The sequence below is a fragment of the Tachypleus tridentatus genome, chromosome 1, assembly GCF_004210375.1.
Source record: "Tachypleus tridentatus isolate NWPU-2018 chromosome 1, ASM421037v1, whole genome shotgun sequence".
NCBI classification, from domain to species: domain Eukaryota; kingdom Metazoa; phylum Arthropoda; class Merostomata; order Xiphosura; family Limulidae; genus Tachypleus; species Tachypleus tridentatus.
In genome coordinates this window covers 183,939,370-184,227,727 of record NC_134825.1, presented here as the reverse complement: position 1 = coordinate 184,227,727, position 288,358 = coordinate 183,939,370, and the positions used below count along the sequence as shown (strand labels likewise).

Genomic DNA, 288,358 nt, shown 5'->3' with positions numbered 1-288,358 from the left:
GAGTAAATGTAGTACTTTAAAATCTGTTAACACAGTTTCCTATAGAAAATTAATTTAGTAGGTTAAAGAACTTACATTTTTCGTTTCTATACTCGTAAGAACAATTTATCATTAGATTACTTGTAAAACTGAGCGTGGGGAATAATCTCTAAAGCAGATCTTACTGATGATTATACCTGCTGCTACTTGTGGCTATTATAGAATTAATATTCTCCATCCCCAGAGTTAACGCTTGCAGCTTTCACTTGGGTTTGTATTTATCATCGTGAGTATTTTAGCTTAACACGATTATAAATAATAGTGTATGTACACTCACTAGAAAAAGTAGCGAAGTATACACAGATACGTGTTAGGCGGCTGTATCTAGAACCAGAGGAAACCGCGTGTTTTTTAATAATTTTCAATCACTAAATGATGAGACACTTCGTCATGAAAACGATAATGTTGAATGTTTCAAATCTCATAAGTTATTATTTTTATGTAATTACCAAAATATTTTATTTCATATTAGTTATTACAGGATCATTGGAATATAAATTTAGCCCAATAATTAATAAAAAAACAATTTAATTAATTATTTATTAAATTAATGATAAATTTGAAGTCACTAACAGTAATAAAATGTGTGCGGAAGAAAATAAATAAAATTATGTAGAAAAAAAAATCAATAAAAATGTTTGGTCCCGTGCTGGGGGTGAACCCAGGTTTCCTGGGTTATGCCAGGTCTACTAGTCAACTAGACTACACGGGGACAGAATAAACAATTGCTTATATTCTATTTATACTCTTACAATATAATATTACTGTTTTTATTCTTTTATCATATCAATATTTTAACTATATATTCTTCTATTATTTGATATATTTCCTAAATTTCTTTTTTATTACTTTAAAATAACTTAAGCAAAAGTATTCTACAATAATAAAAATCAAACGTCACACGTACGTATTTCATTCTCGCTCGGCAACACTCACGCCCCCTAAAATCATTTTCAAACACATAAATTATATTTAAACGTACATATTTATTTTATTTAGAATACTAATTCATTTACCAATCTGTATTTACACATTTACCTTCCATTCGCTATCAAGTAATTTCTACCTTATATGTTGTAAATATCTTTATTACTTTGTTCTTTTTGAGTTTCGCGCAAAGCTACACCAGGACCATTTGCGTTAACCCACCCTAATTTAGCAGTGTAAGACTAAAGCTAATCATCACCACCCACCGACAACTCTTGAGCTACTCTTTTACCAACGAATTGACCGTCACTTTATAACGCCTCCACGGGTGGGAGGGCGAGCATGTTTGGCGCGAGGGGGATGCGAACCCGCGACCCTCAGATCATGAGTCGCACGCCTTAACACGCTTGGCTATGCCGGGGCATAGGCATAGCAACTAAAACAAAAATTAAACCAATATCAAGAAATACCTATACTATTGTAAGGCGTTTGTGCATTTCCAGAATTAAAATTAAATATAGATATTTTAATAAACTATTACACCCAAACACAAAAGTTTTTTACGTTTTTCATATTTCTTTACCAAATGACTATTTTTGATACACGTTTTCACACAGCTTTCAAGTTAATTTAGGCGCTTAATAGCAATCTACTGTTCGAATCCCCGTCACCTAACATATTCACCTTTTCAGCCGTGTAGGCGTCAAAATATTATAGTTTAGACAATTATTCAGCAAAAGTAGCACAAAAGTTGGCGGTTGGTGGTGTTTTTATCGTTGCTAAGTTATGGAAGGCTAATGTAGATCTCGCGGAGTTTCGTGAAAGAGAAGTACAGGTTAGGATATTTCAATAATTTTGAAACAAATGACTCAGAATCGATATTCTGTTTATTTATATTAAACATTTATTGTAGTTCACGAAGGAATAAACATTAAAATTATGATAATAATGTTTATTTTCTTTTGAAAGTCGCTAGACAAAGCTGTAACGAACGTACTATAAGAAACTTTCTGTTTATTTCAAATAATATCTTTGACAAAACCTATAACTAATTTAAAACATACTTCATCAGCTTTCTAATTTTGAGGAATTTGCCGCTATTTTGACTCAGTTTTTATCAACACTCACAACTGAATGATTCGATAATTTACTCTATAATAAAATCACCTACACAGTTGGTTACGTATGTTTGAATAGTACAAAGTAAGAAGCAAGCGGCTGATCGTGTAGTATTTATAGTTTCGTGTAAAGGTACTAGATGGCGCACCAAAGCATCGATCATAACGATTAAAGACAGTTTTTTATCGTTGTTTCTTTATTACTGTACTCAAATATGCACTCCTGTACTCTTTCAACATACTTAGATATCGCAGCAAGATTCATCATCTGTGTAATGTATACCCATTAATTAACATATACAGGTGCGTAGATCCTGGGGGGGATACATTCCCCATGTATTTTAGGTACATGCAATCACACCCCTCTTACAGTTTGGTTTGTTGAATTGTTTTATTGCATCACAGGCCTACAAACTGTGTGTTTGTTCTTGTGATTCTCGTGTTCTTACCAATCGATTTACATAATTAGGCCTAGATGAAGGCTTTTTCAGTTGCCGAAATGTACATCTATAATATAGGCGTGCTTCTAAGCTTTTCGATCTAAGCGGTTGTTCGTAAGTATCAGTCAGTAGGCCTAAGTATACATGCAAGTATCCTGGCAACAAGATTACAGCATGTTTACAGCTTTCAGGTTCACGTAATCAGAGATTACCAATTTGCAAACTGAACAGTCCACATAAGTGGTTGCAAAAATCATCCCCCCATCGGGTGTAAAAAATCTACGCCCTTGAATATATACGAAAATATCCCATCATCCAATTAACAAGATAACTCTTCAAAAGTAAAGTGTTAATTAAAATATATATTGGCCTAAGCACATTTATTTTTATAGTATTTTTTCTTCAATACATTGGTGCAAAATATCTAATTTTTAACGTAATTAAGTTGTGTGTGTGTGTGTGTGTGCTGTAACACGCACATTGTTTTCATAATTAGTAGTAATACTTGGAGGTACACACGTTAACAACCAGGGGAAATCTTATCTGTTTGTGCTTACTTACACACGCAAACACCTTCCACCCTCATAAGTGGAACAATTAATAAAAATAATTAAAGACGATCATTTTAAAAGTAAAATATAAGTCCATAACTTTAACAAAATATAAGTTAACTATACATTAAGTGCTAAATAACTTTTATTTCGCAAATTCAAAATAACAATTTGGATTAGATTTTGAGAAACATGTCCCCTTTAAACATAGACATCGTATAAACTATAAAGAATGTATCTGCTATCATGTGTCCGGACGTTCCATCATCCATCGCCCAAGTGCCACACTGTCGTGAGGTCCCTGTACCCATTTCTTTAGAGAGAAGGCAGCCATCCTCAGAATAGAGCAGCAAATCAGAAGAAGAGGTAGAGGTTGAAGATTTAGATTACAGTTTCATTCCTGATGGGGCTCCAAGGATGATTTACCAAGTTTCCCTGTTATCTTTGCCCTGTTATCTGGACAGCAGGGACTCCTCAGCGCATTACAACAGGAAGCACTGGCCACAACGGACCAGTTCTCTGTGGGGAGGCACAATGTCAAGTGTGAGCCACTAGTGGACCTCCAGAAGGTGTTGTTCCCACCATTGCACATAAAATTGGGTCTCATAAAACAATTTGTCATAAGTCTTGATGAGGAGTCTGCAGCCTTCAAGTACCTTCGAGACTTCTTCCCTAAGCTGTCTGAAGCAAAGGTCAAAGCTGGTGTCTTCATTGGACCACAAATAAAGAAGATCCTGGAGTGCACATAATTCCCCAAGAAGCTCAGCAGGAAGGCAAAAAAAGCTTGGGGCAGCTTAGTCGTAGTGGTTCGGGGCTTCTTGGACAATCACAAGGCCGAAAATTATGTGGAACTGGTTGAGGCTCTGGTGAAGAACTACGGCAAAATGGGCTGCAGGATGTCCCTGAAAGTCCATATCCTTAACGCTCATCTTGATAAATTCAAGGAGAACATGGGAGCATACTCAGAGGAGCAAGGCGAGCGCTTCCACCAAGACATACTGGACTTTGAACACCGCTACCAAGGAGCGTATAACGAAAACATGATGGAAAACTGTGTTTGGGGGCTGACACGTAAAAGTGATTTACATTACAGTCGCAAAGCTCGAAAAACTACTCACTTCTAAACATTTTTTTTTTACCTTTTTGTATGACTTTAGTATAAATAAATGTAAATCTTGATTCAGACCTTATGTGAATGAAAATGTACAAATTTGTCCGTTTTTACATAGAGAATAGGTTAATTTCTAAATTTCATTATCCAGGTCACAAAAACAAAGTTTGAAGGGAATAATGGTCACTTTCTGTACTTTTAGAACAGAAGTAATTAAGAAATAACACATACTATCCAGGAACAAAATTTGTGTTACATTGTGTAATTTAAACTTTTTGGTGTAGTGGTTAGAAATGCAATTTTTTATAATAAAATTGAAATGTTTTCTGTTCTTAAACCAAAACCACAACTAATCCCTTAACTAGGACATAAATCTAAGTTTTAAGAATAATATTCTATCGTTGACTTTGTTAGGTTAATGAAGTTAAACGGCAGTGAAAGGCGTACAGTAAACAATAGTTTTATTTTGTTACTTTAAAACTCTGCTTTCCTTGAAACATAAGATTCTGAATGTATGAAACAAACTGACAGCCTACTAATGTATTTGAAACTGTCACTTGGGTGATGGGATAATACTGTCAAGTTACGTTCTCAGTGTTAGCTTCGTTTGTTTGTTTACTGTAGAATATAACACCGCTCGCACAGAACAACCACTTGTTTAAGATGCTGACAAGTTTTGTTGAACAGTTATGGACGGCTCGTAAGAAATGGTATTTTATTTTTTAACTTGTCACACAGTTAAAATAATGGCAAAGTGACAACGAAGAAAACAAACCCGGGATATCAGAGTTCATGTGCTGATAAAAAAAACAACCAACCCTTGTCGAATTGTTTTATTTGCCTTTCATTTGGAAAATAAAACGGAACGTTAAGTTTCGAAAATGTAATTTATAGCGAAATACAAACACATGCCTGAGTATTTGTTGTTTTCAGTTACTTTCTTATTCATGGACAAAGAGAGAGAGACATGAACCAGGAACTTGAGTCGATGTCCTAACGATATTTTTTAAGTGTCCCTTCTCTTAAATTATTGTGGCCCGGCATGGCCAAGCGTGTTAAGGCGTGCGACTCGTAATCTGAGGGTCGTGGGTTCGCATCCCCGTCGCGCCAAATATGCTCGCCCTTTCACCCGTGGGGGCGTTATAATGTGACGGTCAATTCCACTATTCGTTGGTAAAAGAGTAGCCCAAGACTTGGCGGTGGGTGGTAATGACTAGCTGCCTTCCCTTTAGTCTTACACTGCTAAATTAGGGACGGCTAGCGCAGATAACCCTCGAGTAGCTTTGTGCAAAGTTCAAAAACAAACAAACAATCTTAAGTGATTCCTCCTGTTTTGTTAAGACTTGTCTCAACTGTTAAACTTGGTTAAACTGTTAAATCCATTTATTCAAATCCGAATTGTTTTCTCATAGTTAAACTCAGTAAACGATTGACAAAAATATCTCGAAACTCCACAAAATCTTTTGTTTTTCAGCTACTCTTCAGATCAGTGAGATAAAACTCGTGGCGACGCTCGACTAGAGACCAATATAAACTGAGAAAGCTCACGTATCGTTTTCCACTGAAAAGTTATTTTATTATCGAAGTCGTAAAACGTCAAAAAACCAAATACTTTAAACCTATTTACTTTACTGAAACCCGGTTTAGGAAATATGTTTGTCACCAACTGTCTCGATATTTACATATAATAAAATATGTTTGTCACCAACTGTCTCGATATTTACGTATAATAAAATATGTTTGTCACCAACTGTCTCGATATTTACATATAATAAAATATGTTTGTCACCAACTGTCTCGATATTTACGTATAATAAAATATGTTTGTCACCAACTGTCTCGATATTTACATATAATAAAATATGTTTGTCACCAACTGTCTCGATATTTACATATAATAAAATATGTTTGTCACCAACTGTCTCGATATTTACATATAATAAAATATGTTTGTCACCAACTGTCTCGATATTTACGTATAATAAAATATGTTTGTCACCAACTGTCTCGATATTTACATATAATAAAATATGTTTGTCACCAACTGTCTCGATATTTACATATAATAAAATATGTTTGTCACCAACTGTCTCGATATTTACGTATAATAAAATATGTTTTTCACCAGCTGTCTTGTGGAGGCTCGATATTTACATATAATAAAATATGTTTATCACCAGCTGTCTTGTGGAGGATCGATATTTACATATAATAAAATATGTTTTTCACCAGCTGTCTTGTGGAGGCTCGATATTTACATATAATAAAATATGTTTATCACCAGCTGTCTTGTTGAGGATCGATATTTACATATAATAAAATATGTTTATCACCAGCTGTCTTGTGGAGGATCGATATTTACATATAATAAAATATGTTTATCACCAGCTGTCTCGCCATTCACATATAATATAACAAAATATCCTTATCACGGAACAAACTACGCAAATGGATTCTATTCAGTACAAATAACTTAATTTTTTAAACGTAATTTAGTTTATACGAAAACCAATATTAATGTTTTATTTAGTTTAAGTTAGAATGGTGAAACGCCTGTTAAACATTATAAATTAAGTTAATAAAAAGTGTCACACAATCCCCATTTTATAGGCTTTCTATTATAGAAACGTCAGAAACTCCCCATTTTATAGGCTTTCTATTATAGAAACGTTAGAAACTCCCCATTTTATAGGCTTTCTATTATAGAAACGTTAGAAACTCCCCATTTTATAGGCTTTCTATTATAGAAACGTTAGAAACTCCCCATTTTATAGGCTTTCTATTATAGAAAGGTTAGAAACTCCCCATTTTATAGGCTTTCTATTATAGAAAGGTTAGAAACTCCCCATTTTATAGGCTTTCTATTATAGAAAGGTTAGAAACTCCCCATTTTATAGGCTTTCTATTATAGAAAGGTTAGAAACTCCCCATTTTATAGGCTTTCTATTATAGAAAGGTTAGAAACTCCCCATTTTATAGGCTTTCTATTATAGAAAGGTTAGAAACTCCCCATTTTATAGGCTTTCTATTATAGAAAGGTTAGAAACTCCCCATTTTATCGGCTTTCTATTATAGAAAGGTTAGAAACTCCCCATTTTATCGGCTTTCTATTATAGAAAGGTTAGAAACTCCCCATTTTATAGGCTTTCTAATATAGAAACGTTAGAAACTCCCCATTTTATAGGCTTTCTATTATAGAAACGTAAGAAACTCCCCATTTTATAGGCTTTCTATCATAGAAACGTTAGAAACTCCCCATTTTATAGGCTTTCTGTAACAAACAATGTTACACACCTATCTTTTATACAAACAGTGTCACATATAAATAAGGTTTGTGTGAAAGATTTGTGTCACAGCAACATTGACTTGGACCTCGTTTTTTGTCAAATGACACACTTTACTAGTTTAGACACCATATTAAAAATGCAAAGTTCAGTTTTAATTCAGACTTATAAAAATATGTTTTTTGTGTGTATCTTCCCCCTAAAAAAACGTTTATAAGTATTTCATTACGCCCCCAATGTTTCAGCTGTAAATTTGAGGGCTTAAAACTCTAAAAATCAGGTTTTGACACCCGCAATAGATAGAATACAGATATAGTGCTTAACCAGCTATTTTTCAATATACATCTTTAATCTGTTTTAAATACATCCATTGTGTGTATACTAACAAGTCAGAGTGCTACATAATCTATTTTAAATACATCCATTGTGTGTATACTAACAAGTCAGAGTGCTATATAATCTATTTTAAATACATCCATTGTGTGTATACTAACAAGTCAGAGTGCTATATAATTTATTTTAAATACACCCATTGTGTGTATATATACTAAGAAGTCAGAGTGCTACATAATCTATTTTAAATACATCCATTGTGTGTATATATACTAACAAGTCAGAGTGCTACATAATCTATTTTAAATACATCCATTCTGTATATACTAACAAGTCAGAGTGCTACATAATCTATTTTAAATACATCAATTTGTGTATATACTAACAAGTCAGAGTGCTACATAATCTACTTTAAATACATTCATTGTGTATATACTAACAAGTCAGAGTGCTACATAATCTATTTTAAATACATCCATTGTGTATATATACTAATAAGTCAGAGTGTTACATAATCTATTTTAAATACATCCATTGTGTATATATACTAATAAGTCAGAGTGTTACATAATCTATTTTAAATACATCCATTGTGTATATACTAACAAGTCAGAGTGCTACATAATCTATTATAAATACATCCATTGTGTGTATATACTATCAAGTCATAGTGCTACATAATCTATTTTAAATACATCCATTGTATATACTAACAAGTCAAAGTGCTACATAATCTATTTTAAACACATCCATTTGTGTATATATACTAACAAGTCAGAGTGCTACATAATCTATTTTAAATACATCCATTTGTGTATATATACTAACAAGTCAGAGTGCTACATAATTTATTATAAATACATCCATTGTGTGTATATATACTAAGAAGTCAGAGTGCTACATAATCTATTTTAAATACATCCATTGTGTGTATATATACTAACAAGTCAGAGTGCTACATAATCTATTTTAAATACATCCATTGTGTGTATACTAACAAGTCAGAGTGCTATATAATTTATTTTAAATACACCCATTGTGTGTATATATACTAAGAAGTCAGAGTGCTACATAATCTATTTTAAATACATCCATTGTGTGTATATATACTAACAAGTCAGAGTGCAGCATAATCTATTTTAAATACATCCATTGTGTATATATACTAACAAGTCAGAGTGCTACATAATCTATTTTAAATACATCCATTGTGTATATATACTAACAAGTCAGAGTGCAGCATAATCTATTTTAAATACATCCATTGTGTATATATACTAACAAGTCAGAGTGCTACATAATCTATTTTAAATACATCCATTGTGTGTATATATACTAACAAGTCAGAGTGCTACATAATCTATTTTAAATACTTCCATTGTGTATATATACTAACAAGTCAGAGTGCAGCATAATCTATTTTAAATACATCCATTGTGTATATATACTAACAAGTCAGAGTGCTACATAATCTATTTTAAATACATCCATTGTGTATATATACTAACAAGTCAGAGTGCAGCATAATCTATTTTAAATACATCCATTGTGTATATATACTAACAAGTCAGAGTGCTACATAATCTATTTTAAATACATCCATTGTGTGTATATATACTAACAAGTCAGAGTGCTACATAATCTATTTTAAATACATCCATTGTGTATATATACTAACAAGTCAGAGTGCTACATAATCTATTTTAAATACTTCCATTGTGTGTATATATACTAACAAGTCAGAGTGCTACATAATCTATTTTAAATACATCCATTGTGTGTATATATACTAACAAGTCAGAGTGCTACATAATCTATTTTAAATACATCCATTGTGTGTATATATACTAACAAGTCAGAGTGCAACATAATCTATTTTAAATACATCCATTGTGTATATATACTAACAAGTCAGAGTGCTACATAATCTATTTTAAATACATCCATTGTGTGTATACTAACAAGTCAGAGTGCTACATAATCTATTTTAAATACATCCATTGTGTGTATATATACTAACAAGTCAGAGTGCTACATAATCTATTTTAAATACATCCATTGTGTATATATACTAACAAGTCAGAGTGCAGCATAATCTATTTTAAATACATCCATTGTGTATATATACTAACAAGTCAGAGTGCTACATAATCTATTTTAAATACATCCATTGTGTGTATATATACTAACAAGTCAGAGTGCTACATAATCTATTTTAAATACATCCATTGTGTATATATACTAACAAGTCAGAGTGCTACATAATCTATTTTAAATACTTCCATTGTGTGTATATATACTAACAAGTCAGAGTGCTACATAATCTATTTTAAATACATCCATTGTGTGTATATATACTAACAAGTCAGAGTGCTACATAATCTATTTTAAATACATCCATTGTGTGTATATATACTAACAAGTCAGAGTGCAACATAATCTATTTTAAATACATCCATTGTGTATATATACTAACAAGTCAGAGTGCTACATAATCTATTTTAAATACATCCATTGTGTGTATACTAACAAGTCAGAGTGCTACATAATCTATTTTAAATACATCCATTGTGTGTATATATACTAACAAGTCAGAGTGCTACATAATCTATTTTAAATACATCCATTGTGTATATATACTAACAAGTCAGAGTGCTACATAATCTATTTTAAATACATCCATTGTGTATATATACTAAGAAGTCAGAGTGCTACATAATCTATTTTAAATACATCCATTGTGTATATATATACTAACAAGTCAGAGTGCAACATAATCTATTTTAAATACATCCATTGTGTATATATACTAACAAGTCAGAGTGCTACATAATCTATTTTAAATACATCCATTGTGTGTATAGATACTAAGAAGTCAGAGTGCTACATAATCTATTTTAAATACATCCATTGTGTGTATATATACTAACAAGTCAGAGTGCAACATAATCTATTTTAAATACATCCATTGTGTATATATACTAACAAGTCAGAGTGCTACATAATCTATTTTAAATACATCCATTGTGTGTATATATACTAACAAGTCAGAGTGCTACATAATCTATTTTAAATACATCCATTGTGTGTATATATACTAACAAGTCAGAGTGCAACATAATCTATTTTAAATACATCCATTGTGTATATATACTAACAAGTCAGAGTGCTACATAATCTATTTTAAATACATCCATTGTGTGTATATATACTAACAAGTCAGAGTGCTACATAATCTATTTTAAATACATCCATTGTGTGTATACTAACAAGTCAGAGTGCTACATAATCTATTTTAAATACATCCATTGTGTATATACTAACAAGTCAGAGTGCTACATAATCTACTTTAAATACATTCATTGTGTGTATACTAACAAGTCAGAGTGCTACATAATCTATTTTAAATATATCCATTGTGTGTATACTAACAAGTCAGAGTGCTACATAATCTACTCTAAATACATCCATTGTGTATATACTAACAAGTCAGAGTGCTACATAATCTATTTTAAATACATTCATTGTGTATATACTAACAAGTCAGAGTGCTACATAATCTATTTTAAATACATTCATTGTATATATACTATCAAGTCAGAGTGCTACATAATCTATTTTAAATATATCCATTGTGTATATATAGTAACAAGTCAGAGTGCTACATAATCTATTTTAAATATATCCATTGTGTATATATACTAACAAGTCAGAGTGCTACATAATCTATTTTAAATACATCCATTGTGTATATATAGTAACAAGTCAGAGTGCTACATAATCTATTTTAAATATATCCATTGTGTATATATACTAACAAGTCAGAGTGCTACATCATCTATTATAAATACATCCATTGTGTGTATATATACTAACAAGTCAGAATGCTACATAATCTATTTTAAATACATCCATTGTGTATATACTAACATGTCAGAGTGCTACATAATCTACTTTAAATACGTCCATTGTGTATATACTAACAAGTCAGAGTGCTACATAATCTACTTTAAATACGTCCATTGTGTATATACTAACAAGTCAGAGTGCTACATCATCTATTATAAATACATCCATTGTGTGTATATATACTAACAAGTCAGAATGCTACATAATCTATTTTAAATACATCCATTGTGTATATACTAACATGTCAGAGTGCTACATAATCTGCTTTAAATACGTCCATTGTGTATATACTAACAAGTCAGAGTGCTACATAATCTATTTTAAATACGTCCATTGTGTATATACTAACAAGTCAGAGTGCTACATAATCTATTTTAAATACATTCATTGTGTATATACTAACAAGTCAGAGTGCTACATAATCTACTTTAAATACGTCCATTGTGTGTATACTAACAAGTCAGAATGCTACATAATCTATTTTAAATACATCCATTGTGTATATACTGACATGTCAGAGTGCTACATAATCTACTTTAAATACGTCCATTGTGTATATACTAACAAGTCAGAGTGCTACATAATCTATTTTAAATACATTCATTGTGTATATACTAACAAGTCAGAGTGCTACATAATCTATTTTAAATACATCCATTGTGTGTATATATACTATCAAGTCAGAGTGCTACATAATCTATTTTAAATACATCCATTGTGTATATACTAACAAGTCAGAGTGCTACATAATCTATTTTAAATACATCCATTGTGTGTATATATACTAACATGTCAGAGTGCTACATAATCTATTTTAAATACATCCATTGTGTATATACTAACAAGTCAGAGTGCTACATAATCTATTTTAAATACATCCATTGTGTATATACTAACATGTCAGAGTGCTACATAATCTATTTTAAATACATCCATTGTGTATATACTAAGAAGTCAGAGTGCTACATAATTTGTATTCATTTAATTGTCAACAAATGTTTGATTTTCCACAATAGTTTAAAAACTTTGATGACAAATCGTTTCATTTCAGGTGTTGCCTTTAATCGTTTCCGCTCTGGCCACTAGGACTAACACTGTTAAAATAAACACAAGTTGACACAGAAAGTAGAATCACAGAATTTCTCAGGCTGGGTAAATAGATATACCTTCTTGAAGAATGACAGATAGGGTTCGATTATCTCCTTCTCTGTCTCTCATATTTCATCTCTTTCTTGTGTTTGGTTCTTTCTTTTTTTCTTTTTTTATTACAAGAAACATTTAGTGAAAATACAAAAAGTATTTATAAACCACCATTATACCAAATGTTCTTCAATCATTTAAAACCCTGATTTTTATTGCTACTCACTAATGTCGTCTGTAATGAGCCAATAATACAGTGCATAGCTTCAGCGTACTTTTGTACGTCATATTTTGGTCTTTTTAGTTTTTAAAAATTAATTATTCATTAATTTGTGAAATAAGGGAAATGTTTCCATAAGTAAAGATACCAAAATCAAGTCATGTTTCTATCACGAAATGTTATAAATTGAGTTTACAGTTTGTCCTTTGGGAGCATGTCGAAGAACTTTTGTTTCTGACTTTCGCTGTCTAGATGAAAATTTTATTAATAACTGTCTTCCATAAGCTAGACTTGATTGATAATTAAATTACATCCAGTTACTTTAGGGTTAAAGTAAATTTCTGCTGAGTCAAAGTAAGTTTATATAACTACGAAATGAAGAACATAATTTACTGTCACCTGTTAACCTCACGATACAAACAATATAGAGTAACCTCACGATACAAACAATGTAAAGTAACATCATGATATAAATACAGAATAACCTTATGATGCAAACAATATGAAATAACTTCGTAATATAAACATCGTGATATAAATAATACGAAATAACCTCATGGAACAAGTAATATGAAATAACCTCATCATAAAACCAATGTTATATTACCTCGTAATATAAACAATATTATGTAAGCTCATGTTACAGACAAAAATTACGAAAATATATCTGTCTGTATGTTTGTTATTACCAACGGACACGGAATATTTTTAGGAGAAAAATAAGGAATAAGATATTACATAAATCCATCAGGTTTCATTAAAATCCATTCATTTTTGGCTACGTTATAGAACATAAATAATGTGAAAACTTTATCCCCATGTTAACAGGTAGAAATGTTTTGTCACCTTGGTTCCCAAAAACTAATCACTTCTAAGTTGGGTCCCAATTGATATTAAAACCAGCTTCCATCCAAATCCACTCAGCTATTTTAAAAGAAATCTTTCTCACCAAAAAACACACAAGAAAGAGGTAAAAATATAACCTTCAATGATGGAGGTAAAAGATGGATATCAATCATTTTAAAATTATTGTGGTGATGTCTTGGCTAAAGGCAGTTATGATTATAGAGTTCACATATGTGATGTCTCAGCACGCAGTTCTGAGTTATAATTAACAAATCATTACTTAATGATCTGATAGGCTATAAATATGTCATCATGCGCACGCGCTGTGCGTTGTTTAGAAATTTCTCTTCCTTAAATTTTCGTCAAAACAAGGTTAACAAACAGCTAACACTAAGTTATTTACTGATCAGGTTAATCTAGTATATAAAAATAGTGAATAAAATAAAAAATATTATGGGCTTTCCATCTTTCAGTTATATAAATGTGACATTCACCAGAGAGCTCAGTCATGCGTCAATAGTTTACACTGCGATTGGCGTTAATTCCGCCAATCAAACAATGCCAAATTATCGAAATGTTTCTGAATAGTCATATTGTCCTCAGCAGTAGTAAGGTGAATGGTGCTAGGATAGAAATGTCTCGTTTAGTAAACTAAGTGATGGATGGTGAAGGCTACCAAATACCTCAGATTAAAGTGATGTTTCTTGTTTCAATAAAAGCTGTTTACAAACTCTAAAGAAGGTAAATGAAACTGATATTTTTTATAATAGAACTTGTCGAGACAGAAAACCCAAATTCTCCAAAGTTAATGCTAAGGAAATAAGTGTGTGTTATATAACATGACAACCTTCAAAGCTTTAATTGCAGCTAAAAAATTGGCAAGATCTCAATTGTAGTGCCTAATCCAATAGAAACCTTACCAATAATGTAACTAACTACAGGTGAATGTTACTTCCAGAACAGTAAGATAGAGGTTGGTGAAAAACGTCCTCACAGAAAGTGTAATTGAACAAATTTTGATGCTTACCTGAGATAACCAAACCTTAAATCTATTGTTCTCACCATACCTCAAACAATAGGTTGAACAAAGCGAGAGGATAGGACTGCTTACTAGTTAATGTTTGATGGTAGGAAGAGAAATGGGATTATAGACATCTACCATTAACCACGCTGGGATACCAGTACATCTACCATTATCCACGCTGGGATACCAGTACATCTACCATTAACCACGCTAAGATACCAGTACATCTACCATTAGCCCCGCTGGGATACTAGTACATATACCATTAACCACGCTAAGATACCAGTACATCTACCATTAGCCACGCTGGGATACCAGTACATCTACCATTAACCATGCTGAAATACCAGTACATCTACCATTAGCCATACTGGGATACCAGTACATCTACCATTAACCACGCCGGGATACCAGTACATCTACCATTAACCATGCTGAAATACCAGTACATCTACCATTAGCCATACTGGGATACCACTAGTACATCTACAGTTAAGCATGCTGGGATATTAGTACATCTACAGTTAAGCATGCTGGGATACCAGTACATCTACAGTGAAGCATGCTGGGATATTAGTACAGTTATGTTGTCGATACGAATTATTGGAACCTTGACTGCCAAAACGTATAAACACGTTCTTTTTCATTACGTCATGTTATTCACAAACGAGCTAGTTACGTGCGGAACGTACCACTTTATAATCACTCTCTAAAATCCAGGGTGAGGTTCTCTGCGATGGACACAGCCTATAATCCAATGTGTCTTTGCTCTTGAAACAAACAAATAAACCTTTCTCCAGAAGAGAGCTCTTCCTTCTACCAAGTGGCACAGTGGTAGGTTTGCGGACCTACAACGCTTCAAACCTGGTTTTGTAACCAGTGGTGAGCAGAGCACAGGTAACTCATTGTGGTAGCTTTGTGCTTAGTTATAAACAAACAGATCAAAATAGAGATGGTAATATAATTAACTACTCCTCGACTATTTAATGCGACATTATAAAACACATAAGTTTAAAACGACATATATTAAAGTACTGCTATTAGCTTTTTGAAACATATGCTCAAACAGATAGAACTGAGAAGACCCGGTATGAAGTAACCACTGAACAAAGAAGGTTGGAGTAACCATCGAACAAAGAAGATTGGAGTAACCACTGAAGAAAGAAGGTTGGAGTGACCATTGAACAAAAAGAGTGGAGTAACCATTGAACAAAGAAGGTTGGAGTGACCACTGAACAAAGAAGGTTGGAGTAACCATCGAACAAAGAAGGTTGGAGTAACCACTGAACAAAGAAAGTTGGAGTAACCACTGAAGAAAGAAGGTTGGAGTGACCATTGAACAAAAAAAGGTGGAGTAACCATTGAACAAAGAGGGTGAATCTGTCTTAGATATCACCACCATTTTTTGGAACAATCTGTTTAAAGAGGATCTAAAATATTAAAATAATTCCATTCCAGACAAATGTTCAGCACTTTGAGATCTTTGTCAGTCGTTATTTAAACGATCTAGGTTTGTTAATCCTTATTTGAACGATCTAGGTTTTTCAGTCCTTATTTGAACGATCTACGTTTGTCAGTCCTTATTTGAACCATCTAGAAAGGTGGAGTAACCATTGAACAAAGAAGGTGAATCTCTCTTAGATTCCATTCCATTCCAGACAATGTCCAGCACTCTGAGACCTTTGTCAGTCCTTATTTGAACGATCTAGATTTGTCAGTCGTTAGTTAAACGATCTGGGTTTGTCAATCCTTATTTGAACGATCTGGGTTTGTCAGTCCTTATTTGAACGATCCACGTTTGTCAGTCGTTATTTGAACGATCTAGGTTGTTGTTGTACTCTTTGTCGTTTTTTAAGGAATTTTAAAATAACACCACGAAGCTTGCTTTAGTGGATTCAAGAAAGTTTAAAACACAAAATTGAACAGGTAAAATGCCAGTGCTAGTTTTTCAACATCAACGAACTGAAGGTTATATTTGTGGTACTTTCATTTGTTATTAATAAAACTTATAAAAAGGTTAGTTAGTGTTGGTGCTACACTAACTTTGTTACCAAACAGAATGATAGTGGATTTTATGTTTAGTAATTTAAACAGATAGAAAGTCAATCCAGTCGTATCAATAGTAAAAATTATTCGAATATTTTGTAAACATGAGTTAAATGCGATGAAGATGTTGACAGACTTCTCTGCTGGATGTAATATTTCAGCTTCAACACGTAATTGGTAGTTAGTTTGTAATTGTTTTACATAATTAAATAGGGTTGTATTCATTAAATGTAATTTAGAAAAAAAAATGTAATAATTGCAAAAGTAACGTTATCAAATTCATTGTAAAGATATGATAGGAGACACAAGAGAATTTATATAGAAAACAATTTTGTTTTTGTTTAATTTTGAGCCAGGCTATTCGAAGATTACCTGCGCTATCCGTCCCTAATCTTCAAGTAATAGACTAGAAGATAGATAGCCAACACTACCAACAGCCAATTCTTTGGCTACTCTTTACTAACTACTAGTGAGTTTGACCGTAACTTTACAACGTCTCTGCGCCTGAGAGGATTCAATGACAGGATACGATCCCGGGTGATGCAGATTGCCAGTCGATTGAACAAACAAACCACTACACCATGCTTGGCCTCCAAACAAACCACTACATCATGCTAGGCCTCCAAACAAACCACTACATCATGCTAGGCCTCCAAACAAACCACTACATCATGCTTGGCCTTCAAACAAACCACTACATCATGCTTGGCCTTCAAACAAACCACTACACCATGCTTGGCCTTCAAACAAACCACTACATCATGCTTGGCCTTCAAACAAACCACTACGTCATGCTAGGCCTCCAAACAAACCACTACGCTATGCTTCGCCTTCAAACAAACCACTACATCATGCTAGGCCTCCAAACAAACCACTACACCATGCTTGGCCTTCATACAAACCACTACATCATGCTAGGCCTCCAAACAAACCACTACAGCATGCTAGGCGTCCAAACAAACCACTACATCATGCTAGGCCTCCAAACAAACCACTACATCATGCTAGGCCTCCAAACAAACCACTACATCATGCTAGGCCTCCAAACAAACCACTACATCATGCTTGGCCTTCAAACAAACCACTACATCATGCTAGGCGTCCAAACAAACCACTACATCATGCTTGGCCTTCCAACAAACCACTACATCATGCTAGGCCTCGAAACAAACCACTACACCATGCTTGGCCTTCAAACAAACCACTACATCATGCTAGGCCTCCAAACAAACCACTACATCATGCTAGGCCTCCAAACAAACCACTACACCATGCTTGGCCTTCAAACAAACCACTACATTATGCTAGGCCTCCAAACAAACCACTACATCATGCTAGGCCTCCAAACAAACCACTACATCATTCTAGACCTCCAAACAAACCACTACATCATGCTTGGCCTCCAAACAAACCACTACATCATGCTTGGCCTCCAAACAAACTACTACATCATGCTAGGCCTCCAAACAAACCACTACATCATGCTAGGCCTCCAAACAAACCACTACACCATGCTTGGCCTCCAAACAAACCACTACATCATGCTTGGCCTCCAAACAAACCACTACATCATGCTAGGCCTCCAAACAAACCACTACTTCATGCTAGGCCTCCAAACAAACCACTACATCATGCTTGGCCTCCAAACAAACCACTACATCATGCTTGGCCTCCAAACAAACCACTACATCATGCTTGGCCTTCAAACAAACCACTACATCATGCTTGGCCTCCAAACAAACCACTACGTCATGCTAGGCCTCCAAACAAACCACTACATCATGCTTGGCCTCCAAACAAACCACTACATCATGCTAGGCCTCCAAACAAACCACTACTTCATGCTAGGCCTCCAAACAAACCACTACTTCATGCAAGGCCTCCAAAGATATAAAAAAGTCATTTATTTTGGAAATCGTTATTTCCTTGCCCCCCCCCTTTATGGAATTAGATCTACAATATTTTTTTCCATTTTTAAGATGGAGTATAATTTACCCCTCAGGAAGAGGGTACAGTCCACTGGAACGAACATCTTTAATTCAATATCAGTGGAAGATAAGGAAAAATCTTTGTTACAGGAAACCTAGCGGACTGTGTTTTCATTATAATATAAATCTTACTTCTCCAGCTACGTGCTGACACCTACCGAGCTGTGTGCCCCTGGAGTGAGCTGACAATACTTGAAATATAAACATTTAATTTTGCTTAAAATACTCATGAAAATGCTTAACAGATGTCTTTCTCTTGTAATGACAAAAAACTAACAAAAAGTGGTAACATATTTGCTCATGGTAAACTAGTTACTCGTAATAGGTGTTGGTTTTTGTAGTTGTCTAAACACTGAGTAAACCAGCCGAATGGATAAGATATAGAAGGATTAAGTAATTAACGGGCCTTACTTTCGTTCTCTTGTATGGAAAGTTGATTACATTAAATTAAAATGATTTTGGAGCCTCACTGCGTCGTTACAATCTGTGTCTTCACGTCCAGTCGTGCTCTATCTAACATCTCTACTATCATTGAAAACAACACTGAAACACAGTTTCTAATTCCAAAGACTCCTTGAAAGGTTGCCATGTTCAAAGCTTTTCATAATCCATCTATTATATGAGGAATACATTTTCCTAATACCAGTTTCAGAAATCCAGCAACTTGAGAGGCATGGAATATAAAGAAACCCGTTTTATTTTCCAGTTGTTTGTTGTGTGCGATAAGTGATCATGAGGTATAACTCAAAGTCTTACCTTGGTGAAACCATACTCTGCTGGCTTTGTTTCCGTGTACAGAACATTGGTCTGAATGTTAACAGAGTTCACTTTGACCTCTGTTTCTATCCAATTTGTCCCTGTTAGAGTATCCAGCGATTAATATGAAATATTTTGACAACATTTTGCAACATGCCGTTTATTACTTTTGAAATTCGTTTCGTATCTTGACCTGTAGAAATACAAACTTGTTACAGTCACTAAGTGCAGGGTGCCACCACTATCACCGTTTTTCATGGTCCAATATTACTGTTTCATACAGTTAGTCTTCCTTTCGTGTATATGTTGTGGAAGAAACTCGTGTACACGTGACTTGTGTCACTTTTCCAGGTAGTGACTCTTATTTGATTACGTAGTGTAATATTGCCCGAGGTTTGTGGATTATCACAAACTACAAAACACTTCACGTTTCTTACTACGGCAGAGCACGACTTGTTGCAGAAATCTTTCTGGATGGTTGTGGTATCCCAAGCTGATCCACGTTCCTCAGTCATAGAGGAACTCATTAAATGAGTTCTAAAACTTTCCTGTCTTCTAATTGTTGTAAAAAGTTCGATAATGTTCAGTATTAGCTGAATTTTTCAGGTACGTTTAAAATTTTTTACCTCACTTGTAAACAACACTATTAATAATCTATAAAAATAGTTTTGGAACGAAACATAATATAGATTAATAAATATGTTTCGTTTGGAGTTCTTATAGTTAAATAGTAAATAAATTCATTTTATCATAAACAAGGTTGTTTCGACCGAAACCGTTAACTCACAAACAACGTTCTGGGAGAATCTTAACTTAAATTCAACATCAGTTGAACATTAGCTCAGGAACAGAGTTGAAGAAATAACTGAAAGAAAAGTCAACTTTGCTGGGATAAGTTGAAGAACAAAGCTCTGCCACATTTTAATTGTAATTAAACGTATAGTAGTTACTCTATCGAAAGTATTTTCCTTGCTTTTTATACTGTCGTAAATTATTACACTTATTAGATTGGTATTTAGGCTAAACCTAAGTCTTCTAAGCTGGCTAAATCTTGTGAGATATTATTGGGTTTACTGCCGAAAGGAACGTTAGCAGTAAGGGTCGATAAATGAATGCAGTCTTATCTTTATATGAGAGTTGTTTATTTATATATTAATAGTAAGGTTGATTTGAAATTAGAATTTGGGTGGATAGCTTACTCGGATTGACAGTTAATTTTGTTGTTATTGTTTTAACAGAACGAACTATAAGGCGATAAATGTTTGTTTTCAAACAATGATAACCCTAACGTAATTTAAACACGGAAATCTTATAACGAAAAAGTCCATACAAACCTCGTATGACAAATAATAAATAAAGATGGTTTCTGTACATTGTGTGTGTGTTTTCATATAGCAAAGCCACATTGGGCTATATTCTAAGAACACCAGGGAAATCGTACCCCTGATTTTAGTGTTCTAAATCCGTAGACTTACCGCTGTGCTAGCGGGAGACTGTATATTGTAAAACTGCTTCAAGTTACTTAGGTTTTTAAATAGTTCTGATATCTGCAGTGACCAGGAAGTTCAAAACGTATCGTAACGAACACTGATGCTCGAAATGCTCAGCTAAAAGAGTAATACTATAAACTGGATGTGGGCCAACCCCCTCCACTAATTTCAGCCGTGAAACACAAACAATTGATCCTAAATACCCAAAACGTCAATGTGGTTTATATTCACCTTCCTACTAACCACAAAGCTCAGTTATAGGATTATTTATGGCATTAGGGTGTTGAAATTAAATAGACTGTAAAACTGAATATGTTTGTTGCGAACAATTTCAATCTTTAGGGGGGGGGAGAGATCCATATCATCTCACCTGCTAAATAGTCCATTTAAGACAACTGGTCTGGGTGTTTGTAAAAATTTTACATTGTAATACAATGAAGGCAACCAACAGAAAGTGAATAATGTATTAAAATACAAGTTTGGCAACACGACAAGGAACGGTGTTGTTGCTCTGCTCTGAAAACTGTCAGCTGAAACTCAGACAATTCAGAAACCCGGAAATTAAAAGCGAACGTCAATTGTTATAATTTTAGGTTGAATTATTTGTCTCTTAATTGAATGGAATTAATGAGAGATTAAATCTCGTCGACTTTAAACAGCTAAGCAAACTCTACGTATTCAAAACATTTCTAAATTTACTTTTCATAAAAATATTTTTACTGTTCAATCGATCAAGCTTTCTCACGTGTTCAGGTTTCCCATAGCAACCCACGTTTATCTTGTCATATAATTTAATTTTTTAAAACATTCGAGAAGTGTCACACTGTGAACAACAAATTCACTCACTATCACACTCACACTGTGTGAGGAAAACACATAATGTTTCTTTTTAAGCACAAACCTACAAATATTCGTTATCTCTAAAGTACGAGGCAGAGACATCTAACTCCTAATTTCATAATTAAAATCTTTCACACAATAAAAATGGACGAATATTACTAATAAGTTTTACATGTTCCATTCAAAAAGTTAGAATCTACAACTATGAACAAAATTAGAAATATGTCTGGTTATACTGTTATTAATCAATAATATATCTGGTTATACTGTTATTAATCAGTAATATATCTGGTTATACTGTTATTAATCAGTAATATATCTGGTTATACTGTTATTAATCAGTAATATGTCTGGTTATAATGTTATTAATCAGTAATATGTCTGGTTATACTGTTATTAATAAGTAATATGCCTGGTTATACTGTTATTAATAAGTAATATATCTGGTTATACTGTTATTAATCAGTAATATGTCTGGTTATACTGTTATTAAACAGTAATATGTCTGGTTAGAGTGTTATTAATCAGTAATATGTCTGGTTATACTGTTATTAATCAGTGATATATCTGGTTATATTGTTATTAATCAGTAATATGTCTGGTTATACTGTTATTAATCAGTAATATGTCTGGTTATACTGTTATTAATCAGTAATATGTCTGGTTATACTGTTATTAATCAGTAATATATCTGGTTATACTGTTATTAATCAGTAATATATCTGGTTATACTGTTATTAATCAGTAATATGTCTGGTTATACTGTTATTAATCAGTAATATGTCTGGTTATACTGTTATTAATAACTAATATATCTGGTTATACTGTTATTAATCAGTAATATATCTGGCTATACTGTTATTAATCAGTAATATATCTGGTTATACTGTTATTAATAAGTAATATGTCTGGTTATACTGTTATTAATAAGTAATATATCTGGTTATACTGTTATTAATCAGTAATATGTCTGGTTATACTGTTATTAAACAGTAATATGTCTGGTTAGAGTGTTATTAATCAGTAATATGTCTGGTTATACTGTTATTAATCAGTGATATATCTGGTTATATTGTTGTTAATCAGTAATATGTCTGGTTATACTGTTATTAATCAGTAATATGTCTGGTTATACTGTTTTTAATCAGTAATATGTCTGGTTATACTGTTATTAATCAGTAATATATCTGGTTATACTGTTATTAATCAGTAATATATCTGGTTATACTGTTATTAATAAGTAATATGTCTGGTTATACTGTTATTAATAAGTAATATATCTGGTTATACTGTTATTAATCAGTAATATGTCTGGTTATACTGTTATTAAACAGTAATATGTCTGGTTATAGTGTTATTAATCAGTAATATGTCTGGTTATACTGTTATTAATCAGTGATATATCTGGTTATATTGTTGTTAATCAGTAATATGTCTGGTTATACTGTTATTAATCAGTAATATGTCTGGTTATACTGTTATTAATCAGTAATATGTCTGGTTATACTGTTATTAATCAGTAATATATCTGGTTATACTGTTATTAATCAGTAATATATCTGGTTATACTGTTATTAATCAGTAATATGTCTGGTTATACTGTTATTAATCAGTAATATGTCTGGTTATACTGTTATTAATAACTAATATATCTGGTTATACTGTTATTAATCAGTAATATATCTGGTTATACTGTTATTAATCAGTAATATATCTGGTTATACTGTTATTAATCAGTAATATATCTGGTTATACTGTAATTAATGAGTAATATATCTGGTTATACTGTTATTAATCAGTAATATGTCTGGTTATACTGTTATTAATAAGTAATATGTCTGGTTATAGTGTTATTAATAGTAATACGTCTGGTTATACTGTTATTAATCAGTAATATGTCTGGTTATACTGTTATTAATCAGTAATATGTCTGGTTATACTGTTATTAATCAGTAATATATCTGGTTATACTGTTATTAATCAGTAATATGTCTGGTTATACTGTTTTTAATCAGTAATATGTCTGGTTATACTGTTATTAATCAGTAATATATCTGGTTATACTGTTATTAATCAGTAATATATCTGGTTATACTGTTATTAATCAGTAATATGTCTGGTTATACTGTTATTAATCAGTAATATGTCTGGTTATACTGTTATTAATAACTAATATATCTGGTTATACTGTTATTAATCAGTAATATGTCTGGTTATACTGTTTTTAATCAGTAATATGTCTGGTTATACTGTTATTAATCAGTAATATATCTGGTTATACTGTTATTAATCAGTAATATGTCTGGTTATACTGTTATTAATCAGTAATATGTCTGGTTATACTGTTATTAATAACTAATATATCTGGTTATACTGTTATTAATCAGTAATATATCTGGTTATACTGTTATTAATCAGTAATATATCTGGTTATACTGTTATTAATCAGTAATATATCTGGTTATACTGTTGTTAATTAATATATCTGGTTATACTGTTATTAATCAGTAATATGTCTGGTTATACTGTTATTAATCAGTAATATGTCTGGTTATACTGTTATTAATAAGTAATATGTCTGGTTATACTGTTATTAATCAGTAATATGTCTGGTTATACTGTTATTAATCAGTAATATGTCTGGTTATACTGTTATTAATCAGTAATATGTCTGGTTATACTGTTATTAATCAGTAATATATCTGGTTATACTGTTATTAATCAGTAATATGTCTGGTTATACTGTTATTAATCAGTAATATATCTGGTTATACTGTTATTAATCAGTAATATATCTGGTTATACTGTTATTAATCAGTAATATGTCTGGTTATACTGTTATTAATCAGTAATATACTGTTATTAATCAGTAATATATCTGGTTATACTGTTATTAATCAGTAATATATCTGGTTATACTGTTATTAATCAGTAATATATCTGGTTATACTGTTATTAATCAGTAATATATCTGGTTATACTGTTATTAATCAGTAATATATCTGGTTATACTGTTATTAATCAGTAATATATCTGGTTATACTGTTATTAATCAGTAATATGTCTGGTTATACTGTTATTAATCAGTAATATGTCTGGTTATACTGTTATTAATCAGTAATATGTCTGGTTATACTGTTATTAATCAGTAATATATCTGGTTATACTGTTATTAATCAGTAATATGTCTGGTTATACTGTTATTAATCAGTAATATGTCTGGTTATACTGTTATTAATCAGTAATATGTTGGTTATACTGTTATTAATCAGTAATATATCTGGTTATACTGTTATTAATCAGTAATATATCTGGTTATACTGTTATTAATCAGTAATATATCTGGTTATACTGTTATTAATCAGTAATATGTCTGGTTATACTGTTATTAATCAGTAATATGTCTGGTTATACTGTTATTAATCAGTAATATGTCTGGTTATACTGTTATTAATATAATATGTCTGGTTATACTGTTATTAATCAGTAATATATCTGGTTATACTGTTATTAATCAGTAATATGTCTGGTTATACTGTTATTAATCAGTAATATGTCTGGTTATACTGTTATTAATCAGTAATATATCTGGTTATACTGTTATTAATCAGTAATATGTCTGGTTATACTGTTATTAATCAGTAATATGTCTGGTTATACTGTTATTAATCAGTAATATGTCTGGTTATACTGTTATTAATCAGTAATATGGTTATACTGTTATTAATCAGTAATATGTCTGGTTATACTGTTATTAATCAGTAATATGTCTGGTTATACTGTTATTAATCAGTAATATGTCTGGTTATACTGTTATTAATCAGTAATATATCTGGTTATACTGTTATTAATCAGTAATATATCTGGTTATACTGTTATTAATCAGTAATATGTCTGGTTATACTGTTATTAATCAGTAATATGTCTGGTTATACTGTTATTAATCAGTAATATGTCTGGTTATACTGTTATTAATCAGTAATATGTCTGGTTATACTGTTATTAATCAGTAATATGTCTGGTTATACTGGTTATACTATTAATCAGTAATATGTCTGGTTATACTGTTATTAATCAGTAATATGTCTGGTTATACTGTTATTAATCAGTAATATGTCTGGTTATACTGTTATTAATCAGTAATATGTCTGGTTATACTGTTATTAATCAGTAATATGTCTGGTTATACTGTTATTAATCAGTAATATATCTGGTTATACTGTTATTAATCAGTAATATGTCTGGTTATACTGTTATTAATCAGTAATATGTCTGGTTATACTGTTATTAATCAGTAATATATCTGGTTATACTGTTATTAATCAGTAATATATCTGGTTATACTGTTATTAATCAGTAATATATCTGGTTATACTGTTATTAATCAGTAATATATCTGGTTATACTGTTATTAATCAGTAATATATCTGGTTATACTGTTATTAATCAGTAATATGGTTATACTGTTATTAATCAGTTATACTGTTATTGTTATTAATCAGTAATATGTCTGGTTATACTGTTATTAATCAGTAATATGTCTGGTTATACTGTTATTAATCAGTAATATGTCTGGTTATACTGTTATTAATCAGTAATATGTCTGGTTATACTGTTATTAATCAGTAATATGTCTGGTTATACTGTTATTAATCAGTAATATATCTGGTTATACTGTTATTAATCAGTAATATTAATCAGTCTGGTTATACTGTTATTAATCAGTAATATGTCTGGTTATACTGTTATTAATCAGTAATATATCTGGTTATACTGTTATTAATCAGTAATATGTCTGGTTATACTGTTATTAATCAGTAATATGTCTGGTTATACTGTTATTAATCAGTAATATGTCTGGTTATACTGTTATTACTGTTATTAATCAGTAATATGTCTGGTTATACTGTTATTAATCAGTAATATGTCTGGTTATACTGTTATTAATCAGTAATATGTCTGGTTATACTGTTATTAATCAGTAATATGTCTGGTTATACTGTTATTAATCAGTAATATGTCTGGTTATACTGTTATTAATCAGTAATATATCTGGTTATACTGTTATTAATCAGTAATATGTCTGGTTATACTGTTATTAATCAGTAATATGTAATATATAATGGTTATACTGTTATTAATCAGTAATATATCTGGTTATACTGTTATTAATCAGTAATATGTCTGGTTATACTGTTATTAATCAGTAATATGTCTGGTTATACTGTTATTAATCAGTAATATATCTGGTTATACTGTTATTAATCAGTAATATGTCTGGTTATACTGTTATTAATCAGTAATATGTCTGGTTATACTGTTATTAATCAGTAATATGTCTGGTTATACTGTTATTAATCAGTAATATATCTGGTTATACTGTTATTAATCAGTAATATATCTGGTTATACTGTTATTAATCAGTAATATGTCTGGTTATACTGTTATTAATCAGTAATATATCTGGTTATACTGTTATTAATCAGTAATATATACTGTTATTAATCAGTAATATGTCTGGTTATACTGTTATTAATCAGTAATATATCTGGTTATACTGTTATTAATCAGTAATATATCTGGTTATACTGTTATTAATCAGTAATATGTCTGGTTATACTGTTATTAATCAGTAATATGTCTGGTTATACTGTTATTAATCAGTAATATATCTGGTTATACTGTTATTAATCAGTAATATGTCTGGTATACTGTTATTAATGTAATATGTCTGGTTATACTGTTATTAATCAGTAATATGTCTGGTTATACTGTTATTAATCAGTAATATGTCTGGTTATACTGTTATTAATCAGTAATATGTCTGGTTATACTGTTATTAATCAGTAATATGTCTGGTTATACTGTTATTAATCAGTAATATGTCTGGTTATACTGTTATTAATCATACTGTTATTAATCAGTAATATGTCTGGTTATACTGTTATTAATCAGTAATATATCTGGTTATACTGTTATTAATCAGTAATATGTCTGGTTATACTGTTATTAATCAGTAATATGTCTGGTTATACTGTTATTAATCAATATGTCTGGTTATACTATTAATCAGTAATATGTCTGGTTATACTGTTATTAATCAGTAATATGTCTGGTTATACTGTTATTAATCAGTAATATGTCTGGTTATACTGTTATTAATTAATCAGTAATATGTCTGGTTATACTGTTATTAATAAGTAATATGTCTGGTTATACTGTTAAATCAGTATATCTGGTTATACTGTTATTAATCAGTAATATGTCTGGTTATACTGTTATTAATCAGTAATATGTCTGGTTATACTGTTATTAATCAGTAATATATCTGGTTATACTATTATCAGTAATATGTCTGGTTATACTGTTATTAATCAGTAATATGTCTGGTTATACTGTTATTAATCAGTAATATGTCTGGTTATACTGTTATTAATCAGTAATATATCTGGTTATACTGTTATTAATCAGTAATATGTCTGGTTATACTGTTATTAATCAGTAATATGTCTGGTTATACTGTTATTAATCAGTAATATATCTGGTTATACTGTTATTAATCAGTAATATGTCTGGTTATACTGTTATTAATCAGTAATATGTCTGGTTATACTGTTATTAATCAGTAATATGTCTGGTTATACTGTTATTAATCAGTAATATGTCTGGTTATACTGTTATTAATCAGTAATATGTCTGGTTATACTGTTATTAATCAGTAATATGTCTGGTTATACTGTTATTAATCAGTAATATGTCTGGTTATACTGTTATTAATCAGTAATATGTCTGGTTATACTGTTATTAATCAGTAATATGTCTGGTTATACTGTTATTAATCAGTAATATGTCTGGTTATACTGTTATTAATCAGTAATATGTCTGGTTATACTGTTATTAATCAGTAATATGTCTGGTTATACTGTTATTAATCAGTAATATGTCTGGTTATACTGTTATTAATCAGTAATATATCTGGTTATACTGTTATTAATCAGTAATATGTCTGGTTATACTGTTATTAATCAGTAATATGTCTGGTTATACTGTTATTAATCAGTAATATTAATCAGTAATATATCTGGTTATACTGTTATTAATCAGTAATATGTCTGGTTATACTGTTATTAATCAGTAATATGTCTGGTTATACTGTTATTAATCAGTAATATGTCTGGTTATACTGTTATTAATCAGTAATATGTCTGGTTATACTGTTATTAATCAGTAATATGTCTGGTTATACTGTTATTAATCAGTAATATGTCTGGTTATACTGTTATTAATCAGTAATATGTCTGGTTATACTGTTATTAATCAGTAATATATCTGGTTATACTGTTATTAATCAGTAATATATCTGGTTATACTGTTATTAATCAGTAATATGTCTGGTTATACTGTTATTAATCAGTAATATGTCTGGTTATACTGTTATTAATCAGTAATATATCTGGTTATACTGTTATTAATCAGTAATATATCTGGTTATACTGTTATTAATCAGTAATATGTCTGGTTATACTGTTATTAATCAGTAATATATCTGGTTATACTGTTATTAATCAGTAATATGTCTGGTTATACTGTTATTAATCAGTAATATGTCTGGTTATACTGTTATTAATCAGTAATATGTCTGGTTATACTGTTATTAATCAGTAATATGTCTGGTTATACTGTTATTAATCAGTAATATGTCTGGTTATACTGTTATTAATCAGTAATATGTCTGGTTATACTGTTATTAATCAGTAATATGTCTGGTTATACTGTTATTAATCAGTAATATGTCTGGTTATACTGTTATTAATCAGTAATATATCTGGTTATACTGTTATTAATCAGTAATATGTCTGGTTATACTGTTATTAATCAGTAATATGTCTGGTTATACTGTTATTAATCAGTAATATATCTGGTTATACTGTTATTAATCAGTAATATGTCTGGTTATACTGTTATTAATCTGTAATATACTGGTTATGTTATTAATCAGTAATATGTCTGGTTATACTGTTATTAATCAGTAATATGTCTGGTTATACTGTTATTAATCAGTAATATGTCTGGTTATACTGTTATTAATCAGTAATATGTCTGGTTATACTGTTATTAATCAGTAATATAATATCTGGTTATACTGTTATTAATCAGTAATATGTCTGGTTATACTGTTATTAATCAGTAATATGTCTGGTTATACTGTTATTAATCAGTAATATATCTGGTTATACTGTTATTAATCAGTAATATGTCTGGTTATACTGTTATTAATCAGTAATATGTCTGGTTATACTGTTATTAATCAGTAATATGTCTGGTTATACTGTTATTAATCAGTAATATGTCTGGTTATACTGTTATTAATCAGTAATATATCTGGTTATACTGTTATTAATCAGTAATATATCTGGTTATACTGTTATTAATCAGTAATATGTCTGGTTATACTGTTATTAATCAGTAATATGTCTGGTTATACTGTTATTAATCAGTAATATGTCTGGTTATACTGTTATTAATCAGTAATATGTCTGGTTATACTGTTATTAATCAGTAATATGTCTGGTTATACTGTTATTAATCAGTAATATGTCTGGTTATACTGTTATTAATCAGTAATATGTCTGGTTATACTGTTATTAATCAGTAATATATTATACTGTTATTAATCAGTAATATACTGGTTATACTGTTATTAATCAGTAATATGTCTGGTTATACTGTTATTAATCAGTAATATGTCTGGTTATACTGTTATTAATCAGTAATATATCTGGTTATACTGTTATTAATCAGTAATATATCTGGTTATACTGTTATTAATCAGTAATATGTCTGGTTATACTGTTATTAATCAGTAATATGTCTGGTTATACTGTTAATTAATATATCTGGTTATACTGTTATTATAGTAATATATCTGGTTATACTGTTATTAATCAGTAATATGTCTGGTTATACTGTTATTAATCAGTAATATGTCTGGTTATACTGTTATTAATCAGTAATATGTCTGGTTATACTGTAATATAATCTGGTTATACTGTTATTAATCAGTAATATGTCTGGTTATACTGTTATTAATCAGTAATATGTCTGGTTATACTGTTATTAATCAGTAATATGTCTGGTTATACTGTTATTAATCAGTAATATTATTAATCAGTAATATGTCTGGTTATACTGTTATTAATCAGTAATATATCTGGTTATACTGTTATTAATCAGTAATATGTCTGGTTATACTGTTATTAATCAGTAATATGTCTGGTTATACTGTTATTAATCAGTAATATGTCTGGTTATACTGTTATTAATCAGTAATATATTATACTGTTATTAATAGTAATATGTCTGGTTATACTGTTATTAATCAGTAATATATCTGGTTATACTGTTATTAATCAGTAATATATCTGGTTATACTGTTATTAATCAGTAATATATCTGGTTATACTGTTATTAATCAGTAATATGTCTGGTTATACTGTTATTAATCAGTAATATGTCTGGTTATACTGTTATTAATCAGTAATATGTCTGGTTATACTGTTATTAATCAGTAATATGTCTGGTTATACTGTTATTAATCAGTAATATGTCTGGTTATACTGTTATTAATCAGTAATATGTCTGGTTATACTGTTATTAATCAGTAATATGTCTGGTTATACTGTTATTAATCAGTAATATATCTGGTTATACTGTTATTAATCAGTAATATGTCTGGTTATACTGTTATTAATCAGTAATATGTCTGGTTATACTGTTATTAATCAGTAATATGTCTGGTTATACTGTTATTAATCAGTAATATGTCTGGTTATACTGTTATTAATCAGTAATATGTCTGGTTATACTGTTATTAATCAGTAATATGTCTGGTTATACTGTTATTAATCAGTAATATGTCTGGTTATACTGTTATTAATCAGTAATATGTCTGGTTATACTGTTATTAATCAGTAATATATCTGGTTATACTGTTATTAATCAGTAATATGTCTGGTTATACTGTTATTAATCAGTAATATGTCTGGTTATACTGTTATTAATCAGTAATATTCTGGTTATACTGTTATTAATAAGTAATATATCTGGTTATACTGTTATTAATCAGTAATATGTCTGGTTATACTGTTATTAATCAGTAATATGTCTGGTTATACTGTTATTAATCAGTAATATGTCTGGTTATACTGTTATTAATCAGTAATATGTCTGGTTATACTGTTATTAATCAGTAATATGTCTGGTTATACTGTTATTAATCAGTAATATGTCTGGTTATACTGTTATTAATCAGTAATATATCTGGTTATACTGTTATTAATCAGTAATATGTCTGGTTATACTGTTATTAATCAGTAATATGTCTGGTTATACTGTTATTAATCAGTAATATGTCTGGTTATACTGTTATTAATCAGTAATATATCTGGTTATACTGTTATTAATCAGTAATATGTCTGGTTATACTGTTATTAATCAGTAATATAATCTGGTTATACTGTTATTAATCAGTAATATATCTGGTTATACTGTTATTAATCAGTAATATGGTCTGGTTATACTGTTATTAATCAGTAATATATCTGGTTATACTGTTATTAATCAGTAATATGTCTGGTTATACTGTTATTAATCAATATATCTGGTATACTGTTATTAATCAGTAATATGTCTGGTTATACTGTTATTAATCAGTAATATATCTGGTTATACTGTTATTAATCAGTAATATGTCTGGTTATACTGTTATTAATCAGTAATATGTCTGGTTATACTGTTATTAATCAGTAATATGTCTGGTTATACTGTTATTAATCAGTAATATGTCTGGTTATACTGTTATTAATCAGTAATATGTCTGGTTATACTGTTATTAATCAGTAATATGTCTGGTTATACTGTTATTAATCAGTAATATATCTGGTTATACTGTTATTAATCAGTAATATATCTGGTTATACTGTTATTAATCAGTAATATGTCTGGTTATACTGTTATTAATCAGTAATATGTCTGGTTATACTGTTATTAATCAGTAATATGTCTGGTTATACTGTTATTAATCAGTAATATATCTGGTTATACTGTTATTAATCAGTAATATGTCTGGTTATACTGTATTAATCAGTAATATATTAATCAGTAATATATCTGGTTATACTGTTATTAATCAGTAATATGTCTGGTTATACTGTTATTAATCAGTAATATGTCTGGTTATACTGTTATTAATCAGTAATATATCTGGTTATACTGTTATTAATCAGTAATATGTCTGGTTATACTGTTATTAATCAGTAATATCTGGTTATACTGTTATTAATCAGTAATATGTCTGGTTATTATTATCAGTAATATGTCTGGTTATACTGTTATTAATCAGTAATATGTCTGGTTATACTGTTATTAATCAGTAATATGTCTGGTTATACTGTTATTAATCAGTAATATGTCTGGTTATACTGTTATTAATCAGTAATATGTCTGGTTATACTGTTATTAATCAGTAATATGTCTGGTTATACTGTTATTAATCAGTAATATGTCTGGTTATACTGTTATTAATCAGTAATATGTCTGGTTATACTGTTATTAATCAGTAATATGTCTGGTTATACTGTTATTAATCAGTAATATGTCTGTTATACTGTTAATCAGTAATATGTCTGGTTATACTGTTATTAATCAGTAATATGTCTGGTTATACTGTTATTAATCAGTAATATGTCTGGTTATACTGTTATTAATCAGTAATATATCTGGTTATACTGTTATTAATCAGTAATATGTCTGGTTATACTGTTATTAATCAGTAATATGTCTGGTTATACTGTTATTAATCAGTAATATGTCTGGTTATACTGTTATTAATAATATGTCTGGTTAGTAATATATCTGGTTATACTGTTATTAATCAGTAATATATCTGGTTATACTGTTATTAATCAGTAATATGTCTGGTTATACTGTTATTAATCAGTAATATGTCTGGTTATACTGTTATTAATCAGTAATATGTCTGGTTATACTGTTATTAATCAGTAATATGTCTGGTTATACTGTTATTAATATATCTGTATATATTAATCTGGTTATACTGTTATTAATCAGTAATATGTCTGGTTATACTGTTATTAATCAGTAATATGTCTGGTTATACTGTTATTAATCAGTAATATGTCTGGTTATACTGTTATTAATCAGTAATATGTCTGGTTATACTGTTATTAATCAGTAATATGTCTGGTTATACTGTTATTAATCAGTAATATATCTGGTTATACTGTTATTAATCAGTAATATGTCTGGTTATACTGTTATTAATCAGTAATATGTCTGGTTATACTGTTATTAATCAGTAATATATCTGGTTATACTGTTATTAATCAGTAATATGTCTGGTTATACTGTTATTAATCAGTAATATGTCTGGTTATACTGTTATTAATCAGTAATATATCTGGTTATACTGTTATTAATCAGTAATATGTCTGGTTATACTGTTATTAATCAGTAATATGTCTGGTTATACTGTTATTAATCAGTAATATATCTGGTTATACTGTTATTAATCAGTAATATATCTGGTTATACTGTTATTAATCAGTAATATGTCTGGTTATACTGTTATTAATCAGTAATATGTCTGGTTATACTGTTATTAATCAGTAATATGTCTGGTTATACTGTTATTAATCAGTAATATGTCTGGTTATACTGTTATTAATCAGTAATATGTCTGGTTATACTGTTATTAATCAGTAATATGTCTGGTTATACTGTTATTAATCAGTAATATGTCTGGTTATACTGTTATTAATCAGTAATATGTCTGGTTATACTGTTATTAATCAGTAATATATCTGGTTATACTGTTATTAATCAGTAATATGTCTGGTTATACTGTTATTAATCAGTAATATGTCTGGTTATACTGTTATTAATCAGTAATATGTCTGGTTATACTGTTATTAATCAGTAATATATCTGGTTATACTGTTATTAATCAGTAATATGTCTGGTTATACTGTTATTAATCAGTAATATGTCTGGTTATACTGTTATTAATCAGTAATATGTCTGGTTATACTGTTATTAATCAGTAATATGTCTGGTTATACTGTTATTAATCAGTAATATGTCTGGTTATACTGTTATTAATCAGTAATATGTCTGGTTATACTGTTATTAATCAGTAATATGTCTGGTTATACTGTTATTAATATGTCTGGTTATACTGTTATTAATCAGTAATATATCTGGTTATACTGTTATTAATCAGTAATATGTCTGGTTATACTGTTATTAATCAGTAATATATCTGGTTATACTGTTATTAATCAGTAATATATCTGGTTATACTGTTATTAATCAGTAATATGTCTGGTTATACTGTTATTAATCAGTAATATGTCTGGTTATACTGTTATTAATCAGTAATATGTCTGGTTATACTGTTATTAATCAGTAATATGTCTGGTTATACTGTTATTAATCAGTAATATGTCTGGTTATACTGTTATTAATCAGTAATATGTCTGGTTATACTGTTATTAATCAGTAATATGTCTGGTTATACTGTTATTAATCAGTAATATGTCTGGTTATACTGTTATTAATCAGTAATATGTCTGGTTATACTGTTATTAATCAGTAATATGGTTATACTGGTAATATATACTGTTATTAATCAGTAATATGTCTGGTTATACTGTTATTAATCAGTAATATGTCTGGTTATACTGTTATTAATCAGTAATATGTCTGGTTATACTGTTATTAATCAGTAATATGTCTGGTTATACTGTTATTAATCAGTAATATGTCTGGTTATACTGTTATTAATCAGTAATATGTCTGGTTATACTGTTATTAATCAGTAATATATCTGGTTATACTGTTATTAATCAGTAATATGTCTGGTTATACTGTTATTAATCAGTAATATGTCTGGTTATACTGTTATTAATCAGTAATATGTCTGGTTATACTGTTATTAATCAGTAATATGTCTGGTTATACAGTAATATGTCTGGTTATACTGTTATTAATCAGTAATATGTCTGGTTATACTGTTATTAATCAGTAATATATCTGGTTATACTGTTATTAATCAGTAATATATCTGGTTATACTGTTATTAATCAGTAATATGTCTGGTTATACTGTTATTAATCAGTAATATATCTGGTTATACTGTTATTAATCAGTAATATGTCTGGTTATACTGTTATTAATCAGTAATATGTCTGGTTATACTGTTATTAATCAGTAATATGTCTGGTTATACTGTTATTAATCAGTAATATATACTGTTATTAATCAGTAATATGTCTGGTTATACTGTTATTAATCAGTAATATGTCTGGTTATACTGTTATTAATCAGTAATATGTCTGGTTATACTGTTATTAATCAGTAATATGTCTGGTTATACTGTTATTAATCAGTAATATGTCTGGTTATACTGTTATTAATCAGTAATATGTCTGGTTATACTGTTATTAATCAGTAATATATCTGGTTATACTGTTATTAATCAGTAATATATCTGGTTATACTGTTATTAATCAGTAATATATCTGGTTATACTGTTATTAATCAGTAATATGTCTGGTTATACTGTTATTAATCAGTAATATATCTGGTTATACTGTTATTAATCAGTAATATGTCTGGTTATACTGTTATTAATCAGTAATATGTCTGGTTATACTGTTATTAATCAGTAATATGTCTGGTTATACTGTTATTAATCAGTAATATGTCTGGTTATACTGTTATTAATCAGTAATATGTCTGGTTATACTGTTATTAATAAGTAATATATCTGGTTATACTGTTATTAATCAGTAACTATGTCTGGTTATACTGTTATTAATCAGTAATATATCTGGTTATACTGTTATTAATCAGTAATATGTCTGGTTATACTGTTATTAATCAGTAATATGTCTGGTTATACTGTTATTAATAATAGGTTATACTGTTATTAATTATATGTCTGTTACTGTTATTAATCAGTAATATATCTGGTTATACTGTTATTAATCAGTAATATGTCTGGTTATACTGTTATTAATCAGTAATATATCTGGTTATACTGTTATTAATCAGTAATATAATATGTCTGGTTATACTGTTATTAATCAGTAATATGTCTGGTTATACTGTTATTAATCAGTAATATATCTGGTTATACTGTTATTAATCAGTAATATGTCTGGTTATACTGTTATTAATCAGTAATATCTGGTCTCTGGTTATACTGTTATTAATCAGTAATATGTCTGGTTATACTGTTATTAATCAGTAATATGTCTGGTTATACTGTTATTAATCAGTAATATGTCTGGTTATACTGTTATTAATCAGTAATATGTCTGGTTATACTGTAATAATGTAATATGTCTGGTTATACTGTTATTAATCAGTAATATGTCTGGTTATACTGTTATTAATCAGTAATATGTCTGGTTATACTGTTATTAATCAGTAATATGTCTGGTTATACTGTTATTAATCAGTAATATATCTGGTTATACTGTTATTAATCAGTAATATATCTGGTTATACTGTTATTAATCAGTAATATGTCTGGTTATACTGTTATTAATCAGTAATATGTCTGGTTATACTGTTATTAATCAGTAATATGTCTGGTTATACTGTTATTAATCAGTAATATGTCTGGTTATACTGTTATTAATCAGTAATATGTCTGGTTATACTGTTATTAATCAGTAATATGTCTGGTTATACTGTTATTAATCAGTAATATGTCTGGTTATACTGTTATTAATCAGTAATATGTCTGGTTATACTGTTATTAATCAGTAATATGTCTGGTTATACTGTTATTAATCAGTAATATGGTCTGGTTATACTGTTATTAATCAGTAATATGTCTGGTTATACTGTTATTAATCAGTAATATATCTGGTTATACTGTTATTAATCAGTAATATGTCTGGTTATACTGTTATTAATCAGTAATATGTCTGGTTATACTGTTATTAATCAGTAATATATGTCTGGTTATACTGTTATTAATGAGTAATATATCTGGTTATACTGTTATTAATCAGTAATATGTCTGGTTATACTGTTATTAATCAGTAATATGTCTGGTTATACTGTTATTAATCAGTAATATGTCTGGTTATACTGTTATTAATCAGTAATATGTCTGGTTATACTGTTATTAATCAGTAATATATCTGGTTATACTGTTATTAATCAGTAATATATCTGGTTATACTGTTATTAATCAGTAATATATCTGGTTATACTGTTATTAATCAGTAATATGTCTGGTTATACTGTTATTAATCAGTAATATATCTGGTTATACTGTTATTAATCAGTAATATATCTGGTTATACTGTTATTAATCAGTAATATGTCTGGTTATACTGTTATTAATCAGTAATATGTCTGGTTATACTGTTATTAATCAGTAATATGTCTGGTTATACTGTTATTAATCAGTAATATGTCTGGTTATACTGTTATTAATCAGTAATATATCTGGTTATACTGTTATTAATCAGTAATATATCTGGTTATACTGTTATTAATCAGTATTATATGGTTATACTGTTATTAATCATACTGGTTATACTGTTATTAATCAGTAATATGTCTGGTTATACTGTTATTAATCAGTAATATGTCTGGTTATACTGTTATTAATCAGTAATATGTCTGGTTATACTGTTATTAATCAGTAATATATCTGGTTATACTGTTATTAATCAGTAATATGTCTGGTTATACTGTTATTAATCAGTAATATGTCTGGTTATACTGTTATTAATCAGTAATATGTCTGGTTATACTGTTATTAATCAGTAATATGTCTGGTTATACTGTTATTAATCAGTAATATAATCTGGTTATACTGTTATTAATCAGTAATATATCTGGTTATACTGTTATTAATCAGTAATATATCTGGTTATACTGTTATTAATCAGTAATATGTCTGGTTATACTGTTATTAATCAGTAATATACTGGTTATACTGTTATTAATCAGTAATATGTCTGGTTATACTGTTATTAATCAGTAATATGTCTGGTTATACTGTTATTAATCAGTAATATGTCTGGTTATACTGTTATTAATCAGTAATATGTCTGGTTATACTGTTATTAATCAGTAATATATCTGGTTATACTGTTATTAATCAGTAATATATCTGGTTATACTGTTATTAATCAGTAATATATCTGTTTATACTGTTATTAATCAGTAATATGTCTGGTTATACTGTTATTAATCAGTAATATATCTGGTTATACTGTTATTAATCAGTAATATGTCTGGTTATACTGTTATTAATCAGTAATATGTCTGGTTATACTGTTATTAATCAGTAATATTATCTGGTTATACTGTTATTAATCAGTAATATATCTGGTTATACTGTTATTAATCAGTAATATGTCTGGTTATACTGTTATTAATCAGTAATATGTCTGGTTATACTGTTATTAATCAGTAATATATCTGGTTATACTGTTATTAATCAGTAATATATCTGGTTATACTGTTATTAATCAGTAATATATCTGGTTATACTGTTATTAATCAGTAATATATCTGGTTATACTGTTATTAATCAGTAATATACTCTGGTTATACTGTTATTAATCAGTAATATGTCTGGTTATACTGTTATTAATCAGTAATATGTCTGGTTATACTGTTATTAATCAGTAATATGTCTGGTTATACTGTTATTAATCAGTAATATGTCTGGTTATACTGTTATTAATCAGTAATATATCTGGTTATACTGTTATTAATCAGTAATATGTCTGGTTATACTGTTATTAATCAGTAATATGTCTGGTTATACTGTTATTAATCAGTAATATATCTGGTTATACTGTTATTAATCAGTAATATGTCTGGTTATACTGTTATTAATCAGTAATATAATCTGTAATATGTCTGGTTATACTGTTATTAATCAGTAATATATCTGGTTATACTGTTATTAATCAGTAATATGTCTGGTTATACTGTTATTAATCAGTAATATGTCTGGTTATACTGTTATTAATCAGTAATATGTCTGGTTATACTGTTATTAATCAGTAATATGTCTGGTTATACTGTTATTAATCAGTAATATATCTGGTTATACTGTTATTAATCAGTAATATGTCTGGTTATACTGTTATTAATCAGTAATATGTCTGGTTATACTGTTATTAATCAGTAATATATCTGGTTATACTGTTATTAATCAGTAATATGTCTGGTTATACTGTTATTAATCAGTAATATGTCTGGTTATACTGTTATTAATCAGTAATATATCTGGTTATACTGTTATTAATCAGTAATATATCTGGTTATACTGTTATTAATCAGTAATATATCTGGTTATACTGTTATTAATCAGTAATATGTCTGGTTATACTGTTATTAATCAGTAATATGTCTGGTTATACTGTTATTAATCAGTAATATGTCTGGTTATACTGTTATTAATCAGTAATATATCTGGTTATACTGTTATTAATCAGTAATATATCTGGTTATACTGTTATTAATCAGTAATATGTCTGGTTATACTGTTATACTGTTATTAATCAGTAATATGTCTGGTTATACTGTTATTAATCAGTAATATATCTGGTTATACTGTTATTAATCAGTAATATGTCTGGTTATAATGTTATTAATCAGTAATATGTCTGGTTATACTGTTATTAATCAGTAATATATCTGGTTATACTGTTATTAATCAGTAATATGTCTGGTTATACTGTTATTAAACAGTAATATGTCTGGTTATACTGTTATTAATCAGTAATATGTCTGGTTATACTGTTATTAATCAGTGATATATCTGGTTATACTGTTATTAATCAGTAATATGTCTGGTTATACTGTTATTAATCAGTAATATATCTGGTTATACTGTTATTAATCAGTAATATGTCTGGTTATACTGTTATTAATCAGTAATATGTCTGGTTATACTGTTATTAATAACTAATATATCTGGTTATACTGTTATTAATCAGTAATATATCTGGCTATACTGTTATTAATCAGTAATGTATCTGGTTATACTGTTATTAATCAGTAATATATCTGGTTATACTGTAATTAATGAGTAATATATCTGGTTATACTGTTATTAATCAGTAATATATCTGGTTATACTGTTATTAATCTGTAATATGTCTGGTTATAGTGTTATTAATAGTAATACGTCTGGTTATACTGTTATTAATCAGTAATATGTCTGGTTATACTGTTATTAATCAGTAATATGTCTGGTTATACTGTTATTAATCAGTAATATATCTGGTTATACTGTTATTAATCAGTAATATATCTGGTTATACTGTTATTAATAAGTAATATGTCTGGTTATACTGTTATTAATCAGTAATATGTCTGGTTTTACTGTTATAAATAGTGATATGTCTGGTTATACTGTTATTAATCAGTAATATATCTGGTTATACTGTTATTAATCAGTAATATATCTGGTTATACTGTTATTAGTCAGTAGTATATCTGGTTATACTGTTATTAATCAGTAATATGTCTGGTTATACTGTTATTAATAAGTAATATGTCTGGTTATACTGTTATTAATAGTAATATGTCTGGTTATACTGTTATTAATCAGTAATATGTCTGGTTATACTGTTATTAACCAGTAATATGTCTCGTTATTCTGTTATTAATCAGTAATATATTTGGTTATACTGTTATTAATCAGTAATATATCTGGTTATACTGTTATTAATATGTAATATGTCTGGTTATACTGTTATTAATCAGTAATATGTCTGGTTATACTGTTATTAATAAGTAATATGTCTGGTTATACTGTTATTAATCAGTAATATGTCTGGTTATACTGTTATTAATAAGTAATATGTCTGGTTATACTGTTATTAATAAGTAATATGTCTGGTTATACTGTTATTAATAAGTAATATATCTGGTTATACTGTTATTATTAGTAATATGTAATAGTAATAGCTACCAGACTGTAGCTTATGAGTCTGGTAAGGGATTTAAAATCAGCCATTCCACTGTCCGGAAAATAGTTAACAAGTGGAGGGCTTTCAAAACAACTGCTTACATGCCCAGGTCTGGTCGTTCAAGCAAGTTCACTTTGACATTGCCAAGTTGCTAAAAAAGGTCTCCGAACACTCTAACATGTCATCACGGGACCTACAGCAGGCTTTGGCTACTGTTGATGTGAAAGTGCATGCCTCTACAATCAGAAAGAGACTGCACAAGTTTAACTTGCATGGGAGGTGTACAAGGAGGAAACCTTTGCTCTCTAAGAGAAACATCAAGGCCAGACTGAAGTTTGCTAGAGAGAATGTAGACAAAGACCAGGACTTCTGGAATAATGTTCTTTGGACAGGTGAGTCCAAATATGAATTATTTGGACACCAGAACAGAGGACATTTTTGGCGTAAACATTCCAGCATTCCAGGAAAAGAACCTCATACCAACTGTGAAGCATGGAGGTGGAAGTGTCATGGTTTGGGGCTGCTTTGCTGCAGCAGGACCTGGACAGCTCACAATCATAGAATCCACCATGAATTCTACTGTGTATCAGAGGGTGCTTGAGGATCATGTGAGACCATCTGTAAGAAAATGAAAGCTGAAGCAGAACTGGACCCTGCAACACGACAATGACCCAAAACATACCAGTAAATCTACCAAGGACTGGCTGAAGACTAAGAAATGGACAGTCCTGGAATGGCCGAGTCAAAGCCCAGATCTTAATCTCATTGAGATGATGTGTGGTGACTTGAAACGGGCTGTACATGCAAGAAACCCCTCAAACATCTCACAGCTGAAAGAATTGTGCATTGAGAAGTGGTGAAAGCTGTTGATCACAAGTGAGTTTGTGTTATTTTTAACATTCTATTATAGTGTGTGTGTGTTTGCACTATTGTATTTGGATTATAGAAATGCCATTCCTAGTGTGTTGTTTACATTGTATTTGAAGAATTGATGTTAGTCATCATAAATAACTGATGTCAGCCATCATGAAGAACTGATGTTAGCCGTCATGAAGAACTGATGTCTGCCATCATAGAGAATTGATGTCCGTCATCATGAAGAAATGATGTTAGCCGTCATGAAGAACTGATGCCAGCCATCATGAAGATCTGGTTTCAGTCATAATGAAAAACTGATGTCAGCCATCATGAAGATCTGGTTTCAGTCATAATGAAAAACTGATGTCAGCCATCATGAAGAATTGATGTCAGCCACCATGAAGAAATTATGTTAGCCATCATTTCCTCTTCGTTTTTAAAGTAATAATATATATTATTTAAAGTAATAGTATATAATATGTATATACTAATATTTTTGTTTTTTTAAATTTCTACTGAAGCTACACTAGGGCTATATGCGCTAGTCGTCCCTGGTTTAGCAATGTAAGACTAGAGAGAAGGCAGCTAGTCATCACCTAAAGCTACACGAGGGCTATCTGCGCTAGTCGTCCCTGGTTTTGTAGTGTAAGACTAGAGGGAAGGCAGCTAGTCATTACCAACCACCGCCAACTCTTGGGCTACTCTTTTACCAATGAATAATGGGACTGACCCTTACATTACAATGTCTTCGTGTTTGATGTAACAGAATTTGATCCCTCAGATTACGAGTCTAACGCTCTAACCACCTGGCCATACTGAGCCTTACACAAAACGTTGAAAGATCAGACTGTATCGTTTCTTTATTTGAGCGTCCTTTCTGTGATACACTCCATACCCACTGAGAGATCGGTATGTTTGCGGACTAACAACATTAGAAACCGGGTTTCGATAGCCGTGGTTGGCTGAGCACAGATAGTATATTCTGTTGCTTTGTGCTTAACTTCAAACAAAGAAACTGTCATACACATTTTTTGGCCGAAATCCCAATAACATCTGATAAGTTGAGGTCAGTTTCATTCGTATGTATTAATTTAATAATGCAAAAAAATCATCATGATAAAAAAGTGCAAAAAACAATGGTACATAAAATACATATTGTACACGTATGTATATTAACCTTTTAATAAATAGTGTTCATGTAGTGAACATGAAATGATGAACCGAATGTAAATTACTTCAAAAAATTATGTTCTGGCTCATTGCACTATCGCTGATCCCTTGAAAATCGTATGTTAAAAACTTTGTATAATCCCTTCTAATTATGTTTAGCAACCACTGAAAGACTATTAAACAGTGGAACTTGCGGTTAATTTATAATCTGATATAAAAGCCTGGTACACCATCAAACTATACAGTCAAATTTATCGAGAGAGAACAGCAAAGAAGACAAACGTTCTTTATGCATTTGTTCTGTTATTATGTCGACTTATCTCTCGTTACACACGTAGCCAATTTACAAAGTTGATAGTTGGACTTTTTTAATAAAGAACTAGTCAAAACTTACACGATACGAAGAAATGTTAGAATAATTATAAGGCTTAGACAGTTAAGTGACAACAATGTTAAAATACAACAATATGGTTATTACTATATGAACACCTCTTCAGAGTTCCCGAAATCCGATATGATTAGCCGTACTTGTTATGAGACAATGACTGTGGAGGACATAGTGTGGTTGAAATACTAATATACACTTCTTTTTTTTTTAAATTCTTGAAAAAAAAAACCCTAAGAGAGTATATGAAGGATATAATGTTAAAAATATGATAGGCCTAATGCTAATATTTCATGACAAGTATAATTAATCAGAAACAAATATAGTTAACCTAAGGGTATAATGCAATAGTTTAAAAAAGATTTATTGACACAATTTATAAAAACTAGCGAAAAACGATACGCCCTCTGTCGTCCACGGAATTTTGTTATGATCAAGAAATTCTTATAACTTGAGAGGGCCTAGCGCGTTAAGGCGTGCGCTTCGTAATCTGAGGGTCGCAAGTTCGCGCCCGAGTCGCCCCAAACATGCTCGCCTTCTCAGCCGTGGTGGCGTTATAATGTGACGGTCAATCCCACTTTTCGTTGGTAAAAGAGTAGCCCAACATTGGCGGTGGGTGGTGATGATTAGCTGCCTTCCCTCTAGTCTTACACTGCTAAATTAGGGACGGCTAGCACAGATAGCCCTCGAGTAGCTTTGTGCGAAATTCCAAAAAACAAACAAACAAACAATAACTTGAGGGTATTAAACATTGTAACAGAACTTACCTGTGGTATTTATATTAAAAACTGACAAGTTTGTTACTTCGAAGATGACTGTCTGTTTTGTTGAAACTTTGAACATTGGATTTTGATTAATAATACGAATCACTAAATCCAGATGATGTGAAAAAAGTACTTTTCGAGAGCGAGGTTTGGTAAATTAATATGTGAAGAAATGTTGACCAAAAGAATGTAATCACTACATCCACAAACACTGCTAATACACAAAACCTTCTGATACAAAGGGTTCGGTTTAGTTTAGTTTGAACTATTCGAGGGTTATCAGCGCTAGGTGTACCTAATATAGCAGTGGCAAACTAGAGAAAGTAGCTAGTCAATCCCACCCCCGGCCAACTCTTGAGGTACTCTTTTACCAACGAATAGTGGGATGGACTGACAATTTATAACGCCCCCACGGTTGAAAGGGCAAGGATGTTATGCCTGTTTTATTACTAGCAAACTTTTTCTCGTAGCTGGTTGAAACTAGTTATTGAAGTCTGAGGCGTGGAACACCGTGAATTTAATTTTCAAGTTTACATTACAGTGGAAATTAAATCCTAAAGAAGGTGTATCCCCACCGTTGTGAGGCTCTACTTTCGGATGAGTTTCCTACTAGGATATATGCAGTTTGTAATTTCTACCTAAAGTTATCTGTACAGGTAAGACAGTAGTTAATATCTTATCTCTATCTGTATTGTGTGTGAAACAATCTTGGAGTTCCCTGAAGTTATACGCAAGTTATAAAAAGTTGTATAACTTATGTAAATAGTGTAAGTTAAATAACCCAGGAAAATAGAAAAGAATAACCAACTAGCTAAACAACTGTGTCGGTAAGAGACACCGAAAGTAGGAAATAACATTTCTGTTTTCACCTAACCAGAAGGTAAATATCCACTTTAACCCTAATGTTTTTGTTAATAAAGAACGGTGTAGCATCACTTTTGTCGTTAGTTTTATTAGAACATCATAATCGGAATGAGTGTTATATTTCATATTTAAAGCAACTCTGCTGTAGAAAAAAGTAATTATTCTTTAGGGACACATTTTCGGTAGTTGATTTGCAAGTCCCTAACGCAGGATGCCATTAGGTGCACGGGAAGTGGTTTTTTTTAAAAAAAATTCTGTCATCCTTAATCAGTGTTTATGTGGTAGAAATGTTAGGTTCTCATTAAATGAAAATATTAACCGGAATAATTCCTCATTTATTTTTCAGGTGTCTTCTTTCTTGGCCGAAATGTTTGTACGTTCAAACGAAATAAAATGTTTCAGATAAAAGAAGTATGACAGGAACGGACGAATTTCGTTTTATAAAGTCCATAATTTCGTTTAGACTGGAAGAGGGGGCACAAACCAGCTCGTGCACGATCACAGAAGATACCAAATCACGTTCTTCTCATCAACTGAGTCTCGAGAAAACCCATGTAGGCTTAGGTTAATATTGTAATCCGTTTATCTTTATAAAACTGGCGTCTTACTAGGAATAGGCCCGACATGGCCAAGTGGGTTAGGGCGTTCGACTCGTAATCTGACGGTCACGGGCTCGAATCCTTGTCGCATCAAATACGCATGCCCCTTTCAGCCGTTGAGGCGTTATAATGCGACGGTCAATCCGTCGAAAATCCTTTGCGCGAAATTCCAAAAACAAACAAACAAATACTAGAAATAATTCTTTATGACATATTTTTACTAGTTCGTGTGTGTAGGTTTGTTTGTTTTCTTGTAGCAAAGTCACATCGGACTATCTCCTGAATCCACCAAGGGGAATCGAACCCATGTTTTTAGCATTATAAATCCATATACTTACCGCTGTATTAGCGGGGAACTTATATATGTTTGTCAGCGATTTTTTTTATGAAAACGGCTGAAGGTATTTGAATAAACTCAGAGGTGATTAGTTTATGAAAGGTGAAGTTTACTAAAATAAAATTTAAAAAATCCTTCTCTGTTTTCACACGATTTTTACTCCAGTCAAAAATTATCTTATTTTGATTAAACCGAGTGGACACTTGCTGAACATTGTCCTGCCGAAAATAATCTGTGACCGTTCATAACGACGAACACACAGACAAACTTTTGTATTTTTGTGATGGCCGATTATGATCAACGCTGCACGGCGGCCCTGTAGCTACACGAGGGCTATCTTCGCTAGCCGACCCTAATTTAGAAGTGTAAGGCCAGATGAAAGGCACCCAGTTATTACCACCCATCGCCAACTCTTCGGCTACTGTTTTACAAATGAATAGTAGTATTGATCATCACAATATAGCGCTCCCACGGCTAAAAAATACAGTATCTTTCGTGAGACGGGGATTCGAACTCGCGACTCTCAGATCACGATTCGTGTTCCCTAACCACCCAGCCAGGAGAATGAAAGTACATTAGATTACTGTGAAGTTTAAATAAAATTGAAAATCATAAATATGATTTAAACGTTTGCATCAAAATACAATAAATCAGAAAACTACGAAGACGAGCTCGTTACTCCAACAACAATTTTAGGGTTAAACCAATTACATGTGCACATATTGAAGTTTTTTAAAAATTAAGTTTATTGAACAATTTATTTAGAAAAAATATCATAAACAAGACAAGAAGTAATTTATTAATGAATATTCATATCAGAACTCGAGCATATTTGAAATATTTATTGAAGAGAGAGAAGGAAGCAAGAAAGACGTGCTGGTTAACAATAACTACCACTTCGACATGCTGGTTAACAATAACTACCACTTCGACGTGCTGGTTAACAGTAAGTACCACTTCGACGTGCTGGTTAACAGTAAGTACCACTTCGACATGCTGGTTAACAGTAAGTACCACTTCGACATGCTGGTTAACAGTAAGTACCACTTCGACGTGCTGGTTAACAATAACTACCATTTCTAAATGATGGGGTCATTATTTGAACGGTTTTTAAGTGTTAAGCTGCCCTTGAAAATTAATAAATAAAATATTATTTATTTTAATAATGAAACGTTAATAACCAGAAATGAGGTTTCAGTTTTGGTATAAAAAAATCATGGTTCTCTAACTTAAAACCAAGAATACATTAAAGATATCCAGTCTGTTCTGTTTCTTGTATTCTTCGTGTTCTGTAGATTAAAACCAACAATACTTTAAAGATATCCAGTCTGTTCTGTTTCTTGTATTCTTCGTGTTCTGTAGATTAAAACCAACAATACTTTAAAGATATCCAGTCTGTTCTGTTTCTTGTATTCTTCGTGTTCTGTAGATTAAAACCAACAATAATTTAAAGATATCCAGTCTGTTCTATTTCCTGTATTCTTCGTGTTCTGTACATTAAAACCAACAATACTTTAAAGATATCCAGTCTGTTCTGTTTCCTGTATTCTTCGTGTTCTGTAGATTAAAACCAACAATACTTTAAAGATATCCAGTCTGTTCTGTTTCCTGTATTCTTCGTGTTCTGTAGATTAAAACCAACAATACTTTAAAGATATCCAGTCTGTTCTGTTTCTTGTATTCTTCGTGTTCTGTAGATTAAAACCAACAATACTTTAAAGATATCCAGTCTGTTCTGTTTCTTGTATTCTTCGTGTTCTGTAGATTAATACCAACAATACTTTAAAGATATCCAGTCTCTCCTGTTTCTTGTATTCTTCGTGTTCTGTAGATTAATACCAACAATACTTTAAAGATATTCAGTCTGTTCTGTTTCTTGTATTCTTCGTGTTCTGTAGATTAATACCAACAATACTTTAAAGATATCCAGTCTGTTCTGTTTTCCTGTATTCTTCGTGTTCTGTAAATGTAAATATGAAAGCTTTGACTGTAAATATGAAAGGTTTGACTGTAAATACGAAAGGTTTGACTGTAAATATGAAAGGTTTGACTGTAAATATGAAACGTTTGGTTGTAAATATGAAAGGTTTGACTGTAAATATGAAAGGTGTGGCTCTAAATATGAAAGGTTTGACTGTAAATATGAAAGGTTTGATTGTAAATATGAAAGGTTTGACTGCAAATATGAAAGGTTTGACTGTAAATATGAAACGTTTGGTTGTAAATATGAAAGGTTTGACTGTAAATATGAAAGGTTTGATTGTAAATATGAAAGGTTTGACTGTAAATATGAAAGGTTTGACTGCAAATATGAAAGGTTTGTCTGTAAATATGAAAGGTTTGACTGTAAATATGAAAGGTTTGACTGTTTAAGTCAGTGAAGTGTGAAAGTAAAAGATAATAAAGCAACACATAAGTCACTGATTTTTCGTGTGATTTTAAAGCTAGATTATGTTAATCAGTACTTTGCCCAACACGGCTATCGAAACCCTGTTTTTACCATTATAGGCCTTCAGACTCACCGCTGAACCACTGAGGAGTATTAATCAAGTAGCAACCTGATGGAAAATCTGACGAATTAGCAGCTGTTTTTAATTTGATCTTACTTAATTAAAAAGAAAGTTTTCAGAGAAGTTCATTTGTGTGTTAAGTTGGGGTTAGATGACGGGCCTCCAGAAACTTGACAGTAAATTATTTAACTTAATATTAAAAACAAACAAACTTGACAGAAGCGAAAAGGTTGATACGTATAGATGCGAACGTGCAACATGGGGACGGAATTTAAATCAACAAAGTACACTCGTGTTAGGGATAGTGTTTTTCAGAAACTGAAATATTGATTCGAATATCAGGTTCCTAGAAAGTTGGATTAACTGTTTTGTAGTTGATGCAGAGTTATTCAAGGGCTGTCTTCGCCAGCTATTCCTAAGTTTGATCTAACAAGCTTGAAACAAAAAAGCACTTAGGTAATAGTATTTCGTCACGAACAACTGGAATAAAACACCAAAAGAAGATAATGTATAGAATAGCGAGATATGACAGTCACACTTATAATGCACCTATGGTCCTAAACTGCAGGTTGCGATTTTGAGATAAAAGGACAAGAACCTTCTGTTTCCCACTCTGAGACACCAACTACCAGATCATCCAACTTATTGATCTAATTACTTAAATCTATCAGAAGATCAAATACTAATATGCATGTGTTACTTACAGAGTTGTGCACATTAAAAGTACGTATTATTCTATCGTTATGCATGTTTTCTCAACTTTTAGCCCTCCTTTGCTCAGCGATAAATCTGAAAGCTTGCAAAAGACATCAGGTGTCGGTGGGTAGACTACAGCTACCCCATTATGAAGGTTTGTGCTAAATCATAAACAATCTCAAAGTTAGTTTACTAAAAGTCTGACAAATATGACAAGTAGAATACTGTGTGAGCCTTCCAATCGTGATTCTTGTTTTAACATCTAAAGCTCACACAAAAAGAGAAAAAATACATCTTATTAGTGTCTTTGTAATATTTTCAAACATTTTGGTTTAGCACAACTAACACATTTTCGACAGTATTTATACTGATGTGACCAGAAGCTAAGTGTGAAACTTGATAAACTGAGAAAATTCCTCTACCAATGACTTGTTTTATTATGTGTTTTTTTGGACTTGTATTAGCTAAAAAGACCAGAAGCTAAAGATAAAACTAAAAATAAAGAATATTTTATTATCCCCAAACTAACTTGGTACTCAATATAACCAAATGAAGTCCCAAACCAACTTGGTACTCAATATAACCAAATGAAGTCTCAAACCAACTTGGTACTCAATATAACCAAATGAAGTCCCAAACCAGCTTGGTACTCAATATAACCAAATGAAGTCCCAAACCAGCTTGGTACTCAATATAACCAAATGAAGTCCTAAACCAACTTGGTACTCAATATAACCAAATGAAGTCCCAAACCAACTTGGTACTCAATATAACCAAATGAAGTCCCAAACCAACTTGGTACTCAATATAACCAAATGAAGTCCCAAACCAACTTGGTACTCAATATAACCAAATGAAGTCCCAAACCAACTTGGTACTCAATATAACCAAATGAAGTCCCAAACCAACTTGGTACTCAATATAACCAAATGAAGTCCCAAACCAACTTGGTACTCAATATAACCAAATGAAGTCCCAAACCAACTTGGCACTCAATATAACTAAATGAAGTTCGTCAGCGATTATGAAGAATTGGGAAACCATATCTTAATATAACCTCCTTAAATACAATGCGTTTCCTCCATGATTCTCTGAGTTTTGTGGCAAACTGTAGGTGTAACGATATGCATCTAATTCTACAAGTTGTCTGGACTAATGTCCATCCAGACGGACGTTCTGCACAGAAACAAAAGATGGAAATCACATCATGACCACATTTAGGATAGAGAAGAGCGTATCATACAGTCGTAAAACGTTTCGTTCACGGCGAATGCGATACGAAACTGTTAGTATCGTAATTGTGTTGCACGCCATCTACCGTCTTATTAGCATAATCTCTTGTCAACCACAATTTACTGATGTCGAAAGTTTGGTAAGAAAACATTGTGTTCTTCCGGTCAACCTAAATGATGTATTAGTCTTAGGGCTAAAGTTGTTGTATAAGTATCCAGTTGTCTTTCGTACATCAGACCAGTTATAAAATGACTAATTTCCTTGAAGATGTTGAACAGGTATATATTATTTTAATAATAATGACTTAAATACCTCAGTTACACACACTGTTATTCCTAAAACTACGCTTTTGTTTTTATATTCAGGGGTTGAAGAAACTAAAGGATTCAGTAAAGAACAAGCATTATCTGAGAATCTGTTCGAATGATACTCTTGTTGTCTTCCGCCAGGGTTCCGACTGACCCTGAGTTCCAGGAAGAAAATAGGAACCCCTAAATAGAATTATTCTATTACCTTCCAACGTTCAAGAAGGTTGAAATTCCACAAAATTGTTTTGTTATAACTTGACTCTTCCAAAACATTCTAATGCTGCTAAAATCTAAGTAGGCACGACCTTCACTGGGACAATATTTACATCTTTTGATTTAGATGGCAAAATAATTAAATCAGAGATATTTAGTTCGAACTGATGTATTGAAACATTTTATAGTAAAATAGAAATGAATTGATTAAAAAGATTTGTGTGTATTAGTTTTATAGAAAAGTTTATTTGTTCTGGTTCTATAGAAAATTACATATGCTCTTCTTATATAGGACATTCTATGTGTTATGGTTATATAGAAAGCCCCACGTGCTCTGGTTCTATTGGAAGTGATTCCTTCCTCATCATGATGAAGAATGGACCACATCTTCTGAAGTACTACATCTTTACCTTCCTTTTATTCGTTGAAATTTTGACAGAAGCTGATGTTGGACGTTGTTTCCAGAGTTGGTACTTTTGCAAAAATTTTGTGTTATTTGTTTCTTTCTCTATCATGATAGTTTACGTTCTTTAGACTTTGGAATAAAAGTGAAATATATACAGTAAAACATCAAAAACAACAACATGTAATGCTAGTAAAAGCCGTCTGAAGGTTGGACAGTTTAGAGGAACTCTGGCGCCACTGGTAACTCCGACAAAGAGCAGACAGTGCACAGAACTTTCTTAATCGTAGCGTGAATCGATTTTCTTCCGTGCAGCTTACACTAACGTTAACTGTGAGAATAATCGATGTATTACATTCGAAACTGAAGTGAATACGTCATCTATTAATGAATTATAAAATTATAGTACATATTTCCACAAGAAAGGTTATTGACAAATAAATCTGTCTTGTTAAAATTTACATGAACGGAATTATAAAGCTATATTTCAATAGTGTTAAATGAAGATTACAATCGGTGAGATACGATTTTATTTCAAGTGGGTTTCTTGTCATCAACAGTGAGATGATTTTTACCAAATAGTAGAGAATTGTTAAAAGGTTTTTTTTATAAATATATCTTGATACGTGAACCGTACACAATAATTGTATTAATAACACTTCCTTATCACATACCTCTTTAACTAAGGCTAACTTTATCCATCCAATAGCGAAATTTTATCCTTAGTTTTATGTAAACACGTTTCGGGGTCTGATCGTAGGCTTAAAAAGTTCTTACACATATATATATTTTCCTGGGCAAATGTATAGTGAAGAAAACACTGTACTTTCAACTTCTGTTTGTAAATAATATGATATTGAAGAAACACATACAGTAATATTTGCATTTATATAAGTTTGCATAACACAGTGTCAACTGCCGGAAGGTAACTGGTGACATTTTTGTTTTGTCGTTTTCATGTTTCTGTGTTGAGAATTGTGCTACATCACTATTCGGTTATATGTTTTTGTGTTGAGAATTGTGCTACATCTCTATTCGGAATACAGCTTTAAAGACGTCTCTGTTTGGTTTATATCTCACAGGCTTTGTTATGTATCCATGCTTTGGTTAAAGTATCATAATTTTGTTGTTATTTATCGTTGTTAGAGTTCCAGTTTTGATAATTATCTGTCTGTGTTTATCTTAGGTATGTTCTTGTGTTTTGGATTTTAATCTCGTAGTTTATTACTTTGTTATCCAGTAATATAGATTCTGTTTATTCTTTTTTCTGTTTTCCAGTCTTGTAGGTTTGTTATTTCTAGTTTCAGTGTGGTAGTTCTGTTTCACAGTCTAGTTTATTTGGTATTTCTAGTTCTACACTTGTAGGTTTGGTATTTCTAGTTCTACACTTGTAGGTTTGGTATTTCTAGTTCTACACTTGTAGGTTTGATATTTCTAGTTCTACACTTGTAGGTTTGTTATTTCTAGTTGTACACTTGTAGGTTTGGTATTTATAGTTCTACACTTGTAGGTTTGGTATTTATAGTTCTACACTTGTAGGTTTGGTATTTCTAGTTCTACACTTGTAGGTTTGTTATTTCTAGTTCTACACTTGTAGGTTTGGTATATCTAGTTCTACACTTGTAGGTTTGGTATTTCTAGTTCTACACTTGTAGGTTTGGTATTTCTAGTTCTACACTTGTAGGTTTGGTATTTCTAGTTCTACACTTGTAGGTTTGGTATTTCTAGTTGTACACTTTTAGGTTTGGTATTTCTAGTTCTACACTTGTAGGTTTGTTATTTCTAGTTGTACACTTGTAGGTTTGGTATTTCTAGTTGTACACTTGTAGGTTTGTTATTTCTAGTTGTACACTTGTAGGTTTGGTATTTTTAGTTGTACACTTGTAGGTTTGGTATTTCTAGTTGTACACTTGTAGGTCTGGTATTTCTAGTTCTACACTTGTAGGTTTGATATTTCTAGTTGTACACTTGTAGGTTTGGTATTTCTAGTTGTACACTTGTAGGTTTGGTATTTCTAGTTGTACACTTGTAGGTCTGGTATTTCTAGTTCTACACTTGTAGGTTTGATATTTCTAGTTGTACACTTGTAGGTTTGGTATTTCTAGTTGCACACCTGTAGGTTTGGTATTTCTAGTTGTACACTTGTAGGTCTGGTATTTCTAGTTCTACACTTGTAGGTTTGATATTTCTAGTTGTACACTTGTAGGTTTGGTATTTCTAGTTGTACACTTGTAGGTTTGGTATTTCTAGTTGTACACTTGTAGGTTTGGTATTTCCAGTTGTACACTTGTAGGTTTGATATTTCTAGTTGTACACTTGTAGGTTTGGTATTTCTAGTTGTACACTTGTAGGTTTGGTATTTCTAGTTCTACACTTGTAGGTTTGATATTTCTAGTTGTACACTTGTAGGTTTGGTATTTCTAGTTGTACACTTGTAGGTTTGATATTTCTAGTTGTACACTTGTAGGTTTGGTATTTCTAGTTCTACACTTGTAAGTTTGGTATTTCTAGTTGTACACTTGTAGGTTTGGTATTTCTAGTTGTACACTTGTAGGTTTGGTATTTCTAGTTGTACACTTGTAGGTTTGGTATTTCTAGTTCTACACTTGTAGGTTTGTTATTTCTAGTTGTACACTTGTAGGTTTGGTATTTCTAGTTGTACACTTGTAGGTTTGTTATTTCTAGTTGTACACTTGTAGGTTTGGTATTTCTAGTTGTACACTTGTAGGTTTGGTATTTCTAGTTGCACACCTGTAGGTTTGGTATTCCAGCTTCACACCTGTAGGTTTGATATTTCTAGTTGTACACTTGTAGGTTTGGTATTTCTAGTTGTACACTTGTAGGTTTGGTATTTCTAGTTGTACACTTGTAGGTTTGGTATTTCCAGTTGTACACTTGTAGGTTTGATATTTCTAGTTGTACACTTGTAGGTTTGGTATTTCTAGTTGTACACTTGTAGGTTTGGTATTTCTAGTTGTACACTTGTAGGTTTGGTATTTCTAGTTGTACACTTGTAGGTTTGGTATTTCTAGTTGTACACTTGTAGGTTTGATATTTCTAGTTGTACACTTGTAGGTTTGTTATTTCTAGTTGTACACTTGTAGGTTTGGTATTTCTAGTTCTACACTTGTAAGTTTGGTATTTCTAGTTGTACACTTGTAGGTTTGGTATTTCTAGTTGTACACTTGTAGGTTTGGTATTTCTAGTTGTACACTTGTAGGTTTGGTATTTCTAGTTCTACACTTGTAGGTTTGATATTTCTAGTTGCACACTTGTAGGTTTGGTATTTCTAGTTGTACACTTGTAGGTTTGATATTTCTAGTTGCACACTTGTAGGTTTGGTATTTCTAGTTGTACACTTGTAGGTTTGATATTTCTAGTTGTACACTTGTAGGTTTGGTATTTCTAGTTGTACACTTGTAGGTTTGGTATTTCTAGTTGTACACTTGTAGGTTTGGTATTTTTAGTTCTACACTTGTAAGTTTGGTATTTCTAGTTGTACACTTGTAGGTTTGGTATTTCTAGTTGTACACTTGTAGGTTTGGTATTTCTAGTTGTACACTTGTAGGTTTGGTATTTCTAGTTCTACACTTGTAGGTTTGATATTTCTAGTTGTACACTTGTAGGTTTGGTATTTCTAGTTGTACACTTGTAGGTTTGGTATTTCTAGTTGTACACTTGTAGGTTTGGTATTTCCAGTTGTACACTTGTAGGTTTGGTATTTCTAGTTGTACACTTGTAGGTTTGGTATTTCTAGTTGTACACTTGTAGGTTTGGTATTTCTAGTTGTACACTTGTAGGTTTGGTATTTATAGTTGTACACTTGTAGGTTTGGTATTTCTAGTTGTACACTTGTAGGTTTGATATTTCTAGTTGTACACTTGTAGGTTTGGTATTTCCAGTTGTACACTTGTAGGTTTGATATTTCTAGTTGTACACTTGTAGGTTTGGTATTTCTAGTTCTACACTTGTATATTTGGTATTTCTAGTTGTACACTTGTAGGTTTGGTATATCGTAGATTTCCTACTTCTATTTACGCCATGATGAAACAGCGGTAAGTCTGGAGACTTACAACGCCCAGATCCGGGTTTCAATATCCGTTGTAAGCACAGTACAGATAGCCCAATGTGTAGCTTTATATTTTATTACAAACTCTTCTAGAAGTTTAGGCTCCAGTGGAACAGAGCTTTTTGCAAAATGTATATTGTTTTAATCAGTAAATGTGCAAGTTACAATTCGTGTTGTTGGTCTGAAAGTCATTACGAGAAGTACCTATACACTGTTATAATTGATAGCTATTATTAAGAACGTTAACCCTAAAGGCTACTACAAAGTCATTCATTTCTCGTGTTTTACTTATCTAGCTGATGAAAGAAAGTGTGACAGTCTAACAGCCATCTTCACAACCACCGCTATCCCAACAGTCATCTCAACCTACGACCCGGCATGGTCAGGTAGATAGGAAGCTCGATTATTAATCTGAGGATCACGGGTTCGGATACCCGTCACACCAAACATGTTCGCCCTTTTAGCTGTGTAGACTTTGTGATATTAAAGTCAATCACACTATTCGTTGGTAAAAGGAGTAGCCTCTAGCGGTGGGTGGTGATGACAACCTTCCTTTCCCATTAAGCAGTCTTACACTGCTAAATTAGGGACAGCTAGCGCAAATAGCCGTCGTGTAGCTTTAGGCAAAATTCAAAACAAGCATTTCTTCCCAGTGCAAATTATGATCTGTTACAAAACGGTTATGGTAGTTTGTTCCTTCCAACTTCGTCCTCTAACAAAAAAACAATAAAAATATTTAACAAATAATTAATAAAATTGGTATAAATATTTTTTCCTAACCCTAATCTGCAAAAAAAAGCGTTTGATTCCCAACATTGGAGATACATAAGATTACCATACATGACTTTGCTCCAAATCAAACACACAAACTCTAATTTTTAGTATTTCCACTTCTCTCCGTCACTGTAACTCTAGTCGTCAAATCTTTTCTTTTTGTTCTTTACGTCATCATTGTCCGGTTCGTCTCTGGATCTCTTTAAATATTATAATGTTACATCTCGTCTCGTCTTTGCAATAAATTTCATATAAAATACGACACAGACTGCTGTTGTATTTAAATATATTAAAAAGACAACACATGTCGTTTATGACCATATGGAAGATTAGTAGTGTGTTTGTTTTGAATTTCGCATGAACTACTCGAGTGCTATCTGCTTTAGCCGTCCCTAATTTAGTAGTGTAAGATTAGAGGGAAGGAAGTTAGTCGTCACCACCCACTGCCAACTCTTGGGCTGCTCTTTTACGAACGAATAGTGGGATTGGCCGTCACATTATAACGCCCCCACGGATGAAAGGGCAAACATGATTGGTGTGACGGGGATTCGAACCAGCGACCCTAAGATTACGAGTCGAGTGCCTTAACCACCTGGCCATGCCGAACCAAAATAAGTATTGAATTAAACAAATGTTCTTGAAATTAAACTTTTATCACGGATCTTTAAACTTGGAAACAACCACCGTCTAATTTACTTTATTTTAAGGAATTTCAGATGTTCTAAGGCATTTGTTCTAAGCTTCTAATTCTACTAAAATTGTTATTTCTATCACCAATATAAAACCTTAGAAGCACAAGTTGTTTACTTCGTTTTTAGTTCCTAAAATATGGTTAGTGTGTTAGCCAAAGAAAGTGTTGCTAATTACATACGTACACAACACTTTCCACCTTTCCTTTACTGATTGTTTTCCCCATCAGATATAGAAGTATAATTAGATTCGTAGTTAAAAAATGGATTATTGTAATAAGTTAAAGATTAAACGCTTTAATTTCTCAAGGCAGTACATTGGATATTACTTACACATAAACGTTTCTGTATACAATCATAGTTGAAAAGACTTACACAGAAACGTTTCTGTATACAATCTTAGTTGGATCTGACTTACACAGAAACGTTTCTGTATACAATCTCAGTTGAATATGACTTACACAGAAACGTTTCGCTAGAAGCAACGTCAAACTCTCCTTTCATTGAGGTCAGCATTTTGAATGACAATTAACAGACAACAGACGCTTACTATTTTGAACTGGTGTATTTAGGTTGGGGCTAGAAGAGACTCAATCCCAGATACTATGGTCTTAAAGAAGTTAAAAATACGTATTTCTTTCCATGGCAGTATTATTACTGTATCCTATATGAAATGTTCTTACCTAACAAAATTCTGTCCAATATTACAGGTTCCGACATTACTACATTTCATCCGACATTCCATGTTTCTATATTACTACATTCTATCCAATATTACATGTTCCAACATTACTACATTTTATCTAATATTACATGTTCCGACATTACTACATTTTATCTAATGTTACATGTTCCGACATTACTACATTTCATCCGACATTCCATGTTCCTATATTACCACATTCCATGCAATATTCCATGATTCTATATTAGTATATTCTATCCAACAATACATGTTCCTACATTACTATATTTTATCTAATGTTACATTTTCCTACATTACTACAATTTCTCCAATATTACATGTTCCTATATTACTACGTTTTATGTAATATTGCATGTCCCAACATTACTACTTTCCATCCAACATTTCACGTTTCTATATTCCTATATTCTATCCAATATTACACGTTCCCACATTACTACATTCCATGTTTTTATATTTTACATTCTATCTAATATTACATGATCCTACATTACTACATTTTCTCTAATATTTTATGTTCCAACATCAGTACATTCAATCCAACATTCCATTTTTTTATATTACTATATTCTATCCAATATTATATGTTTCTGCATTCTACATTCCATTTAATATTACAGGATCCTCAATTTCTACATTACATCCAACATTCCAAGTCTTTATAATGATACGTTCTATTTAATATTACATTTTCCAACATTACTACATTACATCGAACATTCCATGTTTCTATATTACAATATTCTATCCAATATTACATGCTCCTATATTAATAAATTCTATCTAATATTACATGATCCTATATTACTATATTCTATATAATATTACATGCTAATACATTACTATATTCTATCTAATATTACATGTTCCTACATTACTATATTCTATCTAATATTACATGATCCTATATTACTATATTCTATCTAATAATACATGATCCTATATTACTATATTCTATCTAATATTACATGATCCTATATTACTATATTCTATCTAATAGTACATGCTCCTACATTACTATATTCTTTCTAATATTACATGATCCTATATTACTATATTCTATCTAATATTACATGATCCTATATGACTATATTCTCTCTAATATTACATGCGCCTACATTACTATATTCTATCCAATATCACATGATCCTATATTAGTATATTCTATCTAATATTACATGCTCCTATATTACTATATTCTATCTAATATTGCATGATCCTATATTTCTATATTCTATCCAATATTATATGTTTCTGCATTCTACATTCTATTTAATATTACATGATCCTATATTACTATATTCCATCCAATATTACATGATCCTACATTACAATATTCTATCTAATATTACATGATCGTACATTACTATATTCTATCCAATATTACATGATCCTACATTACTATATTCTATCTAATATTACATGATCCTACATTACTATATTCTATCTAACATTACATGATCCAACATTACTATATTCTATCCAATTTTACATGCTCCTACATTACTATATTCTATCTAATATTACATGCTCCTACATTACTATATTCTATCTAATATTACATCCTCCTACATTACAATATTCTATCTAATATTACATGATCCTACATTACAATATTCTATCTAATATTAGATGATCCTACATTACTATATTCTATCTAACATTACATGATCCAACATTACTATATTCTATCCAATTTTACATGCTCCTACATTACTATATTGTATCTAATATTACGTGTTCCTACATTACTATATTCTACCTAATATTACATGATCCTATATTAATAAATTCTATCTAATATTACATGATCCTATATTACTATATTCTATCTAATATTACATGATCCTATATCACTATATTCTATCCAATATTACATGATCCTACATTACTATATTCTATCTAATATTACGTGATCCTACATTACTATATTCTATCTAATATTACATGATCCTGCATTACTATATTCTATCTAATATTGCATGATCCTATATTACTATATTCTACCTAATATTACATGATCCTATATTACTATATTCTATCTAATATTACATGATCCTACATTACTATATTCTATCTAATATTACATGATCCAATATTACTATATTCTATCCAATATTATATGTTTCTGCATTCTACATTCTATTTAATATTACATGATCCTATATTACTATATTCCATCTAATATTACATGATCCTACATTACAATATTCTATCTAATATTACATGATCCTACATTACAATATTCTATCTAATATTACATGCTCCTACATTACTATATTCTACCTAATATTACATGATCCTATATTACTATATTCTATCTAATATTACATGATCCTACATTACTATATTCTATCTAATATTACATGATCCAATATTACTATATTCTATCCAATATTATATGTTTCTGCATTCTACATTCTATTTAATATTACAGGATCCTACATTTCTACATTACGTCCAACATTCCAAGTCTTTATAATGATACGTTCTACTTAATATTACATGTCTTTACATTTCACCTAATATTACATATTCCAACATTACTACATTACATCGAACATTCCATGTTTCTATATTACAATATTCTATCCAATATTACATGTTCCTACATTACTATATTCTATCTAATATTACATGCTCCTACATTACTATATTCTATCTAATATTACATGCTCCTACATCACTATATTCTATATAATGTTACATGCACCTACATTACTATATTCTATCTAATATTACATGCTCCTACATTACTATATTCTATCTAATATTACATGATCCTATATTACTATATTCAATCTAATATTACATGATCCTATATTACTATATTCTATCTAATATTACATGCTCCTACATTACTATATTCTATCTAATATTACATGCTCCTACATTACTATATTCTATCTAATATTACATGATCCTACATTACTATATTCTATCTAATATTACATGATCCTATATTACTATATTCTATCCAATATTACATGCTCCTACATTACTATATTCTATCTAATATTACATGCTCTTACATTACTATATTCTATCTAATATTACATGATCCTACATTACTATATTCTATCTAATATTACATGATCTTATATTACTATATTCAATCTAATATTACATGATCCTATATTACTATATTCTATCTAATATTACATGCTCCTACATTACTATATTCTATCTAATATTACATGCTCCTACATTACTATATTCTATCTAATATTACATGATCCTACATTACTATATTCTATCTAATATTACATGATCCTACATTACTATATTCTATCTAATATTACATGATCCTATATTACTATATTCTATCCAATATTACATGCTCCTACATTACTATATTCTATCCAATATTACATGCTCCTACATTACTATATTCTATCTAATATTACATGCTCTTACATTACTATATTCTATCTAATATTACATGATCCTACATTACTATATTCTATCTAATATTACATGCTCCTACATTACTATATTCTATCTAATATTACATGCTCTTACATTACTATATTCCATCTAATATTAGATGTTCCAATATTACTACATTACATCCAACATTCCAAGTTTTTATATTGATGCGTTTAATCTAATATTACATTTTACTGCATTACTACTATCCATAATCTTATATTACCACATTCCATCCAACATTCCATGTTTCCATATTACTATATTCTATCCAATAATACATGTTCTTACATTATTACGTTTTATCTAACATTACTCGTTCCTATATTACTACATTTTATCTAATATTACATGTTCCTACATTACTACATTTTATCTAATATTACATGTTCCTACATTACTACATTCCATGTTTCTATATTCTACATTCTATATAATATTAAATTATCCTGTATTACTACATTACATCCAACATTCCAAATTTATATATTGATACGTTGTATTTAATGTTACATGTCCCTACATTATTGTATTTTATCTAATATTACATGTTTCTAAATTACTATATTCTATCCAATATAACATGTTTCAATATTACTATATTCTGTCCAACATTCCAAGTTTAATATAACTATATTCTACCGAATATTACATGTTCCAACATTTCATGTTCCTATAGTACTATATTCTATCCAATATTACATGTTCCAACATTATTACATTTTATCCGACATTCCATGTTTCTATATTACTATATCTTATTCAATATTTCTTGTTTCTAAATTATCACATTCCATCCAACATTCCATGTTTCTGTATTCTACATTTTATCTAATATTACATGATCCTACAATACTACATTACATCCAACATTCCAAGTGTTTATATTGATACGTTCTGTCTAATATAACATTTTACTACATTACTATTTTCCATGTTCCTACATTACTACATTCCATCCAACATTCCAAGTTTCTATATTACTACATTCTATTTTATATAACACGTTCCTATATTATTACATTCTATCTAATATTACCCGTTCCTACACTACTACATTCCATGTATCTAAATTAGTACATTCCATCCTATCTTACATGTTCCTACATTACTACACTCCATGTTTCTATATTAGTACATTCCATCCTATCTTACATGTTCCTACATTACAACATTTCATGTTTCTATATTGCTACATTCCATGTTGTTAGGTTGTTTTATAGTTATGATGAACAATGTTGTTATATTGTTCTTATTGTTATGATGAACAATGTTGTTATATTGTTCTTATTGTTATGATGAACAGTGTTGTTACGATGTACCTGTTGTCATGATGAACAGTGTTGTTATGTTGTAGTTACTGTTATAATGAACAGTGTTGTTATATTGTAGTTACTGTTATAATGAACAGTGTTGTTATGTTGTTCTTATTGTTATGATGAACAGTGTTGTTATATTGTAGTTACTGTTATGATGAACAGTGTTGTTATATTGTAGTTACTGTCATGATGAACAGTGTTGTTATGTTGTTCTTATTGTTATGATGAACAGTGTTGTTATGTTGTTCTTATTGTTATGATGAACAGTGTTGTTATGATGTACCTGTTGTCATGATGAACAGTGTTGTTATGATGTACCTGTTGTCATGATGAACAGTGTTGTTATGATATACCTGTTGTCATGATGAACAGTGTTGTTATATTGTAGTTACTGTTATGATGAACAATGTTGTTATGTTGTTCTTATTGTTATGATGAACAGTGTTGTTATGATGTACCTGTTGTCATGATGAACAGTGTTGTTATGTTGTAGTTACTGTTATGATGAACAGTGTTGTTATGTTGTAGTTACTGTTATGATGAACAGTGTTGTTATGTTGTAGTTACTGTTATGATGAACAGTATTGTTATATTGTAGTTACTGTTATGATGAACAGTGTTGTTATGTTGTTCTTATTGTTATGATGAACAGTGTTGTTATGTTGTAGTTATTGTTATGATGAACAGTGTTGTTATATTGTAGTTACTGTTATGATGAACAGTGTTGTTATGTTGTTCTTATTGTTATGATGAACAGTGTTGTTATGTTGTAGTTACTGTTATGATGAAGTGTTGTTATATTGTAGTTACTGTTATGATGAACAGTGTTGTTATATTGTAGTTACTGTCATGATGAACAGTGTTGTTATGTTGTTCTTATTGTTATGATGAACAGTGTTGTTATGTTGTTCTTATTGTTATGATGAACAGTGTTGTTATGATGTACCTGTTGTCATGATGAACAATGTTGTTATGTTGTAGTTACTGTTATGATGAATAGTGTTGTTATATTGTTCCTATTCTTATGATAAACAGTGTTGTTATATCATTCCCATTCTTATCATGAACAGTGTTGTTATATTATTCCTATTCTTATGATGAACAGTGTTGTTATGTTGTTCTTATTGTTATAATGAACAGTGTTGTTATATTGTAGTTACTGTTATAATGAACAGTGTTGTTATGTTGTTCTTATTGTTATGATGAACAGTGTTGTTATGTTGTAGTTACTGTTATGATGAACAGTGTTGTTATATTGTAGTTACTGTTATGATGAACAGTGTTGTTATATTGTAGTTACTGTCATGATGAACAGTGTTGTTATGTTGTTCTTATTGTTATGATGAACAGTGTTGTTATGTTGTTCTTATTGTTATGATGAACAGTGTTGTTATGATGTACCTGTTGTCATGATGAACAGTGTTGTTATGATGTGCCTGTTGTCATGATGAACAGTGTTGTTATATTGTAGTTATTGTTATGATGAACAATGTTATGTTGTTCTTATTGTTATGATGAACAGTGTTGTTATGATGTACCTGTTGTCATGATGAACAGTGTTGTTATGTTGTAGTTACTGTTATGATGAACAGTGTTGTTATGTTGTAGTTACTGTTATGATGAACAGTGTTGTTATGTTGTAGTTACTGTTATGATGAACAGTGTTGTTATATTGTAGTTACTGTTATGATGAACAGTGTTGTTATATTGTAGTTACTGTTATGATGAACAGTGTTGTTATGTTGTTCTTATTGTTATGATGAACAGTGTTGTTATGTTGTAGTTATTGTTATGATGAACAGTGTTGTTATATTGTAGTTACTGTTATGATGAACAGTGTTGTTATGTTGTTCTTATTGTTATGATGAACAGTGTTGTTATGTTGTAGTTACTGTTATGATGAAGTGTTGTTATATTGTAGTTACTGTTATGATGAACAGTGTTGTTATATTGTAGTTACTGTCATGATGAACAGTGTTGTTATGTTGTTCGTATTGTTATGATGAACAGTGTTGTTATGTTGTTCTTATTGTTATGATGAACAGTGTTGTTATGATGTACCTGTTGCCATGATGAACAATGTTGTTATGTTGTAGTTACTGTTATGATAAATAGTGTTGTTATATTGTTCCTATTCTTATGATAAACAGTGTTGTTATATCATTCCCATTCTTATCATGAACAGTGTTGTTATATTATTCCTATTCTTATGATGAACAGTGTTGTTATGTTGTTCTTATTGTTATGATGAACAGTGTTGTTATATTGTAGTTACTGTTATGATGAACAGTGTTGTTATATTGTTCCTATTCTTATGATGAACAGTGTTGTTATATTGTTCCTATTCTTATGATGAATAGTGTTGTTATATTGTAGTTATTGTTATGATGAATAGTGTTGTTATATTGTTCCTATTCTTATGATAAACAGTGTTGTTATATCATTCTCATTCTTATGCTGAACAGTGTTGTTATATTGTAGTTATTGTTATGATGAATAGTGTTGTTATATTGTTCCTATTCTTATGATAAACAGTGTTGTTATATCATTCTCATTCTTATCATGAAGAGTGTTGTTATATTGTTCCTATTCTTATGATGAGCAGTGTTGTTATATTGTAGTTATTGTTATGATGAATAGTGTTGTTATATTGTTCCTATTCTTATGATGAACAGTGTTGTTATATTATTCCTATTCTTATTATGAACAGTGTTGTTATATTGTTCCCATTCTTATTATGAACAGTGTTGTTATATTATTCCTATTCTTATGATGAACAGTGTTGTTATATTATTCCTATTCTTATGATGAACAGTGTTGTTATATTATTCCTATTCTTATGATGAACAGTGTTGTTATATTGTTCACATTCTTATGATGAACAGTGTTGTTATATTATTCCTATTCTTATGATGAACAGTGTTGTTATATTGTTCCTATTCTTATTATGAACAGTGTTGTTATATTGTTCCCATTCTTATGATGAACAATTTTGTTATATTATTCCTATTCTTATGATGAACAGTGTTGTTATATTGTTCATATTCTTATGATGAAGAGTGTTGTTATATTGTTCCCATTCTTATGATTAACAGTGTTGTTATATTATTTCTATTCTTATAATGAACAGTGTTGTTATATTGTTCCTATTCTTATGATGAACAGTGTTGTTATATTGTTCTTATTCTTATCATGAACAGTTTTATTATATTATTCCTATTCTTATCATGAATAGTGTTGTTATATTATTCCTATTCTTATGATGAACAGTGTTGTTATATTGTTCCCATTCTTATGATGAACAGTGTTGTTATATTGTTCTTATAGCTATGATGAACAATGATGTTGTTTCTATTGTCACGATGATCAGTGTTGTTATTTTGTTTTTACTGTTATGATGAACAGTGTTGTTATGTTGTTTTTATTGTTTAGATGAACAGTGTTGTTAGGTTGTTTTACTGTTATGTAAAATAGCGTTCTCATATTGTTCCTAGTGTAATGATGAATGTCGTTGTTAGATTACGTCATTATAGGTAAATTAAATTTCTAATACCTAATCTACATTGCGTGTAAACAAAACAGTAAAATGTGATTAGGTGTACGTGATTATAGGTAAATTAAATTTTTGATACCTAATCTACAATTAGTTTAAACAAAACAGTAAAGTGTGATTATTCCTACATGGTTATAAATAAATTAATTCTTTAAATTCATTGCTATCACTTGTGAGACGTACGAAGAAAAGAAATTAGAACACTAGTTTAAGTTTAATATTCTAAACAATTCTAATACATCAGTTTTTTATTTGCGGAGTTCGTTTAAAGTTACTTTAAACAAGGTAAATAAATAATAAATACGAGACATTTATTTGATCTGAGCCGCCTCTCTTCCTGTATTTTGTTTTTATCCCCTATACAACAAGCGGTAGGACAGACGTCACGTGCCTCCTGACGTAGTTTTACGTCATCTTCAAGTGAAGATCTTATTTAAAGCCAGACCTGGCGATAGAGTGACAGTGGGTATAGTGAAGGAAAGTTGGAATGAGCAGCGGTTCTTAGCATTAGTTCCATTATCTCTGAAACAGGTACGATTAGCATTAAACTTTTGTTTTTTACTGATTTCTATTTCGAAACTTATTAAGATCTCACGAGAAATGTATTCGATGTCTACCTCTAAAATCTGCCAGTTTTCAGATAACTGACTTTTAATTATATCGACCAGATTTTTTTTTGTAAAATGTCAGTCGTCAGCTCGCTTACCCCAGAAGCGACAGTTTCTCCTATTTCTGTAACTGATTCAGTTCTGACAACTGTTAGCAATGGGACTGATGTGAATTTTGGTCCAAAAAGAGACCCTCTGTCCACGGCAATTCCTATGACCTTAATTTACACGGTTATTCTGGTCAGTGGAGTGGTGGGAAACATCTGTACCTGCGTGGTCATCGCCAAAAACAAGTGTATGCATACAGCCACCAACTATTACCTCTTCAGCCTTGCAGTCTCCGATCTTTTATTACTTCTTTTGGGCCTACCTCAAGAAATGTTCCAGCTGTGGCAACGTTATCCATATATCTTCGGAGAATTCTTCTGCGTGTTTAGAGGTTTGATATCAGAGACCTCTACCAACGCTTCCATCTTGACCATCACAGCTTTCACGGTGGAACGATATATGGCCATTTGCCATCCACTCCGGGCCCACACGATGTCAAAGTTATCGAGGGCTGTTATGGTCATCGTGGCTATTTGGCTAGCCAGTGCACTATGTGCTCTTCCTTTGGCAATCCAATTTGGTATCGTTCACGTATTCTGTACCCTGAAGATGCCCCTGAATCACGCCTTCGAGACCTCCACGTTTCTCTTCTTCATCCTTCCCATGATCCTGATAACTGTCTTGTACATACTCATTGGGATAAAGCTGAGGAGATCCACTGGACCAGACCGGACCGAGGTCGCCTCCAATAGCACGAACGACGTGAAGTCCAACTTGAGACAATCTGTCAAACGTTCTGGTCAGTCATCTCGCAGAGCTGTTGTGAAGATGTTAGGTAAGTCTAATTTGACCTATAAACTAGCTGGAATCATTTCCAGTATCAAACCTCGTTTTTAAACTTGATGTTTACCTATTTATTCAAGGTCGACAGCGTCAAGGATAAAACATATAAATAAATGGTATGTTTGTTTTTAATCGTATTCAATAATTTAGTTTGTTTCAGTATCACGTACGTGTATTAAATTAGTTTTATTTTTCGATTCGGACTGAAAACGAGTTGAATCAAATTTTCATATTTAAATTTTGGAGACAATTAAAGAAACGAGCGTTTTAATTGTCTTCTAAAAGCAAAGGTTTACAATTTGTTTTATTTCCTTATTAAGGGGAAGTGGGCCTTTGAGTCGCAATTTGCAGGTCACAGGTTCGAACCCGATCATCGAAAATACTTGCTCTTTCAATTGCAGAGGCATTATAACTTTCTGTACAATCCCACTGTTCGTTTGTAAAGAGTAGTCCAAGAGTTGGCGGTTGGTGTTGTTGACTGGTTGACTTTTGTCTAGTATACCATTTCTAAATTAATAAGAGCTAAACGCAGATAGTCCTCATGTATATTATAACCACTAGTATTCAAAACCTTTAATTAGATGGTTTACGTTATAACGTTTCCTTGTACCATTTCTGGTACAAGAATTATTTCTTAAACGTGATTCAGTGATATTATTAAATAACAGTAGCACCCTGGTGGCACAGCGTATGTCTGCGGACTTACAACGTTAGAATCCGGGTTTCGATACTTGTGGTGGGCAGAGCTCAGATAGGGCTAAACTTCGAAAACAAACAAACAAGTCTTAGTATTCCATAAATATTTCACAGACCAATATTTGGAACGAACAAAGAATGTTTCTTAAAAAACAACAAGATAATCGTTTGACCATGAACAGGAGGAAGTTGAACTTTTTAGCCACAATGAACAAAGGTGAGAAAAATCATTATGTTCACAATAAACAGGGGAAGTATGTGTATCCATACATAACACTATGTAACACAAATAATACCATGTAACACAAATAACACCATGTAACACAAATTTTGTTCCTGGCTAGTATGTGTTATTTCTTAATTGCTTATGTTGTAAAAGTACAGAAAATGACCATTATTCCCTTCAAACTTTGCTTTTGTGACCTGGATAATGAAATTTAGAAATTAACCTATTTTCTATGTAAAAACAGGCAAATTTGCACATTTTTATTTACATAAGGTCTGAATAAAACAACATATGAATCAAAATTTACATGTATTTATACTAAAGTTACACAAAAATGTTTTGAAGTGAGTAGTTTTTCGCGATTTGCGACTGTAATGTAAATCACTTTCACGTATCAGCCCCAAATATAGTCTCTCATCATGTTTTCCTTATACGCTCCCAGGTTACAAAAGCAAAGTTTGAAGAGAAAAATAGGTCTTTTACATTTACTTTAGGCATAAACAATTGGAAATAACACTTTCTGCCCAGGAACAAGAAAAAGTACATAGTGTAATAGATAACTCGATAGTTCTTAGCTATGACAACATTGTTACATAGTGTAATAGATAGTTCGATAGTTCTCAGCTATGACAACATTGTTACATAGTGTAATAGATAACTCGATAGTTCTTAGTTATGACAACATTGTTACATAGTGTAATAGATAGTTCGATAGTTCTTAGCTATGACAACATTGTTACATAGTGTAATAGATAACTCGATAGTTCTTAGCTATGACAACATTGTTACATAGTGTAATAGATAGTTCGATAGTTCTTAGCTATGACAACATTGTTACATAGTGTAACAGATAGTTCGATAGTTCTTAGCTATGATAACAAGAGGAATAGTGTAATAGATAACTCGATAGTTCTTAGCTATGACAACATTGTTACATAGTGTAATAGATAACTCAATAGTTCTTAGCTATGACAACATTGTTACATAGTGTAATAGATAGTTCGATAGTTCTTAGCTATGACAACATTGTTACATAGTGTAATAGATAACTCGATAGTTCTTAGCTATGACAACATTGTTACATAGTGTAATAGATAGTTCGATAGTTCTTAGCTATGACAACATTGTTACATAGTGTAATAGATAACTCGATAGTTCTTAGCTATGACAACATTGTTACATAGTGTAATAGATAACTCGATAGTTCTTAGCTATGATAACAAGAGGAATAGTTTATGCATAACAAACAGACAAACTATTCGCTACTTTACACATATGTATACAAGTAATTAACACGTAACACACAACACAGTTACATTGCAACAAACATGAATCTCAGGTGTTTTGTGTGTATATTCGTGAGTTGTGTTCTTGGATTATGTGCACACAGTAGGAACACTTATAAAATGAACATATTTCTGTATATGGTGATAGTTAACCATATCCTATACGTCTCGTACACTTTCGTTACGATTGTTTGTTTGTTTTTAAATTTCGTGCAAAGCTGTACGAGGGCTATCTGCGCTAGCCGTCCCGAATTTAGCAGTGTAAGGCTAGAGGGAAGGCAGCTAGTTATCACCACTCACTGCTAACTCTTGGGCTACTCTTTACCAACGAATAATGGGATTGACCGTCACATTATAACGCCACCATGACTGAAAGGGCAAGCATGTTTGGTGCGACCGGGATTCCAACCCGCGACCCTCAGGTTACGAGTCGAGCGCCTTAACCCACCTAGCCGTGCCGGGTCACCTTCCGTAACGAAGAAAGAATGAATACAACGTAGCAGATCGATATTTACTTAGAAAATCTTAAATAATATACATTGAATACAAATAATGTTTTTTGCTGCGTCACTTTGTCATACTGAAGCAACTTTTAACTGTTACATCATATGTCACATTAAACACAAAGCAACTTTTAACTGTTACATCATATGTCACATTAAACACAAAGCAACTTTTAACTGTTACATCATATGTCACATTAAACACAAAGCAACTTTTAACTGTTACATCATATGTCACATTAAACACAAAGCAACTTTTAACTGTTACATCATATGTCACATTAAACACGAAGCAACTTTTAACTGTTACATCATATGTCACATTAAACACAAAGCAAGTTTATTCTGGCCATTTTTATATTTCCTGAAATACTAGAACAATAAATAACAATGGTCTTTGTTTACTTTAAATAATGACTGTAACAAAGGTTGTTTGTTTGTCTGTTTTTAGCGCAAAGTCACACATTACGTTATATGCTCTTTGTACACCGGGGATAAACGAATCCCTGACGTTATAAGTCTGTGCCTTTATTATTAACACACGTAAAGGTATAGAGTAATTTATATTTACGAAACCGTTGCACTGAAAGCGTCAATTTGTGATTTCTCACCAAACTTTGACTTTGAAAGCACCACAAGGTTATATATTGTGAGCAAAGAGTTTCGACGGGGAATAACAGACCTTCTCTAATCATCGGGCCTCACTGACAGCGACACGTAGCGAGGAACAGAGATTCAGTTGACCCAAGGTCCCCTTCAGTTGGATATTTATTTTACAATGTTGATTAACCTTTAGTTGGAGTCAGTTCAGAAGCTGACAGTGTCGTGTTTGTCCTTCTCTAACCACATTTGGCGGAGTTCCATGTTTGTGACGGAAGAAGAAGACATGAAAACATGAACATATATCATGAGGATAATGGCTTGAATGACACGCGCAGTAGAAACTTTCCATTTGCCTTCTTTTGATGGTATCTGTTTTAATGCCTTCTTGGTACTTCATTAATTGAAAATATGCAGTGGTACTGTGTGAAAAGAGTCCCGCATTTAGGGCAGTACAGGACGTGGCCCACCGGAGTGTGAAAATGTGGGTTCATGAAAAATGTAACCGCCGAACACACGAGCGTAACGATTGTTTGTTAGTTTTTAAATTTCGTGTAACGGTCTAATATCACTATCCACACTTGTGGCCTTGGGTGTACCGATCTAACATCACTATCCACACTTGGGGCCTTGGGTGTAACGATCTAACATCACTATCCACACTTGGAGCCTTGGGTGTAACGATCTAATATCACTATCCACACTTGTGGCCTTGGGTGTACCGATCTAACATCACTATCCACACTTGTGGCCTTGGGTGTAACGATCTAACATCACTATCCACACTTGGGGCCTTGGGTGTACCGATCTAACATCACTATACACACTTGGGGCCTTGGGTGTACCGATCTAACATCACTATACACACTTGGGGCCTTGGATGTAACGGTCTAATATCACTATCCACACTTGGGGCCTTGGATGTAACGGTCTAATATCACTATCCACACTTGTGGCCTTGGGTGTAACGATCTAATATCACTATCCACACTTGGGGCCTTGGGTGTACCGATCTAATATCACTATCCACACTTGGGGTCTTGGATGTAACGGTCTAATATCACTATCCACACTTGGGGCCTTGGGTGTAACAGTCTGATCTCACTATCCACACTTGGGGCCTTGGATGTAACGGTCTAATATCACTATCCACACTTGGGGCCTTGGATGTAACGGTCTAATATCACTATACACACTTGGGGCCTTGGATGTAACGGTCTAATATCACTATCCACACTTGGGGCCTTGGATGTAACGGTCTAATATCACTATCCACACTTGGGGCCTTGGATGTAACGGTCTAATCTCACTATCCACACTTGGGGCCTTGGGTGTAACGATCTAATATCACTATACACACTTGGGGCCTTGGGTATAACGATCTAATATCACTATCCACACTTGGGGCCTTGGATGTAACGGTCTAATATCACTATCCACACTTGGGGCCTTGGGTGTAACGATCTAATATCACTATCCACACTTGGGGCCTTGGATGTAACAGTTTGATCTCACTGTTCGATCAGCGAGTCCTAAGACATTGCGGAGGGTGTTGTTAACTAGTTGCCTTCTCTTCTGTCTGTTTGTTTAAAAGCTAGACAAAAAACAGCTGTTTTGAGTTTTGCCAGAATATGTGAAACATAAAACAAGCGAACCATATCCTAGTTTTAAAATGTGAGACAACAGTTACTTTTATCTCGTTACGTGACGGATATTGTTTCTCAGGTACGTATCTATTTATGTAACAAATCCGAGTTATCGGCTTTAACTTGAAAACGAGTTTTCCTACCAGCCATAAACGATTCGAAGCAACATATCTACCGTTAATAAGAGAGTGACGTTCCATATTATATGCTTCTTAATTGTGATTATATCATGTTAACATTGAGAAATGTACATTTTTGTCAGCCAGTTAGTTTTACCTATTTTAAAGAATGTTTCAAGCACGTAATACATATAACACGAGAACATATTTAATCTTCCAGTTATCAACCAATAGCGACACCATATTATTCCTCTAATAACGCAGATCTTAAGTTCATTATTTATAATACATAAAACTATTATTCACTTGACCTTAAGTTCATTACCTATATAAAGGGGCCTGTCCACTTGAGACTAACCAATTAGGCACCAACATTATACATTAAGGTAACAAACACACTAGACACTTAGATCTGAAAACATTAAGGTAACCAACAGTCAAGACACTTGGATTATACAATAAAGTAACCAACAGTTTAGACACTTGGATTATACAATAAAGTAACCAACAGTCTAGACACTTGGATTATACAGTAAAGTAACCAACAGTCTGGACATTTGGATTATACAGTAAAGTAACCAACAGTCTGGACACTTGGATTATACAGTAAAGTAACCAACAGTCTAGACACTTGGATTATACAGTAAAGTAACCAACAGTATAGACACTTGGATTATACAGTAAAGTAACCAACAGTCTAGACACTTGGATTATACAATAAAGTAACCAACAGTCGAGACACTTTGATTATACATTAAAGTAACCAACAGTCCAGATACTTAGATTATACAGTAAAGTAACCAACAGTCTAGACACTTGGATTATACAGTAAAGTAACCAACAGTCTAGACACTTGGATTATACAATAAAGTAGCCAACAGTCCAAACACTTGGATTATACAGTAAAGTAACCAACAGTCTAGACACTTGGATTATACAGTAAAGTAACCAACAGTCTAGACACTTGAATTATACAGTAAAGTAACCAACAGTCTAAACACTTGGATTATACAGTAAAGTAACCAACAGTCGAGACACTTGGATTATACAGTAAAGTAACCAACAGTCGAGACACTTGGATTATACAGTAAAGTAACCAACAGTCTAGACACTTGGATTATACAATAAAGTAGCCAACAGTCCAAACACTTGGATTATACAGTAAAGTAACCAACAGTCTAGACACTTGGATTATACAGTAAAGTAACCAACAGTCTAGACACTTGAATTATACAGTAAAGTAACCAACAGTCTAAACACTTGGATTATACAGTAAAGTAACCAACAGTCGAGACACTTGGATTATACAGTAAAGTAACCAACAGTCGAGACACTTGGATTATACAGTAAAGTAACCAACAGTCGAGACACTTGGATTATACAGTAAAGTAACCAACAGTCTAGACACTTGGATTACACAGTAAGGTAACCAACAGTCTAGACACTTGGATTATACAGTAAGGTAACCAACAGTCTAGACACTTGGATTATACAGTAAAGTAACCAACAGTCGAGACACTTGGATTATACAGTAAAGTAACCAACACTCTAGACACTTGGATTATACAGTAAGGTAACCAACAGTCTAGACACTTGGATTATACAGTAAAGTAACCAACAGTCGATACACTTGGATTATACAGTAAAGTAACCAACAGTCTAGACACTTGGATTATACAGTAAGGTAACCAACAGTCTAGACACTTGGATTATACAGTAAAGTAACCAACAGTCTAGACACTTGGATTATACAGTAAAGTAACCAACAGTCTAGACACTTGGATTATAGAACAAAGTAACCAACAGTCTAGACACTTGGATTATACAGTAAAGTAACCAACAGTCTAGACACTTGGATTATACAGTAAAGTAACCAACACTCTAGACACTTGGATTATAGAACAAAGTAACCAACAGTCTAGACACTTGGATTATACAGTAAAGTAACCAACAGTCTAGACACTTGGATTATACAGTAAAGTAACCAACTGTCCAGAGACTTAGATTATACATTTAGGTAACGAACAGTGTAGATACTTGGATTATACATTGAAGTAACCAACAATCTAGACGTTTATATTGCATTGATGCAATTAATTCGGAGAGATTTATCTTTTCGTCCATCTCAAAGTCTTACACATTAGGCCTAACGTATGTGTGACGCAAGGAAGACCCATCGGAAGGGGTTAACGATCTTTGCGTCATCAGTAGATGGTGAGATGTTAAGAAATTAATTCGCATTACGAGTTGAAATACTTCAAGAGAAAGTCCTTCGGTGTGTTAACATGTTAAATAACTGGTATTTGTATACGAAATGTGTACATTGTACTGTCATCACGTTTCATCTTGCTTTTTGTTATTGAATATTATTTGTTGTGTGAAGACTAAAAATTCTCTTGGGTTGTCACCACTCAAAAACTGAGTGAAGTTAAACATAACTGGTTATCATAGATTGTATAGAGATATCAGGTGTGTTTTCGAGCAGAGAATAAACAAACATTTTGCATTAAACAGTTACAAAATGGATAACTTGTTACTGAACGTCTGATGTGGGACAACTTTTTGTATATTAACGTGTTAATGAACGCCTGGCATGGGACCACCTTCAGTATATTAACATGTGGATGAGCGTCTTACTATAGACTATCTTCTGTGTATAACATGTTACTGAACGTCTGATGTGGAACTACTTTTTGTATGTGGTTATGAACGTCTAACATGGGACCACCTTCAGTATATTAACATGTTGATGAGCGTCTTACTATAGACTACCTTCTGTGTATAACATGTTACTGAACGTCTGATGTGGGACTACTTTTTGTATATTAACGTGGTTATGAATGTCTAACATGGGACCACCTTCAGTAAATGAATGTTAATGAATGTCTGACACGGGACGACCTTCAGTGTATTAACATGTTAATGAATATCTAAAGTAGGACTATTTCCAGCATATTAGCATGTTAATGAAAGTCTGACATGGGATTACTTTCTGTATATTAACATGTTAATGAAAGTCTGACATGGGACTACTTTCAATATATTATCATGTTTATGACCGTTTAACATGGGACGAATTTTGGACATCATAAAAACGTACAACTGTTACAATGAGTGCATTTTGTTTCACACCGGTTAAATATATTTACAAGTATACGCCTCCTATGATATCACTATTAGACCAGTTACATTTTAAAATGGTTTGAATAAGTAGTACTGTTTTTATGTGGATTCAGCCAAACATGTAATCGACGATAGATATGACGAATATAGTGCGGTTGAAATACTGTTACTGTACACTAAAATGTTCGATAATACCCATGGCACTAGAAGAAGATTTGTTATTATAAATTAGCACCAGACCAGCTAATGAAATGTTGGAAGGAAACTAGTTTACTACCTCGAAAGTCTTGGATCGTCTCTAGATATTGAAATTTAAATAATCTAAACGGCGGCACTTGTTCATTGGTAATACATTATAAAGTAGCTTTATTAAAATCAGAACACACTCCTCAGAATACTTTACATATCTAGACAACGCTCTACACAGCCATTATCAGAAATAAGTATTAAGAAATCATATACTTACATCAAATTACATTTACATGAGCCGATATTACAACCTTAGCGCCACCTCGAACTAACGAGCTTGATAAAGCAACAAGCGTATAACTAGATTTTTACCCTCACCCTCATAGTGCCTGAGGGTTAAGTCTTAAAGTTTATAATGCTAAAAATCGGATTTTCGATAATCTTTTTATAGTTTTGTGTTTAACTACAAACAAAAACGAACGATATTCAAACCGTTCACAACTAAATTACACCATGTAACAACATTTTTACTTTTTCTTGTTCCTGGACAGAAAGTGTTATTTCCCAATTGCTTATGCGTAAAGTAAATGGAAAAGACCTATTTTTCTCTTCAAACTTTACTTTTGTGACTTGGATAATAAAATTTTCAAATTTACCAATTTTTCAGAACATTCCAGGTAGATTCAGTGCTTAGTAGCTGATAGAGAATTTTCAAAGCTTCTGGGATATTGTAGAACTTAGAAGAATTTTCTAGAATATTGTAGAACTTACTAGAATTTTCAAGAACCTTTTAGAATATTCTAAAAGTTTCCATGGTAATATATATACAGGGTCTCACAACTCACCACTTCAATTTAGTTCTAGCTGCCTAAGTAAACACATTTACCTATACAAGGAGGCTTTACCAAGTTTCCCTGTTATCTTTGCCTTTGGGACAGCAGGGACACCACAGCGCACTACAACAGGAAGCACTGGCCACAACGGACGGAGTTCTCTGTGGGGAGGCACAATGTCAAGTGTGAGCCACTAGTGGACCTCCAGAAGGTGTTGTTCCCACCATTGCACATAAAATTGGGTCTCATAAAACAATTTGTCATAAATCTTGATCAGGGGTCTGCAGCCTTCAAGTACCTTCGAGATTTTTTCCCTAAGCTGTATGAGGCAAAGGTCAAAGCTGGTGTCTTCGTTGGACCACAAATAAAGAAGATCCTGGAGTGCACAGAATTCCCCAATAAGCTCAGTAGAAAGGCAAAAAAAGCATGAGACAGCTTAGTCGTAGTGGTTCGTGGCTTCTTGGACAATCACAAGGCCGAAAATTATGTGGAACTGGTTGAGGCTCTGGTGAAGAACTACGGCAAAATGGGCTGCAGGATGTTCCTGAAAGTCCGTATCCTTGACTCTCATCTTGATAAATTCAAGGAGAACATGGGAGCATACTCAGAGGAGCAAGGCGAGCGCTTCCACCAAGATATACTGGACTTTGAACGCCGCTACTAAGGAGCGTATAACGAAAACATGATGGAAAACTATGTTTGGGGGCTGACACGTAAAAGTTATTTACATTACAGTCGCAAATATCGAAAAACTACTCACTTCTAAACATTTCTGTATAACTTTAGTATAAATATATGTAAATCTTGATTCATATGTTGTTTTATTCAGACTTTATGTAAATGAAAATGTACAAATTTGTCCGTTCTTACATAGAAAATAGGTTAATTTCTAAATTTCATTATCCATGTCACAAAAGCAAAGTTTGAAGGGAATAATGGCCATTTTCTGTACTTTTACAACATAAGCAATTAAGAAATAACACATACTAGCCAGGAACAAAATTTGTGTTACATAGTGTAATTTATGTTACATAGTGTTATTAGCGGCCAGGCTTATAGAAAATAACGAATGTTGGGATGACAAAAGTTATTTTATAAAATAAAGCAGCAAAATATTAAAAACAAGCAACGTTTCTGTTTTCTTCAATTGAATAATTTATTGAAATTCTACGGTAAGACCCGATTAGTGAAATTAATTGTCTGAGAAATCGGTTCAAGTCAGCTGTACAGACGGTACGTATTGTAATGATTCATAGCCAGTTCATATCCGTGTAAGTTGATTCGAAACTTGGGTATCTTGCGTTAAAGGTTAAATAAAGTGATAGTAAGTGATACAAAACAGAAAGAAAGAGGTAAATATAACAAAGAAGATATTGAATCTATAAATAACTGTTTCGACTATCATATAGTTAGAAACCTTAAGCAACGATTAGTCGTTCTGATATATTTATAGCGTAAGAGGCCTACTTTGAATAGGGTACACCTGACGTCCATACGTCATAAATTACCAACAACATCCTGGTTTCTGTAAGTTATAAAGTGTTTCATGGTGTACATAATGTGTTGTGGTGTTGGATGTTGACAAGGGAAGTAAATATCTCTTGAATGAAATCAATCTGAGCTAATTTTTCTTTCAAAATACACACACTTTGAGATAATCTGATGAAGGACTTAGGGTACAACTTCGTGCGAGTTGTTACGTGCGTCGCTCCTTCCTCTTGTCTGAAAATTAAAATTAAAAACCAAAAACTTCTATTACTTTACAGATATACCGTAAATATAGGATATTATTCTGTTTAATGACGTTACAAACAACTTATATTACTTTACAAATATACCATAAGTATAGGATATTATTCTGTTTAATGACGTTACAAACAACTTATATTACTTTACCAATTATACCATAAATATAGGATATTATTCTGTTTAATGACGTTACAAACAACTTATATTACTTTACAAATATACCATAAATATAGGATATTATTCTGTTTAATGACGTTACAAACAACTTATATTACTTTACAAATATACCATAAGTATAGGATATTATTCTGTTTAATGACGTTACAAACAACTTATATTACTTTACCAATTATACCATAAATATAGGATATTATTCTGTTTAATGACGTTACAAACAACTTATATTACTTTACAAATATACCATAAATATAGGATATTATTCTGTTTAATGACGTTACAAACAACTTATATTACTTTACCAATTATACCATAAATATAGGATATTATTCTGTTTAATGACGTTACAAACAACTTCTATTACTTTACCAATTATACCATAAATATAGGATATTATTCTGTTTAATGACGTTACAAACAACTTATATTACTTTACAATTATACCATAAATATAGGATATTATTCTGTTTAATGACGTTACAAACAACTTATATTACTTTACCAATTATACCATAAATATAGGATATTATTCTGTTTAATGACGTTACAAACAACTTCTATTACTTTACCAATTATACCATAAATATAGGATATTATTCTGTTTAATGACGTTACAAACAACTTATATTACTTTACCAATTATACCATAAATATAGGATATTATTCTGTTTAATGACGTTACAAACAACTATTACTTTACCAATTATACCATAAATATAGGATATTATTCTGTTTAATGACGTTACAAACAACTTATATTACTTTACAATTATACCATAAATATAGGATATTATTCTGTTTAATGACGTTACAAACAACTTATATTACTTTACAAATATACCATAAATATAGGATATTATTCTGTTTAATGACGTTACAAAAAACTTCTATTACTTTACCAATTATACCATAAGTATAGGATATTATTCTGTTTAATGACGTTACAAAAAACTTCTATTACTTTACCAATTATACCATAAGTATAGGATATTATTCTGTTTAATGACGTTACAAACAACTTATATTACTTTACAATTATACCATAAATATAGGATATTATTCTGTTTAATGACGTTACAAAAAACTTCTATTACTTTACCAATTATACCATAAATATAGGATATTATTCTGTTTAATGACGTTACAAACAACTTATATTACTTTACCAATTATACCATAAATATAGGATATTATTCTGTTTAATGACGTTACAAACAACTATTACTTTACAATTATACCATAAATATAGGATATTATTCTGTTTAATGACGTTACAAAAAACTTCTATTACTTTACCAATTATACCATAAATATAGGATATTATTCTGTTTAATGACGTTACAAAAAACTTCTATTACTTTACAAATATACCATAAATATAGGATATTATTCTGTTTAATGACGTTACAAACAACTTATATTACTTTACCAATTATACCATAAATATAGGATATTATTCTGTTTAATGACGTTACAAACAACTTATATTACTTTACCAATTATACCATAAGTATAGGATATTATTCTGTTTAATGACGTTACAAACAACTTATATTACTTTACAAATATACCATAAATATGGGATATTATTCTGTTTAATGACGTTACAAAAAATTTCTATTACTTTACCAATTATACCATAAATATAGGATATTATTCTGTTTAATGACGTTACAAACAACTTCTATTACTTTACCAATTATACCATAAATATAGGATATTATTCTGTTTAATGACGTTACAAACAACTATTACTTTACAATTATACCATAAATATAGAATATTATTCTGTTTAATGACGTTACAAACAACTTCTATTACTTTACCAATTATACCATAAATATAGGATATTATTCTGTTTAATGACGTTACAAACAACTATTACTTTACAATTATACCATAAATATAGGATATTATTCTGTTTAATGACGTTACAAACAACTTATATTACTTTACAAATATACCATAAGTATAGGATATTATTCTGTTTAATGACGTTACAAACAACTTATATTACTTTACAAATATACCATAAATATAGGATATTATTCTGTTTAATGACGTTACAAACAACTTATATTACTTTACCAATTATACCATAAATATAGGATATTATTCTGTTTAATGACGTTACAAACAACTTATATTACTTTACCAATTATACCATAAATATAGGATATTATTCTGTTTAATGACGTTACAAACAACTTATATTACTTTACAAATATACCATAAATATAGGATATTATTCTGTTTAATGACGTTACAAACAACTTATATTACTTTACCAATTATACCATAAATATAGGATATTATTCTGTTTAATGACGTTACAAACAACTTATATTACTTTACCAATTATACCATAAATATAGGATATTATTCTGTTTAATGACGTTACAAACAACTTCTATTACTTTACCAATTATACCATAAATATAGGATATTATTCTGTTTAATGACGTTACAAACAACTTATATTACTTTACCAATTATACCATAAATATAGGATATTATTCTGTTTAATGACGTTACAAACAACTTATATTACTTTACCAATTATACCATAAATATAGGATATTATTCTGTTTAATGACGTTACAAACAACTTATATTACTTTACAATTATACCATAAGTATAGGATATTATTCTGTTTAATGACGTTACAAACAACTTATATTACTTTACAAATATACCATAAATATAGGATATTATTCTGTTTAATGACGTTACAAAAAACTTCTATTACTTTACCAATTATACCATAAGTATAGGATATTATTCTGTTTAATGACGTTACAAACAACTTATATTACTTTACCAATTATACCGTAAATATAGGATATTATTCTGTTTAATGACGTTACAAACAACTTATATTACTTTACAAATATACCATAAATATAGGATATTATTCTGTTTAATGACGTTACAAACAACTTATATTACTTTACAAATATACCATAAATATAGGATATTATTCTGTTTAATGACGTTACAAACAACTTCTATTACTTTACAATTATACCATAAATATAGGATATTATTCTGTTTAATGACGTTACAAACAACTATTACTTTACAATTATACCATAAATATAGGATATTATTCTGTTTAATGACGTTACAAAAAATTTCTATTACTTTACCAATTATACCATAAATATAGGATATTATTCTGTTTAATGACGTTACAGAGGTAGGCCTAAGCCGGTAGCTATGCTAGAAATACAATAAACACTAAAAACGCTGTTAATTTGCACTGAATATATAAAACTAAAAATTTGTTGTTGTTATTTTATTGCTTTTGAGGATTATAGTTATCCCATAGTTTATTTTATAAACACAAAACTCCTGTTATACGTCACAACTTCACAGTTTACATATTAATACATTACGATAATTAGTTGTAAACAGAATTAGAAAGTTATACCGAAAACGAATGCGTTCGTTAAGTCAAAATAGGCTTAAGAAGTTATACGTAAAAACTGCCGCGTTTGTTAAATTGGGTTAATCTGTTTTAGACAGACTTATGTTATATGTGAACCTGATGCATTCGTTTTTTGAAACTTCTCAGTTGTTCATGTACTTATACACTTACATGTGAAAAAACTTTACAAAATTTGCCAAACCGGAACTGACTTATGTAGATTTTCAAAAGATGAAAAATCTTTCCTACATGTTTTTGTTAAGATATGTATTTATCCTATAGTGTAGAAAAAGAAAATGACATACAAAAAATATACTTTCGTATCCTTCTTTCAAGACATATCTTTCAGTGGATTATGTTAAAATATACACGAAATAGAAGTTGAATACTGTGAAAGACTTTTCTGGAAATATTTACAATAATGCCTAACTCTTCAGTTCCAATAAACGTCCCTGAAGGATTTAGGTCTTGTAATACAGAGATAGACTTACACTAGCTCGAACGGAAAGGGAATATACTACTAATGTGTAATTAATGATTTCCACAGGAACAGCTAGGTGCCATGTTTTATTTTCAGTTTCGCTTGTTGTCCGCTCTCTTAAAACGTAATTATTCGTTAGGCAAAACGAGGCTTCATTTATTATGGGCTTGATTCTAAAGAGTAATTTAATTTGTTCCAATTGCCACTAGGGAAGTTCCGAAAAGGATAAACATGAAGTTATAATTCAATTTATCGTTTTCATTTAAATGTAATTTTATATATGGTTAACAACAGACTATATACTATAACTAGGGAATTCGCTAGAAGAAGAAAGAATATCTTAGTAATTTACGATTACAAATTCAAGTTATATGCGAACATAACTTTTGTGCGCTGTATTCTCAGCTACCCCATTACGGTTCTAAACGAGAATAATCTAATAATAATAATTATAGGATATTTCAAGTTTAATTTTTATCCACCACAAATCACTGTAAACAAAGCCTACACATCTATAAAGCCACTTGCCTTTTAGTATTTTTTTGCACCTAATCAAGAAAAAACATCGGGATAATGCCCTTTTGGAAAGACAAAAAATGCAAAGTCTCTTTAGTATGTCACGAGCTTTTAGTGTGGAATCCATAATGGACTAAAAAGACTGTGGGAGAAAAAAATTACAGTTCTTAATCCTAAACGAGTTACGCTTCGCAAGCTTAAGTATTTTAAAACAAGACGTTAACAACAGTTTTTAAAAGGCAATACCAGTTACGGCAGCCGACTGAGTTTACCTTGTACCGGTTAGTGGCATTATGATACAGTGGAACCAATTACAGCTCTAATAAGTGTATCAATAAATCAGATTAGTATATGTATCTATTATACCTAACTCAAACTAATAACTATGTTTAATGTAACTAACTCAGACTAGTAACTCGATCTGTAGTAACTAACTCAGACTAGTAACTCGATCTATAGTAACTAACTCAGACTAGTAACTCTATCTATAGTAACTAACTCAGACTAGTAACTCTATCTATAGTAATTAACTCAAACTAGTAGCTATATCTGTTGTAACTAACTCAGACTAGTAACTCTGGATGTTTCGGTTTTGCAGTGGTTGTTTTCATCAAGAGAACGCACATAATCAGTCAACAAATAGGACCTAAGCACTAGAAACACAGAAAATAGAAGATTGGTAAAGTAAACGGGGCATTTCTTATGTGAACTTACAACCTTTAATATGGCTTATTAGGGTGCCAGACTTCCTTAAGTGTCCAGTTTGATGTCCTCAGTGTTTTAAGGCAACTTTCTCTGAGTAAATACCTTACACAGTCATATAATAATTTATATATCATAGAAGATGGCCAGAGCTTTCTAAACATACATATTGTGTTAAGTTTCTCCACGAAACAAGTAAATAGTGGGGTGTTAAAATTAATTCCAAACCAATGACACAAAAACTATAAGTATGACTCAAGTTTTTATTTTAATTAATCAGTAAACATTTGTGTTTTGAAAATTTGTTATTAGTTGATTAAACCATTACTTTCTCACACACGGCCCCTGCATGGCCAGAGGATTAAGACACTCGACTCGTAATCCGAGGGTCGCGGGTTCGAACCCCATCACACTAAACATGCTCGCCCTTTCAGCCGTGGGAGCATTATAACGTGACGGCCAATCCAACTATTCATTGGTGAAAGAGTAGCCCAAGAGTTGGCGGTGGGTTGTGATGACAAGCTGCCTTCCCTCTAGTCTTACACTGCTAAATTAGGGACGGCTAGCACAGATAGCCCTCGAGTAGCTTTGTGCGAAATTTCAAAACAAACCAAATCAAAACTTCCTGGCATATAAACGAATATCCAAAATGACATCTTGCTATAATCATGCGGTCTCTTATAGTTATTTTCAGTTTAATAATTACAACGTTTTGAGTAAATACAAATATTATAGTTCCAGGAACTATATAACTTGTTCTGATTATACCTTGAACACATGATATCAAGAGATATGTTAGGTATATCCATTTAGTTAACAGCAATAGTTCGTAACTAACATCTGATAAATGTCGTTTTTAATGTTGATTTTAAATATATGTCACTTTTAATGTTCATAATTTTATTTGACATGGGAAGCGCAGTTACTGGAAGTCAAACTACTGGTCAATAAATCGTGTGACCCCCTTTATGTGTTATCCCTTAATTCAGTTTTGCTTGAGAGGGGATATATCGAGTAAATAACGTTTTTCTGCCATAATTAGTTTCCAACACGTATTGGTGATCAGGATATGGTGGATTTGAAATGTACTAGTCATAAATAAGCTACTTTTCTGTAAGAAAAGTCCTCTAAAGTGAGACTACATGACAGTTGTGAATCTCTTTAACCATAAAGCTAACATTTAAATGGGGCGAGTGGTGGTAGTTTTGGGTTTAAATGACTGTTAAGTTACAAAACTAAATCTATGACTAATAATTATAAATCTATTTGTAAAAACAGATAACTTGGTGAGATGTGTATAATGGAGTTCACAGAATGGATAAATATCAGATTAATTTCGACATCTGTCTTTACTAATTCAGAGTTGTATGTAGTTCAGTGATGTTTGTATTTTTAGAATGGATGGTAAACAAAGTCGGTAGCTAAAATAATATCAAAGGAAAAAAGGCAGAAGAGAAAACCTTCTGAATGTTTGTCCGACTTTTACCTGTTTATTCTGGGCACAATATAAGCAGATAAAAAGAACACGTGTGAAATCCAGTGGTCATTTTCATCAAGGTATGAAAGTATGGCAGAATGTTGCCTGAGTGTTAGTTGTTTAACACGAGGGTTTTCAGTAGTTATGTCTTCAAGAACTGTATAACTTATAGGAAAAGAGTTTTTCTAACATTTTCCAGTGGAAAACTGGACACTTAAGAAAGCCTGGTACATTATAAGCTTTTAAATGCCAATAATTTCAAATTCTAGTTTTTTCAAGAAGATACCTCTTACACTTGATAGCAATGGAAATGAAAAGAATTAGAATTAATTTGGTGTACCAAGACCATCCACAGAGAGACCTGCAGTAAATCCGTGTTTCTTAGTAAAGAAAGGCATCTTGTAAGAGGTGATAGCCCACGAGCACAAATGTCAGTTGCAAAAGCCATTCACCTGCCATAGGTAACAGTACAGAACATAATTAAGAAACACCTCTGTATGTAAAAGTTATATAGGTCACTTCCGCGACATTAGTTCAATCGTACTGATTAACCAATAGCATCTGGAGAATGAAACGAGCATTTATGCTGTTCTATATGAAGACATATCGGTCAAGTCGCCTTGCACGGCAACTCTTGATTTTTATGTGATTGTGCCGTTGAAATGGGCTCCGGGAGGCCATCATATTCAAACAGTGCCTGGAATATGGAAAACATTCAGGAAGTTGGTGTTATCTAAACATAGTATCTTCTCGATGTAGCCTTCTGCAGTGTAAACTACACAATAGGTATATGGTCAAGATGAATATTTGTCAGATAAAGCATGACCAACCATGGTGAAATGAACCGTAACGACATGGTAACATTTCAAAATAGTTTTAATATAACTACTCAGCCCTCTATAAAATTAACTTTAATAAAGGAAGTTATCTGTAACATTTGTTTACTTGAAGTTAAGGACAAAGTTACACAATGGGCTACCTGTGCTCTGTCCACCACGGGTATTGAAACCCGATTTCTAGCGTTGTAAGACTGTGCCACTGGTGTGAGGGTATCAACAGCAAAATGCCTTGATACATCAGTCAGTTTTGTTTTTTTGTATTTCGCACAAAGCGACATGAAAGCTACCTGTGCTAACCATCCACAATTCAGCAGTATAGACTAGACGGAAGGCAGCTAGTTATCACCACCCACCGCCAACTCTTGGGCTACTCTTTTACTAACGAATAGTTGGATTGACCGTCGCATTATAGAGTAACTTTTGTAAGTAACAAAATAAGCTGGAACACAACACTACTAACACTACAATATTAAACATACTGACATAAACTAAAGCAACCTTTGTAAGTAACAAAATAAGCTGGAACACAACACTACTAACACTACAATATTAAACACACTGACATAAACTAAAGCAACCTTTGTAAGTAACAAAATAAGCTGGAACACAACACTACTAACACTACAATATTAAACATACTGACAGAAACTAAAGCAACCTTTGTAAGTAACAAAATAAGCTGGAACACAACACTACTAACACTACAATATTAAACATACTGACAGAAACTAAAGCAATCTTTGTAAGTAACAAAATAAGCTGGAACACAACACTACTAACACTACAATATTAAACACACTGACATAAACTAAAGCAATCTTTGTAAGTAACAAAATAAGCTGGAACACAACACTACTAACACTACAATATTAAACATACTGACAGAAACTAAAGCAATCTTTGTAAGTAACAAAATAAGCTGGAACACAACACTACTAACACTACAATATTAAACATACTGACAGAAACTAAAGCAATCTTTGTAAGTAACAAAATAAGCTGGAACACAACACTACTAACACTACAATGTTAAACATACTGACAGAAACTAAAGCAACCTTTGTAAGCGACAAGGATAACCTTTAATATAACGTCATTTAAACAACTTTCTGGAAAATGAAACAAAAATAACAAGTGTGTTTACAAGTGAGTGATTGAAAGTATATAATTATATCATTGTTTTTCAGTGTGTTTGTTTACTGTGTATGTTGTATAATTCTTTTAGTATTGATTTCTTGACGTGTTATAAACAAACTTTCTTTCTCTTTATGAGAGAAACTAAATAAAACAACAAAACTCCACCTTCCAAAGATCTCTTTTTTTTTTATTTCACTGACGTAATAGAAGTTTTTTCTTGTGTTTTTAACGTAGCAAATTGTGCTTGTTGTCTATTTATGTGCTTTTCTATTTTAATCTATTTTAGGTCCCAAGGTTTTACTATCTCTAAATTTAACAAATCTTGGAAGAGAGATCTGGTCTTTATAATTTCAACACATCGTTTGTATATTTGTGTGTCTGTGATTTGGTCATTACAAGAAATCTTGGCGATTTCTAGAACAGTTAAAACACACGATAATATTAATATTATACAGTAACAGAAATATAACATGGATATTATAGATAGACAGAATAGTATAACAGATAGGTACAGGTAGAAAACGGACCCGTTAGCAGACTAAAACAGATAGATACAGGTAGAAACGTACCTGCTAGTAGACTAAAACAGAGGGTACAGGGGAGAAAACGGACCCGTTAGCAGACTAAAACAGATAGGTACAGGTAGAACCGTACCTGCTAGTAGACTAAAACAGATAGATACAGGTATAACACGGACCTGTTAGTAGACTAAAACAGATAGGTAAATATAGAACACGGTCCTGTCAGTAGACTAAAACAGATAGGTACAGGTAGAACCGGACTTGTTAGTAGACTAAAATAGATAGGTACAAGTAGAACCGGACCTGCTAGTAGACTAAAACAGATAGATACAGGTATAACACGGACCTGTTAGTAGAGTAAAACAGATAGGTGTAGGTAGAACACGAACCTGTTAGTAGACTAAAACAGATAGTTAAATGTAGAACATGGTCCTGTTAGTAGACTAAAACAGATAGTTAAATGTAGAACATGGTCCTGTTAGTAGACTAAAACAGATAGATACAGGTATAACACGGACCTGTTAGTAGAGTAAAACAGATAGGTACATGTAGAACACGAACCTGTTAGTAGAGTAAAACAGACAGGTGCAGGTAAAATACGAACCTGTTGATAGACTAAATTAAACAGGTACAGGTAAAATACGGAACGGGCTTGTTGATAGTATAAAATAGATATGTAAAGGTAGAATACGGGCCTGTTGGTAAATTAAAACAGATAGGTAGAGGTTGAACACAGGACCGTCACATTACAACGTCCCCACAGCTGAAATGTTGAATATATTCAATGGTAAGTTTCAATCCTACGACCCACGGGTTGCGAGCCGGACGCCCTAACCACTGGGTCATCATAACTGTACAGATTGCAGAAGCCATTACTTGGTTCATTAGTTTTTTCCCACTGTCTTTTTAAATTGTAATTGAAGCAGCTAAAAATTTGAAGATCGACATAGACGTTAAATATTATTACTGTTTGGTTTATTTTACACAGATTTCATATATTTCAGTCCTACACGTCTGTCCAGTTTAATAAATTTTTAGGATTGTATTATTTTAGCTTTTAATATTATAAGTTATATTTTATCGTTGTCATTTAGATGTTTCCGGGTCGTAATAATGACATTAAGATAAGAAAACTCTTAGTAACGTAAGCTTGGAATTACTAAAAACTTATAAAGAGTTGACTTTAGTACATTCGAAGGTAGATTATGTACGAGACTTTCAGTGAACTAATGAGAGTAAACATGGATTTAGCTGACAGAGTGAATCACTTGGGAATTGTTACAAGTACGTTTCTTCTTTACGTTAGTGTGGTGCAGTTCATCACTTGCAAAAATATTAATTAAGGAGATAATAAAGTAACTTGTTATTGCTTATGCTCACTCGACCTTTGAATTATTTTCACTGTATAATATAAAACAGCCCAGAACAAGGTTTCAACAGTATCTCAAGGGGTATTCTTTATATTATGTTTATTTTGATACAAATGCTATTAATAAACTGATGGACAGTCTTAAAATTATTCGGTTAATTAGTTTCAATTTAGAATAAACTAAAATCTCTTTATCTTCTTTATATTAGACCCTGAGGCGGCAGTTATAGGCTAGTGATAAACAGTGTAAATATAAACATAGCAGTGACAAATAAGATATTTCTTGACGTTTCAGAAACCACGTATTCTATCTTAAGCACGTTTCTATTAAATAATAATTACAAATAATAACGTATTTGTTAACGTTTCAGAAACCACGTATTCGGTCTTCAGCACGTTTCTGCTAAATAATAATTACAAATAATAACATATTTCTTGACGTTTTGGAAACCACGTATTCGGTCTTCAACATCTTTCCACTAATTAATAATTACAAATAATAACGTATTTGTTGACGTTTTAGAAACCACGTATTCGGTCTTCAGCACGTTTTAACTAAGTAATAATTACAAATAACGGCATATTTCTTGACGTTTCAGAAACCACGTATTCGGTCTTCAGCATGTTTTAACTAAGTAATAATTACAAATAACAGCATATTTCTTGACGTTTCAGAAACCACGTATTCTGTCTTCAGTACTTTCCTACAAAACAATAATTACAATTTATAATCTGAATATTTAAACGAAGGTTTGTACAACTAACATCATTTATAGTGGGAATGGTAAAACTCATGAGAACAGGTGCCATATATCAGTATGTGAACATAAATAAAATAAACATAGGCTTACTGTTTACTGTTGAGTTTTTAGATTAACATTAGTGAATGAAAGAAATGAAACATATGAATGTTGTTTTATTTGCGCAAAGCTAAACAATGGATAATCTGCACTCTGTCTTTTGCGGAGAATCGAATCTTGGATATTAACGTTGTGCGGAGAATAAATAAATGTATAGGAAAAACGTATAAAAAGTAATTGGTAAATGATGTTATTGTGTCATAGTTTCAATATCTACTCCATCGTGTTTCACCTGCTGAAAGAATTAATTGGCACATTGTTGTTACAAGTTCCTATCGCCATATGAAACAGGACAGCTTCAGCACACTGTTGTTACAAGTTCCTATCACGATATGAAACAGAACAGCTTCAGCACACTGTTGTTACAAGTTCCTATAGCGATATGAAAGAGAATAGCTTCAGAACACTGTTGTTACAAGCTCCTATCACGAAATGAAACAGGACAGCTTCAGCACACTGTTGTTACAAGTTTCTATGGCGATATGAAACAGGACAACTTCAGCACACTGTTGTTACAAGTTTCTATGGCGATATGAAACAGGACAACTTCAGCACACTATTGTTACAAGTTCCTAACGCGATATGAAACAGGACAGTTTCAGCACACTGTTCCTACAAGTTCCTATAGCGATATGAAACAGGACAGCTTCAGCACACTGTTCTTACAAGTTCCTATAGCGATATGAAACGGGACTATTTCAGCACACTGTTGTTACAAGTTCCTATAGCGATATGAAACAGTACAGCTTCAGCACACTGTTGTTACAAGTTCCTATAGCGATATGAAACAGGACAGCTTCAGCACACTGTTGTTACAAGTTCCTATGGCGATATGAAACAGGACAACTTCAGCACTCTATTGTTACAAGTTCCTAACGCGATATGAAACAGGACAGTTTCAGCACACTGTTCTTACAAGTTCCTATAGCGATATGAAACAGGACAGCTTCAGCACACTGTTGTTACAAGTTCCTATGGCGATATGAAACAGGACAACTTCAGCACTCTATTGTTACAAGTTCCTATGGCGATATGAAACAGGACAGCTTCAGCACACTGTTGTTACAAGTTCCTATAGTGATATGAAACAGGACAGCTTCAGCACACTGTTGTTAAAAGTTCCTATAGCGATATGAAACAGGAAAGTTTCAGCACACTGTTCTTACAAGTTTTTACAGCGATATGAAACAGTACAGCTTCAGCACACTGTTGTTACAAGTTCCTATAGCGATATGAAACAGGACAGCTTCAGCACACTGTTGTTACAAGTTCCTATGGCGATATGAAACAGGACAGCTTCAGCACACTGTTGTTACAAGTTCCTATGGCGATATGAAACAGGACAACTTCAGCACTCTATTGTTACAAGTTCCTATGGCGATATGAAACAGGACAGCTTCAGCACACTGTTGTTACAAGTTCCTATGGCGATATGAAACAGGACAACTTCAGCACTCTATTGTTACAAGTTCCTATGGCGATATGAAACAGGACAGCTTCAGCACACTGTTGTTACAAGTTCCTATAGTGATATAAAACAGGACAACTTCAGCTCACTGTTGTTACAAGTTCCTATCGCTATATGAAACAGCACAGCTTCAGCACACTATTGTTACAAGTTCCTATGGCGATATGAAACAGGACAGTTTCAGCACACTGTTCTTACAAGTTTTTATAGCGATATGAAACAGGACAGCTTCAGCACACTGTTGTTACAAGTTCCTATGGCGATATGAAACAGGACAACTTCAGTACTCTATTGTTACAAGTTCCTATAGCGATATGAAAAGGACAGCTTCAGCACACTGTTCTTACAAGTTCCTATAGCGATATGAAACAGGACAGCTTCAGCACACTGTTCTTACAAGTTCCTATAGCGATATGAAACGGGACTATTTCAGCACACTGTTGTTACAAGTTCCTATAGCGATATGAAACAGGACAGCTTCAGCACACTGTTGTTACAAGTTCCTATGGCGATATGAAACAGGACAGCTTCAGCACACTGTTGTTACAAGTTCCTATAGTGATATGAAACAGGACAGCTTCAGCACACTGTTGTTAAAAGTTCCTGTAGCGATATGAAACAGGACAGTTTCAGCACACTGTTCTTACAAGTTTTTATAGCGATATGAAACAGTACAGCTTCAGCACACTGTTGTTACAAGTTCCTATAGCGATATGAAACAGGACAGCTTCAGCACACTGTTGTTACAAGTTCCTATGGCGATATGAAACAGGACAGCTTCAGCACACTGTTGTTACAAGTTCCTATGGCGATATGAAACAGGACAACTTCAGCACTCTATTGTTACAAGTTCCTATGGCGATATGAAACAGGACAGCTTCAGCACACTGTTGTTACAAGTTCCTATGGCGATATGAAACAGGACAACTTCAGCACTCTATTGTTACAAGTTCCTATGGCGATATGAAACAGGACAGCTTCAGCACACTGTTGTTACAAGTTCCTATAGTGATATAAAACAGGACAACTTCAGCTCACTGTTGTTACAAGTTCCTATCGCCATATGAAACAGCACAGCTTCAGCACACTATTGTTACAAGTTCCTATGGCGATATGAAACAGGACAGTTTCAGCACACTGTTCTTACAAGTTTTTATAGCGATATGAAACAGGACAGCTTCAGCACACTGTTGTTAAAAGTTCCTATAGCGATATGAAACAGGACAGTTTCAGCACACTGTTCTTACAAGTTTTTATAGCGATATGAAACAGGACAGCTTCAGCACACTGTTGTTACAAGTTCCTATGGCGATATGAAACAGGACAACTTCAGTACTCTATTGTTACAAGTTCCTATAGCGATATGAAAAGGACAACTTCAGCACACTGTTGTTACAAGTTCCTATAGCGATATGAAAAGGACAGCTTCAGCACACTGTTGTTACAAGTTCCTATCACGATATGAAACAGAACAGCTTCAGCACAGTGTTGTTACAAGTTCCTATAGCGATATGAAACAGAACAGCTTCAGCACACTGTTGTTACAAGTTCCTATAGCGAAGGATAGCTTCAGAAATTAAATCAACAAGGCAATTTTAATGTTATTCAACCCTGAATGCGTTATTATTAATCTGTCCTTTCATTGGCTAATCGGTCAAAGGAAAACAAGTGCTTTATCACAACTCGATTGTTGTTCTTACTAATTCATCTTCTCATTGGATGAGTGGTCAAATGAAAACAAAAAAAAATCACAACTTAGATGATTTTTTTAACTAATCGCGTGTGATAAAGTGAAGGAAATAACTTTAGTAAGTGTGAACTACTGGAAATAACTTTAGAAAGTGTGAACTACTGGAAATAACTTTAGTAAGTGTAAACTACTGGAAATAACTTTAGTGAGTGTAAACTACTGGAAATAACTTTAGAAAGTGTAAACTACTCGAAATAACTTTAGAAAGTGTGAACTACTGGAAATAACTTTAGAAAGTGTAAACTACTAGAAATAACTTTAGAAAGTGTAAACTACTAGAAATAACTTTAGTAAGTGTGAACTACTGGAAATAACTTTAGAAAGTGTGAACTACTGGAAATAACTTTAGTGAGTGTAAACTACTGGAAATAACTTTAGAAAGTGTGAACTACTGGAAATAACTTTAGAAAGTGTAAACTACTGGAAATAACTTTAGAAAGTGTAAACTACTAGAAATAACTTTAGAAAGTGTGAACTACTGGAAATAACTTTAGTGAGTGTAAACTACTAGAAATAACTTTAGTAAGTGTGAACTACTGGAAATAACTTTAGAAAGTGTAAACTACTAGAAATAACTTTAGAAAGTGTGAACTACTGGAAATAACTTTAGTGAGTGTGAACTACTGGAAATAACTTTAGAAAGTGTAAACTACTGGAAATAACTTTAGAAAGTGTAAACTACTGGAAATAACTTTAGTAAGTGTGAACTACTGGAAATAACTTTAGAAAGTGTAAACTACTGGAAATAACTTTAGAAAGTGTAAACTACTGGAAATAACTTTAGTAAGTGTGAACTACTGGAAATAACTTTAGTAAGTGTGAAACTACTGGAAATAACTTTAGAAAGTGTAAACTACTGGAAATAACTTTAGAAAGTGTAAACTACTGGAAATAACTTTAGAAAGTGTGAACTACTAGAAATAACTTTAGAAAGTGTGAACTACTGGAAATAACTTTAGTAAGTCTAAACTACTGGAAATAACTTTAGAAAGTGTGAACTACTGGAAATAACTTTAGAAAGTGTAAACTACTGGAAATAACTTTAGTAAGTGTAAACTACTGGAAATAACTTTAGTAAGTCTAAACTACTGGAAATAACTTTAGAAAGCGTGAACTACTGGAAATAACTTTAGTAAGTGTGAACTACTGGAAATAACTTTAGTAAGTGTTAACTACTGGAAATAACTTTAATGAGTGTGAAACTACTGGAAATAACTTTAGTAAGTGTAAACTACTGGAAATAACTTCAGTGAGTGTGAAATTATTGGAAATAACTTTAGTGAGTGTGAAACTACTGGAAATAACTTTAGTGAGTGTGAAACTACTGGAAATAACTTTAGTAAGTGTGAACTACTGGAAATAACTTTAGAAAGTGTGAACTACTGGAAATAACTTTAGTAAGTGTGAACTACTGGAAATAACTTTAGAAAGTGTGAACTACTGGAAATAACTTTAGTAAGTGTTAACTACTGGAAATAACTTTAATGAGTGTGAAACTACTGGAAATAACTTTAGTAAGTGTAAACTACTGGAAATAACTTCAGTGAGTGTGAAATTACTGGAAATAACTTTAGTGAGTGTGAAACTACTGGAAATAACTTTAGTGAGTGTGAAACTACTGGAAATAACTTTAGTGAGTGTGAAACTACTGGAAATAACTTCAGTGAGTGTGAAACTACTGGAAAGAACTTTAGTAAGTGTAAACTACTGGAAAGAACTTTAGTAAGTGTGAACTACTGGAAATAACTTTAGAAAGTGTGAACTACTGTAAATAACTTTATTAAGTGTAAACTACTGGAAATAACTTTAGTGAGTGTGAAACTACTGGAAATAACTTCAGTGAGTGTGAAACTACTGGAAATAACTTTAGAAAGTGTAAACTACTGGAAATAACTTTAGTAAGTGTGAACTACTGGAAATAACTTTAGAAAGTGTGAAACTACTGGAAATAACTTTATTAAGTGTAAACTACTGGAAATAACTTTAGTGAGTGTGAAACTACTGGAAATAACTTCAGTGAGTGTGAAACTACTGGAAATAACTTTAGAAAGTGTAAACTACTAGAAATAACTTTAGAAAGTGTGAACTACTGGAAATAACTTTAGTAAGTGTAAACTACTGGAAATAACTTTAGTAAGTCTAAACTACTGGAAATAACTTTAGTAAGTTCAAAACAACTAGAAAGAACTTTAGTGAGTGTGAAACTACGGGCCACAAAGATAGGCAACTATACAAGATCACCCGCTGCCACGAGGGATTTGTCCACTTTAAATCGGGTAAGGCTGCGCAAGGGCTATCCTCGAATAGTCATCCTTAAATCTGACCTGATAGACAATAGAAAAGCAACTATTCAACAGCACACACCGCCAACGTATGTGCTACTCCAATATGACCAGAACCACCAATTCACGAGTTCACAATCTGGACACGGTAGCCACTAAGCTACGCTAGGCTCGAATAATAGGATTGACAGTCACTCTTCTAACGCACTCGAAGCTAAAGTTCGAACCTCAAATATTTATATATACAGCGATAAATCTTAATTATTCGGTCAGCCCGGCCAATGTATCTTTTAGAATTACTTCTAAACATTGAGTTTCATACGTCTATATTTTCTTACGTCCGAGACTCTAAAAGTAATTTAGTATTCTTTTCTCAGACCAGACCTTATTAAGAGCTCTGTTGCTTATAATTCTTCAAATGGTCTCTGTAAAGAATACTCGTATAAAGTTTTGTTTGTAAAAATGTAATTTCAGAGACAAGAAAGTCAGATAAGGAGCTTACAGTTTTAGTTGAATATAATAATCGATTATACAAGAGTGGTATTTTTATTAAGTAAATTTGTTCTTTTGTTTTTCGAATTTCGCGCAAAGCAACACGAGAGCTATCTGTGTCAACCGTCCCTAATTTAGCAGTGTGAGACTAGAGGGTTTGATTTAAATTTCGAGCTGAGCTACCCGAGGGCTATCTCCGCTAGCCGCCCCTAATTTAGTAGTGTAAGATTAGAGGAAAAGCAGCTAGTCATCACCACCCACCGCCAACTCTTGGGCTACTTTTTACCAAAGAATAATGGTATTGACTGTCACATTATAACGCTCCCACGGCTGAAGAGGCGAGCATGTTTGGTGTGACGGTGATTCAAGCCCACGACCCTCAGATTACGAGTCGAGCGCCTTAACCGCCTGGCCATGTCAGGCCCACTTAAAATTTAAAACAATTATCTTTACTTTGGCAAATTCATAATCTGAGGGTCGCGGGTTCGCATCCCGGTCGCATCAAACATGCTCGCCCTTTCAGCCGTGGGGCGTTATAATATTACGGTCAATCCCACTATTCGTTCGTAAAAGAGTAGCCCAAGAGTTGGCGGTGGGTGGTGATGACTAGCTGCTTTTCCTCTAGTCTTACACTGCTAAATTAGGGACGGCTAGCACAGATAACCCTCGTGTAGCTTTGTGTGAAATTCAAAAACAAACACTTTGGCAAATCATTGGAATTACGTTCATCTGAGCGAGTTATAATGGTAAATCTTTCTACACTAACATTCCATTACTAACTACCACACATTTCAGTTTTCATGCATTGTTTTACCTTAAGATATCAAGACACAAGGTTGTGTGTGTATTGTACATGCAAATCAACCTGCAATAAACAGAAGTGAAGATGGTTTTGTGTCTCAAAACTATCGCATATTTTCAGTAGATGTGTTCTACTGGACACTTACTTCTCATACCAAAGTTCAAGGCAACCCATTAAGACATACCTGAGTTATACCATCTCCAATCCGTTAAGACATACCTGAGTTATACCATCTCCAATCCGTTAAGACATACCTGAGTTATACCATCTCCAATCCATTAAGACTTACCTGAGTTATACCATCTCCAATCCATTAAGACATACCTGAGTTATACCATCTCCAATCCGTTAAGACATACCTGAGTTATACCATCTCCAATCCGTTAAGACATACCTGAGTTATACCATCTCCAATCCGTTAAGACATATGAGTTATACCATCTCCAATCCGTTAAGACATACCTGAGTTATACCATCTCCAATCCGTTAAGACATACCTGAGTTATACCATCTACAATCCATTAAGACATACCTGAGTTATACCATCTCCAATCCATTAAGACATACCTGAGTTATACCATCTCCAATCCGTTAAGACATACCTGAGTTATACCATCTACAATCCATTAAGACATACCTGAGTTATACCATCTCCAATCCATTTAGACATACCTGAGTTATACCATCTCCAATCCATTAAGACATACCTGAGTTATACCATCTCCAATCCATTAAGACATACCTGAGTTATACCATCTCCAATCCATTAAGACATACCTGAGTTATACCATCTCCAATCCATTAAGACATACCTGAGTTATACCATCTCCAATCCATTAAGACATACCTGAGTTATACCTTTTCCAATTTGATAGAAAACATTAATTTTATCTCTTGTTTTAGTTCACTTTACAACCTACAAATAGTTGTCAAATGTAGTCTAAATATAAACCGCGTGTGCGAAATTAATCAACAAAAACCTCTCATATTTGACTAAACATTTTGCGAAGTCTGCGCAAAGAGTCACACAAGTTATTTGTTTAACATTTTCACTCGAGCTTCACCTAAGAGTAAAGGTTGACCGTTTTTACTTTTTGTCATTCAGGTTCAAGACGGCTGGTTTAAAGCGACAAAACTATAGGGTAAGAGACGTCCTCATACATAAGTATTGGTTAGGGCCAAGCAAACTAGGTTAGCAGTTTCCAGTTCAAGTTTTCCAAATAATCATACGGGTGAATGGTTATTATTGATTTCCAACTTAAACACAAATTCACTTCACTTTATGAAATTACCGTAACTAATGAACGTTTGGCGTCACGTGATATTACCTTAAGCAAATTGCATAAATAATAATGCTTGATATCACTATGCTGATTGCATAGGAGTGATGACAAGAAACTATTAATCTAAATTCCATGGCGTCACCATAAAGTAAAGGTCTGTTTTGAATAATAGGGTTGCGATCCTAAAGTTACTATCGGTTACTATTGAGTGTCACTTTCTTATTTGTTGTGATTTGTTGGGGCGTATTGATATATAATCAAAAACACTTTATGTGTGAAAACAGGTGCAACTGGAAAAACGATGGAAAAAAAATTTAAGTCACACACTGGATCTTTCTGTCCTCACATTTTTCACACTTAAAGTGTTTTTGATTAGATATCTATCAGCTAATTCAAGTATAGGTCAGAATCACAGTTACGTGTTATAGCTTACTATATGAAAGGTGACAACAACATTTGCGACTCTTATGACTCATTTGAGTCATTGTTAGATGTAATGGTTGGATTAAGTCCTGCTGGTTTATAAAGAAACTGTTTTATGATGACGTGTTTGTTAATTTTTTGTTGTATTTGAAAAATCAAATATATTTTTAAAGTCACAGTTCTATCATAAAGCAGTGCATTATGGGTAAAATACTTGTTTTTAATGTAATACAGATTAATTTAGTAATCAGTTTAATAAGGCGTGCTTACAAGATAATAAGTGATTTATTATCCACCCACAAGGAAATTAGTCGATTAAACAATTTCACTTACGTCAACAACCTTCAAATACTGACACCCCCTGAAGTGTTACAGTTCGACGTTCTCAAAGAACCTGTTGCAATACTGCTCTGTATATGCATGACCTTGAATTGTTTGTAGTTAAACACAGAGCGAAGCGATGGGCTATCTATGCTCTGCCCACCACGCGTATTGAAACCCGGTTTATAACATTTTACGTCCGCTTATATACCCCTGTACCACTGGGGGTCTATGCGTGACAGTAGTCCCAATGTGTTTATAAAAACACATTAGTATGTACTCTTGATACGGGCCCCAGCCTAGCCAGATGGTTAGTACGTTTGACTCACCATCTGAGAGTCGCGGGTTCGAATCCCTTCCAGCAAACATCCTCTTCCTATCAACCGTGGGGGCGTTGCAAAGTAACGGTCAATTCCACTATTCTTTAGTAAAATAGTAGTCTAAGAATTAGCCTCTAGTCTTTCACTACTGAATAAGGGACAGCTAGCGTAGATAACCCTCGTGTAGGTTTTGCGAAGTTCGAACACAAACAAAACAAACAAACGTCTAGGCTAAATGTATTCAATAATTCAGTACCGTTCTTTAGAATGAGTACCGAATTTTGTTTAAGTATTCGGTTTTCAAAGAACGAATGGTAATTTATAAAGTTACGTATCCCGAAAGTGAGAAGAAATAGGTAAGTTCCACCACCTAGGACGTGAGAATAAATAGGTAAGTTCCACCACCTAGGGCGTGAGAAGAAATAGGTAAGTTCCACCACCTACGACGTGAGAAGAAATAAGTAGGTTCCACCACATAATAAACCCTGAGAATGTGTCGTTTAGCTTTACCCTGAAAGGAGACAGCTGCTGCTACTACAGCTGGAAATGTAATATAGTAAGAACCAGCCTCCTAGTGGCTCAGCGGTATGTCTGCGGTCTTACAATCCTAAAACCTGGGTTTCGATACGTATGGAGGGCAGAGCACAGATAGCCCACTGTGTAGCTTTGTGCTTCATTGAAAACAACAACAATAGTAAGAACCGTGGATGAGAAATAACGAAATTATTTTGAGAAACGTGCCACAGATATTACTCACAAAATGTTAACATATCCTTAATGTGTCGCAGGTTAGACCACAAGTATTACTCACAGAATGTTAACATGTCGCAGGTTAGACCACAAGTATTACTCACAGAATGTTAACATGTCGAAGGTAAGACCACAAGTATTACTCACAGAATCTTAACGTGTCGCAGGTTAGACCACAAGTATTACTCACAGAATGTTAACGTGTCGCAGGTTAGACCACAAGTATTACTCACAAAATGTTAACCTGTCGCAGGGTAGACCACAAGTATTACTCACAGAATGTTAACATGTCGCAGGTTAGACCACAAGTATTACTCACAGAATGTTAACATGTCCAGGTTAGACCACAAGTATTACTCACAGAATGTTGACATGTCCAGGTTAGACCACAAGTGTTACTCACAAGATGTTAACATGTCACAGGTTAAACCACAAGTATTACTCACAGAATGTTAACATGTCACAGGTTAGACCACAAGTATTACTCACAGAATGTTAACGTGTCGCAGGTTAGACCACAAGAATTACTCACAAAATGTTAATATGTCCTTAATGTGTCGCAGGTTAGATCACAAATATACCGGATAGAATGCTAACATGTCGCAGGTTAGACCACAAGTATTACTCACAGAATGTTAACGTGTCGCAGGTTAGACCACAAGTATTACTCACAGAATGTTAACGTGTCGCAGGTTAGACCACAAGTATTACTCACAGAATGTTAACGTGTCACAGGTTAGACCACAAGTATTACCCACAGAATGTTAACATGTCGCAGGTGAGACCACAAGTATTACTCACAGAATGTTAACATGTCGCAGGTTAGACCACAAGTATTACTCACAGAATGTTAACATGTCGCAGGTCAGACCACAAGTGTACCGGACAGAGTTTAAGGTATCAGCAGGCAGGAATAAGTTACTTCATAAACATATCATCTGTTTTTATTCTGTAACTTACAGAACATTATTTTGAATATCCTTACCTCTGAAGTTTTCCTATTTCAATTTATTTTATAACGGATTCAGAAGCTTTGAATAAATAATTTCTACACACTGGCTGCTAAGTGAGTCACTTTATAACAAATGTCACCCTGCACCTAGTTAGGTATTTTGTGACCTAAACGTTTTCATTCTCTACCTACTAAGACGTTTAGCACCTTATAACGTGTCATTCTTCGACTAGTAAGACGTTTTACACCTTATAACGTGTCATTCTTCGACTACTGAGACGTTTAGCACCTTATAACGTGTCATTCTTCGACTACTAAGACGTTTAGCACCTTATAACGTGTCATTCTTCGACTACTAAGACGTTTAGCACCTTATAACGTGTCATTCTTCGACTACTAAGACGTTTAGCACCTTATAACGTGTCATTCTTCGACTACTAAGACGTTTAGCACCTTATAACGTGTCATTCTTCGACTAGTAAGACGTTTAGCACCTTATAACGTGTCATTCTTCGACTACTAAGACGTTTTACACCTTATAACGTGTCATTCTCTACCTACTAAGACGTTTAACACCTTATAACGTATGACTACTGGTTACATACATGAGTTGGTCCGTGTATTAACTATTAATCACAAAACGTTTTGATATTTGATAAGTGGTTGTTTCATCCCACCACTTCCCCAACCCCCACAAGATGTGACCTAGTAACCCCCACAGTAACTTCCTTTACCAGAGGGTCAATCTTTGACAGGTCCGAAACTGCCAGAAATCAGTTGTACATGAACATTGCTGTTGTTTAATATCTAGTTAAAACCTATAGTCATATTATATGGTTCTTTCTTTTGAAAATCTTATCGAATCAAGACGCAGAATTCCCGCCAATACCAACCCTTCACCCTGACGACGTCACACACATTTAGAGTGAAATATTTATCCCCTGTACGGTTCTTGTCCCACTTTTCACAATATATTAACAAAGAACACAAAGTTAAGGGTGTTTGTTCGTAAAATAAAGTTGATTATTTTAAAACTCATTTACTTAAAGTAATACTAGGATGCAAAGAGTGACTAAACGTATTGATTTACATTGGTGTTACTTGTCAACTTACAAACCACCACCCAAACTGGGATAGAAAACATGACGGTGACTCTCAGAATTTATCATGACAATGGTATGAATACATGAGGGGCAGTCCAACCTTCATTTAGTTCTTCGAAATTTTCCTACTGGAGCATCAAAGCGGAAAGACAGGAAGAGGTTGGGTGATACTCTCTACGGATTCACATGAACATTCTTATGAACTTATTCAAGATGGATTATTTGCGGTTTTTTTTATTTTATTTCGCGCAAAGCTACACAAGGGCTACTCTTCCCTGATTTATCAGTGTAAGACTAGAGGGAAGGCAGCTAGTCTTCACCACCCACCGCCAACTCTTGGGATACTCGTTTACTAACGAATAGTGGAATTGACCGTATTATTATAACGCCCCTACACCTGAAAAAGCGATCATGTTTGGTGTGACTGAGATTTGAACCCACGGTCCTCAGATTACGAGTGTAGTGCGTTAACCACCTGGCCATGCCGGGGCTTTCAAAATAGAAAATGTCTTCCTCTACGTCTACAACTGATAAGTCCATTATACAGTCATCAATACATTCCTTGTAAGTGAAGAACCGTTGTCGTCTAGTTCACAGTCTATTCAAATGTATTTTACCGTTTAAAATAGAGTCACCAATACGCTTCTCGTAATCTCCGCTTCCCTCTCTCCGAGGGTTCAAATATAATCAATGTTTTGGTATTATAACAGAGAACAATGTAGGTATTTAGTCTTTTGGTATTATAACAGAGAACATTGTACGTATTTAGTCTTTTGGTATTATAACAGAGAACATTGTACGTATTTAGTCTTTTGGTATTATAACAGAGAACAATGTAGGTATTTAGTCTTTTGGTATTATAACAGAGAACATTGTACCTATTTAGTCTTTTGATATTATAACAGAGAACATTGTACGTATTTAGTCTTTTGGTATTATAACAGAGAACAATGTAGGTATTTAGTCTTTTGGTATTATAACAGAGAACATTGTACCTATTTAGTCTTTTGATATTATAACAGAGAACATTGTACGTATTTAGTCTTTTGGTATTATAACAGAGAACATTGTACGTATTTAGTCTTTTGGTATTATAACAGAGAACATTGTACGTATTTAGTCTTTTGGTATTATAACAGAAAACAATGTAGGTATTTAGTCTTTTGATATTATAACAGAGAACATTGTACGTATTTAGTCTTTTGGTATTATAACAGAGAACAATGTAGGTATTTAGTCTTTTGATATTATAACAGAGAACAATGTACGTATTTAGTCTTTTGGTATTATAACAGAGAACATTGTACGTATTTAGTCTTTTGGTATTATAACAGTGAACATTGTACGTATTTAGTCTTTTGGTATTATAACAGAGAACATTGTACGTATTTAGTCTTTTGGTATTATAACAGAGAACAATGTAGGTATTTAGTCTTTTGGTATCATAACAGAGAACATTGTACGTATTTAGTCTTTTGGTATTATAACAGAGAACAATGTACGTATTTAGTCTTTTGGTATTATAACAGAGAACATTGTACGTATTTAGTCTTTTGGTATTATAACAGAGAACATTGTACGTATTTAGTCTTTTGATATTATAACAGTGAACATTGTACGTATTTAGTCTTTTGGTATTATAACAGAGAACATTGTACGTATTTAGTCTTTTGGTATTATAACAGAGAACAATGTAGGTATTTAGTCTTTTGGTATTATAACAGAGAACATTGTACGTATTTAGTCTTTTGGTATTATAACAGAGAACATTGTACCTATTTAGTCTTTTGATATTATAACAGTGAACATTGTACGTATTTAGTCTTTTGGTATTATAACAGAGAACAATGTAGGTATTTAGTCTTTTGGTATTATAACAGAGAACATTGTACCTATTTAGTCTTTTGATATTATAACAGTGAACATTGTACGTATTTAGTCTTTTGGTATTATAACAGAGAACAATGTAGGTATTTAGTCTTTTGGTATTATAACAGAGAACAATGTACGTATTTAGTCTTTTGGTATTATAACAGAGAACAATGTACGTATTTAGTCTTTTGGTATTATAACAGAGAACAATGTAGGTATTTAGTCTTTTGGTATTATAACAGAGAACATTGTACGTATTTAGTCTTTTGGTATTATAACAGAGAACATTGTACGTATTTAGTCTTTTGATATTATAACAGTGAACATTGTACGTATTTAGTCTTTTGGTATTATAACAGAGAACATTGTACCTATTTAGTCTTTTGGTATTATAACAGAGAACAATGTAGGTATTTAGTCTTTTGGTATTATAACAGAGAACATTGTACGTATTTAGTCTTTTGGTATTATAACAGAGAACATTGTACCTATTTAGTCTTTTGATATTATAACAGTGAACATTGTACGTATTTAGTCTTTTGGTATTATAACAGAGAACAATGTAGGTATTTAGTCTTTTGGTATTATAACAGAGAACATTGTACCTATTTAGTCTTTTGATATTATAACAGTGAACATTGTACGTATTTAGTCTTTTGGTATTATAACAGAGAACATTGTACGTATTTAGTCTTTTGGTATTATAACAGAGAACAATGTAGGTATTTAGTCTTTTGGTATTATAACAGAGAACATTGTACGTATTTAGTCTTTTGGTATTATAACAGAGAACATTGTACCTATTTAGTCTTTTGATATTATAACAGTGAACATTGTACGTATTTAGTCTTTTGGTATTATAACAGAGAACAATGTAGGTATTTAGTCTTTTGGTATTATAACAGAGAACATTGTACCTATTTAGTCTTTTGATATTATAACAGTGAACATTGTACGTATTTAGTCTTTTGGTATTATAACAGAGAACAATGTAGGTATTTAGTCTTTTGGTATTATAACAGAGAACATTGTACGTATTTAGTCTTTTGGTATTATAACAGAGAACAATGTAGGTATTTTGTCTTTTGGTATTATAACAGAGAACATTGTACGTATTTAGTCTTTTGGTATTATAACAGAGAACATTGTACCTATTTGGTCTTTTGATATTATAACAGTGAACATTGTACGTATTTAGTCTTTTGGTATTATAACAGAGAACAATGTAGGTATTTAGTCTTTTGGTATTATAACAGAGAACATTGTACGTATTTAGTCTTTTGGTATTATAACAGAGAACATTGTACCTATTTAGTCTTTTGATATTATAACAGAGAACATTGTACGTATTTAGTCTTTTGGTATTATAACAGAGAACATTGTACGTATTTAGTCTTTTGGTATTATAACAGAGAACATTGTACCTATTTAGTCTTTTGATATTATAACAGTGAACATTGTACGTATTTAGTCTTTGGTATTATAACAGAGAACAATGTAGGTATTTAGTCTTTTGGTATTATAACAGAGAACAATGTACGTATTTAGTCTTTTGGTATTATAACAGAGAACAATGTACGTATTTAGTCTTTGGTATTATAACAGAGAACAATGTAGGTATTTAGTCTTTTGGTATTATAACAGAGAACAATGTACGTATTTAGTCTTTTGGTATTATAACAGAGAACAATGTACGTATTTAGTCTTTTGGTATTATAACAGAGAACAATGTACGTATTTAGTCTTTTGGTATTATAACAGAGAACAATGTAGGTATTTAGTCTTTTGGTATTATAACAGAGAACATTGTACGTATTTAGTCTTTTGGTATTATAACAGAGAACATTGTACGTATTTAGTCTTTGGTATTATAACAGAGAACAATGTAGGTATTTAGTCTTTTGGTATTATAACAGAGAACATTGTACCTATTTAGTCTTTTGATATTATAACAGTGAACATTGTACGTATTTAGTCTTTTGGTATTATAACAGAGAACAATGTAGGTATTTAGTCTTTTGGTATTATAACAGAGAACAATGTACGTATTTAGTCTTTTGGTATTATAACAGAGAACAATGTACGTATTTAGTCTTTTGGTATTATAACAGAGAACAATGTACGTATTTAGTCTTTTGGTATTATAACAGAGAACATTGTACGTATTTAGTCTTTTGGTATTATAACAGAGAACATTGTACGTATTTAGTCTTTTGGTATTATAACAGAGAACATTGTACGCATTTAGTCTTTTGGTATTATAACAGAGAACAATGTAGGTATTTTGTCTTTTGGTATTATAACAGAGAACATTGTACGTATTTAGTCTTTTGGTATTATAACAGAGAACATTGTACCTATTTAGTCTTTTGATATTATAACAGTGAACATTGTACGTATTTAGTCTTTTGGTATTATAACAGAGAACAATGTAGGTATTTAGTCTTTTGGTATTATAACAGAGAACATTGTACGTATTTAGTCTTTTGGTATTATAACAGAGAACATTGTACGTATTTAGTCTTTTGGTATTATAACAGAGAACATTGTACGTATTTAGTCTTTTGGTATTATAACAGAGAACATTGTAGGTATTTAGTGTTTTGGTATCATAACAGAGAACAATGTAGGTATTTAGTGTTTTGGTATTATAACAGAGAACAATTTAGGTATTTAGTGTTTTGGTATTATAACAGAGAACATTGTACGTATTTAGTCTTTTGGTATTATAACAGAGAACAATGTACTTATTTAGTCTTTTGGTATTATAACAGAGAACAATGTAGGTATTTAGTCTTTTGGTATTATAACAGAAAACAATGTAGGTATTTAGTCTTTTGGTATTATAACAGAGAACAATGTAGGTATTTAGTCTTTTGGTATTATAACAGAGAACATTGTACGTATTTAGTCTTTTGGTATTATAACAGAGAACATTGTATGTATTTAGTCTTTTGATATTATAACAGTGAACATTGTACGTATTTAGTCTTTTGGTATTATAACAGAGAACATTGTACGTATTTAGTCTTTTGGTATTATAACAGAGAACAATGTAGGTATTTAGTCTTTTGGTATTATAACAGAGAACATTGTACGTATTTAGTCTTTTGGTATTATAACAGAGAACATTGTACGTATTTAGTCTTTTGGTATTATAACAGAGAACATTGTAGGTATTTAGTCTTTTGGTATTATAACAGAGAACATTGTACGTATTTAGTGTTTTGGTATTATAACAGAGAACAATGTAGGTATTTAGTCTTTTGGTATTATAACAGAGAACAATGTAGGTATTTAGTCTTTTGGTATTATAACAGAGAACATTGTACGTATTTAGTGTTTTGGTATTATAACAGAGAACATTGTACGTATTTAGTGTTTTGGTATTATAACAGTGAACATTGTACGTATTTAGTCTTTTGGTATTATAACAGAAAACAATGTAGGTATTTAGTCTTTTGGTATTATAACAGAGAACAATGTAGGTATTTAGTCTTTGGTATTATAACAGAGAACAATGTAGGTATTTAGTGTTTTGGTATTATAACAGAGAACAATGTAGGTATTTAGTGTTTTGGTATTATAACAGTGAACATTGTACGTATTTAGTGTTTTGGTATTATAACAGAGAACAATGTAGGTATTTAGTCTTTTGGTATTATAACAGAGAACATTGTACGTATTTAGTCTTTTGGTATTATAACAGAGAACATTGTTCGTATTTAGTGTTTTGGTATTATAACAGAGAACAATGTAGGTATTTAGTCTTTTGGTATTATAACAGTGAACATTGTACGTATTTAGTCTTTTGGTATTATAACAGAGAACATTGTTCGTATTTAGTGTTTTGGTATTATAACAGAGAACAATGTAGGTATTTAGTCTTTTGGTATTATAACAGTGAACATTGTAGGTATTTAGTGTTTTGGTATTATAACAGAGAACATTGTACGTATTTAGTCTTTTGGTATTATAACAGAGAACAATGTACTTATTTAGTCTTTTGGTATTATAACAGAGAACAATGTAGGTATTTAGTCTTTTGGTATTATAACAGAAAACAATGTAGGTATTTAGTCTTTTGGTATTATAACAGAGAACAATGTAGGTATTTAGTCTTTTGGTATTATAACAGAGAACAATGTAGGTATTTAGTCTTTTGGTATTATAACAGAGAACATTGTACGTATTTAGTCTTTTGGTATTATAACAGAGAACATTGTATGTATTTAGTCTTTTGATATTATAACAGTGAACATTGTACGTATTTAGTCTTTTGGTATTATAACAGAGAACATTGTACGTATTTAGTCTTTTGGTATTATAACAGAGAACAATGTAGGTATTTAGTCTTTTGGTATTATAACAGAGAACAATGTAGGTATTTAGTGTTTTGGTATTATAACAGAGAACATTGTACGTATTTAGTGTTTTGGTATTATAACAGAGAACATTGTAGGTATTTAGTGTTTTGGTATTATAACAGAGAACATTGTACGTATTTAGTGTTTTGGTATTTTTACAGAGAACATTGTAGGTATTTAGTCTTTTGGTATTATAACAGAGAACATTGTAGGTATTTAGTGTTTTGGTATTATAACAGAGAACATTGTACGTATTTAGTGTTTTGGTATTATAACAGAGAACATTGTACGTATTTAGTCTTTTGGTATTATAACAGAGAACATTGTACGTATTTAGTGTTTTGGTATTATAACAGAGAACATTGTACGTATTTAGTGTTTTGGTATTATAACAGAGAACATTGTACGTATTTAGTGTTTTGGTATTATAACAGAGAACATTGTAGGTATTTAGTCTTTTGGTATTATAACAGAGAACATTGTACGTATTTAGTCTTTTGGTATTATAACAGAGAACATTGTACGTATTTAGTCTTTTGGTATTATAACAGAGAACATTGTACGTATTTAGTGTTTTGGTATTATAACAGAGAACATTGTACGTATTTAGTGTTTTGGTATTATAACAGAGAACATTGTACGTATTTAGTGTTTTGGTATTATAACAGAGAACATTGTACGTATTTAGTGTTTTGGTATTATAACAGTGAACATTGTAGGTATTTAGTGTTTTGGTATTATAACAGAGAACATTGTACGTATTTAGTCTTTTGGTATTATAACAGAGAACATTGTACCTATTTAGTCTTTTGATATTATAACAGTGAACATTGTACGTATTTAGTCTTTTGGTATTATAACAGAGAACAATGTAGGTATTTAGTCTTTTGGTATTATAACAGAGAACAATGTACGTATTTAGTCTTTTGGTATTATAACAGAGAACAATGTACGTATTTAGTCTTTTGGTATTATAACAGAGAACAATGTAGGTATTTAGTCTTTTGGTATTATAACAGAGAACAATGTACGTATTTAGTCTTTTGGTATTATAACAGAGAACAATGTACGTATTTAGTCTTTTGGTATTATAACAGAGAACAATGTACGTATTTAGTCTTTTGGTATTATAACAGAGAACAATGTAGGTATTTAGTCTTTTGGTATTATAACAGAGAACATTGTACGTATTTAGTCTTTTGGTATTATAACAGAGAACATTGTACGTATTTAGTCTTTTGGTATTATAACAGAGAACAATGTAGGTATTTAGTCTTTTGGTATTATAACAGAGAACATTGTACCTATTTAGTCTTTTGATATTATAACAGAGAACATTGTACGTATTTAGTCTTTTGGTATTATAACAGAGAACAATGTAGGTATTTAGTCTTTTGGTATTATAACAGAGAACAATGTACGTATTTAGTCTTTTGGTATTATAACAGAGAACAATGTACGTATTTAGTCTTTTGGTATTATAACAGAGAACATTGTACGTATTTAGTCTTTTGGTATTATAACAGAGAACATTGTACGTATTTAGTCTTTTGGTATTATAACAGAGAACATTGTACGTATTTAGTCTTTTGGTATTATAACAGAGAACATTGTACGTATTTAGTCTTTTGGTATTATAACAGAGAACAATGTACGTATTTTGTCTTTGGTATTATAACAGAGAACATTGTACGTATTTAGTCTTTTGGTATTATAACAGAGAACATTGTACGTATTTAGTCTTTTGATATTATAACAGTGAACATTGTACGTATTTAGTCTTTTGGTATTATAACAGAGAACAATGTAGGTATTTAGTCTTTTGGTATTATAACAGAGAACATTGTACGTATTTAGTCTTTTGGTATTATAACAGAGAACATTGTACGTATTTAGTCTTTTGGTATTATAACAGAGAACATTGTACGTATTTAGTCTTTTGGTATTATAACAGAGAACATTGTAGGTATTTAGTGTTTTGGTATCATAACAGAGAACAATGTAGGTATTTAGTGTTTTGGTATTATAACAGAGAACAATTTAGGTATTTAGTGTTTTGGTATTATAACAGAGAACATTGTACGTATTTAGTCTTTTGGTATTATAACAGAGAACAATGTACTTATTTAGTCTTTTGGTATTATAACAGAGAACAATGTAGGTATTTAGTCTTTTGGTATTATAACAGAAAACAATGTAGGTATTTAGTCTTTTGGTATTATAACAGAGAACAATGTAGGTATTTAGTCTTTTGGTATTATAACAGAGAACATTGTACGTATTTAGTCTTTTGGTATTATAACAGAGAACATTGTACGTATTTAGTCTTTTGATATTATAACAGAGAACATTGTACGTATTTAGTCTTTTGGTATTATAACAGAGAACATTGTACGTATTTAGTCTTTTGGTATTATAACAGAGAACAATGTAGGTATTTAGTCTTTTGGTATTATAACAGAGAACATTGTACGTATTTAGTCTTTTGGTATTATAACAGAGAACATTGTACGTATTTAGTCTTTTGGTATTATAACAGAGAACATTGTAGGTATTTAGTCTTTTGGTATTATAACAGAGAACATTGTACGTATTTAGTGTTTTGGTATTATAACAGAGAACAATGTAGGTATTTAGTCTTTTGGTATTATAACAGAGAACAATGTAGGTATTTAGTCTTTTGGTATTATAACAGAGAACATTGTACGTATTTAGTGTTTTGGTATTATAACAGAGAACATTGTACGTATTTAGTGTTTTGGTATTATAACAGTGAACATTGTACGTATTTAGTCTTTTGGTATTATAACAGAAAACAATGTAGGTATTTAGTCTTTTGGTATTATAACAGAGAACAATGTAGGTATTTAGTCTTTTGGTATTATAACAGAGAACAATGTAGGTATTTAGTGTTTTGGTATTATAACAGAGAACAATGTAGGTATTTAGTGTTTTGGTATTATAACAGTGAACATTGTACGTATTTAGTGTTTTGGTATTATAACAGAGAACAATGTAGGTATTTAGTCTTTTGGTATTATAACAGAGAACATTGTACGTATTTAGTCTTTTGGTATTATAACAGAGAACATTGTTCGTATTTAGTGTTTTGGTATTATAACAGAGAACAATGTAGGTATTTAGTCTTTTGGTATTATAACAGTGAACATTGTACGTATTTAGTCTTTTGGTATTATAACAGAGAACATTGTTCGTATTTAGTGTTTTGGTATTATAACAGAGAACAATGTAGGTATTTAGTCTTTTGGTATTATAACAGTGAACATTGTAGGTATTTAGTGTTTTGGTATTATAACAGAGAACATTGTACGTATTTAGTCTTTTGGTATTATAACAGAGAACAATGTACTTATTTAGTCTTTTGGTATTATAACAGAGAACAATGTAGGTATTTAGTCTTTTGGTATTATAACAGAAAACAATGTAGGTATTTAGTCTTTTGGTATTATAACAGAGAACAATGTAGGTATTTAGTCTTTTGGTATTATAACAGAGAACAATGTAGGTATTTAGTCTTTTGGTATTATAACAGAGAACATTGTACGTATTTAGTCTTTTGGTATTATAACAGAGAACATTGTATGTATTTAGTCTTTTGATATTATAACAGAGAACATTGTACGTATTTAGTCTTTTGGTATTATAACAGAGAACATTGTACGTATTTAGTCTTTTGGTATTATAACAGAGAACAATGTAGGTATTTAGTCTTTTGGTATTATAACAGAGAACAATGTAGGTATTTAGTGTTTTGGTATTATAACAGAGAACATTGTACGTATTTAGTGTTTTGGTATTATAACAGAGAACATTGTAGGTATTTAGTGTTTTGGTATTATAACAGAGAACATTGTACGTATTTAGTGTTTTGGTATTATAACAGAGAACATTGTAGGTATTTAGTCTTTTGGTATTATAACAGAGAACATTGTAGGTATTTAGTGTTTTGGTATTATAACAGAGAACATTGTACGTATTTAGTGTTTTGGTATTATAACAGAGAACATTGTACGTATTTAGTCTTTTGGTATTATAACAGAGAACATTGTACGTATTTAGTGTTTTGGTATTATAACAGAGAACATTGTACGTATTTAGTGTTTTGGTATTATAACAGAGAACATTGTACGTATTTAGTGTTTTGGTATTATAACAGTGAACATTGTAGGTATTTAGTCTTTTGGTATTATAACAGAGAACATTGTACGTATTTAGTCTTTTGGTATTATAACAGAGAACATTGTACGTATTTAGTCTTTTGGTATTATAACAGAGAACATTGTACGTATTTAGTGTTTTGGTATTATAACAGAGAACATTGTACGTATTTAGTGTTTTGGTATTATAACAGAGAACATTGTACGTATTTAGTGTTTTGGTATTATAACAGAGAACATTGTACGTATTTAGTGTTTTGGTATTATAACAGTGAACATTGTAGGTATTTAGTGTTTTGGTATTATAACAGAGAACATTGTACGTATTTAGTCTTTTGGTATTATAACAGAGAACATTGTACGTATTTAGTGTTTTGGTATTATAACAGAGAACATTGTACGTATTTAGTGTTTTGGTATTATAACAGAGAACATTGTACGTATTTAGTCTTTTGGTATTATAACAGAGAACATTGTACGTATTTAGTGTTTTGGTATTATAACAGAGAACATTGTACGTATTTAGTGTTTTGGTATTATAACAGAGAACATTGTACGTATTTAGTGTTTTGGTATTATAACAGAGAACATTGTACGTATTTAGTGTTTTGGTATTATAACAGAGAACATTGTACGTATTTAGTGTTTTGGTATTATAACAGAGAACATTGTACGTATTTAGTCTTTTGGTATTATAACAGAGAACATTGTACGTATTTAGTGTTTTGGTATTATAACAGAGAACATTGTACGTATTTAGTGTTTTGGTATTATAACAGAGAACATTGTACGTATTTAGTGTTTTGGTATTATAACAGAGAACATTGTACGTATTTAGTGTTTTGGTATTATAACAGAGAACATTGTAGGTATTTAGTGTTTTGGTATTATAACAGAGAACATTGTACGTATTTAGTCTTTTGGTATTATAACAGAGAACATTGTACGTATTTAGTGTTTTGGTATTATAACAGAGAACATTGTACGTATTTAGTGTTTTGGTATTATAACAGTGAACATTGTACGTATTTAGTGTTTTGGTATTATAACAGTGAACATTGTAGGTATTTAGTCTTTTGGTATTATAACAGAGAACATTGTACGTATTTAGTCTTTTGGTATTATAACAGAGAACATTGTAGGTATTTAGTGTTTTGGTATCATAACAGAGAACAATGTAGGTATTTAGTGTTTTGGTATTATAACAGAGAACAATTTAGGTATTTAGTGTTTTGGTATTATAACAGAGAACATTGTACGTATTTAGTCTTTTGGTATTATAACAGAGAACAATGTACTTATTTAGTCTTTTGGTATTATAACAGAGAACAATGTAGGTATTTAGTCTTTTGGTATTATAACAGAAAACAATGTAGGTATTTAGTCTTTTGGTATTATAACAGAGAACAATGTAGGTATTTAGTCTTTTGGTATTATAACAGAGAACATTGTACGTATTTAGTCTTTTGGTATTATAACAGAGAACATTGTATGTATTTAGTCTTTTGATATTATAACAGTGAACATTGTACGTATTTAGTCTTTTGGTATTATAACAGAGAACATTGTACGTATTTAGTCTTTTGGTATTATAACAGAGAACAATGTAGGTATTTAGTCTTTTGGTATTATAACAGAGAACAATGTAGGTATTTAGTCTTTTGGTATTATAACAGAGAACATTGTAGGTATTTAGTCTTTTGGTATTATAACAGAGAACATTGTACGTATTTAGTGTTTTGGTATTATAACAGAGAACAATGTACGTATTTAGTGTTTTGGTATTATAACAGAGAACATTGTACGTATTTAGTGTTTTGGTATTATAACAGAGAACATTGTACGTATTTAGTGTTTTGGTATTATAACAGAGAACATTGTACGTATTTAGTGTTTTGGTATTATAACAGAGAACATTGTAGGTATTTAGTGTTTTGGTATTATAACAGAGAACATTGTACGTATTTAGTGTTTTGGTATTATAACAGAGAACATTGTAGGTATTTAGTGTTTTGGTATTATAACAGAGAACATTGTAGGTATTTAGTGTTTTGGTATTATAACAGAGAACATTGTAGGTATTTAGTGTTTTGGTATTATAACAGAGAACATTGTACGTATTTAGTGTTTTGGTATTATAACAGAGAACATTGTAGGTATTTAGTGTTTTGGTATTATAACAGAGAACATTGTACGTATTTAGTGTTTTGGTATTATAACAGAGAACATTGTAGGTATTTAGTCTTTTGGTATTATAACAGAGAACATTGTACGTATTTAGTGTTTTGGTATTATAACAGAGAACATTGTACGTATTTAGTGTTTTGGTATTATAACAGAGAACATTGTACGTATTTAGTGTTTTGGTATTATAACAGAGAACATTGTACGTATTTAGTGTTTTGGTATTATAACAGAGAACATTGTACGTATTTAGTGTTTTGGTATTATAACAGAGAACATTGTACGTATTTAGTGTTTTGGTATTATAACAGAGAACATTGTACGTATTTAGTGTTTTGGTATTATAACAGAGAACATTGTACGTATTTAGTCTTTTGGTATTATAACAGAGAACATTGTACGTATTTAGTCTTTTGGTATTATAACAGAGAACATTGTACGTATTTAGTGTTTTGGTATTATAACAGAGAACATTGTACGTATTTAGTGTTTTGGTATTATAACAGAGAACATTGTACGTATTTAGTGTTTTGGTATTATAACAGAGAACATTGTACGTATTTAGTGTTTTGGTATTATAACAGTGAACATTGTAGGTATTTAGTGTTTTGGTATTATAACAGAGAACATTGTACGTATTTAGTCTTTTGGTATTATAACAGAGAACATTGTACGTATTTAGTGTTTTGGTATTATAACAGAGAACATTGTACGTATTTAGTGTTTTGGTATTATAACAGAGAACATTGTACGTATTTAGTGTTTTGGTATTATAACAGAGAACATTGTACGTATTTAGTGTTTTGGTATTATAACAGAGAACATTGTACGTATTTAGTGTTTTGGTATTATAACAGAGAACATTGTAGGTATTTAGTGTTTTGGTATTATAACAGAGAACATTGTAGGTATTTAGTGTTTTGGTATTATAACAGAGAACATTGTACGTATTTAGTGTTTTGGTATTATAACAGAGAACATTGTACGTATTTAGTGTTTTGGTATTATAACAGAGAACATTGTACGTATTTAGTGTTTTGGTATTATAACAGAGAACATTGTACGTATTTAGTGTTTTGGTATTATAACAGAGAACATTGTACGTATTTAGTGTTTTGGTATTATAACAGAGAACATTGTACGTATTTAGTGTTTTGGTATTATAACAGAGAACATTGTACGTATTTAGTGTTTTGGTATTATAACAGAGAACATTGTACGTATTTAGTGTTTTGGTATTATAACAGAGAACATTGTACGTATTTAGTGTTTTGGTATTATAACAGAGAACATTGTACGTATTTAGTGTTTTGGTATTATAACAGAGAACATTGTACGTATTTAGTGTTTTGGTATTATAACAGAGAACATTGTACGTATTTAGTGTTTTGGTATTATAACAGAGAACATTGTACGTATTTAGTGTTTTGGTATTATAACAGAGAACATTGTACGTATTTAGTGTTTTGGTATTATAACAGAGAACATTGTACGTATTTAGTGTTTTGGTATTATAACAGAGAACAATGTACGTATTTAGTGTTTTGGTATTATAACAGAGAACATTGTACGTATTTAGTCTTTTGGTATTATAACAGAGAACATTGTACGTATTTAGTGTTTTGGTATTATAACAGAGAACATTGTACGTATTTAGTGTTTTGGTATTATAACAGAGAACATTGTACGTATTTAGTGTTTTGGTATTATAACAGAGAACATTGTACGTATTTAGTGTTTTGGTATTATAACAGTGAACATTGTACGTATTTAGTGTTTTGGTATTATAACAGAGAACATTGTACGTATTTAGTCTTTTGGTATTATAACAGAGAACATTGTACGTATTTAGTGTTTTGGTATTATAACAGAGAACATTGTACGTATTTAGTGTTTTGGTATTATAACAGAGAACATTGTACGTATTTAGTGTTTTGGTATTATAACAGAGAACATTGTACGTATTTAGTGTTTTGGTATTATAACAGAGAACATTGTAGGTATTTAGTGTTTTGGTATTATAACAGAGAACATTGTACGTATTTAGTGTTTTGGTATTATAACAGAGAACATTGTACGTATTTAGTGTTTTGGTATTATAACAGAGAACATTGTACGTATTTAGTGTTTTGGTATTATAACAGAGAACATTGTACGTATTTAGTGTTTTGGTATTATAACAGAGAACATTGTACGTATTTAGTGTTTTGGTATTATAACAGAGAACATTGTACGTATTTAGTGTTTTGGTATTATAACAGAGAACATTGTACGTATTTAGTGTTTTGGTATTATAACAGAGAACATTGTAGGTATTTAGTGTTTTGGTATTATAACAGAGAACATTGTACGTATTTAGTGTTTTGGTATTATAACAGAGAACATTGTACGTATTTAGTGTTTTGGTATTATAACAGAGAACATTGTACGTATTTAGTGTTTTGGTATTATAACAGAGAACATTGTAGGTATTTAGTGTTTTGGTATTATAACAGAGAACATTGTAGGTATTTAGTGTTTTGGTATTATAACAGAGAACATTGTACGTATTTAGTGTTTTGGTATTATAACAGAGAACATTGTACGTATTTAGTGTTTTGGTATTATAACAGAGAACATTGTACGTATTTAGTGTTTTGGTATTATAACAGAGAACATTGTACGTATTTAGTGTTTTGGTATTATAACAGAGAACATTGTACGTATTTAGTGTTTTGGTATTATAACAGAGAACATTGTACGTATTTAGTGTTTTGGTATTATAACAGAGAACATTGTACGTATTTAGTGTTTTGGTATTATAACAGAGAACATTGTACGTATTTAGTGTTTTGGTATTATAACAGAGAACATTGTACGTATTTAGTGTTTTGGTATTATAACAGAGAACATTGTACGTATTTAGTGTTTTGGTATTATAACAGAGAACATTGTACGTATTTAGTGTTTTGGTATTATAACAGAGAACATTGTACGTATTTAGTGTTTTGGTATTATAACAGAGAACATTGTACGTATTTAGTGTTTTGGTATTATAACAGAGAACATTGTACGTATTTAGTGTTTTGGTATTATAACAGAGAACATTGTACGTATTTAGTGTTTTGGTATTATAACAGAGAACATTGTACGTATTTAGTGTTTTGGTATTATAACAGAGAACATTGTACGTATTTAGTGTTTTGGTATTATAACAGAGAACATTGTACGTATTTAGTGTTTTGGTATTATAACAGAGAACATTGTACGTATTTAGTGTTTTGGTATTATAACAGAGAACATTGTACGTATTTAGTGTTTTGGTATTATAACAGAGAACATTGTACGTATTTAGTGTTTTGGTATTATAACAGAGAACATTGTACGTATTTAGTGTTTTGGTATTATAACAGAGAACATTGTACGTATTTAGTGTTTTGGTATTATAACAGAGAACATTGTACGTATTTAGTGTTTTGGTATTATAACAGAGAACATTGTACGTATTTAGTGTTTTGGTATTATAACAGAGAACATTGTACGTATTTAGTGTTTTGGTATTATAACAGAGAACATTGTACGTATTTAGTGTTTTGGTATTATAACAGAGAACATTGTACGTATTTAGTGTTTTGGTATTATAACAGAGAACATTGTACGTATTTAGTGTTTTGGTATTATAACAGAGAACATTGTACGTATTTAGTGTTTTGGTATTATAACAGAGAACATTGTACGTATTTAGTGTTTTGGTATTATAACAGAGAACATTGTACGTATTTAGTGTTTTGGTATTATAACAGAGAACATTGTACGTATTTAGTGTTTTGGTATTATAACAGAGAACATTGTACGTATTTAGTGTTTTGGTATTATAACAGAGAACATTGTACGTATTTAGTGTTTTGATATTATAACAGAGAACATTGTACGTATTTAGTGTTTTGGTATTATAACAGAGAACATTGTACGTATTTAGTGTTTTGGTATTATAACAGAGAACATTGTACGTATTTAGTCTTTTGATATTATAACAGAGAACATTGTACGTATTTAGTGTTTTGGTATTATAACAGAGAACATTGTACGTATTTAGTCTTTTGGTATTATAACAGAGAACAATGTACGTATTTAGTGTTTTGGTATTATAACAGAGAACATTGTAGGTATTTAGTGTTTTGGTATTATAACAGAGAACAATGTAGGTATTTAGTGTTTTGGTATTATAACAGAGAACAATGTAGGTATTTAGTGTTTTGGTATTATAACTTCAAAACGGTAAATGTTACGTGCTCATTTTTCATACACACGCTTCACGCGCATGCTCATAATTAATATTTTAGGCATAGTATACTATATATCCAAATATCCATGGTTCGAATCTCGCACACTAAGACCGGGGATGCTTTATTGGAATGACGGTCACATTTTACTATTCGATATTGTAACTCGATATTGAGATAATGTTGACCAGCTAACTGGCTTTGCTTTGGTGTATCAGTTCAAAATTAGAGATGGCAGCGAAAATAGTTCTGATGTGACCATAATCCAACCTTCGTATTTGTTTTTATATTGGTAAGATAAGATAAGATAACCAAAATTATTAACAAGGTCGGACCGTCGTAACTCGAAGATGTTTATCTGACGGCTCTGATTTCATATATATATAAATATATATCGTGGCGCTTGGTTTGTTGTTTTTATACGTATGTCGAACAAATCGTTTTTGTGCGGCAATATATCAAATTCCTAATTCATTTCTGATAGACGACCTATAAAGAAATAAAAGATAAGATAAACACTAAGAAAATGAAACTTCTAAACGTTAGGAAGGTTTCCTGAAAGCCGACCAATAAATACGACGATGGTTTTTCTTAAATAAAACAAAACCCAAACTTAATATTTCATTATTTTTATATTATTTCAAAGTGCAGTATATTCAAATGTGTTTCGTTTCCCAACGTTAGGGGTAACGTTCAATATATAGCTTAATATTTTGTTTTAGGCATCAAGTAGTTAGTGTTAGCTCGACGCTTTAGATTTGATTTCAAATGGTTATAATAGTATTTTATATTACCTGGAAAGGGTTAGATTTAAGTTATCTTGTATCTTTGTGGTTTCATTCCTTTCTACTGAGTTTTAATTTTTAACTAACTCATGACACTAAGTTTGAGTCAGTTTTCGTACACTTTAAAAACAGTTTAAATCGACAGCAGACTGACATAATATTTCCATCGACACGTGTCTTCTTCAGTCACATATTCAACTACTTCTGATAGTAGACATCAGTAACGACCATTAAACACCCAAATAACTTTTAGTAGATGGCGTGTTCGCCGATAAACCTCATAAACTTGTACACGATGAAGACTTTTACATTCGTGAGAAACGCTTGAACAACATTTAACCATCAAATATTGTCACAGAAACAGACGTGACATTTGGTTTCATATTTATCACATAACACATGTTAAGGTCCCTCAGCTATCTGTTACGAAAGTTTTCAAACATACACCTGAATGTTTAATTTATCGTATTATCTGTAAGTGTTGCTACATAATCTACGTAGGAGAAACAATCCATATCGTGAGTTATGAGAGACAGCGTACACGCACATAAAAATGTAGTGTGATTTTGTTTATGACAACTTCAAATATAATGATTTATTATTAATTTGTCTCTAGAGTCTATTCCTCCCTCTTATGGACCCGTACACACTGTCACCGTACACCCAATCACCACTTAGATAGGTCTAATCATTACACACCTATAATGCCGCAAGCACCAAATGGGCGACATGCTTGGATATTTATCTCCTGGGAACCCTTAACAGATCAACTGTATTACACTCCCTGGACACACCTGACAGGTCACATTTAGTTGTACTATATTCCCTGTACACGCCTGACAGGTCACATTTAGCTGTACTACACTCCCTCGACACACCTGACAGGTCACATTTAGCTGTACTACACTCCCTCGACACACCTGACAGGTCACATTTAGTTGTACTACACTCCCTCGACATACCTAACAGGTCACATTTAGCTGTACTACACTCCCTGGACACACCTGACAGGTCACATTTAGCTGTACTACACTCCCTCGACACACCTGACAGGTCACATTTAGTTGTACTACACTCCCTCGACATACCTAACAGGTCATATTTAGCTGTACTACACTCCCTCGACACACCTGACAGGTCACATTTAGTTGTACTACACTCCCTCGACACACCTGACAGGTCACATTTAGCTGTACTACACTCCCTCGACATACCTAACAGGTCACATTTAGCTGTACTACATTCCCTGTACACACCTGACAGGTTATATTTAGCTGTACTATCTCTGAACACTCCTAACAGGTCACATTTAGCTGTACTACCCCTGAACACTCCTAACAGGTCACATTTAGCTGTACTACCCCTGAACACATCTAACAGGTCACATTTGCTGTACTATCACTGAACACACCTACCAGGTCACATTTAGCTGTACTACCTCTGAACACACCCAATAGGTCACATTTAGCTGTACTATCTCTGAACACATCTAACAGGTCACATTTAGCTGTACTATCTCTGAACACACCTACCAGGTCACATTTAGCTGTACTACCTCTGAACACATCTAACAGGTGACACATTTAGCTGTACTATCTCTGAACACATCTAACAGGTCACATTTAGCTGTACTATCTCTGAACATATCTAACAGGTCACATTTAAATGTACTATCTCTGAACACACCCAACAGGTCACATTTAGCTGTACTATCCTTGTACATACCTAACAAGTCACATTTAGCTGTACTACCTCTGAACACATCTAACAGGTCACATTTAGCTGTACTATCCTTGTACATACCTAAAAGGTCACATTTAGCTGTACTATCTCTGAACACACCCAACAGGTCACATTTAGCTGTACTACCTCTGAACACATTTAACAGGTCACATTTAGCTGTACTATCTCTGAACACATCTAACAGGTCACATTTAGCTGTACTATCTCTGAACACTCCTAACAGGTCACATTTAGCTGTACTATCTCTGAACACATCTAACAGGTCACATTTAGCTGTACTATCTCTGAACACATCTAACAGGTCACAGTTAGCTGTACTATCCTTGGTCATACCTAACAGGTCACATTTAGCTGTACTATCTCTGAACACACCTAACAGGTCACATTTAGCTGTACTATCCTTGTACATACCTAACAGGTCAAATTTAGCTGTACTATCTCTGAACACACCCAACAGGTCACATTTGGCTGTACTATCTCTGAACACACCCAACAGGTCACATTTAGCTGTACTATCTCTGAACACTCCTAACAGGTCACATTTAGCTGTACTATCTCTGAACACATCTAACAGGTCACATTTAGCTGTACTATCTCTGTACACACCAACAGGTCACATTTAGCTGTACTATCTCTGAACACATCTAACAGGTCAAATTTAGCTGTACTATCTCTGAACACACCCAACAGGTCACATTTAGCTGTACCACCTCTGAACACACCCAACAGGTCACATTTAGCTGTACTATCTCTGAACACACCTACCAGGTCACACATTTAGCTGTACTATCTCTGAACACATCTAACAGGTCACACATTTAGCTGTATTATCTCTGAACACACCTAACAGGTCACATTTAGCTGTACTATCTCTGAACACATCTAACAGGTCACATTTAGCTGTACTGTCTCTGAACACACCTACCAGGTCACATTTAGCTGTACTACCTCTGAACACATCTAACAGGTCACATTTAGCTGTACTACCTCTGAACACACCTACCAGGTCACATTCAGCTGCACTACCTCTGAACACATCTAACAGGTCACACATTTAGCTGTATTATCTCTAAACACACCCAACAGGTCACATTTAGCTGTACTATCTCTGAACACATCTAACAGGTCACATTTAGCTGTACTATCTCTGAACACACCTACCAGGTCACATTTAGCTGTACTACCTCTGAACACATCTAACAGGTGACACATTTAGCTGTACTGTCTCTGAACACACCTACCAGGTCACATTTAGCTGCACTACCTCTGAACACACCCAATAGGTCACATTTAGCTGTACTATCTCTGAACACTCCTAACAGGTGACATTTAGCTGTACTATCTCTGAACACATCTAACAGGTCACATTTAGCTGTACCCTACTTATGTACTATACAGTATTTTCTCTAACAGTTCACTGGTATGTTATTCTTTTCAATTATAACGTTTTTTCCTCCCTGGCGTACTCTTACGTCACTCACAGTTTACATTCAGCAATCAAAATTTTTCTTCAGTCAAACCTACGAAATATAAATATACTTTAGGATGGATGTCAGTCACATTGTATGGTAAGGCCATACGGTTTTGTTTGTTGGTAAGGCCATACGGTTTTGTTTGTTGGTAAGGCTATACGGTTTTGTTTGTTGTTTCTTAGTGTAGTTTTACTATTCACAAACATAAATAGTATTCTAACTAACAGATTAAATTAAACTTTCCATCCTCGACCAATCGCTTTCATTCTGCACACCTTAGTTATCTTCCATAATTGAACAGGTCACCCATAGATGGCAGTGTTTAACAAAATTATTATGATGCTGTTCTGTTCGCGCCAAGCTACAACAGGATATCCGCGTTCTGTCCATTCCATTGCATAGAATTCCTGACTTAAGCGGTCTATGTCCAGCATCTTACCGCTGACCCAGAATTTTATTAATTTCATACGTTTTCTCTAAGATTATTTTTGTGTAAATATTTCCACAAGGTAAACACGAAGTCACAGTAAAGTGGGTTTGTTTGATAGTTCTACTGAAGAAAAACACGAAGTCACAGTAAAGTGGGTTTGTTTGATAGTTCTACTGAAGGTAAACACGAAGTCACAGTAAAGTGGGTTTGTTTGATAGTTCTACTGAAGGTTAACACGAAGTCACAGTAAAGTGGGTTTGTTTGATAGTTCTACTGAAGGTAAACACGAAGTCACAGTAAAGTGGGTTTGTTTGATAGTTCTATTGAAGGTAAACACGAGTCACAGTAAAGTGTGTTTGTTTGATAGTTCTATTGAAGGTAAACACGAAGTCACAGTAAAGTGGGTTTGTTTGATAGTTCTATTGAAGGTAAACACGAAGTCACAGTAAAGTGGGTTTGTTTGATAGTTCTACTGAAGGTAAACACGAAGTCACAGTAAAGTGGGTTTGTTTGATAGTTCTACTGAAGGTTAACACGAAGTCACAGTAATGTGGGTTTGTTTGATAGTTCTACTGAAGGTAAACACGAAGTCACAGTAAAGTGGGTTTGTTTGATAGTTCTATTGAAGGTAAACACGAAGTCACAGTAAAGTGGGTTTGTTTCATAGTTCTACTGAAGGTAAACACGAAGTCACAGCAAAGTGGGTTTGTTTGATAGTTCTACTGAAGGTTAACACGAAGTCACAGCAAAGTGGGTTTGTTTGATAGTTCTACTGAAGGTTAACACGAAGTCACAGTAAAGTGGGTTTGTTTGATAGTTCTACTGAAGGTAAACACGAAGTCACAGTAAAGTGGGTTTGTTTGATAGTTCTATTGAAGGTAAACACGAAGTCACAGTAAAGTGGGTTTGTTTGATAGTTCTACTGAAGGTAAACACGAAGTCACAGTAAAGTGGGTTTGTTTGATAGTTCTACTGAAGGTTAACATGAAGTCACAGTAAAGTGGGTTTGTTTGATAGTTCTACTGAAGGTAAACACGAAGTCACAGTAAAGTGGGTTTGTTTGATAGTTCTACTGAAGGTAAACACGAAGTCACAGTAAAGTGGGTTTGTTTGATAGTTCTACTGAAGGTTAACACGAAGTCACAGTAAAGTGGGTTTGTTTGATAGTTCTACTGAAGGTTAACACGAAGTCACAGTAAAGTGGGTTTGTTTGATAGTTCTACTGAAGGTAAACACGAAGTCACAGTAAAGTGGGTTTGTTTGATAGTTCTATTGAAGGTAAACACGAAGTCACAGTAAAGTGGGTTTGTTTGATAGTTCTATTGAAGGTAAACACGAGTCACAGTAAAGTGTGTTTGTTTGATAGTTCTATTGAAGGTAAACACGAAGTCACAGTAAAGTGGGTTTGTTTGATAGTTCTATTGAAGGTAAACACGAAGTCACAGTAAAGTGGGTTTGTTTGATCGTTCTACTGAAGGTAAACACGAAGTCACAGTAAAGTGGGTTTGTTTGATAGTTCTATTGAAGGTAAACACGAAGTCACAGTAAAGTGGGTTTGTTTGATAGTTCTACTGAAGGTAAACACGAAGTCACAGTAAAGTGGGTTTGTTTGATCGTTCTACTGAAGGTAAACACGAAGTCACAGTAAAGTGGGTTTGTTTGATAGTTCTACTGAAGGTAAACACGAAGTCACAGTAAAGTGGGTTTGTTTGATCGTTCTGCTGAAGGTAAACACGAAGTCACAGTAAAGTGGGTTTGTTTGATCGATCTACTGAAGGTAAACACGAAGTCACAGTAAAGTGGGTTTGTTTAATAGTTCTACTGAAGGTAAACACAAAGTCACAGTAAAGTGGGTTTGTTTGATAGTTCTATTGAAGGTAAACACGAAGTCACAGTAAAGTGGGTTTGTTTGATAGTTTTACTGAAGGTAAACACGAAGTCACAGTAAAGTGGGTTTGTTTGATAGTTCTACTGAAGAAAAACACGAAGTCACAGTAAAGTGGGTTTGTTTGATAGTTCTACTGAAGGTAAACACGAAGTCACAGTAAAGTGGGTTTGTTTGATAGTTCTACTGAAGGTTAACACGAAGTCACAGTAAAGTGGGTTTGTTTGATAGTTCTACTGAAGAAAAACACGAAGTCACAGTAAAGTGGGTTTGTTTGATAGTTCTACTGAAGGTAAACACGAAGTCACAGTAAAGTGGGTTTGTTTGATAGTTCTACTGAAGGTTAACACGAAGTCACAGTAAAGTGGGTTTGTTTGATAGTTCTACTGAAGGTAAACACGAAGTCACAGTAAAGTGGGTTTGTTTGATAGTTCTACTGAAGGTAAACACGAAGTCACAGTAAAGTGGGTTTGTTTGATAGTTCTACTGAAGGTAAACACGAGTCACAGTAAAGTGGGTTTGTTTGATAGTTCTATTGAAGGTAAACACGAAGTCACAGTAAAGTGGGTTTGTTTGATAGTTCTATTGAAGGTAAACACGAAGTCACAGTAAAGTGGGTTTGTTTGATAGTTCTACTGAAGGTAAACACGAAGTCACAGTAAAGTGGGTTTGTTTGATAGTTCTACTGAAGGTTAACACGAAGTCACAGTAAAGTGGGTTTGTTTGATAGTTCTACTGAAGGTAAACACGAAGTCACAGTAAAGTGGGTTTGTTTGATAGTTCTACTGAAGGTAAACACGAAGTCACAGTAAAGTGGGTTTGTTTGATAGTTCTACTGAAGGTAAACACGAAGTCACAGTAAAGTGGGTTTGTTTGATAGTTCTACTGAAGGTTAACACGAAGTCACAGTAAAGTGGGTTTGTTTGATAGTTCTACTGAAGGTAAACACGAAGTCACAGTAAAGTGGGTTTGTTTGATAGTTCTACTGAAGGTAAACACGAAGTCACAGTAAAGTGGGTTTGTTTGATAGTTCTACTGAAGGTAAACACGAAGTCACAGTAAAGTGGGTTTGTTTGATAGTTCTACTGAAGGTTAACATGAAGTCACAGTAAAGTGGGTTTGTTTGATAGTTCTATTGAAGGTAAACACGAAGTCACAGTAAAGTGGGTTTGTTTGATAGTTCTACTGAAGGTAAACACGAAGTCACAGTAAAGTGGGTTTGTTTGATAGTTCTACTGAAGGTTAACACGAAGTCACAGTAAAGTGGGTTTGTTTGATAGTTCTACTGAAGGTAAACACGAAGTCACAGTAAAGTGGGTTTGTTTGATAGTTCTACTGAAGGTAAACACGAAGTCACAGTAAAGTGGGTTTGTTTGATAGTTCTACTGAAGGTAAACACGAGTCACAGTAAAGTGTGTTTGTTTGATAGTTCTACTGAAGGTAAACACGAAGTCACAGTAAAGTGGGTTTGTTTGATAGTTCTATTGAAGGTAAACACGAAGTCACAGTAAAGTGGGTTTGTTTGATCGTTCTGCTGAAGGTAAACACGAAGTCACAGTAAAGTGGGTTTGTTTGATAGTTCTGCTGAAGGTAAACACGAAGTCACAGTAAAGTGGGTTTGTTTGATAGTTCTATTGAAGGTAAACACGAAGTCACAGTAAAGTGGGTTTGTTTGATCGTTCTACTGAAGGTAAACACGAAGTCACAGTAAAGTGGGTTTGTTTGATCGATCTACTGAAGGTAAACACGAAGTCACAGTAAAGTGGGTTTGTTTGATAGTTCTACTGAAGGTAAACACAAAGTCACAGTAAAGTGGGTTTGTTTGATAGTTCTACTGAAGGTAAACACGAAGTCACAGTAAAGTGGGTTTGTTTGATAGTTTTACTGAAGGTAAACACGAAGTCACAGTAAAGTGGGTTTGTTTGATAGTTCTACTGAAGGTAAACACGAAGTCACAGTAAAGTGGGTTTGTTTGATAGTTCTACTGAAGGTAAACACGAAGTCACAGTAAAGTGGGTTTGTTTGATAGTTCTACTGAAGGAAAACATGAAGTCACAGTAAAGTGGGTTTGTTTGATAGTTTTACTGAAGGTTAACACGAAGTCACAGTAAAGTGGGTTTGTTTGATCGTTCTGCTGAAGGTAAACACGAAGTCACAGTAAAGTGGGTTTGTTTGATCGATCTACTGAAGGTAAACACGAAGTCACAGTAAAGTGGGTTTGTTTGATAGTTCTACTGAAGGTTAACACGAAGTCACAGTAAAGTGGGTTTGTTTGATCGTTCTGCTGAAGGTAAACACGAAGTCACAGTAAAGTGGGTTTGTTTGATCGTTCTACTGAAGGTAAACACGAGTCACAGTAAAGTGGGTTTGTTTGATAGTTCTATTGAAGGTAAACACGAAGTCACAGTAAAGTGGGTTTGTTTGATAGTTCTACTGAAGGTAAACACGAAGTCACAGTAAAGTGGGTTTGTTTGATCGTTCTGCTGAAGGTAAACACGAAGTCACAGTAAAGTGGGTTTGTTTAATAGTTCTACTGAAGGTAAACACAAAGTCACAGTAAAGTGGGTTTGTTTGATCGTTCTACTGAAGGTAAACACGAGTCACAGTAAAGTGGGTTTGTTTGATAGTTCTATTGAAGGTAAATACGAAGTCACAGTAAAGTGGGTTTGTTTGATAGTTCTACTGAAGGTAAACACAAAGTCACAGTAAAGTGGGTTTGTTTAATAGTTCTACTGAAGGTAAACACAAAGTCACAGTAAAGTGGGTTTGTTTGATCGTTCTACTGAAGGTAAACACGAGTCACAGTAAAGTGGGTTTGTTTGATAGTTCTATTGAAGGTAAATACGAAGTCACAGTAAAGTGGGTTTGTTTGATAGTTCTACTGAAGGTAAACACGAAGTCACAGTAAAGTGGGTTTGTTTGATCGTTCTGCTGAAGGTAAACACGAAGTCACAGTAAAGTGGGTTTGTTTGTTCAATCTACTGAAGGTAAACACGAAGTCACACTAAAGTGGGTTTGTTTAATAGTTTTACTGAAGGTAAACACGAAGTCACAGTAAAGTGGGTTTGTTTGATCGATCTACTGAAGGTAAACACGAAGTCACAGTAAAGTGGGTTTGTTTGATCGTTCTACTGAAGGTAAACACGAAGTCACAGTAAAGTGGAGTTGTTTGATAGTTCTACTGAAGGTAAATTTTGTATGTGAATAACAGATTATATTAATGATAAATATTTTAAAGTTATTTATTATTTTTAAAGTAATTGTATTTTGTCCGATTACGAAATGCATTTGATGACTTGGCTTCTAACACAATGAAAAGTGTGACTGAACAATCGAACAAACTCTAACTCCAGTCTGGAGTAAATCCAGTTTTCCCCGAAGTTTTGAAATCTTTACATTACAAAGTTACACTGTTGTATGAGATTGATACCAATGTTTAACTGTTCTAAACTATCGATAACTTCAAGTCCAACAGATTGGTACCAAAGTTTAACTGTTCTAAACTGTCGATAACTTCAAGTCCAACAGATTAGTATCTAAGTTTAAATCTTCTAAACTATCGTTAACTTCAATTCCAACAGATTGGTATCAAAGTTTAACTATTCTCAACTATCGATAACTTCAAGTCCAACAGACTGGTATCAAAGTTTAACTGTTCTCAAGTATCGATAACTTCAAGTCCAACAGATTGGTACAATGTTTAACTGTTCTAAACTATCGATAACTTCAAGTCCAACAGACTGGTATCAAAGTTTAACTCTTCTAAACTATCGATAACTTCAAGTCCAACAGATTGGTATCAAAGTTTAAGTGTTCTAAACTATCGATAACTTCAAGTCCAACAGATTGGTATCAAAGTTTAACTGTTCTAAACTATCGATAACTTCAAGTCCAACAGATTGGTATCGATGTTTAAATGTTCTAAACTATCGATAACTTCAAGTTCAACAGATTGGTATCAATGTTTAAATGTTCTCAACTATCGATAACTTCAAGTCCAACAGATTGGTATCAATGTTTAACTGTTCTAAACTATCGATAACTTCAAGTCCAACAGACTGGTATCAAAGTTTAACTATTCTCAACTATCGATAACTTCAAGTCCAACAGACTGGTATCAAAGTTTAACTGTTCTCAACTATCGATAACTTCAAGTCCAACAGATTGGTACAATGTTTAACTGTTCTAAACTATCGATAACTTCAAGTCCAACAGATTGGTATCAAAGTTTAGCTGTTCTCAACTATCGATAACTTCAAGTCCAACAGATTGGTATCAAAGTTTAACTGTTCTAAACTATCGATAACTTCAAGTCCAACAGTTTGTTTGTTTGTTTGTTTGTTTGTTTTGGAATTTCGCACAAAGCTACTCGAGGGCTATCTGTGCTAGCCGTCCCTAATTTAGCAGTGTAAGACTAGAGGGAAGGCAGCTAGTCATCACCACCCACCGCCAACTCTTGGGCTACTCTTTTACCAACGAATAGTGGGATTGACCGTCACATTATACACCCCCACGGCTGGGAGGGCGAGCATATTTAGCGCGACGGGGGCGCGAACCCGCGACCCTCGGATTACGAGTCGCACGCCTTACGCGCTAGGCCATGCCGGGCCGACAAGTCCAACAGATTGGTATCAATTTTTAAATGTTCTAAACTATCGATAACTTCAAGTCCAACAGATTGGTATCAATGTTTAACTGTTCTAAACTATCGATAACTTCAAGTCCAACAGATTGGTATCAATGTTTAACTGTTCTAAGCTATCGATAACTTCAAGTCTAACAGATTGGTATCAATGTTTAACTGTTCTAAACTATAGATAACTTCAAGTCCAACAGATTGGAATCAAAGTTTAACTGTTCTAAACTATCGATAACTTCAAGTCTAACAGATTGGTATCAATGTTTAGCTGTTCTAAACTATAGATAACTTCAAGTCCAACAGATTGGAATCAATGTTTAATTGTTCTAAACTATCGATAACTTCATGTCCAACAGATTGGTATCAATGTTTAACTGTTCTAAACTATCGATAACTTCAAGTCCAACAGATTGGTATCAATGTTTAATTGTTCTAAACTATCGATAGCTTCAAGTCCAACAGATTGGTATCAATGTTTAACTGGTCTAAACTATTGATAACTTCGAGTACAATGATCACAAATATTGCTAATTTTCACATTAAACACTCTGCAACGTGTAACTTTCTATTCGATAATGTCTAACATTCGGCACATCGGGAAGTCAGCGGACATACAGCGTTAAAAACCTGGTTTTGATACCAGTAGTGGGCACAGTAGAGAATGCCCAATGTTTAACTTTGTGCGTGACTACAAATAAATAGTCTCGATGGTCAGCATTGGCTTCACTGATAGGTTTCATTGATTCAACATTGACCTTACTAATGGGTTTCATTGGTTTAACATTGGCCTCACTAATATGTTCCATTGATTCAACATTGGCCTCACTAATATGTTCCATTGATCCAACTGACATTGGTCTCACTAATATGTTCCATTGATCCAATCTTGGCCTCGCTAATATGTTCTATTGATCCAACCAACATTGGGCTCACTAATATGTTCCATTGATACAACATTGGCCTCACTAATATGTTCCATTGATTCAACCTTGGCCTCACTAATATGTTCCATAGATAAAACATTGGCCTCACTAATATTTTCCATTGATTCAACATTGGCCTCACTTATGGGTTTAATTTCCACTTGTAATTGGTTTTATGTTCGGCTGGCATTACAGTGATATCTGTTTTTGTATGGATGTTTTCTTGACGGACCATATACTTTGATAACAGTTTTCTTTGTGATATATCTTTAACCTAGCCACTGATATCTGTCTTTGTATGAATGTTTTCTTGACGGACCATATACTTTGATAACAGTTTTCTTTGTGATATATCTTTAACCTAGCCACTGATATCTGTCTTTGTATGGATGTTTTCTTGACGGACCATATACCCTCATAACAGTTTTCTTTGTGATATATCTTTAACCTAGCCACTGATATCTGTCTTTGTATGGATGTTTTCTTGACGGACCATATACCCTCATAACAGTTTTCTTTGTGATATATCTTTAACCTAGCCACTGATATCTGTTTTTGTATGGATGTTTTCTTGACGGACCATATACCCTCATAACAGTTTTCTTTGTGATATATCTTTAACCTAGCCACTGATATTTGTTTTTGTATGGATGTTTTCTTGACGCATCATATACCCTCATAACAGTTTTCTTTGTGATATATCTTTAACCTAGCCATTGATATCTTCATATAGAAAATTTAGTTCTTTAAGTTGAAACATTTGTTTCTGTAATGATAAAACCGCTTGGGGTCCACCAATACTGTACATAAAGGGTTGTTAGGAGAAAGAAAAATATTTCACTTATTATTTAACTGGTACCTTCTAGATGGTTCTTACCAACTTCGTAGTAAAACCGGTATAAATGTGGTTTAACTTTTATGGAAACGAAAGTTTGATCTTAAAAGTCATTGAATTCAAAGTTTATCGGCTAAGCTAACTAAGTAAACTATATTTCACCGAACTTGCATGCAAGACATCCATGTTCTTTTGGTTGGAGTTGTTGTGTATAGAAGTTACTGACGGGTCTCAAGAAACCACGATAATTATCTTGTTTAATGCACCAACAGCAATCAGAGTTGTAATTTCATCTTCTCACACAAACACTCGTGTCGCCATTACGTATTTTAATATCTTAATATACTGGATTTAACAGTTTCATTCCTAATTAAGTCTGATAATTTCTCTAAACTCCCCACGGCTGAGAGGGCGAACATGTTTGATATAACAAAGATTCGAACCCGCGATCGTCGGATTAGGAGTTGAGTACCTTCTCTACTTGGCCATGGCCGGCCTGAACAATAAGTCCATGTAAGAACGTGATAGATTTGTCATTTCTGTAACGAATATAATTTTAAATGTCTAGATAGTAACTTTGTATAAATACCGTAGTTTATGTCTTCTAAGACGCACTTCTTTAAAATTACTTTGAAAAATCCCCATGAGTCTTCCAAGACAAAAGTTAAGGCAAGATGTTAGTTTAGGGTTTATTCAAAACGGCCTCTCCTACAGATCGTAATCTCATTACTTACCAATTACAAGTATTTTCAATAACATAAAACATTCAGTTTAACTAATATTATTAATATACTGTGAATAATATGGTGTATTTAACTGTATTTACTCAGTAGGTTGACAAAAAGTTAAAGTTACATCAAGGTGTTGGTTGCTGAGTCGAAATATTTTGTTCTTAGAATTGTCTTTCCAAAATTAGGGTGTGTCTCACACGATGTAGCGTCTTACAAGGCGTAAAATACCGTATATATTATAATTAACGTTCCTTAAGACAGTTATCCACACTCTGAGCTGAAATACCATTTTCCCAATGTATTCTACGAATGGCTATTTTCTGTTTAGTGTCTATGGAGACGGAAAGTTAGTTCTTGGTTGGACGTTATCTTCTGTGTATTCACAAGTAGTTTATCGATCTTCATACAGTTACGTCAGCAAAGGTTCATTATGAAGAATCGCTAAAGTAACTCTAGCTCTAACATGCCCTCTGACCTCCACGTAGGAGTACTGGATACCGTTAATCAACGTTGTAGTAATTCTATAACGTGGATCAAGGCTAGCTTGGCCAGATCACGTAGTATTTCCAAAATCTGCTTAGCCTGAAGCGAAGCAAACAAGATGGAATTTCGCCAAGTGATGATGCTTACGATAAGCAGCGCTTTGAAAGATTTAACTTTAATTGTAGCTTACTCGGAGTAACTTTATTAGGTTTAACATGTCCTTTAACAGTCCGCCTTCTTCCTTTCTATTTGTGTCCTACGTCTGACATGTTTTTAAACTTTCTCAGTATTTCAAACACGTTGATATCCAAGTTTATATTCCTTGGTATTCAATACGTTATTGCTAAGTAAAAAGTAGAAACTCTGAGCCAGTTAACTTCGCTTGTTTTTGTCGGTAATTTTGATACCAGATATAGAAAACGAGAAGAGGAAGTGGAGCGTAAGACGTTATCAATGTAAACAACGTGTCTTCTTAGTTTCTGAAATACTTGAGAATACGTTAAAGATTTAAAACCTGAACACATGTTACTCTACCAAAACTTCTAAAACATGTTACTCACCAATACTTCTAGAACATGTTACTCACCAAAACTTCTGGAACATGTTACTCACCAAAACTTCTAGAACATGTTACTCTATCAAAACTTCTAGAACATGTTACTCACCAAAACTTCTAGAACATGTTACTCACCAAAACTTCTAGAACATGTTACTCACCAATACTTCTGGAACATGTTACTCACCAATACTTCTGAAACATGCTACTCTATCAAAACTTCTAGAACATGTTACTCACCAAAACTTCTAGAACATGTTACTCACCAAAACTTCTAGAACATGTTACTCACCAATACTTCTGGAACATGTTACTCACCAATACTTCTGGAACATGTTACTCACCAAAACTTCTAAAACATGTTACTCACCAATACTTCTAGAACATGTTACTCACCAAAACTTCTGGAACATGTTGCTCACCAAAACTTCTGGAACATGTTGCTCTATCAAACTTCTAGAACATGTTACTCACCAAAACTTCTGGAACATGTTGCTCACCAAACTTCTGGAACATGTTACTCACCAAGGCTTCTAAAACATGTTGCTCACCAGTAGCTTCTAGAACATGTTACTCACCAATAGCTGGAACATGTTACTCTATCAAAACTTCTAGAACATGTTGCTCACCAAGGCTTCTAGAACATGTTACTCACCAATACTTCTAGAACATGTTACTCACCAATACTTCTAGAACATGTTACTCACCAATACTTTTAGAACATGTTACTCACCAATACTTCTGGAACATGTTACTCACCAAAACTTCTACAACATGTTACTCACCAATACTTCTGGAACATGTTACTCTATCAAAACTTCTAGAACATGTTACTCTATCAAAACTTCTAGAACATGTTACTCACCAATACTTCTGGAACATGTTACTCACCAAAACTTCTACAACATGTTACTCACCAATACTTCTAGAACATGTTACTCACCAATACTTCTGGACATGTTACTCTATCAAAACTTCTAGAACATGTTACTCACCAAAACTTCTAGAACATGTTACTCACCAATACTTCTAGAAAATGTTACTCACCAATACTTCTGGAACATGTTACTCACCAATACTTCTGGAACATGTTACTCTATCAAAACTTCTAGAACATGTTACTCACCAAAACTTCTAGAACATGTTACTCACCAATACTTCTAGAACATGTTACTCACCAATACTTCTGGAACATATTACTCACCAAAACTTCTAGAACATATTACTCACCAAAACTACTAGAACATGTTACTCACCAATACTTCTAGAACATGTTACTCTACCAATACTTCTAGAACATGTTACTCACCAATACTTCTGGAACATGTTACTCAATCAAAACTTCTAGAACATGTTACTCACCAAAACTTCTAGAACATGTTACTCACCAATACTTCTAGAACATGTTACTCACCAATACTTCTGGAACATATTACTCACCAAAACTTCTAGAACATATTACTCACCAAAACTACTAGAACATGTTACTCATCAAACCTTCTAGAATATGGTAGTCACCAATACTTATAGAACATGTTACTCACCAAACCTTCTAGAATATGGTAGTCACCAAAACTTATAGAACATGATCCTTACAAAAATTTCTAGAACGTGTTACTCACCAATACTTCTAGAACAGGTTATTCATCAATACTCCTAGAATATGTTACTCACCAAACCTTCGAGAAAATGTTAGTCACTGAAACTTCTAGAACATATTACTCACCAAAACTACTAGAACATGTTACTCATCAAACCTTCTAGAATATGGTAGTCACCAATACTTATAGAACATGTTACTCACCAAACCTTCTAGAATATGGTAGTCACCAATACTTATAGAACATGTTACTCACCAAACCTTCTAGAATATGGTAGTCACCAAAACTTATAGAACATGATCCTTACAAAAATTTCTAGAACGTGTTACTCACCAATACTTCTAGAACAGGTTATTCATCAATACTCCTAGAATATGTTACTCACCAAACCTTCAAGAAAATGTTAGTCACCAAAACTTCTAGAACATGTTAGTCACCAAAACTTCTAGAACATGTTACTCACCAAAACTTCTTGAACATGTTAGTCACCAAAACTTCTTGAACATGTTAGTCACCAAAACTTCTTGAACATATTAGTCACCAATACTTCTAGAACATGTTACTCACCAAAACATCTGGAACGTGATCCTTACCAAAATTTCAAGAACATGGTACTCACCAATACTTATAGAACAGGTTACTAATCAATACTTCAACAACATGTTACTCACCAATACTTCAAGAACACGTTACTCACCAAACGTTGTAGAACATGCTACTATACCAAAAATTATAGAACATGTCCTCACCAAAACTTCTAGAACATATTACTCACCAAAGCTTCTAGAACATATTACTCACCAAAAATCTAGAACATGTTAGTATACCAAAACTTCTAGAACATGCTACTCACCAATACTTCAAGAACATGTTACTCACCAAACTTTCAAGAACATGTTAATCACCAAACTTTCTAGAACATGCTACTCACCAAAACTTCTAGAACATGCTACTCACCAAAACTTCTAGAACATGTTACTCACCAAAACTTCTAGAACATGCTACTCACCAAAACTTCTAGAACATGTTACTCACCAAAACTTCTAGAACACGTTACTCTACCAAAACTTCTAAAACATGTTACTGACCAATACTTTAAGAACATGCCACTCTACCAATACTTCAGTTTCTTTCATTGATGTTGAAAATAGAATAGGAGAACCATAAGTTTCTTTTAGTTAGTGATGTTGAAAAAAGAACAGAAGAACCATAAGCTTCTTTTAGTGATGTTGAAAACAGAATAGGAGAACCTTACGTTTCTTTTAGTGATGTTGAAAACAGAATAGGAGAACCATAAGCTTCTTTTAGTGATGTTGAAAACAGAACAGGAGAACCATAAGCTTCTTTTAGTGATGTTGAAAACAGAACAGGAGAACCATAAGTTTCCTATAACACTAAAAAATATAAAACAAGAAGAGCAACAGATTTAGGTTCCCCAGTGTAGAAAAAGAACACAAGATGCAAAAAACATACCACACATGACTTGTATACTTTGTGACATGTTATTCCACTGTATATATTGTAACAACTTACAATACCGAATTATAATACATTGTAGCGCCATCTACCGAGTGGCACTAGAAACGATAATCCATGAAATAATTGCACACTTTCAGTGTTCAGAATCCAGACAATCAGAAAAATAACTTTGTTTAACAACCGTTTTGTATCACAAAACTCGGGTTTAATGAAAAGTACCCTCCACACGAAAACAACACGAATATCACTGGAACATTTCGTGAGGGTTTGATTATATCTTTGTTGATGTAATTTGAGAATATAGTACCAAAAAATGGAGTTCTTAGAAACTGATAGTTTTCAATAAACACTATCACTTTTAATATGTAAAGATATTAGAATTTATATTAGCACAATTTAAACTCTTTTATTATGTAGTACTTCCATAGAAATCCTTTATTAGAAAACATTCAATTTTGTAAATTATTTTCAATGAAATTTGAATGCTAGGATTAGGAATTAGTAATAAAAACAGCTGCCCTATAGGCGACTGTTCTTTGTTGTTCATACAGTGAGGTGTTGAATTTTATTAATAGCAATCCGAACGAAAGCAACGTTTCTAAAACATCTAACATTTTTCTCTTCCTAAGCCTTTTCGTTTGAACCATAAGAACCCAACTCCAGCCTAGCTTACTTTGTGTTACCAACGAACGAGGTAACACAGAAAGAATAACCCATGCAAACTTCTAGACAACTGATACACTGCAAATGTTGGTTCTGAAAGAAAGAAAACAAGTTCGAAATATACATTATCACATTTATATTTTTCTAAAGGTTAATGACCAAGAAAAACATGTAACAAGAAATACCAGGATAAACGTCAGTAAACATAACGTTTCATTATTGTATACACAATTTTAAATGATAGTACATGAAGAAAACATCTGGGTTTTATATTTCGTGTAAGTAAAGTTATAACCCGTTATTGTTTAGTTTATTTCATTTATGATATCCATTAAATTAGTGCAACTGTGAAAGATATTTATCTTTATCATTTCGCATTTCATTATTATAAAGATTTAATAGCTTAAAATACGTATTTGTGGCCAAATTAACTTTCCTAAGCAGCTGAACCTCGTAAGATATTACTTGGATTATGGCCGATAATCCAACGTTATAATAATTATAACCGATTGTATTTTAAGACCGAATAATCTTTGGTATACTGGAAAACTAAATCAGTTAGTGAGTCAGTTGTAGTTATGATCAGAGTATGAAGCATGTTTTGATCAAAAGTTAAAACTTATTTGCAATAAACTCACAACAGACATAATATCGACATATTATAGGATACCAACCAATTATCTGTTATCTTAACCTAGGCTTAACAAATCACAATGGTTATAATGTGGGACTGTGGATTACAGGTTATGTTACCAAAACAATATAAATAAAAATAATCACAGTTTCTACTTTGAGTGACAGTCGAATCCCACTATACGTATAAAGTAGCACGTGGATGGGACTGACCATCTTGTCCAGTCTACCATTTTAAATTAGGAGGTTAATTTCAACAGCCACCGAGTAGCTATGAGCTAAGAAACGTCTATGTTAATCCATTCTATCAGATCTAATACATACCAACACAAAACACAAGTAAGCCTACAACAACTATCAGTTCTAATACATACCAACACAAAACACAAGTAAGCCTACAACAACTATCAGTTCTAATACATACCAACACAAAACACAAGCAAGCCTACAACAACTATCAGTTCTAATACATACCAACACAAAACACAAGTAAGCCTACAACAACTATCAGTTCTAATACATACCAACACAAAACACAAGTAAGCCTACAACAACTATCAGTTCTAATACATACCAATACAAAACACAAGTAAGCCTACAACAACTATCAGTTCTAATACGTACCAATACAAAACACAAGTAAGCCTACAACAACTATCGGTTCTAATACATACCAACACAAAACACACGAGTAAGCCTACAACAACTATCGGTTCTAATACATACCAACACAAAACACGAGTAAAGCCTACAACAACTATCAGTTCTAATACATACCAACACAAAACACAAGTAAGCCTACAACAACTATCAGTTCTAATACATACCAACACAAAACACAAGTAAAGCCTACAACAACTATCAGGTTCTAATACATACCAATACAAAACACAAGTAAGCCTACAACAACTATCAGTTCTAATACATACCAATAATACAAAACACAAGTAAGCCTACAACAACTATCAGTTCTAATACATACCAACACAAAACACAAGTAAGCCTACAACAACTATCAGTTCTAATACATACCAACACAAAACACAAGTAAGCCTACAACAACTATCAGTTCTAATACATACCAATATAAAACACAAGTAAGCCTACAACAACTATCAGTTCTAATACATACCAACACAAAACACAAGTAAGCCTACAACAAAGACATATTTATTCCCAGGGATGAAACTACCTCTGAGAGACTCGGAACAGAATATTTTATCTTGCTCACGCTGCTTGGTATTTCCTTAGAGTTCTGTAACTAACCTGTTTAGCGAAAAGACGAAAAAACTGAAGACGCAGCCATTAGGGACCCGAATAACATAAAGAAAAAATGTCATGTACAAAGCTGTGCACGAGGTTGTGTATCAAGACCATCAGTGTAGATATTGATAATTTACTAATTCACAGTCTGAGGTACTGGAGTGGATGAAAAGCTTTGTACACGTGATAGGCAAGTGCAAAGTCAGCTGTAAGAAAAACAAATCAGAGGCTTCATACATTTTAAAGGATTTTTTCTACGTGATCGGAATTTCCTGGAGTTTATTCCATTTCTTAGCAAAGAAGGAACGTCTCTCCGGGAGGGTAAGAGGATGACCGAAAGCTTCTTCTAAATGAACATCTATTGACATAGTTCGACAGCAGGATACAGACCATATTCAAGAAACAGATTTCTGTTAGGAAATCACGCAACTTCAGTCGAAGAAAACTAACAAGTTCTCAAGTCTTGCAAAATTAACATAATCAAATACAATGCATACGACAATAAGGACAAAAGAGAGGCTTCACTGTGCGTTTATCAAAACAGCTCTAGAACCATATTCGTGTCTAGTACTTTACGTATTATTTTACTAGTGTAACAACTATAGAGTTTGTGATCGCAAGTGTATCGACATTCAGTTTGATAAATGACATCTCAGTGACAACATACAAGGACATGGGAAGATGTCAGGAGTTTTATTATCCATGTTGGTGGTGTCAAGATAAAGCACTGAGTCGTTTTTAACACGAGGTCTGTTTCATACGGTGTTGTTGTTGTCACATTGCCAAGAGTACCAGAGATCTAACCCTGACATGCGCGTGAAGATGAAAGCTAATAAAGAATCACCTCTTAAACATGATAGAGTTGTCACAGTCGCAGTTTCATGTGACTATTTCAGTTAACATTACCAGAACACTTACCAACAAACAGAATGTGGAACACGGTATCAACACAAAACGTTTTAATTTTGTTAAGAAACATTGAGATAATTTATTAAAGTGAACAAATAAAATCTTGTAAACTTGAAGTAAAGGTCACTAGGAAGAAGAAAACCATGGCAGGCGAGCCAGACAAACATTTGGTACTGTTAGTCTGTGGGAGTCAAGTCAGACAAACATCTGATTCTGTCAACCTGTGAGAGTCAAGTCAGACAAACATCTGATTCTGTTAGTCTGTGAGAGTCAAGTCAGATAAACATCTGATTCTGTTAGTCTGTGAGAGTCAAGTCAGACAAACATCTGATTCTGTTAGTCTGTGAGAGTCAAGTAATCCTGGACACAATGAACGGTAGTTAATACTGTCCTGAACGGTAGTTGTTACTGTCATGGACGGTAGTTGCTACTGTCATGGACGGTGGTTGTTACTGTCATGGACGGTTGTTGTACTGTCCTGAACAGTAGTTGTTACTGTCCTGAACGGTTGTTGTTACTGTTCTGAACGGTAGTTGTACTGTCCTGAACGGTAGTTGTACTGTCCTGAACAGTAGTTGTTACTGTCATGGACGGTAGTTGTTACTGTCCTGAACGGTAGTTGTTACTGTCATAGACGGTGGTTGTTACTGTCCTGAACGGTAGTTGTTACTGTCCTGAACGGTAGTTGTTACTGTCATGGACGGCAGTTGTTACTGTCATGGACGGTGGTTGTTACTGTCCTGAACGGTAGTTGTTACTGTCCTGAACGGTAGTTGTTATTGTCATGGACGGTGGTTGTTACTGTCCTGAACGGTAATTGTACTGTCCTGAACGGTAGTTGTTATTGTCATGGACGGTAGTTGTTGCTGTCATGGACGGTGGTTGTTACTGTCCTGAACGGTAGTTGTACTGTCCTGAACAGTAGTTGTTACTGTCATGGACGGTAGTTGTTACTGTGATAAACGGTGGTTGTTACTGTCCTGAACGGTAGTTGTTACTGTCATGGACGGTAGTTGTTACTGTCCTGAACGGTAGTTGTTACTGTCATGGACGGCAGTTGTTACTGTCATGGACGGTGGTTGTTACTGTCCTGAACGGTAGTTGTTACTGTCCTGAACGGTAGTTGTTATTGTCATGGACGGTGGTTGTTACTGTCCTGAACGGTAATTGTACTGTCCTGAACAGTAGTTGTTACTGTCATGGACGGTAGTTGTTGCTGTCATGGACGGTGGTTGTTACTGTCCTGAACGGTAGTTGTACTGTCCTGAACAGTAGTTGTTACTGTCATGGACGGTAGTTGTTACTGTGATAAACGGTGGTTGTTACTGTCCTGAACGGTAGTTGTTACTGTCATGGACGGTGGTTGTTACTGTCCTGAACGGTAGTTGTTACTGTCCTGAACGGTAGTTGTTACTGTCATGGACGGTGGTTGTTACTGTCCTGAACAGTAGTTGTTACTGTCATGGACGGTGGTTGTTACTGTCCTGAACGGTAGTTGTACTGTCCTGAACAGTAGTTGTTACTGTCATGGACGGTAGTTGCTACTGTCATGGACGGTGGTTGTTACTGTCCGATTAGAACACTTTATCTTTCTTGGTTGATACTAGAAACTTTTCTAACAAAAAATACTTCGAGTTTCAGATACTGGAAGAGTTGAGCAAGTTTAACAAGAGAGAACCACGGTGTTAGTTAATTACACATTTAATTAACAAGAGAGAACCACGGTGTTAGTTAATTACACATTTAATTAACAAGAGAGAACCACAGTGTCAGTTAATTACACATTTAATTAACAAGAGAGAACCACGGTGTTAGTTAATTACACATTTAATTAACAAGAGAGAACCACGGTGTTAGTTAATTAAACACTTAATATTAGGACAAGCTGAAGAGATGAGCACCACAATGACACGTGGTCACGAGGGCCAAAGAAACATCTAAAGAAGACAAAGCTAAGAAGTGCAACGGAATACATGGGAATGTAGCTGGTAAACATGTAAGAACTGTTTTATTTGTTGCTATGAAGCAATAACATATTTGACTGATACCTGTAACGTGATTGGCCCGGCCTACACGTCACATTGAATACCTTTCACACAAGAAACTTCACCTTAAAGTTTACCAAGAATCGACTGAGACAAACTCAGGAACACTTGGAGTTGTTGGCAAGAGAAAAAGACATGAACCTTGATATGGATGTAGAAATCGGCTTGTTGTTTATAAATATGTACATGTCCTGGCAGTCTGTCAATACAGAGATGTGCGTGGGAGGAAGTTTATTTATATATTCATCGGTTTTAGTAATTTCAATAACGAAGCAATCCTTATTTACACTTTGTTATTGTGTTTTATTAACAATTGATTCCGGGTTTCTATGATTAAAAACGTAAAAACTGGAACTTTGAAACATATTGAACATTAAATTGAACATATTCATGTTATCCTTAAAAAGAATGTCTTTAATCACTGTTGTAAGCTAGTTTCACTCTACCATACCATAAACTGGTAAAATAGTGTTAAACTTACATAAATAACTGTACACTGCATTCGGAGCAAATCTTTGCAGTTCTGTAATCTGTAGTGAAGTCTGAGAAACTCTGTACTCTGTAGAGAAGTCTGAGAAACTCTGTAATCTGTAGAGAAGTCTGAGAAGCTCTGTAATCTGTAGAAAAGTCTGAGAAACTCTGTAATCTGTAGAGAAGTCTGAGAAACTCTGTAATCTGTAGAGAAGTCTGAGAAACTCTGTAATATGTAGAGAAGTCTGAGAAACTCTGTAATCTGTAGAGAAGTCTGAGAAACTGTAATCTGTAGAGAAGTCTGAGAAACTCTGTAATATGTAAAGAAGTCTAAGAAACTGTAATCTGTAGAGAAGTCTGAGAAACTCTGTAATCTGTAGAGAAGTCTGAGAAACTCTGTAATCTGTAGAGAAGTCTGAGAAACTCTGTAATCTGTAGAGAAGTCTGAGAAACTGTAATCTGTAGAGAAGTCTGAGAAACTCTGTAATCTGTAGAGAAGTCTGAGAAGCTCTGTAATCTGTAGTGAAGTCTGAGAAACTCTGTAATCTGTAGAGAAGTCTGAGAAACTCTGTAATCTGTACAGATGTCTGAGAAACTCTGTAATCTGTAGAGAAGTCTGAGAAACTCTGTAATCTGTACAGATGTCTGAGAAACTCTGTAATCTGTAGAGAAGTCTGAGAAACTCTGTAATCTGTAGAGAAGTCTGAGAAACTGTAATCTGTAGAGAAGTCTGAGAAACTGTAATCTGTAGAGAAGTCTGAGAAACTCTGTAATCTGTAGTGAAGTCTGAGAAACTCTAATCTGTAGAGAAGTCTGAGAAAATGTAATCTGTAGAGAAGTCTGAGAAACTGTAATCTGTAGAGAAGTCTGAGAAACTGTAATCTGTAGAGAAGTCTGAGAAACTGTAATCTGTAGAGAAGTCTGAGAAACTGTAATCTGTAGAGAAGTCTGAGAAACTCTGTAATCTGTAGAGAAGTCTGAGAAACTCTGTAATCTGTAGAGAAGTCTGAGAAACCATTCCTGTACAAGAGAACAGTTTATTTCTGGTTTCGTGATTTCTCTTTATTAATGGTCGTGATTTGTGCACACACACAGATTGAAACTCTATAACTAGTTTATTAAAGTATATTTATATGAACGTAAAGTGTATTCAGCATCAGACACGAGAGGACACATTTCAGAAGTGACACTGGTACAACAGAAAGAAATAACGTTTCTAACAAATGACACTACTGCTCGTAATGAAATATTTCAAACACATTCTATCAGTAGGTTGATGTGTATCAAAACGTGCCGCCTATTTTCAACGCCATTCTGTCATTGGCTGGAAGTACTTTTTCTCGATAAAACGTCATTAGGTTACAACAAACGATGTATCACTGTTTAAGTGAATAGAGAGATAAAACTGTTATCTTCCAAGGTTTCTGTCATTTTCTGAATTCTTAGTGAAATAAAAGACGGTTTAATATCTCACCATGTATAAAAACATACATGTGGTTTATCTGCGAAGAGCAGTCTCTGATGTTGAACTGATAGACTAGCTAGAATGTAGATAGTTAATAGTACCCACCGCCAACCTTTGAGGTGCTCTTCTCTAAGGAAATTGTGAGATTTGACCATCACACTTATAACGCACCAACGGTTCCAAAATGGAGGGGACATGTTTTTCTTGTTGTTGTTTTTAACAACATAATGCGTACTACCATAACTCTGATTAAAAGCACCTGCTTGCTAACAACAGAATGTGTACTACCATAACGTTAACAGCCCCTGCTTCCTAACAACACAATGCGTACTACAAACATTATAACTTAACAGTTATTCACATATTGTTTACCCTCCTTACATAGTAATGTACCATACCTTCTGTTATAAACATTATAACTTAACAGTTATTCATATATTGTTTACCCTCCTTACATAGTAATGTACCATACCTTCTGTTATAAACATTATAACTTAACAGTTATTCAGATATAGTTTACCCTCCTTACATAGTAATGTACCATACCTTCTGTTATAAACATTATAACTTAACAGTTATTCAGATATAGTTAAACCCTCCTTACATAGTAATGTACCATACCTTCTGTTACAAACATTATAACTACACAGTTATTCACATATTCTTTACCTTCCTTACATAGTAATGTACCATACCTTCTGTTATAAACATTATAACTTAACAGTTATTCAGATATTGTTTACCATCCTTACATAGTAATGTACCATACCTTCTGTTATAAACATTATAACTTAACAGTTATTCATATATTGTTTACCCTCCTACATAGTAATGTACCATACCTTCTGTTATAAACATTATAACTTAACAATTATTCACATATTGTTTAACATAGTAATGTACCATGCCACCTTCTGTTATAAACATTATAACTTAACAGTTATTCAGATATAGTTTACCCTCCTTACATAGTAATGTACCATACCTTCTGTTATAAACATTATAACTTAACAGTTATTCATATATTGTTTACCCTCCTTACATAGTAATGTACCATACCTTCTGTTATAAACATTATAACTTAACAGTTATTCATATATTGTTTACCTTCCTTACATAGTAATGTACTATACCTTCTGTTATAAACATTATAACTTAACAGTTATTCAGATATAGTTAAACCCTCCTTACATAGTAATGTACCATACCTTCTGTTATAAACATTATAACTTAACAGTTATTCAGATATGGTTTACCTTCCTTACATAGTAATGTACCATATCTTCTGTTATGAACATTATAACTTAACAGTTATTCATATATTGTTTACCCTCCTTACATAGTACTGTACCATACCTACTGTTATAAACATTATAACTTAACAGTTATTCACATATTGTTTACCTTCCTTACATAGTAATGTACCATACCTTCTGTTACAAACATTATAACTACACAGTTATTCACATATTGTTTTCCCTCCTTACATAGTAATGTACCATATCTTCTGTTATAAACATTATAACTTAACAGTTATTCAGATATTGTTTACCCTACTTACATAGTAATGTACCATACCTTGTGTTATAAACATTATAACTTAACAGTTATTCATATATTGTTTCCCTCCTTACATAGTAATGTACCATATTTTCTGTTATAAACATTATAACTTAACAGTTATTCATATATTGTTTACCTTCCTTACATAGTAATGTACCATACCTTCTGTTATAAACATTATAACTTAACAGTTATTCAGATATTGTTTACCCTCCTTACATAGTAATGTACCATACCTTCTGTTATAAACATTATAACTTAACAGTTATTCAGATATTGTTTACCCTCCTTACATAGTAATGTACCATACCTTCTGTTATAAACATTATAACTTAACAGTTATTCATATATTGTTTTCCCTCCTTACATAGTAATGTACCATACCTTCTGTTATAAACATTATAACTTAACAGTTATTCATATATTGTTTACCCTACTTACATAGTAATGTACTATACCTTCTGTTTTCAACATTATAACTTAACAGTTATTCATATTTTTAAAATGTTTAATATATTACAATGTTTCACTAATATTGTTGATATACTGATAAGAAAATTAGTAGTTAATGGATTTAATAAAGAAACTTTAGTTAAAATAATTAACTATTCTGTAAGGAATATAAGAATGTATTAAATAAATATAAAGAAATAAAAACTAGAGAACGTTTACTAAAAATGGCTAATAACAATTTTTAGTTATGAATAAGGTCATTTAACAAGTTGGTACTACTTTATGCGGATGTACACCTTGACGCATACAAAGGCTTGTTTAGAGCATGATAGTCACAGCAGACTTAATAAAAGGGAGGTGGTTCGGTGGAATACTTGTTTAGATAACCGGATGGAACGCTTTATACTTATATAATTCGTCGTCTGTGCTATCAATTAGAGCTTTTCTACCATACTGGGGGCTAGAATACTAATTTGAAGAGGCAAAATCTCAACTTACTCACCTGCAAATGATAGTACCTTATTTTTCAATTATTTTTTTTTCTTCTTTGGAGAGCAGTCAACTTCCCCAACTATCTGTAGGCAGTAAAGGGCGATATAAATGTGGAACGTAATGGACTTGATAAACCACATCTCGTTCTCTTAATTTCCTTATCTATTGTTACTCCATAATTTTATATTTTTATGTGATACTAGAAAATGGAGGTTAAGACTGATAGACGGTGTATCCCCACCGCAATGTGGGTCCTACTTCCACAGTCACCTCCAAAACCATGGGTACATTTTATATCCCATATTGAGTTTGTACCTTGGGATCTGTTCAATTAGTGCAGCGTGTTTTGTTTATTATTTTTGTTTCGGCTTGTTTTAAGTTACAACAAACTAATATAAAGAGTCAAAGGTTTGTATTTGCTGTTTCTAACGCAGTCCTTCGTTTTGATTTTTGTTTACTTAACTTTATAACAGTATTAATTTTTTCCAACATATACATACACAATATCACATATTTATAACAAGTAACGTTAGTAGTTACTAAAGTCTACCCGTAATACCATTTACGCACAAGTATAAATCAAAGTAATAACAGGAGGTAAAGAGGGTTGTCAGAAGACAAACAGATTCTGGTTGAATTAAACAACATTAACTAAGCCTAACAACCATTAACTGTGCTTATTACAATAAACATTAGCCTCTGAATATTTCTTACATCCATTGAGAGTATATGTGTTAAAGTAACAGTTTTAGTGTAACTGTTTTTTATTGTTTTAGTTCAAAGAGCCACACAACAGGCTCTCTGAACTTTGTTAAACTCGTGAAATTGAAGCCCGGACATAAGTGTTGAAATTCAGATGACTTACCACTGTCCCACCGAAAGATAGTGTAGTTTGACAAACTATCCAAATGATTAAATTACGTTCTTAAGGAACGTAATTTAATGTAACGATATAGAGTCAAGAATATGACGTCATCGCGGCACGTTCATCGAAAATCACTAGAAATGAAATCGCGTAGAAAAACACTACATTGGTGAATGGTCATTGTATGTCTAATAGTTACTCGATTCTTTTTCGGTGTAGATTCCTGTACATGGTGAGGGGACCTCCCAGGGAAGGTTCTGTTCTTTCAGTTTACCTCCTCTGGAATCTAAACATCCATGGCGACCTGTAAAGGGGAGGAGAGAATCCTAGTGGTTGAAGGGTCCAACCCTGACACATCACTTTGGCCTTGAATTCCTGTAGACGTGCAGCCTTGGAGTGGCCCTCCTTGGGTCAGTCGGCTGGTCCACTTGGGCTAGGGTCAACAAAGTACCAGTAATGAATGTTCTCAACAGGTGTTGTGGACACTGTACCTGATGCTGGTGTTTGGTATAGTGCTCACAAAACCCTGGCATTGCTGCAGTGTCCTTATTTGACATTGTAGTGCGTCCCCTCGTAAAGCTCCATGGTGGGTGGGGTCAGTGGGCACAGAAATATTATTTTTTATTATGGATACCCCTCAAATTAAAAAAAATAAACAAGCATGACAGCATAGAGAAAAATCTGACTGTTGACAAACGACCGCGCATTGATGACTCTGTACGGTCAAACTCACAACTTGAATCTGTCCCGCGATTTGTAATTATAAATTCTTTAACTGAAAACCCTTAAGGCAGAAGTTTCCATTTTTTATTCAGAAGGGTTTAGAAAAACTTGCCGGCTCTCCTAAATCGATAAAAAAGTTACGGTTTGGGGACATATCAGTGTAAACAGTTTCATCACAACATTCCAAACTCCTCTTGAAATCAAAGCCATTTGGGGACACACCGGGACACACCCATTGAGGTTACTCCTCATTCTACTTCCAGAGGAGTTATAGTTGAGAGGGATTTAAAGACCAGAGTCAGAGATTCTCATAGAGACAGGATTATACTCCTAACCCTGTAAGACGTTTTCATTATGAACGATATGGTCACTCGAAATATTCTTGCCCTTAACATGTGCCCATTGTGCTGGTAAAGACCATGATGCTTGTGAATGCCAACTAGAACTGCATTTTGTTAACTGTAGTGGTCCACATCCTTCCTATTTTACTTCTTGCCCGAAATGGGTGGAAGAGAAAGAAGTGCAACGGCTAAAAACAGTTTATAATATTACTTATGCAGAGGTTCGGAAATTACTATCCCGATTCCATCATGGACTTATGCTGCTGTGTTCCACTACTACAGTAGGAGTCCAGACAGACCTTTTCATGCCTCCTACAGAACCCTTAACAGCACATGTTAATCTAGTATCCTCCAAAATTAATAAACTTAACGAATCAGTATCTATTTCTATCTCTGTCTCTACCACATCTTCTAGATATTGCCCAGTTTCACCTTGTTTAAGCCCAGGTGTTTCTTTGGGATCTACCTCTCTTGACACCCCAAATATTAAACAACCCATTCGTTCACGTCCTCAATCACTGGAACGTATGTCTACAAATACCGACCTGCCTACTCGATCCACAGCAGGATCACCAGAGAGTGACCAACCCACATCCAGTAAAGAAAAAAACGCAGTCGTAAACAGAAGGTCTTCATATTCTCCTCCACAATATGGCCACGTTATTCCAATGGAACTGTCGAGGTTTTCAATCAAATGTGAATTACATCAAGAATTTGATTGACTTTTATCATCCCAAATGTCTTTCTTTACAGGAAACATTTTTAAAACCTACTAATACAATCACAATACTCCTTATACCGAAATGACAGGTCAGATGAAGATCAAAGACATGGAGGAGTAGCACTGCTGGTTGATCAACATGTGCCCGGTTCTCGTCATTGAATACGCCCTTGGAGGCTGTATTCAGCCTCAGTTACTGTTTGCTCTCTGTACCTTACCCCTGGAAAAATTATCATCCATCAGACCTCGATGTTCTCATTGAGCAACTGCCAACATCCTTTTAATTTTGGGTGATCTTAATGGGCACAATCCCCTTTGGGGTGGTTCTGGTATTTATGTAAGGGGTCGTGCTATATGCTCCACCTGTCTCTCTTAAGTACTGGCGCTTAAACAGTTTTTTTTTTCATGTGTCCAGACAGTCATTTACTACTACAGATCTTTCTATCAGCTTCCTCTCGCTTTTCACTTGCTTTTATTGGGAGGTTGACATCAATCCACGGGGTAGTGATCATTTTCCTATCATATTAAAAGAGACTGGCCGTGGTCAGTGTCACCTGACCCGTGTGCCTCAATGGAAGTTGGACCATGCCAACTGACCCTCTTTCATTGCTCTCTCGGAACTTGATCCTGCCGTATTAGGTAAATCATCAATAGATGATCGTGTAGCAGCAGTAACTAACTGTGTTGTCCAAGCAGCTGCTTAGTGCATCCCAAAACCTTGACATCTTTCTCACGGCATATCCAGCCCCTGGTGAAATTCTGCTTGTTCTATAACATGAAAAGCTCAGAAACATGCTTGGGATAAATTTCGTAGATATACCACGCTTATAAACCGGATTTCAACAAGTCCGTGTTAGACATCAAAGCCATAATGAATTTTGGATTAAATACCCCTCCAGCATTTCTTCAACAACCAGTTCAAAAGTCATATGGGACAAGATCCGGAGGATGAGTGAATGGTATACTTCTGTCCACTCTCTATCTTAATATTCAATGGCCATGAAGTTGCTGACACTCAGAACATTGCCAATACTTTTGGTGAATGTTTCTCTCATGTATTTAGCTCTTCAAACTCATTCCCTTCATTCTTAGCTTTTAAAACACGAGTTGAACAACTGCCTCTTTCCTTTTCCGCTGATCATACACGTGACTACAGCCATACACTGGTGGTACTTGTGCTTCATCGGTCTAGCAATACATCAGTTTAACCTGAATATATACACTAGAGATGTTACGATACATCAGTTTAACCTGAAGATATACATTAGAGATGCTACAATACATCAGTTTAACCTGAAGATATACATTAGGAGATGCTATAATACATCAGTTTAACCTGAAGATATACATTAAGAGATGTTACGATACATCAGTTTAACCTGAAGATATACATTAGGAGATGCTACAATACATCAGTTTAACCTGAAGATATACATTAGTTTAACCTGAGATGCTACAATACATCAGTTTAACCTGAAGATATACATTAGGAGATGCTACGCCACATTTCTCCTGCCTTTCTTACTATTCTCCCGGTTGTCTTTAACCAGATATGGCAGGAGAATGTCTTTCCTGATGCTTGTCACCAAGCTGTTGTGCTCCCTATTCTTAAACCTGGGAAGGATCCAAGGATTCCTTCGAATTACTATCTCATTACTTTGATGAGTTGTCTCAGTAAGATCTTAGAGAGGATGGTTAATGCTCGTCTTGTTTGGTTCCTTTAATCAAAAAACCTTCTCTCACCCACTCAGTGTGGGTTCTGAAGACAACACTCCACGATAGACCACTTAATTCGCCTTGAAACATCAGTCAGAGAAGCCTTTGTGAAGTGACAGCATCTTGTTTCTATTTTTTCGGTTTGGAGAAAGCTTATGATACAACACGAAGATATGGCATCTTACGAGACCTTCACTCATACAGATTGTAAAACAATATATGGCATCTTACGAGACCTTCACTCATACAGATTGTAAAACAATATATGGCATCTTACGAGACCTTCACTCATACAGATTGTAAAACAATATATGGCATCTTACGAGACCTTCACTCATACAGATTGTAAAACAATATATGGCATCTTACGAGACCTTCACTCATACAGATTGTAAAACAAGATATGGCATCTTACGAGACCTTCACTCATACAGATTGTAAAACAATATATGGCATCTTACGAGACCTTCACTCATACAGATTGTAAAACAATATATGGCATCTTACGAGACCTTCACTCATACAGATTGTAAAACAATATATGGCATCTTACGAGACCTTCACTCATACAGATTGTAAAACAATATATGGCATCTTACGAGACCTTCACTCGTACAGATTGTAAAACAATATATGGCATCTTACGAGACCTTCTCTCGTACAGATTGTAAAACAATATATGGCATCTTACGAGACCTTCACTCATACAGATTGTAAAACAATATATGGCATCTTACGAGACCTTCACTCATACAGATTGTAAAACAATATATGGCATCTTACGAGACCTTCACTCATACAGATTGTAAAACAATATATGGCATCTTACGAGACCTTCACTCATACAGATTGTAAAACAATATATGGCATCTTACGAGACCTTCACTCATACAGATTGTAAAACAATATATGCCATCTTACGAGACCTTCACTCATACAGATTGTAAAACAATATATGGCATCTTACGAGACCTTCACTCATACAGATTGTAAAACAATATATGGCATCTTACGAGACCTTCACTCATACAGATTGTAAAACAATATATGGCATCTTACGAGACCTTCACTCATACAGATTGTAAAACAAGATATGGCATCTTACGAGACCTTCACTCATACAGATTGTAAAACAATATATGGCATCTTACGAGACCTTCACTCATACAGATTGTAAAACAATATATGGCATCTTACGAGACCTTCACTCATACAGATTGTAAAACAATATATGGCATCTTACGAGACCTTCACTCATACAGATTGTAAAACAATATATGGCATCTTACGAGACCTTCACTCATACAGATTGTAAAACAATATATGGCATCTTACGAGACCTTCACTCATACAGATTGTAAAACAATATATGGCATCTTACGAGACCTTCACTCATACAGATTGTAAAACAATATATGGCATCTTACGAGACCTTCACTCATACAGATTGTAAAACAATATATGGCATCTTACGAGACCTTCACTCATACAGATTGTAAAACAATTTGCCACTTTTTATAAAGCATTTTTAATGAATTGTCGATTTCAGGTCCGTGTAGGCTCAACACTTTCCCATTTTTTATCCCCACAGGAACTTCGAGTCCCTCAAGGCTGAGTGTCACACTTTTCATTATAAAGATTAATGCCATCCGTGAACAGCTGCCCCCTACAGTTGCAAACGGTCTTCTCGTTGATGACTTTCATATCTCCTGTCAGTCATCAAACGTGAGGTTTATTGAGCGGCAGCTACAAACTGCAATCAATCACACACTAAAGTAGACCACAGAAAACGGTTTTCAACTTTCTCTCCCTAAAACTGTTTGTGTACATTTCTTTTTAACTGCTCTTTTTAACTTAATTTAAGGTTTTTATTGCATAGTTTTAGCATAGTTTCTTTCACACATTTTAATATCTATTTTGACCTGAACCCAAGACTGGAAAGGCTAACTTCAGGTGACTGACAGCAAGTTTGAACTTAATGGTTCAGTCTTCCTGTCAGGTCTTAATTTTACATATTTTACGTATTTTTACCTTAATCACCATCTACCGTTATAGTGTACTACATCTTGTTTGACACAGATAGCCTAGTAGCTTTGTGCCAATAAACATGAAATACCAACCTACCTACCCAGCACAGCTACGAGAGATTTGTTTAACATGAAAATATAACAAACATGAAATACCAACCTACCTACCCAGCACAGCTACGAGAGATTTGTTTAACATGAAAATATAACAAACATGAAATACCAACCTACCTACCCAGCACAGCTACGAGAGATTTGTTTAACATGAAAATATAACAAACATGAAATACCAACCTACCTACCCAGCACAACTACGAGAAATTTGTTTAACATGAAAATATAACAAACATGAAATACCAACCTACCTACCCAGCAAACAGCTACCTACCTACCCAGAGACGAGAGATTTGTTTAACATGAAAATATTTCGCGTATTTTTGTATTTCAGTAAACGCTCTAAGGAAAATATACTTAAATCTTAGATACTCTAACATTAACATTTAAAAACATCTTAGAAATAAAAACAATGCATTAATTTAAAATTCAGATGCACACTGGTAAGATAATGCATTAATTACCTTATCTGTTTAGAACATTCCTGACTTGGATTAATACTTTGGTTTAAACACAATAGCTCGTGTAAACATATAAATATCTCACACTGTCTGAACACGTAATGTGCACGTGATACGTGGTATTATCACTTGTTGATTCTTCTCTAAAGATCCATTAGTTAAACCTTAGCAAAACAAAAGGACAATCCGACAGACGAAGAACATTGAATGTAATCACTATATGAGATAGATGATTTACAGAGACATTGAGAAAGGTGTTAGGCTTTAAAAAGTATTTGTTATTATACACAGGGATTTTTTGTTTACTTTTTGAGGTATAAAGACCTTTCTAAGGACAAAACATGGAACATGACGACGAAATGACCCATTTCTCTCAAGGACTTACGACGTAAACAAATACATAGCTCTGTTCTCCATAGTCGAAATATTTCCTTCATTGAGCGTTGACTTGTCCCCAGTATCTCTGGGAACTTTCACCGCAAGAAGGTGGGTTTCGATACCCGTAGTGGGTAGAGCACAGATAACCCATTGTGTAGCTACAAGCAAGCAAACGAGAAGACTTTCGAAAACAAGAAACGAATAACGTTCTTTAAAAATGAACGTCTGAACAAAAACAAATTTCAAAATCATTTAATTTGTTTGTTGTTGGAATTTCGGGCAAATCTACACAAGGGCTGTTTGAGCTAACGGTCCCTAATTTAGCAGTGTAAGACTAGAAAGAAGGCAGCTAGTCATCACCAGCCACCGCCAACTCTTGGGCTACTCTTTTACCAACGAATAGTGGAATTGACCTTCACATTATAACGCCTCCACGGCTGAAAGGGCAAGCATGTTTGGTGCGAGGGGGATTCGAACCCACGACCCCCAGATTACGAGTCGAATGCTTTAACCCACCTGGCCATGCTGGGCCCATTTAATATGAATAGTAAACAATTACAAAAGAATACACTATTATCTGTAACTAAATTGTTTTATTTTTATAGAACTGAGTTAAAATACATTTTAAGTTTCATATAAATTTCACTCATTATAACCATAATTTCGTTAGTAAAAACGTCATGAGATAAAAAATAAACTAGTAAACAAATACATCTTTAATCACAAAGTTGAAATATACCCAAGGCTGACCTCAGTCCATCAGAAAAATTAGAATAAATCATCAGGACTTCCAATCTTATTAGAAATTCTTGACTTCTCAACAGTAAATTTCCCAGAACCCTCAAAACATGTTCTTGTTAGTTAAACTTTGTTTTAATAGATGGTCAATAATATATCTTGTTTCTGAAACGTTGTTTTAGTAGCTGGATGTATCTTGTTTCTGAAACGTTGTTCTAGTAGCTGGATGTCTCTTGTTTGTGAAACGTTGTTATAGTAGCTGGATGTCTCTTGTTTGTGAAACGTTGTTGCAGTAGCTGGATGTCTCTTGTTTGCCAAACACTGTTCTCGTAGCTGTTAGTTGGTGTTTTAAATCCTGTAGTTTAACATCGATGCACTTGGTGAAACGTTGTTGCAAGCTGGATGTCTCTTGTTTGCCAAACACTGTTCTATTGGTGTTTTAAATCCTGTATTTAACATCGATGCACTGGTTTAAGATGTTCCATGTTATATTAATCATACTGCACAAAGAAAACTTGGAAGATTAACCTGTATCCACGTTTGTCTTTCATTAACCTAATGAACGTCAGTGTATTAAATTGTGTCGTCACCAGATGTGCTACTAAAATACTTCTAACAAACTACTCGGTCATCAGTGTATTAAACTGTATCGTCACTAGATGTGTTACTAACATACTTCTAACAAACTACTCAGTCATCAGTGTATTAAACTGTATCGTCACTAGATGTGTTACTAACATACTTCTAACAAACTACTCGGTCATCAGTGTATTAAACTGTATCGTCACTAGATGTGCTACTAACATACTTCTAACAAACTACTCGGTCATCAGTGTATTAAACTGTATCGTCACTAGATGTGCTACTAACATACTTCTAACAAACTACTCGGTCATCAGTGTATTAAACTGTATCGTCACTAGATGTGTTACTAACATACTTCTAACAAACTACTCGGTCATCAGTGTATTAAACTGTATCGTCACTAGATGTGTTACTAACATACTTCTAACAAACTACTCGGTCATCAGTGTATTAAACTAGATGTGTTACTAACATCACTAGATGTGTTAACATACTTCTAACAAACTACTCGGTAACATGTGTTACTAACATACTAACAAACTACTCGGTCGTCAGTGTATTAAACTGTATCGTCACTAGATGTGTTACTAACATACTTCTAACAAACTACTCGGTCATCAGTGTATTAAACTGTATCGTCACTAGATGTGTTACTAACATACTTCTAACAAACTACTCGGTCATCAGTGTATTAAACTGTATCGTCACTAGATGTGTTACTAACATACTTCTAACAAACTACTCGGTCATCAGTGTATTAAACTGTGTCTTCACTAGATGTGTTACTAACATACTTCTAACAAACTACTCGGTCTTCAGTGTATTAAACTGTATCGTCACTAGATGTTTTACTAACATACTTCTAACAAACTACTCAGTCATCAGTCTATTAAACTGTATCGTCACTAGATGTGTTACTAACATACTTCTAACAAACTACTCGGTCATCAGTGTATTAAACTGTATCGTCACTAGATGTGTTACTAACATACTTCTAACAAACTACTCGGTCATCAGTGTATTAAACTGTATCGTCACTAGATGTGTTACTAACATACTTCTAACAAACTACTCGGTCATCAGTGTATTAAACTGTATCGTCACTAGATGTGTTACTAACATACTTCTAACAAACTACTCGGTCATCAGTGTATTAAACTGTATCGTCACTAGATGTGTTACTAACATACTTCTAACAAACTACTCGGTCATCAGTGTATTAAACTGTATCGTCACTAGATGTGTTACTAACATACTTCTAACAAACTACTCGGTCATCAGTGTATTAAACTGTATCGTCACTAGATGTGTTACTAACATACTTCTAACAAACTACTCGGTCATCAGTGTATTAAACTGTATCGTCACTAGATGTGTTACTAACATACTTCTAACAAACTACTCGGTCATCAGTGTATTAAACTGTATCGTCACTAGATGTGTTACTAACATACTTCTAACAAACTACTCGGTCGTGTATTAAACTGTATCGTCACTAGATGTGTTACTAACATACTTCTAACAAACTACTCGGTCATCAGTGTATTAAACTGTATCGTCACTAGATGTGTTACTAACATACTTCTAACAAACTACTCGGTCATCAGTGTATTAAACTGTATCGTCACTAGATGTGTTACTAACATACTTCTAACAAACTACTCGGTCATCAGTGTATTAAACTGTATCGTCACTAGATGTGTTACTAACATACTTCTAACAAACTACTCGGTCGTCAGTGTATTAAACTGTATCGTCACTAGATGTGTTACTAACATACTTCTAACAAACTACTCGGTCATCAGTGTATTAAACTGTATCGTCACTAGATGTGTTACTAACATACTTCTAACAAACTACTCGGTCATCAGTGTATTAAACTGTATCGTCACTAGATGTGTTACTAACATACTTCTAACAAACTACTCGTTCGTCAGTGTATTAAACTGTATCGTGTATTAAACTGTATCGTCACTAGATGTGTTACTAACATACTTCTAACAAACTACTCGGTCATCAGTGTATTAAACTGTATCGTCACTAGATGTGTTACTAACATACTTCTAACAAACTACTCGTCGTCAGTGTATTAAACTGTATCGTCACTAGATGTGTTACTAACATACTTCTAACAAACTACTGGTCACAAACTACTCTAGATGTAAGTTACTAACATACTTCTAACAAACTACTGGTCATCAGTGTATTAAACTGTATCGTCACTAGATGTGTTACTAACATACTTCTAACAAACTACTCGGTCATCAGTGTATTAAACTGTATCGTCACTAGATGTGTTACTAACATACTTCTAACAAACTACTCGGTCGTCAGTGTATTAAACTGTATCGTCACTAGATGTGTTACTAACATACTTCTAACAAACTACTCGGTCATCAGTGTATTAAACTGTATCGTCACTAGATGTGTTACTAACATACTTCTAACAAACTACTCGGTCATCAGTGTATTAAACTGTATCGTCACTAGATGTGTTACTAACATACTTCTAACAAACTACTCGGTCATCAGTGTATTAAACTGTATCGTCACTAGATGTGTTACTAACATACTTCTAACAAACTACTCGGTCATCAGTGTATTAAACTGTATCGTCACTAGATGTGTTACTAACATACTTCTAACAAACTACTCGGTCATCAGTGTATTAAACTGTATCGTCACTAGATGTGTTACTAACATACTTCTAACAAACTACTCGGTCATCAGTGTATTAAACTGTATCGTCACTAGATGTGTTACTAACATACTTCTAACAAACTACTCGGTCATCAGTGTATTAAACTGTGTCGTCACTAGATGTGTTACTAACATACTTCTAACAAACTACTCGGTCATCAGTGTATTAAACTGTATCGTCACTAGATGTGTTACTAACATACTTCTAACAAACTACTCGGTCATCAGTGTATTAAACTGTATCGTCACTAGATGTGTTACTAACATACTTCTAACAAACTACTCGGTCATCAGTGTATTAAACTGTATCGTCACTAGATGTGTTACTAACATACTTCTAACAAACTACTCGGTCATCAGTGTATTAAACTGTATCGTCACTAGATGTGTTACTAACATACTTAACAAACTACTCGGTCATCAGTGTATTAAACTGTATCGTCACTAGATGTGTTACTAACATACTTCTAACAAACTACTCGGTCATCAGTGTATTAAACTGTATCGTCACTAGATGTGTTACTAACATACTTCTAACAAACTACTCGGTCATCAGTGTATTAAACTGTATCGTCACTAGATGTGTTACTAACATACTTCTAACAAACTACTCGGTCATCAGTGTATTAAACTGTGTCGTCACTAGATGTGTTACTAACATACTTCTAACAAACTACTCGGTCATCAGTGTATTAAACTGTATCGTCACTAGATGTGTTACTAACATACTTCTAACAAACTACTCGGTCATCAGTGTATTAAACTGTATCGTCACTAGATGTGTTACTAACATACTTCTAACAAACTACTCGGTCATCAGTGTATTAAACTGTGTCGTCACTAGATGTGTTACTAACATACTTCTAACAAACTACTCGGTCGTCAGTGTATTAAACTGTATCGTCACTAGATGTGTTACTAACATACTTCTAACAAACTACTCGGTCATCAGTGTATTAAACTGTGTCGTCACTAGATGTGTTACTAACATACTTCTAACAAACTACTCGGTCACAGTGTATTAAACTGTGTCGTCACTGATGTGTTACTAACATACTTCTAACAAACTACTCGGTCATCAGTGTATTAAACTGTATCGTCACTAGATGTGTTACTAACATACTTCTAACAAACTACTCGGTCATCAGTGTATTAAACTGTATCGTCACTAGATGTGTTACTAACATACTTCTAACAAACTACTCGGTCATCAGTGTATTAAACTGTATCGTCACTAGATGTGTTACTAACATACTTCTAACAAACTACTCGGTCATCAGTGTATTAAACTGTGTCGTCACTAGATGTGTTACTAACATACTTCTAACAAACTACTCGGTCATCAGTGTATTAAACTGTATCGTCACTAGATGTGTTACTAACATACTTCTAACAAACTACTCGGTCATCAGTGTATTAAACTGTATCGTCACTAGATGTGTTACTAACATACTTCTAACAAACTACTCGGTCATCAGTGTATTAAACTGTATCGTCACTAGATGTGTTACTAACATACTTCTAACAAACTACTCGGTCATCAGTGTATTAAACTGTATCGTCACTAGATGTGTTACTAACATACTTCTAACAAACTACTCGTCATCAGTCTGTATCGTCACTAGATGTGCTACTAACATACTTCTAACAAACTACTCAGTCGTCAGTGTATTAAACTGTATCGTCACTAGATGTGTTACTAACATACTTCTAACAAACTACTCGGTCATCAGTGTATTAAACTGTATCGTCACTAGATGTGTTACTAACATACTTCTAACAAACTACTCGGTCATCAGTGTATTAAACTGTATCGTCACTAGATGTGTTACTAACATACTTCTAAGAAAACTACTCGGTCATCAGTGTATTAAACTGTATCGTCACTAGATGTGTTACTAACATACTTCTAACAAACTACTCAGTCATCAGTGTATTAAACTGTATCGTCACACTAGATGTGTTACTAACATACTTCTAACAAACTACTCGGTCATCAGTGTATTAAACTGTATCGTCACTAGATGTGTTACTAACATACTTCTAACAAACTACTCGGTCATCAGTGTATTAAACTGTATCGTCACTAGATGTGTTACTAACATACTTCTAACAAACTACTCGGTCGTCAGTGTATTAAACTGTATCGTCACTAGATGTGTTACTAACATACTTCTAACAAACTACTCGGTCATCAGTGTATTAAACTGTATCGTCACTAGATGTGTTACTAACATACTTCTAACAAACTACTCGGTCGTCAGTGTATTAAACTGTGTCGTCACTAGATGTGTTACTAACATACTTCTAACAAACTACTCGGTCGTCAGTGTATTAAACTGTATCGTCACTAGATGTGTTACTAACATACTTCTAACAAACTACTCGGTCGTCAGTGTATTAAACTGTGTCGTCACTAGATGTGTTACTAACATACTTCTAACAAACTACTCGGTCGTCAGTGTATTAAACTGTATCGTCACTAGATGTGTTACTAACATACTTCTAACAAACTACTCGGTCATCAGTGTATTAAACTGTATCGTCACTAGATGTGTTACTAACATACTTCTAACAAACTACTAACATACTTCTAACAAACTACTCGGTCATCAGTGTATTAAACTGTATCGTCACTAGATGTGTTACTAACATACTTCTAACAAACTACTCGGTCATCAGTGTATTAAACTGTATCGTCACTAGATGTGTTACTAACATACTTCTAACAAACTACTCGGTCATCAGTGTATTAAACTGTATCGTCACTAGATGTGTTACTAACATACTTCTAACAAACTACTCGGTCATCAGTGTATTAAACTGTATCGTCACTAGATGTGTTACTAACATACTTCTAACAAACTACTCGGTCATCAGTGTATTAAACTGTATCGTCACTAGATGTGTTACTAACATACTTCTAACAAACTACTCGGTCATCAGTGTATTAAACTGTATCGTCACTAGATGTGTTACTAACATACTTCTAACAAACTACTCGGTCATCAGTGTATTAAACTGTATCGTCACTAGATGTGTTACTAACATACTTCTAACAAACTACTCGGTCATCAGTGTATTAAACTGTATCGTCACTAGATGTGTTACTAACATACTTCTAACAAACTACTCGGTCATCAGTGTATTAAACTGTATCGTCACTAGATGTGTTACTAACAAACTACTTCGATCAACAAACTACTCACTAGGTGTTACATCTTCTAACAAACTACTCGTGTCAGTGTATTAAACTGTATCGTCACTAGATGTGTTACTAACATACTTCTAACAAACTACTCGGTCATCAGTGTATTAAACTGTATCGTCACTAGATGTGTTACTAACATACTTCTAACAAACTACTCGGTCATCAGTGTATTAAACTGTATCGTCACTAGATGTGTTACTAACATACTTCTAACAAACTACTCGGTCATCAGTGTATTAAACTGTATCGTCACTAGATGTGTTACTAACATACTTCTAACAAACTACTCGGTCATCAGTGTATTAAACTGTATCGTCACTAGATGTGTTACTAACATACTTCTAACAAACTACTCGGTCATCAGTGTATTAAACTGTATCGTCACTAGATGTGTTACTAACATACTTCTAACAAACTACTCGGTCATCAGTGTATTAAACACTAGATGTGTTTTATACTTCTAACAAACTACTCAGTCATCGTGTACAAACTGTATCGTCACTAGATGATGTTACTAACATACTTCTAACAAACTACTCGGTCATCGGTGTAAACTGTATCGTCACTAGATGTGTTACTAACATACTCGGTCTAACAAACTACTCGGTCATCAGTGTATTAAACTGTATCGTCACTAGATGTGTTACTAACATACTTCTAACAAACTACTCGGTCATCAGTGTATTAAACTGTATCGTCACTAGATGTGTTACTAACATACTTCTAACAAACTACTCGGTCATCAGTGTATTAAACTGTATCGTCACTAGATGTGTTACTAACATACTTCTAACAAACTACTCGGTCATCAGTGTATTAAACTGTATCGTCACTAGATGATGTTACTAACATACTTCTAACAAACTACTGTGTGTATTAAACTGTATCGTCACTAGATGTGTTACTAACATACTTCTAACAAACTACTCGGTCATCAGTGTATTAAACTGTATCGTCACTAGATGTGTTACTAACATACTTCTAACAAACTACTCGGTCATCAGTGTATTAAACTGTATCGTCACTAGATGTGTTACTAACATACTTCTAACAAACTACTCGGTCATCAGTGTATTAAACTGTGTCGTCACTAGATGTGTTACTAACATACTTCTAACAAACTACTCGGTCATCAGTGTATTAAACTGTATCGTCACTAGATGTGTTACTAACATACTTCTAACAAACTACTCGGTCATCAGTGTATTAAACTGTATCGTCACTAGATGTGTTACTAACATACTTCTAACAAACTACTCGGTCATCAGTGTATTAAACTGTATCGTCACTAGATGTGTTACTAACATACTTCTAACAAACTACTCGGTCATCAGTGTATTAAACTGTATCGTCACTAGATGTGTTACTAACATACTTCTAACAAACTACTCGGTCATCAGTGTATTAAACTGTATCGTCACTAGATGTGTTACTAACATACTAACATACTAACAAACTACTCGGTCATCAGTGTATTAAACTGTATCGTCACTAGATGTGTTACTAACATACTTCTAACAAACTACTCGGTCATCAGTGTATTAAACTGTATCGTCACTAGATGTGTTACTAACATACTTCTAACAAACTACTCGGTCATCAGTGTATTAAACTGTATCGTCACTAGATGTGTTACTAACATACTTCTAACAAACTACTCGGTCATCAGTGTATTAAACTGTATCGTCACTAGATGTGTTACTAACATACTTCTAACAAACTACTCGGTCATCAGTGTATTAAACTGTATCGTCACTAGATGTGTTACTAACATACTTCTAACAAACTACTCGGTCATCAGTCAGTGTATTAAACTGTATCGTCACTAGATGTGTTACTAGACTAACATACTTCTAACAAACTACTCGGTCATCAGTGTATTAAACTGTATCGTCACTAGATGTGTTACTAACATACTTCTAACAAACTACTCGGTCATCAGTGTATTAAACTGTGTCGTCACTAGATGTGTTACTAACATACTTCTAACAAACTACTCGGTCATCAGTGTATTAAACTGTATCGTCACTAGATGTGTTACTAACATACTTCTAACAAACTACTCGGTCATCAGTGTATTAAACTGTATCGTCACTAGATGTGTTACTAACATACTTCTAACAAACTACTCGGTCATCAGTGTATTAAACTGTATCGTCACTAGATGTGTTACTAACATACTTCTAACAAACTACTCGGTCATCAGTGTATTAAACTGTATCGTCACTAGATGTGTTACTAACATACTTCTAACAAACTACTCGGTCATCAGTGTATTAAACTGTATCGTCACTAGATGTGTTACTAACATACTTCTAACAAACTACTCGGTCATCAGTGTATTAAACTGTATCGTCACTAGATGTGTTACTAACATACTTCTAACAAACTACTCGGTCATCAGTGTATTAAACTGTATCGTCACTAGATGTGTTACTAACATACTCTAACAAACTACTCGGTCATCAGTGTATTAAACTGTATCGTCACTAGATGTGTTACTAACATACTTCTAACAAACTACTCGGTCATCAGTGTATTAAACTGTATCGTCACTAGATGTGTTACTAACATACTTCTAACAAACTACTCGGTCAGTGTATTAAACTGTATCGTCACTAGATGTGTTACTAACATACTTCTAACAAACTACTCGGTGTATTAAACTGTGTCGTCACTAGATGTGCTACTAACATACTTCTAACAAACTACTCGGTCATCAGTGTATTAAACTGTGTCGTCACTAGATGTGTTACTAACATACTTCTAACAAACTACTCGGTCATCAGTGTATTAAACTGTGTCGTCACTAGATGTGTTACTAACATACTTCTAACAAACTACTCGGTCATCAGTGTATTAAACTGTATCGTCACTAGATGTGTTACTAACATACTTCTAACAAACTACTCGGTCATCAGTGTATTAAACTGTATCGTCACTAGATGTGTTACTAACATACTTCTAACAAACTACTCGGTCATCAGTGTATTAAACTGTATCGTCACTAGATGTGTTACTAACATACTTCTAACAAACTACTCGGTCATCAGTGTATTAAACTGTATCGTCACTAGATGTGTTACTAACATACTTCTAACAAACTACTCGGTCATCAGTGTATTAAACTGTATCGTCACTAGATGTGTTACTAACATACTTCTAACAAACTACTCGGTCATCAGTGTATTAAACTGTATCGTCACTAGATGTGTTACTAACATACTTCTAACAAACTACTCGGTCATCAGTGTATTAAACTGTATCGTCACTAGATGTGTTACTAACATACTTCTAACAAACTACTCGGTCATCAGTGTATTAAACTGTATCGTCACTAGATGTGTTACTAACATACTTCTAACAAACTACTCGGTCATCAGTGTATTAAACTGTATCGTCACTAGATGTGTTACTAACATACTTCTAACAAACTACTCGGTCATCAGTGTATTAAACTGTATCGTCACTAGATGTGTTACTAACATACTTCTAACAAACTACTCGGTCATCAGTGTATTAAACTGTATCGTCACTAGATGTGTTACTAACATACTTCTAACAAACTACTCGGTCATCAGTGTATTAAACTGTATCGTCACTAGATGTGTTACTAACATACTTCTAACAAACTACTCGGTCATCAGTGTATTAAACTGTATCGTCACTAGATGTGTTACTAACATACTTCTAACAAACTACTCGGTCATCAGTGTATTAAACTGTATCGTCACTAGATGTGTTACTAACATACTTCTAACAAACTACTCGGTCATCAGTGTATTAAACTGTATCGTCACTAGATGTGTTACTAACATACTTCTAACAAACTACTCGGTCATCAGTGTATTAAACTGTATCGTCACTAGATGTGTTACTAACATACTTCTAACAAACTACTCGGTCATCAGTGTATTAAACTGTATCGTCACTAGATGTGTTACTAACATACTTCTAACAAACTACTCGGTCATCAGTGTATTAAACTGTATCGTCACTAGATGTGTTACTAACATACTTCTAACAAACTACTCGGTCATCAGTGTATTAAACTGTGTCGTCACTAGATGTGTTACTAACATACTTCTAACAAACTACTCGGTCATCAGTGTATTAAACTGTATCGTCACTAGATGTGTTACTAACATACTTCTAACAAACTACTCGGTCATCAGTGTATTAAACTGTATCGTCACTAGATGTGTTACTAACATACTTCTAACAAACTACTCGGTCATCAGTGTATTAAACTGTATCGTCACTAGATGTGTTACTAACATACTTCTAACAAACTACTCGGTCATCAGTGTATTAAACTGTATCGTCACTAGATGTGTTACTAACATACTTCTAACAAACTACTCGGTCATCAGTGTATTAAACTGTATCGTCACTAGATGTGTTACTAACATACTTCTAACAAACTACTCGGTCATCAGTGTATTAAACTGTATCGTCACTAGATGTGTTACTAACATACTTCTAACAAACTACTCGGTCATCAGTGTATTAAACTGTATCGTCACTAGATGTGTTACTAACATACTTCTAACAAACTACTCGGTCATCAGTGTATTAAACTGTATCGTCACTAGATGTGTTTACTAACATACTTCTAACAAACTACTCGGTCATCAGTGTATTAAACTGTGTCGTCACTAGATGTGTTACTAACATACTTCTAACAAACTACTCGGTCATCAGTGTATTAAACTGTATCGTCACTAGATGTGTTACTAACATACTTCTAACAAACTACTCGGTCATCAGTGTATTAAACTGTATCGTCACTAGATGTGTTACTAACATACTTCTAACAAACTACTCGGTCATCAGTGTATTAAACTGTATCGTCACTAGATGTGTTACTAACATACTTCTAACAAACTACTCGGTCATCAGTGTATTAAACTGTATCGTCACTAGATGTGTTACTAACATACTTCTAACAAACTACTCGGTCATCGTCAGTGTATTAAACTGTAAACTCGTCACTAGATGTGTTACTAACATACTTCTAACAAACTACTCGGTCATCAGTGTATTAAACTGTATCGTCACTAGATGTGTTACTAACATACTTCTAACAAACTACTCGTTCGTCATCAGTGTATTAAACTGTATCTGTCACTAGATGTGTTACTAACATACTTCTAACAAACTACTCGGTCATCAGTGTATTAAACTGTATCGTCACTAGATGTGTTACTAACATACTTCTAACAAACTACTCGGTCATCAGTGTATTAAACTGTATCGTCACTAGATGTGTTACTAACATACTTCTAACAAACTACTCGGTCATCAGTATATTAAACTGTATCGTCACTAGATGTGCTACTAACATACTTCTAACAAACTACTCAGTCGTCAGTGTATTAAACTGTATCGTCACTAGATGTGTTACTAACATACTTCTAACAAACTACTCGGTCATCAGTGTATTAAACTGTATCGTCACTAGATGTGTTACTAACATACTTCTAACAAACTACTCGGTCATCAGTGTATTAAACTGTATCGTCACTAGATGTGTTACTAACATACTTCTAACAAACTACTCGGTCATCAGTGTATTAAACTGTATCGTCACTAGATGTGTTACTAACATACTTCTAACAAACTACTCGGTCATCAGTGTATTAAACTGTGTCGTCACTAGATGTGTTACTAACATACTTCTAACAAACTACTCGGTCATCAGTGTATTAAACTGTATCGTCACTAGATGTGCTACTAACATACTTCTAACAAACTACTCGGTCATCAGTGTATTAAACTGTATCGTCACTAGATGTGTTACTAACATACTTCTAACAAACTACTCGGTCATCAGTGTATTAAACTGTATCGTCACTAGATGTGTTACTAACATACTTCTAACAAACTACTCGGTCATCAGTGTATTAAACTGTATCGTCACTAGATGTGTTACTAACATACTTCTAACAAACTACTCGGTCGTCAGTGTATTAAACTGTATCGTCACTAGATGTGTTACTAACATACTTCTAACAAACTACTCGGTCATCAGTGTATTAAACTGTATCGTCACTAGATGTGTTACTAACATACTTCTAACAAACTACTCGGTCGTCAGTGTATTAAACTGTATCGTCACTAGATGTGTTACTAACATACTTATAACAAACTACTCGGTCATCAGTGTATTAACTGTATCGTCACTAGATGTGTTACTAACATACTTCTAACAAACTACTCGGTCATCAGTGTATTAAACTGTATCGTCACTAGATGTGTTACTAACATACTTCTAACAAACTACTCGGTCATCAGTGTATTAAACTGTATCGTCACTAGATGTGTTACTAACATACTTCTAACAAACTACTCGGTCATCAGTGTATTAAACTGTATCGTCACTAGATGTGTTACTAACATACTTCTAACAAACTACTCGGTCGTCAGTGTATTAAACTGTGTCGTCACTAGATGTGTTACTAACATACTTCTAACAAACTATCTGTATTAAACTGTGTCGTCACTAGATGTGTTAAATACTTCTATCGTGTGTTTACTATTAAACTTGTCGTCACTGTGTTACTAACATACTTCTAACAAACTACTCGGTCATCAGTGTATTAAACTGTCATCGTCTAACATGCTTCTAACAAACTACTCGTCGTTACTGTATCGTCACTAGATGTGGTACTAACATACTCTAACAAACTACTCGGTCGTCAGTGTATTAAACTGTATCGTCACTAGATGTGTTACTAACATACTTCTAACAAACTACTCGGTCGTCAGTGTATTAAACTGTATCGTCACTAGATGTGTTACTAACATACTTCTAACAAACTACTCGGTCGTCAGTGTATTAAACTGTGTCGTCACTAGATGTGTTACTAACATACTTCATAACAAACTACTCGGTCGTCAGTGTATTAAACTGTATCGTCACTAGATGTGTTACTAACATACTTCTAACAAACTACTCGGTCGTCGGTGTATTAAACTGTATCACTAGATGTACTAACATACTTCTAACAAACTACTCGGTCATCGTGTATTAAAAACTGTATCGTCACTTGATGTGTTACTAACATACTTCTAAGAAACTACTCAGTCGTCAGTGTATTAAACTGTGTCGTCACTAGATGTGTTACTAACATACTTCTAACAAACTACTCGGTCATCAGTGTATTAAACTGTATCGTCACTAGATGTGTTACTAACATACTTCTAACAAACTACTCGGTCGTCAGTGTATTAAACTGTGTCGTCACTAGATGTGTTACTAACATACTTCTAACAATACTCGGTCACTCACTAGATCAACATACTTCTACAACAAACTACTCGTGTATTAAACTGTGTCGTCACTAGATGTATTTGCTAACATACTTCTAACAAACTACTCATCGTCAGGTATTAAACTGTATCGTCACTAGATGTGTTACTAACATACTTCTAACAAACTACTCGGTCATCAGTGTATTAAACTGTATCGTCACTAGATGTGTTACTAACATACTTCTAACAAACTACTCGGTCATCAGTGTATTAAACTGTATCGTCACTAGATGTGTTACTAACATACTTCTAACAAACTACTCGGTCGTCAGTGTATTAAACTGTATCGTCACTAGATGTGTTACTAACATACTTCTAACAAACTACTCGGTCATCAGTGTATTAAACTGTATCGTCACTAGATGTGTTACTAACATACTCTAACAAACTACTCGGTCATCAGTGTATTAAACTGTATCGTCACTAGATGTGTTACTAACATACTTCTAACAAACTACTACTTCTAACAAACTACTCGGTCATCAGTGTATTAAACTGTGTCGTCACTAGATGTGTTACTAACATACTTCTAACAAACTACTCCGTCATCAGTGTATTAAACTGTATCGTCACTAGATGTGTTACTAACATACTTCTAACAAACTACTCACTAGATGTGTTACTAACATACTTCTAACAAACTACTCAGTCGTCAGTGTATTAAACTGTGTCGTCACTAGATGTGTTACTAACATACTTCTAACAAACTACTCGGTCGTCAGTGTATTAAACTGTGTCGTCACTAGATGTGTTACTAACATACTTATAACAAACTACTCGGTCGTCAGTGTATTAAACTGTGTCGTCACTAGATGTGTTACTAACATACTTCTAACAAACTACTCGGTCATCAGTGTATTAAACTGTGTCGTCACTAGATGTGTTACTAACATACTTCTAACAAACTACTCGGTCATCAGTGTATTAAACTGTATCGTCACTAGATGTGTTACTAACATACTTCTAACAAACTACTCGGTCATCAGTGTATTAAACTGTATCGTCACTAGATGTGTTACTAACATACTTCTAACAAACTACTCGGTCATCAGTGTATTAAACTGTATCGTCACTTGATGTGTTACTAACATACTTCTAACAAACTACTCGGTCATCAGTGTATTAAACTGTGTCGTCACTAGATGTGTTACTAACATACTTCTAACAAACTACTCGGTCATCAGTGTATTAAACTGTATCGTCACTTGATGTGTTACTAACATACTTCTAACAAACTACTCGGTCGTCAGTGTATTAAACTGTGTCGTCACTAGATGTGTTTACTAACATACTTCTAACAAACTACTCGGTCGTCAGTGTATTAAACTGTGTCGTCACTAGATGTGTTACTAACATACTTCTAACAAACTACTCGGTCGTCAGTGTATTAAACTGTATCGTCACTAGATGTGTTTGTAACATACTTCTAACAAACTACTCAGTCGTCAGTCTATTAAACTGTATCGTCACTAGATGTGTTACTAACATACTTCTAACAAACTACTCGGTCATCAGTGTATTAAACTGTATCGTCACTAGATGTGTTACTAACATACTTCTAACAAACTACTCGGTCATCAGTGTATTAAACTGTATCGTCACTAGATGTGTTACTAACATACTTCTAACAAACTACTCGGTCATCAGTGTATTAAACTGTATCGTCACTAGATGTGTTACTAACATACTTCTAACAAACTACTCGGTCATCAGTGTATTAAACTGTATCGTCACTAGATGTGTTACTAACATACTTCTAACAAACTACTCGGTCATCAGTGTATTAAACTGTATCGTCACTAGATGTGTTACTAACATACTTCTAACAAACTACTCGGTCATCAGTGTATTAAACTGTATCGTCACTTGATGTGTTACTAACATACTTCTAACAAACTACTCGGTCGTCAGTGTATTAAACTGTATTAAACTGTCGTCACTAGATGTGTTACTAACATACTTCTAACAAACTACTCGGTCATCAGTGTATTAAACTGTATCGTCACTAGATGTGTTACTAACATACTTCTAACAAACTACTCGGTCATCAGTGTATTAAACTGTATCGTCACTAGATGTGTTACTAACATACTTCTAACAAACTACTCGGTCATCAGTGTATTAAACTGTATCGTCACTAGATGTGTTACTAACATACTTCTAACAAACTACTCGGTCGTCAGTGTATTAAACTGTATCGTCACTAGATGTGTTACTAACATACTTCTAACAAACTACTCGGTCATCAGTGTATTAAACTGTATCGTCACTAGATGTGTTTACTAACATACTTCTAACAAACTACTCGGTCGTCAGTGTATTAAACTGTATCGTCACTAGATGTGTTACTAACATACTTCTAACAAACTACTCGGTCATCAGTGTATTAAACTGTATCGTCACTAGATGTGTTACTAACATACTTCTAACAAACTACTCGGTCATCAGTGTATTAAACTGTATCGTCACTAGATGTGTTACTAACATACTTCTAACAAACTACTCGGTCGTCAGTGTATTAAACTGTATCGTCACTAGATGTGTTACTAACATACTTCTAACAAACTACTCAGTCGTCAGTGTATTAAAAACTGTGTCGTCACTAGATGTGTTACTAACATACTTCTAACAAACTACTCGGTCGTCAGTGTATTAAACTGTGTCGTCACTAGATGTGTTACTAACATACTTCTAACAAACTACTCAGTCATCAGTGTATTAAACTGTGTCGTCACTAGATGTGTTACTAACATACTTCTAACAAACTACTCAGTCGTCAGTGTATTAAACTGTGTCGTCACTAGATGTGTTACTAACATACTTCTAACAAACTACTCGGTCGTCAGTGTATTAAACTGTATCGTCACTAGATGTGTTACTAACATACTTCTAACAAACTACTCGGTCATCAGTGTATTAAACTGTATCGTCACTAGATGTGTTACTAACATACTTCTAACAAACTACTCGGTCGTCAGTGTATTAAACTGTGTCGTCACTAGATGTGTTACTAACATACTTCTAACAAACTACTCGGTCATCAGTGTATTAAACTGTATCGTCACTAGATGTGTTACTAACATACTTCTAACAAACTACTCGGTCGTCAGTGTATTAAACTGTATCGTCACTAGATGTGTTACTAACATACTTCTAACAAACTACTCGGTCATCAGTGTATTAAACTGTATCGTCACTAGATGTGTTACTAACATACTTCTAACAAACTACTCAGTCATCAGTGTATTAAACTGTGTCGTCACTAGATGTGCTACTAACATACTTCTAACAAACTACTCGGTCGTCAGTGTATTAAACTGTGTCTCTCACTAGATGTGTTACTAACATACTTCTAACAAACTACTCGGTCGTCAGTGTATTAAACTGTGTCGTCACTAGATGTGTTACTAACATACTTCTAACAAACTACTCGGTCATCAGTGTATTAAACTGTGTCGTCACTAGATGTGTTACTAACATACTTCTAACAAACTACTCGGTCATCAGTGTATTAAACTGGTCATCAGGTGTATTAAACTGTATCGTCACTAGATGTGTTACTAACATACTTCTAACAAACTACTCGGTCATCAGTGTATTAAACTGTATCGTCACTAGATGTGTTACTAACATACTTCTAACAAACTACTCGGTCATCAGTGTATTAAACTGTATCGTCACTAGATGTGTTACTAACATACTTCTAACAAACTACTCGGTCATCAGTGTATTAAACTGTATCGTCACTAGATGTGTTACTAACATACTTCTAACAAACTACTCGGTCATCAGTGTATTAAACTGTATCGTCACTAGATGTGTTAGATGTATTACTAACATGTGTTACTAAACATCTTCTAACAAACTACTCGGTCATCAGTGTATTAAACTGTGTCGTCACTAGATGTGTTACTAACATACTTCTAACAAACTACTCGGTCGTCAGTGTATTAAACTGTATCGTCACTAGATGTGTTACTAACATACTTCTAACAAACTACTCGGTCGTCGGTGTATTAAACTGTATCGTCACTAGATGTGTTACTAACATACTTCTAACAAACTACTCGGTCATCAGTGTATTAAACTGTGTCGTCACTAGATGTGTTACTAACATACTTCTAACAAACTACTCGGTCGTCAGTGTATTAAACTGTATCGTCACTAGATGTGTTACTAACATACTTCTAACAAACTACTCGGTCATCAGTGTATTAAACTGTGTCGTCACTAGATGTGTTACTAACATACTTCTAACAAACTACTCGGTCATCAGTGTATTAAACTGTATCGTCACTAGATGTGTTACTAACATACTTCTAACAAACTACTCGGTCATCAGTGTATTAAACTGTATCGTCACTAGATGTGTTACTAACATACTTCTAACAAACTACTCGGTCATCAGTGTATTAAACTGTATCGTCACTAGATGTGTTACTAACATACTCGGTCGTCGGTGTATTAAACTTCTAACAATTACTGTATCGTCACTCAAACTACTCGGTCATCAGTGTATTAAACTGTATCGTCACTACTTCTAATGTGTTACTAACATACTTCTAACAAACTACTCGGTCATCAGTGTATTAAACTGTATCGTCACTAGATGTGTTACTAACATACTTCTAACAAACTACTCGGTCGTCAGTGTATTAAACTGTGTCGTCACTAGATGTGTTACTAACATACTTCTAACAAACTACTCGGTCGTCAGTGTATTAAACTGTGTCGTCACTAGATGTGTTACTAACATACTTCTAACAAACTACTCGGTCGTCAGTGTATTAAACTGTGTCGTCACTAGATGTGTTACTAACATACTTCTAACAAACTACTCGGTCATCAGTGTATTAAACTGTATCGTCACTAGATGTGTTACTAACATACTTCTAACAAACTACGGTCGTATTAAACGTGTCAGTGTATTAAACTGTCATCGTCACTAGATGTGTTACTAACATACTTCTAACAAACTACTCGGTCATCAGTGTATTAAACTGTATCGTCACTAGATGTGTTACTAACATACTACTCTCGGTCATCAGTGTATTAAACTGTATCGTCACTAGATGTGTTACTAACATACTTCTAACAAACTACTCGGTCATCAGTGTATTAAACTGTATCGTCACTAGATGTGTTACTAACATACTTCTAACAAACTACTCGGTCATCAGTGTATTAAACTGTATCGTCACTAGATGTGTTACTAACATACTTCTAACAAACTACTCGGTCATCAGTGTATTAAACTGTATCGTCACTAGATGTGTTACTAACATACTTCTAACAAACTACTCGGTCATCAGTGTATTAAACTGTATCGTCACTAGATGTGTTACTAACATACTTCTAACAAACTACTCGGTCATCAGTCACTAGTCAGTGTATTAAACTGTATCGTCACTACTAACATACTTCTAACAAACTACTCGGTCATCAGTGTATTAAACTGTATCGTCACTAGATGTGTTACTAACATACTTCTAACAAACTACTCGGTCATCAGTGTATTAAACTGTATCGTCACTAGATGTGTTACTAACATACTTCTAACAAACTACTCGGTCATCAGTGTATTAAACTGTATCGTCACTAGATGTGTTACTAACATACTTCTAACAAACTACTCGGTCATCAGTGTATTAAACTGTATCGTCACTAGATGTGTTACTAACATACTTCTAACAAACTACTCGGTCATCAGTGTATTAAACTGTATCGTCACTAGATGTGTTACTAACATACTTCTAACAAACTACTCGGTCATCAGTGTATTAAACTGTATCGTCACTAGATGTGTTACTAACATACTTCTAACAAACTACTCGGTCGTCAGTGTATTAAACTGTATCGTCACTAGATGTGTTACTAACATACTTCTAACAAACTACTCGGTCATCAGTGTATTAAACTGTATCGTCACTAGATGTGTTACTAACATACTTCTAACAAACTACTCGGTCATCAGTGTATTAAACTGTATCGTCACTAGATGTGTTACTAACATACTTCTAACAAACTACTCGGTCATCAGTGTATTAAACTGTATCGTCACTAGATGTGTTACTAACATACTTCTAACAAACTACTCGGTCGTCAGTGTATTAAACTGTATCGTCACTAGATGTGTTACTAACATACTTCTAACAAACTACTCGGTCATCAGTGTATTAAACTGTCGTCACTAGATGTGTTACTAACATACTTCTAACAAACTACTCGGTCATCAGTGTATTAAACTGTATCGTCACTAGATGTGTTACTAACATACTTCTAACAAACTACTCGGTCATCAGTGTATTAAACTGTATCGTCACTAGATGTGTTACTAACATACTTCTAACAAACTACTCGGTCATCAGTGTATTAAACTGTATCGTCACTAGATGTGTTACTAACATACTTCTAACAAACTACTCGGTCATCAGTGTATTAAACTGTATCGTCACTAGATGTGTTACTAACATACTTCTAACAAACTACTCGGTCATCAGTGTATTAAACTCACTAGTGTGTTACTAACGTCAACAAACTACTCGGTCATGTGTATTAAACTGTAACATACTTCTAACAAACTACTCGGTCATCGTCACTAGTGTATTAAACTGTAGTGTATCGTCACTAGATGTGTTACTAACATACTTCTAACAAACTACTCGGTCATCAGTGTATTAAACTGTATCGTCACTAGATGTGTTACTAACATACTTCTAACAAACTACTCGGTCATCAGTGTAGTGTATCGTCACTAGATGTGTTACTAACATACTTCTAACAAACTACTCGGTCATCAGTGTATTAAACTGTCGTCACTAGATGTGTTACTAACATACTTCTAACAAACTACTCGGTCATCAGTGTATTAAACTGTATCGTCACTAGATGTGTTACTAACATACTTCTAACAAACTACTCGGTCATCAGTGTATTAAACTGTATCGTCACTAGATGTGTTACTAACATACTTCTAACAAACTACTCGGTCATCAGTGTATTAAACTGTATCGTCACTAGATGTGTTACTAACATACTTCTAACAAACTACTCGGTCATCAGTGTATTAAACTGTATCGTCACTAGATGTGTTACTAACATACTTCTAACAAACTACTCGGTCATCAGTGTATTAAACTGTATCGTCACTAGATGTGTTACTAACATACTTCTAACAAACTACTCGGTCGTCAGTGTATTAAACTGTATCGTCACTAGATGTGTTACTAACATACTTCTAACAAACTACTCGGTCAGTCAGTGTGTTATTAAACTGTCATCAGTCGTCACTAGATGTGTTACTAACATACTTCTAACAAACTACTCGGTCATCAGTGTATTAAACTGTATCGTCACTAGATGTGTTACTAACATACTTCTAACTACTCGTCATCAGTGTATTAAACGTCGTCACTAGATGTGTTACTAACATACTTCTAACAAACTACTCGGTCATCAGTGTATTAAACTGTATCGTCACTAGATGTGTTACTAACATACTTCTAACAAACTACTCGGTCATCAGTGTATTAAACTGTATCGTCACTAGATGTGTTACTAACATACTTCTAACAAACTACTCGGTCGTCAGTGTATTAAACTGTCGTCACTAGATGTGTTACTAACATACTTCTAACAAACTACTCGGTCATCAGTGTATTAAACTGTATCGTCACTAGATGTGTTACTAACATACTTCTAACAAACTACTTCTAACAAACTCGGTCGTCAGTGTATTAAACTGTATCGTCACTAGATGTGTTACTAACATACTTCTAACAAACTACTCGGTCATCAGTGTATTAAACTGTATCGTCACTAGATGTGTTACTAACATACTTCTAACAAACTACTCGGTCATCAGTGTATTAAACTGTATCGTCACTAGATGTGTTACTAACATACTTCTAACAAACTACTCGGTCATCAGTGTATTAAACTGTATCGTCACTAGATGTGTTACTAACATACTTCTAACAAACTACTCGGTCATCAGTGTATTAAACTGTATCGTCACTAGATGTGTTACTAACATACTTCTAACAAACTACTCGGTCATCAGTGTATTAAACTGTATCGTCACTAGATGTGTTACTAACATACTTCTAACAAACTACTCGGTCGTCAGTGTATTAAACTGTATCGTCACTAGATGTGTTACTAACATACTTCTAACAAACTACTCGGTCATCAGTGTATTAAACTGTATCGTCACTAGATGTGTTACTAACATACTTCTAACAAACTACTCGGTCATCAGTGTATTAAACTGTATCGTCACTAGATGTGTTACTAACATACTTCTAACAAACTACTCGGTCATCAGTGTATTAAACTGTATCGTCACTAGATGTGTTACTAACATACTTCTAACAAACTACTCGGTCATCAGTGTATTAAACTGTATCGTCACTAGATGTGTTACTAACATACTTCTAACAAACTACTCGGTCGTCAGTGTATTAAACTGTATCGTCACTAGATGACTAACATACTTCTAACAAACTACTCGGTCATCAGTGTATTAAACTGTGTCGTCACTAGATGTGTTACTAACATACTTCTAACAAACTACTCGGTCATCAGTGTATTAAACTGTATCGTCACTAGATGTGTTACTAACATACTTCTAACAAACTACTCGGTCATCAGTGTATTAAACTGTATCGTCACTAGATGTGTTACTAACATACTTCTAACAAACTACTCGGTCATCAGTGTATTAAACTGTATCGTCACTAGATGTGTTACTAACATACTTCTAACAAACTACTCGGTCATCAGTGTATTAAACTGTATCGTCACTAGATGTGTTACTAACATACTTCTAACAAACTACTCGGTCATCAGTGTATTAAACTGTATCGTCACTAGATGTGTTACTAACATACTTCTAACAAACTACTCGGTCATCAGTGTATTAAACTGTATCGTCACTAGATGTGTTACTAACATACTTCTAACAAACTACTCGGTCATCAGTGTATTAAACTGTATCGTCACTAGATGTGTTACTAACATACTTCTAACAAACTACTCGGTCATCAGTGTATTAAACTGTATCGTCACTAGATGTGTTACTAACATACTTCTAACAAACTACTCGGTCATCAGTGTATTAAACTGTCGTCACTAGATGTGTTACTAACATACTTCTAACAAACTACTCGATCAGTGTTACTAACATACTTCTAACAAACTACTCGGTCATCAGTGTATTAAACTGTATCGTCACTAGATGTGTTACTAACATACTTCTAACAAACTACTCGGTCATCAGTGTATTAAACTGTATCGTCACTAGATGTGTTACTAACATACTTCTAACAAACTACTCGGTCATCAGTGTATTAAACTGTATCGTCACTAGATGTGTTACTAACATACTTCTAACAAACTACTCGGTCATCAGTGTATTAAACTGTATCGTCACTAGATGTGTTACTAACATACTTCTAACAAACTACTCGGTCATCAGTGTATTAAACTGTATCGTCACTAGATGTGTTACTAACATACTTCTAACAAACTACTCGGTCATCAGTGTATTAAACTGTATCGTCACTAGATGTGTTACTAACATACTTCTAACAAACTACTCGGTCGTCAGTGTATTAAACTGTATCGTCACTAGATGTGTTACTAACATACTTCTAACAAACTACTCGGTCATCAGTGTATTAAACTGTATCGTCACTAGATGTGTTACTAACATACTTCTAACAAACTACTCGGTCATCAGTGTATTAAACTGTATCGTCACTAGATGTGTTACTAACATACTTCTAACAAACTACTCGGTCATCAGTGTATTAAACTGTATCGTCACTAGATGTGTTACTAACATACTTCTAACAAACTACTCGGTCATCAGTGTATTAAACTGTATCGTCACTAGATGTGTTACTAACATACTTCTAACAAACTACTCGGTCATCAGTGTATTAAACTGTATCGTCACTAGATGTGTTACTAACATACTTCTAACAAACTACTCGGTCATCAGTGTATTAAACTGTATCGTCACTAGATGTGTTACTAACATACTTCTAACAAACTACTCGGTCATCAGTGTATTAAACTGTATCGTCACTAGATGTGTTACTAACATACTTCTAACAAACTACTCGGTCATCAGTGTATTAAACTGTATCGTCACTAGATGTGTTACTAACATACTTCTAACAAACTACTCGGTCATCAGTGTATTAAACTGTATCGTCAGTGTATAACATAAACTGTCATCGTCACTAGATGTGTTACTAACATACTTCTAACAAACTACTCGGTCATCAGTGTATTAAACTGTATCGTCACTAGATGTGTTACTAACATACTTCTAACAAACTACTCGGTCATCAGTGTATTAAACTGTATCGTCACTAGATGTGTTACTAACATACTTCTAACAAACTACTCGGTCATCAGTGTATTAAACTGTATCGTCACTAGATGTGTTACTAACATACTTCTAACAAACTACTCGGTCATCAGTGTATTAAACTGTATCGTCACTAGATGTGTTACTAACATACTTCTAACAAACTACTCGGTCGTCAGTGTATTAAACTGTATCGTCACTAGATGTGTTACTAACATACTTCTAACAAACTACTCGGTCATCAGTGTATTAAACTGTATCGTCACTAGATGTGTTACTAACATACTTCTAACAAACTACTCGGTCATCAGTGTATTAAACTGTATCGTCACTAGATGTGTTACTAACATACTTCTAACAAACTACTCGGTCATCAGTGTATTAAACTGTATCGTCACTAGATGTGTTACTAACATACTTCTAACAAACTACTCGGTCATCAGTGTATTAAACTGTATCGTCACTAGATGTGTTACTAACATACTTCTAACAAACTACTCGGTCATCAGTGTATTAAACTGTATCGTCACTCGTCACTAGATGTGTTACTAACATACTTCTAACAAACTACTCGGTCATCAGTGTATTAAACTGTATCGTCACTAGATGTGTTACTAACATACTTCTAACAAACTACTCGGTCATCAGTGTATTAAACTGTATCGTCACTAGATGTGTTACTAACATACTTCTAACAAACTACTCGGTCAGTCAGTGTGTTATTAAACTGTCATCAGTCGTCACTAGATGTGTTACTAACATACTTCTAACAAACTACTCGGTCGATGTGTTACTAACATACTTCTAACAAACTACTCGGTGTCATTAAACTGTATCGTCACTAGATGTGTTACTAACATACTTCTAACAAACTACTCGGTCATCAGTGTATTAAACTGTATCGTCACTAGATGTGTTACTAACATACTTCTAACAAACTACTCGGTCATCAGTGTATTAAACTGTATCGTCACTAGATGTGTTACTAACATACTTCTAACAAACTACTCGGTCATCAGTGTATTAAACTGTATCGTCACTAGATGTGTTACTAACATACTTCTAACAAACTACTCGGTCATCAGTGTATTAAACTGTATCGTCACTAGATGTGTTACTAACATACTTCTAACAAACTACTCGGTCATCAGTGTATTAAACTGTATCGTCACTAGATGTGTTACTAACATACTTCTAACAAACTACTCGGTCATCAGTGTATTAAACTGTATCGTCACTAGATGTGTTACTAACATACTTCTAACAAACTACTCGGTCATCAGTGTATTAAACTGTATCGTCACTAGATGTGTTACTAACATACTTCTAACAAACTACTCGGTCATCAGTGTATTAAACTGTATCGTCACTAGATGTGTTACTAACATACTTCTAACAAACTACTCGGTCATCAGTGTATTAAACTGTATCGTCACTAGATGTGTTACTAACATACTTCTAACAAACTACTCGGTCATCAGTGTATTAAACTGTATCGTCACTAGATGTGTTACTAACATACTTCTAACAAACTACTCGGTCATCAGTGTATTAAACTGTATCGTCACTAGATGTGTTACTAACATACTTCTAACAAACTACTCGGTCATCAGTGTATTAAACTGTATCGTCACTAGATGTGTTACTAACATACTTCTAACAAACTACTCGGTCATCAGTGTATTAAACTGTACTAGATGTGTTACTAACATACTTCTAACAAACTACTCGGTCATCAGTGTATTAAACTGTATCGTCACTAGATGTTACTAACATACTTCTAACAAACTACTCGGTCATCAGTGTATTAAACTGTATCGTCACTAGATGTGTTACTAACATACTTCTAACAAACTACTCGGTCATCAGTGTATTAAACTGTATCGTCACTAGATGTGTTACTAACATACTTCTAACAAACTACTCGGTCATCAGTGTATTAAACTGTATCGTCACTAGATGTGTTACTAACATACTTCTAACAAACTACTCGGTCATCAGTGTATTAAACTGTATCGTCACTAGATGTGTTACTAACATACTTCTAACAAACTACTCGGTCATCAGTGTATTAAACTGTATCGTCACTAGATGTGTTACTAACATACTTCTAACAAACTACTCGGTCATCAGTGTATTAAACTGTATCGTCACTAGATGTGTTACTAACATACTTCTAACAAACTACTCGGTCGTCAGTGTATTAAACTGTATCGTCACTAGATGTGTTACTAACATACTTCTAACAAACTACTCGGTCATCAGTGTATTAAACTGTATCGTCACTAGATGTGTTACTAACATACTTCTAACAAACTACTCGGTCATCAGTGTATTAAACTGTATCGTCACTAGATGTGTTACTAACATACTTCTAACAAACTACTCGGTCATCAGTGTATTAAACTGTATCGTCACTAGATGTGTTACTAACATACTTCTAACAAACTACTCGGTCATCAGTGTATTAAACTGTATCGTCACTAGATGTGTTACTAACATACTTCTAACAAACTACTCGGTCATCAGTGTATTAAACTGTATCGTCACTAGATGTGTTACTAACATACTTCTAACAAACTACTCGGTCATCAGTGTATTAAACTGTATCGTCACTAGATGTGTTACTAACATACTTCTAACAAACTACTCGGTCATCAGTGTATTAAACTGTATCGTCACTAGATGTGTTACTAACATACTTCTAACAAACTACTCGGTCATCAGTGTATTAAACTGTACTCACTAGATGTGTTACTAACATACTTCTAACAAACTACTCGGTCATCAGTGTATTAAACTGTATCGTCACTAGATGTGTTACTAACATACTTCTAACAAACTACTCGGTCATCAGTCACTAGATGTGTTACTAACATACTTCTAACAAACTACTCGTCATCAGTGTATTAAACGTCACTAGATGTGTTACTAACATACTTCTAACAAACTACTCGGTCATCAGTCAGTGTATTAAACTGTCATCGTCACTAGATGTGTTACTAACATACTTCTAACAAACTACTCGGTCATCAGTGTATTAAACTGTATCGTCACTAGATGTGTTACTAACATACTTCTAACAAACTACTCGGTCATCAGTGTATTAAACTGTATCGTCACTAGATGTGTTACTAACATACTTCTAACAAACTACTCGGTCATCAGTGTATTAAACTGTATCGTCACTAGATGTGTTACTAACATACTTCTAACAAACTACTCGGTCAGTGTATTAAACTGTATCGTCACTAGTGTATTAAACTGTATCGTCACTAGATGTGTTACTAACATACTTCTAACAAACTACTCGGTCATCAGTGTATTAAACTGTATCGTCACTAGATGTGTTACTAACATACTTCTAACAAACTACTCGGTCATCAGTGTATTAAACTGTATCGTCGTCACTAGATGTGTTACTAACATACTTCTAACAAACTACTCGGTCATCAGTCACTAGATATTAAACTGTATCTGTCGTCACTAGATGTGTTACTAACATACTTCTAACAAACTACTCGGTCATCAGTGTATTAAACTGTATCGTCACTAGATGTGTTACTAACATACTTCTAACAAACTACTCGGTCATCAGTGTATTAAACTGTATCGTCACTAGATGTGTTACTAACATACTTCTAACAAACTACTCGGTCATCAGTGTATTAAACTGTATCGTCACTAGATGTGTTACTAACATACTTCTAACAAACTACTCGGTCATCAGTGTATTAAACTGTATCGTCACTAGATGTGTTACTAACATACTTCTAACAAACTACTCGGTCATCAGTGTATTAAACTGTATCGTCACTAGATGTGTTACTAACATACTTCTAACAAACTACTCGGTCATCAGTGTATTAAACTGTATCGTCACTAGATGTGTTACTAACATACTTCTAACAAACTACTCGGTCATCAGTGTATTAAACTGTATCGTCACTAGATGTGTTACTAACATACTTCTAACAAACTACTCGGTCATCAGTGTATTAAACTGTATCGTCACTAGATGTGTTACTAACATACTTCTAACAAACTACTCGGTCATCAGTGTATTAAACTGTATCGTCACTAGATGTGTTACTAACATACTTCTAACAAACTACTCGGTCATCAGTGTATTAAACTGTATCGTCACTAGATGTGTTACTAACATACTTCTAACAAACTACTCGGTCATCAGTGTATTAAACTGTATCGTCACTAGATGTGTTACTAACATACTTCTAACAAACTACTCGGTCATCAGTGTATTAAACTGTATCGTCACTAGATGTGTTACTAACATACTTCTAACAAACTACTCGGTCATCAGTGTATTAAACTGTATCGTCACTAGATGTGTTACTAACATACTTCTAACAAACTACTCGGTCATCAGTGTATTAAACTGTATCGTCACTAGATGTGTTACTAACATACTTCTAACAAACTACTCGGTCATCAGTGTATTAAACTGTATCGTCACTAGATGTGTTACTAACATACTTCTAACAAACTACTCGGTCATCAGTGTATTAAACTGTATCGTCACTAGATGTGTTACTAACATACTTCTAACAAACTACTCGGTCATCAGTGTATTAAACTGTATCGTCACTAGATGTGTTACTAACATACTTCTAACAAACTACTCGGTCATCAGTGTATTAAACTGTATCGTCACTAGATGTGTTACTAACATACTTCTAACAAACTACTCGGTCATCAGTGTATTAAACTGTATCGTCACTAGATGTGTTACTAACATACTTCTAACAAACTACTCGGTCATCAGATGTGTTACTAATGTGTTACATACTTCTAACAAACTACTCGGTCATCAGTGTATTAAACTGTATCGTCACTAGATGTGTTACTAACATACTTCTAACAAACTACTCGGTCATCAGTGTATTAAACTGTATCGTCACTAGATGTGTTACTAACATACTTCTAACAAACTACTCGGTCATCAGTGTATTAAACTGTGTCGTCACTAGATGTGTTACTAACATACTTCTAACAAACTACTCGGTCATCAGTGTATTAAACTGTATCGTCACTAGATGTGTTACTAACATACTTCTAACAAACTACTCGGTCGTCAGTGTATTAAACTGTATCGTCACTAGATGTGTTACTAACATACTTCTAACAAACTACTCGGTCGTCAGTGTATTAAACTGTATCGTCACTAGATGTGTTACTAACATACTTCTAACAAACTACTCGGTCGTCAGTGTATTAAACTGTATCGTCACTAGATGTGTTACTAACATACTTCTAACAAACTACTCGGTCATCAGTGTATTAAACTGTATCGTCACTAGATGTGTTACTAACATACTTCTAACAAACTACTCGGTCATCAGTGTATTAAACTGTATCGTCACTAGATGTGTTACTAACATACTTCTAACAAACTACTCGGTCATCAGTGTATTAAACTGTATCGTCACTAGATGTGTTACTAACATACTTCTAACAAACTACTCGGTCGTCAGTGTATTAAACTGTATCGTCACTAGATGTGTTACTAACATACTTCTAACAAACTACTCGGTCATCAGTGTATTAAACTGTATCGTCACTAGATGTGTTACTAACATACTTCTAACAAACTACTCGGTCATCAGTGTATTAAACTGTATCGTCACTAGATGTGTTACTAACATACTTCTAACAAACTACTCGGTCATCAGTGTATTAAACTGTGTCGTCACTAGATGTGTTACTAACATACTTCTAACAAACTACTCGGTCATCAGTGTATTAAACTGTGTCGTCACTAGATGTGTTACTAACATACTTCTAACAAACTACTCGGTCATCAGTGTATTAAACTGTATCGTCACTAGATGTGTTACTAACATACTTCTAACAAACTACTCGGTCATCAGTGTATTAAACTGTATCGTCACTAGATGTGTTACTAACATACTTCTAACAAACTACTCGGTCATCAGTGTATTAAACTGTATCGTCACTAGATGTGTTACTAACATACTTCTAACAAACTACTCGGTCATCAGTGTATTAAACTGTATCGTCACTAGATGTGTTACTAACATACTTCTAACAAACTACTCGGTCATCAGTGTATTAAACTGTATCGTCACTAGATGTGTTACTAACATACTTCTAACAAACTACTCGGTCATCAGTGTATTAAACTGTATCGTCACTAGATGTGCTACTAACATACTTCTAACAAACTACTCGGTCATCAGTGTATTAAACTGTATCGTCACTAGATGTGTTACTAACATACTTCTAACAAACTACTCGGTCATCAGTGTATTAAACTGTATCGTCACTAGATGTGTTACTAACATACTTCTAACAAACTACTCGGTCATCAGTGTATTAAACTGTATCGTCACTAGATGTGTTACTAACATACTTCTAACAAACTACTCGGTCATCAGTGTATTAAACTGTATCGTCACTAGATGTGTTACTAACATACTTCTAACAAACTACTCGGTCATCAGTGTATTAAACTGTGTCGTCACTAGATGTGCTACTAACATACTTCTAACAAACTACTCGGTCGTCAGTGTATTAAACTGTATCGTCACTAGATGTGCTACTAACATACTTCTAACAAACAACTCGGTCATCATCTACAATTGAACACTGGATGCCTTCTAGTCTACCTCATCCGTTATCTATCCGTTCACTCCTCACAAGTTCTTATTGCATTGTAAACGCTTGTAAATCAAACTTTTCCTTGAATTTTATTTATTTCAGTAATTCTGACCTGATGTACTCTAATCGATAATTATTTGTTAGTTCGTAAGAGACTTCGTTACACTAACTGAACGGACAATAGGGCTCACCCATTTTTATCTAAAAACTGTTGTTGTCAGATGATTAGTTGTTGATAATTGTCAACTTAGGATTGTAATATTCTGTAATAAGTCACCAAGGTACGAAGTTCAATTGTGTTTTTACTAAGGGGGCGTTGTTTGAATGTATGATTAATTGAAACAAAGGTGTCTAAGTTAGTTAGTTATCACCATTAGATTCCATCAAGGAACATAGGGCCGCAATCGCTTGCGGATTCTTCAACAGGTATTTAAGCGAGTAGGTTGTTCGCCCGTTGCACCGAGCCGTCCCTAATTTAGCAGTGTAAGACTAGAGGGAAGGCAGCTAATCATCACCACCCACCGCCAACTCTTGGGCTACTCTTTTACCAACGAACAGTGGGATTGACTGTCACATTATAACGCCCCCACGGCTGGGAGGGCGAGCATGTTTAGCGCGACGCGGGCGCGAACCCGCGACCCTCGGATTACGAGTCGCACGCCTCACGCGCTTGGCCATGCCGGGCCTAGGTGTCTAAGTAGTAGAAACTATTTTATATCCAATAAATATATCTTCAAACAGTTTTCAAAACTGGTTTCAACTGGTGGGACAGCACCAATTCTTTGGACTTGCAACGTAAAAATCCAGAGTTTGGTTCCCCATCGTTGACACAACTATTCTAGTGCAGCTTTGGTATAAACCGAACTAACAAACAATCTAAATCGGATAGAATACGTTTCGATTTGAACATGTGAATTGATTTGAAAGCATGTTTTGTTCGATTTGAACAATTCGTGTTAAAATTCGTCTCATAATAGATGCTTATAACCACACGAACTGTCATACAATATACAGACTGTCATTTGTGTAGCTTTGTGAGAAGTGCAAAACAAACAGACGCACTTTCTATATATACACACACTGTCTTCATAGCCCCTTCCCACATGAGTATTCTTACCATAGAGAGAGGTTAATGAAAACTCATGGTCCCATAATCCATATGGTTTAGTCTATTCTGTTCTCAAGTAGCATCAGGTCCACCACGTGCAGAATATTACGGTGTTGCGATCACCGAGAAATGGAACTGTATGGAGTACGTAACTTACAAAGAGGATTCAGAGAATCGTTACTCTGGTATCACGTATTCTTACGTAACAATGTTAAGAAGTCAGGAATGGTTTTGTGTTAAAGCCATTGTTGGACGTTTAACGAAAATTATAGAATTTGATTAAAACAGATTTGTCTGTTTGTTTTGGAATTTCGCACAAAGCTACTCGAGGGCTATCTGTGCTAGCCGTCCCTAATTTAGCAGTGTAAGACTAGAGGGAAGGCAGCTAGTCATCACCACTCACCGCCAACTCTTGGGCTACTCTTTTACCAACGAATTGTGGGATTGACCGTCACATTATAACGCCCCCACGGCTGGGAGGGCGAGCATGTTTGGTGCGAGGGGGATTCGAACCCACGACCCTCAGATTACGAGTCGAATGCTTTAACCCTGACGCGGGCGCGAACCCGAACAGATTTGTCTGTACCTGTAAACTGTACGTACTCTTCACGTATTTCATCACTAGTGAAGTAATTCTTTAATCACTAGATTTTTAGTAAAACCTACGCAGAAAAATAAAATTCTTTGTACTGAATTCAAGTACAGTCTGAACTTGAACCTTTTCACTGTATTCTAGGGCACGAAAACATAGTGCGGATATTCTGACATAAATTTACAATCTTTAAATGTTCAATCTTTCGACTGTACTCGGAATAAAAGACATTTGGTTGTAATAAGTATTTATTTTATTTGGTTTAAGACCAAATATCTAACATGTGTCTTAAAATATCAAAATAAAACTTATGAATTAATATTTATTCACCAATTAATTCACTTTCCAAGTATTGACTCTATAACGTCAATAACAGCAGGTCTATTTTTAGTCTAATTTAATACATAAACATAACGTAAGGCTTAGCTGACGCATTTCTTGGTAAATTTTATTTTGCTTTTGGTTACAACTGAATGTCATAACTTCTGAATTAAAGTGTTGTGTTACTATGTCACAGATATTATCAAAAATAAAGTACATACAAAATAAACAAATCAACATGAATATCGAACGTTCAACATAAACACCATAGTAAACCTAAGAACAATCACGTGATAGCTTTTGTTGTTAGGCAACAATTTATATTGTTGAGCATTACCAAAAAGGGAAACATAAAAACGTTCCTGACGGAGTCATAAAGAGAGTTAGCCGTTTACAGTTATTGATGCTGAGACATCAAGAGTGGTTTAATGTACCAATGTTGAGGTATTTTGTTGTTAGCAATAATACCTACACTTTAAACCACAAACAAGTAATGGTAGTTACTGTTCTCTCTACACACAAGTATTATTGAGAGGTTGACTGTTGTAAACTAAAACTGATAACTTTAAATCAAACACTTAACAACATCATTTTCCGTGTAAGATCCCAGTACAACATGTGTATATATCCTAACTCGACCCTTGTGTTGCTTACCGACCTTTGAGAATCATTATTTGAATTACATTTTCTGAAAACGCGAAGTATAAAATACAGCAACAAAATGACTCGTTTAACACAAAATGAGTTTTAATATAAATTTATAGACAGACAGAATCATCCAATCTAAAGATCTGCCTGTTCGCATAGACAATGGAACATGGAGAGGCACAACCTTTCGCACTTCCATTAATTTGTCAAACTGAATTACCAACTTAAATCGAACCAGTAATAATGTTGACAACTACAACATGGTTAATATCTGTAGATTCTGCTTGTCGTTTTAACGACTTTATTACATATTTCATGTCGTAGTTTCATTTCTGAAGAGGGGAATTTGTTGGATATACAAGACTGTTTAGTGTAACAGTTATGATTTAATTCATTCAGTGATCTAATTTTTATAGCAAGAGTGTTAAATGTTAATTATTGTAAAGGTTATAATAAGTTTGGTTATGTAACTCTAACAGTTTTGTGTGTGTATAGTTATACTATTGTACAATTGTATTGTTGATGTCTTCGTTCTCGAAACCTCTCATTTTTCTCGCTCTATGACTATTGTTACATTATAACTTCTTTATTGTACATGAGTGAATTATTCACTGACACAGTTGTGATAAAATCAGAGAAAACCAATTCGTCTTTTCAATTCGATTCTAAAGTAATTTAATCAACCTGTGTGAACTTTGACAAGAGAAAAGAATTTATTGTTTCATTATAAAACATATTTTCTACAATGTAAAGAATATTTGTAAATATGTTTGACTTATTTTGAATAATATACGTTGTTTCAAAACAAGTGGATTACGTGCTCTCCATTTAATGTTCCACTTTATTGCTAACAACTTACAGATGCCTACGAATACTAATTCATCCAAACTTAATACCCTGACAACTCTGTACTACTTTGCAAAACAACAGACACATTTCCCTAGTATCCTCTCGGTTCCATCTCTTATGAATAAAGGTATAAAAAAATCATAGGTGGTGCTGCTACGTGACCTTGAAGCCATATTTGCTTATAATGTGACGTCATTCTAAACAGCAGTTAATAGTGTGTGAATTGGATGTCAGAGGTCATCTTATTCCCTCTTTCATTAGTAAAGTTGTTACAGCCAGCCAATGCAAGAAATCAACATTATGTGGTGATGACGTCACTGAAGATATGCTTGGTGCTGTCACTTCCCGTGTCTGTGTTAAAATGGCAGGAGAGCATACTGAACATCCGGTGTGATTTGTATTGTGTTCATATTTTAAATCACATGTGTTGTATTTCAAGGTTTCGTTACAGAGCCATCTATGTTTCAATAATGTGATCAACATATGATTTTATAAGAAATGACAAATCTGCAGATCATGTCCATCCAACTAGGTATACCCAAACTTCACACAAGGTGACCTTGGCCCTTTAGTTTCACATAAATTATCTATGTCACCACCATGAAAAATATACATTTAACGTGTTCAAACCTCGTTGTAAATTATGAAAGTACACACAAGTAATTAATTAAAAAATACTGATTCTTGGCCTATAAACTTCGGATCTGTTCTGTAAGTTTAGACATCGTTATGTAAAACAACCGGTTTTCAATAAGTTTAGGTATCGTTCTGTAAGTTTAGACGTCGTTCTGTAAAACGACCGGTTTTCAATAAGTTTAGGTATCGTTCTGTAAGTTTAGACATCGTTATGTAAAGCAACCGGTTTTCAATAAGTGTAGGTATCGTTCTGTAAGTTTAGACGTCGTTCTGTAAAGCAACCGGTTTTCAATAAGTTTAGGTATCGTTCTGTAAGTTTAGACATCGTTATGTAAAACAACCGGTTTTCAATAAGTGTAGGTATCGTTCTGTAAGTTTAGACGTCGTTCTGTAAAACAACCGGTTTTCAATACGTTTAGGTATCGTTCTGTAAGTTTAGACGTCGTTCTGTAAAACGCCCGGTTTTCAATAAGTGTAGGTATCGTTCTGTAAGTTTAGACGTCGTTCTGTAAAACACCGGTTTTCAATACGTTTAGGTATCGTTCTGTAACTTTAGACGTCGTTCTGTAAAACGCCCGGTTTTCAATAAGTGTAGGTATCGTTCTGTAAGTTTAGACGTCGTTCTGTAAAACAACCGGTTTTCAATAAGTTTAGGTATCGTTCTGTAAGTTTAGACGTCGTTCTGTAAAACAACCGGTTTTCAATAAGTTTAGGTATCGTTCTGTAAGTTTAGACGTCGTTCTGTAAAACAACCGGTTTTCAATGAGTTTAGGTATCGTTCTGTAAGTTTCTATTTGTTTTACAGAATATAATGAAGGGATATAATAATCATACAGCTGTCGTCTACTATTTACTACAAGCTGCTAATTATTTACAAGACTGTTTCTGAAAGATACATCGTCAGTTAATAATACAATAATGATCTGTAACCTACACATAAAGTGTCTTTGTTTATAGGTGATCAAGTCTGTTTTTATTCTCTCTTCTTTCGTTGATCAAATTTCTACATTATCTGTCACGTACATAGAACTAATCTGAACGAAACGTCTGTGGTACCGGTATGTGTTAGAATAAATCAATGTAATAGCACACTTCAAACAAACCTTGATAAAAACAATGTTTAACAATGTATATTAAGTGTTGTTGTCATGCTACGGACCATAAAGCTCAGATAATTATCAGTAGAGCAGAGAGTTCACATAAAACCTTTACATGATTTAGCAGTGTAAGACTAGAGAGAAGGCAGCTAGTCATCACCATCCACCGCCAACTTTTGGGCTACTCTTTTACCAAAGAATAGTGGGATTGACCGTCATATTATAACGCCCCAACGGCTGAAAGGGCGAGCATGTTTGGTGGGACGAGGATTCGAACCCGCGACCCTCGGATTACGAGTCGAGTGCCTTAACCACCTGGCCATGCAGGGCCAATATTGAAGAGACGAACATTACAAATGTCAACGTAGTAATACAATTTATGACAATTATATTCTACGAAAACTGTAAACATTGTAAAAATACCTGTGACTCTAATCACCCTAATGATGTACTTCATGTGGCCCTGTAACTTTCAAACAGCAAGAGAATACACACAACTGTTTTGCAAACTACTAGCCTTTCGTGTTTGGTTACTAACTTACGTTGTAACGACAGAACAATTTGTGGCGGCGAACGACAACGGTCTTCGAACAAAATAAACTCTGATTTCTAGAAATTCTCATCACAATAATTTGTTTAATTTGTAATTTAAAACACTGATTGGTTAATTTAATCAAATGGTTGGTTGGTTGTTGGTAAGTATAACGTTACTACCACGTGTATCAAAACCCAATAAATTAATAACATCACCAGTTCCATGTGAGGATAATGGATAAACATTAACTATGAAATGTACATGTATCGATTATACGTAATACAGCAACCGTTATTCACTTGTGTATAAAAGTGGGGGTCATTCATAATGTTTAGGTTTAATGTTATATTTATACATTGTTTGCAGGAAACTTATCAAAGGAACATTAACTGAAAATTAAAGAAAATGAAACGGTGCAAACACACAGACAATGTATTTGAATCCAACAGCGTTAGATACCTTTTGTTCAGTAACTTTTTAACACAAAAACCTATACAACCTCAGGAGTGATGTAACCTTAGGATCTACAGGTTTTGTCTCTTCAACAGAGAAGTTCTATATGTTATTTCTTAAAGATATGTTTGTTTATTACACTGTTCTCATATTGCCAAGTACTGTAAATCATATTAATGAAATGAGACAATGTTACAATGTTAAACATTGAGATATGTTTCATATCTACGTCGAGATCTGAACCTTGGATTTTAGCGTCACATACTTCAAGCTCATCGCCGATCTACTGAGGTAACAAAGTTTAAGAAAACCTGTAAAAATAGCGCATGCGCAACAATTAACTCCTCATAACGACGCACTTGGAAATGTAAACTCGGTAGAGGAGACAGCGAGCACCGTGTGTGATGCTATTGGTCGGTGAAGGAGACAGCGAGCGTCGTGTGTGATGCTATTGGTCGGTGAAGGAGAGCGCGAGCGTCGTGTGTGATGCTATTGTTCGGTGAAGGAGACCGCGAGCGTCGTGTGTGATGCTATTAGTCGGTGAAGGAGACAGCGAGCGTCGTGTGTGATGCTATTGGTCGGTGAAGGAGACAGCGAGCGTCGTGTGTGATGCTATTGGTCGGTGAAGGAGACACCGAGCGCCGTGTGTGATGCTTTTGGTGGACGAATCAAGTTGTCACATCTGTCAGTACTGGGTGGATATTACAACCTGTGAAAACCATTCAAAGGGAATTATTACAGATGGTAATATAAGATGTTTATTATTAGAAACGAATCATTAACATTCAATGCAAGTCAGTTTGGGACTCGTCGGTGTTAAAATTCCCCATGAATTTATTCATCTCAGATACTTGTAGAATGCAAAGTATAAGGATAAGTAATAAGGAGCCTTTAAAACCTTGATACATTTGTACTCTTCAGGAAGTTCTAAAGTTTAACAAAAGCTTTTATCAAACATAACACAAACCTTGTGTTAAAACAACTGAAATTAACTGACACATGTATTTAAGTTAATTGATGTTGTCTACTGTTTTGTTTCTTATAACATTTTATATATTGTCATTAAAAGGACAGTATGTTCACTAAAACAATCACTGGCTTTTTACACACAAGAGAAGAAAAATAAAAATATTGCTACTTTCTAAATTAGCATGACATAATATATACCCTAGAATTTCTAGAAATGTCTATGTCCGACATGGCCAGGTGGGTTAAGGCTTTCTACTCGTAATCCGAGAGTCTCGGGTTCGAATCCCCGTCACACCAAACATTCCAGCCCTTTCAGTCGTGGGTATGCTATAATATTACGGTCAATCCCAGTATTCGTTGGTAAAAAAGTAGCCCTTCCCTCGAGTCTTACACTGCTAAATTCGGGACGGCTAGCGCAAATAGACCCTCGTGTAGCTTTGCGCGAAATTCCAAAGCAAAGAAACAAGAAATAACTACTCTAATATCTACTGTCAACCTTCTGTTTACTTTGATTAGAAAATGAATAAGTTTACTATCATTGATAGTTTAAGCTGTTTCCATTTCGTTTGTTAAACACAAAACTATACCGTCGGCTATCTGTGCTCTGCCCAACTCTAGTATCGTAATATTATTTTGAGCACCACAAACCCACAGACTTAGCCACCAGAGGGTAAGTTGATTTGAACGTCACCTTTATACTAATGATGCTGATACGAAGTTCTACTTCACATACAGCAAAATAAAGTGTCTGTGATGTTCGTAAAGATACATTGTCCAGACTACTTGTGGAGTGTCAGGATGATATTAATACAGATAACAGTTTGACAAAGTACTGTGTCAGGATGATATTAATAAAGATAACAGTTTGACAGAGTACTGTGTCAGGATGATATTAATATAGATAACAGTTTGACAGAGTACTGTGTCAGGATGATATTAATATAGATAACAGTTTGACAGAGTACTGTGTCAAGATGATATTAATATAGATAACAGTTTGACAGAGTACTGTGTCAAGATGATATTAATAAAGATAACAGTTTGACAGAGTACTGTGTCAGGATGATATTAATATAGATAACAGTTTGACAGAGTACTGTGTCAGGATGATATTAATATAGATAACAGTTTGACAGAGTACTGTGTCAGGATGATGTTAATATAGATAACAGTTTGACAAAGTACTGTGTCACGATGATATTAATACAGATAACAGTTTGACAGAGTACTGTGTCAGGATGATATTAACATAGATAACAGTTTGACAGAGTACTGTGTCAGGATGATATAAATACAGATAACAGTTTGACAGAGTACTGTGTCAAGATGATATTAATACAGATAACAGTTTGACAGAGTACTGTGTCAAGATGATATTAATACAGATAACAGTTTGACAGAGTACTGTGTCAGGATGATATTAACATAGATAACAGTTTGACAGAGTACTGTGTCAGGATGATATTAACATAGATAACAGTTTGACAGAGTACTGTGTCAGGATGATATTAATACAGATAACAGTTTGACAGAGTACTATGTCAAGATGATATTAATACAGATAACAGTTTGACAGAGAACTGTGTCAGGATGATATTAACATAGATAACAGTTTGACAGAGTACTGTGTCAGGATGATATTAACATAGATAACAGTTTGACAGAGTACTGTGTCAGGATGATATTAATATAGATAACAGTTTGACAGAGTACTGTGTCAGGATGATATTAATATAGATAACAGTTTGACAGAGTACTGTGTCAGGATGATATTAACATAGATAACAGTTTGACAGAGTACTGTGTCAGGATGATATTAATATAGATAACAGTTTGACAGAGTACTGTGTCAGGATGATATTAATATAGATAACAGGTTCACAGAGTACTGTGTCAGGATGATATTAATATAGATAACAGTTTGACAGAGTACTGTGTCAGGATGATATTAATATAGATAACAGTTTGACAGAGTACTGTGTCAGGATGATATTAATATAGATAACAGTTTCACAGAGTACTGTGTCAGGATGATATTAATAAAGATAACAGTTTGACAGAGTACTGTGTCAGGATGATATTAATATAGATAACAGTTTGACAGAGTACTGTATCAAGATGATATTAATATAGATAACAGTTTGACAGAGTACTGTGTCAGGATGATATTAATATAGATAACAGTTTGACAGAGTACTGTGTCAGGATGATGTTAATATAGATAACAGTTTGACAGAGTACTGTGTCATGATGATATTAATATAGATAACAGTTTGACAGAGTACTGTGTCAGGATGATATTAATACAGATAACAGTTTGACAGAGTACTGTGTCAGGATGATATTAATATAGATAACAGTTTCACAGAGTACTGTGTTAATAAACGAACCGCAAAAATTGTTCTTTGATTCTGAAGTTCTGGAAACGTTAGTACTATTAATTAAAGATTTTAAGCACGTGTTCCTCTTCGTTTCATTACGTCACGGACATCTATGTAGCCCCCAGTGGTTTAGTACCCGTGAGAGGACAAGTACAGATAACTGCTGAACAACAAACAAACCAAACACTAAGTGCACGTTAAAAACATTCCAAATATATCCCTCTATCTATCTATCTATTTCACTGTATACTTTTCCCTCTATCCGTTTCTATGTAAATCTCTATATCCTATTGTCTCTCTATCTATTTCTCTGTATACCTCTCCGTCTATCTGTGTTTACATAAATCAATAGATCTGAAAATAATAAGGATATTCCGTTTTAACAGCGATATAACCTCCTCAGCCCTAACCTTATGTAGGGAAGATATAACCTACTTATTTTCTTTTTTTTTATATTCCAGCCCTAAACTCTTAGCTATCCTAACCACTAGGCCATGCCAGGGCCTATATTTACTTCGTGGATTAGTGAAAGTATTGTAACGGAATTACAAAAAAGATTTCAGTTTTAACTTCGAATGTATATAACCACCACACTTTTGGGTTCGTCTTTTATAAAAATATTTGGGATTCTCATTGATTTGGTAAGAAATGCAAAGGTAAACGTACTGATAAAACATGATACATATCTTTGTAAGTACAGTCTAATTTACGTTAATTTTACTCTCCGCTTGTTTCTCCTCCCGTGTTAAGCCTAATTTACGTTAATTTTATTCATCGCTTGTTTCTCCTCCCGTGTTAAGCCTGATTTATGTTAATTTTATTCTCCGCTTGTTTCTCCTCCCGTGTTAAGCCTGATTTACGTTAATTTTATTCTCCGCTTGTTTCTCCTCCTGTGTTAAGCCTGATTTATGTTAATTTTATTCTCCGCTTGTTTCTCCTCCCGTGTTAAGCCTAATTTACGTTAATTTTATTCATCGCTTGTTGCTCCTCCCGTGTTAAGCCTGATTTACGTTAATTTTACTCTCCGCTTGTTTCTCCTCTCGTGTTAAGCCTGATTTACGTTAATTTTATTCTCCGCTTGTTTCTCCTCCCGTGTTAAGCCTAATTTACGTTAATTTTATTCATCGCTTGTTTCTCCTCCAGTGTTAAGCCTATTTAAGTTAATTTTATTCTCCGCTTGTTTCTCCTCCCGTGTTAAGCCTAATTTACGTTAATTTTATTCATCGCTTGTTTCTCTTCCCGTGTTAAGCCTGATTTATGTTAATTTTATTCTCCGCTTCTTTCTCCTTCCGTGTTAAGCTTACTTTACGTTAATTTTATTCATCGCTTGTTTCTCCTCTTGTGTTAAGTCTAATTTAGGTTAACTTAACTTTACTCACTAGTTTGTTTTTCTTTCCCTGCGTAAGCTCCAAATAAGTACTTCTTGTGTTCCTATAAAGCAGGGGTTCCCAACCTTTTGGCACTCGCGACCCCTTACCTAAAAGTTTGAAACCCATGTGACCCCCTACTTAGGGCTTACTATCAGCAGCTTAATTTTTCTTTTATTTTCTGTGAAGGAGAGGGAAAGAATCATCTAAAAAAATATTTAAAAATTCTGTAATTATTTATTAGCAAATTAAATCACATTGGTCCAACCTGAATTCACAAAAAGAACATATATTTCTTAAAATAATATTAACATAGGTTTGAACAGCTATCCAGCCCAGCTAGTGAGATGCCTGATGTTGCATTTCAGCAGCAAGCTTTGAAATTCGTGGCCGAGCGTTTGTTAGAGCCAGTCTCATGTCATCTCCAACATCCAATCTGTTCCTATTCTTTATTTTTATATTGACAAGAGTGGAAAATCCTGCCTCACACAAGTAAGTAGAAGCAAATGGAACAAGGACACGTAAAGCTATCATGCTGACTTTGGAGTATGACTGATACATAGCGCACCAGAACTGAGTCACGGATTTCACCTTGAAGAGATCACGAGCTGAAGAGTCGTTCCTTAGATCTAGAAATTCATCTTGGATATCATCTGGGATGCTGGATACATCAAGTTCAGTACAAAATGGGTTCCTTACCAGGGCCTCCTGTTCCTGTGATAGCTCAGGGAAGTAACGCTCGACTTCCTTTTCTAGTGACTGAAGATGTTCGGTAATCTCATCCTTGAGGAACTGATCCAGTTGGATCTGAGACTCATCCGTCACTCCACAAAGTTTTTAACATAGCGATCTTTCCAAGATTGGTTTTCCGACGCCAGTTCTGCAGTTTGGAAACAAAGACCCGAAGACTATCTTGAAAAAGGAGAACATGTGTTTCCCTTCCTTGAAGCTTCAAATTGAGCTTGTTCAGCTGGTCAAAAATGTCGGCTAGGTACGCAACCCTTTTATTCCATGCTTCATCTTCGAAGTGAGCTACAAGATCTTTCCTTTCTTGAGTCTCCAGGAATAGCTTTATTTCATCTTTCATTTCAAAGACACGATTTATAACGTTTCCTTTCGACAACCAACGTACTGCTGTGTAGAAGAGAAGGACTTCGTGGTCAGCATTCATGTCTTTGCATAGTTCTTTGAATAGGCGAGTGTTGAGTCTTCACATAATTTACAAGTTTGATTACAGATTCAAGCACTTCCTGCAGAGAGGCAGGGAGAGTCTTACTGGCGAGAGCATATCGGTGAATCATGCAGTGGATGCCCTTTGCTTGAGGTGCTAGCTTCTTCACTCTCGACTGGAATCCTGATTTCGATCCCAGCATAGCCGGTGCTCCATCCGTACAAACCCCACACACGTTTTCCTATTGAAGATCTTCGTTTTGAAAAAAAGTTGAAACTTTTTCCATGACATCATCAGCTTTTGTTGTGGTTTCAAGTGCACTGCAGAATAAGAATTCGTCTTTGATGTCACCTGAATTAATGTATCTCACGAAGACAAGCGACTGAGAACATGAACTTACATCTGTTGACTCGTCGAGCTGAAAGGAGAACAAAGGGGAACCCTTGATTTCAGTCAAAACCTGTTCCTTCACATCCATAGACATTTTAGAAATGAGCCTCTGTATAGTATTATTTGACAGGGATACTTGCTGCATCTTCTTTGCACTGGCTTCTCCAAGAATAAGATTTACTGCTTTCATCATGCAGGGTTTAAGAAGTGTTTCTCCAATCGTGTGAGGCTTTTTTTGTTTAGCAATTTCGAATGCAATATCATATGAAGCTTCCACTACGGTTGCACTCTGCTGCTGAAACGACCCACTTCTATCGATTCTTTGGCTTTTAAGACACCGTTCATGCAGTTTGAAGAAATCCAAACCATTCTTTGCATGTTCTGGATGTTTCGTCTCGAGATGACGCTTGAGTTTTGATGGTTTCATTGACTCTGCACTCAGGACAGCATGGCACAAAACACACTGTGGTTTCTCGATGCCGTCGTTGGCGAGCAGTGGTGAAGCCAATGTTGAGGTAGCATTCTGAGTATCTGCGCCGTTTAGCCATGGACACAACTCACCTCTACTGCTTACTTATCTCCTTGTTAAAATAAAATAAAAATGTTGAATAATGAACGCTTTGGCAACTATAGATCTTACACTGACTACTTGTGGGGGGTGCAGGTAGAGTAATGATGGGGTAAGTATTGGGAGGGAAGGGAGCGTGGCCAGTCGCGTCATCCACCAATCAGCAACGGACATGTGACTCACGTGTCGACAGGTAGAGTAATGATGGGGTAAGTATTGGGAGGGAAGGGAGCGTGGCCAGTCGCGTCATCCACCAATCAGCAACGGACATGTGACTCACGTGTCGACAGGTAGAGTAATGATGGGGTAAGTATTGGGAGGGAAGGGAGCGTGGCCAGTCGCGTCATCCACCAATCAGCAACGGACATGTGACTCACGTGTCGACAGGTAGAGTAATGATGGGGTAAGTATTGGGGTTGAAGGGAGCGTGGCCAGTCGCGTCATCCACCAATCAGCAACGGACATGTGACTCACGTGTCGACAGCGAGCACACACACACTTAATCACAGCTAAACAGACACACAAGCATACGTACATGCGCGTGCACTCACATACTCGCTACTCACTATTACACACATACATACAGTTGCAGACACATACACATTCACACAGGCACATTCACTCACAGGCACGCATACATACACCCATAATATCACCTAATGACATTGAACTAACGTAGCACACGTTTTGCTTTGCACCGAAACAAAAAAAAATGTAAGAGCATGAAAATGTAATTGATGAAATAAAATTAATGTTATCCAAGTTACTTCTAACAAGGCTACGCGACTCCCTTGCCAAGGCTTCACGACTCCCCTGCCAAGGCTTTGCGACCCCCTGCCAAGGCTTCGCGACCTCCTTGGGGGTCGCGACCCACCGGTTGGGAACCCCTGCTATAAAGCACATTCGGACATATCTGGAACTGTTTTTTTTAGAAATATTGCAATTTTCAAGTTTCCTAATTTGTCCTCATTACTCACAGCTAATATCTTTGTTATTCAAACTCTAAGTCTTTCAGGTAGAAACTGAATAATTAGTTAAAGCTGTGTTGATGTTACCTTACAATAAGAAGTAAACTCTGTAGTTAACTACCTTTAATTAAAGATGAATAATTTGTTTGTTTTGTTTCGTGAATTCACGTAACGCTATGCATGTGAGTCACCCCTCACTAATTTTCAACTGAAACACTAAACAAAAAGCAGCCAGCACCACTGCCACTATTGAACAACTTTAGTTACTATACATTTTTTATCAAACCAAATATCTTCGTAAACCGAAACTTAAGATTACGTTGGTTGTTACAGATAATTAAGTCCACTTACCTTAAGTTCTCGTCTTGTCTTGAATTAAGCACAAAGCTACACAATGGGCTATCTGTGCTCTGCCCACCACGGGTATCGAAACCCGGGTTTTAGCGTTGTAAGTACACAGGCATACCGCTGAGCCACTGGGGGGCTAAAATTGAGGTATTGAAGACATATGTAAAGTCATTGTAGGTTCCACCGAGATATGAACTACTTAAGTTCTCATTAAACATGTTAGGGTGCTCTGTTTCGTTAACTGGGTGTCTTCGTTGTTAACGATCTTCTCGGTCGTCAACCCAATAATACCTCAAGAGTAGTTAGTCCTAAGTTGAGTTATGTAGCTAACAGTATAAACAATCAATGTAATAAAAGTATAATAATTAAAATAATTGGACATGTTATACATTATAATCAACACTGTTTACGAAACAAAAGTGTCATTACATGCGTAACACTTAAACAATAGTTGTTAACTTCAAGTATCGTACCAAACATGCTCGCCCTTTCAGCCGTGGGGGCGTTATAATGTTACGGTCATTCCCATTATTCGTTGGTAAAAAAGTAGCCCAAGAGTTGGCGGTAGGTGGTGATGACTAGCTGCCTTCCCTCTAGTATTACACTGCTAAATTAGGAACGGTTAGCGCAGACAGCCCTTATGTAGCTTTGCGCGAAAATCAAAACAAACCAAACAAAACTTGAAGTATTGTTGTAGACTAACATAACATCAGTATATTTGTATATAAACAAAATTTTAAACAACTCTCTCTAAAAGTTCCATTAATGTAACTTTATAAGAGCCTCACATGTAAGATAAATAAACAACTGTTTAGGTAAAGTTAAAAATTAACTGGCAAGACGGGTTCCAGTTCTACAGCGAAAAATTAATGTTTGAGAAAACACAAAATAAGAAAAGTTGAATACTTAAATCATAAAATAAATAGCTGTAATACTAATAACTAATATATAATATTGTTAAATGTAATACAAAAACAATGTTAAACATATTATGTTGTATGTTAATCACAACAACTTTCACTTTGACCTCTGTCACGTGGACCAGGCAACAGGACATGATATAATGAATTGTGTCAAATACAAAGAATAAACTGAAGTTCAAATAACAACAATATGAAACTGAAACAGTTCTAAACAACAATAGGAAATTTCACTTTTATAACGTCTTCACGACTCCAAAGTACATACAGCATTTTTTACTGCACGGGACGTGAACCTTGGGCCTTCAGATCGTCAACGTGGCATGTTAACCATTGGACTGTACACAGCACATGTAGGAATATGTATAAGTAAATTATTTGATTACTTGATTTCCTTTTCATAATATTACACCCAGTTTACCGACACAGCTGATATTCGCTTTTTTAATATATGATATTCCACCCACCCACTACCAGTTTACCGACACAGCTGATATTCGCTTTTTTAATATATGATATTCCACCCACCCACTACCAGTTTACCAGCACATAGCTAACATTCAGTTCTGTTGCATATGATATCCGACCCACCCACAGTTTACCGACCCAGACCAGACGGTTATTTTGATTTCATAGAGTTGAATACAAAACAAAACTCATTTAGAACCTTATCTACATATTGTTCGAACACAGAACTCTCCCAAAACGCCATAGCCTACGAGCTAAGATCCTAGTAAGAATGCTACAGTATAAAGGATTTGGGGAGCGTGAGTTGGCCCTGTGGTAGAGCCCTCGATTTTTAATTTGACAACTCGGACTGGAATCTGTGCGGTACCCCAAAATATTCCCCATACTTTAAGCTGGGGTGCGTTAGAAGTGTGAAAGTCAAACTCTTACCATGAACAGAGGCCAATTTTCACCGTCTCTGCAGTACAAAAGTTACCATATTAAATAACTTACTTCACCACCAAAATGGTATATGTGACATCAAATTATCAAAACGAAGAAAATTCTAAATTTTTATTACTTTAAAATAATATTTTTATTAGAAGACTGAATGTCGTAAAGAAAACATTAACAATGTTTATAACCACAAATTTAACTTTTGTAATACAACTGTCATCACACAACAAACAGAAATTAATGACATGTCTTCTTAGAATCTAATGGATTGTAAAAATCGGTGTTTAAAATCAGCTTGAATATGTAATACATAAAGTTCACACTATGATGTTTCCACAAATAAGTTAAAGTATTATCTCGTTAGTTTTTGTCGTTTTTTTTAATTTCACACAAAGTTACACGAGAGCTATCTGCGCTAGCCGTCCCTAATTTAGCAGTGTAAGAAAGGATGAGCAAGTTTAGTGTCTCGGGGATTCGAACCCGCAGCCCTCGAATTACGAGTCGAACGCCTTAATCCACCTAGCCATCCCGACCCTCATATCTCCTTATAAAAGAGTATAAGGATATTCTAGTATATAGTAAAAACCTCATTTTGTGTCATTTTTTGTGAGGCATTTAATTATGTTACTATTTACATTAAAATATAATTATTATGTTACTATTTACTACAAAATATAATTATTACTTTCTACGCGTTTTAATGTTTTAAAAAAAATCTGGGCCGCAATAATGTCAACGTGCTTTTCGTAAATTAACGAAAAACATGATCATCTAACATTGTGTTAACATCATTCCAGAGAAAATGTTTCGATAAGAGAGGAAATAAAAACAGCTATTTAGTTTAAAGAAGGTGGCGCTAGTAGCGTCCTGTCACAAATGGTGTGTTCAAGAATGTTTTCATTTCCTTTCGCCCTCGAAAGAAGTAAAAAGTAAGGACGATTAAGATTTTAACACTCGAAAAGTGAACAGTGGTGAAAAGGATTCAGATAAGTTTCTTTCTTGCATTTTAGTTGGTTCTTGAAGCGCGACCCTGAGGTAGAGCTCTTAAACTTACATGAAAATAAAACTCGGAATGGTTGACTTTTTTATTTCTTGCTAAGTAGTTGGTTCTTGAAGCGCGGCCCTGAGTTAGAGCTTTTGAACTAAATTTGTGATGGTTGGCTTTTATTTTCGTTGTAAATTCATAATGCAAATTTTGTTTGCTTAGAATTAGGTACAAAGCTACACAATGGGCTATCTGTGCTCTGCCCACCACGGGTATCAAAACCCGGTTTTTAGTGTATAAGTCTGCGGACATACCACTGCGGGCCCCTAATGCAAATATCAAACCCATAAATGTATCCGAAGGCAAGCATGGCCTAGTGGTTAGCGTGTGAAAAATGTGTCTCTGAGGGTCCATAATCCGTGTCTTCGTGAGTTTTTTTACACGACTTTGATGCCATGAGCACATTCTAAGAATAAATGTTAAACCTCATTGTCAATCAGACAAGTGATAAAATAGGTAGTGAATGATGTTGATTAGTTATCGCTTCCTAATCATAGCTTACCCAAGCAAAAAGCCCTCGTACAGCTTTACATGAAGCTGGTTTTTCCGACAAACTGTTATTATAAAATTAAAAAGGAAATAAAACAGTGTATTGATCACGTGATGAAGGTATACAAACCCACGTGGTTCCCGCCCTCAAATCCATCATAAATTCGTTTTGCGTGTAGTGTACAGTTTGTTCGTACGTGGCCTGGCATGGCCGAGCGCGTAAGGCGTGCGACTCGTAATCTGAGGGTCGCGGGTTCGCGCTAAACATGCTCGCCCTCCCAGCCGTGGGGGTGTATAATGTGACGGTCAATCCCACTATTCGTTGGTAAAAGAGTAGCCCAAGAGTTGGCGGTGGGTGGTGATGACTAGCTGCCTTCCCTCTAGTCTTACACTGCTAAATTAGGGACGGCTAGCACAGATAGCCCTCGAGTAGCTTTGTGCGAAATTCCAAAACAAACAAACAAATGTTCGTACACTTTCACAATTAAACAGTGGTTCAATAAATTAAAACATTTTTATATATAAAAAATTTCTAATTGTTTATATCAGTTAAAAACAGTAAATATTTTAACAATTTCATTATCATATCGTTCTGTACCTTAGTACATTACATCCAGATAAAACTTGTGCAGTCAGTTTACTTCATGACGTTATTCAATGCGTCCCGTATTATAGTGTCCGATTTATTACGTTACGTATTACAATTTCAAATAACCAGAAATTTTAATTTTAATTTATAAGTTAACTGAATGTCGATATGTATCAGATATGTGATATTTGCCAACAAGATTAACATACACAATTTTCCTACTTAACTCAGATGCACAACAATATACAAACAACAATAAACTTCATAATAATGGTTATTACAAATAACGATTTATACACAAAAGTTTTACAAACAATACCAAGTCTTAAATTTGGTCTGGAGCTGAATATTTTATCGACGGTTTCAATGAACGAATTAATTCTGTGTTGATACACACGTACACTTATTTGAAGAAAAGCTAGCTAGCTTCTTCAACACGCAAGTTTTTTCCTGACGAAAATATCTAATTTCCTCGTAGAAATACTAATGTCTGAAGTTAAGTTACTGAAGTTAAACTGCTCGAACTGTTCAAAATATACAAACGTTTCTGGTCAAACATTTGTAATTTCCCGATTGGTAAGCGTTTATCACAGTTATTGCTTCTGAGGTTTATAGCATACTAACTAAAGCAAACCAACAATATATATTGTCTCTTCGTAAATCAGTTTATAAGCGAGGTTCTTGAAATTTCAGTTGGCATCAATATAAAACATGTATATTGTTGATTCTTACACTCGAGAATCTTCTAGAAAGTTAGAGAATAGACGAGAAATTCACAGCACATATTTAACACTATAAGTTACATGCATTTCTAAATATATGTTTAACTAAAACAAATATTGATATTAAAATAAATATATAATAGTACATTTGTTACAGATGATTAATATCATTATTTCTATCATTCCGGACCCTGAGTAGCACATAAAGAAGTCCATTTTTAAATATTTTATAAGGTTTAGATTATTTTGATAAAATAGTGGCGTCTACATATGACATGAACTACTTTAACCAAAAGAAGAAGAAGAAATTGGGCCGTAATATAACAATTAATTAAATGTAATACGTAAAGTGGCCGTAATATAATAATTAATTAAATGTAATACCTAAAGTGGCACTAATATAACAATTAATTAAATGTAATACGTAAAGTGGCCGTAATATAACAATTAATTAAATGTAATACGTAAAGTGGCCGTAATATAATAATTAATTAAATGTAATACGTAAAGTGGCCGTAATATAATAATTAATTAAATGTAATACCTAAAGTGGCACTAATATAACAATTAATTAAATGTAATACGTAAAGTGGCCGTAATATAACAATTAATTAAATGTAATACGTAAAGTGGCCGTAATATAACAATTAATTAAATGTAATACGTAAAGTGGCCGTAATATAACAATTAAATCAATGTAATACGTAAAGTGGCCGTAATATAACAATTAATTCGATGTAATACGTAAAGTGGCCGTAATGTAACAATTAATTCGATGAAATACGTAAAGTGGCCGTAATGTAACAATTAATTCGATGTAATACCCAAAGTGGCTGTAATATAACAATTAATTCGATGTAATACGTAAAGTGGCTGTAATATAACAATTAATTCGATGAAATACGTAAAGTGGCCGTAATGTAACAATTAATTCGATGTAATACGCAAAGTGGCCGTAATGTAAGAATTAATTCGATGTAATACGCAAAGTGGCCGTAATGTAACAATTAATTCGATGTAATACGTAAAATGGCCGTAATGTAACAATTAATTTGATGTAATACGTAAAGTGGCCGTAATGTAACAATTAATTCAATGTAATACGTAAAGTGGCCGTAATGTAACAATTAATTCGATGTAATACGTAAAGTGGCCGTAATGTAACAATTAATTCAATGTAATACGTAAAGTGGCCGTAATGTAACAATTAATTTAATGTAATACGTAAAGTGGCCGTAATGTAACAATTAATTCAGTGTAATACGTAAAGTGGCCGTGATATAACAATTAATTAAATGTAATACGTAAAGTGGCCGTAATATAACAATTCAATGTAATACGTAAAGTGGCCGTAATGTAACAATTAATTCGATGTGATACGTAAAGTGGCCGTAATATAACAATTAATTCGATGTAATACGTAAAGTGGCCGTAATGTAACAATTAATTCGATGAAATACGTAAAGTGGCCGTAATGTAACAATTCAATGAAATACGTAAAGTGGCCGTAATGTAACAATTAATTAAATGTAATACGTAAAGTGGTCGTAATATAACAATTCAGTGTAATACGTAAAGTGGCCGTAATGTAACAATTCAATGTAATACGTAAAGAGGCCGTAATGTAGCAATTAAAGCGGTAAAATTATACAATAAACAGGTACCACCCGTGTGCCTAACAAACCATGCCTCTCAACACCGAGATAATAAATCAACTTCCTAGTTCAACATTTTTTGTGGGGGTGTGTTTTAACACATCCCACTATCTTTATATTTTGTTTCAGTTAATTAATTTACTGTTTTTCGAAGGATCTTTAAAAGTTCTAGAACAAAATCACATTTATTCATTATTTAATTAATTAATCATTAATAAAACTCGTTAGGTATCACAAATAACAAGTCGGTAATCGTTCGAAAACTGTTTCTAAACCTGTTTTCCAAAGTTTACTAAACTCGTTAGTGAACTATTTAATTATATGGTAACAATTAATCCAACGTCCAGTCCACTTAATGATGATAAAATCGGTATATTTAGTGAACTTTATAAAATAACTTTACTATTGTACCTAAAGTTACAGTAGATACAAATACAATAATTTCACTTTGTTCTTAATTTTTCCTAAGAACAGATGTTTTCGTTCCTATACAACACATACCGAAGTACGTAGCACAAACATTAGACAAACAAATTTCACGTGACACAACATTAGACAAACAAATTTCTTAATTCAATAATTAATCACTAATTGTCTTCACTGACTAAGTCAATAATAAATTATCGTTTACTCTAAGTCATCTCGTGCTTCTATTCTGCTCATATCGATTCCTTAACTTTTAAGGGAGTTTTTGTTAATAAACTATGACCATTTGACGTCAAACTTCCCTCTGGCTAAACAATAATCTAAAGTTTAGAAAACCATGGTTGACAACATTCATTATTATTATTTCTGCTTTAATGTACAGTTTCATTAGTGCTCAAGATGGAATTATTTTATAATGAATTATTGTTACAAATATATGATTTATTAAGCATTGCACAATGAACGCTACGTTTTACTTAATAATTCGTTATTAAAACTTCACTGCCACTGCAGACATTTTGAATCTTTAAATGAGTGAATATGAAACCACATGTTCCAAAAACAGCACGTCGCGTTCCGCAGTTTGGGACCGTGGGTGCGTTATAAGAATCACAGTAACGTCTCATTATTCAATTAGAGTAAAGCAAAATTGGTGATCGGTGCTGTTAACAAGTTGCCTTCTCTTTAGTCTACTAATTCAAAAGTAGGTTCTGATAACCCAGACAACCATTGTGTGTCTTTATGCTCGGTTTGGTTTGTTTTGAATTTCGCACAAAGCTACACGAGGGCTATCTGCGCTAGCCGCTCACAATTTAGCATTGAAAGACAAGAGGAAAGGCAGCTAGTTATCCCCACCCACCGCCAAATCTTGGGCTACTCTTTTATCAACGAATAGTGGGATTGACCGTCATATTATAACGGTCCCACGGCTGAAAGGGCGAGCATGTTTGGTGCGACGGGGATTCAAACCCGCGACCATCAAATTACGAGTCGAGTGCCTTAACCACCTAGCCAGGCCGGCCTTTGTGCTTAACCAAGAACAAAATCTTTAGTGTACCGCCATCTGTTAGTAAACATAGTCAACAATAATCGGTGACAATCTGGATACAAATTTATGTCGGTTAAGATTGGTTTAATTACGCTTTTATATGTATAGAAATGTTTTGTTTTGTTTTAGATTTTTCTAGAAAGTTTAAAAAATAAGGTGTAGAGGTTGTTCAACATCAATTATTTATTAATAAAAAACGTTTAATATGTATCTTAAAAACTAGAATGACAGTCAAAGAAACAAAATGTACGACGTCTATTCCATAACTCGCTACTCACAGAATCACCATCTTCGACACGAATCTTTTTTAATCTTTAGATTAAAAGTCGATTTATACTTTGTTTTTTACGTTTGGGGATTTCTGTAACATGCAATTAATTATACAAATAACGCCATTAGTTGCGATCATTGGGTTCCTGTGGTCAAGCACAGCAGCTTACCTGCTCCTTGGCAGGTCGTATGTCAGATTGTCTAATAATCTAAATGTGATGTGAGTACCTATCATTTATTTGTGTCCAAATGGTAACAGTTTCTTCATCAAATAATTAATCAAATCGGTAGTAAAACTTAATTAGATGTACAGAAATGTTGTAGTTGCGTGATTTTGTCTCCATTGCGTAATGATTTGCGTGGGTTTTCAAAACAGACTGGTAATAACGTGTGGGGTCACTGATTGCTAAGAGTTCGGCTTCGCTTGAAATGTAGAAGAGACATTATTTTGTAATGTTCTTTTCGTGCACGTGCTACGCCCAAACTAGCCGTCATAAAGATTGTTTATGGAGCCAGATAAAATCTCATTATTACCTTTAAATGTCTAACTCATGATTTAACTCTGCTAATGAGTGCCCTCACATGACACTGGGGAGTTATTGTATTTATATATGTCTTTCTGAACAAACTTACATCGATTTGCGAGATATATTAGTAACCAACCTACAAAGAAAACTTCTAAGTTATCGTAGCTTATAGCTTTATTACTACTAGTCTCACTTGAAGACTCAGGGCACGTGACGTTTAGAAACAACGATTCCGGCGCCATGAAAGACAAGTATGAGCCTTTAGTTATGAAAAAAGATTCAGCTCCTAATAGGTGTGGGACGACCGAGTTGGTGACCAGCTCTTCTGAAGTACACGTTCCTTCAATAAACAAGTCATTAACTAACTGAATGACTATTCTTTGATTGATTGTTTAAGTAGAGTTTTCATGATAAAACTTTGTAGAATGGACTGCCTGTTGTGGAGATACAAGTGTAGAAAACAACGTTTTAAATGACTACTTGTTTTGACATCCGTAAAGTCTATTGTAACTTGTTTTACCTATTGTATGACGAAACGATGGGTTACAGAACATTCCGGTTCATTATTAAGTAGATAAGATTTGTCTATACCCTAGTATGGCAAACTATACTCTAGTGTTACATGAAGTTTGCTTAACATTTTTTTAACGCTATAACTGATGAACCGATAAACTCAACCATATCCTTAATTATTACTTATTTTAAATTCCTTACTTGAATATTCATGATGAATACATCACATCAATATGGCCAAAACACACAGACTGTTTTTGTGGTTCTTTTCATGTACAGTAATTTAAAATGAAAAAAAAAAAAAACCACTAGCGACCCAATTCATGGATCTATTAAAATTTGTTGTTAATTTTATCATGAAGGATGCAACGAGTTAACTTCAAAACAACTCAATTTTTAGCACAGTAGACAAATTATACTAGTCTAAAAACCCAACGTTATCTAATCTAACGTAGTGTAACTCCCAACCACCACATATTAAAAACTTTCATGTGTAGTTCGTGGTTTATTCTCCTGAAGATAGTGGAATTAATTCCATCGAAACGTAGAGTTTTTAAATTATATTTTTAAACTTTATGAGTAAATTATTGCGCAACTAAAAACATTGTCTCTTTTGATTTATTTTATTTAAAATATAAATTCGTGTTATTTATAACGTACTAAATGCCGAGTTTAGCGCACATTATTAAGCCTTTGCAAATATGGCGCCTGTCACTAGTGGATTTATGACATCCTTTTTAAATGTCTTTTGAGTGTATTGCCAGTTGTGACTTAAACTTTTGTCTGAATGTAGTAAATTCGCCAGAAAAACGTTTTTAAATGAAAGTTTATATAAAGTACAGTGTCAAAATAACGCAAATATTTTATTACTGTTTCTTATTCTCTACTAAAAACGAAATATTGGAGTAGTTAATTAACGTGTGTTAACCACGTGGTTAATTGTTGTTTTTTTTTCATTTTTGCAGTTGCTGTGGTCATTGCTTTTTTCATTTGTTGGGCACCTTTCCACGCTCAACGCCTAATGGCTATATACGTTACAGAACCTACGCCAACAGACCGGAAAATTTATAACGTGTTAATCTACATTTCTGGTGTGTCATACTACTTTAGCGCCACCATCAATCCAATCCTATATAGCATCCTGTCTTTAAAGTTCAGACAAGCTTTCAAAGACACGATAGGCAAATGCTGTGGTTGCCGCCGAGATAAAAGCGAGAAATTCAAACACCTGTCTCGCTTGAACAGCACTTACCGCTCCACTGCTTTTGAAACCACTGACGTCACTGTTGTGTCAGAGTCTCCACATCACTTGTCCAACGTTAAAATTCGTCTACATCAAATGAAACGTTCCTCGGCAAGTCCTCCCCCCAGTAATACCATTCAGGAAACTTCTCTGAGTACTCCGGATGTCTCAGTAAAGCCCAGCGATGATTCAGACGACAACAGCCGAAAAAACAACAGTTCTATTAGCAACAGCAGCCTACAAATGCTAGACGTTGACGCTTTCGACAACACCGAACTGGCTAATTACGTAGAACAAATGCGAAATCACAAAACGTGATTCAATATGAATTAGCGAAATTGTTCTTGCTTTCAGTCTGTTGTTTCTTTCATTAAAAATCCAACTGGCCTGTTAAAAATAACACGTGCATGAAAAAGAAGGTGAAAAAAAGAATAGTTAGCTTTTCCCTTTTTTCAAACATTTATTTCAAGGTATTTAATTTCATAAATAACCAGCTTTTCTTTATAATTTTTATTCGGTTTTTCAACAAATAAGGGTTAAGCCTACTCAGAGGACTTGAAGATTTGTCTACCCAATAATTCTGTATTAAGTGTTAAGCCTATTATTGGTAGGTATGTTAGAAATAATATAATATCCTAGGTTGTTACGATATATAGTGATGTTATAACGTTTTAAAGAAGCTTTTGGCATGACATAGGTGTACATTAAATTGCTGTTTATGTACATATCGTAATCTACATCTTTTATTTACAATTGTAAATTTATTATAAGGAGAAATTCGCCTTACCATCCAAGTAAAGACAAGGTCATGTCAGTATCTGCTAAAGAAACTTTCTGTTTAAATTTAAGATTTGTGTTGATTTATTATCGTTGATAAATTCAATTTAGACTGCAGAGTAAATATTATGTGTAAATTTATAAAAATTAAACTCAAAGAAAGAATCTAAACGTTGGTTTATGAACTACTGGGTTCAGAACCAAACAGCTACTCATAGCTCACGGTTGCATAAGGCTCATACTAATTGTGATTTGTTCAGGGATATTTTTTAAGTTGTAAACTTTGTAGTATTTGGCAATCATTATATTTGATAGAACGTTGTTTCGATAAATAAAATTTCAATGATGAATAGAAAACTTATGGAGAGGGGGGGGAAATAACTGAGAGTTACTAGTGACCCCTGACATAGTGGCAGGGTTAGGCAAAAAAAAAAAAAAATGGTCGGGGATCAACGACACAATAAGCAAAGTTTATATTTCTAATTGAACAAATATGTCGTTTACGAAAGCAGACTAGTATTAAGTCTAACACAAGGCCGTTAATCCTGGTCTGCTTTCGTAAACGACATATTTGTTTTGCTGGAAATATAAACTTTGTACTTCATTGACCAGAACATGGGTTTGAATCAAAAGAAGTTTCCGTTAGAAAACATCCTTCATATCCACTTAAGTTATGAAATGAGTTTTTCAAAATCGAAAGTTTATTTTAGGCTTAACGCAATGCAAAAACTTCGCGCCAAAGCGCAGCTGATCGTTCCAAATTTGTATAGTCTGATAATTAATATTAATTTCAATGAAAGCAGGCCACGTACTTAGATAAAAACTATAAATAAACCCTGTGTTGTTGTTGTTGTGTTTTGTGTGTGTGAGTACAAATCTACACTTTGAGCTATTTGCGCTGTGTTCTCCGTGGAGAATATAACCTCAAATTTTAACGTTTCAAGTTTTTAAGCTTATCGCTTATCGACCGGGGAGCATCTAGTTTGAGTATAAACAATTAAATAGGCTGATCTCACATTCTCATGCACAAAGAATATAATGTATTATTTAAAATTTGGGTATCCTCACTATTAGCGACATTTCTGGCCATAAACCCAATAACATCCTACGATGTTTGGGCAGCTTAAGAGATTTAGGTTAGCCCTAAATTCATATAATAAGTTAACAAAGCAAAATGATCTCTATAACGAAAATGCAATATTAAAAAAAAAAAAGATTTATCTTAAAGTTGAACGCAAAATGTTTATTAGGAATTTTTAATCTGTAAATCATGGTTGACCCCCTAACAGGAGACGAAGTATCTGTGTGATGTTTGTAGTCTAATAACATCAAAAAAAGAAAAGGATATTTAAAGAAAACTCATACACCAAAGTATTTTAATATCCATAAAATAATAAAGTGGTTGTATAAATTAGTTTATGGTTGGTATGAGAAATGAAAAGGTTACAATTATCATAACACCAAAGTGTTTGTAACAAACAACATCAGAACATTATCTAAGTTCGAGATTATTCAGTCCAGAGTATTAAAAATTAAAACGAGATATTTTCAGTTGTTTTTTTTTCTTTAGGTCAGTATTGGGAGTTGTCTTCGTATTATTTGTTTCGTATTATTTTGTACAAAAAAATTCAAGCTATGCTCATCAGTGTTCCAAATATTTCAAAACATAGTTTGGATGTCTTTTAGCTTCTTGCAGCAATGTGATTATTAGATGGATGTTAGTTCTTACTCTTAGATTATTCTAAATATAATACGTGGATGTGTGGTGGATGCAACAGGTCAATGTGAAATAAGAAATACGTGATACATGTTTATATTTATAGTCCAAAATACATAATATATCCATTTCTATTTATAGTTTATGTTTATCTCTTTATGCCTTTGAAAATAAGTTTATGGAGAGAAACCTAAATGTGTAGATTGTATGAACAGATTTGATAATTTCGAATATGTATAGTACATTGATGGTCCGAACATATACATATTTAAAGATAGGATTTTACGTTTCAAAAACATGGCGTCTCTATGACCAGAATCAGTAAATCAAAATACCTACTTCTATTAACCACAATACCAAATAATCCACTTCTATTAACCACAATACCAAATAATCCACTTCTATTAACCACAATACCAAATAATCCACTTCTATTATCCACAATACCAAATAATCCACTTCTATTATCCACAGGGTCAAATAATCCACTTCTCTTATCCACAATACCAAATAATCCACTTCTATTAACCACAATACCAAATAATCCACTTCTATTAACCACAGGGTCAAATAATCCACATCTATTATCCACAATACCAAATAATCCAGTTTTATTAACCACAATACCAAATAATCCACTTTTATTAACCACAATACCAAATAATCCACTTCTATTATCCACAATACCAAATAATCCACTTCTATTATCCACAATACCAAATAATCCACTTCTATTGACCACAATACCAAATAATTTACTTCTATTATCCACAATACCAAATAATCCACTTCTATTAACCACAATACCAAATAATCCATTTTTATTAACCACAGAGTCAAATAATTCACTTCTATTAACCACAGAGCCAAATCATTATCTTTTATTGATTATATAGACAAATAATCCACTTCTATTAACCACAGAGCCAAATCATTATATACTATAAATTATATAGACAAACAATCCATTTCTATTAACCACAGAGTCGAACAATCCACTTTATTTACCCCAGTCGAACAATCCACTTATATTAATCACAAAACCAGAAGATTATTTCCACTTAGTTTATCAAATCTACGATATTCTGAGAAAACCTTTATAAATATTAATTATATCTGTCTGCATCAAGTGATTCAACGAATCAGTACACTTTGTGTACACGTAACGATCATACGTATGCTTAAAAGGACCGGAAAGGAAGGTGTAGTGATACAAGGATCATCCTGAGCCACAGTAAGCACATTTTAATGTATTAAAATATCATACGTAAGAAGATCCAAGAAAAAGTAACTTTTACTGAGAATTTTCTCAAATTTCTCTCAAGAGTATTGTTTGAAATTAACACAACGTTTAAAAATATCCATTTTTGGAAATAACTTTTGTATATATACTTTTGTTTTCCAAATTTATTATATTTATTTAGCAGAAATAATCTGTGCAAATTTACTGTGTTTATATACATCGATATATGTCACCTAGGCAACGTTTGTATTCACTGTAATAATCTATTCGACGTAAGATTTGTTACAAGTGAACTGTTAATTTACCTTCAGCAAAACATCTTCACAGATGTCGCCACTGTTACTACCTTAAATTCGTAATGTTATAGACATTTCCACCTTTTAAAAAACCCTATTATGTCTGTTGTAATAATCTAGAAATTTGTCATCCCTGTACTGATGGTGTAATAATTTTATCTCTCCCAACACTAATGCTTCGTAAGGCTGTCATTTGCTACAGATAGATATGGTGATATAAAGACGCCCAACAACACTGATACATTTTGGCTTTTTAACACTTCCCTGAATGATATATGTAACAACTAGATAAGTATTTATTCTAATCCTCTTTAGAAACACGTATGAAAGCTTATTATCATTGTTGTTTTTAACGTCAGGCCTACAAATTTAATATCCTAGTGAGAGAAAAATAGGGTATAAAAGACATACAACAGTATTGTTACCTTTTATCTGAAGAAAACAAGCTACACCAGGATATAGTTACGTGCTAATAAGTTAAACTGTGATTCACTACTATATAACCAATCAGAAAGTGCCATACAAGTATAATGCCTATAGAAGTACAAACAGGCATACTAAGTATAGTGGTGGGACTATAAGTCCAGTTATATTCATAGGATTGAAATGTTGCATAATTAGTGTGTGAAAATTTGTGGCAAGGCTTCATGTTTCAGTAAGACCCTGAAGAGAATAAGTAAAGATGTCAAAGTTGATAACAGAAATGTTCAAGGAAATAGAAAAACTGATGTCTTCAATTGTGGTGTTCAGTATCTCATGGTACGTTCTTTAGGAGATGTACAATATTAGAGTATAAGTCTTCTAAAGTTCTCTTGATGAAAATATAGCTACTCGAAGACCTATGCTGACAAAAACAGCGGTCAAAGAGGGATCTTGAAAGAGATGGAACTCCTCTTTGTGATCCATTTGTACCTTCCAGAAAACCAGGGACACTCCGATTTAACCCCCGGATGTAATCAAACTGAAAAGTAGAAATAGACATCGGATCACAAACAGCAAAGTGGGAAACGTGTTATTTATAGTATAGAGTAGAACAGTATGATGGTTAAAATGTAACATACTCAGTGAACCATGGTAGAGAATCATTACATGTTTTGGGCTGAATCTTGGGCAATGTTCTTGGTGGTCTACACAAAAGTGAAGACACCCTGAGTGCTGACAGGAACAGGCAGAAACAATGTATCATACCATTTTTCTGAGAAGACGACTCGTCAGTCGAAGATTGATCTTCCCGGCAAGAATATGATCCCAAAGCAAACGTGGTAAAACTATATCTCCATGAACATTCCAAATAATGGCTTAGTATACACATAGGCCTAATATCAACATTCTTGTGTATAGACTTATGCAGTACCTGAGTCGGTCGAAGAGCGACCAGACAATTAGGCTGTATGTTTGGTAGTAACACAGGCAGTTAGTTTCAGTAGTCATACGTTAATAAACCACTATGTAAAGTACAAACTGCTATGACATTTGTAGAACTTATTCACCTTAATTTAGTATTGTACGTTGTAACGTTTCTAACCGTATAAACATCTAACTAGTTACCGTTACTTGTTTACAATTCCTGTATCTATACATAACTATTTCCGTTACAATAAGTTAAATACGACAGAAATAGTAATTTCCTGATAAATATTTTAATAATTATTTATTATTATTTGTATAGTGCTTTTTTACCGATAACAGTTCGTAGCTTAGTGAACAAATGTACCTAAAAATTTATAAAAGAAACAAAAAATACACACACATTTAATCTATTTATAATTCATTTGCAACATATTTATTTATTTTTTATTATCTGGGACAATAAGTTGTTCTTATTGCGGATAAAAAAATATATTTTGTCAACGTATTTAATCGTAAAATCTACCAAATGCAACTATCTGATGCGTTAAATTAATTATATGGAGCAACATTTTATAAATTTCAATGTAAATGGACTGAAATTGTAAGTTTTTCCCAGTTAGGTTGTTTTTGTTTGTACTGTCGTTTCTGTACTAGAGTTACATATAGTCGTTACGTTCTTCCAGTAACTAATGTTATATTCTCTTAGGTGTGTTTGATCTGCTACATATACTAGAGTGTGATTGTTTTGTAAACTGTGTGCGCAGAGCCGAGAATTTAATACAAACGACCAGACTGGAAGAAATGAAAATAAGGTATTTATTTCTCTAAAGAGTAATCACTAACCGAAAGAAACAAAACACCTGATCAAAGTTGTGTTGTGTAAGTTTGACTTTAATTTGTAATAAGAAAGGAAGAACTTTGTATTCTGTTAACAGATTCCGTAAAAAATTAAAACCAAACTAAACTGGGAGAAAATACAACTGTGTCATCGCACAATAACTTAATAGGACAATGCTATTGTAATGTTGTTCTTTTGTTGGTGGATTCTTTTAAACAAATTTGTGAAAATAATTCAAAATTCAGTGCAATTAAGCTTTAATAAATGAGATTATTTTTTTCCTTTAACGTTTCTACTCGCTTGTACACTGTCGTAAATTCTGATGGCCTGCGTTATAAATGACGTACACCAAGGCAACTGGCACCAATAACCGTGATAGCTCACCTATTTACTCCATTAGCAGCTCTGAAACAACTGTACTTATAATCTAGTTTCGAATGTTCGAGAAAAACTTGGCACAAAATTAGAACATTTAAACCTTTCTAGGCTTATCTTAACATCTTACATCGTCTAGTTAACATGGAATTTATGGTGCTAAAATAATAGCTTACAACAATAAAAATTAACATGTAATCATGCTGATAACATTACCCTACAAAACCCAAATAATCGTCACAATTTATTGTTTCATTATACTTTCAATGGCGGGTTAGCAAACGGTTACGCCCTCTCTTCATCCAAAAGAAAATTGTAATTAATATATACGTTACTGCAATATGAAATCTTAGCGATGTTAAATTTCGGACCTTCACGATACACTTAAATCACGAAGAGATAGTTTAAAAAGGTTTGAAACGATAAACATATACTACGTTTAAACCTAATTACGAAGAAACATAGAACTATGAAATTAATATGAGAGAAAGATCTGACGAGATGTAACGTTGTGTGTTCTATGTAGTCACGTGACACTTGTTCTTGACGTGTGTATTGTTTCAGTATAAACTGTTGTTGATCAAAGATAGAACTGTGACTAAACCTTTCGAGTTTCTTGTTTTGTTTTTCCGTAAGATATCTAGACTTAACGTGTCTCACTTCTGTTTTTCTCAGGTTGGTTGTACATAACAAACTATATTTATTATTTCTACTTACACTCTAACCTTCATTTATTTTTATGTTCATCCATACCAGTACTAAAGCATTGATTTCTACTCATATAAATTATTTTCGTTGTCGTGAAACGTAATTATATTATTATAACATTTTTATTTTAATGAGTCTCTTTTGTATTGAGTATTGTTTCAGCTTCGTTTGGTGGTTTATTAAACGGGCGAATCAACAACACCTTTCGTGGCTTAATTAATAGTTAAAGAACAAAGTCAAGAGTTAGGAGCTATATTGACAATTGTGTAAATTAAATGCTGTTATCTTCAGTTATTATGTTCATTTTTTCTTGTAAAAATTGTCGTGAAAATAATAAAGTATAATAAGTACATACGACTGCTTCGAAGTGTTTCTACACTGAAATAATACATTTTATTCGATGAGGCCAACATTTTATCAGACTTATTTACATAACGTAATGGTGTGTCGTCTCAGACGCAAACCATGTCGCCATCTATACGTTTTGATCAAAATAAATCTACAATCATTCAATAGACTATTAGAGTAATGCTCGCCAAGAATAGATTTCTGACTTGATAAAAATATCACAGCTATTTATGAGCTAAGATATTCGCGCTAATACACAATTTAGAACCAAATAACATAACATTTACTCGAAGAGAAACTTCAATGTTATCGATAAAATAAAAGCCAGATCCTAATTCATATATATCCAAAAACGGCTCGTTTGTGAACCTGATGATGATCGAAGAAGGTCAAAACGTTGTTCGCTCCTCTACGTAAAATATTTTCTCAACCCAAACGATCCGTTTTTACATATATATTTCTCTACAAATGGGTTTTCTCGACATCACAGATCCTAATTCAGTTCTTTGCATTTTTTATCACTTTTGTTATGAAAAAAGTGATTTCCTTAACCCCCCCCCCCCAAATGATTGGCTATTTTCATGAGAGAGTTGACTAATGAAAATTAGAACCTTATTGATTAATCAGAATTTGTTTTGAATTTTGCGAAAAGCTCGCCGTCCCTAACTTAGTAAGGTAGTAGGCTTTCAATAAAGTAGGTCTACAACGCTCTGAATTGGTAAGATTGTGATAACTTACCTTTAAATTTGCGTATGTCCTTGGTTTTACAATAGAAACGTTTGGTAAGAATTTCTCCCCGAATTCAAGCCCTTCTTGGAAGCTGACCCTCAGGTTCAGTGGAAAGTAATGATTTATTGACCTAGCCTGATGGTCTGATTGATATCAACTCCACTGATCTGTCTAGTATTATGTATATTAATGTTATGTATGTTACATTAATGTTATGAAAAATGTTATCTCACAAGTCAAGGGACAGTGAAGGGTTATACAACCATAAGTCAAATGTCAGCGAAGGATTTGACGACCACAGATCCAATCAAACGAAAATTGATATGACCACATAGGTCCAATAAAGCAAAGAACTGTGTGGCTATAGGCCCAATGAAATGGAATGGCCCTACAACCATAGTACGAATCAAGCAGAGAATTATACGACCATAGGTCAAATCAAACAAAATATTGTATGACCGTTGGTTCAACGACAAGTACGAATCCTATTATGGGAATTATTTGTGTTACTTCTTTGTTAATTATTTGCTCCCAAGTGGTACAGCGGTGAGTCTTCGGATTTACAATGCTAAAATCAGGGGCTCGATTCTCCTCGGTGGACTCAGCAGATAGCCTGATTTGGCTTTGTTATAAAAAAAACACATTTTAATTATTATATTATCCATAAAAACAGATCTTTCGAAACTATTACAATGCGCCTTTTTCTGGTCCATGTACGGAAGCACTAAACCATAACGTGTAAAAAAAATAAAAAAAATGAAAGTCTCAACTGGCACATATGAGATAATATGTCGTATGTTTAGATACGTGAATTATATGATAATTATGTTCAATTTAAAGGATTATTTTATAAACAATAATTACTTTATGTTTTCACAAGGATTACTTTATGAATAGAAATTACTTGGTGTGTTTGTTTAATAATTACGTTTCACGTCGGTTTCATAGTAAGCACACCATTGTCAATTTCAAGGTCCTCACATTGGTGTTACTGTTCCTTGAATATTATATACCTGTAATCACAACACACTGTATATTAAAATGGACTTCTTAAAAATTAAAGTTTTCCGCATGAAGTCTTTGCTTTCAGTAATTATTTAAATATTGTCTTTTACATACGAAGTGAGGCCTTTTTCTTTAAGTTTGTTAACTTTGCTGTTCAGGACGTCTGCACGTTTTGTTTTTTTTTGTTTGCATTTCGCGCAAAACTACTTGAGGGCTATCTGCGCTAGCCCTCTCTAATTTTGCAGTATAAGACTAGAGGGAAGGCAGGTAGTCATCCCCACCCACCGCCAACTCTTGGGCTACTCTTTTACCAACGAATAGTGGTATTGGCCGTAACGTTATAACGCCCCCACGGCTGAAAGGGCGAGTATGTTTGGTGCGACGGGGATTCGAACCCGAGACCCTCAGATTACGAGTTGAGTGCCTTAACCACCTGGCCATGCTGGGCCAAAATAAATAAACGCAAACCAGTTTCACAAGTTAATATTTTATTTCTCCTGTATTTCAGTCCTACCTCACATCATGCATTCAATGAGTTTCTCCAGATATTCATCAGTGACTAAGCGCCGTCCTTCTTTCAGTACTTCAAAAAGTTCATCTTCAGTGTTTAGCTTGTCATCTTTCGTTAATAGGTTTAACTCAGCACACAAAGTTTCAGTCGCATTGATATTAAGTGATATTTCCATATCCGTTCCCTTTTTTCTAAGATATCTTTTAATGACTGGAAATCAGGAAAAGTTCAGCTATTAACTAAATCCAATGTTAAAATTAGGATTTGAGATCTTGTCGAGTGTGTTCGAAAAACATATAGTTTTACACATTTTTCTGTTACCTTATAAGAGATATAAAAAATTATATACATTTTCGGAGGGGGTTAACTTTAATGCTCTACTCCCTGTACAGATATATATATATAATTTTTAAATAACATATATGTTATACTCATTAGCAATTAAACCGTGAAATTATGATACACCATACCTGTAAATATTTAAAATATGAAAAACTAAAACTTATATCTCGGCGATACAACGTGAATAAAATGGTAAAAATAAAATGTTTATTTTGTGTCTCTGTTTTTTTTGTTGTTGTTGTTTTTTTCATTAGCTATAGCGTGGAATTAATTGTAATGATATTTTTGTAGACTGTGTTACATATAACGTGATATGTATTTTTTATTATCATTATATTCTTCAGAAGAAGGGCTGATCTCATGTTAATAAACTCTGCCTTATTTTCCACTCGGTGGACTCAGCAGATAGCCCGATGTAGCTTTGCTAATGAGAAAACACACACACTTTTCCTCCTTTTACACGTACATCCTATCACAAATAACCTCAGGTGAATAAAACGGAAGTAGTCATAAACTGGCAATACCTTTGTCCGTATCAATATATTACATGACAAATTAAATTTACTAAATATAATTTTAAAAAATAATTGCTTTTTCCTTGTAAGTTACAAAACTACCAAAAGACTAAATATAAATAAATAAACAACTCCTGTTTATGTCACGTGCCAAATATATATCTGCAACCAATCAGAAAGCGTTGGACAAGGAAAACTATAAGTTCATGAAGCAGGAGTTGTATCGTAAGTGAGTTTTTGAAGAGGAGATATGGGTAGAAGTTACGAAGATTCGTGTTTTATTCGTGAGGTACTCCACCACATAGAAGGCTATGAAGGAATTTTAGCAATAGTTGGTTCACTCTTTATTGGCAAAGTTATCATTTCTATTGTCTGGAATTTATTTCAGGGTTTGTTTACTTATTGCTTCTCCTTTATGCGTCTACAATATTTCAAGAAGTTTGGAAAATGGGCAGGTAAGTCAACACTAATTCCAAATAGGTCTCGCGAATAACATAGGCCTATACCATAGTGTATCTACGTATTATAACATGCCATTCGATTTTTCATTGGATGTAATTTCATTCTCATTACAGTGTGTGAAGTTTTATTCTCGTGCTTTATCATGTTCTACGGTCATTATCCTTCTATTTAGCAAATATATTTTGCGATAATTAATCTTCCTGGTCGTAAGATGGCCAAACTTCCTAGAAGTTCAAGTCGTTCTGGCTAATATTCGGTAAATCACACCAAAGTAAATGTTATTGGTTGTATCGTTGTTGACGAGCCTACGAAGCTGACGAATCAATGCTTTCCATTTCTAACAGCAGTCTGTTTTAGTTTTCTTGTGTTGTATTATTGTTAGTTCACCTGCAAACCTGGAAAATTAAAAGTCCATTTTAAAAATCATTGAGACCAAATTAAATTTTGGGCGATTTTGAAATAAATGAAAATTTCGTGGCAAAATAGAAGAAAATAATAATAGAATCTTGACATGGGCAATGTTACCCAGTAGTTAGTATTGTTACCGAGTAAATACGTACCGAGGTCGGTACATGACCTAATTAACAAACGTCAGTGCGCCACGTCCAAGTTATAGTTCATATTCACTTTGCTTGTCATCAGTGTGATTGATGTATGGTTTTGTTTTTTATGTTAAAGTAATTACTTCTTTTAATTAAATCGAAACCATTACTCTGAATTATATAGTCTGGTTCTGTCTTGAAGTAATTGGATAAAAACTTTAGATAGGATTCATATTACTGAAATACTTTTTTAAATTATTTTATTTTGTAGCCATCAATTAATGGTTATTGTTTGTTTAGTAAATTAGTTGAATTAAAACAAGTCCAGTAATCATATCTGGAAGTTGTGTGACATTTTGTTATTCACCAGAACAGCTACAGTTAATGTAGTAATCAGTTGTTTGTTTTTTGCGTTTTTTGTGCTTATTGTAAACTAGAACTGTTTAATTTTTAGTATTCCAGTCTGATAAACAAATCTATCAAAAGATACATTTTTATAGTGCAAATCCATGAAATATTTTGGTTACAATAACAATATTCTCAACCTCCATTAGTTATGACAAAAACTTGCATTCTTTCAGAATAAAAGATGAAGGAAAACACTTGATTTTGCTGTTGACTTGGATTATTCTCTTTAGAACGTGGATGTTATTGCAATGAAATGTTTTGTGTGTGTATAATTCTATCAGAACTTGTTTGTTCCTTTAAGAAACACACCAGGCTACCTTTATACATGTAAGGGTACTTGTATGCATTGTTTTGTGTTTTTAACCAATGCATTTTTACATCTGATGAATCACAGTACTGAGTCTACAAGTAAAGTAAGTTTTTGATTTTCCTAAGGTTTCAGCTTTACTGCTAAAAATGTGTGTGCATACCACATGTGGTGAATACTGTTGAATTCTGTCACTGATCCTGCAGGAAAATCAGTTCTTCACACTTGACGTGTGACATAATTTTGATGCTGGAAGATGCCTGTAAAATTAGTTTTGTGAAGACTTGTTGGTCCACACCATGACACCTGCTACTAGTCCTCTCTTTCTTATCAAGAAATAAATGTATTTTTGAATTTGAGTATGTTATTAATTGTATCTTTTTGTCCAGCTGTTGTTTGTATACACAGACAAGACCACAGGTAAATATTTCACCTGGGTCATTCTTGTACCTCCACTAAGTTAAGTTGGCCTAAATTAGTGAGGTTACATGCACAAAAACATAACTATACTGTTATATATAGACACCAAATGTTTGTAACTGAGAAACTAAATCAGCATTTTGAATTAAATTACAAAACCGAATGTTAATAATTAACATTTAAAATAGCAAGTACACTTTTGACAAACTTGTGATCTAACTTGCATTTAATGAATTATTTTCTGCATGACATAAGACTGTGAGAGCTGCTATATTGATTGGAGGTCCTAGTAGTCCGATAGCATGCTGTGAACATCTGTTTAATTAACTAAACTTTTTATAAAAAAACTACAACTTTTGACTAAAGAACTGAACTACATCATCAGTTTGCTAAGTTGTACAGTTTACAGCTATTGTGGTTTCAAACTTGGACTGGTAAATGTATGTCATGATCAGAAACTTTCAACTTTTATTTAAACTGCTAGAAAGAAAATCGTGAAAAGATCTACCATATCAGATTTTAACTCTAAAACTTCAATGTTTTGATTTTTACCACAACAATTTGCAGCACCATTGTCACATTAGTCTTTCATTACCATTTAGTCTGAATTATTTTGCATTGTTTTTGTATGTTTTCCTAAGTTTAAGAAGTGCACTTCTCATGTCTTCAGTAAGCTCATTGTAAATATCTGATGTGAATGCTGATACTTTTAACCCTACAATTATTAGCTTAGTGTAAACTATTACTCAAACATACTTCTAACCCTAACATCATTAGTGTTAAGATTAAATATCTTTTCCTATAATATCCTTTCTGATACATTAAGTGGCACACACACACACACACACACACACACACACACACACACACACACACACACACACACACACACACACACACACGTTGTAGGATGAAGTTCCTTTATCTCCATAAAGGCCCTATAACACCCTGGAAACAGTTGTAACAGAATGCTAACAGTATATGAACAAAAGTCATCTCATGTTGTTCAGCCTGAGACCCTAGATACAAACATTGAGCCCATACCCCTTAAAACTGTATCGTACAATGACTGTAGCCACTACTCAATGTTGGGATTGTTTAGGTAGATGAAGGTACTTCATCACTGTCAGATATCCCTATGTGTAATACTTATCTAGTGCCAATCAGTATTGACAAAAGATGCAGAGATTGAACTCCAGTGAAACAAGAAAAACCCTAGTGTAACGTAGCATGGTGGACATTTGTTTTTGTAGGTGGTTTCCACATGACAAAGGGTTGTAGCTAAATGTGGATTCTGTGAACTAATGGAACAAGATGAAGCTTGAACTCCAGATGGCAAGTGGTCCTCTGAACTAGAGGAAGCCATAAACATTAGTATATAGTTGTCATCACCAACACATCTCTGACTGACTTGCAAGCAGTGCTATATAAAATTCAGAATAGTTGGTCCTCATGTGGCTGACAGTTAACAGCTTCATGTTAAAACCATCTACTGGATATGTGCCAAGACATACAGAGTAAAGCTACACAAGAGCTAACCACCTCTCGGGTCAGACTTGTACATCGAATCCAGCACAATTCTACTGACAAAATATTTATCTGCACTAGTAAGGCGAGATGAAAGTATAACTGTGGGGAGTCTTTGTCAGTGTTCTGCTGTAAAGAAACGAATTATGTGGTATAGCTATGAAAAACAAAAGATTGAGAATAGAGAGGATAGAACTTCAACCCACCAAGTTACAGAAGTAATCTTCTGTTAGTATATTACTTTTGTTTTTAAAATATTCAGAAATTCAGTGTTGACTTTAACCTTGTTCCTTGTTGTAAATACCAGCATTAGTTATACAAGATGTACGAACAATGGTACTTTGGTCAGAACATTGTAATTTAAGCAGGATGTGGTAGATTTACGTATCTTTATGTCCTTATCAGTGGTCACTGGTGGTACTGATGGCATTGGAAAAGAATATTGTAGGGAACTTGCTCGTCATGGATTGAATATTGTCATCATTAGTCGAAGCTTGGATAAGTTAAAGCTTGTGGCAGAGGAACTTGGTAAGTTGTTTGATATAGTAGGCTTTGTAATTGGTAATGTTAGAGTAAGTTGTATGATATAGTAGGCTTTGTAATTGGTAATGTTAGAGTAAGTTGTATGATATAGTAGGCTTTGTAATTGGTAATGTTAGAGTAAGTTGTATGATATAGTAGGCTTTGTAATTGGTAATGTTAGAGTAAGTTGTATGATATAGTAGGTTTTGTAATTGGTAATGTTAGAGTAAGTTGTATGATATAGTAGGCTTTGTAATTGGTAATGTTAGAGTAAGTTGTATGATATAGTAGGTTTTGTAATTGGTAATGTTAGAGTAAGTTGTATGATATAGTAGGTTTTGTAATTAGTAATGTTAGAGTAAGTTGTATGATATAGTAGGTTTTGTAATTGGTAATGTTAGAGTAAGTTGTATGATATAGTAGGTTTTGTAATTGGTAATGTTAGAGTAAGTTGTTTGATATAGTAGGTTTTGTAATTGGTAATGTTAGAGTAAGTTGTTTGATATAGTAGGCTTTGTAATTGGTAATGTTAGAGTAAGTTGTATGATATAGTAGGTTTTGTAATTGGTAATGTTAGAGTAAGTTGTATGATATAGTAGGCTTTGTAATTGGTAATGTTAGAGTAAGTTGTATGATATAGTAGGTTTTGTAATTGGTAATGTTAGAGTAAGTTGTTTGATATAGTAGGCTTTGTAATTGGTAATGTTAGAGTAAGTTGTATGATATAGTAGGCTTTGTAATTGGTAATGTTAGAGTAAGTTGTATGATATAGTAGGCTTTGTAATTGGTAATGTTAGAGTAAGTTGTATGATATAGTAGGCTTTGTAATTGGTAATGTTAGAGTAAGTTGTATGATATAGTAGGCTTTGTAATTGGTAATGTTAGAGTAAGTTGTATGATATAGTAGGCTTTGTAATTGGTAATGTTAGAGTAAGTTGTATGATATAGTAGGCTTTGTAATTGGTAATGTTAGAGTAAGTTGTATGATATAGTAGGTTTTGTAATTGGTAATGTTAGAATGTCACTTGTTACCTTAGTTGTTCTTTGTTAAAGCATTTTAGTTTCCACCATAACTTAGAACCATGAAAAACAGTGTAGAGATTTCTTATTCAGGTGTTACATTAACCTGTTACAGAAGTAGATCCTTCCTGCTTCAGATAAATTATTTAATTCATTATTCACTAAATAGATGCTTTTTTTCATTTTTGCTAAATTATCATTTGTTTGTTAGTACTATTACAACTGCTTTATACTTACCCAAACTTCTAAGTAGATAAACGTAGTTTGTCACAAAAACTGAGTCTTTGTTTATAGGAGACTTTCTCTAAATCTTTCATTTCCTAAGTATTCACATTGATAGTTCATTGTCTTCTAGAGAAAGATTTTGGTATTGTCACCAGCATCATCCAAGCTGACTTCACAGAAGGTACCAGGGACCTCTATTTAAATATAAAGGAGCAACTGGGAGACAAAGAAATAGGAATTTTAGGTAATTATTTTAAGTTTAATTTTTTTGTGCTTCTAAAGTTTTGTTGAACTAACACAGCAACTTTAGTGTTATCAGACTTCAACATCTGTCCTGTTTGATGTAAAACTTTATTTATAGTTCTAATGTTTAAGTAAATACTATGTATATTTTACTATGTTTCATTATTGTATGTTGCTGATGTAGAAGGGTTGATATAAGCTGTAGTCTGGATCTAGTGGCCACAATAAACATTTCATGACTACCTGCTGATATTTAGCAAAGTTGTTTTCCTTGGCTACCTTGACAGCTCCATGATTATTGCTACCCCAACTTTGTAGCTCTCTTGAAATTGATTGTCCATAACTTTTTAGAAACCTTTGGACTGGTGTCCTCTTCATCCTTTTTGACCGTCTTGGACATTTTCATGATTTACGTGTCTCGGTTTGATTTAGTTGTAGGGTCACAAGAAGGATCACTGAAAGTGGTGCTGTACGTATTTCTGGCTACAAAGTAGGCTTAACTATCATTGGAGACAAAGAAGCAACGTGGTTGTCAGAATACATACTACAATATTCCTTAAGACACCAGTAATGATATTTTGGTGTTAACAGTGTGTACAGAAGAGCAACTTGCAGTTTCAGTGTGAAATTAATATTGTTCACAGCACTTGTTGTTGTAACAGGAAAGATATATTACATTACACAGTTATTATATTTTCCGTAGTAGAATGTAAGTACTGAATGATTTACATGATTTTTGATGTGCAGACCTGGTAGTTGACTGGTGTTTAGGAACCACCACCTACCCTTTGCTACATTTGATTACAGTAATTTAAAAATTAAAAGTTGATGGTTTTGCTCTAGTCTATGATAAATCAGGGATGGTTAGTGTTGACAGCTCTAAAGTTGTCTTGTGCAAAATGCAACAAAAGAAAAAAAAATATCCATTTTATAAATAACAAAACAAAAGACCCTACTTTTATCAAAATGCTTATATAATCATCAACTTTTGACAATGTCTGAAATTCCATTCATACTATGAAAGTTATCTAATTATCTATAACTAAACCTTATATGGACATGTACAACTTCTTGTGACTGTACTTTACTGTTTTTTCATCAGTGTATTGAATTCTACTTTGTATCCTCTGAAGTATTAGAAACCAATTAGGTAACTGTTTTTATACTGAAAATTAAAATTAACTTCTAAATTTCTAAAACTTCTTGTTTGTAAATAAAGTAATTTAAGATGTACAGAACCAGTTGTTACTTTATACAGCCTTCTATACGTCCTTATTTTCTGATGTACCACATTTCTGAAACTTCTTTAGCTAAGTGTACATAAATCTACAGACAAAATAAATACTACCCCATTTATTAACCAAATAATACATAAACAGATTACTGAGAAACTTGTTACCTAACTGTACTAACATCAGTATGTGGCTGTTTATTTTCAACATAACCAGCTGTGTGTTTTTTGTTTTAAACAACAGTCAACAATGTAGGAGTGATGTATGACTACCCAAGCTTGTTTCTTGAAGTTCCTGAAACAGTGAGTTAACAGTTTTTCTCTTGCTGTATTGGTATTGTGATGATGTAATAAATTTTGTGAAATGATTCTCATAAATTAATAAGCACTTAAGTTTGTGTATGTACAAACGACTTATTTTTTACTTAAGTTTGTGTATGTACAAACGACTTATTTTTTACTTAAGTTTGTGTATGTACAAACGACTTATTTTTTACTTAAGTTTGTGTATGTACAAACGACTTATTTTTTACTTAAGTTTGTGTATGTACAAACGACTTATTTTTTACTTAAGTTTGTGTATGTACAAACGACTTATTTTTTACTTAAGTTTGTGTATGTACAAACGACTTATTTTTTTTTACCAATACCACAGTAAACTTGTATTACTAACATTTTTCTCTTTGTTTACCTAATTCATACTGGTATTAGTATTTTCTAATGTTCTTTTAGATATAGTTGTATTTTTAATTAAATGCTTTCTTTTTCATTACCTAATTAGTAAAGTTTGTCACATTGTACAAACATAGAACAGCTAATGTTTAACAGAATGGAAGATCATATTTCACTTCTAGCTATAATGTAACTGTTGAAAGATTAAAAACAACCAAATCAGGGAGAAATGGTTTTAAGTAATAAGATGTTCTATTTTTATTTAGAAAATTTGGCAATGTATAACTGTCAATATGATGTCGGTAACTATGATGACTTATCTAATTCTGCCCGATATGGTCAAGAGGTAAGTTTAATATAATCACTGTCTGTTATCTCCACATTAAAAGGTTAATAAAGTAGATATGTGATGTGTTAGGTATTGCTTTAGCTTATCAGTTGAGTTACTTATAACTAGTAGTTAAGACCACTAAGTCTTGTTTTTTAAGTTCCAGGTAACATATGCCACCAACTGCTAATTTAAAGTTTTATAATTTTGCATATTTAAACTAACTTCACCTAATGACTACTGCTATTATTTTGTGTACGTGTGAAAACTTAACATTTTTTTCAACTGATGATAAAGTATTAGATATAACTGGTAACAGATTTTCTAAGCTCTAACTTTGTGATAAAAGCTAACAGGAGAACTTAACTTTCAAATCAACCCTTTCACAACAGGCTCTATACAAGAGTTCATCTACACATTTGCACACTAAGTATTTGTGCTATAACTTTAGATACATGTGTATCTTCACAAAATCTGGTACACTTTTAGTAATGATTACAACTGTTTTATATGCACAAAATCAGATTTTTAATGAAATATTTTTAAAGATTTGTTTTGTGCAAATATTGAGTTTTTCATTAGTATTAGTGCAAAGTGATTTTGTGTTATGATTAAAACAAAACTATTCTTTGTCCCAAAAAATCTCAACTATTATTCCTGCAATCTTTAAAACTTCCTAAATACCTTTCAAACATTTGTTTTCAGTAATACTTTGTTTTGTTATTTTCTATACTTTTATGTGGAATCTGTTAACCAACCGTGTAACCATCTTAAACAAATTAGGAAATAATAAATTACTTTTTCATGCTAGAATGACTAATGTATTATAACAAACAACTTATATTAAACATTTGTATTTTTTTAAGTCTCGTAACATTATGTACTTTTATTGGCTTTGCTGACATTACATAAATTACACTGAACGGTTGATGTGCACGCATCACATATCCAATAATATAAAACTTACCTTTAGTCTTCTGTGTTTTTAGTGGACTAGTATTTTGTAATATAGTCACATTTTAAATTATTATATACATTAAATATATGTAGCCTATATGCAAATAGCTTATTACTCTTTGAATATAAATTAGTAAACTTATTTTTCTTTAAAAATGCAACAATTCAAAAAGTAAACAATTCTTTTATCACTGTGAACTTTGTTGCTGCTGGACACAGTTTGCTAAGCCTTTTTAAAATTTTTTCGTGTGAAGGATATCAAACAGTATGTATTAAAGTTTTATGTATACAGTTAGATTATTTATGATTTTGTGGTTATTTAATACTGATACTATATATAGCTTTCTATTATAACTTATTAAGCATTGTAATTAAAATGTATTTAGATTTTAAAAAATATGAAACTTGTAGTAGACTAAGGAAACAACCTACCTTCATGAAATCTTAATTAGAAAAAATGTGGTAGCCTTTTTACAGATTAAAATGGTTGAGAAAATCACTAGGAGGATGTTCTAAGCTATCAATTGGTTATTCATATCATATATTGAAGTATGTATAAGGGATCATTTCCAAAATGGAAAGAGATGAACAGGGCCACCTCGTCTCATTCAGTACATAAGCTGTATCTCGTCAAAGTAATAATATATGAAGTTCTTGTCTTTTATTCTAGCTTGTTATTAGTAAATTGAGTTCCTAATTTGTATGAAACTATACTTAATATTTTTACATCAAATTTTAAACAGCGGTGTATTCATCATACCAAGCAACTCGCTAAAATCTATATTTGGATGTGTTCTTTTAATATTTACTTTTATTTTTAAGAAATTAACTTGTATGTAGTATTAAAGTTTGAATTATCTACAATTTGATTCTAGACTTATTGACATAAATTTATAAAATAGTTTAATAAAATTTTGAATGCAAATTAACAAATGTAATGGTATGGCTTTTGACCCACGACCTGTTGTAAAAGGGTTAATTGGAAAGGAGTGTTATCCTAATTATATTGCATAAACAGAGCATCAAGTGTTGCTTTTTTAATAAATATACAAACAAGATGTGTGTTTGCAGAGGTTTCTTACAATGTTTATCTTTAAGGAGGAGAGGTCTTGTCATCAACATGTCATCCACTTCATCCTTCTATCCTCTTCCACTGATGGCAGCATACTCAGCTTCAAAGGTGTGAATTTTCCACTCTTATCTTCTATATTACCTGTGAATATGTGTATGCTTGTTTTATACAAGTGTATGTATCGGAAAAGTAATATAGTAAGCCTTGGTATTAATGTAGATGCATTCTGTTACAGTACTTTATGCAACATAGAAAAGTGTGAAACTGTATTCTGCTGTTTCATATTGGTTAGAGATGTTTCAGGAAGTGACATGGTGTGATGTATGATGGTAGTGTATTTTAAAGGTCAGGGCAGGTGAATTCTTTTATTGAAACTTGGGTTTTGGTGACTTAGTTGTCTAGAGCACTGACTTCACGTTATGAATTTGAATTCAAGTCGGGGCAAGTTTTTTAACATCCTGGTACACTATTTTTTATCAGTACCTTGTTGTGGAGAGAACTTTTATATAAACAGGTATATTATCAGAAAATTTCATATTTTTAATCTAGCCTTTTTCTTTGGTAATCAAAACTTTCTGTATCACAATACAGCTCCAGTAAAGAATACTGTTATCAGTCTGTGTGTGACATCAAACCAAGGAGAAAGAACATTGTAATGTTACAGTTTGAACATGTAACTCAGTAAATTATTTGACAACCATGGCTGATATGAGGTCATTGTGGAACAACATGTATCATAACTACATTTTGACTGTTTAGTTTTGTGTGTAGGGTGATGTTACCAAACAATGATCACATATGGGAAGGGTTTCATAAGAGTGCTTCCCAATATAAAACCTTCATACTCGGATCAGAAATATGTTCAGATCATGGATTTATAATTTCAAAGATGGTGATATCCCTTATACTTAATGGTGCTGAAAAAAATGAATAAGGATCAACTTTGGGTGATCAGGACTATCCAGAGAGAGACCTGCAACAAGTCATACCCTAGTATTAGTAAACAAAGTGCAACATCATTTAGCAGGTAAGAGTCCACAAGTTACAAAGGGTATTTTAATAATGTAACAAGACAAAAGCTATCCACATGCCCCAGACAATAGTGCAGAACATGCTCATGAAGAAACTCCACCTGGAAAAATGACATTTAAGTTGTATTCAAGATGTAATCGTTCGACCATTGCATACCTTGAGACTAAAGACTGAAATGTTATTCTTACTATTTTATACAAAGACATTCTGGTCGAGTTGCTGGACACAGAACTTGTAGATTTCTGTGTGAAATGGACTGTTAAAACAAGTGGGAAATTTTCTTCTTGTATACCAGAAGACAACCCTATCTGGTCTGATGGACTTCAGGGTTAAGTGAATGCATAAATTTTACTATTAAGTAAAAATTCTAATTCTATGTTAACAATTCTTTTATTTTAAAATACCCAAAGACTGGCATATAAAGGTTCAAATTTTTTTTTTTTTTTTTTTTTTTTTTTTTTTTTAAAGTAAAAGATGTTTAAACTTTGACCTCCTATGCAGGCCCAACAGCTATTCCCTGTAAGCAAAGCCCTTTCACATTGTCACCAAACCTGATAAAGGAAGTTGTACTTAACCAAATTACATGAACAAAATTCAAAGATCTTAATGTTGATTGGCTAAAATCCACAATAAAACATCAAGGAAAAAATACAATGAACATTAAATTACAAACATCATAAACATATCTGAAAATATTCTTGAAGACATTTACCCTTCAGGCTCTCATCCAGGTCTTGTGTATGGGTTATCTGAAGTTCACAAAGATCATATTTTTTTAAGACCTATTTGATCGAACATTGGTTTCCATACCTATAAATTGGCTAATTTTTTTTCCATTCCTATCTTAAATTTACTCGCTTCCAATGAGTGTAGAGTTAAATATTCCTTTTCCTTTGCTGAAGAAGCTTTTAAAATTAACACTGGTCAAAACATATTTGCTAGTTTTAGCAATGAATCTTTATTTGTATAGTGGACTGTTTGTGAATAACCATAAATAAACTTCTTCCCTCCAAAATGAAACCTGTACAAACTGTAATTGCCAACACTTCAAAGAATTACTTAAACTTGCCCTCAAGAACAATCACTTTCTCTTCAATGGCTAGCTATGTGACCAAGTAAATGGCATGCCACTAAGGGCATCATTAAGGCTGACTCTTGCAAACATATTTTGTCACAATGCCTTGTTAGGCACCTGTCCTACTGACCACAGACTGGCATTATATAGAAGGTATGTTGATGATGCATTTACTGTTTAGAATCTCTACTTGCATCAAACAGTTTTTAGATTATTAAAATAAAACGTGCTAACATTAATTTCACTTAAAACTGAAAAAAAAATCTGTAAAGGACCTTTTCTTTAAGTCAACAGATTAGATAACTACTTAAACATCTGTTTTTATTGTAAAATTAACATCTAGAGACTTCAATACTTGATTCAACAGTTCTGTTTCAAATCATAACCTTGTACAACTTTTTATTCTCAGTGTTCTCAATAGAGCTTCCAACATTTGTTCTGACTACAACATTGTTCATACCAGAATCATTTTAATAAACAATGACTACACCCCTCCCAAAAACAATACAAAATGTACAACGTTGATAAATACCCAGTAAGACTGATCATTCTTTATAGTGAAGTTACTCATTGTTAGATTGATTAAAACATTTTATCGACAAGGTTAAGTACAACCGATATTTAGATTACCATTCAAAGTGCAAAATACATTTAGGTGGAAATATGTTACACCCCATGTGCTCCAGGATTGTATATAAATACTTATTGGTTGTAATACCACTTGTATTGACAAAACTATATACCAGTTACACTTGAGCATGCAAAAGTGTGGGGAAAAACTATAAATCAAGCAGGATCCACAGTTTGCTCATAGTGAAAACACTAACCTCATCTTGATAAGGAATTTTAAAATCATCTTATGTGAATCATGAGCTGTTGAACCTTTAAAGAATGAATATCTATATTACTTTAAACTTCCAGAGTTAAGTAACACAACTTTGCAATTAATTCTGCCCTAAATACTTGTATAATAACTTTGCTTTATTCTGTGCTGTTTGATTCTTTTAAAACATAATTTGGAAAAAGTTAATTTTTACAGTGTTTTAAACTTTACAGAATGTCTACCTAATAATCTACCATGCTCAGTGTAGCTTGCTGAAGATGGAATATCTTAACTCTGAAATGTTCAATAATTAAATTTGTTGTTCAACAAGCATGTGTTGCTGCCATTGTCTTGTTGTTCGTGATTGAACTTCAATTCCCATCCTATTGCTATGTTTATATTTATCTTGTATGACTATCTTATCAAGTATTTCAAAAATTCTGTGTAAAGCAATAGATAAAAATAAATTAGACAGAAAAGATTATTTTTCTCCATCATTGTGATGTACTTAACACTGTCGAGGCTTACTAAAGCTGTAATGATCGTTGTGATGTGCTTAACACTGGCTAGGCTTACTAAAGCTGTAATGTACGACTTTTAACAACTACTCCTAGTGGAGAACAGGATTATGATACAGTTTATTAAAGTAGAACAGACCAAAAATCTGGGGTTTTTTATAGTTCACTTTTGTATTTGGATTTGCAATAATCTTGGTTGTATTTGTTTTAAAACTGCATAAATATTTGTACGTTAGAAGATGACTTAAGGATGTTCAATGTTAGTGAGTGCATAAAACTAGGAACTCTGTGAAGGGAAGTTATCCCTGTGACAAAATCCTTTCATTTTATATTAGTTTATTATTACTCAAGCAACATGTACAAGTAAAAGATCTCCTTAGTTATTGAAAACAAATTAGTGAGAGAGAAACTGTACACGTCCAAAAAATAGCTTTAAAAAATTATATGAGTGTAGATATAGGATAGTGGTTCAGGTTGTTGTTTTTAGCTGCATGAGTGTAGATATAGGATAGTGGTTCAGGTTGTTGTTTTTAGCTGCATGAGTGTAGATATAGGATAGTGGTTCAGGTTGTTGTTTTTAGCTGCATGAGTGTAGATATAGGATAGTGGTTCAGGTTGTTGTTTTTAGCTGCATGAGTGTAGATATAGGATAGTGGTTCAGGTTGTTGTTTTTAGCTGCATGAGTGTAGATATAGGATAGTGGTTCAGGTTGTTGTTTTTAGCTGCATGAGTGTAGATATAGGATAGTGGTTCAGGTTGTTGTTTTTAGCTGCATGAGTGTAGATATAGGATAGCGGTTCAGGTTGTTGTTTTTAGCTGCATGGGTGTAGATATAGGATAGCGGTTCAGGTTGTTGTTTTTAGCTGCATGGGTGTAGATATAGGATAGCGGTTCAGGTTGTTGTTTTTAGCTGCATGGGTGTAGATATAGGATAGCGGTTCAGGTTGTTGTTTTAGCTGCATGGGTGTAGATATAGGATAGCAGTTCAGGTTGTTGTTTTTAGCTGCATGGGTGTAGATATAGGATAGCAGTTCAGGTTGTTGTTTTTTAGCTGCATGGGTGTAGATATAGGATAGCAGTTCAGGTTGTTGTTTTAGCTGCATGGGTGTAGATATAGGATAGCGGTTCAGGTTGTTGTTTTTAGCTGCATGGGTGTAGATATAGGATAGCGGTTCAGGTTGTTGTTTTTAGCTGCATGGGTGTAGATATAGGATAGCGGTTCAGGTTGTTGTTTTTAGCTGCATGGGTGTAGATATAGGATAGCGGTTCAGGTTGTTGTTTTAGCTGCATGGGTGTAGATATAGGATAGCAGTTCAGGTTGTTGTTTTAGCTGCATGGGTGTAGATATAGGATAGCAGTTCAGGTTGTTGTTTTTTAGCTGCATGGGTGTAGATATAGGATAGCAGTTCAGGTTGTTTGTTTTTTAGCTGCATGGGTGTAGATATAGGATAGCAGTTCAGGTTGTTGTTTTTTAGCTGCATGGTTGTAGATATAGGATAGCAGTTCAGGTTGTTGTTTTTTAGCTGCATGGGTGTAGATATAGGATAGCAGTTCAGGTTGTTGTTTTTTAGCTGCATGGGTGTAGATATAGGATAGCGGTTCAGGTTGTTGTTTTTAGCTGCATGGGTGTAGATATAGGATAGCGGTTCAGGTTGTTGTTTTTAGCTGCATGGGTGTAGATATAGGATAGCGGTTCAGGTTGTTGTTTTAGCTGCATGGGTGTAGATATAGGATAGCAGTTCAGGTTGTTGTTTTAGCTGCATGGGTGTAGATATAGGATAGCAGTTCAGGTTGTTGTTTTTAGCTGCATGGGTGTAGATATAGGATAGCAGTTCAGGTTGTTGTTTTTTAGCTGCATGGGTGTAGATATAGGATAGCAGTTCAGGTTGTTGTTTTTAGCTGCATGGGTGTAGATATAGGATAGCAGTTCAGGTTGTTGTTTTTTAGCTGCATGGGTGTAGATATAGGATAGCAGTTCAGGTTGTTGTTTTAGCTGCATGGGTGTAGATATAGGATAGCGGTTCAGGTTGTTGTTTTTAGCTGCATGGGTGTAGATATAGGATAGCGGTTCAGGTTGTTGTTTTTAGCTGCATGGGTGTAGATATAGGATAGCGGTTCAGGTTGTTGTTTTTAGCTGCATGGGTGTAGATATAGGATAGCAGTTCAGGTTGTTGTTTTTTAGCTGCATGGGTGTAGATATAGGATAGCAGTTCAGGTTGTTGTTTTTTAGCTGCATGGGTGTAGATATAGGATAGCAGTTCAGGTTGTTGTTTTTAGCTGCATGGGTGTAGATATAGGATAGCAGTTCAGGTTGTTGTTTTAGCTGCATGGGTGTAGATATAGGATAGCGGTTCAGGTTGTTGTTTTTAGCTGCATGGGTGTAGATATAGGATAGCGGTTCAGGTTGTTGTTTTTAGCTGCATGGGTGTAGATATAGAATGATGATTTTGTCTCCACTTGTCAAACACTGTTGGCATTTTCTTATTTTTTCTAATATGCATATAATTGAGGGAAATAAAATAATTATATCCAATTGGATTTATTAAATGGAACTGTCTGGTAAATAATATTTTTAAAATCTAGTTTTATCTTTCATATTTTATACTTTCATTGAGTGTTTCAACCAGAAAATGTGTGGTGTTATCACAACAACTATAATTTTACTGAAAATAACTTGCATTTACCTGATTAAAAAAGAAAGCTAAGACAAAAGGAAGTTCTTCTTTGTTTTGTTTTTTAAAGGAATTTTAACAAATTCACAAATTTACAAGTGGAAATATGAACTACATTATATGGCTTTGCATCATTTTTTTTTTTTTTCAAGCACAAAACTACATAGTGCTAAAACTTGCATCAATTTTCATGCAGTTAGGTTATGAATTTTTAGTGTAATAAAAACACAAACATCACTGTAGTGTCCATTTGGAAAGTAAGCAAGGAATGGTGTGGTTTTTGCACGTTAGTTTCTTGTAAACGAAACTACACCATAGGATTATGGTGTAGATGTGTGGCTACAGGATGGAGCATGACCAAACATGGCACTAGTGATTTATTTTGATATAAAGTTTTAGATCTGTTATGTATTCAACTTCTGTATCAAATGCACACTGCTACTGATGTCTGTATTCTCGGTGGAAACAGGATACAATTAATCTGCTAGTTAAAAGGTCTTCTCCAATTATTATGGTAACTGAATGTTTATATTATCACTCTTAAACATACTATTTGCATGTCTTCATTTTCGATGTTATTATTACTTTAATAGAAAAATTCAAGTACAGAATATTATTAGAATATGTCTCATCATAGAAATTTAAGAATTGAGATGTATGAATGTAGCAGTTTCCTAAAATTGATTACTGATGAATCAAATGTTCTACCACTAAATGTACTGGTTTTCTCAAAATACAAAACTGTTGACAAAAGGAACAAGAGTTTTTAATATCTGTCAGTAAAGATCTCTACTATAATTTGTAGTATACTGTTCTACTATTTCATATTTGAGATTTTTCTTAGGCATATGTTGACTGGTTTTCACGAGCCTTAACGTATGAATACAGCTCCAGTGGAATTGTAATTCAAACTGTACTGCCTTCTTATGTTTCCACCAAGCTTACAAGATTCAGTAACTTCCTTCAAAAACCAGGATTCATTGTTCCTGATGCACCCACATTTGTTCGAAGTGCTATCAGAACTGTTGGAATGACCAGTCGTACAACCGGATATTGGAGCCATGGACTTCAAGTTAGTATTTATCTATCTTTTAAGAGTTGGTGATTAAAATATTTGACATGGAAGCTGTGGATCTGTAGATCAGGTCCCATCACCCTCATGTAATGGCCAATCTCATTTTTTTGGTAAAGCTTAGCCCAAGGGTGGATGTTGTGTGGTGTTAACTAGCTGAATTCGCTTTATATTATCACCTCCACGTGAGGGTCAGCTAATGCTGATGACCCTTGAGTAGCTTTTCCACAAATTGTAACAAACAAACAAGTTGCCTTTTTTCTGTTTCATCATAGAATGTTTACAGTGATGCTTAGTTGGGATAAATATTGGAGTATTCGGAGTTTCTGATAATTTTAGTTGGAGTATTGCTACAGAGATATTAAGTAGTTAACTTTCTGCTATTCATTTAAGGCTCTTAAAATGTTTTATCAAAACATGCTAAACTCTCAGTTAAAATAAGTCTGTAGAAACTACATAACATAATGTTTAAGGACAAAAAGGACTTGTTGGTCCATCCTCTCTAAACTAAGGGTTGGCAAATCTTCAAAGAGCTGTGTTTTGTTTTCATCTAAGACCAAAACATTGAGAGCTGTAATGTCCTAAGAGTTTTACAATACTAAAAGTATAGGTTTTATTCCCCTTACTGAACTGCACAAATCTCAAGCAGCATGTCTCATCAGGTGGAGGTTGCTGAACCATGTTCTCGTCTAAATGATTAAATAAAACTCTTAACTATTCCTTATCTTTCATGTAACTATCAAGCTTTGCCTTAAACTTGCTTAAATTTTCTGTTTCCACAACATCTGAAGGCAACTCATTCCAAAGCTAATCACCTTAGTACAAAAATAACTATTAATTGAAAATGACTCCTGTGTTGTCAAAACTGTCTCTGTTTCTACTGTTAAATATGAAAATGATGTTGCACCAGTACTAAACACCTCAGTCAACTCTTCCCCCTCTTAACTTTTGAGAAAACTGAGATTTCAGCATCTCCTCATATGACATCATCCTGGACATCTTCCTCTGAACCCTTTTCAAAATTTCAGTGCCCTTCCTAAGGTAAGAAGGCCAGAAGTGAACACAATACATGAAACATGGTTTACAATGAAATTATAACTTCTTTTTAAACTTGTATTTTATATTTCTGTAAATATAACCTAAAATAATATTTGCTCTACCACTAGCAACAGAACAAAGTTTGGATGGCTTAAGACTGACCCGCTATTACACCAAGATCTCTTTTTATCATGACACTTAAGGTTATTCCCATACAAATTATGATAACCTGCATGCATTATTTGTGTTTATTGTGATTAATATCTGCCTGCCATATATTTTTCCCACCTCACTAAATGATCTAAACCATTTTGGGAAAATGGCTTCATATATAGTACAGGAGTCATGTTGAATTTGGTGATGGTTTGAAAAACAAGTTAATGATTCTGATATGAAAGGGGTTACTAAGCAAAGAGGGATCTTGTAACCCCCACCTATGTGTTAGTATAAGTCCCTGCCCCCACCTATGAGCGCCAGTTGTAGCAACAGCAGAAGATAATTTTACACACACACACACACACACACACACACACACACACACACACACACACACACACACACACACACACACACACACACACACACACACACACACACACACACATGGGGAGACCAGTAGCAGATCATCTCGTAATGAAATAAATATTAAACATTTTACACTGTTGTCTGTTATATAAATCTACTATGTAATCCATAATATGGAACAAGTGTGCCCAAGTAAGCCCCAACACCTGAATATGAATAAACCAACAATGGGTGGCCATGGATACAGACAATCCCATGGCTTGAATTACTCCAAGATCTTCAACAGAAGGACTTCATGTTTAGGTACAGGTAAACCCACATCAGTAATAATGTGGTTTGCTTGAGATATTGTTTTGGTTTTAATGAAATATACTTTGACTTTAGGTTTTAGCTCTGTTTTCAACAAAAGTATCTTTCTTTTGGTAGTGGTGGTTTTATGAACAAATTCCTGAGAGTTTGTGGAATATTTCTTCCTGGATTCTGCAGAAAATGCTGGATAGTGGCAAGTTACAAGAAGAACAAGAAAAGGAGAAACTCTCGTAGAATACAACTTGAGTTCAGGAATATCTTGTATTTTCTTTCATGCTGTGTAACTTATGAAATACCTGTACTACTTTTATGGGTAATTAAAAGAGGGTAGAATATTTACTGTTTTCAGTTCTAACAATAACTAACACTTAACATTTCTGGATGAAATATTGTCAACCAGTCGCTTACCTGAAACCTGTTTTTCCAAACATAACATTTTGTTTTTCCTTTTACCAGTTTAATCTAGTGATTGTAATGATTCCATAATGTTACAGTGAATCTGATTCACATTAACCAGTGCCATTTGTTTAACTACAAATAGTAATTTCTATATAATTTTCAGGTTTTGTAACTAAAGGAAAAGTTTCATTGAAAACTAGTTTAAAGTTTAGACATGTATAATGATAGCTGGATATTTTATAAATTACAAGGTAATTTATCTTAATATCTGTATGTGAAGTAGGTCTTGGAAATAAAGTAAAGTCAAATCAGGAATAAGTTTATCTAAGAAAAAGTATATTTGTGACGGGTGGAACCAGTACTTTTATTTTTCATTCTATCAGTTACTTGTAGGTATTCGTATGTTGCTAAATGTGTTTTCTAATAAAACCTTTAAATTCACAGCTGGTCAGTTTGTATGAGTAAAACCTTGAATCAATGAATATTTAACAACTTGTTTAACAAAATATTTTCTTTTGATCTTATAAACAAAGTACACTGATTGTAACACTAACTTATTTTGATGGTCACTCCCCTAATGTTTTTGCTTCACAGGTTTTGAAACCTTTATTTCAATGGTATTTTTGTAATTTGGAAAGTTTGAAATATATAGTCAATCAATTTATTTTATGGTTCATTATACAGCCCAAAATTTCTAAATAGAAATGAAACTATGTTCACCTAACATTAACTTCAAGTATAAAACTAATAATGATAGGTAAACCTAGAGGATGTAGTTTTGTCTTACATTAATGTTACTATCATGTTAATATATCATTAGTGGTGAGAAAGTATGGCATATTTCTAGACATTTACTGATACTGAAATTCAAATACAAACAATAAAATATGTGCTTCAAATAATAATGCAATTTGATAAACTTTCAAGAGTAGTTAAACTTCAGAGCTATCTAAAAATCAATTAGAAATTAAGTACGTGAATTATGTTCACTTTATGTCTCTGTTAGTTTATGTGAAAGGAAAAAGGTCTTGTTTACTTTAGAAGAATGCAGAAGTTTGTTTTATTAAAGTTTCAAATTTACTGATTAAGGTGTTATGTTAACTATTATGTTTCTATGAAACTAGTTCTAATGTATTTTTATAACTGACACAACTGTACATAAGTATGGGGTAGCTGTATCTGTTCTTTCTCTACAGTAATACATTGATGCATTTACTGTTTTATCAAAATGGTAAATAACTGACAAGTTATGCTAATCTAATACATAACCAGATTATCAGAAATGTTACATGAGATTTTTATAATGCATATTTAATGATATTTTATTTTTAATAATGAGTTAATTATCCAAAGTAACTTAATACAAATAATAAACAAGTACAGAACTTGTCAGGGTGTGTGGGTGTAGAATGAGAACTTGTCAGGGTGTGTGGGTGTAGAATGAGAACTTGTCAGGGTGTGTGGGTGTAGAATGAGAACTTGTCAGGGTGTGTGGGTGTAGAATGAGAACTTGTCAGGGTGTGTGGGTGTAGAATGAGAACTTGTCAGCAGTAAGAGAAGTTTTCAATCTATTAGTGTTGTATTTTGTATTCCAGAAATTGTAATCTGTTGTCCAATTATTACTCAATAAAATATTTAAATTGAAATATGGAGTTTAATTTATTTTGGTTCATTATATAGCTCAACATTTCTAAAGAGTAAAAATGCATCTCGGGACTTGCAGTTGACAAAATGGGCTCATGCAACTTTAAAGACTGGTACTCTGTTGTCATAGTTGGGTAAACTTCAGCTGCTTTCTTCAAAGTAGTCATGAAAATAAAGATGTTGTGAAAGGTAGATGGCACACCCACTAATAGTTTCTTTTGTCAGTAAAATCTATCAGCCACCTCTATCCATCTGTTTGGGGAAATCTTGGGTGAAACAGCTATTGTTATGATGACTTTATAGGCAAACAATTAAAGTGACAAAAAAAAAACAATTTGGTAAATTTCTGACAAAAGGTGATTAATTTTGTAACTGAATCATTTAAGTGTACTGTAAAAGTAAAGGGAAAAGATAAAAAAGATTGCAATCTAACTCTTTGCATTTATTGAACATGTTATAGAAAATATATTCATAATTTTGGTCCTTGTTGTACTCTAACAATTTGTTAATAACCCTTTCTGTACAAATTGTGAAAATTGCCACATGTAGCGTAAAATGATTTTTACCCACCTACCAATAAAATAATTAATTTTTATACACTTTGTTTTTATGAGTGTATTACTTATATAATATGTTCTTGAAAAATATGAGAGCTGTCCACACCTGAGCAATATCCATTTTGTTGGCATAACTCTGTGCATCTTGCTCCAAATATAGAAACTTTGTCCCTGTTTGAGAAAGGCTACTTTTGTGGTTTGGATTTGAGCCAGTAATTTTAGTATAATGGCTCTTGTACCATCTACTTGTCTGGGGCCTGAAATGTTAATACTTCAATTATTTTCTTACATGAGCATCCAGGTGTTGTTTACTTCTGTGATTAGTTTTCTTATCACTTGGATAGATGTTGAATGATTCTCGTATGTAGTTCACACACAATGGTAACTTTGTACTAGATAATATGCTTCACTGTAAGGTTTTCCATATAAAATGATCTTTCTGAACACATCAAGATATCAAAGATAGGACAAAAACTGATTAAAAAGAAGGGACTTGTTCTCTAAAAGTAAGTGGAGGTTGATATGTTAAAATCACATGATCAGATTACAGAGTGATTAACATGGTATAATTAAAAGATATCTGACTTTCAAATAAACTTAGAGGTTTCAGAAGTTGCACTTCCCATAGGAATAAAGAATTCTGGAACATCAGCAGATGTATTAATTGCATATTAAAAAGGGGCAAAAAAAAATACCCCTATGATAAAATGTCACTGACATTACTTTTTGTATGTCTAAAGACTACTGTTATTAATATAATAGTTACATTGTTTCTGTGCTATTAGTACAGTACAAATATTGCAGGATACTTTTGTAACTGTTTGAAAATTAAGTCTTCATGCACTACATTCACAAATATATTTTTCTCCCTTTAACAGTTTATTAAGCAGTAGCTTAATCATATAACATCTCATATCTTATTTAAACATATAGTCCATCTTATGAATCATTTTCAATCAAATGACAGACAAAATTACAAAACACGTGGAACTTCTTGGATAAAGTATGGAGAAAACATACAGGTTTTGTTGCTACAGACCATTTATATATATATATATATGAACTTTTTATCTCAATTTTGAGAAAATGTTTCAAATGAATAAGACTGATTTTTAATTAATGTCCTTGAAAATATAAAAATTCACAAACATGAAAATAAATGTTACTTTGTGAAAAAAACTAACGAATTTCTTATAAAGAATATCCTTGACAAACTATCTTGGTAAAACAAGAACCAACTAAAACATTAATTTGCTCCCAACCAATACTATTATCTTTGAAGGTTTTGAAAAACCAATGAAAATACCTGAAACCCACTCCTTGTAAATATAAAACGATCAAAAACTGAAAAACGCAAGAATAAGATGTTTAAAAAAACATCTGAATTTTATTAAATTTAAACTCAATATGACAATACCAACATTCTCAAACCATTACAAACAAGCTGAATATGTTACTACATTACATCACTGTGTCTGGGAACTATATGTTCAAAGTAAATTTCAATCATGTGCCACAAATTGCATGAATTTGAAATGATAAAGACAGGGTAACTTCCACTATATATTTCCCTTACTCTACCCAAGGAGTAATTCTCTTATTATATGACAAACTTTGGCCCAAGTCAACTAGAACCACACAAGTTATAAATGACAAAAAATCTTTAAGGTTAGAATGCCTGAACTGTCCATATCAGAATCATATTTTACCAAGTGAATGCCTTATTCCAATATGGATATACAAAACAGAAGCTGTACCAATTTTTGGTAATTATGTAGTTTACCGTACCATTGTTTATCGTACCATTTCTTTCTATTCATCTGGAGCAATCTACCATAACCACCTCTTAACTATTGTATAAACTTAAGTTAAAAACAAGCCCAACATATATCCTAATATCTCTTCAGTAATTAGATAGTTCTATCCCTAACTAACAATATTTTATATTCATTTATAAGAACATATAGACATTCTGTTTACGTAACTGGTTAACAAAAAGCAGTTTTAAAATGTGAGAATTAGAAAACTTTAGTTTTTAGTTCCAGCTGAGTGAAATAATTAAAACATCACTCTTAAGTTAGCTTATAATGTAACGTATCCTAATAATAAGGTGTAGTAACCTGTATATCAATTTATGTTGTCAGTGTTTTTCTGTAATGATACAAAGCTCCAAGTCTTTAGAAACAAAAATCGGTGTTAGTAAACCATGTGTATTAGTTTCACTACAATACAGATCTGTTCAAGAAAGTGTTAATAGTTCTATTATATTTAAAATACAGAGCAATAAGCCTGTAAAAACAAAAACCAGTCATATTAAGTTGTTTATATGTTAGTTGCACTGCAGTATGTACTGTTTGGGAAAAGAAGTGTTATTAGTTTAATTAAACTTCAAAGTTACAGAAACAGTGGCATGAAAGTGAAGCCTGGATTACAACACGAGATACAAATAATTTCTCTAGATTGTACATAATACAGTTTCAGACATAGTTATGAAATACTTCTATCAGATATTTTTCTATTAACTGGAAACCAATATTTGAACAAATATGTTTATCACAACAGATCACATAATACTTGGATTGAGACAACATGAGCATTTGCTAAGGATTATAACACTGAGTAGTACATTCTAATACCAAATATAATATTTTCAACATAAAAAAATTATATTTTTATCACTAAGCCAGAAGTTTTAAAACATAACAAACTTTCCATCTCACTGGTGTTTTCTTCCAAGGAAATAGTTTGTCTCCGAAACAGCAACAACAAATCTCAATAAGTTTTTATAACATCTCTATTGAACTTTATTATTGGCTGCTCTTACTATGTCTGTACTCTATTCATTCTGTGCTTGTGCACTGGTTGGCTTAGATACATTTTCAGTTTCAGACATAGTTTCATCACCAACTTCAGATAAAGTTTCATGGCTAGCTTCAGACATAGTTTCCTGGCCAATTTCAGACATGGTCTCACGGCCAGATTCGGACATAGTTTCATGGCCAGATTCGGACATGGTTTCATGACCAGTGTCAGACATGGCTTCCTGTCCAGTTTCTGCTGAAGTATTTTGTGATGTTCTAGATAGTGCAAGCAGCTTAAAATGTTGATTACAGTAAATCTTCCCTCCACTTGTAGAGTAATTTTCTAATCTTTAGAATAAGAAAGCACATGAAAGAATGATGACCATTTATAAAACTGTTAGAAACATCTTACATTATTTATGCCTTAAACTGGGATGAAAATCAATGGGTTAGATAGATCTTAGAGTTATCTTTAATAAAACCATTTAATGTAGCAACAATATATGAACTTATTTTAGAAAATTATTCTTCTATGAGAACAATAAAAAAGCAACAGTGAAAGAAAGTTTATCTCACTGTTTAATTTTATATTAAGTAAGAAGATATTGCATACAATGAATTAATGTTTGACTTCACTGAATACCAGCTAACACAGCCGTTGTGTTGATTTAGGTAATATTAGGTGCTAGTTCAAGATTAGTGCAAGCAATACTTAAAAACAAGTCCAGTTGTCTCTGTTACATTAGTTTCCAAATTCATTATTTTTCAGTTTTCATAGGAGAATTTACTTTAAAAAATAAAAACTAAGAAAATACACAGCGGTCATAAAAACCTGCATTGTTTTCAGAGTCACTATTATTTTTTCAGAAAGGCTTAACGTCAAATTTAATGTATCCAGTTGACACAATAATTAGTAGTTTGTACTGTAGTATAATAAAATTACTTTTATAATTCTATTCACTCTAAAATAATTTATGGCAATAGAAGTTTTGGAGTAAGCTTCATTAAAACTTAACCTAGGACTACAGATATACATAAAGCTTCTAATAATTAGTAAGAGTTACTTGCTAATTAATTCAAACATAAATATTCAGCACAGAATTCACGTACCTTAAAGCACTGTTACAATGAGCACAACGAAAGCAGTTCTGATGAACTATTAATCCTCCTAACTCTATCTTCTCCACTGGATACAATCGTCTCTGGCAGATATCACAGGATTCTCCAGTACCTGAACCCTGAAATTAAAATTCACATCATTTTGTTCCTATGGTTAGTTAAAACAGAAGAATAAGGAACTTATTCAAAGGAATTGTTAAATTTCCAGAAGTGCAATACCAATGAAATAATTATCTAATAGTGTGAATGAAAGATAGTACACTGAAACAATGTTGAATCAATGAAAGATAGTACACTGAAACAATGTTGAACCCTACTGTATGACCCTTCATGGTTGTAATGTAGGTGCAGGTCATATTGATGGATGAATTTACAGGTTCAACATATTCAAGACAAAATTCCATAGTCCAGTTTCAATCAAACAAAGGCATGATAAACCTTCAGCGTGTCACATCTATCTGCTCTCCAAGAAGGATATGTGAACCTGATGATGACCGAAGAAGGTCGAAACGTTGTTCTCTCCTCTATATGGAACTTTCTCTACCCATACCAGCCGTTTTTACATACATAGATATCTAATTGTCTTGTACATTTCACATGAAGCTGTTTAATGTGTATAATAAAAATTAGCTTGTAACTCAAGAGAAGTCCTAAGAAGTTTGTTCCAGCCAACACACGATGAACAGCACAACCCAGGTGGAACTCCAGATCATGGTGTACATGCCATTAGATGTAAAATACATGGCACAGGTTTTAGGTGCTGATAACATAAAACTCTTTGCTGTGGTCCACCTCTACAAGCAAGTTAGGGCAATTTAAAGTTGCTTCTCTATAGATTTCCTGTTGATCATCAAATATTAGATTTAAAGTGATCAACACAGAGGTTGTTTGTAACAGTAAGAGATCAGGGATGGCACTGATCATAATTCTGGAAAGTGTGAAACTCAAGACACACTTCTGTGAAATTCCAAGTTTCTGTGTGAAGGTTCAAGACAATAACAAACACACCAAAACTTTGGAACAATCTGCCATTTCAAAAGGTACAGATACAAATTGGTAAATGGCCATTTAGTCCATGGAAATGCAGATCTCATAAATGCCTGAATCACCATATAGTATCATAAACCTTCTCAAAACAAAAGACCATCAAAACGAGATGGTTCTTCTTGGAAAAGGCTTCCCTAACCAAAATTTCAAGTTGAATAAGGTGGTTCATGGTGGTTCACTGGCAATGGAAACCACACTGTATGGATAAAAGAAAGTTAATTCAAGGAAGATGAATATTAACAATTTCTTCTAAAAATCCTACAAAGACAAGTAGTCAAAGCAACAGATTGATAATTAGAAGGAATCTTGGGATCCTTCCTAGGCTTAGGAAAAGGGGGAGACAATAGCTTTATAGAGTACAAATCCTTCTCCTTCCAAATCCAGTTAAAATTTCTCATAATAACAAGAGTGGCAGGAGAAACATGGTGCAGCATCTCCTTATGAGTATCACCAGGTTCAACAGATATAATATCAGATTGATGTAAAGGAACTGTAAGTTTCACTAGCATAAACGGTCTGTTATAGTAGCAAAGACTACTGGCCCCAGAAGAGAGTGGTGACCTTTAGATCTATCACATGGTGACCAAGAGGGTAGAAGAAAATATGGGAGTACTGAAGGGGTGAAAAATTACTCCCCATGGATGTCAGCAATATCTTGCAAATCAGCAAATTTCTAACCCATGGGATGGAATCATATTTTCCATTGATCTTTTGGCATCTTGAAGGTTAAAACAAATAAAGACCTATATCTTCTGAAGTTTACACAGTTTCTGTGAAGCACTCAGCTCAGTTAGTTTATAGTGATATCCTAGATATATTTTACAGAAATCACTGAATTATATTCCATAAAAAAAAGCCATAAAAAATAATTTCTGACCAATAGCAAGCATATTAAATGTACAAAAATATTTAATATAATTTGTCAAAAACAAATAATAAATTCTGAACCAAACAACAATATGGAAAATTAAGTACTCACTACAAATTTCTTTGTTGTGGGTTTTGGTTTCTCTTTTGCCTTTATGTTTTCTTCCTGAATAGCTTCAAATTTGGCCCTCAAGTTTTTAGCCATATCTGTTTCTGGTATGAATTCATCTTCATTTTTAGTTTTATCTTGTTCAAAGCTGGGTTGCCAATGCTCAAACTTAGAACGAAGGTTCTTTGCTTTATCAGTATCCCACACCAGATTATCTTCATTTTTATAACTGCAGCGAACAACAGTGGAACGTTGTCTCGCCTCTGATGAATGTTTGCATTCTCTGTCACCATCTGATTCTGGTGGTGGAGTAATAGATCTGACTGGTTTAGGACCAGCTGGGGCTTCACTACCATTAGGTTGGTTCTCTAACTGTTTGAACTTGTTAAGCATCTTCTTGGTTGTGTCAGTAACAATAACTTCATGAACGGCATCGGATGATCGTACAATATTCGAGTCTTTTCCGAGTGAATCTTCTATGGTTTCATCTGGAGAAATGAACTGGAATTGTTTTCTTTCTTTTGATTCCTCTCTGTAGTTTTCAAAGAACTGGAATCTTTGTGATAACTGGGCAGGATCAATTTCAATTTTATCTTTAATGCCTGGATCACTACATTTGACGACTGCACTGCTGGTACGAGTAGAGGATGCTACTTCCCAAGTACGCTTGTGATCAGAAGGTGACTTCACTGGTGAAGATGAGCTGGAATTTGCTGCATCAATTTGCCTGAACAATGATCTAGCTCCAGCTGCTGTACCTACAAATCAAATCAATATTATCCTAAAACATTTTCAGTGTTAATACACAAAAGTTATATTTTGTTTTATTAAAGTTTTCGTAGAAGATATCCTGACAATGTAATACAGAGTTTAACAGTATTCTCAAACTCTGACTGAGTTAAAATAAAACAATCTTTGTTAAGAAAAGGTTTGAATTTTCTATCTTATTTTGAAGAAATTCTGATCTAGACAAGATATTGTAATATTATGTACGTGAAAACAATACTTTTATCATTCTCAGTGAAACAAGAGCAGCTAAGAAAAATAGGTAAGTTATCTTACTTATTAAGTATACTAATTAAGAAGTGATATAACTGAAAATCTTAATGCATTTCCCAGGAGCTAAGGAGTGTATTAACACTTCAATTTGTTCAATATTAAAAAAGGTGGTTTTGAGCCTATGTTTTAGAGACAACTTTAAGACAGAATTTCTTTTGTTAACTGATATGTTTTTAAAGTGAAACACAGCATCCTCAAGTCTTTATGCTATCTAGTACTAAGGTCTACCTGCTGGAAATAAACACAGTATATATCAATAAAGAAACATTCTCAGCATCATTAATTAAACATCTCTCAACCTTTTATGGTTCTGCTATCAGTGTTTTATGTTTAACTTTCAGTTGACGTATGAATTATTTCATCTGTGATTCGGTTAGAAGGTTGAAGCATCATTGTAGTCAGCAGTGGGATGAGTAGACAGGAATACTATGAAAACAGCTACAGGCATAATATTACACATGGCTTGCTACACAAAATCTACCAAGGTGGTTCTAAATAGTTCCTGAATACCTCTGTGTGTCATTTGGAGAATTCCATGTTTCTTGTTCTTGGCCATTAAGTTAATGATGCACTAATGAATTTCAGTAAACATGCCACTTTAAATCACTTTTTGCAGCCTCAAAGATTAAAGAATGTAGGAAATCCTTTCTTTTCAGCCAGTAAAAATGTCCAAAGAATTTTTGTTAAAATTAAGAAAAAACGAATTGGATATTTTTTTAAACAAAAATGTCCTCCACTAGCTCATGACGGGCCTGCTAACTACTAATTTGAATGCTGAAGTCATACATGGTAAAGAAACAAAAGTGATTACAATAATCACACAAATACATGTTAAAATTTGGAAACAGCAATTAAAGAAAATAAAAAAAGTGTATGCAAGTCCTAGACAATGTAAAAATATATGGATAATGAAGATGAACAAAAGTCTAGTATAACGAATACTGAGATTTCATTGAAATTTCTTCACGTTATGAAAATTACACTATGTGTCAACATAACCCTGAAAAATGTACAAGAAACACCACACAGTAACAATAAAATAAATAAATGATTATAAGTAACTAAACTAAGGGTCAAACTGGACAAAGTTCCATCTAATACTACTATTTGAAAATATGCTACATATATGTTACAATACTTGTTTGTCAAAGGTAAACCTTTGGTTACACAAAAGTAATAAAAAGAGGTGTGATACACTGATAAGAGCTGCCACACAGCTCTAACATTATGAGGTTGTTCTTGATGGGAGTGGATAGAAATAGTCTCCAAGTACTGCAACTCTTGAGGTAAAGATTCTTACAAACCTCAGGGTGAATATTTTGCCTCCCCTTCCCCCCTGAAGGAAAGTAATTATCTAACCACACACTAAATATACATAGCAACTAAATATATATAGAAGCTAGGTTTAAAAATATATCAATTCAGCCAGCTCCTGAGAAAAATAATTAGCCCTCGAATCAGTTGCCTTACATTATATATCGACAGCTTCTGTTGGTCCCAAAAGAAGCACAAAAAAATGGGAAACTGCTGAATAAGTCCCTTATTATTCATGAAGTAAAATAATAGATTATTAACATAACATCATATAAATAAGTTAATAAATGTTGTATTTTATTTCAGTGTTAAAATTTTCTGTATTCGTAATTTTCACATAAACTAAAGTCACAGACCAGATATTTAATTAAATATTATTTGTAAATTGGTAGCTGTCTAATGACACATGTCCGTTAAACAGCGTGCAGCCTCTACCCACGTCACTGGTAACCCTAAGTGAAAATTCACAGTGATATAACTAGACACAGTAGATACAAGATCCAAAGGAGGTTTTTAACAGTATAATGTGTGTGACTAGCATGTGAGATAAGATCAGTAATGTACAAGGTTGATGTCCTCTATCAGAACACACACCTTGATGTGTGTGACTAGCATGTGAGATCAGTAATGAACAAGGTTGATGTCCTCTATCAGAACACACACTTTGATGTGTGTGACTAGCATGTGAGATCAGTAATGTACAAGGTTGATGTCCTCTATCAGAACACACACCTTGATGTGTGTGACTAGCATGTGAGATAAGATCAGTAATGTACAAGGTTGATGTCCTCTATCGGAACATACACCTCGATGTGTGTGACTAGCATGTGAGATAAGATCAGTAATGTACAAGGTTGATGTCCTCTATCAGAACACACACCTTGATGTGTGTGACTAGCATGTGAGATCAGTAATGTACAAGGTTGATGTCCTCTATCAGAACACACACCTTGATGTGTGTGACTAGCATGTGAGATCAGTAATGTACAAGGTTGATGTCCTCTATCGGAACATACACCTCGATGTGTGTGACTAGCATGTGAGATAAGATCAGTAATGTACAAGGTTGATGTCCTCTATCAGAACACACACCTTGATGTGTGTGACTAGCATGTGAGATCAGTAATGTACAAGGTTGATGTCCTCTATCGGAACATACACCTCGATGGGTGTGACTAGCATGTGAGATCAGTAATGTACAAGGTTGATGTTCTCTATCAGAACACACACCTTGATGTGTGTGACAAGCATGTGAGATAAGATCAGTAATGTACAAGGTTGATGTCCTCTATCAGAACACACACAACTTGATGTGTGTGACTAGCATGTGAGATAAGATCAGTAATGTACAAGGTTGATGTCCTCTATCAGAACACACAACTTGATGTGTGTGACTAGCATGTGAGATAAGATCAGTAATGTACAAGGTTGATGTCCTCTATCAGAACACACACAACTTGATGTGTGTGACTAGCATGTGAGATAAGATCAGTAATGTACAAGGTTGATGTCCTCTATCAGAACACACACAACTTGATGTGTGTGACTAGCATGTGAGATAAGATCAGTAATGTACAAGGTTGATGTCCACTATCAGAACACACAACTTGATGTGTGTGACTAGCATGTGAGATAAGATCAGTAATGTACAAGGTTGATGTCCTCTATCAGAACACACACCTTGATGTGTGTGACTAGCATGTGAGATAAGATCAGTAATGTACAAGGTTGATGTCCTCTATGATAACACACACCTCGATGTGTGTGACTAGCATGTGAGATAAGATCAGTAATGTACAAGGTTGATGTCCTCTATCAGAACACACACCTTGATGTGTGTGACTAGCATGTGAGATAAGATCAGTAATGTACAAGGTTGATGTCCTCTATCAGAACACACACCTTGATGTGTGTGACTAGCATGTGAGATAAGATCAGTAATGTACAAGGTTGATGTCCTCTATCAGAACACACACCTTGATGTGTGTGACTAGCATGTGAGATAAGATCAGTAATGTACAAGGTTGATGTTCTCTATCAGAACACACACCTTGATGTGTGTGACTAGCATGTGAGATCAGTAATGTACAAGGTTGATGTCCTCTATCAGAACACACACAACTTGATGTGTGTGACTAGCATGTGAGATAAGATCAGTAATGTACAAGGTTGATGTCCTCTATCAGAACACACAACTTGATGTGTGTGACTAGCATGTGAGATAAGATCAGTAATGTACAAGGTTGATGTCCTCTATCAGAACACACACCTTGATGTGTGTGACTAGCATGTGAGATAAGATCAGTAATGTACAAGGTTGATGTCCTCTATGATAAAACACACCTTGATGTGTGTGACTAGCATGTGAGATAAGATCAGTAATGTACAAGGTTGATGTCCTCTATGATAACACACACCTTGATGTGTGTGACTAGCATGTGAGATAAGATCAGTAATGTACAAGGTTGATGTCCTCTATGATAACACACACCTTGATGTGTGTGACTAGCATGTGAGATAAGATCAGTAATGTACAAGGTTGATGTCCTCTATCAGAACACACACCTTGATGTGTGTGACTAGCATGTGAGATAAGATCAGTAATGTACAAGGTTGATGTCCTCTATCAGAACACACAACTTGATGTGTGTGACTAGCATGTGAGATCAGTAATGTACAAGGTTGATGTCCTCTATGATAACACACACCTTGATGTGTGTGACTAGCATGTGAGATAAGATCAGTAATGTACAAGGTTGATGTCCTCTATCAGAACACACACCTTGATGTGTGTGACTAGCATGTGAGATAAGATCAGTAATGTACAAGGTTGATGTCCTCTATCAGAACACACAACTTGATGTGTGTGACTAGCATGTGAGATAAGATCAGTAATGTACAAGGTTGATGTCCTCTATCAGAACACACACCTTGATGTGTGTGACTAGCATGTGAGATAAGATCAGTAATGTACAAGGTTGATGTCCTCTATCAGAACACACAACTTGATGTTTGTGACTAGCATGTGAGATAAACATAGGAGTGTGTATAACCTACTTATTTAAAGAAAACTGAAATTAGGAGTTTGTATAACCTACCAGATTAGAAACAACTGACCCTGATATTTGTGTATAACCTAATTAATTAAAGAGCACTGAATCCAGGGTATTTATAAACATGTGCTACATCTACATACTTGTTTCACTGAAGACATTAAGATCTTCTTCCTTTTGTCTGCGAGTTTTTTCTTGTTTTTCCAAATAAAATTCACTTTCAAGTTCCCCTTTCTCAAACTTTTCCTTGATGCTAATGGTTTTTACATCACTCACTATATCAATTAACTCAGTTTTTGATGTCAAGTTATTCTTGGTTTCCTTACATGCACGTTCATATACTGCACGCTTGGACTCTGCTTCCCTTAGTTTCAACTGGTCATCTTTTGTACCCTCACCCTTACCTTCGTCCTTTCCAATATTCTCACTTTCCCACTCAGACTTCAAATGAGACGTTTCCTCAGATTTTGCCTGGATAAATAAATACATCAATTACTCTAAAAATTAAAATTGTAACTAAATAAATAGGACTGAATGTTTTTTGCATTTTGAATAATTAACTCTGATATACATAGAACTAAACTGAAAAAGCTAGTGTAATTGTACTAATTACACTAATTCACATATTACTACATATTAAGTACATACATATATTGCCCCAAATTTTCAAAGTGTTTCCATTTTTACAAAATACCCTTTCCTTTTTCTAAATCCATTCCTTGCTGTTCACATGTTCACTTAATGTAATTTAGTAGAGCTAATATTCTTGGGACAGTATTTTGATTAAATATGTATTATCTCCATACATTAAAGCTATTTTACTTACAGTAATTATACTTTCAACCAAATATAACAAATACTGTCAAATGAAGTTACTTTTATCCACATAACTTTGTTATTCTTTCTTAATGAAAGTGATTTTAAGATAATCTAACATGGCCATTAGGTTTAGTTCTCCAGTTTTATACACCTAACAGTCACACAGTTTGAAATATGAAACATTTATGGCTCATGTTATACAAAAAAGGTGAAACAGCTTCAAGCTATATCAACCCCATGAGATAATCTTTATGTATTAGAAACAGCTCAATGAAGAACATTACCTGTTCTTGCATACTTTTCTTACTTACTTCTGGAGTACTGTCACTTCTAGAATCTAATTTTTCTTCTTCTCCAGCAGAAATAACGGATGGATCCCTAAGAGAAATGTTCAGCTAACTGAAGGTTAAACAGATTCCTGAATTTATAAGAATTGTCACTGCATTATGTTGTTTTAATCAGTAACCCCAGGTAAATATATATGTATTAAGATATCAACAAATACAAAAGGAGAAATCTGATGAAAGACAGAAATCATGTTAGACATCACAAAACTTCATATATTCTTTTGTAATTATAAATTTATTGAGTTCCCTTTTAACATTACCTGCTCCTCTGAACTGTAATGTACAAATAGGAAACATAATTATTGGTTTGAAATAACATCAGTATGTTAAAACGTTATCACCGTTTTCCATAAAACTAACCAACCTCCAAACAATTTTTAGTCCTAGCAATAATGTTAGTTGGCAAATTGTAATATGTGCTCTACCATTAAAGTGTTTCTATAGTTTAATGCATCAAGACACACGTGGACCTGTTCACGTTACTTTGAATGCAGAAGGATAATAGATTTTTAACTTCAATTATTTCCTGGGAGATATGAAACCTTAGGGTAAATTATGAAGAAAATTCCATAATGAACTTATTAAATGATAAAACTTCTTGTCTTAGGGAAGTATTACATACACTTTCCACCTGACACTACATTAAGTTTACACCTACTGCAGATATGACCTTCTTTCTTCAAATTTAAATCACCCTAGAACAAACAGTTCAAGATATTTGCATTTTGAATAAGGGTTTTTCTATACAATTGTCCTGTAGTTTTTACATTATAAAACATTTTCAAACTGAAAACTTGATTTGTAGAAGGGAACTCAGGAGAAATATAAATTAGATGTGTCATATTTTAGAAATCTGTGTTCTGAAAATGTATATTCTACAAAACACATGAGCCTCAGTTTCAAAGTAGATCATGTTTACGTTTCTGTACCAACATATTACATAAAGTTTATTAGCCAGTATACTGTGTCTCAGTTTCTGTGCTAACATTGTTCATCTAGTTTATCAGTCAGTAAACTGTGTTTCAGTTTCTGTACCAACATTTTACATCATGTTTATCAGTAAATATCCAGTGTTTTAGTTTCTGTACCACATTTTACATCATGTTTATCAGTAAATATCCAGTGTTTTAGTTTCTGTACCACATTTTACATCATGTTTATCAGTAAATATCCAGTGTTTTAGTTTCTGTACCACATTTTACATCATGTTTATCAGTAAATATCCAGTGTTTTAGTTTCTGTACCACATTTTACATCATGTTTATCAGTAAATATCCAGTGTTTTAGTTCTGTACCACATTTTACATCATGTTTATCAGTAAATATCCAGTGTTTTAGTTTCTGTACCAACATTTTACATCTAGTTTATAAGTAAATATACTGTGTTTCAGTTTCTGTACCAAAATTGTTTATCTAGTTTATCAGCCAGTAGAATGTGTTTCAGTTTCTGTACCAACATTTTACATCTACTTTATCAGCCAGTAGAATGTGTTTCAGTTTCTGTACCAACATTTTACATCTACTTTATCAGCCAGTAGAATGTGTTTCAGTTTGTGTGTCAACATTTTACATCTATTTTATCAGCCAGTAGAATGTGTTTCAGTTTGTGTGTCAACATTTTACATCTATTTTATCAGCCAGTAGATTGTGTTTCAGTTTGTGTGTCAACATTTTACATCTATTTTATCAGCCAGTAGAATGTGTTTCAGTTTCTGTACCAACATTTTACATCTACTTTATCAGCCAGTAGAATGTGTTTCAGTTTGTGTGTCAACATTTTACATCTATTTTATCAGCCAGTAGAATGTGTTTCAGTTTCTGTACCAACATTTTACATCTACTTTATCAGCCAGTAGAATGTGTTTCAGTTTGTGTGTCAACATTTTACATCTATTTTATCAGCCAGTAGAATGTGTTTCAGTTTGTGTGTCAACATTTTACATCTATTTTATCAGCCAGTAGATTGTGTTTCAGTTTGTGTGTCAACATTTTACATCTATTTTATCAGCCAGTAGATTGTGTTTCAGTTTGTGTGTCAACATTTTACATCTATTTTATCAGCCAGTAGAATGTGTTTCAGTTTCTGTACCAACATTTTACATCTACTTTATCAGCCAGTAGATTGTGTTTCAGTTTGTGTACCAACATTTTACATCTACTTTATCAGCCAGTAGATTGTGTTTCAGTTTGTGTGTTAACATTTTACATCTATTTTATCAGCCAGTAGAATGTGTTTCAGTTTGTGTGTCAACATTTTACATCTATTTTATCAGCCAGTAGATTGTGTTTCAGTTTGTGTGTCAACATTTTACATCTATTTTATCAGCCAGTAGAATGTGTTTCAGTTTCTGTACCAACATTTTACATCTACTTTATCAGCCAGTAGATTGTGTTTCAGTTTGTGTACCAACATTTTACATCTACTTTATCAGCCAGTAGATTGTGTTTCAGTTTGTGTGTTAACATTTTACATCTATTTTATCAGACAGTAGAATGTGTTTCAGTTTGTGTGTCAACATTTTACATCTATTTTATCAGACAGTAGAATGTGTTTCAGTTTCTGTACCAACATTTTACAACAAGTTTATCAGCCAGTATATTGTGTTTCAGTTTGTGTGTCAACATTTTACATCTACTTTATCAGCCAGTAGATTGTGTTTCAGTTTCTGTACCAACATTTTACAACAAGTTTATCAGCCAGTATATTGTGTTTCAGTTTGTGTGTCAACATTTTACATCTATTTTATCAGCCAGTAGATTGTGTTTCAGTTTGTGTGTCAACATTTTACATCTACTTTATCAGCCAGTAGATTGTGTTTCAGTTTGTGTGTCAACATTTTACATCTATTTTATCAGACAGTAGAATGTGTTTCAGTTTGTGTGTCAACATTTTACATCTATTTTATCAGACAGTAGATTGTGTTTCAGTTTGTGTGTCAACATTTTACATCTATTTTATCAGACAGTAGAATGTGTTTCAGTTTGTGTGTCAACATTTTACATCTACTTTATCAGACAGTAGATTGTGTTTCAGTTTGTGTGTCAACATTTTACATCTATTTTATCAGACAGTAGAATGTGTTTCAGTTTGTGTGTCAACATTTTACATCTATTTTATCAGACAGTAGATTGTGTTTCAGTTTGTGTGTCAACATTTTACATCTATTTTATCAGACAGTAGAATGTGTTTCAGTTTGTGTGTCAACATTTTACATCTATTTTATCAGACAGTAGAATGTGTTTCAGTTTCTGTACCAACATTTTACATCTACTTTATCAGCCAGTAGAATGTGTTTCAGTTTCTGTACCAACATTTTACAACAAGTTTATCAGTGAGTAGAATGTGTTTCAGTTTCTGTACCAACATTTTACAACAAGTTTATCAGTCTGTGTTTTAGTTTCTGAACTAAAATTTTACATCTAGTTTATCAATCAGTTAACTTGGTATCAGTTTCTCTACCAACATGGTTCAAGTTTATAAATTGGTTGGTTTGGTGTTTTATGACACTAGGCCTATCTGCACCAAACATCTCATAAATAAAATGTTAAAAGAAAATTTAGTAAAATTCATAAAAGGAAATTAAGATAAAACAAAACAAAGTTTTAAATTAAAATAAAGCAAAACAAAGTTTTAAATTAAAATAAAACAAAACAAAGTTTTAAATTAAAATAAAACAAAACAAAGTTTTAAATTAAGATAAAACAAAACAAAGTTTAAAAAAAAAACAAATAAATATAATAAAACTACTGTTTATATCTAATCTACAACGTTAAGAGAAAAACTACAGTAATTCAAGTTGTAAAGGACTTTCTGTAATGTAACTGTAATTATCATAACTCACCAGGAAGACTAACAGGTAAGTACAAAAACCAAAGTCAGTCACCTGAAGTTGGCCTTTCCAGTCCTGGTTTCGAGTTATTTGACATTATGGCCATTTTTAAAAAAGGAAAATAAGAAAAAAATGTTTTAAAAGACTTGAAGCAAAATTATAATAATAACTCTCCAGGATGACTAATGGGTAGTTCAAACAGCAGCGTTTGTCACCTGACGCTGGCCTTTCCAGTCTTGGTTTCGAGTTATTTAATGTTACGGCCAGTTTCTAATTTCAAATCAAACTAGAGAGACTGTGATTCTTAAAAGGGAACCACAATAAAAAAGGTGTAATGTATAAATTAAAAAACTTAAATGGCATTAAAAAGATTAATGGCCTTTAAAAAACTAAAACCATTATCAAGGTGGGTAGTGTTACTATCACCAATAACACTGTCTCATGTTGTGGACAAACCCTGGGACAGAACATGTTTAAACTGGTGCCGTCATTAAGAGTCATAACTCACTGGTGCATCAGTTCCAGATAAAAGGAAACAATGAGTTAAAAACTGTGACCAATGTGTAGTCTATTTAGAACAACTTCCTCTTTCTGATCCTTACAGAAGCAAGACGACCAAAGTCCAATATAGAGGTTTATTTGGAAAAGCTTGTTTTCACATTGCTCACTCCAAGTTTACTGCCAACTGGCACAGAGCCAAGCCTTGAATACAGGACCATAGTCCATGTATGGAACAGGCACAGCAGTGATAGTGCCAGAGCAGATAGGTTTAGCTGTGGTGTCGGCAAGCTAGTTCTCGCAAATACCAACGTGGCCTGGTATCCAGAAAAACTGGATAGAAGTAGATGCTAAGGAGAAATGGGCCAGTCAGTTTTGAACATCGGCAAGAACAGGTTGTGAACCAATGTGAAGGGATTCCAGGGCCAGTAGTGAACAAAGCGAGTCAGTATAAATAGTGCAGTTTGAATACTGCTTAGCTTCTATGTAATCCAGGGAAAGAGAAATGGCGTGCAGTTCAGCAGTAAACACAGAGGTTTTAGAGGGGATTCTGCACAAAACAACCAAACCACAACAAACCATGGCAGAATCCACACAGTCACCTGATTTCGAACCATCTGTATAAATAAAAATGGAAGGATAATTCAAAAGATGTTCAGCAAATAGCAGACAGTATTTCCAATCAGTAGTGTCTACTTTTCTCAGATGACTTGATGATAGGTCACAACTGAGGGCTGTAAGAAGCCATAGTGGAATGGGCTGACTAGTGGATACAGCAATATTATCCAAGGACAGACCCAATTCATCCAAATGTGACTGAATACGAAGGCCAAAAAGAGCAATAGTAGACCGTCTGTTCTGAAAAAGTATGGCCCACCAAGGAAGGAAAATACAATTCCACGTGGGATACTTTAGTGAGGAACAAAGTTTCAAAGCATAGAGTAAAAATAGTTGCAAACGGCAGAGGTACAAAGAAGGTTCATGAGACTATGTATAAGCTCTGAACTGGGGAAGTGTGGGAAGCCTCAGTGCAGAGTTGAAGTCCTTGATGATGAATGTGGTCCAGCATCTTTAAGGCCGATGGTCTGGCAGAGCCATAGGCCAGTGATCTATAGTTGAGTTTCGATCGAATAAGAGCACGATATATCTTTAGCATAGAATGTCAATCCACTCCCAAAGTGGTGTAAGAGAGGACACGAAGGATGTTCAGTGCTCTTGTACATTTGACCTGTAGCTGCTTGATGTGTGGTATAAAGGTCAGCTTATGGTCAAAGATAAACCCCAAGAACTTTGTCTCAGGGACCACAGGCAGCACAACTTTGCCAATACAGAGTTCAGGATCAGGGTGAATACCCTGTTGGAAGCAAAAGTGCATGCAAACGAATTTAGAGAGAGAGAAGTTAAAGCCATTTGCTGTGATCCACTTCAGTAAATGATTGAGAGCAGTCTGTAGCTGCTGCTCAATGTACCTCATATTCAACGACTGACATGAGATGTGAAAGTCGTCGACATAGAGCCCATTTGCAACAGTGAGAGGAAGTTGTTCAGTGATGGCATTAATTTTTGTACTGAAAAGTGTAACACTCAGAAAACAGCCCTGAGGGATTCAAAGTTCCTGTAGAAAAGAATGGGAAAGTGTCGAACCCACACGAACTTGGAATCTCTTGTCCATGAAAAAAATTTTAATAAAAATGGGCAAATGGCCATGTAACCCATATATTTGGAGGTCTCGCAAAATGCCATACTTCCATGTTGTGTCATAAGCCTTCTAAATGTTAAAGAATGTTGAAACAAGATGTTGTCATTTAAGAAAGGCTTCTCTGACTGGTGTTTCGAGTCGAATCAGGTGGTTCATGGTGAAGCTGTCATCAGAACTCACACTGGGTGGATGGGAGGAGGTTGTTTGATTCGAGGAACGAAACAAGGACAGTTTGTAGTTGCCGCTCAATATATCTCATGTTCAACAACTGACAAGAGATGTGAAAGTCGTCAACATAGAGCCCGTTTTCAACAGTGAGAGGGAGTTGTTCAGTGATGGCATTTATCTTTGTACTGAAAAGTGTGACACTCAAAACACAGCCCTGAGGGACCCCAAGTTCCTGTACAAAATAACGGGAAAGTGTCAAATCCACACGAACATGGAATCTCTTGTCCTTTAAAAAATTTTAATAAACATGGGTAAATGACCACATAACCCATATATATGGAGGTCTCACAAAATACCATACCTCCATGTTGTGTCGTAAGCCTTCTCAATGTCAAAGAATATTGAAACAAGATGTTGTTGTTTGAGAAAGGCTTCTCTGAATGATGTTTCAAGTCGAATTAGATGGTCCATGGTGGAATGCTGTCGTTGGAACCCACACTGGGTGGGCGAGAGGAGGTTGTTTGATACGAGGAACCAAACAAGATGAGCATTAATCATCCTCTCTAAAGTCTTACAGAGACAGCTCGTCAAAGCAACTGGACAGTAGTTTAAAAGAATCTTGGGATTCTTCCCAGGCTTAAAGAAAGGTAAGACAATAGCCTGGTGCCAGGCATCAGGAAAAACATTCTCCTGCCAGATCCGGTTAAAAACAATCAGAACAATAGCAAGAAAAGCAGGAGAAAGATGACACAGCATGTCACAGTGTGCATCATCAGGTCCAACCGATGTTATCAGACAGATGAAGAGCCAGTTTTAGATCCACCAGTGTAAAGGGACAATTATAGTCATAAACACAATCACCTCAAACGGAAAGAGGTGATCGCTCTGCCCAACTCGTGATGGCTAAGAAAGTGGAAGAAGAAGCAGAAGTGCTAGATACCCGGCAAATTTCACCTAGAGTATTGGCAATGCTCTGGGTATCATCTACTTCCTGGCCATCAGAGAGCAAGATGGATTATATGTTATACAATGTTTATTTAACTTATACCTTCACTGTTACCCTGTTGTTGTTGTTAAGATGGCCACATAGAACATCAAACTGATGAAGACAATAGCATAAACTGATATTAATATTATATCATTATTATATGTTTATTTGCCTTGAAGTAATATGACGTTTCTTTGCTTTAACAACACAAGGATGGGAAAACAAGTTTAAATTATCAAATATTTTAATCTTACCTTTCTTCATGTGAAACAACACTCTCTACACTATGAAAGGAGTATTCATCTGCTGAAGATGAGAAATGAGTCTCTTCCTCCAGGAAATCATGAGATTTTGAATTACTCGAATCTGGCATCGGTGCTAAGTCTTCACTGACGTTAGTGTCAGCTGTTAAAAAACATTTGGTGTATTCTTTTGAAACTGTCACAGGTAAACTCAGATTACAAATAATGAATTAAATAATGTTAATTTGGACTCAAGAGGATTTTGATTAGATTTGATATATATTTATGTTTTAATTATCAATTAAACATTAACTCTGTTACACATGTGAAGATGTAATTTGCAGTTTAAAGACAACACAACTCAATCACTTCACTGATAAATCATTTCCACTAGTCAATAAACTAAATAAACATTACTGTTTGTGACCTGAAACAAAAGAGCTTGGACAGTTTATCTTTAAGCTCTTACTTTGGTATGATGTATCTAGGGTACTTCCTTCTTCAAACCACCTCCCATTACTTAACAGATGATTTTTAAGGTTTTATTAAAATGAAGATTTCACTTTGAAGAAAGGAAAATATAAACTGATTTGTTACAGAACTTAACACAGTTTTACATTTTGGGGTTAAAACCTTTAAAGTGGTCTGTTATTAATTTAACTGTGGTAAAATAATAATTTCTAATATACAACTATGTTCTCTATAACTTAGTTTGAATAAAGACACATCAACAGTCTTACCAAAAATCATACTATTAAGAAATTAAATTGGTACTTCATTTATATGACACTGACAGTTAAAAACATCCCAAAAATACACATACTTAAATGCTTTTATTCAACATGCTTGTTCACCCTTAACATTCTAATGGTGTATCTTAAACCATGATAGATTTATTGAGATCAAACGACAGTTTCCAGGATCAATTTTAAAAATAAATAAGAAAAATATTCCTGAAATAAACAATTCAAATCAATGAAGATTAGAGAATACTGTAAGAAACTGTAACAGTGCTTTAATAACTTTGTAATAACATATGGTAACAATTACCATCTAATAGTGAAGACTAGAGGGCAATCACTAACTAATATATAAACAGAACATTTAACAAAAACATGCTTAACTGTCTTAGCTAGGTCTTGCTAACAGAAGGAGAGAGAGCATAACCAATTTTTGTATGGTAGATAAATTCACATGTTCCATAGCCATCCATATCTGATCATGTTGTATGACTGTCACAATAGCATGTGGTTTGGACAAAGGAAGAGGGAAAACAACATGGGTGAAATGACATCTAAAACCTTCAATCAAAGCTGAATCTATGTGGAAATGAGGGTTCGGTTCTCAACAATTAAACGAAGACCTTTTCTTGAAGAATAAACATTTGTTAATATAAAACAAGTTACTCCATCAATTCTCAACCTACACTCTAGAATTTTCTGCACAGGGTAAATATTGTGAAAATCCTTAAACTTCTTTCAAACAAGCAAGATAAAAAATGTCTCCAACAAAGTTTTTATCCATCTTTGTGTCTTCAACTGAGCATTAGTGTTTCAAAGCAGCCTAATATAAATACTGGTATACTTCATTAAGCCTTAGGATATAAACCACAAGATGGTTTCATGTTCCATTCTGTGAATCAAAGAAAAGGTAGAGCATAAGGCTGTCTAAGAGAATAGACAACTCACACAGTTCTGCAAGAACAGAACCAACATGTCTACCATAAGAAGTTGAAGAGCAAAAGAAATGGCATCATCCTTCATGTGTAAGAATATTCCATTTAATATAATGACCTCTAGTGGAAGAAGAAGAAAAAATGAAAAAGGTGGAGGAGTTAGAAACAACAAACTTTCACACATACACACACACAAATCACTATCAACAGCCAAGAAATGCCTAGAACTTTTACAACTAGTGATAACAGAATGATTGAAAAGACTCAACTACCCAATTACTTGTTCCAGTCGAGAATGATATCCATCATTAAGTAGAACAAGATCATATTCATTGATTGAAGTTTCAAGAACCTGACCAAGATTCTACAATCAATGATGGAGATTACAAATCAAATATTACACTAGTGTCAACATCTTGTACAAGTCAAGACAGTTACTTATGGCAAATAATATCACATGAAAAAAATAGAGTTCTGAGAAGTTAACCAAATTCCATAAAAAAAAAAAAACAGTTATATAAGAGCCCCTCTGTGTCAGAAAGATGTCCAAGTTTTGTATCAAGAGTTCTTAAACTCTCAGTACTTACTTTAAGATGGACAATAATATAGAAAAATTGACACCACCCTATAACTCACGTTCGTCACAAGTATCCAAAAAACATTGTATAAGTGTTTTTCTTTTTATTATATACTAAATTTTTAATAACCAACCAGCCATCTTTAAAATACATTTTTACTTCAAGGGGGTTTCTCAACATCATGAAAAGAAAACGTCAATGAGTAGGATTGTTTACTTCCTGAGTTTCAACAAAAATTGAATCCCTCGTAGGATTCTGATCATCAAAGACGTACTTTAGTCAGATGACAAAATTCAGAAAGGTCAGAGACAGGGATTTACTGAACAGCTTTTACAGATGTCTGACATAATAAAGCTTATTGCAACAAACGTATCAGTTAGAAAGATTGTTTTTATACAGACAAACAAAAATTCAAATTTCTAGCTTTTATCATAATGTTACTTTGGAACAAAGTAGTAATATAATTTTCCAACCCGAGGAGTACGTTTATAGTTTTCAGGGCATATTTATAGTTAGATTAGTAAATTTGAAAAAAACAACAACAAACTATTCCAAACTTAAAACAAAATATTGTAGAATTACTATTTAATTATCGAAAGAATTTTTAAAAAGCAGATCGCTTGGTTGGTTGTTTAAAGTTAAGCACAAAGTTACACAATGGGCTCTCTGTGTCCTGCCCACTACAGGTATCGAAACCCGATTTCTAGCGTTGTACGTCCGTAGACATGCCGCTGTGCTAGTGAGGGGCAGCAGATAGCAAAATTAAAATGAAAAAGAAAATCCTAAAGTTAGGCCTAACTTAAACCCGAGCCTTCAAAATCACTACCACATAATTAAAATATTTTATAAAAATAAATAACGTGTGACAGAATAAAAAACGTGTGTTGTTAGTTTTAAAAATAAAGTTCTATATCTAATTATACTTTGCATAAGATATTAGTATCAGGCTCATATTCTTTCAAATTAAATCGTTATTTAGCTCTATCAGTATCGTATATTATTTTTTCTCATAAACAAAAAATATCAATACATCCGTTATATCATTGGTTGAGAGATGTCATAAGATTTATAGCTTAAGAAAGTTCTAACCAATCAACAAAATATTACAATATTACGCATGTCCTGATCACATTTTGCCAGCATAGGCTTATAACGCCATGGCAAAGTACGTTAATAGTAATAAGCTATGCTATAAGCTGTAACATTTCGAAAGGAGGTTCATATATTTTTTTTGTAATTTCCAGAGAGAAGAAGAAACCAAAGGAGAAATGTTACTGACTTGTAAAAATGTTATTTGTAGTAAAGAACTTACTAAACACTCGTTTTTGAAGTGAGCTGTCAAAGCCTAGATAAGTGTGCTTCGTCCTAGCTAAGTTATAATTCAAGTGTACTATTAGTATTTACCGGCATTATAGGAAGTAGAATTTTAAAGTATAAATTTGCTTTAATATTATTTTTTAAATATCACTTTTATACGAAGATTACTTATATTTTCATGTTCACTCATTCTTATATAATATATTTCTCACAACGACAGACCTTATTATATTTGTACTACTATTAGGCCTAAAGTAACGGCCTAATATACGGGGTTTGAAGTTAAAAGTCATGGTTCATCTACTACAGTCTACACAATGAATTAATTAATCGAAGTATTATCCATAAACATATACATGACCTCAACAGAGAAAATTTCAGTGTTTTATTTCCTCGTAGATCAAAAAACTGGTTAGTTCATTGTCGAATTATAAGAATGGCTTTTTAGTGCATAGCGTTATGTCTGCGCCAAAAACCGGGTTTCTATACCTGTGATGGACACATTACAGATAGCCCATTATATAGCTTTATGTTTAACTTCAAATTTTATCTAGGAATAAAAAAGTATCATTATAATACCTGATAGTCCATATCTCATTCTAAGACTTAGGACTAAACGCTTGTTTTATTTAAATAATTTAATTTTGGACTTACTCGCAACTCACTGGCTAAATATTCAATAAAAGCTGGCACAAAAAGTTTCTACGGGCAATATAGTTTAGAGGCGTTTTCTCCCAACAAGTTTCGTATGAAATTAATACCAACAACACTGTTAGTATTGATTCAAATGGAACCTCTACTCTAGTCACCTTTAGTAACAATTCCCATTGATTCAATAAATATTACAATAACAACACCATTGCATCTGAATCTTTCAAGAACTTCGAAGTTCGTAATTCAACTAGTTACCACCAGAGGGACAACTGTGTGTGTGTTTTTATAGCAAAGCCACATCGGCTATCTGCTGAGACCACCGAAGGGAATCGAACACCTGATTTTAACGTTGTAAATCTGTAGGGACAATTGAATCTTGACATTTCTTTAATCGCATTCATGCTAAAATCGACAATATAAAATAAAAAAATATATGCACAAGGTCCAATTTTTCCAAAAATGAGTAAATTACTCTATTTCTCCTGAAAAACCTCCAAGGACACTGTCATCAAACCATCCAACAAAGATGGTGCTGTTTTTGTCTAATATAAAAACCTCTACATTCAAGCCAACAAACAACTAAATAATGCCAACTTCTACAAATTACAACCTCTATCCTATTTTCAGAACTTTATCATAAACAGTATCGAAACACCTATAAAATCTAATTACCTTCACCGTTCTGCCAAAATCTTGTACTTTAATAATCCAGAACTGCCCTCTTCTACATGTTACCACAAAAATATCAAACGCCTGTTGATACTTCACAACTGCCATCTTCTACATGTTACCACAAATATATCAAACGCCTGTTGATACTTCACAACTGCCATCTTCTACATGTTACCACAAAAATATCAAACGCCTGTTGATACTCTACAACTGCCATCTTCTACATGTTACCACAAATATATCAAACTCCTGTTGATACTCCACAACTGCCATCTTCTACATGTTACCACAAAACTATCAAACGCCTGTTGATACTCCACAACTGCCATCTTCAACATGTTACCACAAAACTATCAAACGCCTGTTGATACTCCACAACTGCCATCTTCTACATGTTACCACAAATATATCAAACGCCTGTTGATACTTCACAACTGCCATCTTCTACATGTTACCACAAAAATATCAAACGCCTGTTGATACTCCACAACTGCCATCTTCTACATGTTACCACAAAAATATCAAACGCCTGTTGATACTCCACAACTGCCATCTTCTACATGTTACCACAAAAATATCAAACGCCTGTTCATACTTCAGAACTGCCATCTTCTACATGTTACCACAAAAATATTAAACGCCTGTTGGCCAGGGCACCTAGTGGTCTTTATCTGTAACTACCTTACTGGACTGATATCCACTTAATATTCAAAGATTAAAATTCGAGGTATTTTTCAACATTCAGTTAACACACTCCATATATACGATAAAGACTGTATTAATTTTTTTTGGCCCAGCACGGCATGGTGGGTTAAGGCGTTCGGCTCGTAATCTGAGGGTAGCGAGTTCGAATCTCCGTCACACCAAACATGCTCGCCCTTTCAGCCGTGGGGCGTTATAATGTGACGGTCAATCCCACTATTCGTTGGTAAAAGAGTAGCCCTAGAGTTGGCCGTGGGTGGTGATGTCTTACAGTGCTGAATTATGGACGACTAGCGCAGATAACCATCGTGTAGCTTTGCGCGAAATTCAAAAACAAAACACTGTATGTTTAATAGGCAAAGTATTTTGACTGAAAGAACTTTCTCGGTATGTGGTTTGTCACTAGAGTAAAGGCAGATAAACAGAATTTGTTAAGCCTCATCAAAGACGTTATCAGGATAGTTTTGTCGTTGAAGAATATAATAGATGTGTTAATGCTCTAAACCTGGAGCCAACGTTGGCAGAGCTTAGACATATCAAACGTAGAAACTGTCCTTTAAGAATAGTGTGTTTGGAAGGGAAAAGTGTTTAAACAGGGATGTCTATAAGCAGTTTATAATGTACTCTCAGTGCCGGATTATCGTAGTAGCAAAAGCAGCACATGCTGCGGGCCCCGCATTTTCAAGGGCCCGCGCTGAATGCTTTCAAGCTATCAAAATGGGTTGGCCATCCCCAAATTCTATGTTGATAAAAATGGATTGTTCGTTTCGTTTATGCACTTCAAGCATGCTTCTCATATTGGCACCAAACAAAACCTTCTTGAGTTAGTTTTACCGTTTGATAATTGACAATTCTTTGAAATCTTGTTTTCCAACTGTAGAAATTGCCTTGTGCATTTAATTGTCACTCATGGTTACCAACTGCTGTGGAGAACGCTCACTTTCAAAACTGAACTAAGGAGCACCATTGGTTAAACCAGATTGAACAATCTCATTCTAATGACCAATAAGCATGAACTTCTGGGTGAAATAGATATTTCCAGTATGATCAACAAATTTGCTCAAGCTAAATCTAGAAAATATAACTTTTAAATTGTAGTTTTATTACTTTTGTCCTTTGATACTAATACCTACATGTAATACTATTACTGAAATGTCAGACATATTTGTGGTATTATCTGGCTGTATAGCAAATGAAAAAAATAAAATTATTTTACTATGTAAGTTAAAATCTATGTTTTAATATTTGTTTTTTGTTTTTTAATTCAAGGCCCCATTATAACATATGCTACAGGCCCCGCATTAGCTTAATTCGGTCTTGTGTGCTCTAGTAATGTGTTAGTGAGCTATAAAAAGTTGACATTCTGTCTAGGTTTTCAGAAGCTAAACAATGGATGGTAAGTTTCAACATAGTGAAGGAAAACCTTGATTTCTTTGTGTGCAGTTGAAAGATCCAGAACGGTCAATTGAAGTGTGATGTCTCTTTTGGGAGGCGAATATTGCTTCTTTGGTCGAGATATTTAAGTAAACGTTCCATCGATTATAGAGACTGTAAGGGAGATGTAATCAATTGATGGGCAGTTGAACTTTAGAAAAGAACAAGAATTGTTGAACGAAAATTGTTTCGAAAGCATTTGATTTGAAACAGAAACCTTCCAGAAAGCAACTGTTTATAACAAGTGTAAATACAACTTGACATAACTTAGCAAACTGTCTGACTTAGTGAACATTCTGTCAGTATTAATGAACTGAAAATAAATATTAATTGTTGTTATTATATCACCACGTTTCAGTATTAAACTCGTTAAAGATCAACCCGTCCTTCCATTTCAAAGACAGATTCGAGAGGTAAAAACTAAACTCAAGATAGATTGAAATTCGTAGCCAACATTAACTAAACAACATTTTTATTTAAAAATAAATTGTGAATTTAAATATGTAGTTTACGTCTCTAATATTTCAAAACGAAAAGAAATATAGTTTAACACAGGAAAATATACGTTGTAGCTACTTTTATGTTCTAAGTTCCACTATGGGCTGTCTTCGTTTTGTCAAACTCAAGGCTCAGGCTTCGAATAATAGTGCCCCCCCCCCGCTAGTATAATGGTTAATCTACGGATTTACAACTCAGATTTGACTCAGAAGATAGCCTGATGTGGTTTTGCTATAAGAAAAACACAAACACTCGAATAATAGCATTTTACGTCTACACTGAGCCATCTATACGTTTTTAAACCTCCACACAGTTTCAATAACTTCATACTTTGTTATCGGAAACTTATTTCAAACCACAAAGTATTGTTTAAGATCACTTCAAGAGTTATATTCTGACTGAGAAATATCTTAGAAAATAATCAATTAACGTGCCAGGACTGTGAATCAGAATGTTCCTGGTTCGCAACCAATTACCGAAAAGCTTCGCTCTGCACTTTCGAGTTATGGGTGTGGTATAAGAATGACTGTATATTCCAACTATTCGTACAGACAAGAACAGCCCAAGGGATAGCGGTGGCTACTTTCTCTCTAATATCTGAAGATTTTTGGTTGTTTTTGGTAAATGTTAACCCTAATTTGGTGATGAGTAAACTCACTTTCTGGTGCCTCTTCGTTAGCTACAACAGCTCCTTTGGAAACGACGGGTGTCTCCATATTTCTTGTAAGGCACAGGTTTATTCTACAAATTGTACATACACCTCCAACTTCCACAATATTATCTAGACGTGTGAGGTCAAGCTGCTCCAAAACACACGTTATAAATCAACAGACACATAAAACTTACAATTCAATACGCCTAAACTGGTTGAACCGGCTCAAAGGGTAGGTATAACAAAGAAAACTAGGGCACACAACCGTTCGCTAATTTAATAAATTACTTTATTAACTTCTTGTGCAATTTATACTTTAAGTTTCCATGTGTAACTGATGTCATGTATAAACTTTAACTTTCTGTTATTTCTAACTTTAACTTTCTGTTATTTCTAACTTTAACTTTCTGTTATTTCTAACTTTAACTTTGTTATTTCTAACTTTAACTTTCTGTTATTTCTAACTTTAACTTTCTGTTATTTCTAACTTTAACTTTGTTATTTCTAACTTTAACTTTCTGTTATTTCTAACTTTAACTTTGTTATTTCTAACTTTAACTTTCTGTTATTTCTAACTTTAGCTTTGTTATTTCTAACTTTAGCTTTGTTATTTCTAACTTTAACTTTGTTATTTCTAACTTTAACTTTGTTATTTCTAACTTTAACTTTCTGTTATTTCTAACTTTAACTTTGTTATTTCTAACTTTAGCTTTGTTATTTCTAACTTTAACTTTGTTATTTCTAACTTTAACTTTGTTATTTCTAACTTTAACTTTCTGTTATTTCTAACTTTAACTTTGTTATTTCTAACTTTAACTTTGTTATTTCTAACTTTAACTTTCTGTTATTTCTAACTTTAACTTTGTTATTTCTAACATGTGTAGCAGAGAATACTTCCTTTCACTTTTTCTAAATAATTCGTTATTTTATTTTCTGTTATTTCTAACTGTTGTGGCACAAAATCTTTCGTTGTGCTTCCTCGAATAACTAAGCAATGAGCCCTCTGGTGACCTACTACAGAGTTAGACTTGTTTTGTCTGACAACTTTTAAGTATATATCGTAGTTTATTATAGAGTTAAATAAAGATTATCTGGGACGAGTGGACGTAACATTGTAATTACATAAAACGTATAAAATAAAGGTTTCCTTTAAATCGAATAAATTATTTATTTTAAATTTGTGTCTTTAGGGATGGAGAACGTTTCAAATCTAACGTAACTGTGACCTAATCATCTACGTGTATAGTGTAATTTGTAATCAATCTTGTATAACATGTAACAATCATTGTATATACACAAGTACAATGAAGTATTTGTTTGTTTATTATTAAGCACAAAACTACATAAAGGGCCATCTATCGAAACCTGGTTTCTAGCGGTGAAGTTTGCAGACATACTGTTGTACCGCTGAGGGGCACAAGAAAAAAAAATACCTTGGACATTTTCACTCATACACGCACTACGAATACGCATTATGCATTTGATGTATATAAATGGTACGGCGTATTTTCCATTTTGCTTCTCGTACGTTTGTGAAATCAAAACGTAATTGTATATGTATATCCCACCGAACGTTGAAGGTCATTGAACTACACTATCACATGTTTGCATGTTTAATTTATACTTATGAGTCGAGCGTCACCTAGTAGTTAAAATTCCAGGCTGTGAATCTAAATATCTTTCTTTTGCGTAACATGCAAGAGTAACAGCTATATCTCAGCATTAGATTATAATAACGGTGGGTATTTTTGATTGGCCATCTTTTGCCTTGTCTGTCAGTTTAAAATTAAGTACGGTTAACGCCATGTACAGCTTCGTATTAATAACCGTAACAACAAATTTCTGTCTTGTTTGGAAAACAGCGTACAAGAATGGAATAACAAAGTGTTTTAATTATAATTAGTACAAAACAAACAAACAAGAATACTGTAACCGATCCAAAGTACCAGTTTATTAATATAGGAACCGGTCTTTCTAATCTCTCACGAAAGGTCACGCTACCTGTTCCACAAACTATCCGTTCTAGTGGTGGCGTTTTGAAACAGGCTACATACACAGCAACCGCGCCCAAAAAATAACCAAGTATTACGTATATTCTCTGTGTACGACATAAAGTGAAATAAATGTCTCGACCCAAGGACTTTCTTGATTAATTTACTAATATAACTACTTGGAAAGGGAGATAATAGTGAAACGATTTCCACTTGTTAGAAATTCCGAGAAATCAAACAATTAACTGGACGTAATAGGGTCAAGTGATATCTCATCTTGACCATGTCAAGGAACTTTCTGGAAAAACAGGATATTAAGAGAAATGCGTGGAGATGCAGACGTATCTAACCAATTCTTCCTGTTTTAGATTCACACAAACATGTACCATTTATTGAAGTACTTTTATTTCCCGGATAAGACGAGTATTTTCGATAAGCTTTGTTTTGAGTGTGTGTGTGTGTTTTCTTATATCAAAGACACATCGGGCTATCTGCTGAGCCCACCGAGGGGAATCGAACCTCTGATTTTAGCATTGTAAATCCGGAGATATACCGCTGTACTAGCGGGGGGCACTTTTTTTTGAAGTTTGCGCAAAGCTACTCGAGGGCTATCTGCGCTAGCCGTCCCTAATTTAGCAGTGTAAGACTAGAGGGAAGGCAGCTAGTCATCACCACCCACCGCCAACTCTTGAGCTACTCTTTTACCAACGAATAGTGGGATTGACTGTAATATTATAATGCCCCCACGGCTGAAAGGGCGAGCATGTTTGGTGGACCGGGATTCGAACCCGCGACCCTTGGATTACAAGTCGAACGCATTAACACGCTTGCTCATGCCGGGCCCAAGTATTTTCGGTGCGGTGGGAAAGCGGTAAGTTTACAGGCTTATATCGTTAAAATCCGGGGTTTGATTCTCCACACGAACACAGCAGGTAACCAAATGTGGCTTTGCTTTAAAACGAACATTTCCGGTAAAACCATAGTAACAGAAAAATAACTTAGATCCAGTTTATTAATCCAATTAACGCCATTTTTATTTTATTACAAATATTTTAAATGACTGACGTTACACACGTGGTTAAGATAAAGGAATTTAAATTTATGTGGTAGTTAGGAGGAGGGGACAATAAACACACACACAGACACATCTATAAACAAACCATATCAACACACGTACACATCATATACATAGAAATGAAGGTCACTGCATTCACCAAAACGTCTAAATCCATAAACATAGAACCTTTGAGGGAATGACCTTGCTTGCCCTCCTCATGCATGCCCCTGTACTCAGTAAAGATGCATCCAAGTATTAATTCAAATATTCCATAAACAAATTTGTTAACATTCGCTAACGTTTCTAAAAGGGCATAATTATAAGTTCATTCACAAGTACACGTAGCGACGACAGATGTATAAGACATGTTAACTCCATTACAAACATCCACTTCTCGCTACTCGTGTTTGTTTTGAAACGTAACCTGTTGGCTCCTCATTACACGCTACAATAGAAAATCAAATAATTTCTTTACGAATTTTGTTACAATTCGTCAGCTCCTTACCGGCGGTACCCCTGGAGATAAGCAACTAACTTCCAATGATAATAATACAAATCATATTTAATACACAAAATAAAAGCGAAAGACCTCACAAAATAAATTGTGTAGCTAATCTGGCAAATCTACTCGTCTTTGTGACTGGTTTACTCCAGGCTTCTCGTCAACTCTAGCTAAGAGTCTCCAGATTCTTTTCTTAGCCACGGCATAGCGGCTCACTGAAGGGCTCCGAGTTTGTTTTCCAAGTACACACTCTTAGCACAAAGCTCTCTCTTTTGATCGATTTGGGATCTAGTTAACGCCGACACTATTGAAGATTCCCTCTTGCTTTCATTGCAATCCCAACTGGTTGTATTCAGTGCACCATATTTTAAATGTGATGATAGCTGTACAAAACTTTAATTTTAGTAATGGACTTATTCACAATAAAAATAAAAAAGTAGAGAACACAAACAATTCGAAGGAAAAGACGCTTAACAATGCTATGGAAAAAAACGGTAATGTTAGGCCTAACCACACAGAGTGGTCGAGTGCTGGAATGAGAGAGAGTCACTTTAGGGCAGAGAGTTTGTATATTAGAGACTTCCTGGTTTAGGGGAACTTCAAACAAAATTTTGAGAACTACTGAATTAAACTGTGAACTAACGTTGTGCTAACCAATTCTCACACTGCTTTTGCTTCTGTCCTAGCTAGTTTAATCCTATCTTTCGTCAAACATGCTCGCCCTTTCACCAGTGGGGGCGTTATATGTGACGGCCAATCTCACTACTCGTTGGTAAAAAAGTAGCCCAAGAATTGGCGGTGGGTGGTGACGACTAGCTGCTTTCCCTATAGTCCTACTAGGGACGGCTAGTGCAAATAGCCCTCGAGTAGCTTTGCGAGAAATTAAAAAAATCAAACAAAAAACAAACTCTCGTTATTTTTTGGTAACGTTCTGATACACTTCGAAGCGTTCTTTTTGATATATTCGGAACAAATATTGCCAAGTCCATGTAACAATAATGTTATATTTTTTCTAGAACACTTTCTGTAGGTTAGTCTGATACACGATGCTGACCTATGTACAAATACAACGTTTCAACAGAAAATTTCTCGCTATTTCTATTCCTAACTCACAAGTAAACCTAATTACGAAATTCCACGGATAATTTATCGCGTAACAAAATAATCACAATACTTCTAGCTACAAAGACTGTACTGAAACATTCGTTGAATACCCGTTAACTCATGTTTAATATCGTTCCATAGTTTATACATATTTCACGAAGTTTGTCGATCATCATCATTAGTAGCTCCCTCTAACCAAAATATAAATTAAAATATTCAAATGTGACTTACAACAATATATAATGTTTGGTTATTCACACACGTTGTATACTAGAATGTGTCGTCACAACAACAGAATGTTATCTTAATATCTCCTGAGCTGTTCAAAATTTGTTCGGTCAAAATCTTGTAACCAACTGAATAAATCGCATGTTACTTTCTCAATTCGTTTATATAAGGCTTAACCAAAGCGACTAGCGCTACACACGCAACTGGTCATTGTCAATTAAACGTACGGGAGTTCATAACCCTAAGATATTAACTGACTGCCAATAGAAAATACAACTGTGTAACTAAATCTACCGCAGGTAATCTTGCAGCTCGCTCTAACACAGGTGCTCAAGGTGAATCACATAGAACCACAGAAATTTAAGTACCTACTTGGCAACGTAATATGTGGACACTGCATATACACCTACAGAAATAACAAGTTTAAAAATATCCTCTATACTAATACAAAGTGGTAGAAATACATGATACTTTTACGTATCATATTTGCAAAATATAAAAGCAAAATCGATTAGTTGAAGCAATATTAGTATCTAACAGTGGCACCACCTATAATTATATTTCGGTGGGAAGAGACGTGCAGGAGAATCTATAAAATACAGGATAGGTTTCATTATTTTAATAATCATTCAAACAATGTGTTTCACAAATATTTTCTGGAAAGTATTTATTCTAAGTTTTATTTATTAGATATCAATAATGAATAGGCTTTAGTCCCAGTAGTTAAGATGCTCGACTCTGAGGGTCGTGAGTTCGAAACCACGTCAAACCAAACATGCTCTTTCAGCCGTGGGAGCGTAATAAGGTAACGGTCAATCTCACCATTCATTGGTGAAAGAGTAGGCCAAGAGTTGGCGGTGGATGGTGATGACTAGCAGCCTTTTATCTGACCTACAAACAGTTTAGTTTCTAATCAGTGATGTCGAGAAATATATATGTAAAAACGGCTCGTTTGGGTTGAGAAAATATTTTACGTAGAAGAGCGAACAACGTTTCGACCTTTTAGTTTCTAACTTAATACACTAGAGAGTGATCACCCACCAGAATCTTTTATTTCTGACAGAATGGTACTGTTATATCTTTAATTACCACTAATCTGACAAACACCATTCTTCACGACTACAGACCGGAAATGAAATTCATTTAACTATTCACTGCTCGAAGAGACAACAATGGGGGTTAAGGTCAAACTCAGCCACCCATGTCAAAATTAGCACCTGAACTTTATGCTGCATATTATCGTTACGGAGTTATTTTCAACACACATAACTCTCCAGAAGTCTGCCTCGCGTATTGAATAATACCCAGTAGTTGTTACGTAAGTAGAGCAGCCATATTGTCTATTGATTAAACAGACGATAACATGCAGTGATATTACCCTCGAATATAATGAATGGAAGGAAACTGTAAGATGTCTGTGACATCACGTGCATAAGAAACTAATTGTCCCTTAAGAATACCTTAATTGTCTAGTTTTTCTCACCCGTTATGTTAACTGGGACAGAGAATGAAACATATGCTACCCTCCCCCATTACATAAGTTGTTTCAGAAATAACGTCCCAGATTTTTCCGGTTTTCCAGGATATAATGCGTGGTTTAAAATATGTACCAGCCTTTAATTACATCATCGGGAAACTAACAGCCAGAATGAGAAACATATAATATTAGATCGCAAAGTTTAACTGCAGTAGACGTCCAGAAACGACTCGCTGCAGTGACTGAATATGAAATTAAACCTGTTCTATTCGATAAGCCAAAGGTGAAATTTTATTTTATATGGTAAACAGAATTCTTTAATACCACTGGTGAATCTAAAGACATGTACACATCACAAGAAAGTAATTAATTATAACATAGACGTTCATACAAAAACTTGTGTAACAAGTAACTTGGGTCAAAGGAAAATGGTTTATTTCTTCGTTTGTTTTGAATTTCTCTCAAAGCTACACGACAGCTACCTGCGTTAGCCATCCCTAATTTAGCAGTGTAAGACAAGCGGAAAAGAAGCATATCACCACCACCCACCACTACCTCTTGAGCTGCTTTTTTACCAACAAATATTGAGATTGATTAACACTTTATAACGCCCTCACGGATGAAAGGGCAAGTATGTTAGTTTGTTTTTAATTTCTCGCAAAGCTACACGACACGAGGGCTACCTGCACTAGCCATCCATAATTTAGTAGTGTAGGCAGCTAGTCATCACCATCCACCATTAACCTTTCAGCTAATCTTTTACCAACAAATAGTGGAACTCACCATAACTTTATAATGCCCCCAGCATTGAAAGGGTGAGCATATTTGGTGTGAGTGAGATTTAAACCCACAACCCTCAGATTGCAAGCGAGAGTCATAACCACCTAAAGGAACATGGTACTGAGAAACATTACTGTGATCCAGGAACTATATGAAGAGTGCAAGGTGCGAGTTTTATAAAATACATCACAAAAAGTTAGGAAGAAATAATAAAAAACTACAATAAACTATTCTCAATATGAGCATGATCCTATGTAAGTATTTTAATAAAACTATGAGCATGATCTTATGTAAGTATTGTAATAAAACTATGAGCATGATCTTATGTAAGTATTGTAATAAAACTATGAGCATGATCCTATGTATTTTAATAAAACTATGAGCATGATCCTATGCAAGTATTGTAATAAAACTATGAGCATGATCCTATGTTAGTATTTTAATAAAACTATGAGCATGATCCTATGTATTTTAATAAAATATTATACCACTTACATAGCTTAAAAAGATTTTCCACTATCCAGGTGGAACTAAGTGAGGAACAAACACCCTTCTATATTTGGGCACTTTGACTGAGAAATCCTACTTTTCTAATCTCATCCATTCTTTGTAAAGGAAAACCGAAGCTAGCTCGAATATTCATGACAATTATTGAAAGTTTCAATGAAAAATGAGTTACATTTTAAAAAAAGCCTACATCTTTCTAGTTGAATAACAAGAAACAAATATTTGGGCCTGGCAAGGCCAGGTGGTTAAGGCACTCGACTCGTAATTTGCAGGTTTGAGTCCCCGTCGCACCAAACATGCTCTCCCTTTCAGCTGTGAGGGTGTTATAATGTTAAGGTAAATCCCACTATTCGTTGGTAAAAGAGTAGCCCAAGAGTTGGCGGTGGGTGATGATGACTAGCTGCCTTCCCTCTAGCCTTTCACTATTAGATCAGCACTTCCCCAGAGGGGACGATGTCCATTAAAGTCCCCCAGGATGAAAAAGGGAGACAGAAATTGTTCAATGAGAGCATCAAGGTCTGATTGATCATATGTCTCTCCAGGTGACAGATAGAGAGAACAAACAGTGGTGATATGACCCAAGGAAACACGGATGGCTGTGGCCTCCAAGGATGTGTCGAGTGGCAAAGACAGGGTGGGCACATGCTGATCAGCCAACAGTGCCACCCCGCCATGCACTCGTCCATCACACAGCCTGTCATTTCTGTATAAAGAAAACCGCCAAAAGGTGACTGTATCAGAATATTTCAGAAATGTTTCCTGTAAAGAGAGACAAACAGAATGGTAGGAAGCAATCAGTGTTTTGATATCATCCAGATTAGAACGTAAACCTTGACAGTTCCATTGTATCAAGGTGGCAATTTTTATTTACGTGTAGGCAAATTGGGCGGAGAACCCTTCTGTTTACGACCACGTCTTATTTCCTTACTTTTCTTATTTGAGGGAGGTCTATCGACCTCCATGGATACTGCCCTGGGTTGACTGGGCAGGTCTTTGCTGTTGGAAGGGTATTCCAGAGACTGAGGACGTGAACAAATGATTGTTTTACATCTTGGGGCGAGAGACGAAGATGTATCTGAGAAAATGCCTGTACCTGGAACCATAGGATGTGGTTCTTGGGGTTTGATGGAATGTTTATAAGGTACAGAGATAGGTGTCGAAGTTGATTCATCAACTTTCGTAACCATGGAGGTCAAAATACTTTTCATTTGTTTGGAGAACGATCCTTTATAAGGCACAAAGAGATCTGTCTGTACTTCCACAGTAGCTGTGTAACGAAGTGCAGCAGCATACCTCCGAGATGGGATGGTGAACAGCAATTTTCTAGCCTCAGGATAGGTAATGTTTTAATCGTTTTCAAATGCTGCACCTCGTTTTCTTCCAACCATTTAGGGTAAGAACGAAAGTAGGATGGATGAGAGCTATGTAAAATATTTTCTTAACCCAAACGAGCCGTTTTTACATATATATTTTTCTCTACAAGTGGGTTTTCTCGACATCACTGGATGAGAGCCATTGCAATTCATGCACCGCAACGAGCACACGTCAAGGAACCACGACATGACGTCTTCGAGTGACAGAACTGCTGACAATGGAAACATTGGAGAGGGTTTGGAATGTATGGCCATAGTCTGCATTTGAGATAACCTGCCTTGGTGGTGGCAGGCGGACGTGGTGATGTAAATGCGAGAATTAGGACACTGGTCAGCATCATAATTTCATCTTTGCAAGAGAATATATACCTCACTGCAGAAACTCCTTTGGTGGAGAAACCAGCAAGAATCTCTGACTCTGGGATGTTCTTCAAATCATCTCAACAATAACTCCTCGTGATGAATTCAAAGTATCAGGAGGTGTAACCACAATAGGTATATCCCCAATTGCCTTTGAATGCAAGAGGAGTTCACAGTGTTGAGATGTGAATGTTTCCAACAATATGTCATAAAATCGAGGCTTATTTACTGACTTTGGAGAGCCAGCAAGTCCCTCTAGCCCCTTCTGAATGAAGAAGGGAGATATCTGCCCTAAAGGTTTGTCTGAAAGTAAATGCAATATAAGAAAATGAGGTACAACAGGTGGTGCAGATGGTGACGATTGCTGCTCAGAATCTTCAAGACGTGGTTGTTTACTTATATACTGTTTTTTCACTATTTTATTAACATTTTTAATTGGAGTATCCATAATGAAAAAAAGGAAAATTTCAGTGCCCACTGACCCCACCATGGAGCCCTACGAGGGGATGCACTACAATGTCAAACAAGGGCACTGCAGCAACGCCAGGGTTTTGTGAGCACTATACCCAAACGCCAGCATCAAATGCAATGTCTACAACACCTGTTGAGAACACCCAACACTGGTACTTGGTTGACCCTAGCCCAAGTGGACCAGTCGATTGACCCAAGGGGGCACACCAAGGTCACCTGTCTACAGGAATTCAAGGCCAAAGTGGTGTGTTAAGGTTGGACCCCTCAACCACCAGGATCCTCTACTCTCCTTCACAGGTTTCCACACATGGCAAACACGTGGGTGGTTGTTTAGATCCCAGAGAAGGTAAACTGAAAGAACAGAACCGTCATTGTGAGGTCTCTTCACTGTGTACCAGAATCCACACTGAGGGGTTAAAAGGTAACCAAATAATTTGTTGGAATTGTGTGGAGTAATACAGGGCATTTGGAACAACACAAACATAAATTGATAAACTGTTTGGCAACACCAGATATAACATCCTTGTAATGTACAAGACTCACATATAAACAACAAAAGTATTGTATTATTTGTTTACCTTTCCTGTATATTATCTGTAATAATAGTATTATTTGTTTACCTTTCCTGTATATTATCTGTAATAATAGTATTATTTGTTTACCTTTCCTGTATATTATCTGTAATAATAGTATTATTTGTTTACCTTTCCTGTATATTATCTGTAATAATAGTATTATTTGTTTACCTTTCCTGTATATTATCTGTAATAATAGTATTATTTGTTTACCTTTCCTGTATGTTATCTGTAATAATAGTATTATTTGTTTACCTTTCCTGTATATTATCTGTAATAATAGTATTATTTGTTTACCTTTCCTGTATATTATCTGTAATAATAGTATTATTTGTTTACCTTTCCTGTATATTATCTGTAATAATAGTATTATTTGTTTACCTTTCCTGTATATTATCTGTAATAATAGTATTATTTGTTTACCTTTCCTGTATATTATCTGTAATAATAGTATTATTTGTTTTACCTTTCCTGTATATTATCTGTAATAATAGTATTATTTGTTTACCTTTCCTGTATATTATCTGTAATAATAGTATTATTTGTTTACCTTTCTTGTATATTATCTGTAATAATAGTATTATTTGTTTACCTTTCCTGTATATTATCTGTAATAATAGTATTATTTGTTTACCTTTCCTGTATGTTATCTGTAATAATAGTATTATTTGTTTACCTTTCCTGTATATTATCTGTAATAATAGTATTATTTGTTTACCTTTCCTGTATATTATCTGTAATAATAGTATTATTTGTTTACCTTTCCTGTATATTATCTGTAATAATAGTATTATTTGTTTACCTTTCCTGTATATTATCTGTAATAATAGTATTATTTGTTTACCTTTCCTGTATATTATCTGTAATAATAGTATTATTTGTTTACCTTTCCTGTATATTATCTGTAATAATAGTATTATTTGTTTACCTTTCCTGTATATTATCTGTAATAATATCTTCACGTTTTGTACTAATAGCAAACTTATCATCTGGTTAGAATTATGTGTTTCAATCATTATTTTCATAATATATATCATTCATTGACACTAATAACAGTCAACTGACACAAATATTCAATTGTAATAAATATAAAATATTATTTAGGCAGAGTGTTCATAATGAAGTTATGTTGTACAGACGACAACTGCCTGTCATAGAAACACAAGTGTAGAGGATGACATTTAGAAAGTCTTCCACCGTTTGAAATGTTAACAGTTCCCATTCATTGAACTTAAATCAGTACAACATACTTGAGTTTCAAGAAGATAATACAGCCTTATTACATAAGGCACACCAGTACCTTTAAAACTTGTGACTTTACCTACCTGAAGTATAGACTTCTTTCTTCATGTTTTTACAACATGATATAGGTTATAATAAATGTTCAGAAGTTTACCTTTCTTAAAGAAAACATCAACATACTTAAGGAAAAAAATCTTGATAAAACTTGACATTAAACCACATCTGTAGGTAATTTTCTGGGACATTTGCATGAATTTTCGTCTAACATTTCTTTGACTTTATTCACACCCTATTACACCAAACTAGTTACAGTACACAGAGAAAGGATGGACCTGACATAGTGGTTGTTTGAAACAGTTGATTACCAGAGGCTGTCTGTGATTTTATAATGATAAGGCTGTTGCATTTTCCAATCAATAGTGAGCAACTTGAAATATCATTTTTATATGATAAAACTGGTAAGGTTGAGGCTAAGTTGGATCAGTTATAAAAACACGAAACATCTCCAGTTCATCATTCACTCATCTGCAGACACAAGTGTAAGCCTGTCATCTGTACATCATCAGTTAGATGGAAGCCATGTGACTGTTACAGATGAACTAGGATAACAGTAAGAACACTTGTCAAAGTGTTGACACTCAGGTCTTCTACTTTCACAACCGTAACTCAAAGCTCCTTTTATTAACTGTCTAATGGAAAACTGGGGAAGAAAAACTTTATTCATGTCATCAAAATTATGGAAAGAAAAACCACAGTTAACCTAAAATATACCAGAGATTAAATGTGTGTTTTGGTGATTATGTCTGAAACACTTCCTCCAATAATACCAAAATAAATTTGACAGTGAACTGTATGACCACAGGCATCTATGTTTTGTTTTTTAATGTTTTCATAAAGAAAATTACAATACACTGGTCTGATTTACAGTCTGATCTATACAAACTATTGAATATTCATCTATTTTAAGCCTTTGAATATGTCTTAGAAACAGTAAAGGGGTGAGTAATGTACAACAATTGACAGTTATAGATAAGTAGTAAGTGACGACCAACTTCCATCATCAGATTTAAATACCACACATGCACAGAAAGTTCCATGATTACTGTATAAAACCTACAACTACATTATTTATGTGTTAAATGTTCTACATATATCAGAGAATATAATATCTTTAACCATGGGAAAACTGGCTTCTAAATATTTATAATTATTGGCTGAAGATTACTAAGTAAAAATGTAAGGAACTAATTATATAAAGTTTTGTGATAGTCTTAAAATGTAGTTAAATAGTATCACCAGCATGTTATATATTAAAACAAACACAAAAACACACGATCTGTGATAGTCTTAAAATGTAGTTAAATAGTATCACCAGCATGTTATATATTAAAACAAACACAAAAACACACGATCTGTGATAGTCTTAAAATGTAGTAAATAGCATCACCAGCATGTTATATATTAAAACAAACACAAAAACACACGATCTGTGATAGTCTTAAAATGTAGTTAAATAGTATCACCAGCATGTTATATATTAAAACAAACACAAAAACATACGATCTATGATAGTCTTAAAATGTAGTAAATAGTATCACCAGCATGTTATATATTAAAACAAACACAAAAAACACACGATATAAAGAGCCCCATTAGAAAATTAACAGACTTTCTATAATTATAAACACATCTATAAAACAAATGAGTAACAATAGGTTTAAAAAACTAGCTCAACAAAAGAATCAGATAAAAGAATACATTAATACTTTGACTTAGATAATCACATAACCATGGCAATGACTGATATCTGATCAACAAAACCATACCAGAGAAACTAGAATTAATTTATAAAGGGTTGAGGTTTCTATTTCTGAATGCAAAAAATACTCAATATTAAAGTTTTTCTCTGATACCAGTCTCTTACTTCTTATGATGAATAGGTTGAAGGAATTACAATTGGGGTTTTAACTCTTGTTTTGTTTTTCACACACACACACACACTGGTTACTTGCTGAGTACAAAGATTAGGACATAACTTTATACATACAAATTTTAATGTACATGGATCAGTAAAGATAGCCTTGGGTTAAAACAGACATCTGAAGTGTGGCTTGCAAGAGAGCTCACCCTGGTGGGAGCAACAAGCATCCATGCCGAAAATTGAAAGTTCTGATCATAAAAATGAAGTTGATTTAGGGGTCGTGTTTAGTGATCGAGATTCCTTATGTTCATTTTTTCCCCAACTAAACTGGGTTCTGCCAGTAATGAATGTCAACACATTTGATGTAACTACACATCCACAGCTACCACATTGTAGATGTTTAGTTCCACATCATTATACTTATTTTAACCTCTTATAAACATAACTATACTGACCAACTGAAAGAACTCAAAACATCATGAACAACACCAAGAAAGTTAAAATAAGGGGCACATTCACATAAAGGGATTCCCCTTCTGTGCTTAATATATTTTATTTTGGAAGCGATATATATATATATATATATGTGTGTGTGTGTGTATATATGTAGTTTGAGTTATTTTAATGAGAACAAATGTTCTGAAAATAGACTCCTGTCTACATTTTAACTGTTAACAAAAAATCAAGGAGTCTAACTCTCTTTGACATCCAGTAAAAATTACTTCAAACACTTATTGAAATTCAAAATGTCATTCCTGAAAGAAGTAGCTAAAATCACAACAACTAGAATAAATTAATTCATTTAGATTTATTTTATTTAATGAATTATCACTTCGTACAGCAGAATAAAAAATTTAATACTTTGCACCTCCACTCACTTCAAAGTTTTACCACATTCCTTGCAACAAAAACATAGTTTATGAAACAAATCCTTCTCTGCTTTTATCTTATCCATAAAGTAAGTATGCTTTCCACACAACTTACACAGAGTTTCACTTTCATGAACCTGACTTTGTAATGAAAGTGATCAAGATACATGTTTATACTAACAATAAAAAACTGCTATGTACTAATTAATATGTGACATAACCCTTAAACAGCAGCCATCATCAACTGATGTTGTTACATAAAACATTGCCACTGTTTAAAGATTAAAGCTACAACTCTAAACTAAGACATGTCAAGAAGCTGCAGTAAGTCTTATTAGCATAAATATATTGTTGATGTAAATAACTTACTAAGAAATAAAAAAATAACACATTGTACTATATTTATTTGTCAAAAATATTTGTAGTAGATATTTAACCACTGTTATATTTTACAAATTTTGAATGGAAAGTTTAAAACCAATCAGATGTTTCTGTTTTGATACTTTGTTTCTCACACAGGAAAGGATAAATCATGTTGCACTTCCCACTATTAATATTAACTTTTTACTAAGTTCAATATTTTATTTTATTAGACAAAGATCCTTTTAAACTTTAAAATTTAAATGAAAAATAAAGAGCTTTAACAGCAAGAATTATTTTATGTATGTGCAATACATTCCAATATATTCATTAAGTTATTTATTGTACAATAAAAAATACCAATAAAAGAATGCCTTACAATGTCAGTCTGAATGATTTGTTATGTCAATTACCATATGACAATGATATTTTTGAACATTAGAAAAACTTTCTACACTTGTTTAATATTACATCTCTCCCATATCTTTCTTTACTGTTGTAAATTAAATATGTTCCTTAGCAAAAGTTAAAATGTGTGTCTGTCTGTTAGGATGTAATCACAAATTAATGTATCTTGAATGAAATATATAAAGTTTAACACAATCTAGTTTTATTCAATTTATGACCCTAACACTGTACAATACCTAATAAACAAAAATGGTGGCACATATTTTGATCATATACTGGTAAATAGGTATGTCAGATATGCATATGAATGGATGAAAAAATTTAAGTATAATAATAATTCCTGGGAGAGTTCATATTCCTCATATGTCTGGAGAAAAAAAATATCTTATTCTAAGTGAAAAACCTTTATCAGAAAATTAATTTCTGAAAAACGTAAAAACATAATAAATACAAGACATGCACACATTTTCTACATTTTGTATCAATACCTTTGTTTGGCCCAGACTGGCCAGGTAGTTAGGGTACTCTATTGTAAGGATCCCAAGTTCAAATCTCTGTCCCACCAAACATGTGTACCCTTTCAGCTGTGGAGGCATAATAATGTGATAGTCAATCCCATTATTCATTGATAAAAGAGTAGAACAAGAGTTGGCAGTGGGTGGTGGTGACTAGCTGCCTTCCCTCTAGCCTTTCACTGTTAAATTAGTGATGGCTAGAGTAGACGGACCTCATGTAGTTTTGGATCAAATTCAAACCAAACTCAACCAATTATTTCTGTCATTATGATGGAACTTCTAGTTACATTTAATATAACATTTTATATTTCTATAGAGTTTTTTAATATCATATAGTGCTGTAAATACATGTGGTTAATTATACGGTTAATACTGATACGAGTACAAGTCAAGTACAACCTGACAATGATACAAATGTATTATCAAGACGGCTGGTATGGATATTAAAACTTTTAATTAAAATAAATTTTAAAACAATGTTTCAACCTTTTTAGGTCACTTCAGGTTAACACAAAGAGTTTGCAACTGACCATTGCTGGGCATGTCTCAGGAACAATAGTAAGGCATGACTTCTATTTTGGAGAAAGATGCAGAAAAATGGAAACCAGATTCAAATAACACAAAAAAAAACACCTTTGTAACTTTTTAAAGACTGCATATCATATAAGCACAACATAATCATAGAAAACACCTATATACTAAGTAGGGAAACAAATATAAACAAATGCAAAATCAAAGAAGTCCTACTTATACAGCAACTAAAAACCAAATTAAACCAATATAAAGGAACACCTTTATACCTATACTAATTAATAACCTAACATTTAAGTGCAACGCCCCCTAGAATCCTGTACCTGTTTACACTCTCATTCCCAGAGACAGACCTGACAATGGTCAGTTGCAAACTTTGTTAACCTGAAGATGACCCAAGAAGGTCAAAATGTTGTTATGTACTTTATTTTAATTAAAGTTTTAATATCCATACCAGCCATCTTGAGAATATGTTTATACTTCAAGTGGGTTTCTCATCACCAAGAACGACTATGATACAAGTTACACCTAAGGTAAAATGTTTGAGACACCTTAGTTCAAGTGGGTTTCTTATCACCAAGAATGACTATGATACAAGTTATGAGACACCTCGGTTCTGTTAATTGAAGG

At 33.4% G+C, this 288,358-nt stretch overlaps 3 protein-coding genes across 7 annotated transcripts; 2 read left to right on the top strand and 1 right to left on the bottom strand.

The window, feature by feature from the left end:
- The first annotated feature begins 67,444 nt into the window (after positions 1-67,444).
- On the top strand, positions 67,445-211,568 carry LOC143232065 (pyrokinin-1 receptor-like). Its single transcript, XM_076467097.1, has 2 exons — positions 67,445-68,474; positions 210,684-211,568. The coding sequence occupies exons 1-2, from the start codon at positions 67,667-67,669 to the stop codon at positions 211,277-211,279; spliced, it is 1,404 nt and encodes a 467-aa protein (XP_076323212.1). The 5' UTR covers positions 67,445-67,666; the 3' UTR covers positions 211,280-211,568.
- LOC143232069 (inactive hydroxysteroid dehydrogenase-like protein 1) lies at positions 211,515-242,541 on the top strand. 3 transcript variants are annotated; one of them, XM_076467131.1, is made up of 9 exons: positions 211,515-211,568; positions 214,586-214,689; positions 225,787-225,909; positions 227,279-227,392; positions 228,867-228,925; positions 229,561-229,640; positions 231,678-231,759; positions 238,616-238,843; positions 240,833-242,541. In XM_076467131.1, coding segments are annotated over exons 2-9 (804 nt in total). In that variant the 5' UTR covers positions 211,515-211,568; positions 214,586-214,688; the 3' UTR covers positions 240,950-242,541. The 3 variants fall into 3 exon arrangements, with proteins under 3 accessions (XP_076323246.1, XP_076323237.1, XP_076323228.1); XM_076467113.1 differs by lacking the exons at positions 211,515-211,568; positions 214,586-214,689 and adding an exon at positions 221,895-222,170; XM_076467122.1 differs by lacking the exons at positions 211,515-211,568; positions 214,586-214,689; positions 225,787-225,909 and adding an exon at positions 221,892-222,170.
- Positions 242,542-244,188: 1,647 nt separating this feature from the next.
- On the bottom strand, positions 244,189-271,582 carry LOC143232051 (uncharacterized). 3 transcript variants are annotated; one of them, XM_076467071.1, is made up of 7 exons: positions 271,464-271,582; positions 263,288-263,438; positions 255,815-255,881; positions 254,828-255,155; positions 249,262-250,016; positions 247,227-247,354; positions 244,189-246,464 (listed from the first exon to the last, which is right to left on the bottom strand). In XM_076467071.1, the coding sequence occupies exons 1-7, from the start codon at positions 271,519-271,521 to the stop codon at positions 246,152-246,154; spliced, it is 1,800 nt and encodes a 599-aa protein (XP_076323186.1). In that variant the 5' UTR covers positions 271,522-271,582; the 3' UTR covers positions 244,189-246,151. The 3 variants fall into 3 exon arrangements, with proteins under 3 accessions (XP_076323186.1, XP_076323194.1, XP_076323203.1); XM_076467079.1 differs by having other exon boundaries at positions 255,011-255,155; XM_076467088.1 differs by having other exon boundaries at positions 244,190-246,464; positions 255,089-255,155.
- Between the last annotated feature and the right edge of the window lie 16,776 nt (positions 271,583-288,358).

What these genes read in the sequence shown, in the direction of transcription:
- LOC143232051 (XM_076467071.1), bottom strand. Translation starts at nt 271,521, where the DNA reads ATGGAGACACCCGTCGTTTCCAAAGGAGCTGTTGTAGCTAACGAAGAG. An exon ending in GTTGTTTCACATGAAGAAAG is followed by an intron (nt 255,882 to 263,287) that starts GTAAGATTAAAA and finishes CATTTCTCTTAG; the next exon opens with GGATCCATCCGTTATTTCTG. An exon ending in CCACAACAAAGAAATTTGTA is followed by an intron (nt 247,355 to 249,261) that starts GTGAGTACTTAA and finishes TTTTAATTTCAG; the next exon opens with GGTTCAGGTACTGGAGAATC.
- LOC143232065 (XM_076467097.1), top strand. Translation starts at nt 67,667, where the DNA reads ATGTCAGTCGTCAGCTCGCTTACCCCAGAAGCGACAGTTTCTCCTATT. An exon ending in AGCTGTTGTGAAGATGTTAG is followed by an intron (nt 68,475 to 210,683) that starts GTAAGTCTAATT and finishes TCATTTTTGCAG; the next exon opens with TTGCTGTGGTCATTGCTTTT.
- LOC143232069 (XM_076467113.1), top strand. Translation starts at nt 221,966, where the DNA reads ATGGGTAGAAGTTACGAAGATTCGTGTTTTATTCGTGAGGTACTCCAC. An exon ending in GAAGTTTGGAAAATGGGCAG is followed by an intron (nt 222,171 to 225,786) that starts GTAAGTCAACAC and finishes TGTCCTTATCAG; the next exon opens with TGGTCACTGGTGGTACTGAT. An exon ending in GCTTGTGGCAGAGGAACTTG is followed by an intron (nt 225,910 to 227,278) that starts GTAAGTTGTTTG and finishes ATTGTCTTCTAG; the next exon opens with AGAAAGATTTTGGTATTGTC.